Source organism: Pristiophorus japonicus, chromosome 14 (assembly GCF_044704955.1).
Source record: "Pristiophorus japonicus isolate sPriJap1 chromosome 14, sPriJap1.hap1, whole genome shotgun sequence".
Lineage (NCBI taxonomy): Eukaryota > Metazoa > Chordata > Chondrichthyes > Pristiophoridae > Pristiophorus > Pristiophorus japonicus.
Window position 1 is genome coordinate 13,136,384 of NC_091990.1, and position 288,358 is coordinate 13,424,741.

Genomic DNA, 288,358 nt, shown 5'->3' on the forward strand with positions numbered 1-288,358 from the left:
CTGGGATCCCTTGGGACTTCACGGGATGAGCCCCCTGGTGGCAGAACATGGGAGTGCATGCTTTACAGATACACAACAATCCCACTCCCACGCCCATGATGACCATTCAATGGCTGCTGACATCAGTGCCTCCATGAGTGACTGATGTATGCCATGCAGCTGTATGATATGTAATTCTGTCACCAGGTTGCTGAGCTGTCCGCCTCTCTCCCACCTCCAGCTGCTCCAGATAGCTCTAAAGCAGCCTCCTTTGCTATTGTAAGGTTTGCAAATGTTGGAGGGCCACCACCAGTTCTCTCCGGCAATCTCCCACTCCAGGAACTTGAGTACAAAAAATAAATCTAGGCTGACACTCCAGTGCAGTGTTGAGGGAGCACTGCACCATCGGAGGTGCCGTCTTTCAAGTGAGACGTTAAACTGAGGCCCCGTCTGCTCTCTCAAGCGGACGCAAGACATCCCATGACACTATTTTGAAGAAGAACAGGGGAGTTATCCCCGGAGTCCTGGCCAATATTTAGCCCTCAAATCAACGCAACAAAAAAACAGATTATCTGGTCATTATCACATTGCTGTTTGAGGGAGCTTGCTTGTGCGAAAATTGGCTGCCACATTTCCTACATTGCAACAGTGACTACATTACAAAAGTACTTCATTGGTTGTAAAGCGCTTTGATATGTCCGGAGGTCATGAAAGGCGCTATATAAATCCAAGTCTTTCTTTCTCCCTCTTATTTTTAGCGCTTCTTTTCCTGCAAGGAGGGAAAGTACAGAAGGTTGAGCGAGAGTGATGGAATGAGTGTAAGGAATAGATGGATTAGATCTTGAGGGTGACCGATGGAGTGGGTTGCCAAAACCAAGTGGCCTCTTGTGTGTTAGTTAGTATGATTGCAATTGGATGAGGGTGAGTGTGAGGGGTGGCTGGTGAGATGGAGATGTGATAATGTAGATAGAGGGAGAGGGATGGGTGGAAGTGCAAGTGTGAGTAAAGATGTGCAGGGATAGGGTTGGTGAAGGCATAGCGATGGGGATGTGATGAGCAGGATGAAGCTGAGTGTGGCTTTGTACTCGTGTTTCCAGATCTAATTAGATCATTGAAACGTTTGCAGCACTGCACCCAGGTCTTCCTAACCACATCCCTGCTGGTGACCTCCTCTGCAATCCCCAACCAGGCTGTTTTAGAGTCCTGGAGAGGTCTCTTCTGCCCAGTGGAAGGGTAGAAGATCTTCCTACGTGCTCCGATTCCCACCATAAGCATATGAAGTGAGTCATCAGAGAACCTGGGTGCAGCCCTCTGCCGTTGTGCAGTCATTGTCAGTGTTTGCAGCACTCCAATGCTGTACTGCACCGACAGCACTTGTTACATTGACATTCAAATCCAATGTAGCTCTTTTACAGATCCCAACTGAAAATACGTCATCGTTAACGTCCTCAGACATGCACCATTTAATTGGGCTGGTTAACGCGTAGCGCTGGCTTAATAGACCCTATTCAGGGAAAGTCTTTTTCAACAGCGGGATGGACCCAGTAGTAGGGTTGCGACCCACCATGACCACCATCCGCTCCGGATCCGCCCAGGTTTTGGGCCAAAAATCCGCAGGCAAAACTATAATCGAACAGTGGGCTCCCTGGATGACGCAAGAGATGGAGAGTAAGATGAACCAGAAAAAGTGGGTGTGTGATAGATGTCAGGTTGAGATTACAAGTGAGAACCAGGCTGAATATAGAAAGTTCAGTGGGGAAGTGAAAAAGGAAATGAGGGGCAAAGACAGAGTATGAGAATAGATTGTCAGCTGACATCAAAGGGAATCCAAAAGTCTTCTACAGGTATATAAATAATAAACGGGTAGTAAGAGGAATGGTGGTACCGATTAGGGACCTAAAAGGAGACCTATGTGTGGAGGCAGAGGGCATGGCTCAGGTACTAAATGAGTACTTTGCATCTGTCTTTACAAAGAAAGAAGATGCTACCAAAATCATAGTGAAAGAAGAGGTAGGTGAGATACTGGATGGGATAAAAATTGATAAAGAGGAGGTACTAGAAAGGCTGGCTGTACTTAAAATAGGTAAGTCACCAGGACCATGTACAGCAAGTGATCAGGAAGGCCAGTGGTATCTTGGCCTTTATTGCAAAGGGGATGGGGTATAAAAGCAGGGAAGTCTTGCTACAGTTATACAGGGTATTGGTGAGGCCACACCTGGAATACTGCGTGCAGTTTTGGTTTCCATATTTATGAAAGGATATACTTGCTTTGGAGACAGTTCAGAGAAGGTTCACTGGGTTGATTCTGGGGATGAGGGGGTTGACTTATGAGGAAAGGTTGAGTAGGTTGAGCCTCTACTCATTAGAATTCAGAAGAATGAGAGGTGATCTTATCGAAATGTATAAGATTATGAGAGGGCTTGACAAGGTGGATGCGGAGAGGATGTTTCCACTGATGGGGGAAACTAGAACTAGAGGGCATGATCTTAGAATAAGGGGCTGCCCATTTAAAACAGAGATGAGGAGGAATTTCTTCTCTGAGAGAATTTGCTGCCTTAGAGAGCTGTGGAAGCTGGGACATTGAATAAATTTAAGACAGAAATAGACAGTTTCTTGAATGATAAGGGTAAAGATAAGGGGTCATGGGGCGCGGGCGGGGAAGTGGAGTTGAGTCCATGATCAGATCAGCCATGATCTTATTGAATGGTGGAGCAGGCTCGAGGGGCCGTATGGTCTACTCCTGTTCCTATTTCTTATCTTCTTATGTTCTTATAAGTAAAATGTAATTTGTAGCTTTCAGTCTAGTTTCTAGTAGGCAGTGGACCCCCAGTACAAAACTGGCCACAGGTGAGCACGAATGATCTTGCTAGCTTAAGAGTGGCTGACCTGAGAAGTGGAGTAATTTCAAGTTATGCAGTGGGGAGTGCTGTTCCTAAGAGCTGGTCATGGTACATTATCAGGGCAGGAGATGGCTCTATTCTGCATTCAATCTTGTTATACTTGACCTAGGACTGCATGATGTTGACGCTGGTTAGTCAAAGTGAAAAATTGTCCCTTTCCCTAACACAACTTCCTCACCTTAGCATCTGCAGAAAAGATAAAAGGAGGTGGGTGGGGGGCAGAAACAATAGGGTAATGTACGTTCAAAAAAGTAAATAGGCTGGTTCAAGTCTTTTTTTTATTCCAGAAGAAACTGTGTTAATATCCTGGTCACTACAACACAATTAGTTCCAGCTCTGGCTAAAGTGTTGCTATACGGAATAGGTGAAATTTTCCCGATTGAAAACATTTACAGTGCTACAAAAATAGGTAAGGGATTTGGTTTCAATTAAATTTTTCAGTTATTGGGCTCAATTTTCCCCAATTATCTGCGCCATTTTTTTTTGGGCCTGCACCATTTTTTTGGAGTAAATTAAAATCTCCAAAGTTTCTGTGCTAGCATAATTCGCTTGGGTACGATTTTTTTTAGGCTACGATTTTTTTACCTCATTAAGGGCGTAACCTGCCACCCGCGCCAATTCTGGCCATTTAAACAAGTTTGGCCAGCTCCAATTTACTCCAATTTTTCTTAGGACGGCGTATGTGATCACTCTGGAAAAACCTTCTGGTGCAGGTAAGAGAATCAGCGCAGCAGATGCAGTTCCACGGCCCGGACAGCAGCAGCAGAGAGAGGGGGGAGAGGGGAGGGGTGGGGGGGAAGGCCTTTCGGCCAGAGTTAGGAGTGACACCCAGCACCAGGAGGAGGGAGGCCCTTTGGCCAGGGCTAGCAGCGGCAACCGGCATTGGGAGGGGGAGAGGCCCTTTGGCCAGAGTTAGGAGTAGCACCCAACATTGGGAGGGGGGAGGCCCTTCGGCAGGTCTAGCAGTGGCAACCAGCATTGGGAGGAGGGAGGTCCTTCAGCCAGGGTTAGGAGTGGCACCGGGAGAGGGGATAGACTTTTGGCATAAACATTTTAATAATTTAATGCTGGAATGCTGCTGCAATGTGCAAGATGCTTGTGCAGGTTGCTGTGAGCTGGCCAGAATGTGTTGTATATTTCACTTTCCAGCCTCAGCCCGCAGTGTGTCCCTTGTTACCCTGGCAACCCGATATTTTTGGTGCAGATCTTAGGTTCCACCCCCAAAGCTAAAGCACAGGCTACGCAGCACCAAAATGAAAATTCAAACGGGGAAAGTTGGGTCCAAAAAAATCGTGTGTAACTCTTCAAGTACGCCAAAAAACGGCTTAGGGGAAAATTGAGCCCATTGTCTTTGGGTGATTTCGTACTTCATTCATTGGCCCAGAATTTGTGGTCAGTGGTGAAACAAAGGCATTCACTGCTGGCCCCGAAGTAAGCTTCGTACAAAGATCTTGCTATCTCTGTGTCGAAGTTCGGGTTTTCCAACATGTAATTCAAATCAACGGAATATAGTGGGGATTCCCTTGTGCTAGCTGCTGTGACGTCAACAAGCTATCTGAGCAACCAATCAAAATGCAGAATTCTCACAGACAGCAACCAAGGAAGTGGGTAAGCTCTTAAAATTCTAACTTTTAAAAAATGTTAGAAAGCAAAACAAAACTTGGGGCTCTCGCACGGGGAAAAGGCAAACCTGAAATAAAGATGAACAAACTTTAAAAAAAAATGTATAATTTTTTTTTAAGTTTCTTACTAATTTTTAGTTTTATTAAAATGGATAAATTTGACACTGCACAAAATTAAAATTAGCTTTTCAGGTCCATAACCTTTGTGTAGGAGTTAATATGCTGTTAAAATCCCAGTTACATTTAATCCCTTTGGTGTCTAACTTTTAATGGGGAATTTAACAGCGTAATTACTGCAGAAGAGCCGAAGTTTTTGTCAGTTTCCCTGATTTAAGTGATTACACAGATTGCCAGATCTGGGAGGTCGGGGGACACCGTGCTGACTGTGTTGGAACAGTGAAGTAGAGACCGCAACTTAAGGATTTTGCATGTGCCTGCGCCAAATCCCGAAGTTGTGGTCAGTTTCAAATGCCAGTTTGTAAATTCCGGGCCATTATGTTCTAAAATAACAAAGGCAAAATACTGCGGATGCTGGAAATCTGAAATAAAAACAGAAAATGCTGGAAATACTCAGCAGGTCAGGCAGCGCCTGTGGAGAGAGAAACAAAGTTTACATTTTAGGTCGACGACCGTTCGTCAGAACACTTCTAAAATAAGCCTGTTCAATGTAAAGTAGTCTCGTAATATTTTTATTCTGATGGAAATTCAGATAATGCTTCCAATTAGTCTCGATACATAGAACATTTTAAGGGTGTCTCTGCAGTGGAGAGAGTCACACCTGGCTGTCCTCGTGTAAATCCTTGCAGCTGATCATAGCACAACTTGGGAAGAGACCTGGACACCCACCTGTATATCTACTTGGCTGACAATAGTGTAGGGTGGAGAGAAAAAATATCAACAAGGTTTGAGCATCAGCTTGTGTAGGTGCTTTTTGTTCTGTCTTCCTGTAACCTGCTCTACAGTTAGTGACTGCTATATTAGTTTATCATATGACCCTATATTTTCAGCATCTATCATGATTATATAACTGTCTTTTTTTAACATGGTCTAGAATAAGTTGTTTTGTAGCTAACTGACCTGTAAATTCATAATATGATTGGTATTATGTTCATCAGACAATTCTGGTCTTGTAGATGCTGTTAGAATAAGTTTTGATAATTTTGACATTCTCCCTGTTGCTTTTGTCAGTTCCTGTGAGGTGTTTTTTTTCTCTTTTTTTTTCCATTTTGTTAAAATTCATAGTGAATTGGAACAAGTTCATTCAAAAAATATCTAACCGTGCGAAGAGCATTATTTAAATAAGGTACTGCTGGCAATGAAAATGTAGGTTACTTTAGAGAGTATTTTGTTCAGACTTGCATATATTTTTATGTTGAATATTAATATCATAATTCAACAATTGGACTGGATAGCACTCAGTTCATATCTGGGCCATGAGTTGGAATCTAGCCAAACCTCTCAATAGAATGAGTTTGGGCAATCTTAACATGGCCCCTAATGTCTGATATGGAAATGTAATGCTATTGCAGGAGAGTTTCCTATTCTAATGCCTTATACTTGCTGAGCCAGCATGAGTGAGTCAATTATCAATTATGCCACCGTGGCAATCAAGTTCTCATGGACTCACTAGTTGGGTGGGTGACCTTCCATCAAGAGCACAGATACATACATGCCATGTTACTACCTGTACTCAAGTGTCATAGGAAGCCCAAGTGCCCAGTGTGTAGATTCCATGATACTTGGGTAATGCACATTAAATCTACTGATGAACTGACTATTCGCCCTGTGCCACTAGGTATAAGGCATCTCCTATGTGCACAGTCATATTTGGTGCACATTGGATTCTGAAGTGTTGTGATTGGCATAATGTTGCTCCAGCATTGGACCACAACCGTGGGCAGCTTTTGAATCGAAGTGAGGTTTGGTGACATTATAGCAGGAATTTTTCTTACCTTGGCGAGTCCAGTTCAGCCAGTGTCCATTGCAGGTTGCAACGCCGCTGATGGCTGCGTCACACTGTAGAAAATGAACTTGCCTTAATGGAACCTATTAAGCCCATCCAGTGCGTTACCCGGCCCAATGAGATGGAGCGGGTCTCGTGATGTCATTCATATCTCGTTTTAAGCCGGGATCCTTAAAGGGACCCTGGCCACATTAAATGTTAAGTTTAATCTAACATAGTGGGTATTGAATCTGTACTGTACAATAATATAATAAAAGTTATATATGAGTCATAAATAAATATTTAAATATTATAATTAAGTTATATGACCATCAGCAATACGAAGAACATAATGAAAAAAGTACATTAATTGGGAAGTTATTGGTGCTTTAGTCACAAATCTATAGACTTGGTGGCCAAACCTTCTGCTGCCTAGGGCCTAAGCTCTGGAATTCCCTGCCTAAACCTCTCCACCTCACTACCTCTCTTTCCTCCTTCAAGACGCTCCTTAAAACCTACCTCTTTGATCAGGCTTTTGGTCACCTGCCCTAATTTCTTCTTATGTGGATCAGTGTCAATTTTTTTTGTCTCATAATACTCCTGTGAAGCGCCTTGGGACGTTTCACTACGTTAAAGGTGCAATATAAATATAAGTTGTTGTTGACTTTTGTATCAGTAACTGGTACATATAGAAGATGTGTGTGAATAGGTAATACATAAAATTAAACACATTTTAAATGTAATTGTAAAGGGCTGGATTTACAATCTTATGCAAGTTCAGTGGAAGAGCTGCAGAATCCCTGACAAACAGTGTAAGTGGTGCTTACAATGTATTTCTGTGATTTCTGTAGCTCTTCTGTTGAAGTTAACAATGGACAAGTGAGAGAACCTCTGCAGAAATTCACCCTAAAGTCTCAGACTGAAACATAAAATTAATAATATTCAGGGACTGAAAGCAAATTGAACCAGTGGAATGAGTGTTGAGAATGAAATTGTTAGTTGATGATTTGATTTAATGTGTAACTGGACAATCACAGTATACTGTGAGAAAACCCTGATCAGAAATAACACAAACATTTATTTAAATGTTTATGTCATTTTTATAGTGCAAATCAATTCACTGCAATTACTATTCAGTTGGAAGAAAACAGCTGAGAATGGCCAGTGAAAAATGTATTTCCTTCACCATTTACATCCCTTCCAGAATTTCTGAAGTAACATTTACCAGTAGCTTTTCAAGGAGAACAGAGTCTCCATCAGTCCATTAGCTGATGTAATCAACATGTTTTTATTTTGGTTTGTTTTTCATGATGTCAAGTAATCAGCTGGAGTAATGGCCACTGACCTCCTGCCTCAAGTTGATAGACGAGGTTCCCGACCTGTGTGAATCCGTGGCCATGCAGGGAAATTTTAAAAGTACAGGGGAAAAAAGGCTCTCAAGTGCTTGTAATGTACCTCATAATTATCTCAATTGGGTCCCCCGCCATTGCAGGTCGGGTCAGCTTCCCGAACTGCTGTCAAAATGAACAACTTTCCCACCCAACCTGCCACTGATCGCAGCTGCTACCACCACAGAAAATTCAGCACTATTTCTGTGATTTACACACTGAATTACACCACAGCAGGTGAGTATATCCTTTTTATAATATGGCGACCAGAATCATACAAGTGTGACCTAACCATGGTTCGATACAAGTTTAGCATAACTTCTCTACTTTAATTCTATCCCTCTAGAAATAAACCCTAGTGTTTGGTTTGCTTTTTTTAAATGGTTTTATTAACCTTAAGGTTAATGGGGAAAGCAATTTTCAAAAAGAAATACTTCTAGTGTTCTATGTTGTTGAAACATATGACTTTCACAGAATTAATTACATGTGGTGGTTAAACAAGGCAGCCGTTCATTGCCAGCAATGTCCCTCAGACAGCAATAAGATGAAAATCCAGTCCATCTGTTTTTGGTAATGTTACTTGAAAGAGGAATATTGACGAGGACATTGGAAAATTTCCATCTCCTCAACAAGTGATGTCGTCAGGGGTCAGGAGGGTCTTTTTAACCCCCACCTGAATAGGTAGATGGTTTAACATCTCAACCTCCAATATATAAAATATGTTGCCACGCTCCATATTGCTCCAGTAAGTGTTTTTAGCAAGTTTCTCTGATGCAAATTAGTTACTGGAGAGAAAATGTATTGTAAACAGTTGGATTGTAGGGCAGGTCGAAAGAATTCATGAGGTCTGTGTAAGTAAAGTCTCCATCTTTGCTGGGATGTAAAATCACTAAGACTTATTTATTTTTCAGGCAAAGAAAGCTGTTTTAAATGCATTGTGTCCAGATTTGGAAAGACCATTATATATGTAGTCATTGGAGATGGTCTGGATGAAGAGTATGCAGCTAAGCAGGTGAACATGACTTGGAATATTTTGCAGTGAAAGTAAACTGTGCATATTTAGAAAAGGTTTAATACAAAGGTACCAGACATAATTGTAATTAAGCAAATAAGGGATACGTGCCAGAAATTGTAAAAGGATGCAATAGTTGATCAGAGTTAAGTTTAGCAAAATATTGGCTACGCTCACTTGAAAGAGTCATATGCCCCGATATTGACGGCCTTGCTGCCGACTGCTGGTGAGTTTTGACTCCGGTCTCCCCTCTGTGCCAGTTTCCACTTGGGCTGGAGCAGTCGGAAGGGAAGTACCGCCGGGAACCGGCTGCTGACAGCCAAGTAGCATAAGTGACCTCCCGCCCGCCGAGCTGCCAGATTAGTGCGGGCGGGAGTGGGCGCTAGCAGGGGGAAGGACTGCTGCCAGGGACGTCTATAACCCCAACGATAAATACGAAGATCTGCAATAAAAGGTTAGTGAACATTTTTTTTTAATTATTAAAGCAGCTTACCTGGATGGGGATCCTCTGAAGGTGTTTCGGTGTTTTTTTTTTTGTAATGATTTTTATTTTCAGGTCTTCCACCCTCCCTGGGCCCGACTCCATCCTTGGCGGCACTTGGGTGGCAAGAGCCTTTGCCGCCAAGAGTGAGAGCTCCCGCCCACTGTCTCCAAGATTGACAGTGTAAGCCGTTATTTTGCCACCGGGGCCATCAGCGGTCCTTTGGGCAGGACTTGGGTTTCACCAATTTCGGGCCCATAGTTCCTGTGGAGTGGAGGGTAGCCAATGTAACCCCACTTTTTAAAAAAGGAGGGAGAGAGAAAACAGGGAATTATAGACCGGTCAGCCTGACCTCAGTAGTGGGTAAAATGATGGAATCAATTATTAAGGATGTCATAGCAGCGCATTTGGAAAGAGGTGACATGATAGGTCCGAGTCAGCATGGATTTGTGAAAGGGAAATCATGCTTGACAAACCTTCTGGAATTTTCTGAGGATGTTTCCAGTAGAGTGGACAAGGGAGAACCAGTTGATGTGGTGTATTTGGACTTTCAGAAGGCTTTCGACAAGGTTCCACACAAGAGATTAATGTGCAAAGTTAAAGCACATGGGATTGGAGGTAGTGTGCTGACATGGATTGAGAACTGGTTGTCAGACAGGAAGCAAAGAGTAGGAGTAAATGGGTACTTTTCAGAATGGCAGGCAGTGACTAGTGGGGTACCGCAAGGTTCTGTGCTGGGGCCCCAGCTGTTTACACTGTACATTAATTATTTAGACGAGGGGATTAAATGTAGTATCTCCAAATTTGTGGATGACATTAAGTTGGGTGGCAGTGTGAGCTGCGTGGAGGATGCTATGAGGCTGCAGAGTGACTTGGATAGGTTAGGTGAGTGGGCAAATGCATGGCAGATGAAGTATAATGTGGATAAATGTGAGGTTATCCACTTTGGTGGTAAAAACAGAGAGACAGACTATTATCTGAATGGTGACAGATTAGGAAAAGGGGAGGTGCAACGAGACCTGGGTGTCATGGTACATCAGTCATTGAAGGTTGGCATGCAGGTACAGCAGGCGGTTAAGAAAGCAAATGGCATGTTGGCCTTCATAGCGAGGGGATTTGAGTACAGGGGCAGGGAGGTGTTGCTACAGTTGTACAGGGCCTTGGTGAGGCCACACCTGGAGTATTGTATACAGTTCTGGTCTCCTAACTTGAGGAAGGACGTTCTTACTATTGAGGGAGTGCAGCGAAGGTTCACCAGACTGATTCCCGGGATGGCGGGACTGACCTATCAAGAAAGACTGGATCAACTGGGCTTGTATTCACGAGTTCAGACGAATGAGAGGGGACCTCATAGAAACGTTTAAAATTCTGACGGGTTTAGACAGGGTAGATGCAGGAAAAATTTTCCCAATGTTGGGGAAGTCCAGAACCAGGGATCACAGCCGAAGGATAAGGGATAAGCCATTTAGGACCGAGATGAGGAGAAACTTCTTCACCCAGAGAGTGGTGAACCTGTGGAATTCTCCAGCACAGAAAGTTGTTGAGGCCAATTCACTAAATATATTTAAGAAAGAGTTAGATGTAGTCCTTACTACTCGGGGGATCAAGGGGTATGGCGAGAAAGCAGGAATGGGATACTGAAGTTGCATGTTCAGCCATGAACTCATTGAATGGCGGTGCAGGCTCGAAGGGCCGAATGGCCTACTCCTGCACCTATTTTCTATGTTTCTATGTTTCTATAGTGTGGGATTTTTTTGGTGGGGATGGGAAATGGGCGGTATTTGTCTTAAAGTGAGTTTTGGAGGTGGTTGCATACTATTACATTTTTGCATTAGATTGAACCTAATAAATCAAAACAAGGTAAGCTACACTTCCTTTATTTTCTTCAGGACCACTCCAGTTTTTAGTGTCAAATCTACTTGTAGGAAAATGCATTTTAAACATATATTCCTTGAAAGTTCTAATTTAACCTCTGCTCATTTGCTGTATATTAAAGTCTGGCAAAATCTGCTTTATATCTTCTGAGGCGGTCCCTCGAATCGAAGATGATTTGCTTCCATGCCAAAAAGGGATGAGTTTGATGAGTTCACAGGTGTTTCAATGAAGGAGCTGATATTCCAGGTCCCGAACTGCATATTGAAGGGTGGAAGATGCCTGTGCGTGGATTTTTTTAACCTGTGGTGACTGTTGCACACCAGCCACCACACCGGCTTGACAGAGCTAGGTCTTGCTCCAATGGCAAGGATTAACCAAGACGACTGGAGACCAGCGCTGCTGCACAGACCTAGGGCGCACACATATCGCAGTGTGGGCTGGCCCGTGCTGCCCCAGGGCCTACGCCACTTCTGGGCTCCGAACTCACGCCTCTCCTGGGCCCCGATCACATCGCTCTGCAATCTCTCACCGCTCCTTCGCCTGACTTTACCGCTCCTGCTGTACTTGCCCACACTCCAATCAGTAACCTGGACCTTGGTGACATCCAATTCAGTCGCCATCTTCGCTGCCGTCACCCTTCTGCAGCAGCGCGTGCTGCTCTCTGGAAGGGTATGCTCCTTTTAAGGCCCCGATCTGCCGCAGATGTTCCCTCGCAGGTCGGGGCTGCTATGCTTTATATTTAACCTTCCCCTGGCTAACCATGTCGTGACGTCCAATATGTGTGAGCTTAACGGTAACACCTGACTGCAAGTTTCTGACTGGTGCCTGATATGATGCCAGTCATCTTCCTGTATTGGTCTGTGTAAATGAAGTCTGAAATTTGATGTTTAGGCATTTCACCACAGTTTTCTTGCCTTTTGTTCGTTACATTTTTCTGAGTGACATTTTCCTTTATTCAGTTTCTCAATAATTAGTAAAAGAAGAATAGTAAAACTAGTTTTGATTCAGTTTCTCTGGACCTTTTTTCTTGCATTGCATTGTCATTTTTCTTTTTCATTTTCCAATAGTTTTTTCTTCTGATCCATTATGTTCTTTGCCTGCTTTGCTTTTTATTAATTGCCTAATTTCTGTCAGTTTGTATACATGCTAACTAACCGTGCTTCAAACTAAAGTTTAAATAAAAATTCTCTCCCCGAGACACATCGCCAAAGATGCAATCATTTAAAACGTGAGATGGTAGTCTGCTGTGTTTCTTGTATTATTTTTAAATGGGATCAAAAATCGGTTTCTTTTATAGACCAACAATGAATGAAAAAGAAGAAACTTGCATTTATATAGTGTTCTTCATGACCTCTGGATGTCCCATGGCACTTCAAAGTTCATGAGTCAATTTAAAAGTTTTGCAGGCATATGCAGCAACCAATTTGATGCACAGCAAGGTCCCACAAATGACAATGAGAAGAATAGTAAAACAAGTAAGCGTAAAACCATGTTTCCTGGTTCAGAGAAAATCATCAGTCGCAAAGTGCACGTATGAAAGAATAAAACCCTGCCCTGATCTATTCCTCAGGAATCATTGCTTAAATTTCCTGGGGTAGACATTTCCACTTTCAATTGTGTTAAAACGACATCTCTGATCTTAATCCAGATCCGCAGAAGAAACCTCTTGGAATAAAGCTGTTGTCAAGTTAAACGCAGCAGTCCTGCTTTCATGTAACAATGTACTTTTGTGTGTTCATCCCAAGCAGTTAGATGTAAGTTGATTTCACTGAATTTGCAGTGTATACCATACATATTGCGGTGGATATTTTAAAACTGGAAGAGAGCATTGAGTGGATTCCAAAAACATCTTGCCTCTGTGCAGTGTTGAAAACTAACTTGCTGGGGGTTTTCTGTAAAGGTACATTAAAAAAATTATAGGGGTGAAATTGCCCCTTTTTAAAACCCTGTTAGCATCTCCAGGAGGAGATTTTTTGCCCGGGGGAGGGCGCTACCGCCACCCGGGTAATTGCCTGGGAGTTTGTGGAGGTGCTGCCATAGCAGCATCACACCCCGTGCGGTTAGCACCCCAGGCCACCACGCTACCACAACATCGCCGTACGTGGTAATCCCTCACTGCTTGCGCTGAAATTGCACTGTGAGGCTGGTGTGAGCGGATGTCAACACCAACTGCGCAGCTTGCGAAGCTGGCCGACATCCGCTCTCGGGGCGCTCCTTAAAGGGGAGGGCGCCATCGCCCCAGGACGCCATTTTTTTTTTGATTGCCGAATCTCGGGTCAGCTCTACGATCGTGCAGCCCGGCACTCCGTTTTGGGCGCTGGGCTGCAGGCCAGGTCCCACGCTGCCCTGGTGGCCTCGTGGAGGCCCTCGGAGGTCATGCTGAGTGCGCAGCGGCCCTCCCCTTTAAGCGAAGGGGAGGGGCCCGCATAGCGCTTCCCTCAGCACCCCGGTAACTGCCCCCAAAGGAAGTGGAACACGGGACATTGCGCTCCGCTTCTTTGAGGGGCGATAAGCTGAATTCAGCAGCGGGACTTCTGTGCCAGACACAGAAAGTCTTGGCCCCAGATGTGTTACCGCTGCCAATCGGGGTGCAGGGCAATTTCGCCTCCTATATTTCATATAGCATTGATTGCAAACACCTGAAAAACTTCCTTGTTATGTATCGAATATTGTTTTTGGGCATCTAGCACCTTCATTTTCAACAGATAAATTTAAATTTGTTAGCTTTCAATCAACAAGATGTCTGTAATTAAATGGGCCCTTTTATTCTGTATGATTTGTTAAAGAAATCATTATTTCACACAGCTAAAAACGCTGTGCATAGATTTACAAATAAGCATCTATGTGTGCAATATCCCAATGGAAGAAGCCATAGTCTAGCCTAACCATGAACAGTGGACTTTGGTTCTGATTGATTGTACAAGTCTCTCGTTATGCACAATGATCACTACATTTGATTGGAGTACCTGTACCTGTACTTCAATATTGAGGGAGCTGGATCAACATCAGTAGAGATACAGTCAGTGACACAGGGCACTGGGGGAGAGGGGTTACTAAGTGACAGTGTGAGGGAGCTGGATTAACATCAGTAGAGATACAGTCAGTAACACAGGGTGCTGGGGAAGAGGAGAGGCGTAGTCCATAGGTCCCCTAACAGTAGCCACACTATAGGATGGAGTCTAAATCAAGAAATGATAGACCGGTTAGCCTGACATCAGTAGTGGGGAAAATGTTGGAATCAATTATTAAAGATGAAATAGCAGCGCATTTGGAAAGCAATGACAGGATCAGTCCAAGTCAGCATGGATTTATGAAAGGGAAATCATGCTTGACGAATCTTCTGGAATTTTTTGAGGGTAGCAGAGTGGACAAGGGAGAACCAGTGGATGTGGTGTATTTGGATTTTCAAAAGGCTTTTGACAAGGTCCCACACAGATTGGTGTGCAAAATTAAAGCACATGGTATTGGGGGTAATTTACTGACGTGGATAGAGAACTGGTTGGCAGACAGGAAGCAGAGAGTCGGGATAAAAGGGTCCTTTTCAGAATGGCAGGCAGTGACTAGTGGAGTGCCGCAGGGCTCAGTGCTGGGACCCCAGCTATTTACAATATACATTAATGATTTAGATGAAGAAATTGAGTGTAATATCTCTAAGTTTGCAGATGACACTAAGCTGGTTGGCGGTGTGAGCTGTGAGGAGGATGCTAAGAGGCTGCAGGGTGACTTGGACAGGTTAGGTGAGTGGGCAAATGCATGGCAGATGCAGTATAATGTGGATAAATATGACGTTATCCACTTTGGGGGCAAAAACATGAAGGCAGAATATTATCTGAATGGCAGCAGATTAGAAAAAGGGGAAGTGCAACGAGACCTGGGTGTCATGGTACATCAGTCATTGAAAGTTGTCATGCAGGTACAGCAGGCGGTGAAGAAGGCAAATGATATGTTGGCCTTCATAGCTAGGGGACTTGAGTATAAGAGCAGGGAGGTCTTACTGCAGTTGTACAGGGCCTTGGTAAGGCCTCACCTGGAATATTGTGTTCAGTTTTGGTCTCCTAATCTGAGGAAGGACATTCTTGCTATTGAGGGAGTGCAGCGAAGGTTCACCAGACTGATTCCCGGGATGGCAGGACTGACATATGAGGAGAGACTGGATCGACTGGGCCTGTATTCACTGGAGTTTAGAAGGATGAGAGGGGATCTCATAGAAACATATAACATTCTGACGGGACTGGACAGGTTAGATGCAAGAAGAATGTTCCCGATGTTGGGGAAGTCCAGAACCAGAGGACACAGTCTTAAGGATAAGGGGTAAGCTATTTAGGACTGAGATGAGGAGAAACTTCTTCACTCAGAGAGTTGTTAACCTGTGGCATTCCCTACCGCAGAGAGTTGTTGATGCCAGTTCATTGGATATATTCAAGAGGGAGTTAGATATGGCCCTTACGGCTAAAGGGATCAAGGGGTATGGAGAGAAAGCAGGAAAGGGGTACTGAGGTGAATGATCAGCCATGATCTTATTGAATGGTGGTGCAGGCTTGAAGGACCGAATGGCCTACTCCTGCACCTATTTTCTATGTTTCTATGTACTGTCAATTGCCGGTACTCTAAACATTTAGAATTCTCATTTTAGACTTAAAATGCAATGAATAGAATACATATTGTTGGATACACCAAAACGAGCGGTACATTCAACAAGTGCGCTAGTCACAGTGAAGGGTATGGTTATGATGTTTCATAAAGTTGGGGAAATGTTGTTTCATTGAGCGTTATTGAAGTGGTCACCAGACAGCAGAGCCATGTTAGCCTTTCCAGTAGAATTCCTTGAAGAAAAATAAGCGTTTTTCCAGCTTTTCTCATCCACAAGTGGATTATAATTGTAATCGTATTGTTTCAACATGGTCAATAGCCTTCAATTAAAGGTGCAGTTCCATAATTGCATCAACAAAACCAAATTCTGCTGATCATTGTACATAAACACAATCATTCAGACACACAGGGGAGCTGATTTTGGTGGGGCAAAAATATTTTATTACAACCAAATGATGATAACAAGCAGTGATCACTGAAACTAAAATTCACTGTATTCTTTCTTTGAATTTCTCAAAACATGTGTGGTGTATACGTAATTAATATTCATACATTCCTTTAAGGCACAAAAACCCCACAGGAAAAGTTGTCCAACTGTGGCTGACAAAAGAAGTTAAAGATAATATTAGATCAAAGGAAGAAGCTTATGTTGCCAAGAAGAGCAGTAAACCTGAGGACTGGGAGGATTTTAGAATTCAGCAAAGGCGGACCAGGAAATTGATAAAGGAAAAATAGAATTAGAGTAAACTAGTGAGAGTCATAAAAACAGACTGTGAAAGCTTCTATAGGTAGGTAAAAAAGAAAAGATTAGCGAAAGTAAATGTGGATCCTCTTACAGACTGAGACAGGAGAAATTATAATGGGGAATAAGAAAATGGCAGAGAAATTAAACAAATACTTTGTGTCTGTCATCACAGAAGAAGATGCAAAAAATTTTCTGGAAATAGTGCAGAACTAAGGGTTCCAAGAAACTGAAAGAAATTAGTATCGTAAAAAAATAGTACTGGAGAAATTAATGGGACTGAAAGCCGTTCAATCCCCTGGACCTGATGGCCTACATCCTAATGGTTTAAAAGATAACAAAAACAGAAAATGCTGGAAATCTCAGCGGGTCAGGTAGCATCTGTGGAGAGAAACAGAGTTAATGTTTAAGGTCGATGACCCTGCGTATGTTGGGCATTAGTGTCAGCTGTGGCTCAGTGGGTAGCACACTCGCCTCTGAGTTAGAAGGTTGTGGATTCAAGTCCCACTCCAGGGACTTGTGCACATAAACAAAATCTAGGCTGACACTCCAGTGCAGTGCTGAGGGAGTGCTGCGCTGTCGGAGGTGTCGTCTTTCAGATGAGACGTTAAACCGAGGCCCCGTCTGCCCTCTCAGGTGGATGTAAAAGATCCCATGGCACTATTTCGAAGAAGAGCAGGGGAGTTATCTCCGGTGTCCTGGCCAATGACTACACTCCAAATCTTTGGCTCTCAATCAACATAACAGAAACAGGATACCCTATCATTATCACATTGCTGTTTGTGGGAACTTGCTGCACGCAAATGGGATGCCACGTTTCCCACATTGCAACAGTGACTACACTCCAAATCTTTGGTTCTAAAGCACTTTGAGATGTCCAGTGGTTGTGAAAGGCGCTATATAAATGTAAGTTTTTATTTTTTTTATTACAAGAGGGTTTGAGTATAAGAGTTATGACGTCTTACTGCAACTATATAGGGCCCCGGTGAGACCACACTTGGAGTATTGTATACAGTTTTGGTTTCCTTACCTAATGAAGAATATACTTGCCATGGAGGGAGTGCAATGAAGGTTCACCAGACTGATTCCTGGAATGGGGGGATTGTCCTATGAGGAGAGATTGAATAGACTAGGCCAATATTCTCTAGAGTTTAGAAGAATGAGAGGTGATCTCATTGTAACATACAAAATTCTTACAGAGCTTGACAGAGTAACTGCAGGGAGGATGTTTCCCCTGGTTGAGGAGTCTAGAACCAGGGGTCACAGTGTCAGAAGAAGTGGTTGGTCATTTAGGACTGAGATGAGGCAAAATTTCTTCACTCAGAAGTTGTTGAATCTTTGGAATTCTCTAGATTTTTGGATATTAAGGGAATCGAGGGATATGGGGATAGTGCAGGGAAGTGGAGTTGAGGTAGATCAGCCATGATCTCATTGAATGGCGGAGCAGGCATGAATGGTTGAACGGCCTACTGCTGCTCCCGTTTCTTATGTTCTACAACACAAACTAATGCAATCATTGTAATCCAATTCTGGTAGAGTCGTCTTGTTGGTTTAATTATTTTGGACAGCCTATAATGAATGCAACCTCACACTCACTATGTGAAATCTTTGGCCATGACAGAGTTTGTACTGTTGCATCTAATTTATTATGAAATTTGTCTGCAATTAGACCTGTATCTCACTTCTATGGGCTAATCAGTGATTTTAGGGATTAAAATCTAATGGTTCTTCAGTACATGTGTCTGGAAGTTGGTCGCCATCTGCTGGACTTTAGTAAAGGATGCAAAGCACAGAGGTTAAGTTTCTAATTTTGCATTGGCAAAATGCATTATCTCATGAATTAAGGGAGCAAAAAGATAGTAAAAATACATTCACAGAAAATATACCTTTTTCTATTCATAATCTCTGCTCCAATAAAATGTACTATAATTGTCTTGCAAGGTTTAACTCGGTTTCATCTATTACTTATACATGATTATTTTTATACTCTTCAATTCCAGCACAATATGCCATTTTGGAGAATATTAAATCATGGTGATCTGATGTCATTGCATCAAGCTCTGGAATTGGACCACCTGTGAGCAACTGGAAACGAACAAGAAGCTGAACAAGAAGCTCAGCTACTGTAACAGACTTGCACCCTGTTTGAGATGGACCACTAACATTGTTCACAGTGATTTTTGTTTTACCGAGGACAAACCCATTGGGACTGTGGGCAGTCGAACTATGTGAGTGATCTGCTTGTTAATGGCAGGCATTAACTTAAAAAACACACATGCACGTACCTATATTGCAGGAACTCGAGAGGGTTAAATTACCACCTTTTAAAAAAAAATCTATTCACATACATCAAATGTTTGAAATGGATGTTTAAAGGAAGAGAAGATCTTGTGCTGAACTATAGTCTGCTCCATGTTAAATGCACTGAAACCTCTACTGGTATTACTATGGAGACTTTGTGCCAAACATTCTTTGGAAACTTTACTGTTTAGATGTTCCTGAATATCCATAATTCAACATTATCAACAGACCAACCTAGATTCAGCAGGATGTTATACTGGAAAACTCAGGTCAAGAAAGGCATTGGAGATTCATTTGACAAGAAGTAAAAAGGAGCAGTTCTACCTAGTTTTTTAAAAAATGGGCCTTCATTTCAGTTGGGAGGCTCTCCCTCTGTTCCCCAAATATTTAGTTGCCTCTTTCTATTTTTCTTCTGTCAGTGACAGAATCACTATTAGCAATTTTTTCGTCACTAGGATTGTTCATTAGGCATATTTTTACGATATTACAGGTAGACTTTGCTATTATCCTTTTTTTAGTTTAAAAACCCCTAGAAAATATTTGGTTTGAGCAATTTGGATATCTGAGATGCTGGTAATAATATGTATTAGTTCACCTGTGAATGAAGAGACATAGAAAAAATATATTTGGCTGGCCCTACTGCTGTTTATTTCATCTATTTATAAATTATATTTATTCCTAACTAGAATGCAAATGGAGTTTGTTAAAATAATTCCCCATCTGTCCGATCCAATGTGTTTGCTATGCATTTTAGCTTTTTGCATCGATGATCCATCATTTCAAATTAAATGCAGCACAAATTGTGGATAAATCGAGCAGATGTTGAATACTAAAAATATTAAATGAGAAGTTGGACTATAACCCTTTTTCAAAGGCTGCGTTGAATATCTTGGTGTAACACTTGCGATGAATGGTTTGCACTCAGCAGTTTGAGTCTGGGACTAAATTGGAACGGTTGGAGACATCTCCACGTTGTCTCCTCCTGTGATCTTTACAGTAGCTGACCACAAACTATCCCTCGCTTAATTGTGAAGATCATTTTATCACTGATGATAAAATACATTTTTTAATACACATATATAAAAAAACAATTTCTGAATGTGATACAGACACGTATCGTGACATTTTGGTAAATAAACCACTTTAATGGACCTGGCATAATTCACTCCAGTCTAATGAATTAGTATGCCACCATTATGTTTTGTAAACTACCATGTGCTATTATGCATCCTTTCTTTCTACAGTACTTACCTAACATCCATTGTGTTTATACCATGAGTGCTGGCAAATATCAAACACTGTTATTTTTAACAAGAAATGCAATGAGATCATGGCTGATCTGCGACCTAACCACATATAACCACCATTGGCCCATATCCCTCAATACCTTTGGTTAACAAAAAGCTATCAATCTCAGATTTAAAATTAACAATTGTTCTAGCATCAGTTGCTGTTTGAAGAAGAGTTCCAAACTTCTACCACCCTTTGTATGTAGAAGTGTTTCCTAATTTAATTCTTGAAAGGCCTGGCTCTAATTTTTATGCCCCCTCATCCTAGAATCCCCAACCAGTGGAAATAGCTTCTCTCTATCTGCCCTATCTATCCCCTTAATATCCTGAAAACCTCAATCAGATCACCCCTTAACCTTCTAAATTCTAGGGAATACCACCCGAATTTGTGTAATCGCTCCTCGTAACTGAACCCTTGAAGTCCGGGTGTCATTCTGACGAACCTACGCTGCACTCCCTCCAAGGCCAATATATCCTTTCGAAGGTGTGGGGCCCAGAATTGCTCACAATACTCCAGTTGTGGTCTAACCAGGGCTTTGTGCAGCTGCAGCATAACCTCTACCCCCTTGTACTCTAATCCTCTAGATATAAAGGCCAGCATATCATTAGCCTTTTTGATTATTTTCTGTACCTGTTCATGATATTTTAATGATCTATGTACCTGAACCCTCAAGCCTCTTTGGACCTCCACTGTTTTTACCCTTTCACCATTTAGAAAGTACCCTATTCTATCCTTTTTAGGTCCAAAGTAGATGATGTCACATTTGCTTACATTGAATCCATTTCCCACAGTTTTGCCCATTAATATCAATATCCTTTTATAATTTTATGCCTTCATCTACAATACTGCCGATCTTTGTGTCATCAGCAAATTTGGATATATGACTTTCTACGCCATCATCTAAGTCGTTAATAAATATTGTCAATAGTTGAGGACCCTACGGGACACCATTAGTCACATCCTGCCAATTTGAGTACCTACCAATTATCCTTACTCTCTGTCTGCTGGCGCTCAGCCAATTTCCTAACCAGGCCAATAATTTGCTCTCAATTCTACCTCAGATAACAATCTCTTATGTGGGACTTTATCAAATGTCTCCTGGAAGTCCATATAAATAACATCCATAGACATTCCCCTGTCCACTACTTTAGTCACCTCTTCAAAAAATTCAATCAGATTTGTCAGGCATGATCTACCTCTTACAAATCCATGCTAGCTCTCTCTGATTAACTGAAAATTTTTGAAGCTACCCTATCCTTAATTATAGACGCTAGCAATTTTCCGACAACAGATATTAGGCTAACTGATCTATAATTCCCTGTTTTCCCTCTCTCGCCATTCTTAAATAGTGGAGTGACCTGTGCAATTTTCCAATCTAAAGGGACGGTTTCTGAATTGAGAGAATTTTGGAAGATTATAGTTAGGGCATCTGCAATGTGCTTACTTACTTCCTTTAAATCCCTGGGATGGAAACCATCTGGTCCTGGGTATTTATCACTCTTTAATGCCATTATTTTCTTCATTACTGTTAATTTACTGACATTAATTCTATTGAGTCCCTGTCCCTGAACACTGTGCAATCATCAGTGAACAGCCTTATCACCTGCTCCCAAATGCACCTGTCCCCTTAAATGGGATCAACCAGGCTGCAATACCATTGTTCAGTTAAATCACCAAGCTTGAGTGATACAAGAAGGAATTTACCCCCTCCCATCACCAAGGCAAGTTTCCCTTACTCTTCTCCCTGTATGTCAAGTAACAACATCAAAATTGTTCCCAGTTGGAAGTTCTCTCTGTTGAGTTGACTTAATCTGATGGTGACACAGTAGACGTCCCCAAAGAAAATCAATGTTTTGTTTCTTTATAACAAGAATTACAAGGTTGTTTTTAATGTACCACTGGTATGTCTATAGAATAGAAAAACCGATTAGTATGCAGATCTGCAATTAACAGCCTTTGCATACTTTCAAAAAGTTAACTGTAGCTAGGAGCAAGTTTGTGTGTGTTTTTATATATATATATATTTATATTAATTACACAAACTTGTGAGTAATGAATGATTTGCAGTGTGAAAACAACAGCATCCTCTTTAATTTCTACATTGGAAATCATTTATTGTGTGGTTCCATTGCGCAGGCCAAATCAGAAAACTGGGTTTTTAGTGTTTGGGTTAAAAACAACACATAAGAATATGATTTATTTTTTCTATAAGCCCCGACACCTTAGTTCCGTAGTAGTGAGATTAGTCTGTGTTGCTGTGTATGATTGTTCCTTTTCCATTCCACCTCCAGACATTCTCTACCTCATATTTCAGTGATTTCAAATTGAGAAGGTGGTGGCTCGATTCCTTTCTCTTAGAATAACAAACCAGAGAAAAAGAAAAATCTCCAAGGTCCCCAGAGTTAAAAGGACAAGGAAATCTAGACGTAAAAAAGAATTGAAATTATTGCATCTTTTAAATGTACTCACCTGAAACCTTCCCAGTGTGAATTACTGGAAAGGAGTCCCAACTGTAGACACGAAAAAAATATAAATGCATTCCTCTTCTGGCTGCTGGAACACCCGCTGTGTATTTCCATCATTCGGTTTCTCTCGCTCTTTATATTTCCAGCATTGTAAATAATTTGTTGTAAACAGGGTTTATATAACTTTTTTCACCTTGTGTACCCAGTATAGTGCAATACAGTAACTGGCAGCATCCCACCTGAAGGCACTCAGTCCTTTACAATGAATAGTGCTTTTCAGTTTTGCTACTGCAACTTTACCCCATGAATCTGATGCAACCCAACAAAACCTTCAGTCAGTCTTTATACAACTGCAGCTGACCCGGAAGACTCCGTTAACTAGTCTAGTCTAGTCTAGTCGCCAACTGTTGGCAAATACTGAAACAGTAATTAAACATTGAAGTATAATATATTTTTTCCCATATTGGGTTGGCAACTATCAAGTATGCAAGAGTGAATTATTCAGTGAATTATTAGAACTATTTAATTCTGCTGAGGGTATGTTTTTTTAAATTACAATGTGATTTTCTTTGCACCATCTTTGAATTGAAACCTTGGGGCTGGCATTCTTGTGTTCAGTAAAGAGTGAAAATGCAGAGGTGAATAGCGATGAAACATTGGGGAAAAGGGCAATTAATGACACATCTGTGCAGCATTTCTGCAGTTACAGGTGCACTGAAGAGTTCTTTGCTCCAGGTTACACCCAGCTTTATTGAGCTCAACAAAAGTGAAAATGTGAAACCATCACGAGTCCAAGGTAAACAGTGCACAGGACTTTTGAGAGCATTGGTGTAGTGGCCATTGATGGAGACAGGATGGGAGCAGGTATATGACTCACAGCAGGTACTATCCCAGGGAGCAGGCATATTGCACCAGAGTCAACAACCTGGAGTAGTGTGGGTGGAGGCTAATGCACGACATGGAAACCGTGACTCAAGTTTGTATTGAACGCCATCTGCCACCTATGTGCCCATTCTGCTAACTTGTCTATATCTCCCTGCATTCTTAGTTTGCCATAGCCCCTAATTTAGTATCATCAGCAATCCTTGATGTCCTGGCAAACATTTATCCCTCGACCAACATCAGTTAAACAGATTATCTGCTAATTTGTCTCATTTTTGTTTGTGGGACCTTGCTCTCTGAAAATCAGCTGCTGCATTTCCCTCCATTGCAGCGGTGACTAAACTTCAAAAGTATTTAATTGGCTGTGAAGCGCTTTGGGGCATCCTGACATTATGAAAGGTGCTGTATAAATGCAAGTTTACTTGTTAAGTGCACAATGCCATTAAAAAAAAATCTATTGGGATACTAGGTTTTATGGCAAGAGGTATTGTTAAAAGTTGAGATGCAATGGTGAATCTATATAAAACCTTAGTAAGTCCACAGTTGGAGTACTGTGTGCAGTTTTGGGCTCCACGCTATAGAAAGGATGTTGTGGGGACAGTGCAGATTCACAAGGATGCTGCCTGTTATGAGTTAATACAGATATAAAGATGACTTGGAAAAACTGGGGCCATTTTCATTAGAACAGAGGAGATTAAGAGGGATTTAAGAACATAGGGCCCAAGTTTCCACATGATTTGCGCCTGATTTTTAGGAGCAACTGGTGGAGAATGGACTATCTTAGAAATCGCAATTCTCCACATTTTTTTTTCTGCATTTCTAGTCAGGTAGAACAGTTCCACTTTGGAACAGAATTTTTTCTTCAAAAGGGGGCGTGTCTGGCCACTGACGCCTGATTTGAAAGTTTCCACAGTGAAAACGTACTCCAAACTAACTTAGAATGGAGCAAGTGAAGATTTTTGTAGAACTGAAAAAACCTGTTCTACACATTAAAAAATCAGGCGCAGGTTACAAATTAGGCGTCCAGAACGAGGTGGGGGGGGAGGGGGGGAAGGGAAGTCATTAAATTCGACAATAAATCCTTAGTTATACTTATACAAATATTATACAAATAAATCCAACCTGAATAAAAATTTATAAGCAAAGAAAAGATTAAATAAACCATCTTCCTACCTGTGTGAAAGTGCTTCAGCCAGGAAGAATGCTGCAGCAAGCCTCACAAAACGAGGCAGCCGTTCCAGACGGCGGGAGGGAGGGAACCGACCGACCGAACGCAGCCGGGGGGGGTGAGGAAGCCATTCCAGACGGCGGGAGGGAGGGAAGGAGACAGAAGGCTGCAGGAAGCCTCAGAAATTGAGGAGCCATTTCCCGACGGCAAAAGAGGGAGGTCGTCGGGAAACGGCTGCCTCAACTTTCTGAGGCTTCCTGCAGCCTTCTCAGTGCTGATGGCAATGTGCTTTTATTAAAAAATGTTCAAAAACTAAACAGCTACAAAGAACTACAAAAATGGCCGAGTGCCAATGTTTCCTTCACACTGCGCGTGCGCGAACGCTCCAACGCGCACGCGCAGCGTTGCCGGCAGGGAAAAAACTAATTTAAATAGTACCCGCCCCCTCCCACTTACAAAATCGTCGCGAGTGTAGGCTCCGCCCCCCCTGGGCGCCGCGCCAAACAGACAAGGAGCTGCAGGGTGCTCCAGAATCGCGAGTTTTTTTTACGGCGCCGTTTTAGGCGCGAAAAACGGGCGCCCAGCTCGGAGGGGCGCCCGTTTTTTATCGTTTGGAAACTTGGGCCCATAAGAACATAAGAAATAGGAGCAGGAGTAGGCCATACGGCCCCACGAGCCTACTCCGCCATTCAATAAGATCATGGCTGATCTGATCATGGACTCAGCTCCACTTCCCCGCCCGCTCCCCATAACCCCTTATCGTTTAAGAAACTATCTATTTCTGTCTTAAATTTATTCAATGTCCCAGCTTCCACAGTTCTGTGAGGCAGCAAATTCCACAGATTTACAACTCTTCTTTTGAATTCCAATAAGTAGAGGCCTTACCTACTCAACCTTTCCTCATAAGTCAACCCCCTCCTGCATACTATCCTTTTGTGTTTCATGCACAAGTGCCCCCAGGTCCCGCTGTACTGCAGCACTTTGCAATCTTTCTCCATTTAAATAATAACGTGCTCTTTGATTTTTTTCTGCCGAAGTGCATGACCTCACACTTTCCAACATTATACACCTCCTGCCAAATTTTTGCCCACTCACTTAGCTTGTCTATGTCCTTTTGCAGATTTTTTTGTGTCCTCCTCACACATTGCTTTTCCTTCCATCTTTGTATCATCAGCAAACTTGGCTATGTTACACTCAGTCCCTTCTTCCAAGTCGTTGATATAGATTGTAAATAGTTGGGGTCCCAGCACTGATCCCTGCGGCACCCCACTAGTTACTGGTTGCCAATCAGAAAATGAACCATTTATTCCAACTCTCTGTTTTCTGTTAGTTAGCCAATCCTCTATCCATGCTAATATATTACCCCCAACCCCATGAACTTATATCTTGTGCAGTAACCTTTTATGTGGCACCTTGTCAAATGCCTTCTGGAAATCCAAATACACCACATCCACTGGTTCCCCTTTATCCACCCTGTTCGTTACATCCTCAAAGAATTCCAGCAAATTTGTCAAACATGATTTCCCCTTCATAAATCCATGCTGACTCTGCCTGATCGAATTTTGCTTTTCCAAATGTCCTGCTACTGCTTCTTTAATAATGGACTCCAACATTTCCCAACCACAGATGTTAGGTTAACTAATCTATAGTTTCCTGCTTTTTGTCTGTCTCCTTTTTTAAATAGGGGTGTTACATTTGCAGTTTTCCAATCTTCTGGGACCTTCTCAGAATCCAGGGAATTTTGGTAAATTACAACCATTGTATCCAAAATCCCTGCCGCTACTTCTCTTAAGACCCTAGGATGCAAGCCATCAGGTCCAGGGGATTTATCTGCCTTTAGTCCCATTATCTTATTGAGTACCACCTCCTTAGTGATTGTGATTGTGTTAAGTTCCTCCCCCCCCTATCGCCCCTTGATTATCCACTGTTGGGATATTGTTAGTGTCTTCTACCGTAAAGACTGAGAGAAAATATTTGTTCAGAGTTTCTGCCATCTCCAGGTGATGTTTAAGATTATGAAGGGATGGGACAGAGTAGATAGAAACTGATTGTTTCCAGTGGTTGAGGGGGGAGAGGGGGGGGGGGCTCAGACACAGGATTAAATGTAAGAGATTTAGGACAGAGACCAGGAGAAACTTTTTTTTTAATAGAGGGTTGTGATTCTATGGAATGCATCACCGGAGTTAGTGATTGAAGCAGCGATCACGTCAACATTTAAGAATAGGTTAGATAGGTGGTTGAAGGAAAGGATAATAAAGGGATATGGGAATGGGGAAGGCACATGGGTTTAGAATTACTGCTAAATGGCCTCTTTCCATGTTGTAATTTCTGTGTAATTTTTCATGGTCTACTGACAGTACCACACTCGGTAGTCATCAGAGGAACTCCCTTTCATTAAATCAGGGTTGGCATCTTCTTCATCCCTGCATGCTGATTTTAAGCAAATTCACTATTAAATAACTCCACAATAGCCAATTTCAGTGTGTGTTTAGGTTGCTTTCGAGTTATTTAAATGCTACACAGTCTTAATGGATAATGTAGTCTTTAAAATAATTAACAAAGATGAATTATTGCAAGTAAAGAGCTTACTCAATCATAGAGCAGGTAACTTTCGTTTTTGAACATGCAGCCAAGAGTATTCCTTTATCCTTGTAGTGTAGAACACTAATGTTGAGTCTTACAATAGAATAGTTGACCTAAGCTGTGAACCAGCTTTCCACACTGTACTGTCCAGTTTAGGTTGTCCCTCGGGAATGAGTTAGATATTGAATCACAGAAGATCTTCGCTTCAATCCCTGAGCTAACTGGAAGAGCAGTAGGGATGTTACAAATGACCTCTCTGCCCCTGGCTAAGAATGGTCACTATCTGGTTTTTCCTCATGCACGATGGATGAGGATCTACTGTCACGCGCTCTGTGCTTGAATTGTCTGCTCATTGTATCACTTGAGAATGGTCGGAAGAATGGAACAAAAATCATTGAAATACAAGTATCTGCTACTACTGTACACATTCAAACTGAATGTGCCTTCCTGGTGCACTTTGACCTGAAATAAATCCAACATAAAGCTTCATGGCAGAGCAAAAGCTTTTGCGTAAATCGACATTTAACAGAATACTGGATCTTTAGATTTTAGTTTCCTCTATTTCAGTATGGAGTCTGTTTTCCTCAGGTTTAGGAGAGTAAAAACTATTGGAAAGGATTTTCATCCTCTTGTTTATCAAAGGTTTGCTCTCACAAATCGATCGGAATCCATCGTCTTGTAAACTGTCTGTTTCATCAGTTGTTAGCAGGCGCTCTGCTGTGACAGTGGGATGGAGATACTTGTAATAAATGCACTTTACAATCACGCCAACAAGATATGATGATGACATAGCAATAAGGAGTTGTACCATGTATGGGGCTGTTAAATCTGGGTCTCTATAGAGCCACCAAAATCCAACTAAGATCCCGCAATCCACTGTCATGAATGAGTGATAGATAATCTGTCTGATGCACGTTTTTCCCTCAGAAATATTAAGCCAGGTGAAATACAAGATCACTGCCACTGTACCCCTGTAGAAAACTTCTTCAGGAAGGCTGTTCATGAAGGTTGTGCCTTGCTGCCATGCCCAAAAAAACATGGGTAGCCAAATAAGAGCAAAGTGCAAAAGGACATAATATCTGAATATGGTTGCAAACAGGGTGATGCTGACAATCCTGGGACAGATGAGCAGCAGATTAAACAGGAAATAAAGCACCATGGACTTGAATCTAAGATGCATTTTGTCAGAAAGAGATGTGCGCAGGGACTGGTGAAAATCCAGGAGAGCCCAGGCAATTGAGAGGAAAGAGGCCACAATGGAGAAATCTGTGGAAATTGGAACAATAGTGAGCAGAGGAGGCACAGAAAGGTTCATCACAGACTTTGTAGCTTAAACATTTCATTTAATAGCACAGAGGCTAAGATATGTTTTAATACTCTGATTCACGATAACCCCTTTAAAGGGATTTATAGCATTTCAACAGTAAGAATACAGTTTATAGTTGATCAAATATTTGACAATAACTATATGCAGTTTCACTATAAGAAGCCAGCCTCCAAGTACCATTTCATCAGCCCCCTAACCTGCTGTGCATTTACTTAAGTTCCAATGTCACGCAGTTGTATAAAAGAGCCTTCCCCCTACAATCAAGGAAGAACAAAGTTAAGGGCCACTGAAAATATAAATCACTTATCTTCTCCCTTGCTGGTGGAAGCAGGGGACAAATTAGCCTGGGATCATCATCCAGTGACTCTTGTTGGAAAGTGTGTGTGTGTGTGTGTGTGTGTGTGTGTGAGGGAGGATAGGACTGGCTTTGGCTATGATGCCTCATAGTCGAATAACCTGCTGACACATAGTGTTTCTGGATTCCATCTAAAGGACAGTTACTTGAGCGGAGAATTGGGCTCCTTGGAACTAATCCCTAGTGACAGCGTCCTCAGGAAAGGACAGATGATGATTTAGTGAAGGGGTGGGAAGGGGGAAAAGGCAACCTTTTTAAAATAGTTTCAAATTTGTGGGAAAACAGCAGTGGTGCAGTGCTCAAAATTAGTTATGTCTATTATTAAAGAGATAGGTTTGAAAAGTGAAGTAAAGTGCTTTATACATGGAAACAAATCTGTGTTGAGTAACTGCCGTCAAGTGTAAAGTTTTTGATGCAAGAGTCCTGTGCAAGTTTAAATTTGCCACATGCTTTAGGTAGCTGTATTCCTTTAAATGGAATCTCATTCTCTCAGTTGCATCAGTCAATGGCGCCAAGTAAGATCCGTAAAGATTGGGGTTTCTACTTTACCGTGGAATCTTGAAATCCTACCCTCTGTTGTGCTCTGTCATCAGCCAGAGTGAGTGGCTGATTGGGGCGAGTAAGTAGCAGGAGGCCAGTGCACAGCATGGTGTGTCGCCAATGACAGACGGAAGAAAGGGAAGAACTGTTGGCTTTTAAAGCCAATTGTCACAGAAAAATATAACACAATCATCGAAGAGAACAGAATACAAAATTACAACTGAAACATCAAAAGGTAAAATACAATTTAACAGAATTTACAATTAACCAGGGTTTCCTAATGAAAATAAACTTAAAAATGTGAGGGGTCATCAGAAAAAAAACCAAAGCCTGCTAAAGAAAATTAGAATTCCAAAGCGCACTTTGCCAGTTGTGTGCATGCATGAATTCCAATAAATATATTGCTTAACAGCCATCAATGTCAGCAAGTTTCCTCAGTTCCTGGTCTTGCTTGGATCTCCCTTCTTGTGGACAACTTGTGGTCTGAGAGTCTGCATGCCTCAAACAGAATTCTATGACCATCCTCGGAAGGTTAGCTCAAAGGCTCTGGTATGGAGATCCAAGTCCAATGCCGTTCTCCCTCCTGTGCAAAGCAGCTTTTAGGAATTTGGTATGAATACCATTTGCACCTGTCCCCTGCCGTTAGAATGTAGTTACCCCCGTCAAGCGAACTGATTCAGCAAAGCTTTCTACCTGCACAGCTCACACTCTACTGGCTTTTTTGTATATTCATGCAAATGGATAATTACTCTGGCCTGTTGAATCCAACTGGTTTTAAAAGGTGCAATTATATAAAGCTGCTCTTTAGAATCGTTAGAACCTTTTTTTCCTGTAAAACAATATTCACAAAATGCTGTAGACTTGTTCTTTGTGTATTTTACTACTTTACTCTACTCTTCCTACTGATATACAGTCGCCCTCTTAAGGTTTTTGTTTCACAAAAAAGGTGGGTGAGGAGAGTTTAGATCTGCTTACTGCAGTACATAGCACTTACATTGGTGAAGCTCCACCCGGTTCTTCTGCATAATGATGTACAGCATCAGAGTGAGTTGAGGAGTGCTTTCAAAAATGGTCTCGAAGAGTCGTAACATGCTGATATCGCTGACCAGATAAACAGCATACTGCAAGCCTATAGTGTCCTTTTCTTTGTACACTAGGAACCCCAGCTCCAGTGCTGCTATGTACCTGATGGAACAAAATTTAATTCATAAAGTAACCACCTTCTGTTTTGTAGGTCTAAAGTTGGATATGGATGAGGAAGGCCAATCAGCTCCTGATGCATCGATCTCAAAACCCACAGTTCCTTATTGCAGCATAAACTATTTCTTAAATGATTCCTATATATTCACCTGCCCCAGGTGTTGATCATGCACTGTGTGAAGAACTTTGTGACTTCAATCCTAAATGAATGTAGTGCTCTGGAAACATCTTTTCAGCATTGTTAAATATCTTGTAGCCTCCTTTCAAGGCTGAAGAGTCCAAGTTTAGTCAGTAAGTCCTCAATCCTCGATCAGTAGGGATCAGCCTTGTGGCTGTTCTCTATACCACCTCAAGGACTTGAAAGCGTCACCTGTAAAGATTTTTATTAATACTCATAATAAAAATGTAATGTGCTTCTATACAACTGGATGGATGTTTCCTTTATTCTGATAAATTACAACCCATCTTTGGGCTGCCTTGTCTTAAATGAAAGAAATAGCCTCCATTTATATAGCACCTTTCACAACCTCAGGACATCCCAAAGCACTTTACAGCCAATGAAGTACTTTTGACGCTTAGTCACTGTTGTAATGTAGGAAACGCGGCAGCCAATTTGTGCACAGCAAGCTCCCACAAATAGCAATGAGGTCACTGGGAGAACTCCTCTGCTCTTCTTCGAAATAGTGCCATGGAACGTTTTACATCCTGAGAGGCAGACAGAGCCTTGGTTTAACGCCTCATGCAAAAGACACACCTCTGACTTTGCAGCACTCTCTTGGTATTGCACTGGAGCGTGGGCCTAAATTTGTGCTCAAAAGTCCCTGGCACAGGACTTGAACTGACAACCTTCTGATTCCGAGGCAAGAGTGTTAACAGCTGAGCCACGGCTGATACCTCAGTTGGAGGGAGCATGTTCTTGGGGCACTGTCAATACCCTCTATAGCTGACTGCCAAGAACATATGCTCCACCGTGTAGAATGACTGGATACCTTATTAAGGCAAAATATTAAGTGGTACAGTTAAGACAAAAATAGATTACTTTTAAAACATCTTAGGAGCTAGGACCATGGAGCATTAATTTAAACTAGCGAAGTCTAAAAGCAATATTCGGTACACCTTCATTCAAAGGGCAATAAATGTTTGGATACATTACTGCACATTGGTATCAATAAATTGGGTGTGTTCTGTAATTACTTACATTATGAAGCTGATAAGAACTGGCTTATACCTGCTGTAATAGTTCTGTTGGAAGGGAAATAGAGACATACATGGAAAGGGGAAAGAGAGAGAGAGCGAGAGAAAATGAGTGGGGGTGGGGGAGACGTAGCCAGAAAGAAACACAGAATACTGATGGTACAGATGCGACTCCATTTAAATTAATGGAACTGGTGTTACTTGCTTACAGTGTAAAGGCCAATGGTAGCGCCACCATCCCAGCAAACTCCCAGAGACTGTGGATTAAATTTGTGGCCATCAAGTTCTTTTAGCTACCCCTGAGCCATCAGCAGCACTGCTTTTTAAAAATTCATTCCTAGGATGTGGGCGTCGCTGGCAAGGTCAGCATTAATTGCCCTTGAAAAGGTGGTGGTGAGCCACTGCCTTCAATCGCTGCAGTCCGTGTGATGAAGGTGCTCCCACAGCGCTGTTAGGGAGGGAATTCCAGGAATTTCACCCAGCGACGATGAAGGAATGGCGATATATTTCCAAATCAGGATGGTGTGTAGCTTGGAGGTGATGATGCTCCCATGCGCCTGCTGCCATTGTCTTCTAGGCGGTAGAGGTCGCGGGTTTGGGTGGTGCTGTTGAAAAAACCTTGGTGAGTTGCGGCAGTGCAGCCACGGTGCGCCGGTGGTGGAGGGAGTGAATGTTGAAGGTGGTGGATGGGGTGCCGATCAAGTGGGCTACTTTGTCCTGGATGGTGTCGAGCTTCTTGAGTGTTGGAGCTGCACTCATCCAGGCAAGTGGAGAGTGTTCCATCACACTCCTGACTTGTGCCTTGTAGGTGATGGAAAAGCTTTGGGGAGTCAGAAGGTGAGACACTCGCTGCAGAATACCCAGCCTCTGACCTGCTCCTGTAGCCACAGTATTTATTTGGCTGGTCTGGTTAAGTTTCTGGTCAATGTTGACCTCCAAGGATATTGATGGTGGGAGATTCAGTGATGATAATGCCATTGAATATCAAAAGATGGTGGTTAGACTCTCACTTGTTGGAGAAGGTCCTTGTGTGGCACGAATGTTACTTGCCACTTAGCCCAAGCCTGAATGTCGTCCCGGTCTTGCTTCATGTGGGCATGGACTCCTTCATTATCTGAGGAGTTGGGAATGGAATTGAACACCTCAATAATCAGCGAACATCCCCACTTCTGACCCTATGAGGGAAGGTCATTGATGAAGCAGCTGAAGATGGTTGGGCCTAGGATACTGCCCTGAGGAACTCCTGAGGGGCCGAGATGCTTGACCTCCAACAACACAACCATCTTCCTTTGTGACTCCATCCAGTGGAGAGTCTTCCTTCTGATTCCCATTGATTTCAATTTTACTAGGGCTCCTTGATGCCACACTCGGTCAAATGCTCACCTCCCCTCTGGAATTCAGCTCTTTTGTCCACGTTTGGACTAAGGCTGTAATGAGGTCTGGAGCCGAGTGGTCCTGCAGGAATCCAAACTGAGCATCAGTGAGCAGGTTATTGGTGAGTAAGTGCCGCTTGATGGCACCTTCCATCACTTTGCTGATGATTTTGAGTAGACTGTTGGGACAATAATTGGCCGGATTGGATTTGTCATGTATTTAACCATCTTGCAATGACATAGTCATGTAACTGTAACTCATTTACACTGTACCTGTACGCTAGAAATGCACACCCTGACCACAGGAGTGAACTTGCGGGAGACACTCCTCACCTGGGTTTCCAGGTATAAAAGGGGAGGTCCCACCCAGGGTCAATACTCCTTGGTCCTGGCAATAAAGGTGAAGGTCACAGAGTGACCGTGTCTGATATATCCATGTCTCGTGTGAGTTTGTAGTAAGGTGCAGGGACACTACATTTGGCGACGAGAAACGGGAATCACCGAACCACGAGGATGGCCACCGGTGGCACAGAGGAACATTACTGTGTGGGTGAGGACTGGGACAACTTCGCGGAAAGACTCCAGCATGGCTTTGTCACAAAGGACTGGCTGGAAGAGACAGCGGCTGACAAGCGGAGGGAGAATCTACTGACCAGCTGCTGATCACAGACGTATGCGCTGATGAAAGACCTGCTCGCACCCCAAAAGCTGGCGGACAAGTCCTTTGAAGAGCTCAGCTAGCTGATCAGTGAGCATCTCAAGCCGGCGAGTAGCGTACACATGGCCCGGCACCGGTTCTACTCACCGGCGTCGGGAGGGACAAAACGTCTCGGACTTCGTGGCGGAAACTGCAGCGCTTGGCCAGTCTCCAAGTTCTCCGATGCCTGCAGGGGGGAGATGTTAAGGGACTTTTTCATCGAGGGCATTAATCATGCCGGCACTTTCAGGAAGCTCATAAAGACTAAGGACTTGACTTTAGAAGGGACGGCGTTGATAGCTCAGACCTTTATAGCAGGGGAAGAGGAGACCAAGCTAATTTACACGCGCAGCCCTGGTCCAAACATGGCGACGGATCAGGGAGTTAACATGATGAACGCGGCTCGGGACCCCTCAGGCAGGCAAGGACATTTCGAAACCGCCCAGGCAGCAACAGGCTCTAGGGTGGGCCTGCAACAAGGACAATGGATAGGGGATCGGCAATTCACGCCATCTCAAGAAACAATGCGTCCCGCGATGGGATCATTAACACCCACCATCAGAGTGCTTAGAAACAGCCAAATGAGCAATCAGAGAGGAATGCCTGGTAATAGTCCTTTTGTTAACAGCAATCTCAATCTCAGCTCATGCTGGAGGTGCGGGGGTAGACACACACTGTGAAAAGCTGCAGGTTCCAGCAATATACCTGTAGGATTTGTAATATCAGTGGACACTTGGCCAGGATGTGCAAAAAGGCAGTAACGAGGCTAATCTGCGAGACAGAGGAACCAGACGAGAGGTCTGCAATGCAGGATGAGGCCTGGGGTAAAGCCATAAATGCTGAAGTTCAGCGGGTTCATGTGGCTGACGTCCACAGCGCATACACTAAAACGCCACCCATGATGATGAAGGTCTTACTGAATGGCATCCCGGTGCACATGGAGCTGGATACGGGAGCTAGCCAGTCACTCATGAGCCCCAACAATTTGAGAGACTGGCCACACAGAGCTAGCAGGCCCAAACTGGAACGCATTGAGAAGCAGCTACGGACGTACACCAAAGAGATCATCCCAGTGCTGGGCAGTGCAAACTTGGTGGTAACACATAATGGATTATAGAACCGGCTGCCACTCTGGATCATTCCGGGAAATGGCCCCGCACTCTTGGGGAGGAGTTGGCTGAGATGAATTGGAAATGGGGGGATGTGCAAGCCATTTCATCCGTGGAGCGAAGTTCATGCTCACAGGTCCTGCAAAAATTCGGGTCACTGTTTCAACCTGGTGTCGGAACGTTCAAGGGCACTAAAGTAGTGATACGCATCACTCCGGACGCCAGACCAGTGCACCACAAAGCCAGAGCGGTGCCGTATGTGATGTGTGAAAAAATTGAATGTGAACTGGACAGGCTGCTCAGAGGGCATAATTTCGGCCGTTGAATTCAGCGACTGGGCAAGTCCCATCGTTCCCGTCCTCAAAGTAGGTGGCTTGGTTAGGATTTGTGGCGGTTACAAAGCCACCATCAACCGAGTACTGCTGCAAGACCACTACCCGCTTCCGAGAGCGGAGGACCTTTTTGCCACGCTGGCAGGTGGCAAGCTGTTCACGAAGTTGGACCTCACTTCGGCCTACATGACTCAGGAACTGGCTGAAGAATCCAAGCTTCTGACCACCATCACGACGCACAAGGGATTATTTGTCTACAACAGGTGTCCGTTTGGCAATCATTTGGCAGCAGCCATCTTTCAGAGATACATGCAAAGCTTGCTCAAATCCATTGCTGGAACAATTGTATTCCAAGACGACATTCTCATAACGGGTCGAGACACCGAAGAACACCTCCACAACCTGGAGGAGGTGCTACGCCGATTGGATCGGTTAGGCTTGCGGCTGAAAAAGGCTAAGTGTGTGTTTCTGGCCCCAGAGGTCGAGTTTTTGGGCAGGAGGGTTGCCGCAGACGGGATCCGGCCCACTGAATCAAAAACGCAGGCGATCCGCCGGGCACCCAGGCCCGGCAACACGTCGGAGTTGCGATCATTCCTGGGATTTTTGAACTATTTTGGGAACTTTCTGCCGAACTTAAGCACATTGTTGGAGCCGTTACACATGCTCCTGCGTAAAGGTTGTGAATGGTTTTGGGGGGACTGCCAAGAACGGGCTTTCAATAAGGCGAGGAACCTGCTGTGTTCCAACAAACTGTTGACTTTGTATGACCCTTGTAAACAACTGGTCTTAACATGCGATGCGTCATCCTACGGGGTTGGGTGTGTGTTGCAGCAGGGTAACGATGACGGCCGACTCCAACCGGTGACTTACGCCTCCAGGTCGCTCTCCCAGGCAGAGCATGGATACGGCATGGTTGAAAAGGAAGCACTCACTTGTGTTTACGGTGTGAAAAAGATGCACAGTACCTTTTTGGTAGACAGTTCGAGCTAGAGATGGACCACAAGCCGTTAATATCCTTGTTGTCCGACAGCAAGGCTGTCAACGCCAATGCATCAGCTCGCATACAGCACTGGGCCCTCACGCTGGCTGCATATGACTACACCATACGGCACCGGCCAGGCACCGAAAACTGCGCTGACGCGCTCAGCAGGCTCCCACTGGCCACCACCGAGGGGGCATCGGAGCAGAGCGCTGAGATGGTCATGACTGTTGAGGCTTTTGACACTGCGGGCTCCCCCATCACAGCCCGCCAGATCAAACTCTGGACCAACAGGGACCCCCTCCTATCCACGATAAAGAAATGTGTTCTGACTGGGGATTTGGCGCCCGCACACAGGGCGTGCCCCGAGGAAGTCAGACCGTTTCAGAGACGGATGGATGAGCTCTCCATCCAAGCCGACTGCCTGCTATGGGGCAGCCGGGTAGCCATGCCCCAGAAAGGAAGGGAAGCGTTCATCAGGGAACTCCACAGCGAGCATCCTGGCATCGTGTTAATGAAGGCCATTGCCCGGTCACATGTATGGTGGCCGGGGATTGACTCAGACCTGGAACACTGGGTTCGCAGATGCACGATGTGTGCCCAGCTGGGCAATGCCCCCAGGGAGGCCTCACTCAGCCCGTGGCCCTGGCTCACCAGACCATGGTCACATATTCACGTAGACTATGCGGGCCCGTTCATGGGGAAAATGTTCCTGATCGTTGTCGATGCATACGCGGTGGATCGAGTGCATCATATTGAACTTGTGCACGACATCCATCACCGTGGAGAGTATGCGTACGGTTTTCGCGACCCATGGATTGCCGGACATCCTGGTCAGCGACAATGGGCCATGTTTCACCAGCCATGAATTCCAGGAGTTTATGTTGGGCAATGGTATCAAGCACATCTGGACAGCGCCGTTCAAGCCGGCTTCCAATGGCCAGGCGGAATGGGCGGTCCAAGTCGTAAAACAGAGCATGCTACGCATCCAAGGACCCTCCCTTCAGTACCACCTATGGCGCCTCCTGCTGGCCTACAGGTCCTGCCCGCACTCGCTCACGGGAGTCCCGCCAGCGGAACTCCTCATGAAACGCATGCTCAAGACGCGGCTGTCCCTCATTCACCCAGCCCTGGCAGACATTGTTGAGTCCCAGTGCCAGTCCCAAATCGAGCTCCATGACCGAAACTCAAGGGGGAGGTATATAGAGATAGATGACCCGGTATTTGTTCTTAACCATGCTTTGGACCCAAGTGGTTTGAGGGCACCGTAATTGGCAAAGACGGGAATAGAGTATTGGTGGTCCGACTAAACAATGGGCAGATATGCCACAAACACTTGGACCAAGTAAAGAAAAAGTTCAGCGTAGACACGGAGGAACCTGAAGAAGAGCATGAGATGGCACCCACACCACTGCCAGCGGACGAGCAACAAAGACAGCCCTCAGCATGCACAGCCCCTGAGGCCAGGCCGGAATCACCTCAAATGACAGAGACGTGTACCAAGGCTCAGCCACCAGAGCCACAACTGCGGCGCTCCACTAGAGAGCGTCGACCCCACGACAGACTTAACCTCTGAAACAAAAAGACAGGGACACTACAGGATTTGTCCTGTTTTTTGTGGACAAGACATATTTGGGCAGTTTTCGACTTTGTCGGGTAGATGCCAGTGTTGTAGCCGTACTGGAACAGCTTAGTCAGAGGCACGGCTAATTCTGGAGCACAAGTCCTCAGCACGACAGCCGGGATGTTGTTGGGGCCCATAGCTTTTGCTGTATCCAGTGCGCTCAGCCGTTTCTTGATATCACGTGGAGTGAATCGAATTGGCTGAAGGCTGGCTTCTGTAATAATGGACACCTCAGGAGGACGAGATGGATCATCCACTTGGCACGTCTGGCTGAAGATGGGTGCAAACGCTTCAGCTTTGTCTTTTGCACTCGCGTGCTGGGCTCCGTGGATGAGGATATTCATGGAGCCTCCTCTTCCTGTTAGTTGTTTAATTCACGATGTAGCAGGACTGTAGGCTTTCATCTGATCTGTTGGTTGTGAAAATGCTTAGCTCTGTCTTTCGCACACTGCTTTCACTGTTTAATATGCATGTAGTCCTGTGTTGCAGCTTCCCCAGTTTGGCACCTCATTTTTAGGTAGGCCTGGTGCTGCTCCTGGCATACTCTTCTGTATTCCTCATTGAACCAGAGTTGGTCCCGTGGCTTGATGGTAATGGTAGAGTGAGGGATATGCCGGGTCATAAGGTTACAGATTGTGGTGGAATACAATTCTTCAGCTCCTGATGGCCCACAGCGCCTCATGGAGGCCCAATTTTAAGCTGCTAGATCTGTTCTGAATCTGTCCCGTGGTAGTGCCACATACCATGATGGATGCTGTCCTCAGTGTGAATATGGGACTTTGTCTGCACAAGGACTGTGTGGTGGTCATTGCTACCAATGCTGTCATGGACAGATGCTTCTGCGACAGGTACATTGGTGAGGATGAGGTCAAGTAGCTTTTTCCCTCGTGTTGGTTCTCTTGCCATCTGCTGCAGGCCCATTCTGGCAGTTACGTCCTTCAGGACTCGGCCAGCTCGGTCAGTAGTGGTGCTACCGAGCCACTCTTGGTGGACATTGAAGTCCCCCACCCAGAGTACACCCTGTGCCCTTGCTACCCTCAGTGCTTCAAACAAGTGGTGTTCAACATGGAGGAGTGCTGATTCATCAGTTGAGGGAGGGCAGTAGGTTGTAATCAGCGAGAGTTTTCCTTGCCCATTCTTGACCTGAAGCCATGAGACTTCATGCGGTCCAGAGTCAATGTTGAGGACTCCCAGGGCCACTCCCTCCTGACTGTATACCTCTATGCTGCCACCTCTAGTGGGCCTGTCCTGCAGATGGGACAGGACATACCCAGGGATGGTGAAGGAGGAATCTGGGACATTGGCTGAAAGGTATGATTCTGTGAGTGTGACTATGTCAGCTGTTGTTTGACTAGTCTGTGGGATAGCTCTCCCAATTTTGGCACAAGATCTTAGTGAGATGTTGGTGAGTTAGCTGATGTCTCTGACTCTTCCCTCTTCCCCCAACCTAGTATTTCACTATCCCTACTTCCTTGCCCCTTCCCCTTTTTAAATCCCGCTTCCCATACTTTATCCATGTCTCACTCTTTTTCTCTGTTCATTTCTTGTTTCATCAGTCCCTCCCTGCTCTGTTCGCTTGCCCCTTCCTCTATCTCTTGGCTCCTCTCTTTTGCAACAGCCTTTTTTCTCCTTCAGTCTCCAACTCTCTGTCCCCTCCCCAGGTTGGAGTCCTCCTCCCTCCTCCCCGCTCCCCCCCCGGTGTTATGGTGCTGCCCTGATGCCCAAAGTTCCCCTTCTGCCTCTGTCTGTGTTGCGGTACTGACCTGACCAGGAACCCCAGCTGCAGGCAGTGTAAAAGCCTCACGACACGGTCTCCACCCGTGGCCTTCAACTCTGGAAGTCCGGAATTGCAAAGACTCTTCAGCTGTTCCCGATCCCCGACAAACCAGCACCAGCTGAACAACTGAACGACCACGGAGCAAAGAAGCACCAGAAATAACACACTGCCGCCCCAGAAATAGTCTCCTGTCAGGCAGAAAGACACCGCCACCCAGGCATCAGTCCCAAGATCGAGGAGGAAGGTGGCCAGACCGATACAGATGAAGATCAGATCGACCACAGAGAAACGAAGCTCATCGCCCCAAGCCATCTTCGCGATAAAACAGTGGGGGGAAGGGAAAGTTTGCCGCTATTTACTTTGGAACTGATCTCTTAATTAAACTTTGAAACTTTTCGCTCCGCTTTGGGTTGTCGCTGCCGCAAACTCGGCACTCTGCACCCTTCCTCTCCGCTGTCCTTGGATTGCATATTCTTTCATTCTACTTCTAGCTGAGTGTAATTGCTAAACATCAATTTTCTTTCAATTATATGGTAAATATATATATTTAAACATAACTGTAGAGGAAACGAGGCAAGAGTGAACACAGCTTTTATGCGTTCTTCAGTGGCACCCTCTAGTGTCATCTTCCTTACTCCAAGATAAACTCTGCTGCTCAGAGTGGCTCAGCAGCTTTTAATGACCGATGTGTTTAATCCCACTTTGTTTGGTATAAAAATGTTAGCATTCTACTCATTTAAAAAAAAACCCACATAGCTCCAAGAGAGAGGTGGAATTCGATCTATCTCATTTTATCAGAAAAGTTGGCATCAGTAAAAGAGAAAGTTATCCCCAGTATTTATCCCTCAATCAATATCATTAAAAAGCAGATTACCTGGTCATGATCACATTGCTGCCAATCTTTGGCTCCCTTCCCCCCTCCCCCATAGAGCCTGTTTCCTTTTTTCTCCTTGTCTCTAATGGCAGTTGGTCATTCATCATCATCACAGGCAACCTCTTGGAATGGAGTAAGACTTGCTCCCACTCTTAACATAGAAACAAAGAAACATAGAAAATAGGTGCAGGAGCAGGCCATTCGGCTCTTTGAGCCGGCACCACCATTCAATATGATCATGGCTGATCATGCAACTTTAGTACCCCATTCCTGCTTTCTCTCCATACCCCTTGATCCCTTTGGTCCTAAGGGCCACATCTAACTCCCTTTTGAATATATCCAATGAACTGGACTCAACAACTTTCTGTGGTAGAGAATTCCACAGGTTCACAATTCTCTGAGTGAAGAAGTTTCCCCTCATCTCGGTCCTAAATGGCTTACCCCTTACCTTTGACTTTGATCCCTGGTTCTGGACTTCCCCAACATCGGGAACATTCTTCCTGCATCTAACCTGTCCAATCCCGTCAGAATTGCATATGTTTCTATGAGATCCCCTCTCATTCTTCTAAATTCCGTGAATATAAGCCTAGTCGATCCAGTCTTCATATGTCAGTCCTGCCATCCCGGGAATCAGTCTGGTGAGCCTTCGCTGCACTCCCTCAATAGCAAGAATGTCCTTCCTCAGATTAGGAGACTGTACACTGTACACAATATTCAAGGTGTGGCCTCACCAAGGTCCTGTACAACTGCAGTAAGACCTCCCTGTTCAGGTGTGACAGATAGTCATTGAGGGAAGGGGTGGGTGGATGAGACTGGTTTGCCGCACGCTCTTTCCGCTGCCTGCATTTGATTTCTGCATGCTCTCGGCAATGAGACTCGAGGTGCTCAGTGCCCTCCCCGATGCACTTCCTCCACTTAGGGCAGTCTTTGGCCAGGGACTCCCAGGTGTTAGTGGGAATGTTGCACTTTATCAGGGAGGCTTTGAAGGTGTCCTTGTAACGTTTCCCCTGCCCACCTTTGGCTCATTGGCCGTGAAGGAGTTCCGAGTAAAGCGCTTGCTTTGGGAGTCTCGTGTCTCTCATGCGAACAATGTGGCCTGCTCAGAGTTGGTCATTATCCCACCATTCACACCCTATCTTGACTAATATTATTCTAACTCCTGCCATTACCATTTGAATTTGGGCCATTATCCTTTTTGTCTCTAATCTCTCTTTTCTTCCAACCTATCACAGACATTCCCTTTTGTTCTTTCTTCCCCTCCCCCTTTCAGTGCTTGTTAAGAATCTGTTCTTTTCGAACTCTCCAGTTCTGACGAAGGATCATCGACTCGAAACATTAACTCTGCTTCCTCTCCAAAGATGCTGCTTGACCTGCTGAGATTTCCAGCATTTTCTGTTTTTATTGCTATTTGTAGGAGCTTGCTGTGTGCAAATTGGCTGCCCCGTTTCTTACATTACAACAGTGACTACACTCCAAAAGTACTTAATTGACTGTAAAGCACTTTGTGACGTCCCGAGGACGTGCAAGGAACTATATTAATGCCAGTCTTTCTTTACCATTTTGCACTCACATTGATGTTTTCCATCAAAGGTATTGAAAAGAGGAATATCACACCCCCCCCTCTCTCCTGAAGCCTCCTCATGCTGAGTACAGTTCCATTGGTAATGGCAGCCCTCCAGTATTACACCTGAATGGCCGTTTTTCATGTGAGCCAAGGCAGTGAGTCTTCGTAGGCTATTACACTACAAAAAGAATCACTGGCTGACCTCTCCGAACATCTGCACGTGTACTTTTCAGCTGACGTCTTTGAACATAAGAACATAAGAATTAGGAACAGGAGTAGGCCATCTAGCCCCTCGAGCCTGCTCCACCACTCAACAAGATCATGGCTGATCTGGCCATGGACTCAGCTCCACTTACCCGCCTGCTCCCCATAACCCTTAATTCCCTTATTGGTTAAAAATCTATCTATCTATGATTTGAATACATTCAATGAGCTAGCCTCAACTGCTTCCCTGGGCAGAGAATTCCACAGATTCACAACCCTCTGGGAGAAGAAATTCCTTCTCAACTCGGTTTTAAATTGGCTCCCCCGTATTTTGAGGCTGTGCCTCCTAGTTCTAGTCTCCCCGACCAGTGGAAACAACCTCTCTGCCTCTAACTTGTCTATCCCTTTCATTATTTTAAATGTTTCTATAAGATCACCCCTCATCCTTCTGAACTCCAACGAGTAAAGACCCAGTCTACTCAATCTATCATCATAAGGTAACACTCTCATCTCCGGAATCAAAAGCCTCCAAAGCTAGTATATCCTTCCTTAAGTAAGGTGACCAAAACTGCACGCAGTACTCCAGGTGCGGCCTCACCCTGCTTTTGTACTCCATCCCTCTCGCAATGAAGGCCAACATTCCATTCGCCTTCCTGATTACCTGCTGCACCTGCAAACTAACGTTTTGGGATTCATGCACAAGGACCCCCAGGTCCCTCTGCACCGCAGCATGTTGTAATTTCTTCCCATTTAAATAATATTTCCTTTTACTGTTTTTTTTCCCCCCAAGGTGGATGACCTCACATTTTCTGACATTGTATTCCATCTGCCAAACCTTAGCCCATTCGCTTAACCTATCTGAATCTCTTTGCAGCCTCTCTGTGTCCTCTACACAACCCGCTTTCCCACTAATCTTTGTGTCATCTGCAAATTTTGTTTCACTACACTCTGTCCCCTCTTCCAGATCATCTATGTATATTGTAAACAGTTGTGGTCCCAGCACCGATCCCTGTGGCACACCACTAACCACCGATTTCCAACCCGAAAAGGACCCATTTATCCCGACTCTCTGCTTTCTGTTAGCCAGCCAATTCTCGATTCATGCTAATACATTTCCTCTGACTCCGCGTAGTTCTGCAGTAACCTTTTGTGTGGCACCTTATCGAATGCCTTTTGGAAATCTAAATACACCACATCCATCGGTACACCTCTATCTACCATGCTCGTTATATCCTCAAAGAATTCCAGTAAATTAGTTAAACATGATTTCCCCTTCATGAATCCATGTTGCATCTGCTTGATTGCACTATTCCTATCTAGATGTCCCGCTATTTCTTCCTTAATGATAGCTTCAAGCATTTTCCCCACTACAGATGTTAAACTAACTGGCCTATAGTTACCTGCCTTTTGTCTGCTCCTTTTTTAAACAGAGGCGTTACATTAGCTGCTTTCCAATCCGATGGTACCTCCTCAGAGTCCAGAGAATTTTGGTAGATTATAACGAATGCATCTGCTATAACCTCCGCCATCTCTTTTAATACCCTGGGATGCATTTCATCAGGACCAGGGGACTTGTCTACCTTGAGATCCATTAGCCTGTCCAGCACTACCCCCCTTGTGATAGTGATTGTCTCAAGGTCCTCCCTTCCCACATTCCCGTGACCAGCAATTTTTGGCATGGTTTTTGTGTCTGCCACTGTGAAGACCGAAGCAAAATAATTGTTTAAGGTCTGAGCCATTTCCACATTTCCCATTATTAAATCCCCCTTCTCATCTTCTAAGGGACCAACATTTACTTTAGTCACTCTTTTCCGTTTTATATATCGGTAAAAGCTTTTACTATCTGTTTTTATGTTTTGCGCAAGTTTACTTTCGTAATCTATCTTATCTTTCTTTATTGCTTTCTTATTTATTTCATTCTTTGCTGTCGTTTAAAATTTTTCCCAATCTTCTAGTTTCCCACTAACCTTGGCCACCTTATACGCATTTGGATAGCGATTGGGAGCATTAGCTGATGTTTCCCTTCTCAACCCAGGGGTACTAAGGTTAAGTGTAGTGGTCTCTGCCCCTCCTAAACTTGGCTAATTCAGCACAGACAAGGAGCTTCCAGCTCTCTTTAACACTGGTATTTGCTGACTTAGCTTGTCACTGATTCAGCTGACCTAAAATGTAGGTCTTCTCAGGGCTACAGTAAAGGGCCTATTTTTCTTTTGATAAGTGCAATCTATTTTTTTAAAATATAGTTGACACAGATAAAAGGGGGAGTAATTTATTTGTGTGAATGATGCATCTTGTACTGCTGATAAAAATGTTTGCTTAAAGTCGCACATTACCACCTTGAAGCACAAATATATTTAAAGATTTTCAAATATGAAATCGTTGGTAAGATTTAAGTTTTCCATATTTTCTGTGAATTGTATATTGTGATCATTGTATGCAGTGTGTCCATTTTGTTAATAACAACTGTAGTCATTATCGAGGCTTTTCAGATATACTTCATTTTGTACATTTTGTTTTAAAGCTTATCGTCATTTCACAAGGCTTGTAAAGGACATGCTTAGTCAGACAGACCAAGGACAGATCTAGCAGCCCAGATCTAGCCAGCAGAATTGTATACCAGCACAGACTGTCCTTATGGTCTGACACATTCCTCACTGCCCCTCACATAGAGGTTATTGTTCTCCATTGACTTTAGTTTTGTTAAGGCTGCTTGATGTCATACTTAGTTGAAACTGAAAGCTATATTGACAACGAGGATAGCTACTCTCATCTCACCTCAGGCCTTCAGCTCTGGTGTCTATGTCTGTATCAAGACTGTGATGAGGTCTGGAGCAAAGAGGTTCTTAAGGAACCCAACCTGTGAATCGGCAGGTATTAGTGAGTAGGTGTTGCTCGATGGCACTATTGATGACAATTCGATTACATTACTGATGATTGGGAGGAGGCTGATTGGGTAGTAACTGGCCAAGTTAGATTTATTCTGTTATTTCATGAATGGGTCTGTTTGCTGATGATTGCATAGTGTTCAGTTCCGGTCACAACTTCAGCCCATGTCAGCCTTACAGGTTTGAGTTGACAAGCCATGTCAAACTATAAAAAGCCCAGCTATCTACCCCTTAACTTCAACTGCACCATTATCATTGAGTTCCCCCTCATCAATATCTTGGGGGTGATCATTGACCAGAAGCTTAACTGGATACTTTGGCTTCCCATCTGACCCCTTAAAGACCTTACCAGCCACAGTAACATTCAACAACCAAAGACAGCGCAATTAGCTTAATAGTGCCACTGAGCTCAATATCCACTCCGTCCATCACCAGTGCACCCTGGCCGCAGTGTACAATCTAGAAGACACAGCTACTCACTCCCCTGTAGCCTTTATCACTGAGAAGGACAACAGGAGCAATGTCATGAGAACACATTTACCTCCAAGTCATGTACTATCCTGCCATGGATGTTTATTGCCATTCATTCAACATCGCTGGGTTAATATCCTGGAATTACCCATTTAACACCATTGTGGGGGCACCTTCCCCACAAAGACTGCAGCAAATCAAGGAGAAAGTCCATGACAACCTTCTCATGGGAACCAGGGCTGGACAATAAATGCAGCCTTGCTGGAATCATCTGTATCCTGAGAAGAAATGTTAAAAATCTACATTTTGCTGCATACTTGATTTCCTTTCTTGTTCCATCTTCATCATAAATCATAAATGCTCTCACCTTGCTTAATTGAGTATCATGGATATTGATCAGTGGTGTACTTCGGACTAATGCTTGGTTGGCAGTAATCAGGCTGTTGACTATTAACTATGCAAGCCTATAAATGTTTCTCACAGTGCCTCTTTGAATATCACCTTAATTTCCCTTTTACCACCATAGGTCAGTTGTGGTAGATATGAGACAGCAGTTAAAATTTCCTCAAACTCCTCTTAAGTGCTTAAGGAGTTTACCTTAAGCTACCATCCTCGCATAATTTGGCGCTGTAGTTGGTTCCCAGGATGTGTACACATCACGAATGTTGCTTACATGTGTCCTTACACAAGGTGCGTATTACATCATTCATGTAACATTGACACATCTCGGCATTTAGTAAGAATTGCGAGAATTCATCTTTTTGCAAGTCAGAATTGAGTTATAAGATCAGTTTTTAACTGTTTTGCCCTAATGAAAAAAGATCTGAACTTATTGGTGTAAATTAATAAAAATTAATTTAAAGGTCTATATACATTGACCTACCACATTTTCAGTTTAGTCAATATACAGAGAAACTATCAAAATTGACCAATGGCTTTTTAATCAGAAATGCAATATTCATTAAACAGAAGAGTTCACTTTGTTTTCATGTTAACATTCTGCGCATAAAGTTGTAAAAAAATTTAATGGTAAAGGGAATTCCAGGCAGCATCGACTGTAATGTGATTGGTAACTCAGGCACGTGACAATCTCTCCAGAATAATCTGATAGGCTTTAATCAAATGAAAGTCAACCATTCTGCATTCTACTTGTGGCTAGAACACAAGAGCAACATCTGAGAGGCTTATGTTTGAACCTGCTCTCAACTGGCGCTTACACTTAAGCTTTCAGTAAGAGGATAAGTTTGCCACTTTTGACCAGGTCTTCTGGCAACCTCTTTTTCTGAAAACCTTTTAAGGTAATATCCATTTTGCCCTTCTTTGTTTCACTGGTCATACCCTTATTTTACCACAAGCGAGCTTTCCTATAGCCTTGAATAGCCTCTATGTGGTGAATTGGCTACCAATCTTGATAAGATTGCATACACAAGTTGGCAATGTATAACTTTGACAGAAGTGAACAATTCCAAGGCATTGTTTAACAACCATTATTAAGTTCTTCATGTCCAACTAAGCAAAGTCTATTCTGAAACTGGAACCATTATATAGAGGTTTGAAGATTTCAGTCATGCCATGAAGTTGGTTGTCTTCAGATGAGTATCCAGAAGTTAATTTGGATGCGACAGATACTGTTTAGCTGCATTATTTCTTTCTTCTCAATAACCTTTAATTACAGGGTCATACATGAACAAAAGTCAAAGGACTAAATGGATTGTTCTGTTTTAGCTTGATGAGGATCCAAGCTAGAGTAGCCATACTGAATCAAGTCATGTGGTTTTTGAAGTAGAACTATTGTCACTCTCAAATTGTACATTAACAATGCCTATGATCCTCTGGCACATTTATATAGATCTGGTGTATGCTAGAATTGAAGAAACGGAATGGAAAGCAGCAGAGATGAAATGACAGATACATGTGCAGTAAGAGTGGAAGACGAGCTCTCTCTTTGTACACACTCTTCATATTTAACAAAATCAACTTCTTTGATTGCACAAATCTGATTAATTCTGCAGTTACTGTCACATTCAGTTAAATCGTAGTTTACGGAATTATATTTATAATATTTCTGCAGGTAGTAGTTGTCATTGTATAACCTATCCAATGCCATTTGCATAGATCGAGCTGTACCATCTGGAACTTTGAATGCCTCTGTTAAACGGTACTCCATTTGCCACAGTGGAGCCACTGTGTTGGCAGAGCTCAAATTGAAGTAGTATGTCACCATATCCTAAAGTAAAGTCAGAAGTTATTATGGTAGTGGCGAATCTAAGTGTGAATTATTGACGAGTAACGGACCATAAAATCAAAATCAGTGAGTGCTTAAATATGCAAATAAATCATTAAAATTGACTATGTATTTCATGACAATGAGCTCTTCCATTAAAAAAATAAGTACAGTAGTAAAGAGAGACCACTCTATTAGACCTGATGTATCACAACAGGGTTTCAGGAACAAAAGTGTCTTAAAGGATGTCCTTCACCAGATTCTTAAGACTTTGAGATTAAAATGTGCATTTTCCTACATTTAAAGGAATTGGATTTATATAGCGCCTTTCACGACCACCAGACGTCTCAAAAGCACTTTACAGCCAATGAAATACTTTGAGTGTAGTCACTTTCGTGCCCCATTAGCACCCCACGGAGATGCTAACGGGAGGTGCACAACAGGGGAATTTCGGCTCTAAGGAGCCAAATCTGGGATCCGCTGGTCTGAAAGACTTGGGGCTGATGTTCGGTTTGTTGCTGCCTCTGTTTTCGCCCCAGAGGGCCGGTAATGGTGGCAGAAAGCATTTCCGGGTGGCCGGCCAGCTTCCAGCACCCCGCTGGGACATTCGGTGCTCCATACCCGAATGGAGCGGTAAATTTTGAACCAGGAAATGCTTAGCGTCTCCAGCTGCAAAATTCACCAGATGGGCCCTGGGGACTTCTTTTAGGGCGCAAGGCCGGCTGAGCAAATGAAAATCCTGAAGAAAACAGCCGGCCTTGGAGCGCCCTAAGAGAGGCTTCCGTGAAAAAAAGAAAATCTAAAAGAAAAACATAAAAAATATAGTACAGTGCAATGAGACAGGATTAATAAATTATATTGTAGTAAAATATCCTCGAGGAATGAGTGACCATAATATGGTTGAATTTAAAATTCAGTTTAATAAATTTAACAAAGTGTTAGTTGTAGTTCTCCAGCTATATTTTAAACCACTACCTAGCTTAGAGAGAAAAACATTGGCCTAGAAATCCCGGTCGGCTGCTTCCCACGGGTGATTGAGTGGAAAAAGTTTAAAAAGATGCTCACTTACCTGTTCCTGCTGCACACACTAGAGATCTCGGTCCTGAGGCCTCTGCTCTCTGTGCGATTGAGCATGTGCGCATCAGGATGTCTGTAAGCTGAAGCTGGAGTCACATGGCTCTGGGCAGCCAATCTAGGTACAGTATTTTCTCATTCATAATAATGGGAACTCCATAAGTAGGAGTTCCCATTATTATGATTGAGAAACAGCCCCCAAACACCCAAAACACTAATAAAAAAAAATAGAAAAAAATACACCACATACTTAACATTAATTTAAATTAGTAATTTATGTACAAAAAAATATATATATTTTTCTGTTTTTTTTTAAAGTTTTTAAAATTATGGTTTAAAATAAACTTAGTGGGCAGCATTTTTAACAAAGTGTGTTTTTAAAATGTCATTTTATTATGTTTTTGTGTGTTTTAAAACTCTTACGCCTGTAAAAGTAGGCTATGCACCTGCTTTTATCAGGCGTGTCATGTGTTCAACTGTCATTATAATCCATGTATAAACTGACCTGGGATGGCGAGACTGACATATCAAGAAAGACTGGATCAACTGGGCTTGTATTCACTGGAGTTCAGAAGAATAAGAGGGGATCTCATAGAAACGTTTAAAATTCTGATGGGTTTAGACAGGTTAGATGCAGGAAGTATGTTCCCAATGTTGGGGAAGTCCAGAATCAGGGGTCACAGTCTAAGGATAAGGGGTAAGCCATTTAGGACCGAGATGAGGAGAAACTTCTTCACCCAGAGAGTGATGAACCTGTGGAATTCTCTACCACAGAAAGTTGTTGAGGCCAATTCAGTAAATATATTCAAAAAGGAGTTAGATGAAGTCCTTACTACTAGGGGGATCAAGTGGTATGGCAAGAAAGCAGGAATGGGATACTGAAGTTGCATGTTCAGCCATGAACTCATTGAATGGTGGTGCAGGCTAGAAGGGCCGAATGGCCTACTCCTGCACCTATTTTCTATGTTTCTATGTTTCTATGTTAATGCCACAACAGAATTTACACCTCTTGGTATTGAATGTGTGGCAATTTTACCTGATAGGGAATCAGAAGAACACATGAAGGAAGCATCTTAAGAGTATCTACAAAATTCTGAAGTGCTGATATATTTACTGTAGCAAGCGTGGATCTCTCTTACCTGGACTTCCAATGTATTCGTATCATACTCAAATATCCGAATCCCTGGGTTGTTAGCTCCATTCTCCACACCAGGTAGTGTTGTTTTCCATGGAGAAATGCCAGGTGCAATAAACATAACTCCAATGGGAGATCCTGGTAAAAGGTTAAAAGATGTCTCTTACAATATTGCATTTTGTCCACCTGCTGTGAAACTCATGACCCACAGTCGCAAGATTCAATGTCTTTGTTATTCAAAAGTGAAGCTACTCTAATGCTCTTGTATCCTGTTACTCACTTATGTCCTACTCACCCATCACCCATGTCCTTGCTGACCTGCACTGGTTCCCTGTCCACCAATGCATCTAATTCAAAATCCTTGTCCTCATCAAGTCTGTCCACAGCCTCACTCCACTCTGTCTCTGCAACCTCTTCTAAAGCCTTACATTCTCCAAGCAGCCTTTGGTCCTCCAGCTGTGGTCTCCTGTGCAACCCTCCCCTGCTACCCGCACTTTGCTTTCGTCTACCATTGGTGGCAAAGTTTCCAGTCACCTCAGCCCCACTCTCTAGAACTCCCTCCCTAAACCCCTCTACCTTTCTAATTTTATTTCTCTGTCCTCAAAAGCTACCTTTTCGACTTAGTCTTCAGTTATCTGCCTTAGTGTTTGTGCATGGCTTGATGTACATTCTTGTTATTTCCCTGTAAAGGGCCATGGGACATTTGAAAAATTAAAGGTGATATATAAATGCAAGTTGTTCAAGCTGATTCCAACAAACACACACGTAAATATACTTGTGCCTTTCAAAGAAAAACAAGTGCCAAGACTGGCAAAAATGTATCAACCCTTGTCTGGACAAAATCCCTTGAAGCCTGTTAAAAACAAGATTTCAAGAATGGGATAATTAGTGGAGTGAAAAAATGTCATTATGTAACCAGTAATTTAGTGAGAGCACCAAAGCTGCATTTGGAAATCTTATGCAAAGTGAGTTAGACATAAATATACAGTACTGGAGAGTTTTCAATTGCACATTTTGCTTCTGAGGAAGAGTTGGATTTGTCCAGGCAGATGACTTCCAAATTTAGTTATTTTGAGAACTGAAGAAACCAGAATCATCTGTTTTAGATATTTGAAACTCTATGTTCAGACAGTAGTAAATAAAAATAAGCCTGAAAACCAAATCGAGTTTTACTGTGGTGGTGGTAAGGAGAGTGTTATGTATGTAAATATTGTAACTGTGTAAGACTTGCCACTAGAGGGCGCAACTGTTGGAGGCCCAAGGGTCACCTGCACACCTCGTGCAAGGGAGTATAAAAGGTTGTCTCCCAGGCTGCTTAGGTACTCTGGAGTTGTATTAAAGAGACCAAGGTCACATCAGTTTTAGCTCACAGTACTCAGTCTTGTGGAGTTCTTCCATACTTAACAGAGAGAGTGAGGTCAGCATGGACAACCATGTCCAGAGGCCATGCTAGAAGGTCTCTGCAAAAAAAGAATAAAATTGCCTTAACTGATGGTGCTCAAATGGTCTCAGTATTGTTAACGCTCGCTTTGTGATTCGTGGAGCCTAATTCAGATGTTTGTTACAGGCTTGCAATTCACATGGAGTGTTTAAAAATGCATAAGTCTCATGTTTAAATTTCCCATGTAAATTATAAACATTAAAAAAGACTCTAAATTACAGGAGTCAGAATTCGCAGGCCTTACTCTGAACCTCTTAAGTGCAACTACTGGATTACTCAGAAGTGGATCTACAGGGGAGAGTTCAAACTGAGGTTTATCAAGTTTACAGAACATTTAGAACAATTGTGCAAAGTGTTCTCAAGAAGCAATTTTACATCAATTACATTGAGTCTACAGCACAGAAATAGGCCATTCAGCCCACCTGGTCAATGTCGGTGTTTACACTCCACAACATCCTCCTCCCATCCCTCTTCATCTAACCCTAGCAGCATACCCTGCTATTCCTTTCACCCTCATGTTCTTATCTAGTTTCCCCTTAAATGCATCTATGCTATTTGCCTCAACTACTTGTGGCAGCGAGTTCCACATTCTTACCACTCTCTGGGTAAAGAAGTTTCTCCTGAATTCCCGATTGGAAATAAGTACCGACTATCTGTCTTATATTTATGGTCCCCGGTTTTGGTCTCCCCACAAGTGTGAACATTTTCTCCACGTCTACCTTATCAAACCCTTTTATTATCTATCAGATCATCCCTCAGCCTTCGCTTTTCTAGAGAAACAAAACCCTGCCTGCTCAATCTTTCCTATGCACAACCTCATATTTACCTGTATTGAAATTCATTTGCCAATTAAAGCCCATTCTGCAAATTTATTAATGTCTTCTTGTATTTTATCACATGCTTTCTTTGTATTAACGAACCCCCCCCCCATCCTCAATTTGGAGTCATCCGCAAATTTAATAATTCTCAGAGTCCAAATCGTTTATGTAAATTGTGAACAGTGGTCCCACCTTTTGCCAGTCTGAGTAGCTGTCCTTAACCTCTACTCTGTTTTCTGTTTTGTAGCCAGCTTGCTGTCCGTTCTGTTACCTGTCCCCTGACTCCACACGCCCTGACCTTAGTCATGAGTCTACTATGCGGTACTTTATCAAAGGCTTTTTGAAAATCCAAATATATATATATTACATCTACTGCATTACCCTTGTCTACTCTTTCTGTTACTTCTTCAAAGAATTCAATAAGTTTGGTCAAGCATGACCTTCCCTTTTGAAATCTGTGCTGACGATGATATTTTCGGTCTCTAGATGCTTCTCTATTACATCGTTGAGTAACGATTCCATTTTCCTTAGTTCTTGGAAACTTTGTTTGGTGGTTGACAAAAAGTGAAAGGGTCAAGTATGAGGACTGCAGTCACATAATAAAGTATCACAAGAGCTTTTCACTATAATGTTGGGTCACCTCAAGATCAAATTTACTGTGAAGGACACTTGATCTACAACTTGAAAGGTGTATTTGTCCAGAGATTCACCATATGTTAGTCTTTTTAACATGCATATAGGAGTGAAAAAAGATCACTTTGATCATCAAACCTGTCCCATCATCTAGGACTTGTGTTGAATATTTTCATTTTTATCCTGCCCCAAGTCAGTATACTGTTCTCTTTTGAATGCTTCAACTGAGTCTGAGTCAGGATTTGCTTTACTAGTTGGGGATGGACATTTGTCTTTAATTTTATTTGGTCGTTCAGATGGGAATAACTTGAAATATATGCGACTGCCTTCACACACTACATGATTTGTGACACCCCCTCTCTCACCTCAAGTTTTGTATATGAATAAAGAGTCTGACTGGATACTGTGAGCTCAAAGTAAAGTGTGACCTTAGTCTTTTACAGCAGGTCTCCAGAGTGCCTCTCCAGCCTGTGAGGTCTCCTTAAGCACCTGTGCTCCCAAGGGATTGTGGGATCCCTCAAAACTGTCAATTACCTCAAAACTGTGCAACTCATTACTTCTCTCAGTCTTTCATTCTCCTCTAATATTCAGACATTAAAAACTGAAGCTCGGCTTCACCTAATCATTAGTTCCTGAGTTACCTCAACTGCTCTTCCTGTTTTCAACATTGGTGATGTTCTGCTTTTAAAGGTCTTTGACCCTTTACCTTGGTTTCTCAATTTAATACAAAAATCACTAACTGGAAAGCAGTAGTTTTGGTGTGAATGCCTGTTCCAATGCCTTAGTTTTAAATGCTCGAGCTACCTTATCTTCTTCAACAGAGCTCCTGATTCAGGGAGAAGCAGATGTGTTTCACTGATGCCAGGGTGGGTGACCTTTGCAGAAATTGCCTTCCAGCTACTGTTGTTCATCGCACAGTTTCTGAGATACTGATGGAAAATGGGCTCAGTGATTGAAACCTCTGCACACTATATATGGGGGTAATTTTAACAGCTCATTGGGTGGGAAACCCACGGGATTGGGTGGAACACACATTTTACATCCCGCCCAATATTACTCCCCATTGACTTTAATGGAGAGTGAAATTGGGAGGGGTGTAAAACCTGATCCTCTAGGTTTCCTGCCCAACAAGTTAAGTTAAAATTGTCCCATTATGTTGCACAGTGTAGTAGAATGTCAGCTCATGCAGGTAAGCAGAGAAGCCACTGACTGAAGCCTTAGTTTGACTCACAGAGCAGGAGAAAACCAGATGTACTATTCTGAATTTTCCTTGCTCACCCCCTTATAGTGTGTTTATATTGGCGAATGTATGTTAAGTTCGCTAGTGCTCTGAATTTGCTCAGTTTACATAGCTGGGCATCATCTGGGCATCAGCAATGACACTGAAACAATTGGGCACGCTCGAGATTGTTAATACGGAGTTCGCTAAATCCTGCCTAATGACTTTAGGTTCCTGGTTGTGGACCGTCCCTAAATGTGAATATTACGTCAACAGCCCAAGAAGCATTCATCTGTTTTCAATGGCTAATTGATGGACAAGGCTGTGTGTGGCTCAGTGGGCAGCACTCTCACCGCTGAGTCAGAAGGTTGTGGGTTCAAGTTCCACTTCAGAGACTCAAGCACATAATACTAGGCTGACACTCCCAGTGCAGTACTGAGGGAGTGCTGCACTGTTAGAGGTGCTATCTTTAGGATGAGACGTTCAACTAAGACCTTGTCGGCCCCCCTCAGGTGGACAAAAAAGATCCCATGGCACTATTTCGAAGATGAGCAGGGGAATGCTCCTGATATCCTGGGCAATGTTCATCCCTCAAAAAACAGATTATCTGGTCATTATCACATTGCTGTTTGTGGGACCTTTGTGAAATATTTCAGGACTCCCCCTGATGGCCCACTGTGGTACTGAACCAGAGAGCCCAGGAAAGTAAAATGTTCGATCCAACATCTGGAGTTGTGATATTGGTGCTGAAATTGGCCTCAATACCCTCGAGAAAGGAAAGGGAGAAATCAAAAGGAGAGAAAAAAAACCTTACATTTATTGCTGTGCACACTTGGCTTCTGCCTTTCCTACATTACACAGTAACTACATTTCAGAAGTACTTAATTGGCTGTAAAGCGGTTTGGGACATTGTGAAAGGCGCTATATAAATACACATCTTTCTTTTTTAGGTGAAATTCCATCAAACCCAGAGACACAAAATCTGATCACAAATGTTGTTCAGATAAAAACAATTGCCACCAATGCTGTATATATCCAAAAGAGAAAGAGATTAATACACCAGTGAAGGGTTCCACTCAAAATATTCGCTTTTGGTTTTAACTGTTAACTGACAAAAGGAACCATGGTATCTCCTTCTGCCATATTTCTGACTACTGCACAAAGTTCATGCAGGTTAGCCATGCAAAAGATGCGTAAGAACATAAGAATTAGGAGCAGGAGTAGGCCATATGGCCCCTCGAGCCTGCTCTGCCATTTAATACGATCATGGCTGATCCAATCATGGACTCGGGTCCACTTCCCTGCCCGCTCCCCATAATCCCTTAATCCCTTATCGGTTAAGAAACTGTCTATCTCTATCTTAAATTTATTCAATGTCCCAGCTTCCACACCTCTCTGTGGCAGCGAATTCCACAGATTTACAAGCCTCTGAGAGAAGAAATTCCTCCTCATCTCAGTTTTAAATGGGCGGCCCCTTATTCTATTCTTATCTCTTATACTTATCTTAGTTCTAGTCTTTCCGGTCAGTGGAAACATCCTCTCTGCATCCACCTTGTCAAGCCCCCTCATAATCTTATACGTTTCGATAAGATCACCTCTCATTCTTCTGAATTCCAATGAGTAGAGGCCCAACCTCCTCAACTTTTCCTCATAAGTCAACCCCCTCATCTCCAGAATCAACCTAGTGAACCTTCTCTGAACTGCCTCCAAAGCAAGTATATCCTTTCGTCAATATGGAAACCAAAACTGCACGCGGTATTCCAGGTGTGGCCTCACCAATACCCTGTATAACTGTAGCAAGACGTCCCTGCTTTTATACTCCACCTCTTTGCAATAAAGGCCAAGATTCCATTGGCCTTCCGAACCACTTGCTGTACCTGAACACTAACCTTTTCATGCACAAGTACCCCCAGGGCCGCTGTAATGCATTGCTGGGCTGGGCAGGTAGGCTGAGAAGTCAGCCAATCCACAGTGGAGCAAAGTCGTGTAATGTGACACTGGCAGCAAATTTTATGGCTGGTAGTGAAGTTCCAGCAGCAGCAGCAGTGTTGGGCCAGGAAGGAAGATTCATCAGCCAGAGCTCCCGCTCCAGATCACTATTGAGTATCCACCGGAAAATGGGTGTTTGCTGTACTTTTTTTCCAAAGCTTTTTCAAGCCCAAGGTGACCCTCCACTCCCCCTCCCCAGAGTAAAGACACTTTTATCAGGGAGTGATGCCACATGGATCAGACTCAGTTGTTGTGCCCTCCACTCAGTTGAATAGCCCACCAATACCCATGCATTTAGCTCAGAAATGAAAGACTGCCTGTGGACCTACCTACCAGCAGGAGTCAGCATCATCGGGAGAGCAAGGGGGAAAGTTAGAACAAAAAGCACAGGAATAAAAAAAAAAAAATGCATTTCACTACCTGAATGGTCGTAAAACATCCTGAAGCTGTCAGTATGGTGGTGTCCAAAGAACTGACCGGCTATTACACTGTGATACTTTTGTACAATCTCAACATATCTTTTATTGAAATGGTGTTGAAACCAAGATGTCCCTCTCTTCTTTTCAAAAAAGCCTGGTGGCACATGTCCAATAATATAAACCTATGAAGGCAGAGAATATACAGATGATACACAGTTGGCTCATACGCATCTCAATACAATTATTATTTCATATTATATTGCTCAACAAATTAAGTTGGTTCCTGTTGATAGTATTGTTAGATCGTTTCAGCGCTGGCAATGATAGTCAGCCTCTGTATCCCTAGGCTAGAGAAGGGGTAAATGTCAATGTTCCTTCTCCTAATTGCTATCTAGTAACCTGACCCCATGGAAAGAGTGCATGTGTGTGTGTGGAGAGATGCTCCCAGTGTCTAACTTGCTCACATTCATTGTCCAAGATTGAACACAATACAATGACCCTGAACATGTGACCTCTTGACCTGCCATGTTGGTGTATCTGAAAACATTGTTCCAGGTTGACTTTCTCCATCCTATCAACCAGCTAATATTCTCCATTAGGTTCCCTCTCAGACTCCCTGCATGGTGGCAGAATTACTAACAAAAATCTTATAAACAAACTTCTTACCCACTCCTCGTTTTTTTTAATAGGAAAAGAGACCTAAGCATTGACTCTCTCTTTTTTTGATCTGATATTTTGTATATGTATTTGGAGATAAAGCATTAGTTACTACTTACTTTTTCTTTTACTGTCACTGCATTTGAAAGAACCTCTTCAAACCATTTAAGCTGGCCAGCAGGGTCACTAATCCCAACATGAAGCTTATTGCTGATGTAGTAGAGGTTTGTATTTAAAACAATGATACGCTGATCAGTCCGACCCTGCAGCCTCTCAGTGTAGAAAGCTCCTAAAGACAATCACAAGGTCCATTAAGAAGAGCCATTTAAAACGTGGGTATTTCTCCCTCATCAACTTCTTTGCAATTTCAGATTGCTCCTAGTTTACTCCTTTTTCCCAAATGGCCGTATCTCTCCAATGGAAGCCAATACTGTCCAAGCCTGCATCTCTCCATGATCAACGGCAATGCAACCCTGTGACTGCATGTGAAGGACCATGCCTATTGTAGGCCCAGACAGTCAAAGCCATTTACTCCCTCTGCAAGGTGGAATGCACCATTGTTTAAGCCTCTCTGCCAAGCAGCCTACCTGTTGCTGGTGGATTCTAATGGACTAGCACCCCAGAGGCTATCAGCACTGTGAGGCAAATCATTTAATTGCTATGTTTTGGGGGCTTTTTATTCATGAATATTCTTTCACTTTAGGAGAAATCACAGCAAATATACAAAAAAGCAGGCTCACAGTCAAAGCACCATAAAATAGTGATCCCCACTAACTCCAGTGTTATGAAAGCCAACTTGCTCCACATAAACTGGATGAAACTCAGATACATATAAAATTCTGACGGGACTGGACAGGTTAGATGCAGGAAGAATGTTCCCGATGTTGGGGACGTCCAGAACCAGGGGACACAGTCTAAGGATAAGGGGTAAGCCATTTAGGACTGAGATGAGGAGAAACTTCTTCACTCAGAGAGTTGTTAACCTGTGGAATTCCCGACCGCAGTTCGTTGGATATATTCAAGAGGGAGTTAGATATGTTCCTTACGGCTAAAGGGATCGAGGGGTATGGAGAGAAAGCAGGAAAGGGGTACTGAAGGAATGATCAGCCATGATCTTATTGAATGGTGGTGCAGGCTCGAAGAGCTGAATGGCCTACTCCTGCACCTATTTTCTATGTTCCTATGTAAAGCAGGATCTTACAGAAGGGTCATGTAACTAGGATTACTAATTAGGCAAGTATCTGAAGAAATAAATACTGGTGCTTAGCTAGAGAGTTACTACTTACATTCTTGGTGCTTTTACCTCTACTATAGTCATCCTTAACTTTCCCAAAGCCATTACTGCCATAGGAACAGGAGTAGGCCATTCAGCCCTTCAAGTCTGTTCCATCATTCTGTTAGATCACGGCTGATCTGTAACTCAACTCCATTTATTTGCCTTTTATCCATATCCCTTGATACCCTTACCTAACAAAAACCTATTGATCTTAGTCTTGAAAATTTACTGTCTCATACCATCATAACCAGGGTCTAAAATTATCACCACCAACTCTGGAGGAACTACTGTTCCAAATGGCTTCAACTTAAAAACCCATCATGGAATACTATCTAAATTCCATTTTTCCTTGTCTGTGCTAAGATGGTGCTGTGCTACCTCTTGCAAAGTTAGAAGAAAGTGGAAGAAAAGTGTCCCCAAAGATATTCCAGGACTCCCCCTGATGGCCCACTGTGGTACTTTCCAGAGAGCCCAGGAAAGTACAATGTTCGATCCAGCATCTGGAGTCATGATGTTGGTGCTGAAATCGGCCTCAATGCCCTCGAGAAAGGAAAGGGAGAAATCAAAAGGAAAGAAAAAACAATTACATTTATAGAGGTCTTTTACAACCTCAGGATGTCCCAAAGTGCTTCACAGCCAATCACTATTGCTGTTAGTCACTATAGCCGCAGCCAATTTATGCACAGCAAGGTCCCACAAAAAGCAATGAGATAGATGACTCGTTTTAGTTGTGTTGGTTGAGGGATAAATATTGGCCAGGACAATGGGAGAACTGCCCTGCTCTTCTTCAAAATAGTGTCATGGGATCTTTTACATCACTTGAGAGGGCAGACAGATCATCGGTTTAGCATCTCATCCGACTGGCAGGAGTTCCCTTCCACTCCAGTCATTATGATGCCTGCAGGAAAATATGCATTTGTGGATTTCAGTTAGGGACAGGACTGAGCTCAGCTCTGAATGCCATACATGAGGAATGGCCTGCCAAAATACACTGTCTAGACGCACATATGAAGAGTGATCATTTAGACGAGGTACCGTAAGGCTGCCGGAGCAGGTATGAAGAAAACGGGGAGAAAGGACTCAATGGGCTAGAAGAAGACGACCTACAAATTGCATTTGGCCTGTCTATCAGAAAACAGAGGAGTGCTTGTCTTTCTTTTGCCATACCTTTGTTAAACATAGAGATAGATTGATGGTCCATCCAAGGTGTCCATAGTTCCGCAGTTTTGTTGTAAATCCTGTGATAGCCATCAGGAAACTGATTCTTCGGATGAAAGTCATGATTTCCCATCGCTGAGTAAACTTTAATGCCTGTGAAGATATGTTTAGCGTTTAGAGATAAAAAATCTCTATGGATTCAAAATGACAACATACAGGTTATTAGCAGTAATTAACATCTTTGTAAAGCAGATTCATAAAAAAAGTTAATTGTACATTTCAACCAGTTCTGAGCGAAATATGCCCTTTATATTTCCGATATATATATTATACAGTACTGTTTAATTACCTACAAATCAGACAAAGCACTGGTTTCCTAATCACAGACATTATGGCGTCGAAATTCGGTCCCGCCGTTTTTGAGGCATGACGTCGGCTGAGTGCTGATTTTAACGCCAGGCGGTAGGTGCCGCCTCAAACTGCAAAATGCAGCTTTCCCGCCCAAAGATGAGAGAACAGCGCTAAAAGTGGCGTTGCGCACTCATCCTGGGGCGCCAACGGAGCGGCATCTCAGGAGGCCGAACGAATTTCCTGACGGTAGGCTGCCGCCATGCAAGATGAAAAAAAAAGTTTCTGACGATGTCCCTCACCCACACTTCCCCACTGGTCCCATTAATACATAAGTGCTAAAAAAAATAAACATAACCACTTACCTTGATCCCCCGATGTCGTGCCAGCTTTCTCAGGCTGTACGGACGCCTGCCTGTAAGGCCACCGTGCTCACCTAATTTCGCAGCCGCGGCAGCAAGGGGGCACTGCACGCTCGATGACGTCACCACCTGGGTGGCGGCCGAGGGCAGAACGCGCAGTGGTACGTCTTGGCACCGCCCCCACCACCCAACTAAATTTACCGTGAGCCGAGGAACTCGGTCGCCACCAACAGTGAGTACTCAGCCGTCCTTTTGCCACCCCTCTCGGTGGTAACGGGTGGTGTTAGAACGGAATTTCGACCCCTATGAATATTGGATCTGTGTTACCCCCTGTGATAATGTTTATAAGACCACTGGAACAAACTAGAACAATCCAAGCTGCTTTTAATAGCATAGTGCCTTCCTCATGTCACTTTGGACTTGTTAAGATGTGTTCTATTCAGTGACCTTGTAAAAAAAAAAGAGACAATAAAGGGTTTTAACATTGGCAAAAGACCTAGAGGGGAAACGAGGAGAATTTATGTATTTTACATAAAGAGTTGCAATGATCTGGAATGCACTGCCTGAAAGGGTGGTGAAAGCAAAGTCAATAATAAGTTTCAAATGGGAATTAGTTAAATAATTGAAGGGGAATATTTGCAGGGCTATGGGGAAAGAGCAGGGGAGTGGGATGAATTGGATAGCTCATTCAAAGAGTTGGCACAGGCATGATGGGCTGAATGGCCTCCCATGTTGCCTGATTCCATGATCATGTTGATTTTCAGCATTGTTTATTGATTCATATAAACTTTTTGTAGGTACAAGATGGCAACAGTGTTTGGAGAAAGCCTTGAGAAACTTGCTCCATAGGTGACTCAAAATTGAATGGGAAGTGTTGACACAGCAATTTACAATGGTAAATGTTAACCCTAAACCATGACCAAAAACCGAGATAAGAAGTAAAGTCTAGGGATAGGAAGTCCACATTCCAAGCAAGATTTTAAAAATAATTTATCGATGTAATAATTGACTAACTTTGAGTGATTAATTATTAATTCTAAGACTATGCAAACACAGGCAGTTCACATGTTGTAATGTGAATTCCACTTTTTTTTTTGCAGTGGTTGTTTAGCCTGTCGACATAGATTTCACTATGAGTTACTGAGATGGCCTCAATACTGGCTATGGATGCTACCAGTAAGAGTGTCAGCAAGGGAATAACAAGCAAGGCACAAAATCAATCCAAACAGGCACACATTGTTTGTTAACTATTTCATAGGTGCCTGCGACAAACTGGAAAATTGAGTCCAGTGTGATTGGTTTATAGTTCCCTCTCCCTCTGGTAGAAGATCTTTGGGTTATGATCCTGAACGAACTGTTTAAAAAAAACTGCATTAACCCAACTCTATGGTATCCTTAAAAGTCCATCATCTTCATGAAAAAGAAAAACCTCATAAGCTCAAATGAAATAATATAAATTGCATCAGCCTCCTTGTTGTCTGATTTGTGTATGAGATTGCTATTTTCATCATGGCTGTCCCTCACTCATGCAACATTAAAAGCTTTTGTTTCATGACGGCACTACTCCTTTAGAGTGGCATCTTGAAGCAACGTAAAGTTTGTACCAGAGAAATACCTGTTAAAAATCATCACATTATGATGAGGTGAATGAACTGAGTGTCTTTGAACTATTCGAGGTACCAGTTGTTCTGGTTGGTGGTCCGATTCCTTTCAGGCTGGTCATGCACACGAACACACTTAACACTGGATTTTCCAGTCCCTTGAGCTCCGTTTTGTGCCCCTGAGGGGCGGCAATGGCGGCGATGAGGTCTTCTGGGCAGGCAGTCAACCTGCAGCACCCTGCGAAGGTTTTCGGGGACGGTTTTGCATTGGCGCAGAGCAGCACTGCCCGGAAGAGCTGCGCAGGTGTGCAACGCCCCTGGTTGTGACACCAGTGCGCTTTTTGACTCCCGCCAAACCCGCACACCCCGCAGCGCGCCCCGCAGTGACCACCTGGGAAAACGGGTGGTCTAACCTATACCGACTGCAGAGAGGTAAATAATGCCGTCCTAAGGTAAGTGTGATTGATTTTTCTTTTAATTTATTTTGCAATTTATATTGTGGTGGCGTTGGCTATGTATTGGGAATGTTTTTGTGGGGTTTCTCAGGTTTTGTTTTCTCCCCAGGTGTCTCTCGGAGCGCTCCCGGCCCGGCTCTTTAGCTCGGGATTTTCCCACGCTAACGCCCCAAGAGTGGTACAACGCCTCACTTAGCGCTGCGCCCCACACTTAGGGCCCAGCTGCCCAATTTTGATGACTAAGGCGCAAACTGATCCCATGTGCAAACTTTACCGCCCCTTTATCATTAAAGCCAAAAATCCAGCCCTTAATAGTCATTCTTCTGATAAGAGTCACTGTTTATAGTTGCCACGTACCTGGAAACACCTCCTGTATCAGATGGGTTAAATTTCCTATTATCCGCAGCACTGTATCCTCACCAAGCTTTTCATCAGCGACATGAGGCGTGTCGTCACTGAATGTTCAATGAAGAACAAAGGAATTTAATTGCTAGAAACATTACTCCCACATTTCTTTCACTTGTGTATGGGATTGTGACCTCGACTTATCTTGGGACCACGGTGGGCTTAATTTCCCATTGCAAAACACTTTTGCCAGAGCAGACTTTGGTCAGGTTTGTGATGTAAACTAGGTTTGAAAGCAGAATTTACTACAGTAGTCGAACCTCTTTCCAACACTCTAATAAACCACAGGAGCTGACATAAGGCACACATTTGGAATGATCCCTTGTAAAAAAAATAACTCTTGGAGAGAATTGAAAAGCAGGGAAGTCATGTTAAACTTGTATTGAACCTTGGTTAGACCACACCTTAGAGTACTGTGCACAGTTCTGGGGGCTGAAATTTAGACACGCCAGAAATCTGGGGCACCTACGATTTTTTTTACCTGGTTTTACTGCGGGGTGCGATTTTCTCCACTTTGACCTTTATTTCGCGTCGGACCAGAAGTCGGTCATAGTGGGAGCAGAAGTGCGGCGGTCAGTCCTGGTGAGGGGCGGAAGTTGGGACGGGATCAAGTCTCCGCCACTGTCACTCGGTGGCAGAGCCCTTCACTTAAATGGGAGAGCGTTCGGCATTTTGAGGCGTCGGCTCACTGGGCCACCAGGGAGGGTTTTGGCCAGGCCAGTGGCCTGGCACCCAAGAGGGTGTGCCAGGCTGCCTGTTGGCGGCCCAGCTGAACACGGGGCAATAATTGGCTGGCCGATTGGGACGTCGGCTGGCAAAAAAAAATGGCGGCCGCGGCAGTGCGCCCTCTCCTTGAAGTGCTGCCATGCCGCACACACACAGGACAAGGTGTACCGACAGAAACTGCCGTCTGGGGCACTGCGCGGCGACTCGTGGATTTTTTAAGGTAAATTTGGGGCGGATTGCACTGGAGGTGCGGGGGAGCTTTGATGACGTGCTTGTGGTGGTCGGCAGCAGCAGGGAGGATGTGGGGACAGGACAAAAAAATCCCCGAGCTGAATTTGGATCGTGGCGCCAATGGACTGCAACACGGCGGTCAATCGATTCCGCCGTAAAACCGCGGTAATGGGCCTTATCCAGACCATGAATTTCGGCTCCCTGGTCTCCATATTATAAGAAGGATATAAAGGCACTGGAAAAAGTGCAATGAGGATTCACAAGGATATCAGAAAAGGCTGTATAGGCTGGGGTTCTTTTCTCTAGATAAGAGAAGGCTAATAGAGGTATTTAAAATTTTGAAGGGGATTGATAAGGTAGAGGAAAAGTTTTCACTTGTGAGGGAGACCAAAACTAGGGCCATAAATATAAACTAGTCACCAATAAATCCAATAGGCAATTCAGGAGGAACTTCTTTACCCAAAGAGTGGTTAGAATGTGGAACACGCTACCACAAGGAGTAGTTGAGGCAAATAACAGATACATTTAGGGGGAAGCTAGATAAGCACAAGATGAAGAACGGAATAGAAGGATATGTTGATTGGTGTGATGAAGAGCGGTGGCAGAAGGCTTGTGTGGAGAAAAATGTCCATTTTCTGTACTGTAGTCTCTATGCAATTCTCTATATAACCTACACGCCCTTTATACTGCACAGATGATTACTCCGCAAAACAGATCCATAAAAGAAGAAAAGGGTTCTGTTATATATAATTATTTTACTTTCAACTCTTATACTTTGTGCTGTGACAGATTCTAGGAGCCATGTAATCACTGAAACATGAAAAAGTGCAATTTCTTATTAAGCAGAATCACGAGAGTTTACCATGACATTGTATTTGGACCAAATGATGGTGTCGACACTATAAATATGCCGCAAATTCATCTGCATAGTTTCTGTTTGAAATAATTATTTCTGTACACAAGAACTTCTTAACATTAATCGTTAAAAGTCACTTAATCCCTAAAGATGTGTAAAAGTGTAATTGATGCTTGTTGAATGTTCTCGTTGAGATGGAATGGCTTGATTAAATGTGATACTTCTCGCGACTTGTTCAAACACTGAGCAAATTTACTCAAAAAGGCAAGTAAGCTTGAGCAAAATCACAAACAGATTTTCCAGTCATTATTTCATTGCTGTCTGTGGGACTTTGCTGTGCACAAATTGGTTGTCGCGTTTCCTGCATGGGATGAGGGGATTGCCCCATGAGGAGAGATTGAGTAGACAGGGCCCATATTTCTTAGAGTTTAGGAAGTGTGAAGTTATCCACTTTGGTAAGAAAAACAAAAAAGCAAATATTTTTTGAATGGAGAGAGATTGGAAAATGTTTATATTCAGAGGGACCTGGGTGTCCATGTATGTGAATCACCAAAAGTTAACATGTAAGAACAGCAAGCAATTTGGAAAGCAAATGGTATGTTAGCTTTTGTTACAAAGGGATTAGAGTATAAAAATAAAGAAGTCTTACTACAATTATACAGGGCATTGATGAGGCCACACCTGGAGTACTGTGTACAGTTCTAGTCTCCTTACCTAAGGAAAGACATACTTGCCTTGGAGGGAGTGCAATAAAGGTTCACCAGACTGGTTCCTGGGATGAGGGAATTGCCTTATGAGGAGAGATTGAATAGACTACTCCTATATTCCCTAGAGTTTAGAAGAATGAGAGGTGATCTAATTGAAACATAAAATTCTTAAGGGGTTTGACAGGGTTAATGCTGAGAAAATTTCTTCAAAGGGTTGTGAATCTTTGGAATTCTCCTCCCCAGAGAGCTGTGGATGCTCAATCATTGAGTATATTCAAGACAGAGGTCGATAAATGTTTGGGAACGATAGGAATTAACAAATATGGGGATAGTGCAGGAAGGTGGAGTGGAGGTAGAAGATCAGCCATGATCTTGTTGAATGGTGGAGTAGGCTCGAAGGACCAAATGGTCTACTCCAGCACCTATTTTGTAATATATATAGCGCCACCTGTAGACTACTGTGGCACTGCAGCCAGTGCTGTGTACAAATAAAGAGGGAATAGGTCTCCTGACTGGAGTTCCGGAGTGTTCTGCCATCTTAAGGTTGTGTGTGTGTTTGTGAGTTGTACTGAAGATACAACAATGGCGACAAGGATGGGATAATCGGGGGAAAAAAGCTGCAATTTTTGTTGGTGTAGGATTCAGTCAACCGACAGAGATTTTGAGAGCTTCCCTGTTTTGATTAACAGCTACAAATCCAAGGTAAATTACAAGCACACTTGTCTGAACTGCCAGAGTCCAGATGACCGTGCCTATGCCAATAATAGGGCATTTGGGCGAGTTTCAACGCGACCGTGAAAGTTTTGGAGCATATGTGGAGCGGCTAGAAATGTTCTTCACCGCAAATATTATCAAATTCCCCAATGATGAAAACCGTAACCGGGTGGTGTTGGAAAGACAATGGGCGATTTTCTTAACTGGAGCAGGGCCCGAGGTGTACGACACTCTGAAAAATTTGCTTGTGCCTGTCAAGCCAAAGGACACAACTCTTAAGCAGATTCTAACTAAGTTAGAACTACAACTGGTGAAGTGGCACAGGATTCTTGTAAAGCACTTTATCATGAGTGGTGGGGCATGGCTTTTTACGCCCATGTTCTCCATTGGAGTACTGGTTTTCACTTTCTTGTCTGGAGGCCCCCCTGTACAAATTGGCATATCCCCAGGGACCCCATGTAAATACTGATCCACCCCCACTGGAGTTCCCCTGTCCTAATTTCCGTGACACATTGTCCGCTCTAACTTTGCAGAAAACATTTTGGTTACTATATGGCAACAGAAATAATGTGCCATGAAGTCAACTAAAACAGAAAAATACAGAAATCGAATAATAGATGGACAGAAATCTGATCTCTCAGGGTCTCCTGACATCTCCTCACGTACCCTTAGGGTCCAGAGACCAGGGGGATGAAATTAAACTCTGATGGGGGAGCAAACCGCAATACCTCCCGCCCGATTTTCCTCTTGATTCGAAGTCAATGGAAAGGAAAAGGGTTGTGTAGAGTGGCCAATCAGCTTCCGCCTGTTTTGCGCTCTGCCGAAGTTAAATTTCCCCCCTCATTTACATTTCCTTAATCCTTCGAGTCAGTTCCTAATTTCTCTGTACAATCGTGAGGAGACAACAAGTAGATGGTCCTCCAGATAGAGTGCGGAAATGTTCCACCTTTACAACATCGCCTTTGTTCCACTCCGCCATCACCACTACCGAAACCGTGCCTTTATCAAATCAAAGTGCAACTTCTCAAACGCTCTCCTTACTCACCTCCATAAGGCACAGCTTATTCAAGGTACTGCAACCCACTCATCAACCTCCTACAGTCCCACACCTCTGCCTTGCCAATCTCCGGATGCCCCAGCGCTTTAATTTTAAGATCAACTTGTCTTTAGGTTCAAATCCCTCCATGGCCTTGCCCCACCCTACCTGTGTAACTTTTTCCAGCTGGACATGTCTGTTCGCCCTCCACTCTACACCTTGTCTCAGGCTCTCTCTGCTCCAGTCTTGGTAACTGCTCCTTGAGCCCTTGCTCTCTGGAAGTTCCTCCCTAAATCCTTCCTTGCTTTCATAAGCCTCCTGAAACCCCTTCTCTTCAACTCCATCCTGTTTATCTCCTTTCCCCTCCGTTGCTCTGAAAATCTCTGAGAGTGTGGCACGCTACTGAAATATAAATTGTTGTTAATCTCTTTACTTTAAATGGGTTAATGCTTCTTTCAAAAAAACGGTCATATAAATGTCGCACAAATTTATTATGTGCTTGTAGGTTAATATCGTAAAAAGGTCATCAATTTTCAGTGTTGCAATAGCAGAACTGTTTCTGTATTGTTGGCTCTACCATGGTGTGGGAACGCATTATTACCAGAGTGTTTTAACCTTCATCCTGTCATGCAACACGTCACAAGCCACACCATCCTTAGAAGAACATCATGGTAGACAGTTGGAGATCATGGCAGCTTTCACAGTGACAGTGGACTTTATATCAAGGCACTTCCTTGTAGGTGCAGAAAACTTTCTCGTGCCAGGTTATTCCCTTCCTCCTCTCCGTGAGATGCTGGCTCATGCTGTAATACAATTCCGGGGCATGGAGCACCCTTCACTATCTCCCATACATGGACACTTTTCATGGATGTTGACGGTGAGTGTTTTTTTTAAATAATTCAAGCATCAAAGCTAGGCCTCACCCAAAATCTACATATGAGCATTTTCCATCTGGAGTGAGACTGCAGGGTGCAACACAATCTGGGGGGTTCAAGTGACATTCACTCTTTATGAAGAATCTTTTTTTTCTTGTGTTACACAAGAACATAAGAAATAGGAGCAGGAGTAGACCATATGGCCTCTTGAGCCTGCTCTGCCATTTAATACGATCAGAGCTGATCCGATCATGGACTCAGGTCCACTTCCCTGCCTGCTCTCCATAACCCCTTATCCCCTTATCGTTTAAGAAACTGTCTCTTTTTGTCTTAAATTTATTCAATGTCCCAGCTTCCACAGCTCTCTGAGGCAGCAAATTCCACAGATCCACAACCTTCTGAGAGAAGAAATTTCTCCTCATCTCAGTTTTAAATGGGTGGCCCCTTATTCTAAGATCATGCCCTCTAGTTCTAGTCTCCCCCATCAGTGGAAACATCCTCTCTGCATCCACCCCGTCAAGCCGTCTCATAATCTTATATGTTTTGATAAGATCACCTCTCATTCTTCTGAATTCCAATGAGTTGAGGCCCGACCTACTCAACCTTTCCTCATAAGTCAACCCCCTCATCCCCAGAATCAACCTAATGAACCTTCTCTGAACTGCCTCCAAAGCAAGTATATCCTTTCGTAAATATGGAAACCAAAACTGCACACAGTATTCCAGGTGTGGTCTCACCAATGCCCTGTACAACTGTAGAAAGACTTCCCTGCTTCTATACTCCATCCCCTTTGCAATAAAGGCCAAGATTCCATTGGCCTTCCTGATCACTTGCTGTACCTGCATACTATCCTTTTGTGTTTCATGCACAAGTACCCCCAGGTCCTGCTGTACTGGAGCACTTTGCAATCTTTCTCCATTTAAATAATAACTTGCTCTTTGATTTTTTTCTGCCAAAGTGCATGACCTTACACTTTCCAACATTATACTCCATCTGCTAAATTCTTGCCCACTCACTTAGCCTGTCTATGCCCTTTTGCAGATTTTTTGTGTCCTCCTCGCACATTGCTTTTCCTCCCATCTTTGTATCTTTACACTCCAATCTAACTGATACTCTTTATATTGCTGTCAGTTTAATTGAAAGCTTAAATGCATTGGCTTGGACAGGGAAGATTATCAATCTAACAACAAAAATATTGTTAAAAGGGCTCTTCATGGGAAAATGTTTCACAATAAATGTTGTTTACAAAGAAATGCTGTAATAAGATAAACCATGACAACACTGCATTACGTACAAATGACATTATGATTAAAAAAATCATGCATTGCTCTTTTACCTATGCAAAATAAAGTTTGCCACACACTATTTCATAGAGACACTATCCCTTTAATTATAGTAACCTTTGATACCAATCAGGATAATCTTTATTTTTGCAATCTAGCTGTTATCTTTTGATTTCCACTGATAGTTTCAAATACTTACCCAGTCCAAAGAATGAAGTCTGGGTGAGGGTGAAGGTGTCTCATGGTATAAATCGACAGGTTGATGAGGTCCCAGTTGGAGTCACACAGGTAACTGCCCCACTTCCCTGGGTTTGGTACAGGTTTAGAAGATGAGGGGCACACAGCATTTGGGTCATCTGTCACTTTATAATCAGGATCCCAGTGAAGGTCTGTGATGTGCCAAAAGCAACCTAACAAAGGCAAATATTGACACTGGATTAATATACCCCTCTTGCTTTCTCACATCACAACAACAGATCTCAATGCAGGAAATGGCAGCAACTACAAAATACACCAGGTCTGTACATTTAGTGACTATTGCAAATTAAATACCTCCTGAAAAATAACACAGAGGAAGCTTGTGCAATCTGTAGGAAAGGTAGAGAAGCTTTCGCAAATCAATCAGCTATATAACTGATCCAAGCATATCAGAAGGCCCCAGTTCCAATTCCCGGGCAGTGTGGAATTAGTTCGTTTCAGGCAGGGTAGTAGTTTGGCGACATTTGGCTTTGGTACTGAAAGGGGAGCACAAGAAAGACGGAGAAATAAGCTACAAGAAACCATAGGCCTGCTTTAGTTTGGGCTTGTGTGAACAGAATTCAGTAACAGCTTGTGTGGCGAAACAGGGCACAAGGCTACAAATAAAGCAAAAAGTGTTATTGTTATGCTGATCTCAACTGCCAATTTTGTATAATAGCTTAAGGCAACCCATGGAGGGCCAATGGTTAGGACAACTGTGCTAACCACAACTGTCTGAAACGTGACTGATTAACTGCTATCTGATGCTAATCGCAACTGCCTACTGTCTATTATCTTAAATAAGGTGGACACCTGATTGTAGCAGAAATGACAAACAATATCTTAAGACCAAATGGAATGTTCTAGAAGGTGGGAGGAGACATTAAACAACGTGTCATATATGTGTATAAATAACTGTAAACTGTTATACCAATTTGGAGAAGCCTGGCTTTAGACAGAGAACAGGCGGTCTCCCCACGCGTGCGAGTAAAGACTGTTTGAACTCTCGATATCAGACTTGTGTTGAGTATTGTAAAATATTCCACAATAGGTGCCCATGGCTAGGGAGAGGAAAATCAGCCAGGATTGCGCCTATCTACTAACCCTTGTTGGAAAGTGCACTTGGGTGAATATAGAGGGAGGGCAGGTTTGGGCTTCGCGTTGATGCCTTCTGGCAATGTCTAGCCTCAAGTATAAAGGATGGTGATCTTTGGCACTGTGGTACCATCGGTCGGGCTATAAAAGAGCTGGAGCGGCGAACCACTTCAACCTCCAACGCGAACTGCTCCAAGTATGCGCCGATTTTGAGATGGGCAACTGGATGACGTCATCAAAACCCTGGTCGCCGTTTTGGAGCGTGGGCAGGAACATCAGCAGGGCCCAAGTACAGAGGAGTAGGAAGGCCAGGACGGATGAGCGGTGAGTGTTTATGGCGAGATGCGGTAAATGTTTATGGCGGAAGAGCGGTGAGAGATCGTGGCGGAGATGCGACAGATGAGGGTACAGGGCCCACGGGCCCAGCCCACACTGCGATATGTGTGCGCTAGGTCCGTGCAGCAGAGCAGGTCTCCAGTCGTCCTGGTTAATCCTTGCCACTGGACCAAGACCTAGCTCTGTCAAGCCCGTGTGGTGGCTGATGTACAACGGTCACCACACGTTAAAAAAATTCACACACAGGCATCTTCCACCCTTCAATATGTAGTTCAGGACTGGAACATCGGGTCCTTCATCGAAACACCTGTGAACACGTGGAAGCAAGTCATCCTCATTTGAGGACTGCCTGTGATGATGATGACCGTAACCCAATGAAAATCAGTGCCTTCAGGGGAGATGGGGGGGAATATTACAGAGGAGAAAAAAGACAGAGAATTGCTGAGATGATATACACAGAGTTTAGGGGAAAAAGGAGCATGAATTTCAGAGGGTGGCAAATCATCGTAGTAATGCTGAAACAGACAACTTAATAAGTTAACGAGAGCAATTGGAGGTTTCGCCTGTGATTGAATCAAATAACATTAAACTCAGAGATAGCCTTACCTCTCTGGCTGAAAATGATCCCACAGTTAGTAATGAAAAAAAGGTAGCTCAGAAATCCCATTGTTACTGGAGCAGCTTGCACACTATTACCAATCACTCAGTTGAATTAATGACCAAAGTTCCAGAGGTTTAACTTTTATTATGGCTCAAAGAAAGGAAATTTGATACCCAGCCAATATCGTGTCCCGCAAGTCATAAATGTCTTATCGAACTTCAAGATAAAACTGTGTGCATCTCATTTCCCTCTGAGCAGGTCCTTACCCACAGCAGAAATTAATCTAGATTCCCACCCAGGTTATTTTCTACTGATTAACAGTGCATTGACACTTACAACTACAGGCAACTCTCGATTATCCGCACACGGATTCAACGGGAAACCATTGTAACGGGATTTAAAATTTCGGCCCGGGAAGGCATCCGGCCGGTGCGTTCAGAGTCCTTTCGGCCTGGGAAGGCATCGGGTTTTAACTTTACAATGTCAATCGCTCTAACGAAGAAATCATTTACCCAGCAGAGCCCAATCCCCGAGGGACCCAGATAATCGAGAGTTGCCTTTATTTTAAGTTGAATCATTAATACAAGTGCCCCCTTATTAAAAGGGACACTAAAACCGGCACTTTAATCAAATTAAACTTTGGACGCAAAAATAAAATCAAATTAAAATTTGGTTGCCGGGGGTGATGATGCACTCCAGTCCCTCCGGCGCCCACCTCTCGCGGAGGGCCGCGAGTGTATTGGTGGACACCGCGTGCTCCATCTCCAGGGACACCCTGGCTCAGAGCATTGACACTTACAAGTTTAGTGTTGGTGTGCAGCTGTGGCTCAGTGGGTAGCACTTTTGCTTCCGTGTCAGAAGGTTGTGTGTTCAAGTCCCACTCCAGAGACTTGAGCACAAAATCTAGGCTGACACCCCCAGTGCAGTACTGATGGAGTGTTGCATTGTTGGAGGTACTGTCTTTCGAATGAGATGTAAAAGACATGACACTATTTTGAAGAATAGCAGAGGAGTTATCCATGCTATCCTGACCAATAATTATCCCTCAACCAACATCACTAAAACAGATTATTTGGTCATTATCACATTGATGATAATGGGACCAAATTGGCTACTGTGCTTCCTACATTGTGATTACACATCAAAGGCACTGTAAAGCACTGTGGAATGTCCTGACGTTGAGAAAGGGGATGTATAAATACACATCTTTTTTTCTTTTCATTGACAGAAGTTTAATGTTGGTGTGCAGTAGGTTTGACTTTGCGCCAATGTTGACATTGTGGAGTGTCAGTCAGAGGTCTGTGGTCTCCCTGCAGGGAGCACATCCCTGAAATTGTGGGTGTACAGCCCGTGATTCTCCATTCACTGCTTTTAATGAGTGGATTATCGCGGGCTGCGGGTTATTTTTCTACATTAAAGGCTCAAGGCTGCAAGTTGTTGTTGTTCTGGGGTAAAACCAGTAAGAAGGAAAAGTCCAACAAGCCCAATTGTAATTTGGAAGGAGTGAAGAAATGACGGAACACAGATCTGTTTGTTTGGCAACAGAAGTAGAAAAGGCTGAAGAGAGGCAACTTTGGTGAGGAAAAATAAGATTGATTTTATTTTTATTAAAAATATGTAATTGTTTTTCAAACTTCATATTTTAGAATGACATAAAATCACACCCATGTGGTAAAAATAAAATATATCTTATTTTTCCTTAATATGAAAAATAAAAGTTGCCCCCTTTCATTGCTTTCCACAGCAAAAACTTTGTTAAACAACAAATTGAGCTAAGTGTTTTTTTCTTCTCATTTTGACATTAGCCATGTTAGATAAGGGTATTAAGGATTACATAACTAAGTAGATGGAGGTAAGATACAAATCGGCCATGATCTATTTCAATGCTGGAACTAGCTCAAGGGTCTGAATGGCCTCCTCTTGTTCCTTTGTTCCAATGTTTCCATGACATAGAAATATAGTGTTGTGTATCTGTAAAGCATGCACTTCCATGTTCCGCCACCAGGGAGCGCATCCCCTGAACTCCCAAGGGATCCCAGCATCCCTTGGGAGCACTGTCTATAAGCCGGCCCCTAAGGCCTGTTCCTCACTCTGGAATGTCTTATTAAAGACTGAGGTCACTGTTACTTTAACTTCCCTGTGTGCAGTCTCATCTGTGTTAGGAACACAATAACTGGCGATGACTTTACGAATCCAACGCAAAGGTGCAGCAAACTGTGGGCATCCTGGAGAAGTTCTCCGAGGGTGAGGACTGGGAAGCCGATGCCAAACGGCTAGACCAGTATTTTGTAGCCAACGAGCTGGACGGAGAAGGAAGCGCTGCAAAAAGGAGAGCGGTCCTCCTCACATTCTGCGGGGCACCGACCTACAGCCTCATGAAGAATCTTCTGGCTCTGGTGAAACCCACAGATAAGTCGTATGAGGGGCTGTGTACACTGGTTCGGGAGCATCTTAATCCGAGGGAGAGTGTGCTGATGGCGAGATATCGGTTCTACACATGCCAGCGATCTGAAGGTCAGGAAGTGGCGAGTTATGTCGCTGAGCTAAGGCGACTTGCAGGACAATGTGAGTTTGATGGCTACCTGGAGCAGTTTCTCAGAGACTTTTTTGTACTGGGCATTGGCCACGAGACCATCCTACGAAAACTTTTGACTGTAGAGGCACCGACCCTCAGTAAGGCCATTGCGATAGCACAGACGTTTATGTCCACCAGTGATAACACCAAACAAATCTCTCAGCACACAAGTGCTAGCAATATTCATAAATTAACTGGAACTGTGTTTGCGAGCAGAAATGTACAGGGCAGAACCCACGAGCCTGCAACTGCCAGCAGGCCTCAGATGACCCAGATGACTCGGAGTCCGCAACAAAGGATGAATGCAAGGCAATTCACACTTTGTTGGCGTTGTAGAGGCTTCCATTCAGCCTATTCATGCAGCTTCAAAGAGTATGTTTGCAAGAGCTTTGGAACAATAGGGCACCTCCAACGAGCTTGCAGACGAGCTGCAAGCTCTGCAAAACCTGCTAATCGCCATGTGGCAGAGGAAGATCTGTCCATGGTGGATCAAAGCAATTTCGAGCCTCAGAGAGAGGAGGCAGATGCTGAAGAACACGGGGTGCACACATTTTCAACGAAATGTCCAACCTATAATGCTAAATGTAAAATTGAATGGCTTACCCGTAGCCATGGAACTGGACACTGGCACTAGCCAATCCATCATGAATAAAAAGATGTTTGAGAGACTGTGGTGCAACAATAAACTCAGACCAGCCCTGAGCCCCATCCACACAAAACTGAGATCGAACACCAAAGAGCTCATCACTGTCCTAGGCAGCACCATGGTCAAGGTGACCTATGAGGGCACGGTGCACGAACTGCCACTCTGGATTGTCCCGGGCGATGGCCCACAATGCTTGGAAGGAGCTGGCTAGGCAAAATCCGCTGGAACTGGGATGACATCTGAGCGCTATCACATGTCAATGAGGCCTCATGTACCCAGGTTCTTAATAAATTTCCTTCCCTTTTTGAGCCAGGCATTGGAAACTTTTCCGGGGCGAAGGTGTGGATCCACTTGGTCCCAGAGGCATGACCCATTCACCACAAGGCGCGAGCGGTACCACACAACATGAGGGAGAGAATGGAAATCGAGCTGGACAGGCTGCAACGTGAGGGCATCATCTCCCCAGTGGAATTCAGCGAGTGGGCCAGCCCGATTGTTCCAGTACTCAAAAGTGATGGTACGGTCGGGATTTGCGGCGATTATAAAGTAACTATTAATTGTTTCTCGCTACAGGACCAATGCCCACTGCCCAAGGCAGACGACCTATTTGCGACACTGGCAGGAGGCAAGACGTTCACCAAGCTCGACCTGACTTCGGCCTACATGACGCAGGAGCTGGAGGAGTCTTCGAAGGGCCTCACCTGCATCAACACGCACAAGGGACTGTTCATCTACAGCAGATGCCGTTTGGAATTCGGTCGGCTGCAGCGATCTTCCAGAGAAACATGGAGAGCCTACTCAAGTTGGTACCATGCATGGTGGTTTTTCAGGACGACATATTGGTCACGGGTCGGGACACCGTCGAGCACCTACAAAACCTGGAGGAGGTCCTCCAGCGATTCGATCGCGTAGGGCTGCGGCTGAATAGGTCGAAATGCGTCTTCATGGCAACAGAAGTGGAGTTTTTGGGGAGAAAGATCGCGGCATTCGGCCCACAGCCTCTGTCTTGGCGTCTATCAGGAACACGCCCAGGCCACAGAATGTCACGGAGCTGCAGTCGTTCCTGGGACTCCTCAACTATTTTGGTAACTTCCTACTGGGGTTAAGCACCCTCTTAGAGCCCCTACATGTGTTATTGCATAAAGGTGAGAACTGGGTATGGGGAAAAAAACCAAGTAATTGCTTTTGAGAAAACCAGAAACATTTTATGCTCCAACAAGCTGCTTGTATTGTATAACCCGTGTAAAAGACTTGTGCTAGCATGTGATGCGTCGTCGTACGGAGTCGGGTGTGTATTACAACAAGCTAACGTTGCGGGGAAGTTGAAACCTGTCGCCTATGCCTCCAGGAGCTTGTCTAAGGCCGAGAGGGCCTACAGCATGATTGAGAAAGAGGCATTAGCGTGTGTGTTCGGGGTAAAGAAAATGCATCAGTACCTGTTTGGCCTCAAATTTGAGCTGGAAACCGATCACAAGCCCCTCATTTCCCTGTTCGCTGAAAACAAGGGGATAAATACTAATGCCTCAGCCCGCATACAAAGGTGAGCACTCACGCTATCAGCGTATAACTATACCATCCGCCACAGGCCAGGCACTGAGAACTGTGCGGATGCTCTCAGTCGGCTACCATTGCCCACCACGGGGGTGGAAATGCCGCAGCCTGCAAACTTGTTGATGGTGGCACAGCCCGCAGATGTGTTGATGGTCATGGAAGCGTTTGAAAATGATAAATCACCTGTCACGGCCCGCCAGATTAGGACTTGGACCAGCCAAGATCCTCTGTTGTCCCAAGTAAAAAACTGTGTACTGAATGGGAGCTGGGCCAGCATCCCCGTTGAAATGCAAGAGCTAATCAAGCTGTTCCAGCGGCGAAAGGACGAGCTGTCCATTCAGGCAAACTGTCTGTTGTGGGGTAACCACGTAGTGCTACCCAAAAAGGGCAGGGAGACGTTCATCTCAGATCTCCACAACACACACCCGGGTATAGTAATGATGAAAGCGATAGCCAGATCCCATGTGTGGTGGCCCGGTACCAACTCGGATTTAGAGGCCTGTGTACAGCAATGCAGCGTATGTGCTCAGTTCAGCAATGCGCCCAGAGAGGCACCACTAAGTTTGTGGTCTTGGCCCTCCAGACCATGGTCGAGGATCCATGTCGACTATGCGGGCCCGTTTCTCAGTAAAATGTTCCTGGTGGTGGTGGATACTTTTCCAAAATGGATTGAATGTGAAATAATGTCGGGAAGCACCGCCACCGCCACCACTGAAAGCCTGAGGGCCATGTTTGCCACCCTCGGCCTGCCTGACAGACTGGTCAGTGACAACGGGTCATGTTTCACCAGTGCCGAATTTAAAGAATTCATGACCCGCAATGGGATCAAACATGTCACCTCGGCCCCGTTTAAACCAGCCTCCAATGGGCAGGCAGAGCGGGCAGAACAAACCATCAAACAGAGCCTTAAACGAGTCACAGAAGGCTCACTCCAAACCCGCCTGTCCCGAGTACTGCTCAGCTACCGCACGAGACCCCACTCGCTCACAGGGGTGCCCCCGGCTGAGCTACTCATGAAAAGGACACTTAAAACCAGACTCTCGCTGGTTCACCCCAACCTGCATGATCAGGTAGAGAGCAGGCGGCAGCAACAAAATGTAAACGATGGCCGCGACACTATGTCACGGGAAATTGATCTGAATGACCCTGTGTATGTGCTAAACTATGGACATGGTCCCAAGTGGATCGCGGGCACGGTGATAGCGAAAAAAAAAAAGAAGGGAGTAGGGTGTTTGTAGTCAAACTAGACAATGGACAAATTTGCAGAAAGCACCTGGACCAAACGAGGCTGCGGTTCACAGACTGCCCTGAACAACCCACAGCAGACACCACCTTTTTCGAGCCGACAACACACACCCAAAGGATCAAAGACACTATCCCGGACCGGGAAATTGAACCCAACAGCCCAGCAAGGCCAGGCTCACCCAGCAGCCCTGCAGGGCCAACAACACGCCAGCCCAGCGAGGGCACAGCCAACACACCAGAACAGACATTTGTACCGAGGCGGTCCACCACGGAAAGAAAGACTCCCGACCGCCTCACCTTGTAAATAGTTTTCACTTTGACTTTGTGGGGGGGGGGGGGGGTGATGTTGTGCATCTGTAAAGCATGCACTCCCATGTTCCGCCACCAGGGAGCGCATCACCTGAACTCCCAAGGAATCCCAGCATACCTTGGGAGCACTGTAGATAAGCCGGCCCTTAAGGCCTGTTCCTCACTCTGGAGTGTCTGAATAAAAATTGAGGTCACTGTTACTTTAACCTCCCTGTGTGCAGTCTCATCGTTGTTAGGAACACAATACATAGAAACATAGAAAGTAGGTGCAGGAGTAGGCCATTCGGCCCTTCGAGCCTGCACCACCATTCAATATCATGGCTGATCATTCCCTCAGTACCCCTTTCCTGATTTCTCTCCATACCCCTTGATCCCCTTAGCCGTAAGGGCCATATCTAACTCCCTCTTGAATATATCCAATGAACTGGCATCAACAACTCTCAGCAGCAGGGAATTCCACAGGTTAACAACTCTCTGAGTGAAGAAGTTTCTCCTCATCTCAGTCCTAAATGGCCTACCCCTTATCCTAAGACTGTGTCCCCTGGTTCTGGACTTCCCCAACATCGGGAACAATCTACCCGCATCTAACCTGTCCAGTCCCGTCAGAATCTTGTATGTTTCTATGAAATCCCCTCTCATCCTTCTAAACTCCAGTGTAAAAAGGCCCAGTTGATCCAGTCTCTCGTCATATGTCAGTCCAGCCATCCCGGGAATCAGTCTGGTGAACCTTCGCTGCACTCCCTCAATAGCAAGAACGTCCTTACTCACATTAAGAGACCAAAACTGAACACAATATCCAGGTAAGGCCTCACCAAGGCCCTGTACAACTGCAGTAAAACCTCCCTGCTCCTATATTCAAATCACCTAATTATGAAGGCCGACATACATTTGCCTTCTTTACCGCCTGCTGTACCTGCATGCCAACTTTCAGTGACTGATGAACCATGACATCCAGGTCGCGTTGCACCTCCCCTTTTCCTAATCTGCCACCATTCAGATAATATTCTGTCTTCGCGTTTTTGCCCCCAAAGTGGATAACCAAACATTTATCCACATTATACTGCATCTGCCATTCATTTGCCCACTCACCTAACCTGTCCAAGTCACCCTGCTGCCTCTTAGCGTCCCCATCACAGCTCATACCGCCACCCAGTTTAGTGTCATCTGCAAACTTGAAGATATTACACTCAATTCCTTCATCCAAATCATGATGTAAATTGTGAAGAGCTGGGGTCCCAGCACTGAGCCCTGCGGCACTCCGCTAGTCACTGCCTGCCATTCTGAAAAGGATCCGTTTATCCCGACTCTCTTCTTTCTGTCTGCCAACCAGTTCTCTATCTACGTCAGTATATTACCCCCAAAACCATGTGCTTTGATTTTGCACACCAATCTCTTGTGTGGGACTTTGTCAAAAGCCTTTTGAAAGTCCAAATAGACCACATCCACTGGTTCTCCCTTGTCCATGCTACTAGTTACATCCTCAAAAAATTCCAGAAGATTTGTCAAGCATGATTTCCCTTTCATAAATCCATGCTGACTTGGACCAATCCTGTCACTGCTTTCCAAATGCGCTGCTATTTCATCTTTAATAATTGATTCCAACATTTTCCCCACTACTGATGTCAGGCTAACCGGTATATAATCACCCGTTTTCTCTCCCTCCTTTTTTAAAAAGTGGGGTTACATTAGCTACCCTCCAGTCCATAGGAACTGATCCAGAGTCGATAGACTGTTGGAAAATGATCACCAATGCATCCATTATTTCTAGGGCCACTTCCTTAAGTACTCTGGGATGCAGACTATCAGGCCCCAGGGATTTATCGGCCTTCAATCTCATCAATTTCCCTAACACAATTTCCCGCCTAATAAGGATATCCTTCAGTTCCTCCTTCTCACTAGACCCTCGATCCCCTTGTACTTCCGGAAGGTTATTTGTGTCTTCCTTCGTGAAGACAGAACCAAAGTATTTGTTCAATTAGTCTGTCATTTCTTTGTTCCCCATTATAAATTCACCTGAATCCGATTGCAAGGGACCTACATTTGTCTTCACTAATTTTTTCTCTTCACATATCTATAGAAGCTTTTGCAGTCAGTTTTTATGTTCCCAGCAAGCTTCTTCTTGTACTCTATTTCCCCCCTCTTAATTAAACCCTTTGTCCTCCTCTGCTGAATTCTAAATTTCTCCCAGTCCTCAGGTTTGCTGCTTTTTCTGGCCAATTTATATGACTCTACCTTGGATTTAACACTATCCTTAATTTCCCTTGTTAGCCACGGTTGAGCCACCTTCCCCGTTTTATTTTTACTTCAGACAGAGATGTACAATTGCTGAAGTTCATCCATGTGATCTTTAAATATTTGCCATTGCCTATCCACTGTAAACCCTTTAAGTAACATTTGCCAGTCAATTCTAGCCAATTCACGCCTCAAACCATCAAAATTACCTTCGCTTAAGTTCAGGACCCTAGTTTCTGAATTAACTGTGTCACTCTCCATCCTAATAAAGAATTCTACCATGTTATGGTCACTCTTCCCCAAGGGGTCTCGCACAACAAGATTGCTAATTAGTCCTTTCTCATTACACATCACCCAGCTCCCTGGTTGGTTCCTCGACATATTGGTCTAGAAAACCATCCCAAATACACTCCAGGAAATCCTCCTCCACCGCATTGCTACCAGTTTGGTTAGCCCAATCAATATGTAGATTAAAGTCAGCCATGATAACTGCTGTACCTTTATTGCATGCATCCCTAATTTTGTGTTTGATGCTGTCCCCAGCCTTTCTACTACTGTTTGGTGGTCTGTACACAACTCCCACTAGCGTTTTTTGCCCCTAGGTATTCTACAGCTCCACCCATACTGATTCCACATCATCCAAGCTAATATCCTTTCTTACTATTGCATTAATTTCCTCTTTAACCAGCAACGCCACCCCACCCCCTTTTCCTTTCTGTCTATCCTTCCTAAATGCTGAATACTCTTGGATGTTGAGTTCCCAGCCTTGGTCACTCTGGAGCCATGTCTCCGTGATGCCAATTACATCATATCCGTTAACTGCTATCTGCGCAGTTAATTCATCCACCTTATTCCGAATACGCCTCACATTGAGTCACAGAGCTTTCAGGCTTGTCTTTCTAACACACTTTGACCCTTTAGAATTTTGCTGTAATGTGGCCCTTTTTGCTTTTTGCCTTTTGCCTTAGGTTTCTCTGCCCTCCACTTTTACTTTTCTTCTTTCTATCTTTTGCTTCTGCCCCCATTCTACTTCCCTCTGTCTCCCTGCATAGGTTCCCATCCCCCTGCCATATTAGTTTAACTCCTCCCTAACAGCACTAGCAAACACTCCCCCTCGGACAATGGTTCCGGTCCTGCCCAGGTGCAGACCGTCCGGTTTGTATTGGTCCCACCTCCCCCAGAACTGGTTCCAATGTCCCAGGAATTTGAATCCTTCCCTATTGCACCAGTCCTCAAGCCACGTATTCATCTGAGCTATCTTGCGATTCCTATTCTGACTGGTTGCACATGGCACTGGTAGCAATCCTGAGATTACTACTTTTGAGGTCCTACTTTTTAATTTAACTCCTTGCTCCCTAAATTCATCTTGTAGGACCTCATCCCGTTTTTTACCTATATCGTTGGTACCTATATGCACCACGACAACTGGCTGTTCACCCTCCCTTTTCAGAATGCCCTGCACCCCCTCCGAGACATCCTTGACCCTTGCACCAGGGAGGCAACATAACATCCTGGAGTCTCGGTTGCGGCCGCAGAAACGTCTATCTATTCCCCTTACAATTGAATCCCCTATCACTATAGCTCTCCCACTCTTTTTCCTGCCACGGTGCCATGAACTTGGCTGCTGCTGTCCTCCCCTGGTGAGTCATCCCCCCCAACAATATCCAAAGTGGTGTATCTGTTTTGCAGGGGGATCACCGCAGGGGAGCCCTGCACTACCTTCCTTGCACTGCTCTTCCTGTTGGTCACCCATTCCCTATCTGGCTGTGTAACCTTTACCTGCGGTAATACCAACTCACTAAACTTGCTATTCACGTCATTCTCAGCATCGTGCATGTAACCAAAATATGTTGATACATCACAAACTCAAGAGAAAATAAATAATTCTTATATGAGTGCTTCAGTCTTGGGCTCAATAATCTCCTACATTAAAAGGGATGACCAGAACACTGCTTAATAACATTATTATATTTTCCTAATGTGTTCATGCATCTTATAGTCACATGGATAAGTAGAAAAATAAAGCCATACCTACTCAACTCAGCAAAGATAAATAAAAGTATTTGATAAATCTGGATTGCCGTAAAAATTTCTTCTAGTGAAGGGACAAGCAAGAAAATTATGGCGCTGACTGCATCAGGTGGCATGTCAGCTGATTCAAGAAACTCAGAAGTCACTTAGCTCAATATGTAAATTTATTAGTTCCAAAGTCCACTCTAGCCTAACTAAGCATTACATTCATGGATAAATCTTAATTCTATGCTACCTATTCGATTAGAAATTGAGCTTTTCTAATCATTGCATGCTCACAACTCGGGGGCACCTTGATAGCTCAATGAATTGCTGCTTCATTTTGCAACTGTGCAGTTCAGCAGTAGCGAAAATACCGTATCGCTTGCCCTAATCTTCAGCTGATAAACTGTCATGATTCAAGCCATGATCCCACACCTGGTGCCTCTTATCCTGTCCGGATTTTGCTTCGACAGCAGGTGACGACCCTAGATAAGACAGCTGTCAGTCACTCACAAATTCTTAATAAAGAAGGCTTACTGAGAATGAGAGCATAAGAATCCTAATCCATATAAAGCAAATTCAGGGGTCTGGCAAATTGTGTTGAGGAGCAGTGTGTAGATAGCAGGAGGGGGAAATAAGTGGGATATGCAGCAACACCAACAACTTGCATTTATGACACCTTTAATGTAAAGCAATATCTCAAGGCGCTTCAGAGATAGATGTAAAACAATGGACACTGAACAAGGAAAGGAAAGATCAGGAAGAGTCACTGATGGCTTGGTGGAAGAAATTATTTTAAAGATTTTTAAAAAAAAATGAAGAAGTGGAGGCGGTTAGGGAAAGCATTTCAGAGAGTAGGGCCATGGTGGCTGAAGGCTGTGCCACAAGCAGTCAGGACACGGAAGAAGGGGATGAACACATGGTTGGATCAGAACTTTTGGAAGTTGATGTAGGACTGAAGAAAACTGGCGAGATCGGGAGGGTTGACTTTATAGAGGGATAGTTCAGTGAGGACGAGAGTTTTAAAATGCACATGTTGTGGGATTGGAGGTCAGTGTATAACAGCGAGAAGGTGGGTGACAGGTTAACGGGACCCATGATACTATTTTGAAGAAGAGCAGGGGACTTCCCCCTGGAGTCCAGGCCAATATTTATCCCTCAACCAGCGCCACTAAAAACAGATCATCAAGTACTAGGCCCCAAAATTTGTCAACCGACGCTCCCGCCCATTTCTCGGAGTTACCCGGGCAGTCCTTGCTTTTTTACTGCCCTCTACCTCTGGGGACGATTGGGCGGGCTGCGGGAGATTCATCCTGGTTTTCTCGGCGGGAGTGGGCGGTAGCGGTAGCTGCAGGCCTCTCGACTCGGGAAAGATTGGAGGCTGTGTACTGCGCATGCGCAAGATTTTTTTTTAAGGAATCAGCCTCCACCACCTTTTTGGGCAGTGCGTTCCAGATCCCGATAACTCTCAGATTGATTTTCACCCCTCATCTGCCCTCTAGATCTTTTTATAATGATTTTCAAACCATGAATCTGGTTTCTAGTATGTGAGTGTGCAGCCAATTTGCACACTACCACGTCCAAAGTCCTCCTCCAAATCATCATCGCTGGGTCATCATTCGTCCTACAAGACGAATTTAGGGAGCTAGGAGTGAAATTAAAAAGTAGGACCTCAAAAATAGTAATCTCAGGATTGATCCTGGTGCCACATGCTAGTCAGAGTAGGAATCGCAGGATAGCTCAGATGAATATGTGGCTTGAGGAGTGGTGCAGTAGGGAGGGATTCAAATTACTGGGACATTGGAACCGGTTCTGGGGGAGGTGGGACCAGTACAAACCAGATGGTCTGCACCTCGGCAGGACCAGAACCAATGTCCTAGGGGGAGTGTTTGCTAGTGCTGTTGGGGAGGAGTTAAACTAATATGGCAGGGGGATGGGAACCTATGCAGGAAGACAGAGGGAAGTAGAATGGGGGCAGAAGCAAAAGATAGAAAAAAGAAAAGTAAAAGTGGAGGGCAGAGAAACGTGAGGCAAAAAGCAAAATAAGGGCCACATTACAGTAACATTCTAAAGGGGCAAAGTGTGTTAGAAAGACAAGCCTGAAGGCTCTGTGCCTCAATGCGAGGAGTATTTGGAATAAGGTGGAAGAATTAACTGCGCAGATAGCAGTTAATGGGTATGATGTAATTGGCATCACGGAGACATGGCTCCAGGGTGACCAGGGCTGGGAACTCAACATCCAGAGGTATTCAGCATTTAGGAAGGATAGACAGAAAGGAAAAGGAGGTGGGGTGGCATTGCGGGTTAAAGAGGAAATTAATGCAATCGTAAGAAAGGACATTAGCCTGGATGATGTGGAATCAGTATGGGTGGAGCTATGGAATACCAAGGGGCAGAAAATGCTAGTGGGAATTGTGTACAGACCACCAAACAGTAGTAGTAATGTTGGGGACAGCATCAAACACAAAGTTAGGGATGCATGCAATAAAGGTGCAGCAGTTACCATGGGTGACTTTAATCTCCATATTGATTGGGCTAACCAAACTGGTAGCTATGCGGTGGAGGAGGATTTCCTGGAGTGTATTTGGGATGGTTTTCTAGCCCAATATGTCGAAGAACTAACTAGAGAGCTGGCCATCCTAGACTGGGTGATGTGTAATGAGAAAGGACTAATTAGCAATCTTGTTGTGCAAGGCCCCCTGGGGAAGAGTGATCATAACATGGTAGAATTCTATATTACTATGGAGAGTGACACAGTTAATTCAAAAACTAGGGTCCTGAACTTAAGGAAAGGTAACTTTGATGGTATGAGGCGTGAATTAGCTAGAATAGACTGGCAAATGTTACTTAAAGGGTTGACGGTGGATAGGCAATGGCAAACATTTAAAGATCACATGGATGAACTTCAGCAATTGTACATCCTTGTCTGGAATAAAAATAAAATAGGAGCTGGGTGGGGTGGATTGACCCATCCACCTCCACGGAGGTGTGTGGGGGGCCTGACCCATCCACCTCCATGGCACGAACCTGGTATTGCAGTACTTCCAGGAACGGTGCAGTGGCTCTAGGCCTTTTGGCTAAGAGCATTGGCGCAGAGTGATCCTTGATGTGTGCAAGGTGACCTCTGGCGTTTGTGATTTGACAAAGAATTGGAAAGATTGGCAACGAATTAAAAAATAAATAAATAAATAAATAAAACGGGGAAGGTGGCTCAACCGTGGCTAACAAGGGAAATTAAGCATAGTGTTAAATCCAAGGTAGAGGCATATAAATTGTCCAGAAAAAGCAACAAACCTGAGGACTGGGAGAAATTTAGAATTGGCAGAGGAGGACAAAGGGTTTAATTAAGAGGGGGAAAATAGAGTACGAGAAAAAGCTTGCCAGGAACATAAAAACTGACTGCAAAAGCTTCTATAGATATGTGAAGAGAAAAAGATTAGTGAAGACAAACGTAGGTCCCTTGCAGTCAGATTCAGGTGAATTTATAATGGGGAACAAAGAAATGGCAGACCAACTGAACAAATACTTTGGTTCTGTCTTCACGAAGGAAGACACAAATAACCTTCTGGAAGTACTCGGGGCCGAGGGTCTAGTGAGAAGGAGGAACTGAAGGATATCCTTATTAGGCGGGAAATTGTGTTAGGGAAATTGATGAGATTGAAGGCCGATAAATCCCCGGGGCCTGATAGTCCGCATCCCAGAGTACTTAAGGAGGCGGCCCTAGAAATAGTGGATGCATTGGTGATGATTTTCCAACAATCTATCGACTCTGGATCAGTTCCTATGGACTAGAGGGTAGCTAATGTAACACCATTTTTTAAAAAGGGTGGGAGGGAGAAACCGGGAAATTATAGACCGGTTAGCCTGACATCAGTAATGGGGAAAATGTTGGAATCAATTATTAAAGATGAAATAGCAGCGCATTTGGAAAGCAGTGACAGGATCGGTCCAAGTCAGCATGGATTTATGAAGGGGAAATCATGCTTGACAAATCTTCTGGAATTTTTTGAGTATGTAGCTAGTAGAGTGGACAAGGGAGAACCATTGGATGTGGTGTATTTGGACTTTCAAAAGGCTTTTGACAAGGTCCCACACAAGAAATTGTTGTGCAAAATCAAAGCACATTGGGGGTAATATACTGACGTGGATAGGGAATTGGTTGGCAGACAGGAAGCAGAGAGTCGGGATAAACGGGTCCTTTTCAGGATGGCAGGCAGTGACGAGTGGAGTGCCGCAGGGCTCAGTGCTGGGACCCCAGCTCTTTACCATATACATCAATGATTCGGATGAAGAAATTGAGTGTAATATCTCCAAGTTTGCAGATGACACTAAACTGGGTGGCGGTGTGAGCTGTGAGGGGGATGCTAGGAGGCTGCAGGGTGACTTGGACAGGTTAGCTGAGTGGGCAAATGCATGGCAGATGCAGTATAATGTGGATAAATGTGAGGTTATCCACTTTGGGGGCAAAAACGTTAAGACAGAATATTATCTGAATGGCGGCAGATTAGGAAAAGGGGAGGGGAGACCTGGGTGTCATGGTTTATCAGTCAATGAAAGTTGACATACAGGTACAGTAGACGGTGAAGAAGGCAAATGGTATGTTGGCCTTCATAGCTAGGGGATTTGAATATAGGAGCAGGGAGGTCTTACTGCAGTTGTACAGGGCCTTGGTGAGGCCTCACCTGGAATATTGTGTTCAGTTTTGGTCTCCTAATCTGAGGAAGGACATTCTTGCTATTGAGGGAGTGGAGCGACGGTTCACCAGACTGATTCCCGGGATGGCAGGACTGACACATGAGGAGAGACTGGATCAACTGGACCTTTATACATTGGAGTTTAGAAGGATGAGAGGGGATCTCAAAGAAACATATAAGATTCTGACGGGACGGAACAGGTTAGATGCGGGTAGAATGTTCCCGATGATGGGGAAGTCCAGAACCAGGGGACACAGTCTTAGGATAAGGGGTAGGCCATTTAGGACTGAGATGAGGAGAAACTTCTTCACTCAGAGAGTCGTTAACCTGTGGAATTCCCTGCCGCAGAGAGTTGTTGATGCCAGTTCATTGAATATATTCAAGAGGGAGTTAGATATGGCCCTTACGGCTAAAGGGATCAAGGGGTATGGAGAGAAAGCAGGAAAGGGGTACTGAGGGAATGATCAGCCATGATCTTATTGTATGATGGTGCAGGCTCGAAGGGCCGAATGGCCTATTCCTACACCTATTTTCTATGTTTCTATGTAAAATCCTGGAACTCCCTCTCTAACAGCACTGTGGGAGTACCTTCACCACACAGACTGCAGCAGTTCAAGGAAGTGGCTCACCACCACCTTCACAAGGGCAATTAGGGATGGGCAATAAATGCTGGGTTTGCCAGTAACACCCACATCCTGTGAATCAATAAAAAAATATTTGACTGTAAAGCGCTTTGGGATATCCTGAGTTAGTTATAGTTGCTATATAAATGACAATCTTTCTTCCTAAGTTTATATATAATAGTTTCATAAATTGCAAATGTACACTCTTTGCAACTCACTAAAAAAGTCAGAAAAGCAACTGGGGGGGAGCAACTGCACTGCCAGTACTAAAAATGGCAGCTGCCAATCTAGCTTCATGATGACAAATATTTACTTCCGGAGAGTAGAAACAATCCTGGACAACCCCCTTAAAATCTCTGTCAGCGATTGGCTGAGGGCGGAGGGGATTTTGAGTATGGAGGCCAGTGAGTGGTCGCCTGCTGCACGAGGCCTGTTTGGCGCGCTTTGCCTGCGGGAGGCGGCGAGCGCGCGGCTTTTCGTCTGTTTAACGGCCGCTGAGAGGAAGGATGTGGAACAGCGCGGGTGAGCGGCGGCGGCGGCGGGGCACCGTGTCAGGGAGGGGCTGCAGCGCGTTGTTGAGCTGCTGGAAGCGCCGGCCTCACGTCACCGGGATGGGATTGAGTTAGTGCCGGCGGTCGCGGGCTGTCAGTCGCGGAGATTAGCCGGCCTCCCGCCTCTCTCACCAAGGCCCGAGTGTCAGGAGCCGGAGCTGTCAGGCCGAGCACAGGCCGTTCCAGGAGCCGCCGGCCAGAAGCTGTATTTGCGTTTTAATTCTGGCCGCAGCTGGTGGCTTTATTGCAGCGAAAGGGCCCGAAGGGGAGAGGGGGAAATAAATACTTGCATTTATATAGCGCCTTTCACGGACGTCCCAAAACGCTTTACAGCCAATGAAGTATTTTGAGCGTAGTCACTTTTGTAATGTGGGCATTTTCGGGCGTATTGGGGCTTGGGTCTTGGCTATTTACAATCTATACTAATAACTTGGATGAAGGGACTGAGTGTAATGTATCCAAGTTTGCTGACGATACAAAGCTAGGTGGGAGAGTAGGTTGCAAAGAATCTGTAAAGGGATATGGACAGGTTAAGGCAGCGGGCCATAAGACGGCAGGTGGAGTATACTGTGGGGAAATGTGAGGTTATTCACTTTGGTAGGAGGAATAGAAAAGTGGTGAGGAACTAGTAAATCAGTTGTAGGTGACCTCGTACAGGAAACACAAAGCTAGCATTCAGGTATGGCAAATGGTATGTTGGCCATTATTGCAGGGGGTTGAAGTACAAGGGTAAGGAAGTCTTCCTACAATTGTACAGGGTCTTGGTGAGACCACACCTGGTGTACTGTGTGCAGTTTTGGTCTTATCCAAAGAAGGAGATACAGGTTGAACCTGTCATCTGGGTCTCCCTTATCCGGCACCATCCCTCATCAGGGACCATTCCTGGGAGGCGCAGAACGCGAATGTCAAAATCCTGCTCACCAATATAATCTTTCTCCTCAATCGGCGGCCTCCTCCTCCTCCTCGTTGCCCTGCTGGAACTCCTGCAGCCACAGTCCTCGAGCCGGCCACTCCTCCCCCACAGCGCTCCCTCCGGGGAGTCGGGCTGTTGCTTCTGGGCTTGCCGGCTCTTTGGGCCCCCCTGCACGCTGATTGGCTGGACCGACTGTCAGTCAGCCAATCAGTGTGCACAGATACTTGCCCCAGCAACAGCACTGAAAAGACGCAGTGCACCCAAATATGTGACCACCCCATATCCAGCAAAATCCCTCGTTCGGGACAGGCCAGGTCCCGAGGGTGCCGGATAAAGGGAGGTTCAACCTGTACTTGCATTAGAGGCGGTGCAATGAAGGTTCACTAGATTGATTCCTGGGATAGAGGGTTGTCCTATGAGGAGAGATTGAGTAGATTGGGCCTATATTCTCTGGCGTTTAGAAGAATGAGAGATGATCTAATTGAAACATAAGATTCTGAGGGGATTGACAGGATAGATACTGAGAGATTGTTTCCTCTGGCTGGGGTGTCTAGAACTCGGAGGCATCGTCTCAGGATAAGGGGTCGGCCATTTAAGACTAAGATAAGGAGGAATTTCTTCACTTGGAGGGTTGTGAATCTTTGGAATTCTCGCTGAGTATATTCAAGACTGAGAGATACATTTTTGGACTCTAGGGGAATCAAGAGATAGGAGAATTGGGCGGGAAAGTGAAGTTGAGGTCCAAGTTCCGCCATGATATTGAATGGCGGAGCAGGCTTGAGGGACCATATGACCAACTCCTGCTCCTAATTCTTATGTTCTAGCTACTAAAACTACATTAACTTCCCCTCTTCTTTGAAATCAGTTGCAGTCCTTTTCTCTTGGATAAATAAATAAAAGGTGAACCTCTACCCTTTCCACTTGCCTTGACAACATTGCTCTCCAGTGAATATGTCCTGTACCACGATGAACTAATTGTGGATTAACCTGTTGATATTCTCGCCCTTACTTGGCTTAGCTCCTGGATGCCAGTTCTTGTTCCACTCATTGAGATATTTCCTCCTCCTGCCCTTTATCATCCCACCATGTTCCTCACACATAGTGCTGTGCTAGTGGAATGGCTATTGTTCTCGATCACATTTTGGTGTCTTTCACTCTCAATCTGAATGGTTCAGCAGAGTATATGTTAATTGCAGATTGTAGCAGACCATTCTACATATCTGAAGTCCAAAGATGGAAGAAATTATTTTCTCAACTCTTATTTGCCTCGTGATTTAAATCAAAATTTTATCTCTGGGTTTCTCAAAACACTTGCCAACATCTATGCCATCCCTTCTCTCTGGATTTTGAAATCTTATTACGTCATTAGGAAATTACGGAATGTTTTGGACCAAACCTTTACAAAACAATAGGGAAATACATTATTCTGTTTAAATTTGGGGTGTATATTGTGTTTAAGGAAGATAATTATTATTTGGGTGATCCATGCAGGGTGGGAAAATCCCATTTGGAAAGAAAAGAAAACTGGATAGTTAGCTCGTGCTGACTGGTCCGGTACGGAGCTGCATTATGTTTTGGTTCTGTGGTTGACCTCTAACCCCATTCACTAGGTTCTTTTGATGGCGGCTATGGAGGTGTTGGAGATAGTAGTGCAGGAGGTGGAGGCTACATGCAGTCACCTGGAGGATTTGGCTCACCAGCTGGGGGCAGCCAGAGTGACAGAAAAACTGTAAGTACAAAGTCAAAATATTCATCAATACACTTCTGCTCACATGATGTATAAAATTGGGTGGCAATAATGCACATAACCTTTTCCCCAAAATGTAGAAATTCCTGATGGACTTGTTCAAATATGAATGGCAACCCTGTGCGATGTACTTATTTCTGCTTACGCTATTTTAAAACTCTATTCTGTAATTTATTTATCTTCCCTTTTTCGGTGTCTCATATTTTACCTGATCAAAAAAACATGCAACAATTTTGTTCTGAAGCCTCTGCTACTTTTCAATTATCATTTTTCCTTGATTTTGACAATTTGGGCAAGGAACGCAGGAGCTGCCTTGTGATGCATGCAAAAATTGCAGCAGGCTTTGGGAACATTTGCACTATTACATTTTGAAAATAAAAGTTGATCTTGGAAAAAGTGTGACAAATTGTTAACTGATCAGTAGCAATACTATCACAGTATTTAGAAACAAAATTTTTTATCTAATTGGCTCATGCAAACCTATTTGTTAAAAATGTTTTCAATTTTGTTTTACACCATTTGATTACTTGGTGGTCTGTTGTAACATCAAAATGTTATGATATTCTTGAACTGCATAATTTTATATTGTAACCCTGCAGTTATTCTCCTAACTAGCCATGAGTGAGGAAGCAGATAAATGCATCTTAAGCCAGGGCATAGTCACGTTCCTACTGTTTTCAGTTAGAAAAACCATTTATGGCAAAGCCCTGTAATGACTTAATTAAAAGCATATTATCTTCTCCCAATTATTATCTTCTACAAAAACAGAGTTATTCCTCATTACGAGGATGGATTAAAGTCATTGATGAAAATGTAACTTTACTGCTTAAGATACATCGGGGTAATTACCTTGTGCTTAGACAAACAATATGTAAATAATCATATCCTGTTACCTGATTACACTAACTGCTTTTTTTGCTTCTGTAAACATATAATAAGGGATCTGCTGAGACATAGTCTTGCAGGGTTAACTTTTATTTTTCTTCCATCAGCGATCACGGGCCCAGCAAATAGTTCCTTGTACAGTGTCACAGCTAATGTCTGCTACTCAAACGGAGGAAGTTTTCAGAATTGGAGAGGTGGAGTTGTCTCAGGTGAGTGAGAAATTTAACACTATTAAATATTCCCAGATTCAGTAGCTGTAGTGTGATTTTTAAAAGATTTCCAATTTATCAATGAACACAGCAGTTATTTTTATGTTCTACCTGAAAATATATCTCTATTTTAGATGAGATTTTGTGGGTGCCTAAGTCCGTTTGATGTGCAAGACACTTTTTGTGGCTTGTTGAGAATCTCTTTCCTAACCTCTCAAGTGGGGGAAGATAAACAACTGTCAGCTGAATGACATGCGGTACTATTTTGGTTCAGATGAGGGTGTAACATTTAATCGGAGATAAGCCCTATCCAAATGTGAAAAGACTTCTATGTGCTCATTTTTAAAAGACAATTGGATATTTTTGAGGCATTTCTTAAGGTTTCATGCAATAAATAATTTTAAAAGTGCTTTCAAAATATTCATTTTACAGTTCCACTTAAAATTGTGACCACCTCTATGGCTTTGTTTTTCACTGTCAATTTTAATTTTTTTCCCTTGTATGTTGCTTAATCTTATGGTGGGATGTACAGGTTGTAATGAGAGTCTTTGCTTTTCTTAGGTAACTGTGGTTGGTATGATCAAAGATGCAGAGAAAGCCCCAACAAATATTCTGTACAAGTTGGATGATATGACAGCACCCCCAATGGATGTAAGACAGTGGGTGGATACTGATGTAAGTAAATGAGCGTCTACAAAATGACAATGTATATTAGAGTTCCCTTTTCAGTGTGTTGTTTGCTTTTAGTCCTTTAAATATAGCCACTGCAGTGAACTCGGTGCACACTGCTGCTTTTCAGATCACTGTAGAATTATCTAATTCTGGGAATGTTTACACTATTGAAGGAATGTGTGTGTTGAAATCTGCTAGTAAATTCATTTGAATGGTACAAGCTCAAAGTTGGAACGAACTTCTGTTCATTCATGGGAATAACTTGGTTCAGCGATATCAAGAAACGGTTGAGCGTACTGGATACAGCAAAGGGTATGGCCCCAACAACATCACGGCTGTCGTGCTGAAGAGATCTGCTGCAGAACTGGCCGTGGCTGTAGCCAAGCGGTTCAAGTACAGCTACAATGCTAGCATCTTCCTGACAATGTGAAAACTACCCAGGTATGTTCTGTCCACAAAAAGCAGGGCAAATTCAATCCATCAGTCCACTCAATCATCAGCAAAGTGATGGAAGGTGTCGTCGATAGTGCTATCAAATGCACTTACCAATAACCTGCTCACTGAGCTCAATTTGGGTTCTGCCAGGACCACTTGGCTCCAGACCTCATTACAGCCTTGGACCAAACATGGACAAAAGAGCTGAATTTCAGGAGGGGAGGGGAGAGTGACTGCCGTTGACATCGAGGCAGCATTTGACCGAGTGTGGCATCAAGGAGCCCGAGTAAAATTGAAGTCAATGGGAATCGGGATAACTCTCCACTGTCTGGAATCATACCTAGCACAAAGGAAAGATGGTTGTGGGTGTTGGAGTTGAATCATCCCAGCCCCAAGTCATTGCAGCAGGAGTTCCTCAGGGTAGTGTCCTAGGCTCAACCATCTTCAGCTGCTTCATCAATGACCTGTCCCACCATCATAAGGTTAGAAGTGGGGATTTTTGCTAATTGCACAGTGTTCAGTTCCATTCGCAACTCCTCAGATAATGAAGCAGTCCATGTCTGCATGCAGCAAGACCTGGACTTCATTCAGGTTTGGGCTGATAAGTGGCAAGTAACATTTGCATCACACAAGTGCTGGCAGTAACTTATCTTCAACAAACGAGAGTCTAACCACTGCCCTTTGATATTCAAAGGCATTACCAACGCCGAATCCCCGACCATCAACATCCTGGGGTTCACCATTGACCAAAAACTTAACTGGACCAGCCACATATATACTATGGCAACAAGAGTAGGTTAGAGGCTGGGTATTCTGACTCCCCAAAGTCTTTCCACCATCTACAAGGCACAAATCAGGAGTGTGATGGATACTCTCCACTTGCCTGTATGAATGCAATTCCACATCATTCAAGAAGCTGGACACCATCCAGGACAAAGCAGTCTGCTTGATTGGCACCCCATCCACCACCTTAAACACTCACTCCCTCTACCACTGGCGCATCGTGGCTGCAATGTGTACCATCTCCAAGATGCACTGCAGCAATTTGCCAAGGCTTCTTCGGCAGCACCTCCCAAGTACGCAAACTCTGCCACCTAGAAGGACATGGACAGCAAGCGCATGGGAACACCATCACCTGCAAGTTCCCCTCCAAGTTACACACCATCCTGACTTGGAAATATATTGCCATTCCTTCATCGTTGCTGGTTCAAAATCCTGGAAGTACCTTCACCACACGGACTGCAGCAGTTGAAGGGGCGGCTCACCACCACCTCCTCAAGGGGAATTAGAGATGCAATAAATGCTGACTGCCAGTGACGCCCAATTCCATGAATACATTTAAAAATAAACTTGGCTCAGTGCCACCAAGGTAATCAAATCCCCTATTTGCATCAATCGCCTGTCATTAAACTCCCGGTTGAATAATACTACCTCGTAGCCCTTGGACTGTCCTGGTGGGGGATGGCGGTGTAGAGGGATTGGCTGTCAATGGTGAAAAGGATGCGGTTAGGATGTGGGCACTGTTAAAGTAACGGAGAGCGTCGGAAGAGTCCTAGGTAGGTAGGCAGGAACTGGACTGGGGGAAGAAAGAATAGTCCAAATAGAAAAAAATTAGTTCTGTGGGTCAAGAACAGGCTGAAACAATGAGTCTACCACGGCAGTCCAGTTGGGGACTGAGGTCAGAGGCCGAGGAGGGAAGATTTCCAGAGGAGCAGAGGTCAGTGACAATCTTGGAAACGGTGGCTTGATGTTTGGTGGTGGAGTCATGGTCCCGGTTTGGGAGAGTTTAATCTAACTTGGCAGGGTGGTGGGCACCAGGATATAACACTAGAATGGAGAAACAAGGTGCACAAAGGATTGGGAGAGACAGATAGCACCAGAGTAAGAAATGGTACGACATTAGGTGGGGTCAGACTAAGAGAATACAAGAAGGTCTCAGATAGATCTATGATAGATTTACAGTGCATGTGTGTGAATGTACATAGTGTGGTAAATAAGGTTGGTGAACTGCAGGCAAAAATAGACACATGGGAATATGATGTGCCGGTAATGGAGACCTGGCTCAAAAAAGGGCAGGATCGGGTACTAAATATTCCTGGATATAAAGTGTTCAGGGAAGGAAAGAAAGGAGGTGGGGTAGCAGTATTGTCTAAGGAGAATATTAGTGCTGGAGAGAGAGGATGTCCTGGAGGGGTCAAGGACAGATCTATTTGGTTAGGGTTGTGAAACAAATAGAGGTGCCATTATACTAGCTGTATTCTATAGGCTGCCAACTAGTGGGAAGCATATAGAGGAGCAAATTGGCAGGGAAATTACAGGCTTGAGGGACTTCTGTGGATAGACTGGAGAAGCTGGGGTTGTTCTCCTGAGAGCAAAGAAGGTTAAGAGGAGATGTTCAAAATCCTGAGGTGTCTAGACAGAGCAGATAGAGAGAGATTGTTCCCATTGCCGGAAGGGTCGAGAACCAGAGGACACAGATTTAAGGTGATTGGCAGAAGAACCAAAAGCGCCACGAGAAAAAACCTTTTTATGCAGTGAGTGAGTGGAATGCACTGCCTGAAAGGGTGGTGGAGGCAGATACAATCGTGGATTTCAAAATAGAATTGGATAAGTACTTGAAGGAAAAACATGTGCAGGGCTACGGGGAAAGGGCAGTGGAGTGGGACTAGCTGAAGTGCTCGTGCAGAGAGCCTGGACAGGCTTGATGGGCCGAATGGTCTCCCTCTGTTATGAACCATTCTATGATTCTATGCATATAATATAAGAGTAGTGAGGTTATGTTAGAACCGTTTTATTTTTAAAACACTAATTAGGTCACTGCTAGAGTACTGTATACAGGTCTGGTGGTCACATTACAGGAAGGATGTGATACAGGGTACACAGGAGATGTATGAGGATGTTGCTAAGACTGGTGAATTTTAGCTATGAGGAAAGATTGGATAGGCTGGGGTTTTCTTTGAGCAGAGGAGGCTGAGGGGAGATTTAATTGAGATGTATAAAATTATGAGGGGCCTAGATAGAGTGGATAGGAACTTTCGTTAGCAGAGAGGCCAATACCAGGGGGCATAGATTTAAGGATTAGAGGGGAGTAGAGGAAAATTCTTTTCACCCAGTGGGGATCTGGAACTCACTGCCTGAAAGGGTGGTAGAGGCAGAAACCCTCATCGCTTTTGAAATGTACGTGGATATGCACTTGAAATTGGCAAAAACATGAAGGCAGAATAGGAAACGGGGAGGTGCAATGAGACCTGGGTGTTATGGTACATCAGTCATTGAAAGTTGGCATGCAGGTACAGCAGGCGGTGAAGAAGGCAAATGGTATGTTGGCCTTCATAGCTAGGGGATTTGAGTATAGGAGCATGGAGGTCTTAATGCAGTTGTACAGGGCCTTAGTGAGGCCTCACTTGGAATATTATGTTCAGTTTTGGTCTTCTAATCTGAGGAAAGACGTTCTTGCTATTGAGGGAGTGCAGCGAAGGTTCACCAGACTGATTCCCGGGATGGCAGGACTGACATATGAGGAGAGACTGGATCGACTGGGCCTGTATTCACTGGAGCTTAGAAGGATGAGAGGGGATCTCATAGATACATATAAAATTCTGATGGGACTGGACAGGTTAGATGCAGGAAGAATGTTCCCGATGTTGGGGAAGTCCAGAACCAGGGAACACAGTCTAAGGACAAGGGGTAAGCCATTTAGGTCTGAGATGAGGAGAAACTTCTTCACTGAGTTGTTAACCTGTGGAATTCCCTACCGCAGAGAGTTGTTGATGCCAGTTCATTGGATATATTCAGGAGGGAGTTAGATATGGCCCTTACGGCTAAAGGGATCAAGGGATATGGAGAGAAAGCAGGAAAGGGTGAATGATCAGCCATGATATTGAATGGTGGTGCAGGCTCGAAGGGCTGAATGGCCCACTCTTGCACCTATTTTCTATGTTTCTATGAAATGCCGTAATCTGCAAGGCAATGGACCAAGCTCTGGAAAGTGGGATTAGGCTGGATAGATCTTTTTCGGCCGGCACATACACAATGGACCGAATGGCCTACTCCTAAGCCGTAAATTTGTATGATTCTATGAACTCAAATTAAGGCTGCCATTGCTGCGATATGACATCACATTCTCCCTTCCTAAACAGAAATATTTGACAGTGAAGACAGTGCCATTTTAATTTCACATACTGCTTTTTGATTGTTGCCTTTCAGGTTCACATTGACTATATTTGAAGTCACTGTTTTTAATTGTTTTTCTACTGAATGTTGACTTTTGTTTGTTTAATGTAGGAAGCTGGAAGTGAGAATATCGTGGTTCCTCCAGGCAGCTATGTAAAAGTAGCTGGTCATCTCCGATCATTCCAGGTAATGCAGACTTTTCCAAATTTTTGGTAACATTCATTTTTGATGTGGTGTAAAGTATTTATATAGTACATTGATACTTTGGAGATCTTTGTTTCTTGTCCAGTTGACATTTGCTTTTTGCACTTGGCCAATTTAATATCTTGGGATATGTGGATTTTAGGAATAATGCATATTGTTCCATAATTGTTTTTCATTAGACAGAATTGGAAGGAATGGTATTCTGTTTAAATATGAAACTTGTACATATAATTTAGGAAAAATAAATGCTGTTTGAGGTATTGTAACTTCATAATTTTAATTAGCATTTTCGTACATTTTTATAGTTAAAAACAGTAATGGTACTGAATCGTTTGGTAAAGGTGCGTGCTTTATCCCCCCATGACAAACTGTAACATTTCAATTCTAGAATTATGGTTAAATGAATTCCTGCTTTTCCTCTTTCTGAATATATAAAACATTTTTGCTGGAGCACAGAACAGATTGGCTGAATTACAGACTTCAGAGAGGGACAGAATTAACACAGCAATTCCAAAAAATTTGTGATCACTGAAGCACTCTTGAGATATTCACTGATTAATGTCTGTTCCTGTTCCTTGATGTTTAGACTAAGCAAATCCTGTCAATCTACCATCTGTATTAAACAAAATCAAAGTTCTTTGTAAATCTTCAGTTTTTACAATATGGTACTTTTTGGATACTGAACTCACTTGAAAAATATGAGATCCAATATAAATGTTAATGCAACACCTTTCTGATCTTGAGGCATTTAGGTGATTCAACTATTCCTTTTAACTTGGTAGAACAAGAAGAGCTTGGTAGCTTTCAAGATCATGGCTTTGGAAGACATGAATCAGTTGACATCACACATGTTGGAAGTGGTGCAGGCTCACTTGCTGCTGAATAAACCACAGGCAAGTGTTTGAGAAAAAATTCTGATTGGGCCTATCTGTCATGATAGTCAGCTAATCATTAGCTATGTTACAAAGTGCAAAATTGTGCTGAATTGTATAATAGAACATTAGTCAACTAGATAATTGTGGTTGGTCCTAGGGTTGCTTTTGCTGAAATTTGCATCGATTGGATAATTATTTTCAGTTCATGCAGAATGTGTTTCACCTGGGAAAGGGAGGGTGAGAAGAAATTGATGATCCCATTTGTTCCTGTTAAAATGACTTGCCTAAACTAACCTCGATGTAAACAAACCTTTTATAATTTGTGAATTGGCAACCCTCAATAGAGTGACTGTTGAGCTGCTGAATGTGCAAGGATGCAAAGTTGTTGCTGGGCTAAGGGGTTCCACTCCTAATCACATGTAGATGAAACCAGGATCAGGCTTGACTGTGATGTGTCCCAAAGTTTATGTTAACCAAAAATATTAAGGGATATGGACCATGGGTGAGTATATGGAGTTGCATCGCAGATCAGCCATGGACTCATTGAATGGCGGAACAGGCTCGAGGGGCTAAATGGCCTCCTCTTGTTCCTATGTTCCTAAAGTTGATTAGCTTGTCATTGTTCGCAGCTTGGCAACAGCAGAGGGCTGCTGGTATATGTGGAACATATCTTCGCATGGTTAAGCACCTTCAGGTGAAGAGTGGCAATATTGGAAGGGATAGGGGGAGTTACTTGCCTTGGACTTTAGATGTGAAAGTCATTCAACAGTACTATTGAAATTCATTGAATTTGAGGCTCAACCAAAATTCAGACTTTTATACATGTTTGCTCAGGGTAAACTATTAATCCAATGAAGCATTGCTCTGAGGTTTCAGTGTTATAATTTCTTTCTCACAGTCTGCACATGGAGGATCTGCTCTAGCTTTGCATACCCCAATGCGAAATGAAGGGGGTTCAGTGGGAATATATGCCAGTGCTAATGATACACTGATGAATGGACTAACAAGTCAACAAAGTCAGGTAAAACAAACTGGGGAAGAATAGTATGTAATAGTCTAGACTGAACTTTATTAGCAATGGAGTTAAATGAGAAAAGCAATACACTTTACCACCCTCTATACGCAATGTTAAAGAGAAATGAAATGTTTTAGTAAAAACAGATTGATGGAAATGCATAACTGGTGAGTCGACATGAGAAAAGATAGGTTAATGTGAGTGGCTGTTCCCAAAACATTGACTTGTCTGAAATTCCTTTGTGGATGCTCTGCCCATTTGTTTTTCAGATTTCTAACATTGGAAATCTTTTTAAAATTTTTACTATAAAATGCATTACGGTTTTTATTTTAAATGTACAAATAGAACCTGACCAAATAACTTGCAAATGGATTATAATCCACTGATTCTAATTTTATTTGCATTCTGTAAGTTTTTTTAAGCCACTGTCACAAATTAGAATTGAGGCAAATTTCCACTATATTTGGTCTAGATTTGCACATAACACTTGTTTGCAGTATTATAACGGACAATAATTGACTAAAAGGAATTGATTTGCTGGGATTGATAACTTGAGTGAATGGCGCCAAAGGGTTTATCAGACCAGTGTTTGTTATAGTAATGTGGTATCTAAACCATATTAAATATAAATTTATGGATTTTTAAAATTTGAGTTGTGATGTAGCTACATGTCATTAATGTTGTAATGCTGTTAGGAGGATCTTGAAGGAACTAACCAATGCTCAACACAGTGAAATCCCTTAAGTATTGATACTGAACAAATGCATTTGAAATATCTTTGTTTCAAATGTGCTTATTTTGGATCAATGCTAATAAACACTTTCATTCTGATAAAATCTCTCAAAAGAAAGCCTGGCGTGTTATAACCGTTGTTGTGTACATCAGGGGTATCCAACCTATGGCCCTCAAAACCCAGGCAACTCTGACCTATTTGTACTTGTTGGTTTGTTCTGCTTGAATTTTGTAAGTCAGGCATTTTAGCATCATTTGTCTATTACCATTAGCAATTGAAATGTACACATTATTGAGAATTTGGATTACAATTTTAATATGTGGGTCCCCAAGGCTTCATGGGGAACATGTGCAGTCAATGGCGACAAAGTTTGAACATGACACCCCTGCTATAGACCATTACTTTGTTACTTAGTGAGGTACAATTCAGTTTTTTGACATTTTAGTTTTAGAAAATTTCTAGTTAAAATCTATTGGTTTGTGATAGTAATGTATTTTAAGAGGACTGGTGGTGCTGTGGGTTGGAACACGATACTTCTATCTCTGTAACCTGCATTTGAATTAAGTGCAAACTGATGAAATTAATGCTTTCTGTTGTAAGGATCCTAATGACTGGATCGTGTCAGCTCAGTTCACAGTGGGTACAAATTCACTTGACAGAACTGACACTAATAGAGAAGCTCACTACCACAAGAGTGGCTGGTGTGGGAAATCAAAATCGGAACAGTGGTTAGTTATAGTGATGACGGTCATAGTAGAAGGTACTTTACTTCCTCCTTCAATCTTGATCCTGCATTCTGGAACTTGCTGTCTTCAAAAACCTCCTCAAATTGTTTGGCCATGTCTTTGGTCACCTTTCCTAACTTTACTATTAATGCTCAGTGTTTTAAGCCCCTACGTGCCACAATTGAAGGTTCAATATAAATGCTGCTTGTTCTGCATCCAACCTATGTTGTATCTGAGTGTGTTTGGTGATATTGTGGAAACAATTTATTTTCTTGTACTGTTATCCCATGCCTTTTGAGAGTTAAATTATCTAAAATGTAGAAGCAAACTTATTTTTAAAGTTGAAAACTCAACTGGATGTTTTTATTTACAGTAGCTAAAATACTTTTCCTTCAGGTACTGAATTTGATTCGAAATTGTCGAGAACAGGAAGGCATGAGCATTGACTATATGAGGAGAACGCTGAAGAATATGACCATCGTTGCTATCAAGTTAGTGTTATTTTGTGCTAGAATACTTGAATGTTAAATGTTAAACAAACTAGTGGTTACAATTTTTACAATTTTATTTCTATTATAGGCAAGCTGTGGAATTTCTGAGCAATGAAGGACACATATATTCTACAGTGGATGAGGATCATTTCAGGTCAACAGATGCTGAATAAGTGTGGAATAAGGCTGCTTTTGCTATGAAGCTAAAATACTGAACTGTTCTAAAACCTGCAGAGTCCATCTCGTGGATAACAAGAGAATAGTGCCATTCTGCAGTAAAATGTAAATAAAATAAAATTTGAAAGGGGAAAAGTGATATGGCTATGCATTCTGCATTGCAAACAACTGTTTTCTGTTTTCTGATTCTGCACTTTTTATATCACTGCAGAAATTAAACTATTTTTGACCTTAATCATAGTCCACTTCTATAATATTGCAGCGTGGAATTTGGTTCATTGTACCTCTAAGACTCTTAAGAGGGAAGAACTGTGCTGCTAATGTTTGGGTAAACTCGAAGGACCATTGTTACCACAGAATAAAAATAGCATTTGTAAATTGTTTTAATGCCAAGTGTAGCAAGCTTATTTTTTTGTCAGATTTAATTGAAACTATATAAAATTAATCAAAGTCAACACACAAAGCAGTGTGCTGATTTAAGAGGTCACTTTCCAGGGTAGCTGTCATGTGATACATTACTATGCTTTGTAAATATCCCTTTTTTTATTACAAATCCTGAACATCTACTAAAATGACCAGAGTTTTGAGTCTGTGTGTTTCTCTTACTCTTACCCATCCTAGCTTGGATCAGACTGTGATGTGTGAAATATTGGTACTGCAACTGATTTATAGTGTATATGCTGACCACAGAAAGCTGGAGAAATGCAAGTTTCAGGTTTCACACATCTAAATGCAAGATCCGAACTAGTAAATGACCCTGAATAGGGCCCCAGATTATATTAAGTTTGCCTTGGGAACACAACATAAACTTGGGAATCTAGTAGTGGTATCTTGTGATTGAAATATAGCTGTGTTTTTTGTTTAGCCTTTGCTTCTCTGGAATCTTCCACAATTTGTCCTTTTTAGCTATGTAAGGTTGTTTAGCACTGTAGAATAAGGATAGAAAAAATTATACTGTTATCAGTGTAAATGATTGATTTATACTTTGTACATTAGAGTACTAGTGATAAAGCAATAAACCATTGCATATTACATAGCAGTATTGCTGGATTTCCCATTATTGAATTGCATATAATACCTCTGGTATTTTTATTAGGTTTGTATATAATTTTAGTAAATTATAAATAGTTAACAAAAGCTTCATTTATATAGTGCCTTTAATGTAGGAAAACGCCCCAAGCCACTTTGCAAGAGCATAAGACAAAAATTGACACCAAGCCAAAGAAGGAGATACTGGGGCACGTGGTCAGAGGTAGGTTTTAAGGAGCAGAGAGAAGCAGAGCGGTTTAGGTAGGGAATTCCAGTGCTTAGGACCTAGACAGCTGAAGGCACACCTGCCAATGATGGAACGAACAAAATGGGGTTTGTCAAGAGGCTAAAATTGGAGGAATGCAGAGTTCTCTGGCTGGAAGAGCATTGGAATAGTTGAATCTGGAAGGTAAAGTGCATGGATGAGGGCTTCAGTGGCAGATGGGCTGAGGCAGGGGTGGAGACGGGTGATATTACGCAGGGAGAAGTTGGCGGCTTTTGTGGTGGAGAGAGTATGGGGTTGGAAACTCAACTTGGGGTCAAATTAGATGCTGATGTTGCAAACAGTCTGTCGCAGTGGACAGTCCAGCCAAATCTGCCGATGAATGGCTAAACAAGTTGTGTGCCACATACGTTCAAACTTGCATAGCTTGAACTTAATGGAGTGAAAATTGGACCGGGACAGAGGAATGTCCAGGGAGGGAGTAAGAACATTGCTGGGGACAAGGGCATCAAAAAGTGGAGGTGAGGATATGATTTGAGCAGATCGATAGCTGCAAATATATCTTAGTGAACAGAGGGCCAAAGGTGGGACGGTTGGGATTTTGAAAGTGCCGTTGTAAACAATATGTTCTCATTTATTTTGGGTGCGCGGCCCATTCAAGGTTCAACGCAAGCGCAGTTTCTTCCATTATAAAGTGGACGAGTGGACTGCGCGGAACATCCAGACTACCGCGCAGCTTAACAGAAACATTGGTTGTAAGTGACTTGGCGTTTTTTTCCCCCCCGAAGTAGATATAGAAGGAAGTGGGGTCGGAAGGGGGAAGAGTGGTGTGAATGGTACAAAGAAATGAACAATGATTACCATGATTAATGAGCAATTGGTACATCATTTTAACTCAGTTGTTAAGGAAAGTTTCCTGATTCTGTGTTTATAGAAGACATGAGTCAATTTGCCATGATGTACCTTTTGCTATGTCTGCACTTTTTATCGTGACGGGGTCATTATTACCATATCGTATAATGTATTTTATAATGAGGGCTGTTCTTAATTGACTTTTCTGAATAAGCCTAAAGGGACTGCTTTGAGGAAACTGCTTTTAAATGGAGCTTTGTTTAATGTAGCCTATTCCTTTAAGGCCATAAAGTTGAATTGGACCAAAGTAGAAATATGATTTAGCGCTCAACCACTTGAGAAGACGTGCTGTAAATGGGGACATCATGAGATCGATTAAAGATTAATTACAAATACTTGGGGAAGTGTCGTATTTGAGCTTCTGACCACAAATCAGCTTCATTACCAAAACCTACTTCCACATCTAACTTCGCTTGCCTTTGGTCACCTGTCCTAATATCTCATGTGGCTTGGTGTCAAATTTTGTTTGATAATGCACCTGTGAAGCGTCTTGGGGCATTTTACTATGTTAAAGGTGCTATATAAATGCAAGTTGTTTAATTTTTTTTGAATGTTTCTGTTAGAGTCCTAACTAGTGTGTGGAACTTGATTTTTTTTTTTGCTTTGAAATATTTCCCTATCATGTGTCAAGTTCTACTTACTCATTGTTGCTCTCCTTGCTGACCTACTTTGGCTCTTGGTCTATAGTAATCCTTGTATTTAAATCACTTACTTTGTAACCACCTCCAGGCTTCCTCCCCCAGCCCAACTCCAATTTTCTGACTTTGGCCTCTTTGTACCTCTATTGGTGGCCATGCCTTCAGCCACCTCGGCCTCACACTCTGGAATATCCTCTCTAAACCCCTCTGCCCTGATGCCTGCCTTTCTTCCTTTAAAACCTGCCTTTTTGACTACAGTTAGGTCACCCTCCAAATATATTTTTATGGTTGTGTCTTTTTTTCTTGTACGTCTCCATGCTCTTGAGTAATAAATGTGAGACTGGCCATGAACTGAGTTCCTTGGATGGGTAATGCCATAAAGATTAGAAGATTCTGAATTTATTTCTGGGTCTGTGCAGGAATTAGCTGATTTCAGTTGGGTTCTCCATTTGTATTTAGCACCCTGGCTTAATATATGGAAGAGTAAAGTTGACAACTTGCTCCTGACAATTATCCAATGAGTCCTGCTGGAATAGAGTGCATATTTAGATGTCGGGACAGGATTGGGTTTGGCTGTGATGCTGTCAGTGGGTAAATAACATGCTGCCACTTGCTGCCTATATTTGCTTGCACGTGAAGAATGCCCACTTGTTTGAGATATTGGAGAGCTGCTGCTGCCAGTGGCATCATATCCCAGCCAGAGGGTCTTCAGGTGAGACGACTGGCCAAAATAAAACGGCACACAAATACAAACTGAGGTTGAAAAGTGCCACTGGAATTGGAACCAGAGTTTTGCTAATGTAGCTAGTTAACTTGTATTACTGTTAGAATGTTTCTATTTTATTTCATTGTAATTTTTTTGTAGGCTAAAGAAAAGTGCTTGCCTTGGTGAAACATTGTCCAAGTGCATGAATCTCAAGTAGTTACGTCAATAAAACCAATTTTCAAGCACCTCCTGCGACATTGCTCGTGGGGTTGTATGACCACGAGTGCTGTGTTAAATTGGGTGCATTTGCAGGGACCTGAGAGGTTGGCTCAAGAGTTGAGTGAAAAGGCTTAAGTTGTTAAAATAAAACATCTGAATCTTTCCTCTTGGACTAAGCCTTGGTGTGGTCAAATCAAAACATTTTTGTTTGCTACAATATGACTGTACAGAATTCTTTTGGGAGAAAGGTTGATGCAATATGATTGTTTAGTCATTATTTTCTACTTTTACTGTTCATTGAAGAGAAAAGAAATTGAAGTTCCATGCAACCACAAAACCTTTTCTTGCATATATTTCCTTTCATAATATTTGTAACAAATGGAGCATAGAATCGGGGAAATTTACAGCACAGAAGGAGGCCATTCAGCCCATTGTATCTGCTGGCTGAAAGCAGTCCAGCCTAATCTCGTTTTCCACCCTTGAATACTGAACTTAGAATAAAGTAACTGTGCGCTAAACCTTTGAGTCCTCCACAAGTTTGATTGATGTATGTAAAATTTAAGAATCCTATTCAAAGTTCAAAGAATGTGGTACTCCATTAGCTTGAGGTTTGCAAAGTTGAAGAAAGACAAACAGTACATTATTTACAACCCACTTTAATTCAGATGCAAATGTATCAAGACCAGAAATGATTGAAAGGTGGAACTAAGATCCTTTGGAAGATTGGTTAAAAAATGAAAGCTGTATTCTTGTAGACTGTATTTGTTAAACATTATCTGAACCAATGCATAACGATTCTACAACTACTGTTTGGCAGACATTGAAAAGTTTCGGGGAAAAAAATCAGACACTGCTGGATCATCATTCAGTCCAAGATGGCTGATGACATTTCAGCAGAATTACCCCAATGTACATGTATGTCAGTCTTTTTTGCACTTAAAAACCAATTTTTAGTATTTAAAAAAACTACCATAAAATTTGGCTCTGACTATAATTTGCAGTCATGTACATTAAATGTCTATAAATGTAGAAGTAGAGCTTTGAGGTATTTATGAAGCGAGTAATATAAAAGTAAATTATGCATGAGTTACATTTACAATACGTCACACTTTAGTGAAATGATTGCAAGTATTTAGCTGCTGCGAGTGCTCTTCACTAACAGCAAGCTTTCTAGGCAAATGCCTTGTTTTAAAGAGTTAGGTTAAAATGCTATTTTTCAATCTACTTGTCATTTAAAAAGATTTACATTCAGAAATATTAGACTGTTTAGTTTTCTTTATACTGACCACTAGTTTTCATAAATGTCTGGTCTGCATTACAAAGTAATTGCATCATATGTTTACAATGATAATGGAAGAGCAGCACAGAATATATATCCTGAATAACATCCAATATTGTAGTTAAAAAGAATGCTCATGTTGCATTTCTATCAAATTTAAATTTGATTGGTGGAGATTATTAATATTTGTTGACATATGTTAAATAGCTGCTGTCAGTGCGACTGTTATGTTTGATTTAATGTGTCATAGGAAAAAGTTTCAGAATTCTGTCTTGCGAGTTGTACCCCTGCTCATTCACTTCATCCAAGTTACATAAACTGGCAAATCATGCAATCTGTAGAAAGAATAGCCTTGCCCTGTTTATTTTTGTTGTATAAGCTCTATTTACAGCTTCTTGTACATAAACCACTGAGCTACAGGATAAATTACAAAATGTGGAATTGAGTGAAACATAGTTTAGTCCTCTTCCCTTTAGTTAATTTTGCTGTCTTTTATATCTGCCCCTTGTATCTCAACTATTTCCGCTCCCCCATTCCAATGTTAGCAGGTCATCTGTTGAAAATTTAAATTGAGAAATCCATGTAGATATAGATGGTTCTAGTTTTGGCCTTTAGTTTTCTCTCCTGCAGTTGAGTCATGTTGAAATATGCATCTGCAGGTGCTAACCGTCCTCCATGTCTCCCAAGTGACCATTCTTTACGTGGATGTCCAGACAGTAATCTGAGCCTAATCCTACCCTTGCCCACCTTTCCCCACAATCAATCCAAGAGGTTATTGGATGTAATCAGGAGTGGGAAAACTGACTCTGTTTTCCTTCTCCAGCCTAGGGATGTTGGGGCCAATTGCGCATCTATTGTTGTCCTAGCTGGGTTTAGCTAACTGATTGCAGACCAAGATTGGCCAGTAAGGTTCAATACTATGCTAGGTGTTGCATTTACTCACTAGGGAGGAATGCACTAAGTTTGTTTTAAGTCTGCGGATGTACAGTGTGATATGCATCAGTAATGTTTCAAAATACTGCATCACAAAGTGATGGAACATGTATCAGATTCCGGAATGAAATCAGAGCTCACCAATCATGTTGCCAAGTAGAGACCAGGTATTTACCAAACAAAGAGAATTTAAAAAAAACTATAGGACCAATAGCCCTTAGTAACTGAGCTCTTTCATTTGCTATAGGGATGCTGGGTTGGTCCTGCCTCTGAATAGTCTTCTGTTGCCCATCTTACTGAAAAGCAAGAATAAAAGTGCAGGAACAGCACCATCTCACAGACCTTGAATGAAGCTCTAAAGTCACATGGAACTGCAAATCAACTAGTGGCCTCTGGTCCTCCTGTATAAAGAAGAGTGCTTTCTCTGCAGCTTCCTGATTAAACAATTTATTCACAACCAGCACAGGTGCAGAATTCCCAACATAGTGCATATACTGAAAAAATATAGTCTGCTCTTAATTCAACTAATAACAAAAGTTGAATTATCACAAAATTCCCAAGTTAATTCAAGTGATTGATTGATTGGATAATTAAAATGTTAGTACAAAATGACTGAATTATCATAAGCTAACTTATATGAACATTCTGGCTGACTAGATTCATTACAAAGACCAGCTACAACAGACAGCTATCACTTTGGAATCAAAACAAACATTGCTGGTATCTCAATATCCCTTTCTAATGAATTTATATTACAATGTAATTCCTATCATCCATATGCATACAACAGGTTGTAAACGTGTTTTCAGCTTGGTGAAAGAATCATTACTTTGATTTTGACGATTGGTCTGCCATCATTTGGCTATTGACATTTTCAAATTCTGGAGGCGAGCGTTGACTTTTTCTTTACCCCATCTTGAAAAGATGGCTTATTTATTTCCAAAGCAGCATTTCTTTTGTAATACCTTGGATTGGATGTTTTCTTACATTAACGAAGCAAAGCTTGTAAGTCAGCTGGAAGCAGTTTCCTGAACAAGGTAGTCACCCTTGATTCCTAAGGAACAAAAATAATAATTAAAAAATTTACAAGTGGGACTAATTAAATATTAATCACTGGGACTCGGCCAAATATAGACTATGGTCTCGGTCCAGATTGTAAAATGCAGTCTATCACAAGAGTACCAAGAGCGGGAGAGTTCAGGAGTCCGAGGAGCAGGAGGGCCGGAGGTCGGCAAGGAGTTCACTTCTGACTCTGATCTCATAGCCCTCGTACGGGCAGGTAAGTGGCTGTTTGATTGGTAAGTATCTTTCTTTTTAAACAGATAAGTCTAATTAGAGGAATGGCAGCGGAGCTCAGTCCTGTGGCGTGCATGTCCTGCGGCATGTAGGAAGTCCTGGGCGCTTTTCACGGCCTAGACAACCATGTGTGCAAGAGGTGTGTGCAAGAGGTGTCTCCAGATCAACTAATCGAGCTCTGCGTTTCAGAGCTTGAGCGGTGACTGGAGTCAATATGGTGCATGCGTAAGGCTGAGAGCTACGTGGATAGCACGTTTCAAAAGGTGCTCACCCCGCAGCTTAAAAACATGCAGGTAGAGGGGAAGTGGGTGACCACCAGACGGATGAAAAACACTAGGCAGGTAGTGCAGGAGTGGCTCCCCACCGCCGCTGCTCTCCAACTGATACTCTCTTTTGAGTACTGGTGAAGGCGATGGTGCTTCTGGGGAGTGCAGCCAGAGCCAAGTCCAAGGCATCACGGTGGCTCAGCTGCAGAAGGAGGGAGGGACAAAGAATAAAAGCTATATTCAATAGGGGATTCAATGGTTAAGGGAACAGAGAGGCGTTTCTGCAGCCGTGACTCCAGGATGGTATGGTGCCTCCCCGGTGCCAGGGTCAAGGATGTCAGCAGAAGTAGGGTATTCTGGCGGGAGGGGGTAAACAGCTAGAGGTCGTCTTTTCAAGGAGGACATAAGTAGAAAGAGAAATGAGGTCTTGTGGGCAGAATTTAGGGAGCTAGGAGGAAAATTAAAGGGTAGGACCTCAAAGGTAGTAATCTCCGGGTTACTACCGGTGCCACGTGCTAATGAGTACAAGGATAGAGAGGATGAATGTGTGGCTGGAGAGTTGGTGTAGGAGGGAGGGCTTTAAATTCCTGAGGCATTGGGACCTGTACAAACCGGACGGGTTGCACCTGAACAGCGCCGGGACCAATATCCTCGCGGGTAGTTTTGCTAGTGCATGTTGAGAGTTTGAACTAGCTTGGTAGGGGGATGGGAATCTGAAAACCAATTCAATAGGGAAGGAAGAAAAGCTGAAATTGGATAGCAAGAATGTAGAAAGTGAATCTGTAAGACAGGAAACAAGGGTTAGAGTAAGTAGTAATCAAGGAGGTCTTCCTGTGCTAAATGGTACATACTTTAATGCAAGGAGTATAGCGAATAAGGCGGATGAGCTAAGAGCACAGGTAGACACTTGGGAGTATGACATTCTAGCCATTACAGAGACATGGCTGAAAGAGGGGCAGGTTTGGCAGCTCATTATTCCTGGTTACCGGATTTTTAGTCAAGACAGAGAGGGGTTAAAAGGTGGGGGTTGTCGCAGTATTGATTAAACTATTACCGTTATGAGGAGGGATGATATGTTAAAGGGATCATCAAATGAGGCCATATGGGTCGAATTGAAAAATAAAAAAGGGGCGATCCACACTGCTGGGCGTGTATTATAGACCCCCAAGTGGGAAGGAGATAGAAGAGCAAATATGTAGGCAAAACCATAGGGCAGTAATAGTAATGGATTTTAACCTAATATTGATTGGGAGAAATATAGCGTGAAGGGTATAGAGGTGCGGAATTCTTAAAATGCATTCAAGAGAGCTTTTTTAGTCAATATGTAACAAGCCCAACACGAGGGAATGAAGCTGGGGTATTAGTGGGAGAGCACTTGGGTACCAGTGACCATAATCCAGACAGATTCAAGGATAGACCAGGAATAAAGTCCCAAATTGGGGAAAAGCTAATATTGCTAAGTTGAGAAGTGATTTGGCCACAGTGGACTGGAAACAGCTACTTGTAGGTAAATCAGTGTCGGAACAGTGGGAGGCATTGAAGGAGGAGATCCGGAGGGCTCAGGCCAAACATGTGTCCTTAAAGAAAAGGGGTGGGAATAACAATTCTAGAACCCCTCCCGGATGTCTAGAGACTTACAGGGTAGGGTAAAGAAAAAAAGGGAAGCTTATGCCATATACCGACTGTTAAATACTATAGAATCTTTGGAGGAATATAGAAAATTCAGAGTTAAATTAAGAATATTAGGAATGCTAAGAGAGAGCATGAAAAATTATTGGCAAGTAAAATGAAGGAAAACCCAAAGATGTTCTACAAATATATTAAGAGCAAGAGGATAACTAAAGAAAGGCCTATTAGAGACTATGAGGGTAATGTATGTGTGGTAAGGTTCTTAATGAATACTTCGTGTTTGTTTTCACAAAGGAAAGGAGCAATGCAGATACTGCTATAGAGTGAAATTCTGGATGAAATAAACACAGAGAGGAGGTATTAAGGGGTTTAACAGCTTTCAAAGTAGCTAAGTACTTAAGCCCTGATGAAATGCATCCCAGGCTGTTGAGCAAAGTAAAAGAGGAAATAGCAGAGGCCTTGTCCATCATTTTCCAGTCCTCTTTAGATTTGGGCATGGTGCCAGAGGACTGGAGGACTGCTAATGTGAAACCGTTGTTTAAGACGGGAGAAAGGTAGGCCGAGTAATTACAGACCTGTCAGCCTAATCTCAGTGGTGGGAAAATTATTGGAAAAAATTCTGAAAGGCAAGGATTAATTAGGGATAGTCAGCATAGATTTGTTAAGGGAAGATTTTGTTTGACTAATCTGATTGAATTTTTCGAGGAGGTAATCAGGAGGGTTGATGAGGATAGTGCGTACAATGTAGTGTATGTTGACTTAGCAAAGCTTTTGATAAGGTCCCACATGGTAAACTGGTCACGAAGGTTCTAACCCATGGGATCCAGGGCAGTAGGAAGCAAAGGGTGATGGTTGATGGATGTTTGTGCGACGGGAAGGATGTTTCATGGGAGGGGTGTAGTAGTGAGGATGAGGATGAGGAGGAGGACAGAGAGAGAGGGTGTGGGGGGAGGGGTGGAAGCGGGTGTGGGGGGTTGTCGAGGGGGTTTGTGGTGGGGGCTGGGTGGGGGGTGGGGAAGAGAGAGGGGAGACTGGATGGGGGCACACCTGCTCTCCTCCGGCCCTTCGATCAGAGTGCCCCCCCAACCCACGCTCCTCCATTCCACGCTCGTCCATCCCTTGCCACGCTCCAGGACGACCAGAGAATTCCTCGGTAGGATTCCGGCGCGCTTTTTATCCTAGGCAGGTCACATAAATCTCGGAGGTGCGCCGTTTTCTCCAGCATCGGAAACTTGGGCCCAATTAGATTGGTGAAGGGCTGGTAGGGGTGTACTCCAGACGTCATAAGATGTTGCGATAGAGGATTGTAGTTTTCTTTGAGAGAATAAGCTGGAAGGGGCAACTGCTTTCCCTCTTCTGTACTTGTCTCTTGTGAAATGTTGCAATAGTGAACAGGTAACATGGAAACTCACCAGCCAAGAAAATAACTTGTATGCGTTTCACCATTAAGAGTCTGTTAAATTGTTGATACAATTAAAGTCCAACACCAGAGCAAGAGGAGGAGGAGGATTTGGGGATTAGAGTTGGGTGAGTTAGAGATTACCTCAGTTGAGCGAAGTTCAGACTCTGGTATTGGTTTGGCTTGGCTCCAAAACCAAAAACAGCTGAATCAATAAAGTAAATCAATAGCATCGTAAAACCCTAATACATGCTTAGCTTTTCATTAATCAGTACCTGACTCGCCTTTCTTATTTTATATCATAAAATAACAATCACAGAAGCATTTGTTAATTATTTGTTCAGTAATTTTGTAAAGATTTTCAGCCTTGTTTATGCTGCATTGAAGTTAAGTGGTTTTAATCAGTTTCATGGCAGTATTGGAAGTTCTGTGGATTTACACTGTTGGTTTCATACCAGTGTTGCTTTAGTTGCTGTTTCATACTTACATCACATAGCCAGTGTAAATGGGGTAATTGTGTGGGCTAGGAACTGTGTGAAAAAGCTCTCATTCTGGTTATTCAGGAAAGAATTCTAGCTAAAACCTAGCTGACTGTGTCTCTCCGGTTAGTTTATACTTATTCAACTGAAACATAGATGAACACATCATTGAGGAAAGCAACCTTCTGTTCTGCTTTTAGACAAACGACAAGTGTCAATTCATAGTGATGCGAGTTGGAATGATGATGCCGAGCAGTCAGTTCCTGCTTTCCAACACATTATGAAAAGTTAAAATTTCTCAAATAAATGTTTACTATTCCAGACTCTCAATGAGTGAGGCTTCCTCTCGATCTTTTTAAAAAAAACATGTAATTGTGACAAACTTCCAGTTAGTTTGTCTTCATTTTCTATATTTAATGATTGAAAACAGATCTATAGAAAGTATCTCTTGCTCATTAAAAAAATTGGGAATAATGTAAACATTTTATTTTTTTTTAAATAGAGAAATTGATGGATAATAATTTGTTAGATTTGTGAGTATAATAAACATGGAATTTTGAAATAGATTTAACATTTTCTGCAACTACAAAGAATATGTCTTTGATACAGTTCAAACTAATATTTTACAAAAAAACTCATTTATGATGCAGTACTGGTATTATTAAGTTACTAGTTTTATCTGTTAACAAGACTCTAATTTAACTAAGTTTGATCTTTTGTCCTTAATCAATATTTCTCCATGCTAATTTATATGGCAGTATTAACTTGAGTTATATAGCACCTAGCAGAGCAAATGAGATACATGCTAAACTCTTAATTTCTTGAACAATAGATTTTATTTGAGTCTCTTATTATGTGCTTGGTTTAATCAGATAGAAATGCAATTGACATTCTTTTTAAATGTTCTACAGTTGATAGGTTTTTATCTGATCTTACCCTTTTGGTGATTAACAGGGTTTTTGTGTGTGTGAAAGTAAGGATTTTCTTCCTCCATGTTCCCCACCCTTTCTTTCCTCTTTTGAAAGTAGTCACTCACTCATGTATATTCCACAGGTACTGACCTCACCCCAAGTACCAGTCGTCACAGGTGAGTCTATACCATAAATACTAGGCAGGTATATTAATTGAGAATTAAGAGTTCTCAGTGGGATTGCCCTTTGTACAAGGAGCTCACCCGATAGGGGGTGCAAAATTGTGCATGCCAGCCTGCCCCTTAAAGGGGCTTTACCGAATACAGTTAGTGAGCTATGCTGAGGCTGCAAAGGGATAGGTGTTGACAAAAATAAAGTAAATGCAAACCTAATGTTAAGGAAGAAGCTGAGTCTGTGATCGGAAGTGTCAGAAAAACAACAACTTGCAATTATATAGCGCTTTTAGTGTAGTAAAACATCCCAAGATGCTTCACAGGAGCATTATCAAAAATTTGGTGCCGAGCCACATAAGATATTAGGGCAGGTGTATAAAAAGCTTGGTCAAAAAGGTGGATTTTAACGAGCATCTCAAAGGACGAGAGAGGCAGAGAGGTTTAGGGAGGGAATTCCAGGGTAAAAATAAGCAGAGTGGATTAGGAAGGGAGAGAGAGAGTAACAAAGGTAATAAGGCATCAGTGACTAAGGTGACATCATAGGAAAATAGAATAAGTCAAAGCTACGGCACTATATCTGAATACGCAAAGCTTTTGCAACAAAATAAATTAGTAGCGCAGATAGAAATTAATAGGTGTGATCTAATAGCCATTACGGAGACGTGGCTGCAAAGTGGCCAAGATTGGGAACTAAATATTCCAGGATACTTAACTTTTAGAAGAAATAGGCAAAATGGAAAAAGGAGGAGGACGGGTAGCCCTGATAATAAAGGATGAGATTAAGACAGTAGAGAGAAAAGATTTTAACTCTGAAAATAAAGCAGTAGAATCGGTTTGGATGGAGCTAAGAAACAGCAAGGGGCAGAAAACATTGGTGGGAGTTGTTTATAGGCCCCCAAACAGTAGTTGTAATGTAGGGCAGAGTATAAATCAGGAAATTAGAGTCGCATGTAACAAGGGTAACATCATGGGTGTCTTTAATCATCATATAGACTGGGCAACCCAAATTTGCAGTAATAATGTGGAGGAAGAATTAATGGAATGTATACAAGACAGTTTTCCAGATCAGTATGTTGAGGAACCAACTAGGGAACATGCTATTTTAGATCTAGTATTGTGCAATGAGAAAGGGTTAATTAATAACCTTGTAGTAAAGGGGTCTTTAGGGAAGATTGCCATAATATGATTAAATTTTATATTGAAAGTGAAAGTGATTTAATTAAATCCAAAACTAGGGTCTTAAAATCTAATTAAAGCAAACTACGTTGGTCCAACCGTGGCTAACAAGAGAAGTTAAAGATAATATTAGATCGAAGGAAGAGGCTTATAAAAGAATAGTAAGCCTGAGGATTGGGAGGACTTCAGAATTCCGTAAAAGAGGACCAAGAAAGGGAAAATAGAATGAGAGTAAACTAGCGAGAGACATAAAAACAGACTGTAAAAGCTTCTATAGGTATGTAAAAAGAAGATTAGCGAAAGTAAATGTGGGCCCCTTACAGGCTGAGACAAGAGAAATTATAATAGGGATTAAGGAAATGGCAGAGAAATTAAACATGGAAGAAGATGCAAAAAAACTTGCCAGGCATAGTAGAGAACCAAGAGTTTAGCAAGAATGAGACTGAAAGAATTTAGTATGAATTTTTAAAAAATAGTACTCGAGAAATTAATGGGACTGAAAGCTAATAAATCCCCTGGACCTGATGGCCTACCTCCTAAGGTTTTGAAAGAAGTGGCTATAGAGATAGTGGATGCATTGGTTGTCATCTTTCAAAATTCCGTAGATTCTAGAATGGTTCCCGCGGATTGGAAGGTAGCAAATTTAACCCCACTATTTAAGATGGGAGAGAGAAAACGGAATTATAGACCAGTTAGCCTGACATCAGTAATAGGGAAAATGCTAGAATCTATTATTAAGGATGTAGTAACAGGTCACTTAGAAAATAATAATAGGATTGGGAAGAGTCAACACGGATTTATGAAAGGGAAATCATGTTTGAAAAATCAATTGTTTTTTGAGGTTGCAACCAGAAGAATAGATAAGGGGGGGAACCAGTGGATGTGGTATATTTGGATTTTCAGAAGGCATTCAATAAGGTGCTACACAAGAGGTTATTAAACATAATTAGGGCTCATGGAATTGGGGGTAATATACTTGCATGGATTGAGGTTTGGTTAATGGACAGAAAACAGAGAGTAGGAATAAACGTGTCATTTTCAGGTTGGCAGGCTGTAACTAGTGGGGTGCTGCAAGGATCAGTGCTTGGGCCTCAGCTATTCACAATATATATCAATGATTTGGATGAGGGGACCAAATGTAATATATCCAAGTTTGCTGATGACACAAAGCTAGGTGGGAATGTAAGTTGTGAGAAAGATGCAAAGAGGCTTCAAGAGGATATAGACAGGCTAAGTGAGTGGGCAAGAACATGGCAAATAGAATATAATGTGGAGAAATGTGAAGTTATCTACTTTGGTAGGAAAAATAGAAAAGTTGCGTATTTTTTTAAATGGAGAGGGGCTGGAATATGTAAATCTACTCACCCACCAGGTTGCTCAGTTTATTTTCCGAATACTATAGTGTCCATTTTTTCATTTTGTGCAAAGCCTTCAGGGCAAATCCTTCCTCTATCTGTTCATAGTCATGATCACTGTCGTCATCTGGCTCTTCTGTTATTTCAATAGAGGGAAGTGAATAAGAAAATATTAAAGTTTAGAACCATCAGACCCATCATGGATGATCTGAACAAAAAGCATCCTGAAGGACATAAATTTTGTGCACAATTGTCAGTGTTAAATGACTTTGCCTATGCTAGCATACCCAGAAGACCAAACTATGTGTTGACCACTCTCTGCGTGAAGAACTTCCTGACATCAGTTCTAAATTTGGCTTTCACCTTTTTGAACCTGCCCTACTACCATAGTTTTGTTTGAAAAGTGTTCCACATCTATATTTTTATACTATTTGCTACCATATACAGTTCTGTAAAGTCAGCTATCATTCACCTCCTTTCAAGACTAAAAAGCTCAAATTTCTCCAGCCTTTTTTCGTAACTGGCTGCAGAAATCAGTCTTGTGGCTGGACTGCATCCAGTGCTCGGATGTCTCCATGAGCAGAATTGGACATAATACTCAAGATATAGTTTGACCAGAACACCGAGAATGATTTCCTCTGACTTCTACTCTGCTGTTTATAACTATATAATGCAGCGGTTGGTTGTGATGGGTCTACTGAAACTTCTAGATTTCTTAACTTCATCCTTAGGTATTTCAGCACTGCCCACGGAGTATGTTTTTTCACCCATCTTTTTCTTCCCATGCGCTTACTTGGCTTAACTGAATTTAATCTACTATATTTTGTCGTTCTTGAGCTGCCTCCTCTGCCCTTTCTACTTTAGTGCTTGATTTCTGATGTGGGTGATTGAATTGCATTTCCAACGGTTAAATATCTTCAAATAAATAATGGAAAGTATTTACTGATTCCTGGACCAGTTTAGCAGATTTAGAAGAAAAATCATCCGGTTGCACCGATGGATGTTGTTCCTACCCATAAAGGCTCTGGTAGTGTAGTGGTTATGGTGCTGGACTGGTAGCCCTAAAAGACACGAGTTCACATCTCACCATGGCAAGTTATGAAATCCAATTCAACAAATCTGGTTTAAAAATAACCATGCTAGATTTCTGTAACGACCCAATTGGTTCACTAATGTACTTCAGTGAAGGAAACCTACCACTCCCTACTCTGTCCAGCCTGTCCTATCAAGCCACTTGGTTATAAAAAAATTGCTAAGGTGGTCCAACACCACTGTGTAGGAGAAATGCCGAAGGATTGCCTTGAATCTGTCCTCAAAATACAATCAGTAGTCAGGCTGAATGCCGGGAAAGGAAAGGGTTAATGCTATGAAAACTTATAACTGTACAAACAATGCATTCCTTATCAGGGCTAGAAGAAAAACCATCAAGACCATAGGCCAGGAGAAGGCTCATTAAGGAGAAATATAAAGATGTCTTGCCTTATCTGGACCGGTGTGAAATCCTTTGTGAAAAAGAGCTGAGTCGCTAGCAAGAGAAGAAAATACTTTTTCAAATTTGTTCCTGGGATGTGGGTGTTGCTGGCGAGGCCGGTATTTATTGCCCATCCCTAATTACCCTCGAGAAGGAGGTGGTGAGTCACCTTCTTGAACCGCTGCAGTCCATATCCAGTGCTGTTGGAGAGTTCCAGGATTTTGACTTAGGAACGACGATATATTTCCAAGTCAGGATGGTGTGCGACTTGGAGGGGAACTTGATGTTCCCATGCACCTGCTGCCTCCTGTTAGGTGGTAGAGGTCATGGGTTTGGGAGGTGCTGCTGTATCTTGTAGATGGTACACACTGCAGCCATACAGCACCGGTGGTGGAGGGAGTGAATGTTTAAGGTGGTGGATGGGGTGCTAATCAAGCGGGCTGCTTTGTCCTGGATGGTGTCAAGCTTCTCAAGTGTTGTTGGAGCTGCACTCATCCAGGCAGTGGAGAGTATTCCATCACACTCCTAACTTGTGCGTTGTAGATGGTGGAAAGATTTTGGGGAGTTGGAAGGTGAGACACTCGCCCCAGAATACTCAGCCTCTGACCTGCTCTTCTTACCATGGTATTTATGTACTGGACTAGCAACCCAGAAATCGTGAATTCATAATCACACCATGAAAAATTGTGAAATAACATTTTTAAAAAAGCAATTTATGGGCTGGCACCAAAACAGAAAAATGATCATAATCCACATTCCAGGAACAAATAAAAAGTCTGTCTTTTTCTTGCTTGCATTTACATGGATTCTTTAATGACCTCAGGAAACCATAAAGCACTTTACAACCAATTAAGTACTTTTGAAGTGTAGTCGCTGTTGCATGTAGGAAGCATGGCAGCTAAGTTGCAAACAGCAATGTCCCACAAACAAACAGCAATTTAATAAATTAGCAGATAATCTGTTTTAGGTATTGGTTAAGGGATAAATATTGGCCAGGACACTGGGCGAATTCCCCTGCTCTTTTTCAAATAATGCCGTTGGGCTCTTTTATTTCCACCCGAGTGCAAATGGGACCTTGGTTTAACGTCTCATCTGAAAGAGCACCATTACGAGTGCCAGCCTAGATTCTGTGTTCAAATCTCTTGAATGGGACATGAACTCACAACGTTTTGATCCAGAGGCGAGAGTGCTACTACTGCGCCAAGGCTGATACCATGGTCATAAGTAAATAAAAAAAATAGGGGGCTGAAATTACCCCCCGGCCCGAAACAAGGTGCACGCGTCCTGTTTTAATGGCTTTTACCACTGCTGTGGTTGAGGTCGCCTCGAGTGAAATTCTGCTTTTTATTGTTTTTTTAAAAATTCGGTCCGGAAGTCGCTCTTAGGATGACTACACAAGAGGGGCGGATACGCGGCGGTGGCAACACTTGAGGGGCGGAAGTTGGAGGAGGTGCAGAGTGACTGCTGCGATGACGTTGCATCACCATGGCTCTCCCCTTCACTTAAAAGGGAGAGCCTTCACGATTTTAAAACTTCGGCCCACTGGAGAGTGTTTCGGCCAGGCCAGCGGCCTGTTGGGGGCCCGGCTGAACCCAGGGGCATAATTGTCGGGCCAACATGGACAGTCAGCCGACAAAAAGAACATGGTGGCAGCACATCCTCCCCTTTACAGGAAGTCGCAGTGCCGTTGCAGAAGGCCACAGCCTCATTGGACCACTGGGAAAAAGACGATTTTGGCACCATCGGGCGGGCCAAAGATTTTCCAGAAAGGAGTGACGCCGTTGGCGGTGTAGAAACATAGAAACATAGAAAATAGGTGCAGGAGTAGGCCATTCGGCCCTTCTAGCCTGCACCACCATTCAATGAGTTCATGGCTGAACATTCAACTTCAGTACCCCATTCCTGCTTTCTCGCCATACCCCTTGATCCCCCTAGCAGTAAGGACCTCATCTAACTCCTTTTTGAATATATTTAGTGAATTGGCCTCAACAACTTTCTGTGGTAGAGAATTCCACAGGTTCACCACTCTCTGGGTGAAGAAGTTCCTCCGCATCTCGGTCCTAAATGGCTTACCCCTTATCCTTAGACTGTGACCCCTGGTTCTGGACTTCCCCAACATTGGGAACATTCTTCCTGCATCTAACCTGTCTAACCCCGTCAGAATTTTATATGTTTCTATGAGGTCCCCTCTCATTCTTCTGAACTCCAGTGAATACAAGCCCAGTTGATCCAGTCTTTCTTGATAGGTCAGTCCCGCCATCCCGGCACAGTGATGATGCACTTAACACGGATCGGCAGCGGTGGGGGGGGGGTAATCGGGACACTGCCGGGAAACCTCGGAAGGGCAATTGGGCTATCAGTGGCCATTCCACGAAAAGTCGACGTCCACTCCACTCTGCAACATGGCTGCCGATTTGCAGTGATAATAGGCCTTAAGGAGAGGGGCAATTTCGGCCCCTAGATGTCAGTACTGCACTGACTTGGACATCATGAGGGGTACCAATATAGCTATGTGATGTGATTGACAGCAAAATGGCCGAACTCTTTGAACACACATCACTCAGATTGGTCAATCGAATTAAGGATGATCCTTTGGAAATTAATGATACACAAGATAGATAGTCTTTTTGACACTAAAGTCAACCTTAGTTTAGTTCTAGTCTTTCTTGTAGTCCTTGCAGTAGAGGTGTGAAACGTGTATTTGTCTAGTATATGTAGAATAATTAAAAAGGCTAATAGAACTTAGGCATACTATCTCAAGATAGCTGGAATCTAAAAGAGTAGAAGTTATATTACAGCTGTACAGAGCTCTGGTTAGACCCCATCTGGAGTACTGCATTCAGCTCTGACCACTGTACCTCATGTATTGGCCTTGGAGGGCGTGCAGCACAGATTTACCAGAATGGTACTGAGGCTAAAAGGGTGAAATTATGACGACAGACTGGTGTTCCCTTGAATATGGAAGATTAAGGGGTGATCAAATTGAGATGTTTATGATGATTACAGAGAAACTATTTCCTCTGGTGGCAGAGTCCAGAACAAGAGACATAATTTTAAAATTGGAGCTAGGCTGTTCAGGGGTGATGTTCGAAAGTACTTCTTCACACAAAGGGTAGTGAAAATCTGTAACTCTCCCGCCTAAAAGCTGTTGAGGCTAGGTCAATTATAAATTTCGAAACGGAGATCGATAGATTTTTGTTAGGCAAGGGTGTTAAGGGTTATGGAATTAAGGTGGATAGATGGTAAGCTACAGATCAGCATTGATCTAACTAAACGGCAGAACAGGCTCGAAGGAACAAATAGCCTACCCCAGTTCCGATCGCTGTAAAATTGGAAAGTGCATCTCAGAAAGTGGGCTGGTAAGGGCACATTTATTGCCCATCTCAAGTTCCCGTGACAACTGAGGCAGTGTAAACTCAAGGCATGAGTGGACTGGAGTTACGTAGATGATCTCAGATAGAAGTGTGCACCTTCCCTGAAAGGATTTAGTGAACAAATTAGGTTTTTACAACAATCTGGCAAATTTGTGATTTTTCTTTTTTGGCGCCAGCCCATAAATTGCTTTTTTTTTAAAAAATACTAATTTCACAAATTTTCATGCTGGGTTCTGGGTTGCCAGTCCAGTACTGTAACCCTTTGGTCTACAAGACCATTTCCTGTTACTGCCCTACTGGCTTTGCTTTCCCTGCAAATAAATAACACAACTCAAATGTGAAACCAGTGAGAGTTTACACTGCTGACAGAATCGCACCAATATCCGAACCATGCAGTATTTTAATTATATCCAGTAGGTTAATTGTAAGGTTTATCCATACTGGGTTCAGTGAAAACCCGTAGTGTATAAAGAATGGCAGGCAACTCTAAACCTGCCTCTGCCATTGATGGAGAGTGGTGCTCTCTAGAAAGGTTGGCATAATATTTAAAGTGGGCATTTTGGAATTTTTGGAGTAGCCTCGGAGTTTCAATGCCTCCAATTTGTGGTGCAGTTTACACAATAAAAGAGAATAGATTTTGCAATGTTACAAAATGGGTTCCAAGAAACTTTTGCACAGCAAACCTATCCTTCTAATTTAGACTTGATTAATCAACTGTTGAATCAATGTTGTACATGAAAAACCTCCTTCCGTGGACCACTAACCATAATTGATCGACAACAATTGGAGCATATTTAATAAACAAGATACTTCATGGAGTGTTTATTATCTATGTCATATGTGCCACAATAAATGTGTAAGTTTTCCATATAATTGGTAATGTTGCCTCTTTAATTCATACTAAATCAATTTAATAAATACAATAAGACAATTTATCTAACATTTCAATAGTTAATATTTTGTGCTGTTATCTGTTGGCAATTCTCAAAATGTTGAGTCTAGAATTACTCAACGAGTATTGTACAGCGGAAGCAGAAGCTCTGATGAGCAATGGCAGCCACAGACAACAACCGATCAATTTGTGTCACTACAAGCTAACACAACAATCCATTTTTGTTGACATTTTTCAATGGCTAATTTATCAACTAGAGTTCGGACTTTGTCAACAAACGCCTTCATGCAGCCAGCACATGACAGCTTTGTGTATGAATCAGGTTGACGCTAATTTGTTTTGCACAGCTGGCAAAATAGAGATCTCTTCCTATAAGCATCTGAAAAGAACATTTAGAGCTCATTAAAAAATCTTTTTTTATTCTCTCAACTTACCTTCAGGAATTTTTGGAGCGTCCTTTATTTTCCCCTTCTGCGTTTTTGCGCATTCACTAGGAGTAACTTGTAGAGGCTGCGTGGAAAAGGGTTTCTTCAAGCTTGCTGGCAATGCTGCATTGTCAGTGATAGGTTTTGGGCACACAGGAACTCCCTTAGTAAAATAATGAAGAAGTAGGTTGGTTTACAGAGCCATTTTCATGTATTTTACTTATATTTTTTTTAAACACACATTGTCTCCCCATTTCACCTACTCACCTGAAATCACTGATTCTTGCTGGGGTATAGTTCCACAAGCACCTTTAGCTCTCCAGTAGCTCGCCCAAGCAGCTATTTACTTAAGGGCACAGGCAATAAGTATCAATTTACCCGTGGATCATGACCAAGTCTACCTCCGTACACATGTGTTTCCAGCAGGGGTCACTAGAGAGTGGCCTGGTGCATTTTCACCTTTCCAACCCAGGTGCACCTGGGCTAATTATGAGGCCCTGATTGCTGCCCCAGCTCAGATCCGCTCCCACAGCAGAGTCTGGGATCACAATTGGGACTGTCCACTCTGTACACAAAGAAGCAAATCTTGCACTGAGATAGCACCTTTCACGACCTCAGGATGTCTCAAAGAGCTTTACAGCGAAGGAAGTACTTTTGAAGTTAGTCATTGTTGTATTGTAGGAAATGCAGCAGCCAATTTGTGCACAGCAAGTTCCCACCAACAATAACATACACCATTGTATCGCTAAAATATGATGTCATCATGCTCATAGATAAGAGTTTTAAATTAGAATTATTACTCTAAAAATCACAATTTTCTGCCTGTAAACATGCAGATTCACATCAAGGCTTTTCAGAGCCACCACCTGTTAGGATTAAGGGGTGAGCAACCACATTTTATTAAAAATATTGTGTATTAGCCTACTTCCTGTACAACGTTCTGTTGCCTCAATTTTTGTTCACACTTTTATGTCAATAGTTAACATTGAAGCTGCCTATGCGAACATATAGAACACAAATCCCATATGCAAACAATTGCCTGTAATATTGTAGTTGCAGGCTTTAGCTAGTAGGTGGGGTGGAAGTTTCTGTAAACTCTGCCAACACAGTCACCATATCCTATGTGAAAATAACATTAGCCTGGATTTTGCGATAGGAATAACGGTGAGGCTATCAATATTCACTATTATTAAGGAGTAAATCGGACAGCAACTTCCAGCAACCGCATATGTGCAGTTAAACGCGGATATCCGTAAGTTACTGTCCGATTTGCCCAGCTCCTCCACACGCTTTGCTACACCGGTACCTTGCCGAGAGATTCGGCATTAAAACACATGAAAGGCGTGAAGTTGTGGTACTTACCCACTAGTTACCCAATAAACCCATCAGAAAATGTTGGTGCGTTCTTTTTCTTTTTAAGTGAATTTTTAATGGCGTGATAATTCTTAGTTACAGCCAAACACCTTTCTGACCCTGAATATTTACTGTTACAAGTGTGAAGTCTCATTCCTTCAGAATTTAATTATTGTTGGAGCTGTTAGTAAAACATTTTAATTAAAACAATTTAAAAACTTTTTTTGTCTCCTATCTCTCTCTCTCTCTTACTCCCATCTTTTTCCCCCCTTTATTTCACTTTCTGTAAATGATTTGACATTGAATTAAATATTAAAATTTATACTTCCTAGTTTAGACTCTGGGTGGGGGAACTCGAAACATTAAAAAATGGGTGGGTTGAGGGCATGTGGGTCGTTAAATGTGAACGTGCCTCCAACCCGCCCACTTCCAATTTTAACAGAGGCGGGGCGGTGGCAGGCATCCAATCCGCTGCCAGGTGGGTGGTCTATTTAAATATTATAAGGCTTGAAGCCTCTGCATTAACCTTCATTTTGTATTTAACTTTAGCTGGTCGGTTTTTCACGCCTCGTGAAACCTGCCAACTAAAGCAAGGCAAGGACTGTTGGATCCAGGTGGCAAGTGCCTTTACACTTACCTTCTGAATCCAAGGTGCCGACCTAATCCAACTCCTGCAATCGGAGACCTCCCTCCCTCATCCGGGCTTCCAATCAACTCCCCCCCCCCCCCCCCAACCCCAGGCCCTCGATCACTCCCCAGGCCACCAATCACCACACCCCTCCCCAGGCCTCCAATCACACCCCTAGGCATCTAATTCCCCGCCCCCACACAAGGCCTCTGACCACATCCCCCCCTAACTCCAATGAATGCTACTTCAGTCTGTGATCGATATTCAGACTCCCCTCCCACCCCTTCAGGCCCCCCAATCTTTTTGCTTTCCCTCACCCTTCGCGGCCTTTGGATCCTTGTGAGATTTTACCCCCACCCTGGCTCCTCCAGGCCATTTTACCCATTAAAATTCAGCCCTGCATGTCTTGGTAAGGATTCTTCAATCTGATTGGTTGGAGATCAGCTGTTGCTTTGCCTACTCACACATGCCACAGATCCCCTGTAGAGGGCGTTGCGCTGTAAAGGATCACTAGTAACTGTAAGTTGTCGCTCAAAAGCCCACAGAATGTCTGTGGGCAGCTGGAAACATAATCAACGGCAAGTGCCGTTCCTTCGCCGCTGAGTGCAAAATCCGGCCTGTTGTATTCATCAACTAACGGTAGGCACTGCCACTGGTGATTTGTTGGTATTTCAATATATATGGAGACAGAGCAGTAACTATCTGTACATTGCATAGGACAACTAAATCTTACATCCCCAACCTCAATATGTGTATCATGTTGTTCTTGGCCCTGAAATATACTAACGAATCATTAGTGTACAAATACTTTTCGTCTGTGTATGAGCCTCCTTTGTCTGCTATTTTAACCAAGAAATTAATTTTACACAAATAAGTTAAGCATTTGTGCAGTGTAATTTCAAGGCCTTTGCCACCATCATTCCTTTTGGTGGATTCAAACAAGTATTGATGGGAGTGTTCTGATTGGTGATGGAATTAACATATCAATAGATTATATCATTCAGAGTTGAAATTCTTTCATCTGACAAATGCTTCAAAACCACTCAGTAATATTCTCAGTAAAGTAGCTGCACAATTAGTTTGTTGTGAAAGCTGGTATCCACTTAGTGCTTGACTCTGACATTATGTAGCCACATGACTGACTTACATTATGTAGCCATACGACTGACTTACATGAAAGTCTACTTAAGTGAAAGTCGAAGGATTCAGACAGTATGCACTTCATAAGCATTCCAACTGAAGTCTATGCTGTATCAAAATGAAATCATATTTGTTTTGAATGACATCTGAAGGTGAAACACAGTCCTTGTAACATCAAGTGAATCTGATAGCACCTTCCAAGGATTCTGATTTTATCTTGCTTTATTGGTGGGACCTTTTCAGATTCTGACTAATTTAATTGTTATCTTCCACAATAATTATCTTAATGGGTTATAATTGACATGTTCTGTTGCTTTCTAATGGCTCAAAGGATAAGGACACCATGTGACATTATATTGATTCATACAGACCAGGAAGATATGCAGGAGGAAAGCCTGCTGCGTAAACTTCTTGTACAAGACACTAGCTATTTCTTTGCCCATTGGGTTCATCTGTGCAGATGTATGTAGATCTTGTGTTTGATTCAGCCTTTGTTCTGCAGATAGTATCTGGGGTTATGCTCAGCATACAAGGCAATTGTTGGCAGCCAAATCATCAATAAAATCAAAGGACTGACCAATGTCATTTATGATTGATGGGCTGATAGGGTTCACTTTGTATGAAGTGCTCTCCATACAAATTACAGATGCCTTTCAGATAGTCATTTAGAGTCAGGGGTCAGATCTTAGCCACGAAGGCGGTGGCAGCACTACAGTTAGCCTGGGAGAGGGGAAGGAATATTGGGCCACGGTCCTTACTCCTGATAGTTATCCAGCTAGTAAATGTGTATGTGCAGAGATCAGGCTTGACCAGGGATCCTCCGGTGGGAGAATAATCAACTGTCACTCTCTCTCCAGGCTCATCCATGAAGAATACCACTTGGGTACCACAGGACTTCCAACAATTGTGGAACTGTGCCCCACCTTCAAGGGGGAAGGAGAAAAAAATGCAGGGGGAAATTATTTAAAAAAACAAACAGATTTATTGATTTGACTGCATGAAAGGATAGAAACATAGAAACATAGAAAATAGGTGCAGGAGTAGGCCATTTGGCCCTTCGAGCCTGCACCGCCATTCAATAAGATCATGGCTGATCATTCCCTCAGTACCCCTTTCCTGCTTTCTCTCCATACCCCTTGATCCCCTTAGCCGTAAGGGCCATATCTAACTCCCTCTTGAATATATTCAATGAACTGGCATCAACAACTCTCTGCGGCAGGGAATTCCACAGGTTAACAACTCAGTGAAGAGGTTTCTCCTCATCTCAGTCCTAAATGGCTTACCCCTTCTCCTTAGACTGTGTCCCCTGGTTCTGGACTTCCCCAACATTGGGAATATTCTTCCTGCATCTAACCTGTCCAGTCCCATCACAATTTTATATGTTTTTATGAGATCCCCTCCAATGAATACAGGCTCAGTCGATCCAGTCAAGCATGATTTCCCTTTCATAAATCCATGCTGACTTGGACCAATCCTGTCACTGCTTTCCAAATGCGCTGCTATTTCATCCTTAATATATTCCAACATTTTCCCCACTACTGATGTCAGGCTAACCGGTCTATAATTACCCATTTTCTCTCTCCCTCCTTTTTAAAAAAGTGGTGTTACATTAGCTACCCTCCAGTCCATAAGAACTGATCCGAGTCGATAGACTGTTGGAAAATGATCACCAATGCATCAACTATTTCTAGGGTCACTTCCTTAAGTACTCTGGGATGCAGTAGTAACTTTCAAAAGGTGATTGGATTTATACTCGAGAAGGAAAATCATTGCAGGGCTATGGAGAAAGTGCATAGCAATGGGACTGATTGGATTGTTCTTTCAAAGAGCCGGCAAAACACAATGGGCCAAATGGCCTCCTTCTGTGCTGTATGATTCTACGAGTAATTATTCAGAAAGATTACAACGGATTCTAACTATTGTCATGCTGAATACTCTTAATTTGGCACAAGGAGTCTGCACCAGCTTCAGTCCATTATTGCAGCCCGACATTTGCATTTATAGAGCGCCTTTAACATAGTAAAACATCCTCAGACACTTCACAGGAGTGTTAATCATACAAAATTTGACAGATGACCAAAAGCTTGGTCAAAGAGGTAGGTTTTAAGGAGCATCTTAAAGGAGAAGAGGTTGAGAGGCGGAGAGGTTTAGGGAGTGAAACCCAGAGTTTAGGGCCTAAGCTGCTGAAACTTTAAGAGTTAACAGTTCAAACCATTATACTCTCCAGTACACAGGTCTTGCCCACGTTTATGAAAAACACTTTCACCGTATAACTTCCAGGGAGACCCCAAAATAGTCCACCAGATAAGGTTTATAACTGAAGAAGAAACATGAATTTCACAGTGCAGGACACGTGAAAGATTGAAAAGAGTAGAAGAGAAGAAAAGGTAAATGAGGAATTACAGGTTAAGTGATGCCTAGCCTATAAATTGCAGGAGAAAGTTAAAACTGAGGGAGGTAAGGAGTTTCAGAGTTTTGAGATACTGGGAAAGAAAGGATTAGAGTGGGAGGTGCGGTATGGAACCTATTTTCAGAGATTCTTTGTCAAGAAGGAATTAATGGGGGAAATGATGAGACTTCTAACAGGTACTGCTGCCAACAGATTAATAATATGTAAAGTGTTAACAAGTTGTTGCTAATTATTTTGTTCATTTGCGCCTCAATAATTACATTGAAAGTATGAGAAGAATAGTGATTTGTAAAATGGAACCTTGAGCGCCTCGAGACATTTTATTACGTTAAAGGCGCTATATAAACGCAAATTGTGATTGTTGTCACTGAGAATACCGTGGATTAAAATTAAAGCAAAAAAAGTGGAAAATGTAGTGATTCAAAAGGCATCAATTAAAACATTTAAATTGCCTAGTATGATGTCAGTAACAAATATATTAATAGATGTGAAGTCCTTTATGTTTTAAACCTGCAGGTTGTTGTTGCTATTCCAGTTCTGACGAACGGTCATCAACCTGAAACGTTAAAGGCTGGTTTTTCGGCTCATTTACGCATCGGTTAGCGATTTAAATGCTGTTTTTGGGTGTTATGCGTTCAGGCTTTAGCGCCCCACCGAAAGATTCGGCTATTGGTTTGCGCCGGCGGAAAAACTTACCGCCCTGCCCTCCGTTTTTAGTGATGATGATGACGTCAATCGTTGTGCATCGCTGCGCTAGCGCCCGAGATGGAACTTTCAACCTTAACGCCTCATTTCACGGCCGCCCCAGGAAATGCCTGAAAAAACCAGGTGGTCCCTGGGTGCGACAGGCGGTATTGGCAGCGTTTTTAAATGGAGAGATGAGGTCATATTGACTGAATGGTTGCGCACATCACGCTGCATGAAGCTTGACTTGCAAACTTCACTTTCATCTGCCATTACAGTACCCGTACAATGTCAGTGAGAAAATTTAATGGGGGCATTACTAGTTCGCCAGTGTATCATGCTCCATGCTATTGCCCAGGCGGTGTCAGGTTAGAGGAAGGGCTCTTGGCCATGTTGGCCCAAGGACGAGGAGAGGCCAAAAGCATCTGGGGAAGAGGGATTACAGGCACTAACGCTCAGACCTCCAGCTCTCTGAGGAGCAGTGTGTGAGAAGGCTGCGCTGTCCTGCTGACAGAGACATACCATTTCCTACAGGTAGACCTAAGCCTACACCGCTCTGGAGGCAGCCTTCAATACTCCCCTAAACAGGTATCTGAATTCATTGTGGTGCGCTGCATGTTGCACAGCTCGGACATCAATGAGGGGCCAGTGGGGATTGCAGGCCCACCTCAGGAGGAGGAGGAGGAGGATGACAAGGCTCCCATTTGATAGCCACCCCATCCACGGGAGAGGCAGCTTGGAGATACTGTCGGACCAAGAGTCGCACATCGCCAGCTCATAATCGACCGGCTCTCCTAAATGGAGGAACCTGAGGGATGGAGCTAATACTGGACACACTATATGCCCCCATAAAGGCACATCTCTGGTGAATGTTGGAATGATGCACAAGACACCAATGGCAAATGATGAATCATAAACTTTATTGCAACAAAGTCACAAAAACTGCCCCCACCAAAATAAAATCATACAATATACAACGTTATGTTGCAGGGCAGTAAACAACAATGAAACTTCTTTACCACCGCAAGTTTCGGCTCGGACGCACAAAATCTGCTGTGTAACGCCTGACTTAATGCCAACGCTCCTCCAACTTACATTTACGCCGGAACTTGCAGTCGAAAGCACAAACTATTTTCAGGCGCTTACTTTAATGCCCCGCTGCGATTAACTCCCCAAAATCGCAAAACCCAAAAATCAGCCCAAACTGTTTCTTTTTCCACAGATGCTGCCTGACCTGCTGAGTATTTCCAGCATTTTCTGTTTTTATTTCAGATTTTAAGCATCTGCAGTATTTTGCTTTTAAAAATATATTAATGTGATCGTTTGAAATTACTCTGTTCCCAATTTTACAATAAATGGGTTAATTCCTTCACTGCAGTAGTGGACAAAGGATGGATTTGTTTAGTTCAGTTCCAACAGCTTTCTGAATGCAGCTGTTCTCCACACTTAGGGCCCAAATTTCCCCAAGAGTTGCCCCGTTTTTTTTTTGGAGTAAGTAGCTTTTTTTGGAGTAACTTAAAAATCGCAAATTTCCCCATTTAACTTGCTCCAATGTAAGTCAGTTAGTTAGGTTTTTTTCTAGTTTAGTTTGTTCTCTCCAAAAGGGGGCGTGACAAGCCACTTACGCCTCTTCTGGCCAAGAAGCAAATTTGGCCAGCTGAAAGTTACTCCAAACTAACTTAGGCCAGTGTATGTGGCCACTTTTGTGGGCACAGAAAAACCTTACCTGCATTTAAGAAATCAGCGCAGGCAGCCAGAGATGGGCGGTGGGGGGTGAGAAGGTGAGTTAGAGGATTCTAAAGCACTAAAGACCTTCACAACATCAGCACGATGTTACATCTTCAGCACAACAGCTGCACAACATCATAAATGAATAATAAATCAGCTACTGAAAATAGAGCAGTCCTACCTTGCCGACTGCAGAATGCACCAGCTAGCCCTCCCGCCAGGACTTGGGGCAGCAGGCACGTATGACTGTAGGGGTGAGGGATTTTTACTTTTTACAGTTGGCCCTAAATGTTGCGTGGTCCTAATGGAACATGATTCAGTTTTGATGCAAAATATCTTTTATTGGAAATGTTACAGTGCACTTCAGCGACAACAACAGCAAAGAAAGGCTGCACTCATCCCTCACCCACATCTCGGGGAAAGTGCACTTCCTCATAGGGTCGGTGATGGTGGTGGGCGGGAGGGGGGCAGGGGTGTTGGAGGCCCGGCTTGGGTCTGACCAGTGGCTGGTGCTTGGATTGAAGTGGGAGTGGCATTTGAGTATCCGGCCTCTGTGCCCTAATTGCAGAAGCTAACTCCCTCGTGGCATCTGCCATCGTCTGCACGCCCTCAAATGCCTGCCCTCACTTCCTGTCTTAGTGCAGAGATTTCACCCAACACTGTCGCGACCTCATCACGCACCTCGCTGACAGCCGCCACGAGTGATCTTGTGAGGGCATTGGTCTCCTCGCCCAATAAAACAGCCTGAACTGGTCGGCTTCTCCTTCCCCTCGCCGTGGGTCTGCCTAGTGGCACCCCTCCAGTGCGAGGCGCAGGCTGGGACCGTAAGGGACTAGGTGTCCCCAAGATGCATTTCCCGACCGCCACGACCTCGGAAGGTGTGAACCCATGGAATGTTGCCGAGGAGCTCATGGAGGGTTCTGGCAGTGTGATGCCCTGTGCTATGTCCTGATCCATATCACGGTCAGCATTCTCCTGTGCACACATTTCCATGGACCCCTTCTCCCCCCGCCCACCATGGTCTGGAGCGCACACATCTGGATCCTCTGGTGGATCTTCAGGATCTTGAGGAGTGTCTTCTTCTTCTACAAAATCCAACAGAACAGTCAAATGGTTAGCAGCACAAGAGGGGGCAGGATGGGTGGCATGAGTAGTCTCACGTGTAGCAGGCCAGTTAGCAGGTTGATTTGAAGGGTGACTATGCATTTTAATGACTCACCCTCACCCTCGCGTGTGGGTCCAGCTTGTGCAGAGCTAATACTTTTTCTGCCGGTGCGACTCAACAAAGCAGCAACCCTCTGTTCTAGGGGTGTCAGTTGGTGCAGATTTGGTGGCCCTCCTCCTGTTCTAGTTCGCTCCCTTTTGTTGTGGGCCAATTTCTTCTGCAAAGATGAAAATATTAATTTTCAGACATGGTGCACTTCTGATGGGTGGGACACATACAGATGCTCACATTTTCCATCGCAATTCAATTTAAAGATGAAGATAATACTTACACTCACTGCTTGACCAACGTCCTGCCATTTCTTCTTGCACTGGCTTCCAGATCTTGCGGTGTTGATCCCAGCTGAGTATTCTTCTGCAACGAGGTTCCATCTTTTTCTCATTTCCTTGGGTGAAACTTTTGATTGACCACTGTTGCTGATATCCAGCTCCAGCCATTTCTCCTCAATTACAGTCACTAATTTCTCCACTTCCTCATGAAGCAAATTCTTGGTTCGTCTTGCCATTCGTCTATTGGACTCACGCAGGTAATGTTCCAAAATCACACTTCACACCTTTCTTCCGCTTATCCAGCACTGCTTTCCACTCCCTCAGCCACACAAAAATCAATATTCAAACCTCATCTTTATATACGCTCCATTACCAATGATTCTAAGGACGCTCTCCCTTTAATTGGTCGATTGCCAAGCTTCCTGTTGCACTGCACATGTGCGCAAGCTGAACCGCCAATTGCGCACGCTCAAACGGTCATGTGGCCCCCCTGCCGGAACTCCACAAAATGCTGGGCCCAAGCCCCACCCCCCCGCCGCCGGCCACGCTGAGCAAGCACGGCCCAAACTCCGCTCCGCGCTCCTCACCCCCCCCCCCCCCCCAGGCTCTGCAGCGCCACGCCGATGGATCCGGATGACGAGGGAGCGGCCAAATTGAAAAGGTAAATTTTTGACGATTTCTTCCCCCCACGAAGTTGGCGCACCACATCTAACTTCGCCACTCTAAGCGACTGGGGAAATTTGGGGCCTTTGTGCTGGGTGTCAAGTCCCAAAAGTTCTGAGTATTCATTCAATGTTCTACATCTGAGTCTTTGGCTATTCTATGTGGAATTAAAGATCATCTTTTTGACCAGACTATTGGTCCCTCTCCTAATCTCTCCTGCTTTGGCTCAGTATCCATTTCCCTGCCTATTTCCATTGGTGAAGTCTTTTGTGTTATAAATTCAATGTACAGGTTCGAAATGCGGCCGTTCCGGATATTTCCGGATTTTGGAACGTCTTTGCCTGGGCCGAGGTAGGTGGAGTCTGGCAGCCGAGGTGCTGGGGGGGAGCTGGGGGGGGGGGAGCCGGGGCCAGGGCCAGGGTGAAGTCGGGCCGGAGGGCAGGCCGCCGAGGGCTGGAGTGAGGTCGGGCCGGGCTGCCGAGGCGAGGTCGGGCCGCTGAAGTCGGCCACCGAGGCGGAGGGAGTCCGGATTTCGGAACATTTTCCAGATGTCCGGAACATTCCGAATTTTGGAACTCCGGATTTCAGACGCTCAACCTGTACCTGCAAGTTGTTTGTTGGTGATTTTTAATTGCTTCATCACATTGCTTAGATATTGAAAACAAATATTATAAACTCCCAGCTCCCTTTCTACATCTCCCTGTGCTAATTTTATTCTATTCTTTACATACTATTCTGAAGTGTGTGCAGCACTTTATATTTATCAGTATTAAACTTTATTTGCAATTTGCTTGCCTAATTGCATAACTGAAATACATTATCGCTGTAGTTAAATTAAGATTAAACAACTGAGAAAACAGCTGGAGAAAAATGCAGTAAACTGAATTTAAAAGCTACATATATATATATATCCTATATATCATCTTTCCCACGTTTTAAATCTATAAAAGTAAACCTGTAAAAATACAACACAGTAAAAAAACAAAAAATTAAAACTATGTTCTTTGATATGCAGCAGATGATCACAAGGTAGTTATTCAAGAAAACATTCGGCTCATAAGAAACACAAAAATTGACGGGCAGGAAAAGACCATCAAGCCTGCCCCACACGCATGATGACTGAACACTACTTCCCATCCCGAGCACATCTGTGTAATCTCCTGGGAGAGGCAAAAAAAGAGAAAAACTCAGGATCAATGGATCAAAACCAGTCAAGGACATCACATGGACCATGTGTTATCTGTAAAGTCACTTACCTTCTAAACTATATGATCTCTGCAATATACCTCCAAGTTGTTATTTGTTGCTGCTAACCAGTCAAGAACCGATCCAGCTCTCCTCTTGAAGGGGTAGAGAGTCAGCACCCACCATAGCTCATCCACTTAGAACAAGCTCACAATATTTCCGTCACAACATTAAACAGTCCTAGATTATTCCAGGGTTTACGTCTTCAGTATCCTGCCAAGAATTCCATTCCAAGTGTTGCTTACTCTCTACACAATTAACTTGCTGCCAATGGTCCTAAATGTGCTTGTGCCTGTCCCTGTGTGATCTCATATCCTGCAGTCCATAGGATAAGTTGAAATTAAGCAGATTCATGGGGACCCAGCCTTCGCTCACTCTAGGTTCCCTGTGAGGGTATAACTAATCATAACTCTTTAACCTATCTAATTCAAATAGTCTTTCCACATGGACACAATCTGGTTCCTTCATTAGTTTAAAGATCTCAATCAAATCTCCCTAAAGACTGCATTTTTCTAGAGTCCAAAAGAGACCCAAAACTAAGCCTATCATGGTAACTGAGGATCTTTTAGCTTGGTATCAATCTAGTGACCCTCCTCTGAAGATTTCCCAGGACCTTTATATCACCCACAAATAGCGGGAACCAAATGTGGACACAATATTCTAGGGGGTGGAATTCGCAATGGCTTACCGCCCGGTTTCTGGGCGGTATTGGCCATTGTGGGCGGTAATCAGGTAAGCGAGAAATTGCTTACCTGAGTTACGCCGGCGGTTTTGAGGTACCGCTGGGGAGCGGACTGCCGGCATGCACTGTCCCGAGATCGCCCTGGTGTGATATTTAGGTCAGCGGTGACCCATAGCCGAGTTTTTTTTTTAAAACGCCCACGAGGATCAGCGGAGCTGGGCGGAAGGAGAGTAACACTCCAAGAAAAAGGTTAGTGATTGTTTTTTTTACTAATTATTTTAAAAATCTGGTGTGGTTATTTAGTTTAAAGTGTCTTTGTGAATATTTTTTTGATTTTTTTTTTTAAGGTGATGTTCTTTGAAAAATTATTATTGTTTTTCTGCTGTTAGACCCAACCCGCAGCCTCGGGGTAAGTTTTTATTGATCTAAAAAAAATTTATTGCCCATTTTGCCCAATCGACCCTAAATTGCACTTTTTTGCCCAGAATTGGGGTGCAAGGCCCATGTTTTTCACTCGGCAGATTTGTTTTATTATTTTGGGGGAAGTGTGCGCCAGCGATAATTTTCCCAGTCTTAGCGGTTTTTTGCGCGGCAATCGGGCGCTGGTGGGCTGATAGGAAATTCTAGCCCTTGGTCTTTTAAAAGAACAGTATATTTTTTATTTTGTGTTGAATCGTTCTAGCATTCGAATACTCTATTTGCTTTTGCTTTAGTCTCGCAGCATTGATTATGAACCCTTACAGATTCATGTCCTATAGGACCTGGGTCTTCTTCCCCACTCAATAATCTTTAGTTCAGAACCTTGCATAAAAGGGGCCAAGAAGTCGGGAGAAGCAGCGGAGGTTGGGGCGGAGCAGGTCGGGAGCAGCGAGGCTCATAAAAGGGGCCCAGCAGTCGGAAGAAGCTAGCTGGTGCAGGGTCAAAAAGCAAAACGCAAAATAGAAGTAAAAATAAATCGAAGTGTGATGTCACAGCCTAGTGGGTAAGTGATTGGTAAGTACTTTTTCTTTTTCTTTTCTTATCAGTAGGAAACCTTTGGCATTGTTGCCAAATTAAGTTAATCTAAGGGTTAAGTCATGGCAGGAGAGCCCAGAGCCATATCATGCTCCTCCTGTGCTATGTGTGAAGTCAGGGACACTTCCAGGATCCCTGGCTGCTATGTGTGCAGGAAATGTGTCCAGCTGCAGCTCCTGTCAGACTGGATTGTGGCACTGGAGCTGGTCACACCGCAGGTAAAGGTTACACAGGCAGATAGGGAATGGGTGACCATCAGGAACAGCAGGGAAAGGAAGATAGTGCACAGGTCCCCTGCGGTCACCTCCCTCCAAAACAGAAATACCATTTTGGATACTGTTGAGGGAGGTGGCTCATCAGGGGAAGGCAGCAGCAGCCAAGTTCATGGCACCAGGGGTGACTCTGCTGCACAGGAGGGCAGGAAAAAGAGTGGGAGAGCTATAGCGATAGGGGATTTTATTGCAAGGGGAATAGGTCGGCGTTTCTGCAGCCGCAAACGAGATTCCAGGATGGTATGTTGTCTCCCTGGTGCAAGGATCAAGGATGTCTCAGAGTGGCTGCAGGACATTCTGGAGGGGGGGCGGGGGTGAACAGCCAGCCGTCGTGGTGCATATAGGTGCCAACGATAAGGGTAAAAAACGGGATGAGGTCCTACAAGCTGAATTTAGGGAGCTAGGAGTTAAATTTAAAAAGTAGGACCTCAAAAGGTAGTAATCTTAGGATTGCTACCAGTGCCACGTGCTAGTCAGAGTAGGAATAGCAGGATAGCTCAGATGAATACGTGGCTTGCGGAGTGGTGCAATAGGGGAGGATTCAAATTCCTGGGAAATTGGAACCTGTTCTGGGGGAGGTGGGACCAGTACAAACTGGACGGTCTGCACCTGGGCAGGACTGGAACTGGTGTCCTAGGTGGAGTGTTTGCTACAGCTGTTGGGGAGGGTTTAAATTAATATGGCAGGGGAATGGGAATCTATGCAAGGAGGCAGAGGGAAGTAAAAAGGGGGCAAAAGGAAAAGGTAGGAAGGAGAAAAGTAAGAGTGGAGGGCAGAGAAATCAAGGACAAAAATCAAAAAGGGCCACATTACAACATAATTCTAAAAGGACAAAGAGTGTTAAAAAAACAAGCCGGAAGGCTCTGAGTCTCATTGCGAGGAGCATTCGTAATAAGGTGGATGAATTAACTGTGCAGATAGCGGTTAACGGATATGATGTAATTGGGATTACGGAGACATGGCTCCAGGGTAACCAAAGCTGGGAACGCAACATCCAGAGTTATTCAATATTCAGGAAGGATAGACAGAAAGGAAAAGGAGGTGGGGTAACGTTACTGGTTGACTAGGAGATTAACGCAATAGTAAGGAAGGACATTAGCTTGGATGATGTGGAATCTATATGGGTGGAGCTGCGAAACAGCAAAGGGCAGAAAACATTAGTGGGAGTTGTGTACAGACCACCAAACAATACTAGTGAGGTTGGGGATGGCATTAAACAGGAAATTAGGGATGCGTGCAATAAAGGTACAGCAGTTATCATGGGTGACTTTAATCTACATAGATTCGACATCAAACTGGTAGCAATACTGTGGAGGAGGATGGAGGATTTCCTGGAGTGTGTAAGGGATGGTTTTCTAGACCAATATGTTGAGGAACCAACTAGAGAACAGGCCATCCTAGACTGGGTCTTGTGTAATGAGAGAGGATTAATTAGCAATCTTGTCATGCGAGGCCCCTTAGGGAAGAGTGACCATAATATGGTAGAATTTTTCATTAAGCTGGAGAGTGACACAATTAATTCAGATACTAGGGTGCTGCACTTAAAGAAAGATAACTTCGACGGTATGAGACGTGAATTGGCTAGGATAGACTGGCGAATGATACTTAAAGGGTTGACGGTAGATAGGCAATGGCAGACATTTAAAGATCACATGGATGAACTACAATTGTACATTCCTGTCTGGAGTAAAAATAAAACGGGGAAGGTGGCTCAACCGTGGCCAACAAGGGAAATTAGGGAGTGTGTTAAATCCAAGGAACAGGCATATAAATTGGCCAGTAAAAGTAGCAAACCTGAAGACTGGGAGAAATTTTGAATTCAGCAGAGGAGGACTAAGAGTTTAATTAGGAGGGGGAAAATAGGGTATGAGAGTAAGCTTGCAGGGAACATAAAAATTGACTGCAAAAGCTTCTATAGATATATGAAGAGAAAAAGATTAGTGAAGACTAATGTAGGTCCCTTGCAGTCAGAATCATGTGAATTCATAATGGAGAACAAGGAAATGGCAGACCAATTGAAAAAATACTTTGGTTCTGTCTTCACCAAGGCACGAATAACCTCCCGAAAATACTAGGGGACCGAGGATCTAGTAAGAAGGAGAAACTGAGGGAACTGAGGGAAATCCTTATTAGTCAGGAAATGGTGTTAGGGAAATTGATGGGATTGAAGGCCAATAAATCCCCAGAGCCTGATGGTCTGCATCCTAGAGTACTTAAGGAAATGGCCCTAGAAATAGTAGATGCATTGGTGGTCATTTTCCAACATTCCATGGTATCTGGATCAGTTCCTATGGCTAATGTAACCCCACTTTTTTAAAAAAGGAGGGATAGAGAAAACAGGGAATTATAGACCGGTTAGCCTGACATCGGTAGCGGGGAAAATGCTGGAATCAATTATTAAGGATGAAATAGCAGCGCATTTGGAAAACAGTGACAGGATCGGTCCAAGTTAGCATGGATTTATGAAAAGGAAATCATGCTTGACAAATCTTTGAGAATTTTTTGAGGATATAACTAGTAGAGTCGGTAAGGAAGAACCAGTGGATGTGGTGTATTTGGACTTTCAAAACGCTTTTGACAAGGTCCCACACATGAGATTAGTGTGCAAAATTAAGGCACACTATTGGGGATAATGCATTGATTTGGATAGAGAACTGGTTTGCAGACAGAAAGCAAAGAGTGGGAATAAACGGGTCCTTTTCAGAATGGCAGGCAGTGACTAGTAGGGTACCGCAAGGTTCAATATATATTAATGATTTAAATGAAGGAATTTAATGTAATATCTCCAAGTTTGCAGATGACACTAAGCTGGGTGGCAGTGAGAGTTGTGAGGAGGATGCCAAGAGGCTGCAGAGTGATGTGGACAGGTTAGGTGAGTGGGCTAACGCATGGCAGATGCAGTATATTGTGGATAAATGTGAGGTTATCCACTTTGGTGGCAAAAACAGGAAGACAGATTATTATCTGAATGTTGACAGATTAGTAAAAGGGGAATGCAATGAGACCTGGGTGTCATGGTACATCAGTCATTGAAAGTAGGCATGCAGGTACAGCAGGCAGTAAAGAAAGCAAATGGCATGTTGGCCTTCATAGCGAGAGGATTTGAGCATAGGAGCAGGGAGGTCTTACTACAGTTGTACAGGGCCTTGGTGAGACCACATCTTGAGTATTGTGTGCAGTTTTGGTCTCCTAATCTGAGGAAGGACATTCTTGCTATTGAGGGAGTGCAGCGAAGGTTTACCAGACTGATTCCCAGGATGACAGGACTGACATATGAAGAAAGACTGGATCGACTAGGCTTATATTCACTGGAATTTAGAAGAATGAGAGGGGATCTCATAGAAACATATAAAATTCTGACGGGATTGAACAGGTTAGATGCAGGAAGTATGTTCCCGTGTTGGGGAAGTCCAGAACCAGGGGTCACAGTCTAAGGATAAGGGGTAAACCATTTAGGACCGAGATGAGGAGAAACCTTTTCACCCAGAGAGTGGTGAACCTGTGGAATTCTCTACCACAGAAAGTTGTCGAGTCCAGTTCGTTTAATATATTCAAAAGGGAGTTAGATATGGCCCTTACGGCTAAAGGGATCAGGGGGTATGGAGAGAAGGCAGGAATGGGATACTGAAGTTGCATGACCAGCCATGATCATATTGAATGGTGGTGTAGGCTCGAAGGGCCAAATGGCCTGCTCCTGCACCTATTTTCTATGTTTCTATATGCTCAGTGGTAGCCCTGCTATGCGCATAACACAACATTTATCTTTATTAAATGACATTGACCAGATGAAAGCCCATTTCCCCACTGATTGTATCTGATTGTAGTTTCTGCAACAGTTTCCAGAACACCTTCATTGAGATCATTAATAAAGACTGTGAAGAGCAATGGTCCTGCGGGGCTCCATTAGTAACCGGTTTCCACGAAGAATCACTGCCATTCATAGCAATCTCTGCCTGTGACAATGCAACCAATTCCTTAACCAACCCAAGGTCTGTCCGTCAACACCACAGGACTCTATCTTATATGGGACCCCATTGTGAGGCATCTTGTCAAATATTTTTTGATAATCCAAACATACAATAGCAATCCACCAACCTAGTAACTACCGTAAAAAATTCAATCAGGTCGGTAAGACATGTCCTTATTTTTCAAGAAGCCACGATATGGAACACTTGCCTTTAGTAGTCGAGGCATGGAATACAAGAGCAGGGAGGTTATGCTCCCACTGACACCCGTGAGTCCCTGGCCAAAGACCGCCCTAAGTGGAATAAGTACATCCGGGAGGGCACTGAGCACCTCGAGTCTCATCGCCAAGAGCATGCAGAAATCAAGCGCAGGCAGCGGAAAGATTGTGCAGCAAACCAGTCCCAACCATCCTTTCCTTTAACGACTGTCTGTCTGTCCCACCTGTGACAGAGACTGTGTTTCTTGTATTGGACTGTTCAGTTACCTAAGAACTCATTTTTAGAGTGGAAGCAAGTCTTCCTCGATTCCGAGGGACTGCCTATGATGATGATGGTATGCTTGAACTGTATAGAAGACTGGTTAGGCCGCAGCTGGAGTACTGCATGCAGTTCTGGCCACCACATGGCAGGAAAGATGTGATTGCACTGGATAAGGTGCAGGAGGAGATTTACAAGAATGCTGCCTGGGCTGGAGAATTTTGGCTATGAGGAAAGATTGGAGATGCTGGGTCTGTTTAACTTGGAACAGAGGAGGCTGAGGGGAGACCTGATTAAGGTGTATAAAATTATGAGCGGCCGGGATAGAGTGGATAGGAAGGACCTGTTTCCCTTGGCAGAGGGGTCAACAACCAACGGGCATAGATTTAAAGTAATTGGGGGGCGGGGTAGGGGAGGTTTAAAGGAGATATGAGGGGAAATTTCTTTACCCAGAGGGTGGTGGGGGTCTGGAACTCACTGCCTGAAAGGGTGGTAAAGGCAGAAATTCTCACCACATTTAAAAAATACTTGGATGTGTACTTAAAGTGCCGTAACCTACAGGGCTACGGCCAAGAGATAGAAAGTGGGATTAGACTGGATAGCTCTTGATCAGCTGGTGCGGACACAATGGGCCGAAATGCCCTCCTTCTGTGATGTAAATTTCTATGATTCTATGAGAGTTTCTAATTACACTGAAATGACCCACGAAATAAGCCATTCGGCTCAGTCAGTCGATGCTGGTGTTTCTCCTCCATGTCACAGTAGCGCGAATCCCATGTACCCACTCTGTCCTCATATCTCCCTTTCCTTCAACCACCTATCTAACCTATTCATAAAAGCTGACATAGCGGTTGATTTTAACCCCCTCTCGCCCAGCGAGAATGGTGCAGGGGAGGGGGTTAAGATCAGGCCAAGGCCACTTACCGGTCTAAGGCCATATCGATTCCGCCCAAAGATTCTTATCTTCACTGACTTTGATGTCGGCCAAGACTCCCACTGCAGGCAATCGAGGAGCAACATTTAAAATTTGATAGTCGCGGCCTGATGACATCATCGGTGCCGCAATGTTTTTCAGACGACTCCGAACAAGGCCCATGTGGTGCCAATCCCGCCCAGTGTCACACTTGGACGTTGCCACACCACCAGGTTTATCTCTAAAGACCTCCACGTGTATTGACTTCTTTTAGATTCTCTGCCAATTCTCTGATACAAATCAGATGTTGTTAACAAGTTCAGAGCTGGCAAGTTATGTGGAAGAACTAACTTCTTGGACCAATAAATCAAACTGACTGCCTTGAACACCATCAAACCTGCTGTAGGCTAGATTGATAGATCTCGTCATCCTGTAAACTCAAGTGACATTTCCCTGCTGTCGACATTTAGGTGGATCAGGTCAAAGCGTTAGTAAATGATCTGACCTCTGCCGCAGATGATTAGACCGTGATATTTGGCCAATGCAGTCTGCAAAAACTTTGAGATAGATTACACAGAGGAGATAATGATGCTTTGTAAATATCATGAATGCAATAAGCTTGTGATTTTTAAGTTAGTGGTTAATAACGCTTTGAATTATGATTTATGACTTTGATTTTGTCATGGTTATCTATTCAGCGACAGTTGTTATGGTAACCTTTGCTCAGAGCAGTTCCTCCCACACAGGAAGTAGGAGTTCTTTTGACATTCTATCCCTCAAAATGATAATACAGATTTAACCGGAAATTGTGCTGGTATCTCAAACATTGCTGCGTTGCACAGGTATATTATGCACTAATGTCATTGTCTCGCTGACACGGATAGTCATGTGTTAGATAAAGAAATATAAATAACGGCATCTTCTACTGTGACATGAGGATTGACTTTGCTAAATCGGTTGAGGTATGAGGGTGGAGCGAGTTCAAAGGGCTAGGGGGGGGAGAAAATTGCTGATTTAATAAAAAGAAAATTGCTGATTTAATAAAAATATATCAACTGGCGAAGGCGATCAGGATTGCCAGCCCGAATCAGCTCTAAATTAATGTTTACATTATACACTACGTAATATAGCTACAATCATTTACTTCTGAATAATTTGTAAACGCCTTACGTTTGTATTATGCTATCTCATAAAAGAGGTCTCAGATCACCTGAGCACACTTTTGTTGTATCTCATAACTCAGACAACCTTGAATTTCAAATGTCAATAATTCCTGGCGGTGACACACGAGAGCTAGGGAACGTGACCGTCATTATATTATCACAGAAATTACTGACTCATGCCTAAGCCAATACGGTTTCACCGAAATGAAAGTCCTTTTAAATAACTGGTTCAAAGTATGTTCTTTCAAAAAATTGCTTTGGATTTGTCATGAGATACTGTGAAGCATAAGGTTTGTTCTAGGTCAGCAAAGTATGAAGATTAAACAACATTTGTAAAATATTTGTGACAATTTGTACATTATGTATCTTTCTTTTAAATTCTGTTTTCTTCTTCCTCCCTTGAAGAATCAGGTTCTCCACATAAAAAAAAGACCTTGCATTTTTATAGAACCTTTCACAACCTCAGGATCCCAATGCGCTTTACAGCCAATGAAGTATTTTTGAAGTATAGTCATTAATGTAATGTAGAAAACATGATGGCCAATTTGAACATAGCAATGTCCCACAAACAGCAATGTGATAATGACCAGATAATCTGTTTTTGTGATGTTGGTTGAGGGATGGATATTGGCCGAGAATATAAGCTAATCTACTGGGAAAATTAAAAAAACATTTTCTCCCCCCGCCCCACCCCCTCCACATTTAGTTTTAGTGAATCAAGCTGGGCAGGTGCAAGGGCCATCAGTGGGAGAGCATTTTGGTGCTAGTGATCATAATTCAGTTAGATTTAGGGTAGTTATGGAAAAGGACGAAGATAGACCAGGAATAAAAGTTAAAAATTGGGGAAAAGCCAATTTTGCTAAGCTGAGGTGGGATTTAGCCATAGTGGACTGGAAACAGCTACTTGAAGGTAAATCAGTATCAGAGCAGTGGGAGGCATTCAATGGATACTGAGGGTTCAGAGCAAGTATGTTCCCTTAAAAAAAAGGGTGGGATTATCAAATCTAGAGCTACCTGGATGTCAAGGGACATACAGGGTAGGTTAAAGAAAAAAAGGGAGGCTTATGACAGATACCGAGGGCTCAATACTGCAGAAACTCTAGAGGAGCATAGAAAGTCCAGGGGTACAATTAAAAAGGAAATTAGGAAAGCAAAGAGAGGGCATGAAAAAATGTTGGCAAGTAAAATCAAGGAAAACCCAAAGATGTTTTACAAATACATTAAGAGCAAGAGGATAACTAAAGAAAGAGTAGGACCTATCAGAGACAATAAAGGTAATGTGTGTGTGGAGGCGGAAGACATGGGTATGGTTCTGAATGAATACTTTGTGTCTGTTTTCACAAAAGAGAGAAGCGATGCAGACATTGCAATCAGGGAGGAGGAGTGCAAAATATTAGATGAAATAAACATAGTGAGAGAGGAAATAAGGAGTTTAGCAGCTTTGAAAGTGGATAAATCCCCAAGCCCAGATGAAATGTATCCCAGACTGTTAAGAGAACAAAAGAGGAAATAGCAGAGGCTTTGACCAACATTTTCCAATCCTCTCTGGCTACAGGTATGATGCCAGAGGAGTGGGGGACTGCTTATGTGGTGCTTTTGTTGAAAAAGGGATAAACCGAGTAATTACAGGCCAGTAAGTCTAACCTCGGTGGTGGGAAAAATATTGGAAAAAATTCTGAGGGAAAAACCCGGATTAATCAAGGACAGTCAGCATAGATTTGTTGAGGGAAGGTCGTGTCTGACTAACTTGATTGAATTTTTTGAGGTAGTAACAAGGAGGGTCGATGAGGGTAGTGCGTTTGATGTAGTGTATATGGATTTTAGCAAGGCTTTTGATAAGGTCCCACATGGCAGACTGGTCATGAAAGTAAACGCCCATGGGATCCAGGGCAAAGTGTCAAATTGGATCTAAAATTGGCTCAGAGGCAGGAAGCAAAGGGTAATGGTCAATGAGTATTTTTGTGACTGGAAGGCTATTTCCAGTGGGGTTCCGCAGGGCTCAGTACTAGGTCCCTTGCTTTTTGTGGTATATATCAATGATTTAGACTTGAATGTAGCGGATATGATTAAGAAGTTTGCAGATGATACTAAAATCAGCTATGCCGTTGATAATGAAGATGAAACCTGTAGACTGCAGGAAGATATCAATGAACAGTGGCAAATGGAATTCAATCCAGAGAAGTGTGAGGTAATGCATTTGGGGAGGGCTAAAAAGGAAGGGAATACACATTAAATGGTAGGTCACTGAGAAGTATAGAGGAATAAAGGGAACTTAGAGTGCATGTCCACAGATCCCTGAAGGACGCAGGCCAGGTGGATAAGGTGGTGAGGAAGGCATATGGAACACTTGTCTTTATTAGCCAACGCATAGAATACTAGAGCAGAGAGGTTATGCTTGAACTGTATAATACAGTAGTTAGGCCACAGCTAGAGTACTGCATGCAGTTCTGGTCACCACATTATAGGAAATATGTGATTGCACTAGAGAGGGTACAGAGGAGATTTATGAGGATGTTGTCTGGACTGGAGAATTTTAGCTATGAGAAAAGATTGGATAGGTTGGGTTTGTTTTGTTTGGAACAGAGGAGGCTGAGGGCAGACCTTATTGAGGTGTATAAAATTACAAGGGGCCTAGATAGAGTGGGTAGAAAGGACCTATTCCCCTGGCAGAGGGGTCAACAACCAGGAAGCATTGATTTAAAGTAATTGAGAGGAGGTTCAGAGGGGAAATTTCTTCACCCAGAGGGTGGTGGGAATCTGGAACTCACTGCCTCAAAAGGGTGGTAGAGGCAGAAACCCTCACCACATTTAAAAAGTGCTTGGATGTGCACTTGAAGTGCCGTAACCTACAGGGCTACGGATCAAGAGCTGGAAAGTGAGATTAGGCTGGATAGCTCTTTGTCAGCTGGCGCAGACACGGTGAGCTGAAATGGTCTCCTTCCGTGCTGTAAATTTCTATGATTCTATGATTCCCCTAATCTGTTGGGCAGGGCTATGTGCCCATCTTTAAAACCCAGAATTACCACTGGTGCTCTTGCTGAATTTGTTATACATGGTTGCGCCTCTGGCCATCTGGCACATTGCCTAATTAGTTATTTTTCATGTACAAGACTAGACGGTGAGAATCATTGAGCTATTGAACTGTGACGGCATCCTGTCAACAATTAGATACATTCCAGCAGCAGTCACGGTAGCTGTGGTGGGGGACTGCAGCTGTGTGTTAAACTCACAGTGTAGCATTCAGTAGCTAAGACTCCAGCAGATTTCTTAACGTATGGATAGCTTTCCTATTTTAAAACCATTGCATTTCATAAATTATATAGATAACTTATCATTCCAATAAAGGAACTCGAGAAACTTCTTTACCCAGAGTGTAACAAGAATGTGGAACTCGCTACCACATGCAGTAGTTGAAGCGAATAGCATAGATGCCTTTAAGGGAAAGCTGGATAAGTACATAAGAACATTAGAAATAGGAGCAGGAGTAGGCCATACGGCCCCTCGAGCATGGCCGATCTGATCATGGACTCAGGTCCACTTCCCTGCCCACTCTCCATAACCCCTTATTCCCTTATTATTTAAGAAACTGTCTATTTCTGTCTAAAATTTATTCAACATCCCAGCTTCCACAGCCCTCTGACGTAGCAAAAGTACGAGGGGGAAAGGAATAGAAGGATAAGAACATAAGAAATAGGAGCAGGAGTAGGCCATAAGGCCCCTCGAGCCTGCTCCGCCATTCAATAAGATCACAGCTGATCTGATCACGGACTCAGTTCCACTTCCCTGCCCGCTCCCCATAACCCCTTAACCCTTATTGTTTAAGAAACTGTCTATTTCTGTCTTAAAGTTATTCAATGTCCCAGCTTCCACAGCTCTCTGAGGCAGCGAATTCCAGATTCACAACCCTCAGAGAAGAAATTTCTCCTCATCTCAGTTCTAAATCCTTATCCCAAGATCATGCTCTCTAGTTCTATCTCCCCCACCAGTGGAAACTCCTCTCTGCATCCACCTTGTCCAGCCTCCTCATAATCTTACATGTTTCGATAAGATCACCTCTCATTCTTCTGAATTCCAATGAGTAGAGGCCCAACCTACTCAACCTTTCCTCATAGTCAACCCACTCATTCCCAGGATCGACCTAGTGAACCTTCTCTGAACTGCCTCCACAGCAAGTATATCCTTTCGTAAATATGGAAACCAAAACTGCACGCAGTATTCCACGTGTGGCCTCACCAATACCCTGTACAGCTGTAACAAGACTTCCCTGTTTTTATACTCCATCCCCTTTGCAATAAAGGCCAAGATTTCATTGGCCTTCCTGATCACTTGCTGTACCTGCATACTAACCTTTTGTGTTTCATGCACAAGTACCCCCAGGGCCCGCTGTACTGCAGTACTTTGCAATCTTTCTCCATTTAAATAATAACTTGCTCTTTGATTTTTTTGTGCCAAAGTGCATGACCTCACATTTTCCAACATTATACTCCATCTGCCAAATTCTTGCCCACTCACTTAGCCTGTCTATGTCCTCCTGCAACCCCTTTATGTCCTCCTCACACATTACCCTTCCTCCCATCTTTGTATCATCAGCAAACTTGGCTACGTTACACTCAGTCCTCTCTTCCAAGTCGTTAATATAGATTGTAAATAGTTGGGGTCCCAGCACTAATCCCTGTGGCATCCCGCTCGTTACTGATTGCCAACCAGAGAATGAACCATTTATCCCGACTCTCTGTTTTCTGTTTGTCAGCCAATCTTCTATCCATGCTAATATATTACCCCCAACTCCATGAATTTTTATCTTGTGCAGTAACCTTTTGTGCTGATAGGGCGAAATGAAGTAAGGAGGGAGGAGGTTCATATGGAGCATAAACACCGACATGGACCAGGCCGAACGGTCTGTTTTGTAAATTCTGTGTAATTCTAGGAGTTTAACACAGTGGCAGTTCCAACATATAACTGCTGGGGGAGCTGCTGTGCTTTACAAACAACTGTCCTTGGCAACAATACCAGCAGGTGGTACTGCAGGCCAGTGATGCAGAGAAATGGTTGTATGTGTGCATTTGTTTATTCGGGGAGGGGGGCCTTCTGTAAATATTAAACACACTCCTGTGGGCCCCCATCCTAAATACAGAAATCCGGTGACAGGTAGATGAATTCAGGGTCATCTTGCAATTTCCCAAGGGTCCAGGGATGCCAGTTTGAAAGCCTACGGTGAACAGTTATGCAGAGATATTGGTAGTAAATCCATGATTCAAAGATCTAGGTCACAGGTAAATTGGGATATAAACTTTCAGATAAGATATTTACGGATTCTGTGATGATTGGTTCAGCCTCAGGCGTTGATCAAGCTCCTCTCTGAAGCATGTGCAACTTTACATTTCTTTTTCTGTCTCTGGGAGTTTTTTGCTGTATGAATGATGACCTCTTCAAGTTAAAGATAGTTGGGGCTGGAGAATGAAATGCTTTCCATTTCAGGCATCTAGTATCAAGGGATCTTTACTCTCCTTCCAACCACCACAGTGGATCTGACCTGGGAGTGCTTGATAACAACATTGGGTTCTCAAAATGGGTCGGCTGGATGCAGAGTAAATTTGCTGCTATTCTGCTCCAACCTCGTAAGAACACATCCCACTGCTACCAGGGTTTGTGTTTTTTTTAAATATTTCTCACAACTTTAGATTTTATTCAGACTCAACAGTTGGAAATGGTGCTCTCCACTCTCTCTCTCCTGCGACAGTTAGAACTGGTGCTCTCCACTCTCCCGTCCTTGTATATATCAGTAATTAACTTTTAGCATTGTTGTTGCCAATTTAAGTGTATCGAAGGGTTAAGTCATGGCAGGAGAGCTCGGACACGTGTTATGCTCCTCCTGTACTATGTGGGAAGTCAGGAACACTTCCAATGTCCCTGACGAAGTGTGTCCGCCTCCAGCTCCTGACGGACCGCGTTGCGGAGCTGGAACTGCGGGTGGATTCACTCTGGAGCATGCACGATGCTGATAATGACGTGAATAACATGTTTAGTGAGTTGGTCTTACCACAGGTAAAGGGTCCACAGCCAGATTGGGAATGGAAAACCAACAGGAAGAGCTGTGCAGGGAAGGTAATACAGGGGTCCCCAGCGTTCATCCCCCTGAAAAACAGATATACCGCTTTGGGTACTGTTGAGGGGGATGACTCATCAGGGGAGAGCAGCAGCAGCCAAGTTCATGGCACCGTGGGTGGCTCTGCTGCACAGGAGGGTAGAAAAAAGAGTGGGAGTGCGATAGTGATAGGGGATTCAATTGTAAGGGGAATAGATAGGCGTTTCTGCGGCTGCAACCGAGACTCCAGGATGGTATGTTGCCTCCCTGGTTCAAGGGTCAAGGATGTCTTGGAGCGGGTGCAGGACATTCTGAAAAGGGAGGGTGAACAGCCAGTTGTTGTGATGCATATAGGTACCAACGATATGGTTAAAAACGGGATGAGGTCTTACGAGACGAATTTAGGGAGCTAGGAGTTAAATTAAAAAGTAGGACCTCAAAAGTAGTAATCTCAGGATTGCTACCAGTGCCACGTGCTAGTCAGAGTAGGAATCGCAGGACAGCTCAGATAAATACGTGGCTTGAGAAATGGTGCAGAAGGGAGGGATTCAAATTCCTGGGACACTAGAACTGGTTCTGGGGGAGGTGGGACCAGTACAAACCGGGTGGTCTGCACCTGGGCAGGATCGGAATCAATGTCCTGGGGGGAGTGTTTGCTAGTGCTGTTGGAGAGGAGTTAAAGTAATATGGTAGGGGGATGGGAACCTATGCAGAGAGACAGAGGGAAATAGAAGGGGGGCAGAAGCAAAAGATAGAAAGGAGAATAGTAAAAGTGGAGGGCAGAGAAACCCAAGGCAAAAAGCAAAAAGGGCCACATTACAGCAAGATTCAAAAGGGGCAAAGTGTGTTTAAAAAGACAAGCCTGAAGGCTCTGTGCCTCAATACGCGAAGTATTCGGAATAAGATGGATGAATTAACTGCGCAGATAGCAGTTAACGGATGCGATGTGATTGGCATCACGTAGACATGGCTCCAGGGTGACCAAGGCTGGGAACTCAACATCCAAGGGTTTTCAGCATTTAGGAAGGATAGACAGAAAGGAAAAGGAGGCGGGGTGGCATTGCTGGTTAAAGAGGAAATCAATGCAATTGTAAGGAAGGACATTAGACTGGATGATGTGGAATCGGTACGGGTGGAGCTGCGGAATTCCAAGGGGCAGAAAATGCTAGTGGGAGTTGTGTATAGACCACCAAATAGTAGTAGTGAGGTTGGTGACAGCATCAAACAATAAATAAGGGATGCGTGCAATAAAGGTACAGCAGTAATCATGGGCGACTTTAATCTACATATAGATTGGGCTAACCTAACTGATAGCAATGCGGTGGAGAAGGATTTCCTAAAGTGTATTAGGGATGGTTTTCTAGACCAATATGTCGAGGAACCAACCAGGGAGCTGGCCATCCACGACTGGGTGATGTGTAATGAGAAGGGACTAATTAGCAATCTTGTTGTGCGAGGCCCTTTGGGGAAAAGTGACCATAATATGGTAGAATTCCTTATTAAGATGGAGAGTGACAAAGTTAATTCGGAAACTAGGGTCCTGAACTTAAGGAAAGGTAACTTCGACGGTATGAGGTGAGAATTGGCTAGAATAGACTGGCAAAGGATACTTAAAGGGTTGACGGTGGATAAGCAATGGCAAACATTTAAAGATCACATGGATGAACTTCAGCAATTGTATATCCCTGTCTGGATTAAAAATAAAACGGGGAAGGTGGCTCAACCATGGTTAACAAGGGAAATTAAGGATAGTGTTAAAACCAAGGAAGAGGCATATAAATTGGCTAGAAAAAGCAACAAACCTGAGGACTGGGAGAAATTTAGAATTCAACAGAGGAGGATAATAAAAGCTTTTACCGATATATAAAACGAAAAGAGTGACTGAAGTAAATGTTGGTCCCTTAGAAGATGAGAAGGGGGATTTAATAATGGGAAATGTGGAAATGGCTGAGACCTTAAACAATTATTTTGCTTCGGTCTTCACAGTGGAAGACACAAAAACCATGCCAAAAATTGCTGGTCACGGGAATGTGGGAACGGAGGACCTGGAGATAATCACTATCACCAGTAGGGTAGTGCTGGACAGGCTAATGGGACTCAAGGTAGACAAGTCCCCTGGTCCTGATGAAATGCATCCCAGGGTATTAAAAGAGATGGCGGAAGTTATAGCAGATGCATTCGTTATAATCTACCAAAATTCTCTGGACTCTGGAGAGGTACCAGCGGATTGGAAAGCAACTAATGTAACGCCTCTGTTTAAAAAAGGGGCAGACAAAAGGCAGGTAACTATAGGCCGGTTAGTTTAACATCTGTAGTGGGGAAAATGCTTGAAACTATCATTAAGGAAGAAATAGCGGGACATCTAGATAGGAATGGTGCAATCAAGCAGACGCAACATGGATTAAATCATGTTTAACTAATTTACTGGAATTCTTTGAGGATATAATGAACATGGTGGATAGAGGTGTACCGATGGATGTGGTGTATTTAGATTTCCAAAAGGCATTCGATAAGGTGCCACACAAAAGGTTACTGCAGAAGATAAAGGTACGCAGAGTCAGAGGAAATGTATTAGCATGGATAGAGAATTGGCTAGCTAACAGAAAGCAGAGAGTCGGGATAAATGGGTCCTTTTCGGGTTGGAAATCGGTGGTTAGTGGTGTGCCACAGGGATCGGTGCTGGGATCACAACTGTTTACAATATACATAGATGACCTGGAAGAGAGGACAGAGTGTAGTGCAACAAAATTTGCAGATGACACAAAGATTAGTGGGAAAGCGGGTTGTGTAGAGGACACACAGAGGCTGCAAAGAGATTTAGATAGGTTAAGCGAAGGGGCTAAGGTTTGGCAGATGGAATACAATGTTGGAAAATGTGAGGTCATCCACCTTGGAAAAAAAAACAGTAAAAGGGAATATTATTTGAATGGGGAGAAATTGCAACATGCTGCAGTGCAGAGGGACCTGGGGGTCCTTGTGCATGAATCCCAAAAAGTTCGTTTGCAGGTGCAGCAGGTAATCAGGAAGGCGAATGGAATGTTGGCCTTCATTGCAAGAGGGATGGAGTACAAAAGCAGGGAGGTCCTGCTGCAACTTAAAAGGTATTGGTGAGGCCGCACCTGGAGTACTGCGTGCAGTTTTGGTCACCTTTCTTAAGGAAGGATATACTAACTTTGGAGGGGGTACAGAGACGATTTACTAGGCTGATTCCGGAGATGAGGGGGTTACCTTATGATGATAGATTGAGTAGACTGGGTCTTTACTCGTTGAAGTTCAGAAGGATGAGGGGTGATCTTATAGAAACATTTAAAATAATGAAAGGGATAGACAAGATAGAGGCAGAGAGGTTGTTTCCACTGGTCGGGGAGACTAGAACTAGGGGGCATAGCCTCAAAATACTGGGGAGCCAATTTAAAACCAAGTTGAGAAGGAATTTCTTCTCCCAGAGGGTTGTGAATCTGTGGAATTCTCTGCCCAAGGAAGCAGTTGAGGCTAGCTCATTGAATGTATTCAAATCACAGATAGATAGATTTTTACCAATAAGGGAATTAATGGTTACGGGGAGCGGGCGGGTAAGTGGAACTGAGTCCACGGCCAGATCAGCCATGATCTCGTTGAATGGCGGAGCAGGCTCGAGGGGCTAGATGGCCTACTCCTGTTCCTAATTCTTATGTTCTTATGTTCTTATGACTAAGGGTTTAATTAAGAAGGGGAAAATAGAGTACGAGAGGAAGCTTGCAGGGAACATAAAAACTGACTGCAAAAGCTTCTATAAATATGTGGAGAGAAAAAGATTAGTAAAGACAAACGTAGATCCCTTGCAGTCGGATTCAGGTGAATTTATCATGGGGAACAAAGAAATGGCAGACCAATTAAACCAATACTTCCGTTCTGTCTTCACAAAGGAAAATACAAATAACCTTCCGAATGTACTAGGGGACAGTGGGTCTAGTGAGAATGAGGAACTGAAAGATATCCTTATTAGGCGGGATATTGTGTCAGGGAAATTGATGGGATTAAAGGCCGATAAATCCCCGGGTCCTAATAGTCTGCATCCCAGAGTACTTAAGGAAGTGGCCCTAGAAATAGTGGATGCATTGGTGATCATTTTCCAACAATCTATCGACTCTGGATCAGTTCCTATGAACTGGAGGGTAGCTAATGTAACGCCACTTTTTAAAAAAGGAGGGAGAGAGAAAGCGGGTAATTATAGACCGGTTAGCCTGACATCAGTAGTGGGGAAAATGTTGGAATCAATCATTAAGGATGAAATACGAGCCCATTTGGAAAGCAGTAACAGGATCGGACCGAGTCACCATGGATTTATGAAGGGGAAATCATGCTTGACGAATCTGCTGGAATTTTTTGAGGATGTAACTAGTAGAGTGGACAAGGGAGAACCAGTGGATGTGGTGTATTTGGACTTTCAAAAGGCTTTTGACAAGGTCCCACACAAGAGATTGGTGTACATAATCAAAGCACATGGTATTGGGGTAATGTACTGATGTGGATAGAGAACTAGTTGGCAGACAGGAAGCAGAGAGTCAGGATAAACGGGTCCTTTTCAGAATGGCAGGCAGTTCCTAGTGGGGTGCTGCAGGGCTCAGTGCTGGGACCCCAGCTCTTTACAATATACATTAACGATTTGGATGAAGGAATAGAGTGTAATATCTCCAAGTTTGCGGATGACACTAAATTGGGTGGCGGTGTGAGCTGTGAGGAGGACGCTAAGAGGCTGCAGGGTGACTTGGACAGATTAGGTGAGTGGGCAAATACATGGCAGATGCAGTATAATGTGAATAAATGTGAGGTTATCCATTTTGGGGGAAAAAACACAAAGGCAGAATATTATCTGAATGGCGGCAGACTAGAAAAAGGGGAGGTGCAACGAGACCTGGGTGTCATGGTTTATCAGTCACTGAAATTGGGCACGCAGGTACAGCAGGCGGTAAAGGCGGCAAATGGCATGTTGGCCTCCATAGCTAAGGGATTTGAATATAGGAGCAGGGAGGTCTTACTGCAGTTGTACAAGGCCTTAGTGAGGCCTCACCTGGAATATTGTGTTCAGTTTTTGTCTCCTAGTTCTTGCTATTGAGGGAGTGCAGCGAAGGTTCACCAGACTGATTCCAGGGATGGCTGGGCTGTCATATGAGGAGAGACTGGATCAACTGGGCCTTTATTCACTGGTGTTTAGAAGGATGAGAGGGGATCTCATAGAAACATATAAGATTCTGACGGGACTGGACAGGTTAGATGCGGGAAGAATGTTCTCGATGTTGTGGAAATCCAGAACCAGGGGACATAGTCTTAGGATAAGGGGTAGGCCATTTAGGACTGAGGTGAGGAGAAACTTCTTCACTCAGAGAGTTGTTGACCTGTGGAATTCCCTGCTGCAGAGAGTTGTTGATGCCAGTTCATTGGATATATTCAAGAGGGAGTTAGATATGGCCCTTACGGTTAAGGGGATCAAGGGGTATGGAGAGAAAGCAGGAAAGGGGTACTAAAGGAATGATCAGCCATGATCTTATTGAATGGCGGTGCAGGCTCGAAGGGCCGAATGGCCTACTCCTGCACCTATTTTCTATGTTTCTATGTTTCAAGGCTAAACTGACCAGTCTGGCAGGTCTGTGTACATGGCACGAGTCTTAAGGGGTGACAACCTTAATATGCGATTGAATCAAAATCATCCCATTAAAATAATAATGTTCTCATTAAAACCTCTACAACATAATGAACACAACATTTTTAGTAATCAAAAATAAATGGAGAAAGTGGTTAATGGCAATGAATCCTATTACTGTTATTGAATCTACAAGCCCTGTGTTCTGATTATCCACAACTGCTGTTCTAAAAATAATATTTAACAGTAATGAGGCAGCCCCCTCAGGTTCAAAGGTTAAATAGCCATATGATTTTTGTTTAACTAGATCAAGTAAATCAGATCCTACAGCCTTCACCTGCGAGAAGGGCGAATCAGTGCAGTACTGGATTGCAGGCCTCAATCTGCTAACCCAGGCTGTGAGATTATAGTGACCACCATCTGAGATTGCAGGTGACCTAAATAAAATGCCTGAATTATTTCCAAATCGCCTCAGTAACAGAAAGATTTGGTTACGCACTATAACCCGAAAAGTGGTACTATGTAATATTAATAAATTGTCATCGCTCCCGGATCATGACCAGGTGGAGCAGATTGCCTGCCCATTATGGAATGTGCCTAATTTTCATTCCATTGATTTCAATAGTGGATGAGTCGGGCAGGCACTTTAATAGCTGATTACCGTCCAAGCAGTGAAGACGGAAATTTATCCCCAAGTGTATTAAATCCTTTTGAGACTATTTAAATGGAGGAGCTAATCCATTTAAAAGAAACAGATCAATGCCTTCGTTGAAGTAGCAGAGCGAGGAAGTCATTGGAAGTCGATAGTTTTCAATTAATAACACAAAGGCCCCAAGTTGCCACATGATTTGCTCCTGATTTTTAGGAGCAACTAGTGTAGAACGGAGTATCTTAGAAATCGGAATTCTCATCATTTAGTTTGCTCCAGTTCTAGTCAGTTAGAACAGTTTCACTTTGGAACAGAATTTTTTTTTCAAAAGGGGGCGTGTCCGGCCACTTACGCCTGATTTCAAAGTTTCGTGAGTGAAAACTTACTCCAAACTAACTTAGAATGGAGTAAGTGAAGATTTTTGTACACTCGAAAAAACCTTGTCTACACTTTAGAAAATCAGGCGCAGGTTACAAATTAGGCGTAGGGAACGAGGTGGGGGGGGAGGGGGGGGAAGGGAAGTCATTAAATTCTACAATCAATCCTTAGTTATACTTCTACAAATATTATACAAATAAATCCAACCTGAATAAAAATTTATAAGCAAAGAAAAGATTAAATAAACCATGTTCCTACCTGTGTGAAAGTGCTTCAGGCAGGCCTTTCATGTTGGAGACAGGCAGCGGTGTGGCGTCAGTGTCTCGACGGCAGCGGCAGCAAGCTTCGAGCTGAGCTGCAGTGCTTGAGGCAGGCTTTCATTCTCTTCGTGGCTGGCCGCGAAGAAGCAGCACCGGACGGACCCGAGGCCATTCGGCCATGAGATATCAGCGGCCTCAGTGGCTGGCCGGCAGCCGAAGAATCAACGCAGGACACACGCAGCTCATTAAGGTTCTTGAGGCCATTCGGCCACGCTTTAGGGGCGGCGTCAGTGGCTGGCCGGCAGCCAAAGAATCAGCAGCGGACGGACGCGAGGCCATTCGGCCATAGGATATCAGCGGCGTCAGTGGCTCAACAGCAGCCGAAGATACAGCAGCAGCCTTCGAGCTGTGAGGAGGACTGAGGCCATTTGGACAGGGAGAGACAGCCACATCGACAGTTTTATATTTAAATTTGCAGAATGGGTGCTGCATTGTCAACACCACGTATTATTGCAAAGTTGAATTGGCACTCTTATTTCTCCAAACACACAGTCCTTACTTTGCATGCACCAATGCAGCACCGGTTCTGCAAGTTTAGCAGTGAAAAGCTGAACTCACTGATTTCAGCAGGTGATTTATTCAGCAGTGCTGCTAAAAGCACTCCCTCACACAAAGAAATATCAAAAAAAATTTAATTACAAGCCTTTGCAGGGGTCCAAGAAACAATTCTTCACTTTTTCTGCAGTATTTTTAAAAATGGCCGAGTGCCAATGTTTGTGTGAGACTGCGCGTGTGCGCACGCTCCAACGCGCACGCGCAGGGTTGCCGGCACCACGAAGGCTAATTTAAATTGTACCCGCCCCCTGCTACTTAGAAAATCGGCGCGAGTGTTAGGCTCCACCCCCTGCTGCGCTGAGCGCGCCACGCCAAGCAGACATCGAGCTCCAAGGAGCTCGAGAATATCGGACTTTTTTTTAGGCGCAGTTTTCGGCGCGAAAAACAGGCGCCCAGCTCGGAGATGCGCCGTTTTCACCGTGGCACGAAACTTGGGGCCATCATGTCTGTAGAATTTATAATCATTTTTCAGAATCAATACTTTCCTTTGTAATTTCTGTTATGTTGTAGACTGTCATTGGAATTAACCTATGCTCTGCAGAATGGCAACTGATGTGTCCAAGTTATATTAAATTAGCAATTACACTCAGACTGGCCGTAGGAGGTAGGGAGAGAAAGGTGCAAAAGGCAGCTCTTCTGAGAATGAAGATCGGGCACATTGTTGGGGTAGAGGGAACTTTACTCTGAATCTTATTGAGATTCAAATTGTGGGCCACACCCGGCGAATGGAAGTCAAGACCTGTTCAGTGAGAGCTATGAAGTCCAGAATTGGCTCTCAATTTATATGAAAGGTGCCACACAAATCGCAGGGATTCCTGTCAGTCAAGCCAAACTCCTCCTCTCAGCAGTACCACAAGCACTCCCCCTCCCACATTTGTTTTGACTTCAGCACGAATTTCCATATTTTGAAACTTTGATGGTTCCACCTCTGTGCTCCTTGTCTAACAGGTTGCTCCCATACCCCACAGCATCCCCTCTCAGCTGTATCTGTGGTCCACTCTGCCTATCTCCACAATATTCCCACGTGGCAATGCAAATGCTGCAGGAAATAGGGTAAAGCATGTTGCAGAGACAAAGAGAGGTCGAAACAGAGGACTGCGAAAAGGAGTGTGCAAAGGGTTAAGAAAAAGTAGGGAGACAGGAAAGAAGTGAAGGAGGAAAGAGAGAAACAGAAGTGAAGGAACAGAAAGAGAGAGAGAGAGAAGCAAAGGAATAAATTGAGAATTATGGCAATTTAAGCGCAGCAGACACTATTTTGCAAACTTACCATTACCAGTATCCATAACCAGTGCAGCAATGAGGTGTTTATAAGAAATGTTTTTGTTGAGGGCTCGCCCATATAAGTTTGTGATGGTGGGGCCCAGCTGGAAAGGTTGAGAACCACTGATCCAATTCATGCTTCACCCGACATGGGAATAGTTAATGCTGCCATAGGGTGCAGAAATGGGAGACTATTTCATTTCCCAGCACAAACATCTCACATCTTCATAAGCGCAAACATTCACCATAAAAGCCTCATTCTCAAATGGCCTTTGAACAGTAAAGCACATAACATGGAAACAAGGAACGACTGCAAAACATCAGCACATGTACAGATATTGATTTTATGGCAAGTCAGATGAACACAGCTCCTATTTGATTTCTGATTCACCCCACTTCTCCAGTGTAAATAGGATTAACCAATACAACTGGAACACACAGATACAATTCGCTACTTTGAGGAACATAGGAACACAAGGAACAGGAGTAAGCCATTCAGCCCCTTGAGCCTGTTCCAGCATTCAATTAGATCATGGCTGATCAGTATCTTAACTCCAATCATCCACTTTGGTTCCATATCCCTCGATACCCTTACTAACAAAAGTCTATCCATCTCGATTTTTAATTGTTCAATTTACCTAGCTTTTCGGGGGGTGGGGGGGGTGGGAGAAGAGAATTCCTGATTTCTATTACCCTTTGTGTGAAGAAGTGCTTCCTGATTTCACCCCTGAGCAGCCGAGCTCCAATTTTAAGGTGATACCCCCTTGTTATGGACTCCCCCACCAGAGGAATAATTTCTCTCTTATCGACCGTATCAAATCATTTAATCATCTTAAACACCTCAAGTACATCACCCCTTAAATTTTGTGTACTCAAGGGAATGCAAGCCAAATCTGTGCAATCTTTCCTCATAATTTAACCCTTTTAACCCTGGTATCATTCTGTTCAATCTGTGCTGCACCCTGTCCAAGGCCACTATAACTTCCTGAGATGCGGTGCCCAGAACTCAATGGAGTACTTCTCAAGACATCAGAAAATTCTTACCTTAGGGGGTAAAGGTGGGTGGTGCGACTTAGAGTCTGCAACAGGAGAGCGACAAGGGGGTTGAACTGGGACAGGATCTGATGAGGGAGTTCTTTTGCTTTGTCTTTTGGGTGGTCGAGGTGGCAGAAACGGAGATGAAGTAGAACATGTCCGCAGATTATAGTACATGAAATCAGTCAGCTCTTCTAGTGAGGCTGCATTTCTGAGGCCACAATCCTCCACAGGACAGCCTTCCAGGAGGTGGACAGTCATGGTCATCCACTCTACTGGGATTGAGAAGCACTCGCAAGGGCCCTCTAGAAAACCGACAACCAAAATAGGCACCTCGAGTATCTCCTCGAGTTTGATTGCTGGGAAGGACATTAAGGCATCAGCCGGTAAAGAAGGATCTTTTGATGTGACTTTCACTTGAAAAGGGAGTTTGAATTTGTCACATATTTCCAAGATTTTGTATCTCTTGGTGTCATGGAATTCTTCGACAAATCGGCCCTCCAGGTACAAAGGAAGCATCATAGGCTCAGCGTCATCCTCATCCTCGTCTTCTGGGATCTTGTTGCAAATAAGCACGTCAATATTCTGAAGTACACCGTCAAAGACCACATGCTTAGTAGTCGTAAACGTGGTGACCAAGCGATCCCCAACACATAGAGAAGACAATCCACCTTCATTCCACATGCAGTCTTTTGTAACCACAACATTCAAAGGGTTTTCTTGGTTGATGGCGTTGCAGAGATCGAACACAGTCACAAACTCCCTTGGCCGCCTTCTGAAAGCTCCCTTATAGTCTAAGGAGATTAAGAAATGCCGGCTGACCTTGTTACTCATGGATGTTGCGAGGACCACCTTCAACAACTGCTTCTTGTAAATTTTTATAACTTTCCCCTTCCTCAGTGAGTGAAACCATTCGCCCTTGAAGAGGGGCTGTTGCTCTGGGGCATCCAGGATTTTGACCATTATTGGAAATTTCTCATGCGGTTGGTTTAGAATATCAGTCAGTGACATTGGTTTGATGAACGGGACATCTTTCTGCTTCTCCGTTACATCTCTCACATCGACCTCCAGAGTCGAGGGTATTTTCACAACATCATTTCTGACTGCAGGAAGATGTGATAATCCAGTTTAATAAACATGCTCTTGGATGTTATGCATAAAACCTCAAATGTCTTTGGCATTAACATTTTCTAACAAATAACTTCGAAAAAAATTACCCTCTGTACAGTTATAATAAACATTTTTGTTGGGCAAGAGTATTAGAATCATAGAATGATACAGCACAGGAGGCGGCCATTTGGCCCATTGTGCCTGTGCCGACTCTTTGAAAGAGCTATCCAATTAGTCCCACTCCCCTGCTCTTTCCCCATAGTCCTGTAGATTTTTTCCTTCAAGTATTTATCAAATTCTCTTTCAAATGTTACTACAGGATATTAAATCTGCTTCCACCAGCCTTTCATGCAGTGTATTCCAGATCACTACAACTCGCTGTGTAAAACAATGTTTCCTTATATCACCTCTGGTTCTCGTTACGGAAGGGTTACGGAACCAAGGCGAAGTGACAAATCAGCAAGCTCATGTGGTGATGTGGAGATCCCTTCCAATCCACCTGATAGATGCCACCCTGAAAGGTTGGGAAGATGCCATTGCACTCAGTGGATCCAAGAGCAAAATGAAACTTCAAGCTCTCCTGATACATCTTGAACAATGGGACTAATTGGATAGCTCTTTCAAAGAGCCAGAACAGGCACAATGGGCCAAATGGCCTCCTTCTGTTGAAAGTGAAACAAATTACATTTAAATCCAGCTTAAAATAATCAAATGATAACCTGTACTTTCCCATAACATTTATCTAGCACCTTTCACAACCTCAGGATAAGCTTTACAGCCAATGAATTACTTTTGAAGTGTAGTCACTGTTGTAATATAGGGTAACACAGCAACCCTTTTGCACACAGCAGGGTTCCACAAACAGCAATGAGATAAATGGCCAATTAATCTGATTTTTAGTGATGTTGGTTAGTGGATAAACGTTGGCCATTGGCAGACTGGGCAAACTCCCCTGCTTTTCAAATTGTTCGCATCTGAAAGACAGCACCTCCAATAGTTCAACAATCCATCAATAGCGTACTGAAGTGGACAAGATTATGTGCTGAAGCATCTAGAGTGGGATTTAAACCCACAAGCTTCGGACTCAGAGGCAAGAGTGCTACCACTGAACCAACGTTGATATACAAGAACACAAGAAATAGGAACAAGAGTGGGCTATACGACCCCTCGAGCCTGCGCTGCCATTCAATATCATGTTGGAGGTCAATCATCCCAGCCCCTGCTGCAGGAGTTCCTCAGGGCAGTGTCTTAGGCTCAACCATCTTCTTCAATGACCTTCCATCCATCATAAGGTCAGAAGTTCGCTGATGACTGCAGTGTTCAGTTTCATTCGCATCTCCTCAGAAAATGAAGTAGTCCATGCCCGCATGCAGCAAGACCTGGGGCACATTCAGGCTTGGGCTGATAAGTGGCAAGTAACATTTGCGCCACACAAGTGCCAGGCAATGACCATCTCCAACAAGCAAGGGTCTGTTTAACCACTTCCCCTTGATATTCAACGGCATTACCATAGCCGAATCCGCCACCATCAACATCCTGGGGATCGTATAGCCCACTCCTGCTCCTATTTCTTGTGTTCTTGTGTATCAATGTTGGTTCAGTGGTAGCACTCATGCCTTGGAGTCCGAAGCTTGTGGGTTTAAATCCCCCATAGATGCTTCATAATTGACCAGAAACTTAACTGGACCAGCCACATAAATACTGTGGCAACAAGAGTGGGTCAGAGGCTGGGAATCATGTGGCGAATGTCTCACCTCCTGACTCTTCAAAGCCTTGCCACCATCTACAAGTCACAAGTCAGGAGTGTGATGGAATACTCTCCAATGCCTGGATGAATGCAGCTCCAACACTCAAAAGCTTGTCATCATCCAGGACAAAGCAGTCTGCTTATTGGCACCCCATCCACCGCCATCAACATTCACTCCCTCCATCACTGGCGCACCGTGCCTGCAATGTGTACCATCTATAAGATGCAATGCAGCAACCTGCGACCTCTACCACCTAGAAGGATAAGGGCAGCAGGTGCATGGGAGCACCATCACCTCCAAGTTCCCCTCCAAGTTACACACCATCCTGACTTGGAAATATATCGCCGTTCCTTCATCATCGGTGGGTCAAAATCCTGGAACTCCCTCCCTAACAACACTGTGGGAATACCTTCACCACAAGGACTGCAGCGGTTGAAGAAGGCAGCTCACCATCACCTTCTCAAGGGAAATTAGGGATCGGCAATAAATGCTGGTCCCGTCAATGACGCCACATCCCGGAACAAATTTTAAAAAAAAACTTCCCTATATCCTGCAGGTGAAACAAAGAAGGCATAGCTGGTGGTTGCCCATGAGGTCAGCAGCAAGAGCATGGTGCCACGCTCGTAGATTCAATGCCAAAAGCGGTTAAATGACCTAAGCTGGGAAGGAAAGGTGAGTACAGAGCCACATTCACCTACATCCTGATGTGTGTATCACCCCAACCACCTCACTGTGCCTTCTCAAGCCTATTCCAGCACATCACTCATCACACTAACTTACCTTACAGGTACAACCATCTCTCTCTGTTTATGCACATCCTCCCATCCCCATCTATCCAGCCACCAGTGACACTCTCCCTTAAACTTATGCAATGTCATGCCTTTCCCTCAGTTACCCTCAACAAATGCAATCCATCCATTTGTTCAACACATGCCATTACTCTCACTCATTACATAGGATTACGTAAGATATACAGCACAGAAACAGGCCATTCGGCCCAACCAGTCCCTGTCGCTGTTTATGCTCCACTCGAACCTCCCTCCTGTCTTTCCTCATCTAACTATCAGCATAAATCTCTAATCCCTTCTCCAAGTGTGGTCTAACCAAGGTTTGATACAAGTTCCGCATAATTTCTTTACTTTTCAATTCTATCCCTGTAGAAATAAACCCTAGTGCTTTTTTAATGCCCTTTTTTAATGGCCTTATTTACCTGCATCGTTACTTTTAATGATTTGCGTATCCTTTTGCTCTTCTACCCCATTTAGATTCTTATTTTACAAGTAATATGTGACCTCCTTAATTTTCTTACTAAAAGTTCTCTTTCCCTCCTTGCAGAAGAGAGCACAGAACATGAGGGAGAGGCAGAGAACCGGAGGGAGCCCGCCAACCATCTCCCAACTGACAGCTGCAGAGGAGGTGGTGCTGCACATTGATGGAGTCTCAGCGTACCTGGCCATCGGAGATGCGGACCTCCCAGCTACCTGATGACAGAATTAAATATCAGATAGCCACACGGCATACAAAACTCACTCATGTTGACTTGATGTCAGCAGCGAATTAAATATGATCATGGCCAAAATGATCACTTAAAACATTGTTACCTTGACAGTTCTAATTCATGAATTTAATCTCCCACAGGGCCTTCAAGCATCCCATAGGTGGTTCAGGAGGACGACTCCTCCTCAGAGGAGGTCACTCCCGCTGAGGGTGCACCGTCACATAACTCATGCAGACCATGTACCAGCTCAGATACTCGCACTTCGGTGGGACCGGTAAGACAGATCGTTGGGTTTTCACCTGGTGACTCACACATCACATCTAAGCAAGAGCAGATAGTGGAGACAGAGACAGCAGTGGAGAGTCCACAAAGGAAAGAAAGACTTGGATTTATATAGCGCCTTTCACGACCATCAGATGTCTCAAAGCGCTTTACAGCCAATGAAGTACTTTTGGAGTGTGGTCACTGTTGTAATGTAGGAAAATGGAGCTGGCTCTTACACATTTCTGAGGATGTGAGAGGATCAAATATGGGAAATGCGGCAGAAAATTCGCACAGAAAGCTCCCACAAACAGCAATGTGATAATGACCAGATACTCTGTTATGTTGATTGAGGGATAAATATTGGCCAAGACACCAGGGATTACTCCCCTGCTCTTCTTCGAAATGGGATCCTTTACGTCTACCCGAGAGGGCAGATGGGGCCTCGGTTTAACATCTCATCCGAAAGACGGGACCTCCCACAGTGCAGCACTCCCTCAGCACTGCACTGGGAGTGTCAGCCTAGATTTATGTGCTCAAGTCCCTGAAGTGAGACTTGAACCCACAACCTTCTGACTCAAGAGGCGAGTGTGCTACCCACTGAGCCACAGCTGACACTGGCTTTTAATGATTTTTACTTTGTCTGCAGGATGTTCCAAGCTCTGCTCAGCTGGACGTAGATGCTGTACCTCGCGGTGGGGGGGGGGGTCCGTCGATGAATAGGATACTTCTGGAGCAGCCAGCAAAGAATGTGCAATGTATTGGCAGGCGCTCCAGCCACACATTTGCGGAGAGATTGGAGGAGTCCAACTCAAGCAAGGTGATACAGGTCTTTGTGATGATATCTTCGTCCATGAAAAGAGTGGCCACCTACATGGAGCATCAAACGCGGCAATCAAGTGAGTGCATGCAGGCCTTCACCATTCATGGCACACTATGAATGCCACCTTAAGTAGGATGAATGATACTCTAGCCATGGCCATTCATTGTCCCCCTTATCTGCAGCAAAGTGTCCTCCAGCTCATTGTTACCAAGGAAGTGCGGGTGGGCCACGAGAGTGATGATGACGAAAGGGGACATGGAAGAGGAGACTCGCCCCCGCCCTCAGCCACATGCTGCCTTGTGTCCCGATGGCCGAGTCTGCCGCTGCACAGGTGCAGGTGGGACAGTCTTTGTTGGGTCCCTCACGAGCTCCAAAATCCAGAGGACGTCGGCCAAGAACATCTCAGCAGTCAGAGTAGGACAGCCTGCCTCGACCTCTGCTAAAGCCACTGGGGTTGCACCTCGCAGAAGTGCTGGGAAGAGGAAGTGTAAAGATTTGTAGTTGCACAACGGTATGCACATGGGTGCGTTACACAATGTTAGATTGGTAAGTTTCTGCTTTATTTCTGAGCAATATAAATATGATTTCTTTCCACCAATTTCACATCTTGTCCATTTTTGGTTGCTGACTGGCAAGTGGCCTTTTCACTTGTGAGGAACAGCAAGACGAATTGATGCTGAGCAATGAGAGCTGTAAAAGGGATGCTTGGTTGTTTGAGTTTGTAACATAGGGCTCAAAATTGGCCAGGAGTTGCTCCGTTTTTTTTGGAGCAACTTGATTTTTCTGGAGTATCCACATTTTGCATATTCAATTTGCGCCAGTGTAAGTGAGTTAGTTAGGATTTTTTTTTAGTTTAGTTTTATTTTTTTCAAAAGGGGGCATTAACATAGAAACATAGAAAATAGGTGCAGGAGTAGGCCATTCGGCCCTTGAAGCCTACACCACCATTCAATATCATGGCTGATCATTCCCTCAGTACTCCTTTCCTGCTTTCTCTCCATACCACTTGATCCCTTTAGCCGTAAGGGCCATATCTAACTCCCTCTTGAATATATCCAATGAACTGGCATCAACAACTCTCTGCGGCAGGGAATGCCACAGGTTAACGATTCTCTGAGTGAAGAAGTTTCTCCTCATCTCAATCCTAAATGGCCTACCCCTTATCCTAAGACTGTGTCCCCTGGTTCTGGACTTTCCCAACATAGGGAACATTCTTCTTGCATCTAACCTGTCCAGTCCTGTCAGAATCTTATTTGTTTCTATGAGATCCCCTCTCATCCTTCTCAACTCCAGTGTATAAAGGCCCAGTTGATCCAGTCTCTCCTCATATGTCAGTCCAGCCATCCCTGGAATCAGTCTGGTGAACCTTCGCTGCACTCCCTCAATAGCAAGAACATCCTTCTTCAGATTGGGAGACCAGAACTGAACACACTATTCCAGGTGAGATCTCACCAAGGCCCTGTACAATTGCAGTAAGACCTCCCTGCTCCTATACTCAAATCCCCTAGCTATGAAGGCCAACATACCATTTGCCTTCTTCATCGCCTGCTGTACCTGCATGCCAACCTTCAATGACTGATGAACCATGACACCCAGGTCTCATTGCACCTCCCCTTTTCTTAATCTGCCGCCATTCAGATAATATTCTGCCTTCCTGTTTTTGCCACCAAAGTGGATAACCTCACATTTATCCACATTATGCTGCATCTGCCATGCATTTGCCCACTCACCTAACTTGTCCAAGTCGCCCTGCGGCCTCTTAGCGTCCTCCTCACAGCTCACACCACCACCCAGTTTAGTGTCATCTGCAAACTTGGAGATATTACACTCAATTCCGTCATCTAAATCATTAAAGATATAGTAATGAGCTGGGGTCCCAGCACTGAGCCCTGCGGCACTACACTAGTCACTGTCTGTATTTCTGAAAAGGACCCGTTTATCCCGACTCACTGCTTCCTGTCTGCCAACCAGTTCTCTATCTACATCAGTACGTTACCCCCAATACCATGTGCTTTGATTTTGCACACCAATCTCTTGTGTGGGACCTTGTCAAAAGCTTTTTGAAAGTCCAAATACACTACATCCACTGGTTCTCCCTTGTCCACTGCTAGTTACATCCTCAAAAAATTCCAGAAGATTCGTCAAGCATGATTTCCCTTTCATAAATCCGTGCTGACTTGGACTGATCCTGTCACTGCTTTCCAAATGCGCTGCTATTTCATCCTTAATGATTGATTCCAACATTTTCCCCACCACTGATGTCAGGCTAACCAGTCTGTAATTACCCGCTTTCTCTCTCCCTCCTTTCTTAAAAAGTGGCATTACATTAGCTACCCTCCAGTCCATGGGAACTGATCCAGAGTCGATAGACTGTTGGAAAATGATCACCAATGCATCCACTATTTCTAGGGCCACATCCTTAAGTACTCTGGGATGCAGACTATCAGGCCCCGGGGATTTATCGGCCTTCAATCCCATCAATTTCCCGTCTTAAGGATATCCTTCAGTTCCTCCTTCTCACTAGACCCTCGGTCCCCTAGTACATCCAGAAGGTTATTTGTGTCTTCCTTCGTGAAGACAGAACAAAAGTATTTGGTCAATTGGTCCGCCATTTCTTTGTTAACAGCCACCTACGCCCATTTGGCCAGTTAGGCCACTTTAGCCAGCTAATAGTTACTCCAAACTAACTTAGGCCAGCGTATGTGGCTACTTGTGGCCGCTTGTGAAAACCCTTGCGGAGAGTTAAGAAATCAGCGCAGGTAGGTACATCGGAGGCCAACAGAACTTAATGACTTAACTAAAGAATGTGAATAGGATCAAACAACTATACAGAACATATGGCAACCTTCGCAAAGTTAATTTACTATACAACAGAAGCATTCATGGAAGCTTAAACTACAAAAATAAAAGAAGTAAAAGATAGTTAAATTAAATTGTCCTAATCTCACAACTAATTTAAACAACTATTTGTTTGCAATGATTATACTGGGTCAAAATTGAGCCCTATTATCTAAATAAAATCTACTTCAATAAATAAGATATTCTCTCAGTGTTCCTCCGTCACTTATGTTCTTACCTCCCGATCGGCAGGAGAGCGTGAGGGAGGGGGTGGGGGTGGAGAGGTTACAACTGAGGCCATTGATACTGTACTACACTGACTTTAAACACTGTACTGCAACAATGATCAAAGTGTCCAGGTAACTCTCCCCCTCCCTGATGCCTCGCAATGTCTGCACCTCAGACTCCAGCTTGACAACTCAAGAGCTGAAGTTCCTCAAGATTCAGGCACTTACTGCAAACGTAGTTGTCCGGGATCACAATGCTCTCCACAAACTATCAAATGCTGCAGTTGTGGCACACCACCTGCACTGCCACCCTATATGACCTTGTTCTATTTAATGAAATGTAATTCAATTTGGATTTAAGTAACTTAAGTTTACAGTTTAATCTCTGGACGACTTACTTGATCTAGATTAAGTTATGGGTAAAGAAATGTGTAACACAAAGCACTGCAAGTAGTGTAGGCAAAACACAGCAACTTCTTCCCCGAATTCCCAAATAAAATACTCTATTTAAGTGTCCTCTGTTTAATCCCACTCTGTGCTTCTGCAGAACTGTTTACTTTTATACTCTAGGAGCCTCACCCAACTTACAAGTGTTGACTCAGCTCCCATAAAATTGCAGAGGTCTAGTTAATATTGCTGTAATTGAGCGATTAACATATTGAAATTGACAACCTGCCTCTCCCGAGGGGATTGCACGCACGCTCGTAATGTGCTGGAGTTAAATGCGAAAGTTGGTGAGTTGGAGCCAGCTTCCCAACCCACTCGCATTTTCCCACCTGCACCCAAACCCACATGCTTACCCACGTTAAAATTCCCCCCAAAGATTCACAACCCTGTGAGTGAAGACATTCCTCCTCATCTCAGTGGCCGACCCTTTATCCTGAGACAATGGACTCAATTTTCCCCAAAGCTTTTTTTGGCGTACTTGAAGAGTTATGCCAGTTTTTTGGGGGCCCAAGTACTCCAAAAAAAAATGTACTAATTTTCCCTGTTGGATTTCTTCATTTATTTTTTTAGTTTTGGGGGTGGAGCCTTGAGCTGCGCCAAAAAGATCGGGTTGCCACGGTAACCAGGGACACAATGCGAGCTGAGGGTGGAAAGTGAAACATGCAGCAAGCTCCCAACACATTAAAACACATTGCATCAATTTAAAAACGCATTAAAATATATTGCAGCAACTTACCTCCAATTATTAAAGCTGATCTCACTCCCCGCCCCTAGCCCTGGCCGAAAGGCTTGCCGGTGAGCTCTCCTGCCCCTAGCCCAGGCCGAAGGGCTTGCTCAGTGCGCTCTCTTGTCCCTAGCCCAGGCCGAAGGGCTTGCCACTGCGCTCTCCCGCCCCTAGCCCTGGCAGAGTGGTCTCCCGGTCTGCTCCCCACCCCTAACCCAGACCGACTGGCCTCCCAGTCAGGTTTGGTCCCCCCTCCCCTAGCCCAGGCCGAATGGCCTCCTCCCTCCATGTCCCTGCACCAAACTACACCCAAAAAGGCTTCCCTCCACCCCCTCTCTCTCCCCCACCACCACCTCTCTCTTCCCCACCATCTCTCTCTTTCTCCCCCCCCCCAGCCCCTCTCCACCTCTCCCCCTCCCTCTTACCTCTCCTGCTGCTGCTGTCCCGGCATCTGCTGCACTTACCTGCGCCAATTTCCTTACTGCGCTGATTTCTTTAACTCTCCAAAAGGTTTTTCTGCAGAGGTCACATACGCTGGCCTAAGCAGAACTGGAGTAACTCTCAGCTGGCCAAACTTGCCTAAATGGCCAGAATTGACGCGGGTGGTAGGTTACGCCCCCTTTGGCTGAAAAAAAACCTTACCTAAAAAAATCATGACTGAGTTACGCTGGTGCAAATTGATTGGGGAAACGGTGGTTTTTTTAAACTTAGGCCAAAAAAACCCAGCCTGCTCCAAAAAAACAGCGCAAATCACTGGGGAAAATTGAGCCCATATGACCCCTAGTTCTAGACTCTCCAGCCAGTGGAAATGGCCTCTCAGCATCTACCCCGTCAAACCCTCTAAAATGTTTATACGTTTTAATGAGATCGCCTCTCACTCTTCTAAACTCCAGAGAATATCGGCTCATTTTTAAGTAAATAAAAAAATTATTCCCATCTCTTGCTGCCTTAGTAATGGGCCTTCTCCTGGAATCACGCCAGTCCTTGTGCTTATACAATGTGCTTGTTGGAAAGAGTCTTAGTTTGAATGCGTGTCTTCAGAGGGGAAATGGGAAGCCCTACAATTATTGTAACAGAAACAAATGATCTTGATGTATATTCAGAATGTGTGAGAAAAAAGTGCTCTTTCAGCACTCGGGAAGTTAATAGGAAGTAGTGAGTATAGAAAGTACACAAGGAGCTAGTCATCAACATTTCAATACAGCAGAACTTTTTATATTAAGATGCGTTCACTTAACTTCCTGCAATGCTACAGCATCAAGAACTGCTGACAGTATAAAAAGGTTTTGCAGCAGAGACTTGCAATGCCAAAATGTATGGCAAGATAGTGCCCAAAACCAAAACAGAAGCATAGCATGGAGTGCGAGAGAGCTATCCTTCTACAAATCATCTACAATCATTTTACCATTGACTCAACTCAACCCTTTTCAATTCTTAAGGAAAAGTTCTACGAATTGTTTTCTTGACCCATAAAAATTCATTAAACAGATTCCAGGATACCCATGTAACATTATTTCTCTGTATTATGACATTTCCACCAACTCAATATGTTCCATAGAATATTCAACCAGGTTCTTACTGAATGGACGAACTGCGAGGTGCCTCAATGGCTTGCCTTATCTAAATCTATCTTGTGTTCTCTATCTGTACTTATCACATGATAGACTTGGATGAAGAAAGGCCTTCAAAACATATGATCTCATCCTTCCACAACACCAATGCTACCAGTTTCCCATTACAACATGTTGCTGTTTCTTTAAATAATCAACAACTCTTTTTGGAAATCCACTACAGCTGTTGATTACTCCATACTCTATCTGCCGATACTCATTGGCTAACCTCACACATGAAGAGAAGTCACTTGGATGAGGTTTTAGGACTGTCAGTATCTGTTGTCAGCATCTTAGAGAAAAGGATGATGAAGGAAAAAATTTTGAAAAGCAAAAAAGCTTTACTTTTTTTTCTGGATTTAAGAAGTTCCATGGTCTATAGTTCATTGAATCACATTAACTTACAGCACAGGAGGAGGCCATTCAGCCCATCATGCCTGTATTGACTCTTTGAAACAGCAGTCATGCTTAGTCCCACCTCTCTGCTTTTTATCCATAACCCTGTAAGTTGTTTTAATCTTTCTCACGCAGGGTAACTTTAGTTTCTGTTCTCATTTTTTTGCAGCTAACTTTAGCAACTTCTAACTATAAATGCAAGTAAAGATTTTTTTTGTCCTTTTCTGATTATTTCCAAAATCTACCACAGTCACGAAGTTTATGGTGACTGCATAAGTCAAATTCATGGAGGTTTTTACCTTTACAATTCCATGCAGTTTTCCAGGAAATCTGTGAATTAGTGACCTCGCCTATTATATCTTTATGCTGTTTTCACGTACTAGAGTTGTTCTAACACCATTAGCGGGATGTTCCCAGTCCATTCAACAACACTTTGGACTGGCAGCGAACAGAGCTCTGCGCATATATACTCAAACAGATGCACAGAGAATATGGCTTTCAACTCCTGCGAGATCTTTAATAGAATCATGAATTTTTTTTCTGGAGATTCAGCCCATCAGGCCATTGCCAGCTCTCTGAATCAACTATCCATTTAGTGCTGAACCCCTGCCCTTTGCTCATACTCTTAAATGCTACTTTTTCAAATATTTATCCACATCCCTTTCAAAAGCTGTTACGAATTCTACTTTCAACATTGTTTCTGGTCGGGCATTTTATCAGAGTGAAAAAATTGTCTCAAAACCTCTTCCTTTGCCCTTGTGGTGAGTGACGATCTTAAATTTATGTCCTAATTACCAATATAAGCAGCTTTTCCTGATTTACTTTATCAAAACCTCTCATAATTTTGAACACTTTTAAAGCTGAATCTGAAATAAAGTCCCAGTTTCTCTAGTCTCTCCTCCTCAACTAAAGCCCCTTATTAATGGTATCATCTTAGTGAATCTCTTCTGCGTCATCTCAATGACCTTGGCATCCTAATATCAGATGGCCAAAACAGGACACAATAGGGCTCATTTTGACTTTGGGTGATAGTGTAGAACAGATTATATTTATTCAGCCGCCCGCTATATATATATATATATATATATATCTTACAATTTTCGATTGAAGTCAATGCAAATAAAAATGAGATGTATAAACGAGCGACTGAATCAATTATCACCTGTTTTATACCATCACTCAAAGTCAAAATTACCCCAATATTCCAACTGCAGCCTGACCAATGATTTGTATGTTTTATGTCTTTCGGATGAGAAGTTAAACCGAGGCTCCGTCTGCTCTCTCAGGTGGACATAAAAGGTCCCATGGCACTATTTCGAAGAAGAGCAGGGGAGTTATCCCCGGTATCCTGGCCAATATTTATCCCTCAATCAACATAACAAAAACAGATTATCTGGTCATTATCATATTGCTGTTTATGGGAGCTTGCTGAGCGCAAACTGGCTGCCGCGTTTCCTACATTACAATAGTGACACTTCAAAAAGTACTTCATTGGTTGTAAAGTGCTTTGGAACGTGAAAGACGCTATATAAATGCAAGTCCTTCTTTCCTTTCTTTTTACTTCTGAAAAGAGCTGATGAGGTAAGCTTTAGAGAAATATAGGTGAGCTTCGTACTGACATTTGTAATTGGAACCCCTCTTGAATGCTGTCTCGCTAATACCAATACCAGTCCGCACTAACTACTTTGTAGTGTATTTTGGACAAAGGGTTCCTAAACAGTTTAAATAGAATATTTAATGGAAACTGTGACTATTTTTGTCTCACTTGCTTACATAATACACAAGTTACCTGGTTTTCCCACACTTAGGATATAAATGAAATTCTACACTTGCATCACACAACACAGTTTGAGTTAGAAAGTGAGAAATGTTGCACAAATGTTTACTTACAGTGCATTATTGCTTGAATTTCGTATACAGGTGATAGTATCAGTGCCCCATTAAAATGCTTAGGGATGCAGATGCCCTGTGTTTCAGCCAGCCTTACTCTCCTCGTTGTCAGGGTTTTTGACTCAACGATTTCATTAACTGTATATAGTTTGTCGTCTTCACATCCATAAAACTCCCCTTTCAACAAAAATGGAAGCACAACCTGGAACTGCTCAAAATTTCCATCGACAATGCAATCTGCATACATGTGTCCTTCACGGAACTCAGTTGACATGACTGTTATGGGCTCTTCCTTTCGAATGACAACACCGTTTACGACAATATCTGTGAGGGTCTGAAAGGTGATTAATTCCGAGTTCTGTTTTTCAGTTTCCACTGATCTAATGATTTCCTCAACTGACGTGTAAGGGAATCCATCAGGAATAAGCTTGAAGTTCCCTGCAGCGAAACAAAGAAATAATAATATTTCAGGATTTAATTGTTTTCCATTACATTACATGCTTTCCTATTGTCTACATGACAAGAGTTCCATGTCACCCCACCCTTATCTTCTTGACTCAAACCACCAGCCACTATCTCTTGTAGAGACCTCATCCATTTGATGCAAACAGATAAACTGACCAGGAAATTGAACAATCCTGACACAATACAAGACAGATGATAGCCCATTACCTCATTCTCATGGAGTAATGGCCGACTGGCCAACTGATAACCCTGACAAAAGGAAATATTTGTAAACCATGTCAGGACCAGGATATAGTAATTAACTCTTTATCTGTATTCACTGACTGTGAGACAGAGCAATACACAGGGAGAGGCCAGAACTTGGGTTTTACTGTATAAATATCTTGTGAAGCTGTACCATTTCGGAGGTGTTCACTTAGCCCTTGACTGAGTGTGACCTACCCCTTGCTAGCAAGCGAATTAAAGAAACTTCTGCCGGAGCTGTAAGTGTCGGAGTCATTCTTTTCGGAGGTCGAGATTTCGACAAGGTCACTTTATTGTTAAGCCGAGTTTGGAAAGGAGAACAAGAGTAAAATTGAAACTTTGAAGGTAATTTTAAGGAAAGCAAAAATGTATTGCTTTGAAAAATAAATAACCTGGAGGTGGCTAGACTTTCATCTCAATGACTAAATAAAGAGGTAAAAACCGAGCTGAGGGCCAAATAGAAATACTTGTTATAAGGGGCTCAAGTTTCGGCCTTCTCTTAGAACGGCGCACCTCCGAGAGGCATGCCTATTTAATCGAACAAAAAGTGCGCCTAATGCCTACCTCCGTATTCTGTGATGCTTTTCGGGCCCGTTCCAGGTCGGCGCAGCGCAGTAGCAGCTGCGGGGTTGGGGCCAAGGCGTGGCGCTGAAGAACTGCCGGCAGGGGGGCAGGGCCAGCTTGCAGCCGTACATTTAGTGCCGGCAGCCCTGCGCATGAGCGCTGGAGCATGTGCACATGCACAGTGGGACACAAACATTGACACTCGGCCATTTTTAAAGGTGGATGAAAAACAGTGCTGTTTGCTTTTGTGGATCTGTGGAAAGGCTTGTGAGTGATTTTTGGTGATTTTTTTTGTGCCTGAAGAAGTGCTTTTAGCAGCACTGTTGAAGAAATCACCTGCTGAAATCAGTGAGTGCTGTTTGTTGCTGCTAATCTTCCAGAACAAGTGCTGCACAGGTGCATGCAAAATAAGGACTGTGTTTTTTGAAAAATCAGAGTGTCAATTCAATACAGCAATGGAACAACGTCCACCAAGAACAAAGAATGTCTTGCATGAGGAAGTGGAGACATTAGTTAACATCATTGAGCAGAGATGGCAGGAGCTGGATACCAGCAACATAGGTCGCATAAAAGTACCACCTAAAGAAATGAAGAAACGCTGGAACTAAGTTGCAGAAGATGACTGTGCAGTGGTGCATACCAGGAGATCTGGAAGCCAGTGTAAAAAGAAATGGCACGACCTTGGTCAGGTAGTTAGTGTAAGTAATATTTTCATTTTTCAATAAAATATTAATTGTAAATGTGACCATCTGTATATGTCCCACCCTGCAGAAAGACGCTCTCTGTAAAAAGTTATATTTTAATCTTTGCAGAAGAAATTGGCCCACAACAAAACTTGAACAGGAGGCGTCGTGCCAAATCTGCATCCACTGACACCATTGGAACAGAGGGTAGCTGCTATGATGAATCGTACATGGAGAAAAGCAATCAGTACAGCACAAGCTGGGCCCACATGTGAGGGAGAAGGTAAGTCCTGAAAATGCATCGTGGCCTTCAAATCAAACTGCTGCCTGGTCTGCTATGTGTGAGAGTACTCATGCCACCCATCCTGCCCCCTCCTGTGCTGCTAAACATTTGACTGTTCTGATATATTTTGCAGAAGATGATGCTAATCCTGAAGATCCAGAAGAAAAACCAGATGCAGACGATCCAGACCAAGGGTGGCTGCAGGCGTGGACTAAAATGTCTTCAGGGGAGACCTTAGAACTTAATATTTATGAGCCCACATCAACGGACATCAGTGTTTCAAACCCTTGCAGAGGTTCTGGTTCCATATTCTATGGTTTCACAGATTCTAACGTTGCGGGTCCCAATGGTGCTGCTGGAGTAATGCAGCAGTTTACACCCACTGCCCCACCATCCCAGCCTGCGCCTCCCACTGGAGTGGTGCCGGCTGCAAGACCCAGGACCCCAACATTCCAGCCCATGGCTCCCACTGGAGTGGTGCCGCTTGGAACACCCAGGGTCCCACCGTCCCAGCCCGCAGCTCCCACTGGAGTGGTGCCGCGAGGCAGACCCAGGCAGAGGAGAAGGAGATTGGAGACACGCTCTCCTGAGATGCACCGTGCAACAGATGTGGCTCAGGTTGTAGCATTAGGTGTGGAGAACAATGACCTTACCCGATCACTCGTGGGCAGCATCAGTGCAGTGGGTGAAGAGGTAACGGTACTGACGGGAGAAATAGCAGTAGTGACATGGGAAATGAGGGAGGGAATGTCCGAGGGAATGCAAGTGACGGCACAGGCCGTCAGGGAGGGGATGCAAGTGACAGCACAGGCCCTCATGGAGGTAGCTGCTGCAATAAGGGCACACAGCCCGGCCAATCAAATGACACCTCCATGAAGAAGTGAACATTCACCGAGATGTGGATGAGAGATGGTTGCAGCCTTTTTTTGCTGCTTTTGTTCTTGTTCTTGATGTAACTGTAGTAACTTTTTTCAAATTGAAATTGTTTTGTAACTTGTGTAACTTTACAAGTTTATAAGTGATCTTAGGGTTTTTAAGTGATCTTATAGTATAAATATTCTCACATTTTGTAACTTATTTAATTTTGCACCTAAAAAGTGATCTTAAGAGTGTAAGATTTTTCACATTGAAATTGTTATAAACTTGTAAAGTTACAAAAGTTACAAAATAATTTCAATGTGAAAAATCTTACATTCTTAAGATCACAAACTTCAAGATCGTACCAGCGGCGTAAAGACGAAATGTCTATACAGGCAAACTGCCTTCTGTGGGGTAATCGGGTAGTGGTCCCCAAGAAGGGCAAGGACATTTTCATCAGTGATCTCCACAGTGCTCACCCAGGCATTGTAATGATGAAAGTGATAGCCAGATTCCACATGTGGTGGCTCGGTATCGATGCAGACTTAGAGACCTGCGTACACAAATGTAACACATGCTTGCAGTTAAGCAAGCACCCAGGGAGGCGCCACTAAGTTTATGGTCTTGGCCCTCCAAACCGTGGTCCAGGGTCCAGGTCGACTACGCAGGCCGGTTTTTGGGTAAAATATTCCTAATGGTTGTAGATGCGTACTCCAAATGGATTGTGTTGTGTATGGAGAAAGAGTCAGACTGAATACTATGAGCTCAAAGTAAAGTGTGACCGTAGTCTTTTATTGCAGGTCACCAGAGTGCCTCTCAAACCTGTGAAGCCTCCTTAAATACCTGTGCTCCCAAGGGATTATGGGATCCCTTGGGACTCCCGGGGATGAGCCCTCTGGTGGCTGTACAGAGTAAATACAAGTCCACATATGTAACAGATTGAATATGAGATAATGTCGGCAAGCACGTCCGCTGCCACACTGAAAGCTTGTGCACCATTCCATCATAGGAGACCTTTACAATAGCACTGCTGATTACGGGAATCAGTTCCTTTGTGTAAGTTCTCAGTTTAGTGCGAATGGGGGTCAGGACTGGCCATGAGGTCTTGCTGCACCACAATTTATCGAAAGTCTTTTTGCTCATAATGGACTGGCTCGCGCCTGTGTCCAGCTCCATTGACACCGGGAGTCCATTTAATTCAACCTTCAGCAATATCGGGGGACACTTTGTGGTAAATGTGTGCACCCCATATACCTCTGCCTCCTTGGTCTGAGGCTCTGGTTCGTCGTGATCCGCCGTGGATCTGTCCTCCTCTGCAACATGGTGGTTTGCAGGATTAGCAGGGTTTGCAGCTCGCCTGCACATATGTTGGAGGTGTCCCATTGTTCCACAGCCCTTGCAAACGTACCCTTTGAAGCGGCATGAATGGAAACGATGATCACCCCCGCAGCACCAACAAGGCATTAATGGCCTTGCATTCATCACCCTTGATGGTGAACTCAGACATCTGTGGACGTGCAGCTGCAGGCACGTGGGGCCTGCCCTGTACATTGCGATTTGAAAACATCACTTTGTTCACAGTACTTGTAGCAGCACTCGTGTGCTGAGAGATTTGCTTAGTATTGTCACTGGTGTCAATGAACGCCTGGGCTATCGCTATGGCTTTACTCAAGGTTAGGGTCTCTACAGTCAAAAGTTTGCGAAGTATCACTTCATGGCCAATGCTGAGTACGAAGAAGTCCCTGAGCATGTGCTCCAAATAGCCTTCAAATTCGCAATGTCTTGCAAGGCGTCTCAGTTTGGCGACATAGCTTGCCACTTCCTGGCCTTCAGACCTTTTGTAGGTGTAGAACCAGTACCTCGCCATCAGAACGCTTTCCTTCGAGTTCAGATGCTGCCGGACCAGTGCGCACAAATCATCTTACGATTTCTCTGTGGGTTTCGCTGGATCAAGCAGAGTTTTCATGAGGCCATATGTTGGTGCCCCGCAGACAGTGAGGAGAATCGCCCTTCATTTGGCAGCGTTCGCTTCTCCTTCCAGCTCGAGTCACTCCACAAAGGTTTCCCAATCACCTCCCTCCGAAAATTTCTCCAGGATGCCCACTGTTCTCTGCATCGTTGGGTTCGTCATCTGTATCTTGTCACCAGTTGTTATGTATGAATAAAGAGTCTGACCAGATACTGTGAGCTCAAAGTAAAGTGTGACCGTAGTCTTTTATTGCAGGTCTCCAGAGTGCCTCTCCAGCCTGTGAGGCCTCCTTAAGTACCTGTGCTCCCAAGGGATTGTGGGATCCCTTGGGACTCCAGGGAGTGAGCCCTCTGGTGGCTATACAAGGTATTTACAGGTTTACATATATAACATTTATATATTCCATAAACACAGGTGTTAAGAACATAAAAAATAGGAGCAGGAGTAGGCCATTTGGCCCTTCAAGACTGCTCCATCATTTAATATCACTGCTGATCTTCTACCTCTACTCCAACTTTCTGCACTATCCCCATATTCCTTCATTCCCTTAATACAAAAATCTATCAATCTCTCTCTTGAATATACTCAACGACTGAGCATCCACAAGCCTCTTGGGTAGAGAATTAAAAAGACGCATAACCCTTTGATTCAATCCTAAATGGCGTTTCTATTTTTCCTACCAAAGTGGATAACTTCCACATTTCTCCACATTATATTCCATCTGCGATGTTCTTGCCCACTCACATAACCTGTCCATATCCCTTTGCAGCTTCTTTGCATCCTCATCACAACTTACTTTCCCACATAGCTTTGTATCGTCAGCAAACATGGATACATTATACTCCCTCATCGAAGTCACTGTAAACAGCTGAGGCCCAAGCACTGATCCTTGCGGTACCCCACTAGTTAAGGTCTACCAACCTGAAAAGGGCCCATTTATTCCTACTCTATGTTTTTTGTCCGTTAACCAATCCTCAATCCATGCTAATATATTACCCCCAATCCCACTAGCGCTAAATGTGTGTAATAACCTCTTGTGGTAACTTATCGAATGCTTTCTAAAAATCCAAATACATTATATCTGCTGGTTCACCCTTATCTACCCTGCTAGTTACAACCTCAAAAAACTCTATTCAATTTGTCAAACACAATTTCCTTTTCAGAAATCCGTGTTGACTCTGCCCAATCATATTATGATTTTCCAAGTGCCCTGTAACTACGTCCGTAATAATAGATTCTAGCATTTTCCCTACTAATGATGTCAGGCGAACTGGTCCATAGTTCCCCATTTTTCTCTCGCCCTCCTTTCTTAAATAGTGGGGTTACATTTGCTACTTTCTAATCCGCGGGGACTGATCTAGAATCTAGGAGATTCTGGAAGATCAAAACCAATGCACCCACGATCTCTGTAGCCACCTCTTTTAAAATCTTTGGATGTAGGCCATCAGGTTCAGGGGATTTGTACTGTTGTACTGAGGACCGCAGGCTAAATCATTTCAAAAAAGGGGTAACCAAAGAACTGAAAATTACTCATCCCTTAGCCTTGCATCCAGAGCAAGGGAACTGCTCGAGGACTTTAGCTTTCTTATAGACATTCTCCTAATGTGAAGTCAGGTAAGTCTTGCTGGGATGCTGATCTTTAGGATCACAAGACAGTTGGAAAAGTATGAAACAAGGAAAGACCATTTGGCTCAGCAGGCCCATTCGTCCCAACAGACCATGTAGACTTCATACCATCACGGGCTCTTGAAAACAAAAAAGCAAAATTTCTCTCCAACTTAAAAAAAAATCTGAATTTTTGAGCAGTGGAGTGAGCCTCTGGTTTAGTGGTAGCATTCCCATCTGAGTCAGGGGTTCAGTATTTGAACCCTGCTCCAGTTCTGGAGAGTGGAGCGCTGGCTCTGAATCTTGGGCTTACATCCAGCGGGATACTCTCATCCGGTGGGTGTGGGTGGCCCCTTCTCATCGTATGGGTGGTGGGCGCCCATAAAACCCTCCTGTCCTATAGGAGTAACCACCCTATGGAGTGGTATAAAAATGGTTACGGTCATAGAAGGCACATTTATGTGGCAGGCTGTCAGACTGCAAATCCTTCCACTACTTCACACTATTCTCCAAAGGAAGAGTGTGACGATATGAAAACATCCGCAACAGAAACTCACCACATTGAGTCACCATGCTTTTAGACTCTGAGCTCACCGACAGTGAACAGGCCAGCTCCAATACTACAATGGCGGCTGTGACTTGACCAGCCCAGGAATGAGCTGGAGCTATGTGACCCCTAGATTACACACTACAGCTGGGTACACTATATACTTGGCATTGCTGCAAAGATGTATTTCCTGTATTTTCCTTTCCCCCTTCAAGGATCATAAATGTAATTGAGATTGTGTTTGAATCTAGTTCCTAATGGGAGCAACACCTTTCATTATTTGCATTAACTGTAAGTAACTAATCATCTGCAATTGGAGGCCAAAGGATAGCTGATGTGGAAAATGTTATGCTGGTGAATGAAAGATTACAGCACAGAATGTGGCCATTGAGTTTGAGCTGAAGTCCTTTTCCCTGTAATCTTTAATCTTTAGATTATCTTCTATAATGTTCTTTTTCAAATATTGATCCAATTTTCTTTTAAACAATGTTAGAGTGTCTGCCTCATTATCCACTGTTGGCAAAGCATTCTATGTTCCAATAATCTGCTGTGTGAAAAAAGTATCTTCTAAGTGTTGGGGTTGTTCGGTTGATGGTTCAATACTGGGGCAGTGTGATATTCAGAACGTTTCAATCTAATCTAGGTAATTCTGTAAAGACAACACAGAAGGGATTCATTGTTCACAAAATTTGAAAAACTCAAACCTAAAGCATTCCAGTTTGAAAAAATATAAAACACAACTGTTGAAAATTCATAAGTATTAATCACAAAGATTGAACAGCGAGAGTGACAAAAGAATGAAATGGAACAGTAATCTTGTCCATTCAAAAAGGATAAAGTACCTGAATAGTTTAGTGGGAGGTCAAATTTGCATTCATTGTCCATATTTTCACAGACAACTTTCTGGAGCTCGATGTGTATTATTTTAATGAGCTCTCCAGTTGACAAGCAGCATTCATTTCCCGATATTTCATAGACTGATCCTGTGGGAAATAAAAAGCACAAAGAAAAATCAGCGATGCTTAAGTATGTAAGTTAGAAACATTTCAGTACGTGGGGCTTGGCAATGGAGATTTGCCCCAAACAGTAGGTTGCTGTTTTTGTGTTAGCAAAGCACAAAGTGAAAACTAGACTCAAATTGCAGTCTAAGGCAAGGATTCTCAACCAGAGTCCACGGCCCCCGAAGATTTCTGTGAGAAGATTTCAAGGAGGCCACCGCCTGCTGAGCGGCAGTTAGCGCCATTCCATCATGTGACCCGACCCGGCAATTAATTTACAAAGTTCAACATTAAAACTAAACTGCTGACAATATTGATACCTTTTCACTGTTTAGATCCAATAATAAAATGTTATTTTATGACAGCGTGATGTTCGATTTATCACCGTTCACCACCTACAGCCCCGCCCGCCTCGTACCTTTGGATGGCGTGAGCCGACCGTTTGTGTTTGAATTATTGGCGCGTGCGGGGATAGAAATTTCCAGAGCGAGGGAGAGGGAGAAGGCTCAGTGTACTGGGGACCAAGGGAGGGCACTGGGTATTGGGGAGAGGGATATACCAAGAGAGGACTCTGGGTAATGGGGACACAGATAGGGCTCCGGCTATTGGGGGAAGAGAGAGGGCTCCGGCTATTGCGGACAGAGAGAGAGAGAGGGCTCTGTGTATTGGGGACAGAGAGAGAGAGAGGACTCTGGGTATTGGGGACAGAGAGAGAGAGAGGGTTCTGGGTATTGGGGACAGAGAGAGAGAGGGTTCTGGGTATTGGGGACAGAGAGCGAGAGAGGGCTCTGGGTATTGGGGACAGAGAGAGAGAGGGCTCTGGGTATTGGGGACAGAGAGAGAGAGAGAGAGGGTTCTGGGTATTGGGGACAGAGAGAGAGAGAGAGGGCTCTGGGTATTGGGGACTGAGAGAGAGAGAGGGTTCTGGGTATTGGGGACAGAGAGAGAGAGAGGGCTCTGGGTATTGGGGACAGAGAGAGAGAGAGGGCTCTGGGTATTGGGGACAGAGAGAGAGAGAGGGCTCTGGATATTGGGGACAGAGAGAGAGAGAGGGCTCCGGGTATTAGGGACAGAGAGAGCAAGGGCTCTGTGTATTAGGGACAGAGAGAGAGAGAGGGCTCCGGGTATTAGGGACAGAGAGAGCAAGGGCTCTGTGTATTGGGGACAGAGAGAGAGAGAGGGCTCCGGGTATTGGGGACAGACAGACAGAGAGAGAGAGAGAGAGAGGGCTCCGATTATTGGGGACAGAGAGAGAGAGAGAGCTCCGGGTATTGGGGACAGAGAGAGAGGGCTCCGGTTATTGAGGACAGGGAGAGAGAGAGTGGGCTCCGGTTATTGGGGAGAGAGAGAGAGAGAGAGAGAGCGAGCTCAGGGTATTAGGGACAGACAGACAGAGAGAGAGAGCGAGAGAGAGGGCTCCGGTTATTGGGGACAGAGAGAGGGTTCTGAGTATTGGAGAGAGGGCTCAGGTGGAAATTGTAGTAAAAATAGTTATTCAAAAACAAACGAAAGGGAATAGGCACTACATGTAGATGGAAAACTAAAGGATGTTTAAGTAATTAAACCAGGCAAGAGAACTAAGAAACGAGTGAAAAAAACATTAGAGCCAAAGGACAGGCTAGGGTGTGTGGTTCAAATAAGCGTTCTTTATACAAACGGAGTATAAGGAATAAATTGAATTAAATGCAGGCACGAATTCAAATTGGAGGTTATGACATGGTAGCCATTACTGAGACATAGCTACAAGACGGTCAGGACTAGGAACGAAATATACCAGGTTATAAGGTCTACAGGAAAGATAGGGAAACTGGCAGAGGGGAAGAAGTAGCCTTAGTGATTAAGAATGAAAGCACTTCAATGATAAGAGAGGAATTAAAGAGAGGTAAGCAGGCAGTGGAGACTTTATAGTTTGAATTAAGAAATAGGAAAGGTTTAAGACTGTAGTGGGAGGTGTGTATAGGCCCCCTGGTAGCAGCTGTGAAGTGCTGGATTGTATAACTGCAGGGATTAGTAAAGGCAGAATGGTTGGTTTTAATGGATGATTTTAACTTTCATATAGATTGGGAAAAGCAGACTAGCACCTGAATTTTTTGAGTCCGGGATAGTTTTCTACAACAAGGGGGCATGCCATCTTAGATTTAGTAATGAGTAATGAGCCAGATTTAGTGAACAGTCCAACTGCGTGAACATTTATCCAACAGCGATCATAACATGGTCGAGTTCAACATAGCGTTTGAAAGGGAAAAATGCTAAACATCTACTAAGATTTTAGATTTGGGTAAGGCTAACTTCAACGGAATGAGACAGACTGTCTACAGTAAACTGGGCAAATCTGTTAATGAGTAAAATGACAGTGGGAGATGTTTAAAAAATAATTTAAGATGATACAGAACAAGTTTATACCCTTGAAGGGCAAAGACTAAGGCATACAAAAATGGAAAATATAGCCCAGATCCTGGTGAATGGGAAAGATACAAAGAACAGCAAAAGGTCACAAAACAGATAGTAAAAGCTACAGAAAAGGGAATATGAAAATAAATTTGCAAGGGATATCAAGATCAACACAAAAAGTTGCTACAATTATATTAGGAAAAAGAGGGTAGGAAGGAGCAGTGTTGACCCGTTAGAAACTGAAAGCGATAATATTATCAATGGCAGACATGTTGAATAATTATTTCGCGTTAGTATTTACAGTGGAGGAAGAGGAAAGCATGCCAGAAAACCCAAAGAAACTAATATTGAATCAGGGACAGGGACTCAATAAAATGAATGTAAGCAAAATAGCAGTAACGAAGAAAATAATGGCTCTAAAGAGTGACAAACCCCCAGGACCAGATGGTTTCCATCAAAGGAAGTAGGTGAGCACATTGCAGATGCCCTAACTATAATCTTCCAAAGTTCTCTCAGTTCAGGTACTGTTCCTTTAGATTGGAAAGTTTCAGTTGATCAGAGAGCCAGCATGGATTTGTGAAGGGTAGGTCATGCCTGACAAATCTGATTGAATGTTTTGAGGCGGTGACTAAAATAGTGGACAGGGGAATGTCTATGGATGTGATATGGACATCCAGATGGCATTTAATAAAGTCCCACATAAGAGACTGTTAACTAAGGTAGAAGCCCACGAAATTTAGGGGAAATTATTGACCCGGATAGTAAATTGGCTGAGCAGCAGGAGACAGGGATAATGGGTAGGTACTCAAATTGGCAGGAGGTGATTAGTGGTGTCCCGCAGGGATCTGTGTTGGGCCTCAACTAGTCACAATATTTATAAACGACCTAGATGATGGCATAGAAAGTGATATATCCAAATTTGCCGATGGCACAAAAATAGGTGGCATTGCAGGCAGTGTAGGTGGAAGCATTAAATTACAAAGGGATATCGACAGATTAAGTGAATGGGCAAAACTATGGCAAATGGATACCATTGTAGGCAAATGTGAGGTCATTCGCTTTGGACCTAAAAAGGATAGAACAGGGTACTTTCTACATGGTGAAAGGGTAAAAACAGTGGAGGTCCAAAGAGACTTGGCGGTCCAGGTACATAGATCATTAAAATGTCCTGAACAGGTACGGAGAATAATCGTAAAGGCTAATGGAATGTTGGCTTTTATATGTAGAGGACTAGAAGGGGGTAGAAGTTATGCTGCAGCTATACAAAACCCTGGTTAGACCACACCTGGAGTACTGTGAGCAATTCTGAGCACCACACCTTCAGAAGGATATATTGGCCTTGGTAGGTTTACCAGGATAATACCTGGACTTAAGGGGTTAAGTTACGAGGAGTGATTACACAAATTAGGGTTGTATTCCCTAGAATTTAGACGGTTAAGGGATGATCTGATCAAAGTTTTCAAGATATTAAGGGGATAAATAAATAGCTAGGGAGAAACTATTTCCATTGGTCAGGGATTCTAGGACTCGGAGGGATAGTCTAAAAATTAGAGCCAGATCTCTCAGGCGTGAAATTAGGAAACACTTCTACACACAAAAGGTGGTAGAAGTTTGGAACTCTCTTCCGCAAACGGAAATTGATGCTAGATCAATTGTTAATTTTAAATCAGAGATTGATAACTTTCTGTTAACCAAAGGTATTAAGGGACATGGGCCAAAGACGACTATATGCAGTTAGATTGCAGATCAGCCATGATCTCATTGAATAGTGGAACAGGCTTGAGGGAATGAATGGCCTAGGCACTCCTGTTCCTATGCCCCTACAGAAAGAGATGGTTCTGGATGTTGGGGACACACGGAGAAGGGGTTTTGCATTTCGGGGCCGGTCAGTGGGCTCCGGGTGTCAGGGACGGTGAGTGGGCTCCGGGTGTTGGGCATCAGCGAGGGGTCCGGGTGTCAGGAACAGCGAGGGCTCCAGGTATTGAGGACAGCACAAAACAAAATACCAAGCCGGGATGAACATTGACCATGACATGCGTGTATGCTTGTTGAAGATTCCCACACGTCTCGATAGAATTATTACTCAGCACCTGCAACAGGTTTCACATTAAGTAAGTAAACCAAAAATAATAATAAATATAAATTACAAACAGAAAATGCTGGAAATACTCAGCATGTTCGGCAGCATCTGTGGAAAGAGAAACTGGCATTTCCAGCATTTTCTACTTTCATTTCTGATTTCCAGCATTTGTAGTGTTTTGCTTTTGGAATAATAAATATATATGTTTAATTGTATAGCTAATTTTTATACAGAAAAAATACTTGTGTTGTGTTAGAGATCCATGGAATTTTTGTAACACAGTGGGGGGGCCTCAGAAGCAAAATGGTTGAGAACCCCTGCTCTAAGGGGTTCATTTAGACTTTGGGTGATATTGGATCCGCCGCCCCTTGTACATCACTTCTGATTTTCATTTCCATTGACGTCAATCGAAATCACCCAAAGTTAAAACTACTTCCTAAGATTCTAAACTAGAAGCTTTCCTGTATCTGTGCATTTGTGACCTTTTTAATCATCTTGAAGGTTTCTTTATTGAAGGGCCTTTTACCGAAACTGTTTCTCAAAATCTCTTCCAAATTTGTCAAATATGCAATGAAATATTTGACATCAAGTGATCAGGATAGTCACAGTTCTCCATTCTCACTGAATACATCTGCTGGGTGAGTCAAAGGACATCAATCGGTAGGAGAGTTTAAATTCTGCAAAATACATAAGAACATAAGAATTAGGAGCAGGAGTAGGCCATTCGGCCCCTGGAGCCTGCTCCACCATTCAATGAGATCATGGCTGATCTTCTAACACAACTCCTGCACCATCCCCATATCCCTTGATTCCTTTCATATCCAAAAATCTATCAATCTCTGTCTTGAATATACTCAAAGACTGAGCCTCCTCAGCCCTCTGGGGTAGAGAATTCCAAAGAGAATTCCAAAGATTCACTACCCTCTGAGTGAAAAAGATTCTCCTCATCTCAATCCTAAATGGCCGACCCCTTATTCTGAGACTGTGACCCCTTGGTTCTAGACTCCTTAGCCAGAGGAAACATCCTCCCTGCATCTACCCTGCTAAGCCCTGTAAGAATTTTATATGTTTCAATGAGATCATCTCTCATTCAACAAGAACAACAACTTTTATTTATATAGCGCCTTTAACATAATAAATTGTCCCAAGGCGCTTCACAGCAGAGTTACATGACAAAATAGATAAATTTGACACTGAGTCCCATAAGAAGAAATTACGGCAGATGACCAAAAGCGAGGTTAAAGAGGTAGGTTATAAGGAGCCTCTTAGATTGGAAAACTGCAAATGTAATGCCCCTATTTAAAAAAGGAGGAAGACAAAAAGCAGGACACTATAGACCAGTTAGCCTAACATCTGTGGTTGGGAAAATGTTGGCGTCAATTATTAAAGAAGCAGTAGCAGGACATTTGGAAAAGCATAATTTGGTCAGGCAGAGTCAGCATGGATTTATGGGCCCCAAGTTTCATCCGAGCTGGGCGCCTGTTTTTCGCGCCGAAAACTGCGCCTAAAAAAAAGTCCGATATTCTCGAGCTCCTTGGAGCGCAATGTCTGCTTGGCGCGGCGCGCTCTTCACAACAGGGGGCGGAGCCTAACACTCGCGCCAATTTTCTAAGTAGCAGGAGGCGGGTACAATTTAAATTAGCCTTCGTGGTGCCGGCAACCCTGCGCGTGCGCGTTGGAGCGTGCGCGCACGCGCAGTCTCACACAAACATTGGCACTCGGCCATTTTTTTAAATACTGCAGAAAAAATGAAGATTTGTTTCTTGGACCCCTACAAAGGCTTGTAATTTAATTTTTTTAAATATTTCTTTGTGTGAGGGAGTGCTTTTAGCAGCACTGCTGAATAAATCACCTGCTGAAATCAGTGAGTTCAGCTTTTCACTGCTAAACTTGCAGAACCGGTGCTGCATTGGTGCATGCAAATTAAGGACTGTGTGTTTGGAGAAATAAGAGTGCCAATTCAACTTTGCAATAATACGTGGTGTTGACAATGCAGCACCCATTCTGCAAATTTAAATATAAAACTGTCGATGTGGCTGTCTCTCCCTGTCCAAATGGCCTCAGTCCCCCTCACAGCTCGAAGGCTGCTGCTGTATCTTCGGCTGCCGTTGAGCCACTGACGCCGCCCCTAAAGCATGGCCGAATGGCCTCAAGCACCATAAAGAGCTGCGTGTGTCAGGTGTTGATTCTTCGGCTGCCGGCCAGCCACTGACGCCGCTGATATCCTATGGCCGAATGGCCTCACGTCCATCCGCTGCTGATTCTTTGGCTGCCGGCCAGCCACTGACGCCGCCCCTAAAGCGTGGCCGAATGGCCTCAAGAACCTTAATGAGTTGCGTGTGTCCTGCGTTGATTCTTCGACTGCCGGCCAGCCACTGAGGCCGCTGATATCTCATGGCCGAATGGCCTCGGGTCCGTCCGGTGCTGCTTCTTCACGGCCAGCCACGAAGAGAATGAAAGCCTGCCTCAAGCACTGCAGCTCAGCTCGAAGCTTGCTGCCGCTGCCGTCGAGACACTGACGCCACACCCCTGCCTGTCTCCAACATGAAAGGCCTGCCTGAAGCACAGCAGCTCGAAGGCTGATGCTATTTCACACAGGTAGGAACATGGTTTATTTAATCTTTTCTTTGCTTATAAGTTTTTATTCAGGTTGGATTTATTTGTACAATATTTGTATAAGTGTAACTAAGGATTGATTGTAGAATTTAATGACTTCCCTTCCCCCCCTCCTCCCCCCACCTCGTTCCCTACGCCTAATTTGTAACCTGCGCCTGATTTTCTAAAGTGTAGACAAGGTTTTTTCGAGCATACAAAAATCTTCACTTACTCCATTCTAAGTTAGTTTGGAGTAAGTTTTCACTCACGAAACTTTGAAATCAGGCGTAAGTGGCCGGACACGCCCCCTTTTGAAAAAAAAATTCTGTTCCAAAGTGAAACTGTTCTAACTGACTAGAACTGGAGCAAACTAAATGATGAGAATTCCGATTTCTAAGATATTCCGTTCTACACCAGTTGCTCCTAAAAATCAGGAGCAAATCATGTGGAAGCTTGGGGCCATGAAGGGGAAGTCATGTTTGACAAATTTGCTGGAATTCTTTGAGGATGTAATGAACAGTGTGGATAAAGGGGAACCAGTGGATCTAGTATATTTGGACTTCCAGAAGACATTTGACAGGGTGCCACAAAAGGTTACTGCACAAAATAAAAGTTCATGGGGTTAGGGGTAATATATTAGCATGGATAGAGGATTGGCTAACTAACAGAAAACAGAGAGTCGGGATAAATGGTTCATTCTCGGATTGGCAATCAGTAACTAGTGGTGTGCTATAGGGATTAGTACTGGGACCCCAACTATTTACAATCTATATTAATGACTTGGAAGAAGTGTAACGTAGCCAAGTTTGCTGGTGATACAAAGATGGGAGGAAAAGCAATGTGTGAGGAGGACTCACAAAATCTGCAAAAGGACATAGGCTAAGTGAGTGGGCAAAAATTTGGCAGATGGAGTATAATGTTGGAAAGTGTGAGGTTATGCACTTTGGCAGAAAAAAACAAAGAGCAAGTTATTATTTAAATGGAGAAAAATTGCAAAGTGCTGCAGTACAGCGGAACCTGGGGTACTTGTGAATGAAACAAAAAAGGTTAGTATGCAGGTGCATCATCATCATCATAGGCAGTCCCTCGGAATCGAGGAAGACTTGATTCCACTCTTAAAATGAGTCCTTAGGTGGCTGAACAGTCCAATATGAGAGTTACAGTCCCTGTCACAGGTGGGACAGATAGTCGTTGAGGGTAATGGAGGGTGGGACAGATTTGCCGCACGCTCTTTCCGCTGCCTGCACTTGATTTCTGCATGCTCTCAGCGATGAGACTCGAGGTGCTCAGCGCCCTCCTGGATGCACTTCCTTGACTTAGGGCGGTCTTTGGCCAGGGACTCCGATGTGTTGGTGGGGATGATGCACTTCATCAGGGAAGCTTTGAGGATGTCCTTGTACCGTTTCCTCTGCCCACCTTTGGTTCGTTTGCCGTGAAGGAGTTCCGAGTAGAGCACTTGCTTTGGGAGTCTCGTGCCTGGCATGTGGATGTTGATAAATTTATTCAATTTATCATCAACATCCCCAGCATTGAAGCACTGACCACACTTGATCAGCTCCGCTGGGCAGACCACTTGCAGGTACAGCAAGTGAGCAGGAAGGCCAATGGAATCTTGGCCTTTATTGCAAACGGGATGGAGTATAAAAGTAGGGAAGTTTTGCTACAGTTATACAGGGTATTGGTGAGGCCACACCTGGAGTACTGCGTACAGTTTTGGTTTCCATATTTACGAAAGGATATACTTGCTTTGGAGGCAGTTCAGAGAAGGTTCACTAGGTTGATTCCGAAGATGAGGGGGTTGACTTGTGAGGAAAGGTTGAGGAGGTTGGGCCTCTACTCATTGGAATTCAGAAGAATGAGAGGTGATCTTATCGAAATGTATAAGATTATGAGGGGGCTTGACAAGGTGAATTCAGAAAGGATGTTTCCACTGATAGGGGAGACTAGAACTAGAGAGCATAATCTTAGAATAAGGGGCCGCCCATTTAAAACTGAGATGAGGAGGAATTTCTTCTCTCAGAGGGTTGTGAATCTGTGGAATTTGCTGCCTCAGAGTTATGGAAGCTGGGACATTGAATAAATTTAAGACAGAGATAAACAGTTTCTTAACCGATAAGGGAATAAGGGGTTATGGGGAGCGGGCAGGGAAGTGGACCTGAGTCTATGATCGGATCAGCCATGATCGCATTAAATGGCAGAGCAGGCTCGAAGGGCCGTATGGCCTACTCCTGCTCCTATTTCTTATGTTCTTATTAAAGGAAGAAAGATAGGTAGAGAAGCGGAGAGGTTTAGGGAGGAAGTTCCAGAGTTTAGGGCCCAAACAGCTGAAGGCATGGCCACCAATGGTTGAGCAGTTATAATGAGGGATGCTCAAGGGGGCAACATTTGAGGAGCGCAGACATCTTTTGGGGCTGTGAGGCTGAAAAAGATTATAGAGATAGGGAGGGGCAAGGCCATGGAGAGATTTGTAAACCAGGATGAGAATTTGAAATCGAGGCATTGCTTAACCGGGAGCCAATGTAGGTCAGAAAGCACAGGGGTGATGTGTGATTGTGACTTGTTTCGAGTTAGGACATGTGCTGCCGAGTTTTGGATGACCTCAAGTTTACGTAATGTAGAATGTGGGAGGCCAGCCAGGAATGAGTTGGAGTGGTCAAGTCTAGAGGTAACAAAGGGATAGATGAGGGTTTCAGCAATAGAATTCCTGAGGCAGGGTCGGAGGCGGGCAATGTTACGGAGGTGGAAAAATGCGGTTTTGATTATGTCGCGGATTTGTGGCCGGAAACTCAATTCAGTGTCAAATATAACGCCTAGGTTGCGAACATTCTGGTTCAGCCTTAGACAGATGCTAGGGAGAGGGATGGAGTCAGTGGTTAGGGAACGCAGTTTGTGGCGGGGACGAAAGACAATGGCTTCGGTCTTCCCAGTATTTAATTGGAGAAAATTTCTGCTCATCCAGTACTGGATGTCGGATAAGCAGTCTGACAATTTAGAGACCATTTAGGAGGGGTCGAGAGCAGTGGTGGAGAGGTAGAGCTGGGTGTCGTCAGCGGACATGTGGAAACTGACTTCTAAACTCTAGCGAATATAGGCCTAGTCTACTCAATCTCTCCTCATAGGACATTTCCCCCATCCCAGGAATCAGTCTGGTGAACCTTCGTTGCACTCCCTCATTGGCAAGTATATCCTTCCTCGGGTAAGGAACCCAAAACTGTACACAACACTGCAGGTGCGGTCTCACCAGGGCCCTATATAATTGCAGTAAGACATCTTTACTCTTATACTCAAATCCTCTTGTAATAAAGGCCAACAGACCATTCGCTTTCTTAATTGCTTTGCTGCACCTGCATGTTAACTTTCAGTGATTCGTGTACAAGGACACCCAGGTCCTCTGCACACCAACATTTCCCAATCTCTCATCATTTAAAAAATACTCTGCTTTTCTATTTTTCCTACCAAAATGAATAACTTCATATTTCTCCACATTATATTCCACTTGCCATGTTCTTTCCCGTTCACTTAGCCTATCTATATCCTCTTGAAGTCTCTTTGCATCCTCCTCACAACTTACATTCCCACCTAGCTTTGTATCATCAGCAAACTTGGATATATTACATTTGGTTCCCTCATCCAAATCATTGATATAGATTGTGAATAGCTGAGGCCCAAGCACTGATCCTTGCGGCACCCACTAGTTACAGCCTGCCAACCCGAAAATGCCCCGTTTATTCCTACTCTCTGTTTTCTGTCTGTTAACCAATCCTCAATCCATGCAAGTATATTACCCCCAACCCCATGAGCCCTAATTTTGTTCAATAATCTCTTGTGTGGCATTTTATCGAATGCCTTCTGAAAATCCAAATACACCACATCCACAAGTTCCCCCTTATCTATTCTGCTAGTTACAACCTCAAAAAACTCTGATTTGTCAAACACGATTCCCCTTTCATAAATCCATGTTGACTCTGCCCAATCCTGTTATTATTTTCTAAGTGTCCTGTTACCACATCCATAATAATAGATTATAGCATTTTCCCTACTACTGATGTCAGACTAACTGGCCTGTAGTGTTCCCTGTGTTCTCTCTCCTTTCTTAAATAGCAGGGTTACATTTGTTACCTTCCAATCTGCTGGAACCATTCTAGAATCTATGGAATTTTGGAAGATGACAACCAATGCATCCGCTATTTCTATAGCCACGTCTTTCTAAACCCTAGGATGTAGGCCATCAGGTCCAGGGGATTTATTGGCTTCATTGGGTTTAACCTTTGTTTAACTGTGGAGCAGTTTCATCTATCTGGGCAGGCTCTTCGTGCATGGGTTGCTAACACGTACATTTGGTTTGTTGGCAGCCCTTCCTATTTCGACAGGTTTTTGCACACTAAATATATATTTTTTTGAAATTGGCCCAACTCCAAAAATGGACAGTGGATGCCAGAAGGAAGAAGAACTAATCTAAATAAAGAGTTCAACATTCTAATTTGTAAAATAAATATATACGGTTAGATTAGGTAGGGCCTTTATACATTCGAGTTTAGAAGAATGAGAGGAGATCTCATAGAAACATACAAGATTCTGACGGGACTGGACAGGTTGGATGCGGATAGATTCTTCCCGATCTTGGGGAAGTCCAGAACCAGGGGACACAGTCTTAAGATAAGGGGGTAGGCCATTTAGGACTGAGATGAGGAGAAACTTCTTCACTCAGAGAGTTGTTAACCTATGGAATTCCCTACCGCAGAGAATTGTTGATGCCAGTTCATTGGATATATTCAAGAGAGAGTTAGATGTGGCCCTTACCGCTAAGGGGATCGAGGGGTATGGAGAGAAAGCAGGAAAGGCGTACTGAGGGAATGATCAACCATGATCTAATTGAATGGTGATGCAGGCTCGAAGGGCCGAATGGCCTACACCTGCACCTATTTTCTATGTTTCTATGTTTCTAAAACACAAAATTTAAGTTCAAAAACAGGACAGAGGAAAGAATGGTTGAGAAAAGGACAGCAGGCAAGCAAAATAAAATGTTTATGATTTTAATTAGTGATTTTAAGCTTTAACCTTTGTGGTTTAGGGCTGATGTGGCATAGTAAAGCTCATGCTGCCATTTAACTAGCTGAAAATTTTGAAAGCTGACCAGCCCAATGAAACACCCAATTCCAATGATCAATTTCTGGATGGGTTAGTAATGAATTAAATAGTAATCAGTTTCACATAAATCAAAGAGTTGCTGTCTCATTCCACTCCACAGAAAAAGGAACTTGTGGGTGATTTTCCTAGTTCCCTAGCACCACGTCCAAATGTGAGTTGGCTGTGATCATCTGACTCAGCGCAGGACAGGGGTCAAACCTGGGAACATATCGATAACATATTGCATTAGGATACTTGCAACAATGTTGGGGGGGTAATATGGTTAGAAGGGGCAAAGGTTCAGATTGAGCCCTTACTCATAGTATCAACTCCCATCCTGAATCAAGTAGCTTAATAGCTCGGGGGTTTATCCAGAAAGCTCCTGGTTCAATCCCTGATCTGTGCTGAGCTAGCTGATTCAGCCAGGGCAACAGTAGTGACTCTTCAAGGGGAAAATCACCCAGAGCTCATGCTCCTGGTTGCTATCTGCCAGCTGCTACTTGAAGTGTGAACAGTATTAAAGGCTCAATTTTCTCCAGTTATCTGCGCCATTTCTTTGGTGTGTGCCGCTTTTTATGGCCTAAATTTAAATAAGTAAGTTTCCCCAAAGATTGTGCGCCAGCGTAACTCAGTTAGTAATGCTCTTTTTAGTTCTTTTTTGTGAGATAGGGGGCGTAACCTGATGTCCATGCCAGTTTTTCACATTTATGCAAGTTTGGCCAACTTACATTTTTCCTAGGATGGTGTATGTGACCAATCCCAAAAAACCTTCCGGGCACTTAAGAAAAACCAGCGCACATTAAAAAATCGGCGCAGAAAGACACCATTGTTTTTAGGCGAAGCTTTGGAGGGAGTCAAGAACACATTAAATATGCATCATGAAGCTTCATTTTTTCAAACTTAAAACGCAGAAAATGGAAGTCTAATGCAATTCTTTAATTTTAGATTTTTTTCCAAAGTGCCACGCCACCACTGAACATCTCCAAACTGGGCTCGAGGGTCGGAGCGTCGGCCGGCAGAATTGGACCCTCGCCGGACACAGGGGCTCGGGCTTGGCATCCAAAGGAGGCCCGGTGGGGGGGCGGGTGGTGGGTGTGGAAGCTGAACTGAAGGGATGAGAACCCTTACACACTATCAGAAGCGGCAAAAAAAGCCCATGGGGGGGGGGGGGGTTGTTTGCTGAGCTCCTGTGTCTGGGCGGGGGAGTGATTCTGCCGGCCGACCCTCGAGCCCGGTGAGGAGACGTTCGGTCGGTGATGGGGTGGTACTTTGAAAAAAATCTGAAATTAAAGAATTGCATTGGGCTTTGTTGCCCCAAATATCCTCATTTGAATGCCTAGCTTCCCATTCTAAGCATGCCTATTGTGCATGCGCAGACTTGGGTGTGGTCCATACTAGGGTGTCGACCTTGGAGAGAGAGAACAAAGAAGCTTGCCCTGCTGTTTTGAGCTTCTTGCAAAGGTACAATTTAATCACGGGGGCAATACTGACAATGCCATACCTCATGCAAGCCTTCTGCTTGATGGTGCTGCGGAAGAGACGATTGATTCGACGTCATCGCATGAGGAACCTCAGAGCACATAGGATGATGGGCAGGGGGCTATATCGAGACAGGCGTTCATACCTGCACCTGAGTGATGCAGACTGTGTTAGAAGGCTGCGTTTCCGCAAAGAAGTTGTAACTGAGATCTGTGAGTTAGTAAAAGCAAGCCTGCAACCTAGAAGCGTCAGGAGGACTGCTTTGTCAGTTGAAGTGAAGGTTACAGCTGCACTTCCATTCTATGCATTTGGATCATTCCAGGACACAACTGGGGATGTGTGCACCATTTCTCAACATACAACACATATCTGCATTCGGCAGGTGACTGCTGCACTATATGTCCGGAGGTATGATTACATAAAGTTCCCCATGACCGCCCAGGTAATGCGTGAAAGGGCTGTGGGCTTCTCCAGGATTGCTGGCTTCTCAAAGGTACAGGGCTGCATTGATTGTACCCACATCGCCTTGCGAGCATCTTTGGCGGATTCCGAGATGTACAGGAACAGAAAAGGCTTCCACTCCATTAATGTGCAGCGTGTGTGACGACATGCATCGCATCATGTCAGTTGATGCAAGATACCCTGGGAGTACCCACGATGCGTTCATCCTACACAAGAGTGCTATATCTACCATATTTCAGCAGCAGCCAGAAGGGCAGAGTTGGCTGCTGGGAGACAAAAGGTACAGTCTCGCCACCTGGCTCATGACGCCCCTACGTGTAACCTGGACAGAAGCTGACTGGGAATACAACATATGTCGCACATTGCGACGCGCAGCATAATAGAGAGGACCATTGGCATCTTAAAACAGTGTTTTCGATGCCTGGACCATTCCGGAGGCTACTTGCAATACTCCCCTAAGACTGTCGGTCAGTTCACTGTTGTGTGCTGCATGCTGCATAACTTAGCCATCATGAGGCAGCAGCAGCTAGTGGTAGAGGTGAGAGTGGCTGATGATGATGAGGAAGATGCAGATGACGAGTAGGAGGAGGACGAGGAAGCCATGCAAGTACCTGAACCCGGAGCACAATGGCAGAGGAGGGCAGGCCATCATGCTCCTTTAACGATTGCTCGAGCCTTGCGCCAGCAGCTCATCCATGAACGCTTTGCTGCCTGAAGGCTCAGCGGCACTATTCCAAATGGACTAAGTTTACTGTTTGGACCTGTTCCGTAATGTTGTGTTGTGTTAATGGAACAAATAATGGAAATGATTCTTTTTTACTTCAAAAAGTTGTGTTAATAATGGAACAAATAATGGAACAAATAATGGAAGTGATTGTTATAATTTAAAATATATTTTATTCAAAAGTTTAATACAAACGTGTTGTACTTAACTTTAAAGTTTGATACAATATTTTTATTAAAGTTTTCAGTTAAGATCACTTACAAACTCTAAGATCATTTAAAAACTTTTAAACTTGTAAATTTACATAACTTACACACAACTTTTAATTTGAGAACAGTAACAACAATAATAATAATAACAATAATAATAATAACAACAACAGCAGCAGCAAAGAAAGGCTGCACCCATCTCTGCTCCACCTTATTCTAAGACCGCCCGCTGCGCTTGGTCTTGTTGCCTCCACCCTTGCCCGCAGGCGGTGGCGCAGCATTTCTTGGGTTGGTACCAAGCTTATTCTTTCGAACATCTCGGGTAATGCGCACTTCTTGATGGGGGTTGGGGGGGGGGGGGGCGGGGGCAGGCGGCAATGTGGAAGTCCCGGCTTGGGCCTTTTCAGAGGCTGGTCTGGGGATTGGAGTGGGAGTGGCAGTTGATTCTGTCAATGGGCGCGGGGTCTGGGCGTGTTCCCTTACTGCAGCAGCTAACTTCGACATCCCCTCCCTCATTTCCTTTGGTGAAACTTTTATGTACCTCTGCAGGTGTCCAGCTCGTGCCATCTGGTCTCAATTACAGTAACCAGTGCCTCCACTTCATCCTGCAAGAAATTCTTGGTCCTTGAGCCGCGTTGCATATTGATGTGCAGCTCCGATTTTTCCAATGAGAATTAAAGTTCTCTCACAGAACTGGCTCTTTAAAAAATGGCCGAATGCAGACCGGGAGCTGTACTGGGCAAGCGTGTCGCGTCAAAAACGTCCTTTTTTTCCCACGCATGAGCAGAAGTGGGGGGGGGCCTCCTTTTTTTCAGCACAGACATTAGGCTCCATCCCCCGAAACTAAAGGACAGGCTGCGCAGCGCCAATTTCAAAAAATTGAACGGGGAAACTTGCTAGTTATTTTTTGGGGAGTAGTCGGGGCCAGAAAACCGGGCCTAACTCTTGCAATACTCAAAAAAAGGGCATTGGGGAAAATTGAGCCCTAGATGTGGCTGTGGTCATGAGCAGAAGGGAAAATGATTAGCCAACTAAGATGTACATTGCTCAGCAAAATATGACTACCGTCCTTTGCGTAAAAGTATAATCTGAGGTCAAATTACTTTTGTGGAAAACCTGACCATTAGTACTGAGAAATCAGCTGCTTGGTTTTAACCTGAGCAAATCTGGGATACGTAAAGTTGTTTTGGCAAAAACTGAAATGCAATCACAAAGTATGTACAGCACAGAAACAGGCCATTCGGCCCAACAGATCCATGCCTGTGTTTATGTTTCACACGAGCAACAGCCCAGCTTCATTCCCAATCTCTAGGAATTTAATAAGGTCTGTGTTATAACTGGCAGCCCTCAGAAAAAAAATCAATACAGCTAACAGTCATGTTTCTACTAAATGCTCTGTTGTAGCTAAGATCATAATCAAATATTAAAGGGTAATTTAATGGAGAGAGGAAGAGAGGGGCTATTATTTCCCAAATCACTATTTATTTAAAGAGTCTGACCTCCAGAATAGTATGCCGAAGAATATGCACATTTTCATGACTTCTCAAAATGCCTTCCAGCCAATGAATTCTTTTTGAATTGTAGTCACTTGTTATGTAGACAAATGCAGCAGGAAATTTGCACACAGTAAGATTCCAAAACAGCAGTGAGGTGAGTGACCAGTTACATCGTTTTTTTTTAATGTTGATTGGTGGGTAGGAGGTGGGCAGGACCCTAGTTGAACATCCCTGCTCTTCAAATAGTGCCTTGGGATCCTTTACGTTCACCTGAAGAGGTGCTCAGTTTAACATTCCATCTGAAAGACAGCACCTCCGACAATGCCATATTACCCCAGTACTATCCTGAAGAGCCAGCCTGGACTACAAATGGTCAAGTCTTATGGAGAACTTGAACCTATAACTTTCTGACTCAGATAGCTGACTATCATTAAACTACAAACAAAAATCATTCTAACAAAGCAACACTTAAATAAAGCTAGGGATGTAGAATTGCTGTATAAAATACCTCAGAATTAATAAGATTTATACACTCTAACACCTCTCCACATCATATGGACTTGCGTTTCTGTGCTGACTGAATCACTACACACAACTATGGTATTCCTCTATGAAATTGGGCAAATCCTTGCGTAGATCCACCATTCACTTCAATTTTCTTTCAGTATAATATCGATTATGTTGTGCATCTGTAAAGCATGCCCTCCCATGTTCTGCCACTAGGGAGCGCATCCCCTGACATCCCAAGGGATCCCAGCATCCCTTGGGAGCACTGTATATAAGCCGGCTCCTAAGGCCTGTTACTCACTCTGGAGTGGCTTATTAAAGACAGAGGTCACTGTTACTTTAACCTCCCTGTGTGCAGTCTCATCTGTGTTAGGAACACAACAACTGGCGACGAGTACACGAATCCAACGCAAAGATGCAGCAAACTGTGGGCATCCTGGAGAAGTTCTCGGAGGTTGAGGATGGAATCCTATGTCGAACAGTTAGACCAGTAATTTGTAGCAAACGAGTTGAACGGAGAAGGAAGCGCTGCAAAAAGGAGAGCGGTCCTCCTCACGGTCTGCGGGGCACCGACCTACAGCCTCATGAAGAATCTTCTGGCTCCGGTGAAACCCACAGATAAGTCTTATGAGGAGCTGTGTACACTGGTTCGGGGGCATCTTAACCTGAGGGAGAGTGTGCTGATGGCGAGATATCGGTTCTATACGTACCAGAGATCTGAAGGTCAAGAAGTGATGAGATACGTCGCCGAGCTAAGGCGACTTCCAGAACAATGTCTGGAGCAGATGCTCAGAGACTTTTTTGTACCGGGCATTGGCCACGAGACCATCCTACGAAAACCTTTGACTATAGAGACACTGACCCTCAGTAAGGCCATTGCGATAGCACAGGCGTTTATGTCCACCAGTGATAACACCAAATAAATCTCTCAGCACACAAGTGCTAGCAATGTTCATAAATTAACTGGAACTGTGTTTGCAAGCAGAAATGTACAGGGCAGAACCCATGAGTCTGCAACTGCCAGCAGGCCTCAGGTGACCCAGATGACTGAGTCCCCAACAAAGGATGAATGCAAGGCAATTCACACCTTGTTGGCGTTGTGGAGCTTCCATTTAGCCTATTCATGCTGCTTCAAAGGGAATGTTTGCAAGAGCTGTGGAACAATGGGGCACTTCCAACGAGCTTGCAAACATTCTTCCTCTGCAAAACCTGCTAACCACCACAGGGCAGAGGAAGATCGGTCCATGGTGGACCAAAGCAATTTCGAGCCTCAAAGAGAGGAGGCAGATGCTGAAGTACATGGGGTGCACACATTTTCGATGAAATGTCCATCTATAATGCTAAACGTAAAATTGAATGGCTTACCCGTAGCCATGGAACTGGACACTGGCGCTAGCCAATCCATCATGAGTAAAAAGATGTTTGCGAGACTGTGGTGCAACAAGGTACTCAGACCAGCCCTGAGCCCCATTCACACGAAACTGAGAACATACACCAAAGAGCTTATCACTGTCCTGGGCAGCGCCATGGTCAAGGTCACCTACGAGGGTACAGTGCATGAACTGCCACTCTGGATTGTCCCGGGCGATGGCCCCACACTGCTTGGAAGGAGCTGGCTGGGCAAAATCCGCTGGAACTGGGATGACATGTCAATGAGGCCTCATGTACCCAGGTTCTTAACAAATTTCCTTCCCTTTTTGAGCCAGGCATTGGAAACTTTTCCAGGGCGAAGGTGCGGATCCACTTGGTCCCATTCTGGGGAGAAAGATCGCGGCGGATGGCATTCGGCCCACAGCCTCTATCTTGGCGTCTATCAGGAACGCGCCCAGGCCACACAACGTCACGGAGCTGCAGTCGTTCCTGGGACTCCTCAACTATTTTGGTAACTTCCTACCAGGGTTAAGCACCCTATTAGAGCCCCTACATGTGTTATTGCGCAAAGGTGAGAACTGGGTATGGGAAAAAAAACAAGTAATTGCTTTTGAGAAAACCAGAAACATTTTATGCTCCAACAAGCTGCTTGCATTGTATAACCCGTGTAAAAGACTCGTGCTAGCATGTGATGCATCGTCGTATGGAGTCGGGTGTGCATCACAACAGGTTAACGTTGCGGGAAGTTGCAACCTGTCGCCTATGCGTCCAGGAGCTTGTCTAAGGCTGAGAGGGCCTACATCATGATTGAGAAAGAGGCATTATTAGCGTGTGTGTTCGGGGTAAAGAAAATGCATCAGTACCCGTTTGGCCTCAAATTTGAGCTGGAAACCGATCATAAGCCCCTCATTTTGAGATTGGTACCATTTTATTAATGTCGGGCGAAGGGAGTCAAAATCAATCCTATAGATTTCTAAAACTTAGGCTCAGAAATTCCCACTGAACTAGACAAACTGAATTCATATATCCCCCTCTGCCAGCTGGCTACTTATCAGTACATCAGTGGACATTGGACTCATACAACCCACTCTTCCAAGGCTGTCTAGAACTTTGAATGGAGACGTACTAATCAAAGCTACAAGAGTCCAAAATAGAACCTGCATGAAACCTTGGGCCTGCTCAATCGTCAAGTATACAGTAAAACAAAATGAAACATAACAACACTCCAATCATAGTCATCAGTGCCCTGATAAAGAGGAAGCATTCAGCAGGGCGGTAACTATACAAACAGAGCATGTTATGGCAGAAAACTTGGGAGGATCTAGAAATGGCATTGCAGACGGCAAGTTAAATAACAGGCCACTGTAAGATCCAAACCTGTATTTGTACAAAATGGCCAACAAAATTCAGGTTTCTCTCAATCGTCAAATCTGGGCCCATTTTGGATTCACCCTTTTTAGGATCACTGTTTAACCCTGTAATGCTGTACTTCCACAAATTAACAGATTTCAGATATTTTTAGTCTTTAGAAATTTGCTTGAATTTCAGAAATTTCAACCTGGAATTTTTTGAAAGCATGAAAAGATGTTTCTTCTATAACCTTAAACAACATCCCACAAAATTACTGCAATATGCAAACTGTTTAGCAGATACTCAGTGACAGTTAACTGTTTAGGTTTTCAGGTGAGTCAACTGTTTAGCAAATAATTCCCTATTTTGTTGATGTGAAGTGTTGCTAAGATATGTTCTTGTTTGTCACCGATGTAATTATCTGTTGCTATGATAACCAAAGAGGTGCTATTATAATCAGCAACTTGTTGCAGTCATGGTAACCAGCTGATGATGCAAAGCATTGGGTAATCTTAATATTTAGCATTCCAATCATATAAAATGATTAACCATATGTTGATCCTGTAATTGTTCATGTTCTGAGAAGGGGGATTTTTCACATTACATATTGGAGTTGATTTTGCTCTCTCTAGTGCCCCATGTGTTGCAATTCTCAGGACATTAGGGAGAGGAAAAAGGGGATCTCCACTACAGTGCTATAGTTCAGCAGAAAATTTCTCTGCCTAGTGGTGTGGTAATTCACAGCTGGGGAAATAAATATGGAGCAGCAGATAATGGTCCTGTAGACGGCTGTCACTCTGGGCTCACACATGAAGGAGGACTTATCGAGCCAAAGCTCCTGCATCCACCAGCATAAATCACTGCCTTCAGGAGAAGAGATATTTTGGAAGTCAGTGAGACTGTCACTTCTGTGCCCCTGCCACAGATTGGTCTGACTGATCTCAAGTTAATCAACTTTACATTATCACGGGATTTCAGGCTTTTGACTAAGACTTTATGCGTCTATTTTGGATATGGATTTATACAGAGATTCACCATCCTCCGTACAATACAAAAAAGGATTTATTAGATTACAGTCTACACCCATGCACATTGCTTTTATCTCACTGCGTGCAAAGACTCCTGTAAATAAAATGCGTTTGCCTGGGAATCTCAGGAGTTATTCCTTTGAGCTGTTCTCATTCCGCCGCCATAACTTTGCTGGAAGTTCGGTGGGAAATCCATTTATGTGCGTAAATGTAGTTTCCGCTGTACTTCTGGCAAAGCTATGGTGGTGGAGCAGGAGCAACTCCGAGGAAATTCATGGCCATTATATTTGCCTCTCGAACAACAGTCACTGCACTCCAGAAAGTCATTCATTGTGTGTAGGGGCTTCAATAAACAGCTGTACTAATGCAAAGTCTTCTTAATTTGTTCTCAAGATGTGTGCATCATTGGCAAGGCCGCCTTTTTAACTGCCCATCCCTAGTTAGCCGAGAAGGTGGTGATGGGCCTTCACCTTGAAGTGCTGCAGTCCTTGGTGCTCCCAAAATGTTTTAAGGTAGGGAATTCTAGTATTTTGACCCAGCAGCAGTAATAGAATAGCAAAATATGTCAAGTCAGGATGGTGTGGTGGTGATGGTGTCCCAATGATAATGTTGCTGCTGTTCTCCTCGGTGGTAGAGGTTGTGAGGATGGGAGGGGCTGCTGAATTAAACTTGGTGAGTCGCTGCATTCTATAGCTAGTATACACTGCAGCCACAATGTACCTGTGGTGTGGATGGGATGTGTTGTGTATGAATAAAGTGTCTGATTAGATACTGTGAGCTCAAAGTAAAGTGTGACCGTAATCTTTTATTACAGGTTTCCAGACTGCCTCTCCAGCCTGTGATGCCTCCTTAAGTACAGGTGCTCCCAAGGGATTGTGGGATCCATTGGGACTCCAGGAGATGAGCCCTCTTGTGGATAAACAAGGTATTTACAGGTTTCCATACATATAACACTCCCCTCCCCCCACCCCCCAAAGTCAATAGTGTAACTATTTACAAGGCGAGTCGATCTGGGGCCTTTCTTTCCCTGGTTGATTGTCTCGGTGCAAATACTGGTTTTGGTGAGTCGTTTGTTGGGTCGCTGGGCTGCTGTGCAGCTGGCCTTGCTGTGCTGCTTGGCGTGGTGAGTCCTGCTGGGCTACTGCGGGTGATAGGTTCTGCTTCATGGTCAACCGCTGTGTCGGTTGCCACTGGTGTGTGTGTGTTGGGGGGGTCAAAAAATGTAGGGTCTAATGTGGGTTGCTCTGGATAGTCCATGAATCTGAGTTTGGTTTGGTCCAAGTGTTTCCTGTAGATGAGTCCATTTGAAAGTTTGACCCGAAACAGCCTACTCCTTTGGCCACGACAGTGCCGGGAAGCCACTTGGGCCCTTGTCCATAGTTCAACACAAATACAGGATCATTAATCTCAATTTTGCGTGACACATTTGTGCGATGATGATATGTACTTTGTTGAAGCTGCCTGCTCTCTACCTGTTCGTGTAGATCAGGGTGGACTAACAAGAGCCTTGTCTTAAGTGCCCTTTTCATAAGCAGTTCTGCGGTGGAATCCCAGTGAGCAAGTGGGGTCTCGTGCGGTAACTAAGCTAGGTGAGTCTGCAGTGAGCCTTCAGTTACCCGCTTCAAGCTCTGCTTGATTGTTTGCACTGCTCTCTCTGCCTGACCATTGGATGCTGGTTTGAATGGGGCAGATGTAACATGTTTGATCCCATTGCGGGTCATGAACTCTTTGAACTCGGCACTGGTGAAACACAGCCCGTTGTCGCTCACAAGGACATCAGGCAGGCCGTGCGTGGCAAACAAGGCCCCATAGGTTTTCAGTGGTGGCAGCGGACGTGCTTGCCGACATTATCTCACATTCAATCCATTTGAAGTATGCTTCTACAACCACTAGGAACATTTTACCCAAGAACGGGCCTGCATAGTCGACATGGACCCTAGACCATGGTTTGGAGGGCCAAGACCATAAACTTAGTGGCCTCCCTGGGTACATTGTTTAACTGTGAACATGTGTCACATTTGTGCATGCAGGACTCTAAGTCCGCATCTATACCGGGCCACCACACGTGGGATCTGACTATCACTTTAATCGTTACAATGCCTGGCTGGGTACTGTGGAGATCACTAATGAAAGTGTCCCTGCTCTTTTTTGGTACCCCTACCCGGTTATCCCACAGAAGGCAGTCTGCCTGTATAGACATTTCATCTTTGCGCCGCTGGTACGGCTTTATTTCTTCCTGCATTTCTAATGGGACACTGGACCAGCTCCCGTGAAGCACACAGTTTTTTTACTAAGGACGGTAAGTGGTCCTGGCTCGTCCAGGTTCTAATCTGTCGGGCGGTAACGGGTGATTGCTCACTCTCGAATGCTTCCATTACCATGACTAAATCTGTGGGCTGTGCCATTTCCACCCCCGTGGTGGGCAGTGGCAGCCTACTGAGAGCATCAGCACAGTTTTCTGTGCCTGGCCTGTGGCGGATGGCGTAGTTGTATGCGGACAACGTGAGCGCCCATCTCTGGATGCGGGCCGATGCATTCGTATTTATCCCCTTACTTTCAGAAAAAAGGGATTATCAGTGGCGTATGGAGGACCGCTGGGAACCGTCTGCTGACGGCTACTAACGCGCAAGGCACGTAAGTGACCTCCCACCCGGTGAGCTGCCATTTTGGTCCGGGCGGCAGCAGGGGAAAGGACTGCTTTTTTTTTCAGCGATTTATGTGGATGGAGTCCCCTGAAGGTGCTCCAGTGGGTCTTTTTGTGTGTAAATTTTTATTTTTAGCTGTTTCCCTCCCCCCAACCCCACACCCCCGGGCCCGACTCAATCCTTGGCAGCACTTTGGTAAGGATCGCATTTGCCGCCGGGCGGTACTGGCATATTTTTTCGAGGAATCTTCCTGGCAAAGTGCCGCCAGGTCTCTCGGTGGTCCTTTGGGCAGCACTTAGGCGGGCCTTAGTTTTCACCAAGTTCGGGCCCCATATAAATAATTTATGAAATCTGTGTAGCGCAGCCTTTCAGAGTGTAAACCAAGGCCAAATAAATAATATTGACATGAATGTTTGATGGTTTATCATTCCCATTACATTTGAGGCAAGATTAATGATCACCAACAATTTCACTGTTCCTAGCCTCTTATCTGGCAGCATTGACATCTCGTTATGTCTGCTTCATCTTGAATACACCAGAATGTTTTTTTGTCTTCAGGCAAATCCGTTCTTGTAAATTAATGATGTTCCAAAGCATCATTTGAAAAAAAAATGAAAGGGGGAACTAAACATTTCTTTATTTATTGAAGAAATAAACAATTTGAAAGTTTATTTCCTGGGTAAAAACTTCTAAATTGTAAAGAGACATATCTGAAAGCTTTACAGGGCGGTGAATAAAGTCTAGATATATGTTTGTGGGGGGGAAGGGGGGCGGGTGGAAAAAAAAATTGCATAGCAAAAGCACAATGGAAAATAAAGGTCTTAGGGAGGTAATAAGATGCTGGGGGAGTAAGTTCCCATGGGCTATTGGCTGATGGAACAACCACTGATGTTGGAGTCAGGAATGAGAAGTAGGCTGGATTTAGAGGAGCAGAAGGTGCACCCAGGGACATATAGCTGGAGGAGATCACGCTGAAGAAAGTCATTGGGTCCATCTTACTTCATCCATCCAGAAAGATCCTAAAGTATCCCTGTTGCTACACATTATTTCTTAAAAGATTCCAAGGTGTTTGCCTCCACTAGTCTTACCTGACATCGATTCCATCGGTTGACCACTCTCTGTGTAAAGAATTTCCTGACATAATTTCTACATTTACTCTTTAATCGCTTGAGCCTGCGTCCCCTTTTCTTACACTCTCTTAAAATCATATTCCAAATATACTTTCTCCATCCCATTAACCATCTGGTATACCTCGATAGGACCACCTCCTATCCAGGTGGATAAGCCCAAGTTTCTCCAGTCTTTAACAACAATAACTTACATTTATATAGCGTCTTTAACAACAAAAACTTGTATTTATATAGTGCCTTTAACGTAGTGAAACATAGTTATCTTCACAGTAGCATTATAAAACAAATATTATAGGTTTGAAGGAGCATTTTAAAGGAGAAAAGCGAGGTAGAGAGGATTAGGGAGGTAATTCCAGAGCTTAGGGCCTTTAAAAAAAAAATTTGTTCATGGGATGTGGGCGTTGCTGGCAAGGCCAACTTTTATGCCCATCCCTAATTGCCCTTGAGAAGATGGTGGTGAACCACCTTCATGAACCACTGCAGTCCGTGTGGTGATGGTTCTCCCACAGTGCTGTTCGGGAGGGAGTTCCAGGATTTTGACCGAGTGACAATGAAGGAATGCCGATATGCTTCCATATCAGGATGGTGTGTGACTTGGAGGAGAACGTGGAGGTGGTGCTGGTCCCATGTGCTTGCTGCCCTTATCCATCTAGGTGGTACAGGTTGCGGGTTTGGGAGGTGCTGCCAAAGAAGCCTTGGCGAGTTGCTGCAGTGCAGCATGTAGATGATACACACTGCAGCCACAGTCATCATCATAGGCGGTCTCTTGAACGAGGATGACTTGCTTCCATACCAAAAGGAATGAGTTCACTGATGTTTCAATGGAGGACGCGATATTCCAGTCCTGAACTTCAGGGGTGGAAGATGCCTGTGCAGGGATTTTTTTAACGTGTGGTGACCGTTGCACATCAGCCACCACACGGGCTTGTCAAAGCTAGGCCTTTATCCAGTGGCAAGGGTAAACCAGGACGACTGGTGACCTGCTCTGCTGCACGGACCCAGTGCGCACACATATCGCAGTGTGGGCTGGGCCCGTGCTGCCCCTGGGCCCTCGGCTCTTCTGGGCCCTGCACCCTCATTCACCACACCTCCACCACGATCTCTCGCTGCTGATCTCTCACCACTCCTCCACCATGATCTCGCGCCGCTCCTCTGCCACAAGCATTCGCCGCAGCCACGGTACACCGGTGGTGGAGGGAGTGGATGTTTAAGGTGATGGATGGAGTGTCAATCAAGCGGGCTGCTTTGTCCTGGAGCTGAAGGAACGGCCACCAATGGTAACATAGTAAAACATCCCAAGGCGCTTCACGGGAGCTTTATCAGGCAACATTTGACACTTGACTACATTCACACTATCAGGGTTAAGTTTCAAAGCTTGAGGTTATATTGATCTGGGTAGGGTACGGTAGTGCACTGGCTATTTTACTATCTAGTAATCCAGAGGCCTGGACTAATAATGCAGAAAGAAACAAGCGGCAAGACAAAATTAAAGAAGAATTTAAAATTGTGTTCTGGTTAATGTGCTACATATTCTGTCAAGAAAAAGTCGATGTTTAGTAAGAGCATGCTGAAACCTCTCGGGAATTAACTTCATTTCAGCTTGTTATAACTAATATACAGTGTAGAAATACATAGAAACACGTAAAATAAATCGCTACACTAGTGTTTTTGCCGTGGAGTTTTTGTTGCTTGTACTTTATGCATTAGGCCCATTGACTGTTGAAATGTCACATTACTTTGTGACCCAGATCATAGCCTCCACTTAACTTCAGTGCACAGTGGCTTTTTAACAGTCAGTTCATTTTCTAAAAAGGGAAATTGGGTCCTGAGAGTATGGGGGACTCATCCTCAGTGCCAGAATATTATCCCCTCTATTTCTTTCATATAGTGACTGGATTTTCAGTTTCTTTTTAGCTCTGATTACAAAATTGGGATTGGAAGCCTGTTTCTGCATCAATAGTCACACGGTCTTTGTGTATTACCCCAATGCAGAGCAGACTTAGTGTAAGCCTGATGGGAGTAATTCTTGCATCAAAACAAAGTTTAACTCTTTAGCTCATTGAATGAAAACTTGAAATTAAACATTTATTTTTTTAATAATGGAGTGGTTTCTGATTTGAGTAATTTTTATAAAAGATTACTTGAAAAGGATAAATCTGCAGAGCTGTGGGGAAAGAGTTCAGGAGTGGGACTACTTGGATAACTCTTTCAAAGAGCTGGCACAGGCATGATGGGCTGAATGGTCTCCTTCAGTGCTGTATGATTCTGTGATTAGCCTTGTACTGTCATCACTTCTCAACATCCTAAACTGGGGGGGGGGGGTGGTTGATTATCAACACAACAACAATAATTATTGTATTTATATAGCACCTTTAACGTAGTGAAACATCCCAAGGTGTTTCACAGGAGTATTACGAGGCAAAAAAGATTTTGACAGCGAGCCACATGAGAAAAAAGCGCGAAGCTATCTTTCCTCTTTCCCTGACCCGCACCCTGACCCTGCTACATATTTCCAGCAGTTTCTGCTTTTTATTTGGAAATGTGCAGCTTTTCTTTCCACCTTTTTTAATGAATATTGATCCAAATCCTTTTTTATATTAAACCGAGCAGTACGTTGTCCTTAAGGACTTTACATCTGAGGAAAGTAACATATAGAAGAGAACAGAATGTAGCAAGGGCTAATAATAAGTGAGCTCTAATAGGCAGAAGGAAATACACAAGTAGGACCGATCTTAAAAGTTGTAAGTAGGAGGAAGCTCCTGGGCTGACGTACCTTGGAAATAAACTCCGGAATGGATCTCCAGAATTCTGGGAAGAGTGGAAAGATCCAATGAACAAGTGTAGTCTTGTAATGAGGTGATTTCCGAATCTGAATGGTAAAAGTCTGCCATTGTACCCACCCTAGTTGTTTGAACTACTTGCTTCCCGCAAACAAAACCATGTACCTCAGGCTTCAGTGAGACGATGTACTAGGAACTCCGTTGCTGCAACTATAGTTTCAGAGAAAGAGAAAAAAAATACTTCTGACCATAAACCACTGAAATGACAATGAATCTGGCAGGGTGCCAATAACCAAAAGGGAACTAACATTCAGCTTGTTTCAACTTACTAAAATTACTTGCAAAATGATAGCACAGAGAACTTTGTAAGTATTATAATTGGAAGTGACAGGTCCCCACTCCCCAAGTATTTTTCCTTTCCTCTTTTGAAGGCTGGGGTATAGAAGCACAGATGTAGATGTCCCCAAGACGCCCAATCCCAACCCCGATAATTCGCCTATATGGTTCTTCGACATGTGTGACCCGACACTGTGAGTGTCAGCTCACTATTAGTACTGGGGAATCACGTTGAAGTCGAATCCTACCCTCACCCAACTATCACAAATGAAGGCAAAATACTGCAGATGCTGGAAATCTGAAATATAGACATAGAAACATAGAAAATAGGTGCAGGAGTAGGCCATTCGGCCCTTCAAGCCTGCACCACCATTCAATAAGATCATGGCTGATCATTCCCTCAATACCCCTTTCCTGCTTTCTCTCCATACCCCTTGATCCCTTTAGTCATAAGGGCCATATCTAACTCCCCCTTCAATATATCCAATGAACTGGCATCAACAACTCTCTGAGTGAAGAAGTTTCTCCTCATCTCAGTCCTAAATGGCTTACCCCTTATCCTTAGACTATGTCCCCTGGTTCTGGACTTCACCAACATCAGGAACATTCTTCCTGCATCTAACCTGTCTTGTCCCGTCAGAAATTTATATGTTTCTATGAGATCCCCTCTCATCCTTCTAAACTCCAGTGAATACAGGCCCAGTCAATCCAGTCTCTCCTCATATGTCAGTCCTGCCATCCTGGGAATCAGTCTGGTGAACCTTTGCTGCACTCCCTCAATAGCAAGAATGTCCTTCCTCAGATTAGGAGACCAAAATGGAACACAATATTCTAGGTGAGGCCTCACTAAGGCCCTGTACAACTGCAGTAAGACCTCCCTGCTCCTATACTCAAATCCCCTAGCTATGAAGGCCAACATACCATTTGCCTTCTTCACTGCCTGCTGTACCTGCATGCCAACTTTCAATGACTGATGTACCATGACACCCAGGTCTCATTGCACCTCCCCTTTTCCTAATCTGCCGCCATTCAGATAATATTCTGCCTTCGTGTTTTTGCCACCAAAATGGTTAACCTCACATTTATCCACATTATACTGCATCTGCCACGTGTTTGCCCACTCACCTAACCTGTCCAAGTCACCGTGCAGCCTTTTAGCGTCCTCCTCACAGCTCACACCGCCACCCAGCTTAGTGTCATCTGCAAACTTGGAGATATTACACTCAATTCCCTCATCTGAATCATTTAATGTACATTGTAAATAGCTGGGGTCCCAGCACTGAGCCCTGCGGCACCCCACTAGTCACTGCCTGCCATTCTGAAAAGGATCCGTTTATCCCGACTCTCTGCTTCCTGTCTGTCAACCAGTTCTCTATCCACGTCAGAAATTACCCACAATACCATGTGCTTTAATTTTGCACACCAATCTCTTGTGTGGGACCTTGTCAAAAGCCTTTTGAAAGTCCAAATACACCACATCCACTGGTTCTCCCTTGTCCACTCTACCAGTTACATCCTCAAAAAATTCTAGAAGATTTGTCAAGCAGGATTTCCCTTTCATAAATCCATGCTGACTTGGACCGATCCCGTCACTGCTTTCCAAATGTACTACAATTTCATCTTTAATAATTGATTGCAACATTTTCCTCACTACTGATGTCAGGCTAACCGGTCTATAATTACCCACTTTCTCTCTACCTTCTTTCTTAAAAAGTGGTGTTACATTAGCTACCCTCCAGTCCATAGGAACCAATCCAGAGTCAATAGACTGTTGGAAAATGATCACCAATGCATCCACTATTTCTAGGGCTACTTCCTTAAGTATTCTGGGATGCAGACTATCAGGCCCCGGGGAATTATCGGCCTTCAATTCCATCAATTTCCCTAACACAATTTCCCAGCTAATAAGAATTTCCTTCAGTTCCTCCTTCCCATTAGACCCTCGGTCCCCTAGTATTTCCGGAAGGTTATTCGTGTCTTCCTTCGTGAAGACAGAACCAAAGTATTTGTTTAACTGGTCTGCCATTTCTTTGCTCCTCATTATAAATTCACCTGAATATGACTGCAAGGGACCTACGTTTGTTTTCACTAATCTTTTTCTCTTCACATATCTATAGAAGCTTTTGCAGTCAGTTTTTATGTTGCCAGCAAGCTTCCTCTCATACTCCATTTTCCCCCTCCTAATTAAACCCTTTGTCCTCCTCTGCTGTATTACAAAATTCTCCCAGTCCTTAGGTTTGCTGCTTTTTCTGGCCAATTTATATGCCTCTTCCTTGGCTTTAACACTATCCTTAATTTCCCTTGTTAGCCACGGTTGAGCCACCTTCCCCGTTTTATTTTTACTCCAGACAGGGATGTACAATTGTTGAAGTTCATCCATATAATCTTTAAATGTTTGCCATGTGATCTTTAAATATAAACAGAAAATGCACCCCTGCTATCTCCCTGATCTTGGGCACTGACGCCAACTGCAGCACCCTCCTTGTCAGCCTAGCTGTGACCAGCAATCGCGGCTTTGAACAAGGACTATCTGTGATCTGTTTGGTGCAATGGAACTGCAAGTGGTGCCATTACTCTCTGAGCTATCGGCAGAGCTCCAGGAAGTATATTAGACAGTGTATCACATTATTTGGGGTGGCGGGGAGTTGAATGACTGATGTGCATTTATGAAGCTAGAGTTTCCCATACTGGTGTTAACACAGTGATCCCTCACGGCATGAACATAAAGTGGGAACAGATGGTCCAGTTGGGTCCCCTGGCCTTCCTCTGGTATGAAAGCTTAGACCCCAGCCCAAATTGGATCTGAGGCTGGGAACTCACCTCGGTGGCTGTGAGAGGGAAATGAGAATCTGGCTTGTCATCAGCCTCTTAAAGGGTTGCAGGCCAAACTTAAAGGTATACAGCCATTTCAAGGTAAGTGGTCACATCTGCTGGTTTATAAAAAATAGAATTGCAGTCTTGCCAGAAACTTGAGCACATAATCCAAGCTGATATTCCCAGTGCCAGTACTGAGGGAGTGCTGCACTATTGGATGTGCTGCTTTTCGGATGTGCTGCTTTTCAGATGAGATGTTTAACTGAGGCCCCATCTGCCCTCTTAGGTGGACATAAAAGATCCCATGACATATTTCGAAGAAGAGCAGAGAGTTCTCCCCAGTGTCCTGGCCAATACTTTTACATTAACAAACATCAGTAAAAAATAAAATATCTGGTCATTATCACATTGCTGTTTGTGGGATTTTGTGTGCAAATTGGTTGCCACATTTTCCACATTACAAGTGACTACACTTCAAAAGTACTTCATTGGATGTAAAGCGCTTTGGGATGGCCTGAGTTCCCGAAAACACAATGCCAGGTTCCACCTGTACACTGACAACACCCAACTCTGCCTCATCCACTTTCTCTCAATTACCAGATGGCTTATCTGACATTCAGTACTGGATGAGCAGAAATTTCCTCCAATTAGATACTGGGAAGGCTAAAGCCTTTGTCTTCGGTCCCCACCACAAACTCCGTTCCCTAGCCACCGACTCCATCCCTCTCCCTGGCAATTGTCTGAGGTAGCTGAGCAGTACTGGGTTCAGGCGGGTTTGGAGTGAGCCTTCTGTGACTCGTTTGAGGCTCTGTTTGATTGTTTGTACTGCCCGCTCTGCCTGCCCATTGGAGGCTGGTTTAAACGGGGCCGAGGTGACATGTTTGATCCCATTGCGGGTCATGAATTCTTTAAATTTGGCACTGGTGAAACATGGCCCGTTGTCACTGACCAGTATGTCAGGCAGGCCGTGGATGGCAAACATGGCCCTCAGGCTTTCAATGGTGGCGGTGGCGGTGCTTCCCGACATTATTTCACATTCAAGCCATTTTGAAAAAGAATCCACCACCACCAGGAACATTTTACCGAAAAACGGGCCCGCATAGTCAACATGGATCCTCGACCATGGTCTGGAGGGCCAGGACCACAAACTTAGTGGTGCCTCTCTCGGCGCATTGCTCAACTGAGCACACACGCTGCATTGCCGTACACAGGACTCTAAGTCAGAGTCGATACCGGGCCACCACACGTGGGATCTGGCTATCGCTTTCATCATCACTATACCCGGGTGTGTGCTGTCGAGTTCCGAGATGAACGTCTCCTGCCCATTTTTGGTAGCACTACGCAGTTACCCCACAACATGCAGTCTGCCTGAATGGACAGCTCGTCCTTTTGCCGCTGGAACGGCTTGATTAGCTCTTGTATTTCAACGGGGATGCTGGCTCAGCTCCCAGGCAGTACACAGTTTTTTACTCGGGACAGCAGAGGATCTTGGCTGGTCCAAGTCCTAATCTGGCGGGCCGTGACAGGTGATTTATCATTTTCAAAAGCTTCCATGACCATCAACAAGTCTGCAGGCTGCGCCACCATCAACAAGTTTGCAGGCTGCGTCATTTCCACCCCCGTGGTGGGCAATGGTAGCCGACTGAGAGCATCCGCACAGTTCTCGGTGCCTGGCCTGTGGCGCATGGTATAGTTATATGCTGATAGCGCGAGTGCCCACCTTTGTATGCGGGCTGAGGCATTAGTATTTATCACCTTGTTTTCAGCAAACAGGGATGTGAGGGGCTTGTGATCGGTTTCCAGCTCAAATTTGAGGCCAAACAGGTACTGATGCATTTTTTTAACCCCGAATACACACGCTAATGCCTCTTTCTTAATCATGCTGTAGGCCCTCTCGGCCTTAGACAAGCTCCTGGAAGCATAGGCGACAGGTTGCAACTTCTCCGCAACGTTAGCTTGTTGTAATACACACCCGACTCCATATGTGGATGCATCACATGCTAGCACAAGTCTTTTACATGGGTTATACAATACAAGCAGCTTGTTGGTGCATAAAATGTTTCTGGCTTTCTCAAAAGCAATTACTTGGTTTTTTCCCCGTACCCAGTTCTCACCTTTGCGCAATAACACATGTAGGGGCTCTAAAAGGGTGCTTAACCCCGGTAGGAAGTTACCAAACTCATTGGAGTTCAGAAGGATGAGGGGTGATCTTATAGAAACATTTAAAATAATGAAAGGGATAGACAAGATAGAGGCAGAGAGGTTGTTTCCACTGGTCGGGGAGACTAGAACTAGGGGGCACAGCCTCAAAATACGGGGGAGCCAATTTAAAACCAAGTTGAGAAGGAATTTCTTCTCCCAGAGGGTTGTGAATCTGTGGAATTCTCTGCCCAAGGAAGCAGTTGAGGCTAGCTCATTGAATGTATTCAAATCACAGATAGATAGATTTTTAACCAATAAGGGAATTAAGGGTTACGGGGAGCGGGCGGGTAAGTGGAGCTGAGTCCACGGCTAGATTAGCCATGATCTTGTTGAATGGTGGAGCAGGCTCGAGGGGCTAGATGGCCTACTCCTGTTCCTAATTCTTATGTTCTTATATTCTTATGCTGAGGAGTCCCAGGAACGACCGCAGCTCCATGACGTTCTGTGGCCTGGGCGCGTTCCTGATAGCCTCTGTCTTGGCGTCTGTGGGCCGAATGCCGTCCGCCGTGATCTTTCTCCCCAAAAACTCCACTTCTGTTGCCATGAAGACGCATTTCAAACAATTCAGCCGCAGCCCTACGCGATGCAGTCGCTGGAGAACCTCCTCCAGATTTTGTAGGTGCTTGGCGGTGTCCCGACCCATGACCGATATGTCGTCCTGAAAGACCACCGTGTGTGGTACCGACTTGAGTAGGTTCTCCATGTTTCTCTGGAAGATCGCTGCAGCCGACCGAATTCAAAACGGGCATCTGTTGTAGATGAACAGTCCCTTGTGCGTGCTGATGCAGGTGAGGCCCTTCGAAGACTCCTCCAGCTCCTGCGTCATGTAGGCCGAAGTCAGGTCGAGCTTGGTGAACGTCTTGCCTCCTGCCAGCGTCGCAAATAGATCGTCTGCCTTAGGTAGCGGGTATTGGTCCTGCAGTGAGAAATGATTAATAGTTACTTTATAATCGCCGCAAATCCTGACCGTGCCATCACTTTTGAGTATTGGAACAATCGGGCTGGCCCACTCGTTGAATTCCACTGGGGAGATGATGCCCTCGCATTGCAGCCTGTCCAGCTCAATTTCCACTCTCTCCCTCATCATGTGAGGTACCGCTCACGCCTTGTGGTGAATGGGTCGTGCCTCTGGGACCAAGTGGATCCGCACCTTCGCCCCGGAAAAGTTTCCAATGACTGGCGCAAAAAGGGAAGGAAATTTGTTAAGAACCTGGGTACCTGAGGCCTCATCGACATGTGATAGCGCTTGGATGTCATCCCAGTTCCAGCAGATTTTGCTCAGCTAGCTCCTTCCAAGCAGTGTTGGGCCATCGCCCGGGACAATCCAGAGTGGCAGTTCGTGCACCATACCCTCGTAGGTAACCTTGACCATGGTACTGCCCAGGACAGTGATAAGCTCTTTGGTGTATGTTCTCAGTTTCGTGTGGATGGGGCTCAGGGCTGGTCTGAGTGCCTTGTTGCACCACAGTCTCTCAAACATCTTTTTACTCATGATGGATTGGCTAGCGCCAGTGTCCAGTTTCATGGCTATGGGTAAGCCATTCAATTTTACGTTTAGACGATCAAAAATGTGTGCACCCAGTGTACTTCAGCATCTGCCTCCTCTCTCTGAGGCTCAAAATTGCTTTGATCCACCATGGACCGATCTTCCTCTGCCACGTGGTGGTTAGCAGGTTTTTCAGAGCTTGCAGTTCGTTTGCAAGCTCGTTGGAGGTGCCCTATTGTTCCACAGCTCTTGCAAACATATCCTTTGAAGCGGCATGAATAGGCTGAATGGAAGCCTCCACAACGCCAACAAGGTGTGAATTGCCTTGCATTCATCCTTTGTTGGGGACTCTGAGTCATCTGGGTCACCTGAGGCCTGCTGGCAGTTGCAGACTCGTGGGTTCTGCCCTGTACATTTCTGCTCGCAAACACAATTCCAGTTAATTTATGAACATTGCTAGCACTTGTGTGCTGAGAGATTTGTTTGGTATTATCACTGGTGGACATAAACGCCTGTGCTATCGCAATGGCCTTACTGAGGGTCGGTGTGTCCAGTCAAAAGTTTTCGTAGGATGGTCTCGTGGCCGATGCCCAGCACAAAAAAGTCTCTGAGCATTTGCTCCAGGTAGCCATCAAACTCACATTGTCCTGTCGCCGTAGCTCGGTGAGGTAGCTCGCCACTTCCTGACCTTCAGATCGCTGGCACGTGTAGAACCGATACCTCGCCATCAGCATGCTCTCCCTCGGGTTAAGATGCTCCTGAACCATTGTACACAGCTCCTCTTACGACTTATCTGTGGGTTTCACCAGAGCCAGAAGATTCTTGATGAGGCTGTAGGTCGGTGCCCCGCAGATTGTGAGGAGGACCACTGTGGAAGAAAACGATCTATGTCCTATGGTAAAGGAAAGGGTTGAATTCATGTTTTGCTGATTTTGTAGAATTAATGGGGCTAGAAAAACACCCAAACTTCTCAGCCTTGAAACAAAGGATGTGGTAATGAGATGACCATCTGGTGTTTGTATAAGTTTCAAGATACCCTGCTTATCAGGATAACCTTTGTATTCACAGATTGAATGATTAATGTTCATGCGTGGTATGTTTAAGAAAAATTCCTGTTTTGACTGTATAAATATTGAGCGGGTTTGCTTGTAAAACTCAGAGTTTTTGCCTTGGTGCGGACTGAGCAAGCTCTCCGAGATATCTCGCTTGTAAAATAAAATTATCTCGAAGCACTGAAAACCTCCGCCTGAGTTAATTTAAGCTAAAATTTCCTCGACAACCGCTCTCCTTTTTGCAGCGCTTCCTTCTCCGTCCAGCTCGTTGGCTACAAAGTACTGGTCTAGCCGTTCGATATAGGCTTCCCAGTCCTCACCCTCAGAGAACTTCTCCAGGATGCCCACAGTTTGCTGCATCTTTGGATTCGTATTCTCGTCGCCAGTTATTGTGTTCCTAACACAGATGAGGCTGCACACAGGGAGGTTAAAGTAACAGTGACCTCAGTCTTTAATAAGACACTCCAGAGTGAGGAACAGTCCTTAGGGGCCGGCTTATATACAGTGCTCCCAAGGGATGCTGGGATCCTTTAGGACTTCAGGGGATGAGCTCCTGGTGGCGGAACATGGGAGTGCATGCGTTACAGATACACAACAGTAAGTACCTGGTAAAATTATTTTAAAAATACCGTTAAACTTTCAAGGCGGGGGGTTCAGAGCTGCATTTGGCTATTTTGACAGCAGGCCTGTCTCTAAACCTGCACTCGCAGGGCTGGTAAGATTCCAGCCTCAGTGTGATTAGTAGACTAGTGCTTTATCTGTTTGGCAGTAAGGTTTGTCACAGACCACTTGCCTTTTGAAGTGACTATTTTGCTAGGACAGTTATAATATTTCATATTTGTCCGCACCTCCTCACCCATTCATCTCGTCAACGTCCCTTTCAGAGTAAACTCTCCTTCACTCTGCCTACCCATCTCATGCCAATTTCATCAATCTGTTCGATTCATTGTGTAGGATTTCTGAATCTCTCTGAGCTGACATTTGACAGTGAGATGATTCTTTCAGGACAATTGGCACAGTTTATTAAAAACACACATGCATTTAATAGCAGTCGTCAAATATCCTATAGATCTACCTTAGTTACAACAGAGATACAATGAGGTTATAATAAAAAGCAAAATACGTTACGCCTCTTTTGCTGGCTGGTTTGAACACGCGGCATGCTGATTTGGCTGGTTTCAACAGGAAACATAGAATCATAGAAAATAGGTGCAGGAGTAGGCCATTCGGCCCTTCGAGCCTGCACCGCCATTCAATGAGTTCATGGCTGAACATGCAACTTCAGTACCCCATTCCTGCTTTCTTGCCATACCCCTTGATCCCGCTAGTAGTAAGGACTACATTTAACTCCTTTTTGAATATATTTAGTGAATTGGCCTCAACAACTTTCTGTGGTAGAGAATTCCACAGGTTCACCACTCTCTGGGTGAAGAAGTTTCTCCTCATCTCAGTCCTAAATGGCTTACCCCTTATCCTTAGACTGTGATCCCTGGTTCTGGACTTCCCCAACATTGGGAACATTCTTCCTGCATCTAACCTGTCTAAACCCGTCAGAATTTTAAACGTTTCTATGAGATCCCCTCTCATTCTTCTGAACTCCAGTGAATACAAGCCCAGTTGATCCAATCTTTCTTGATATGTCAGTCCCGCCATCCCGGGAATCAGTCTGGTGAACCTTCGCTGCACTCCCTCAATAGCAAGAATGTCCTTCCTCAAGTTAGGAGACCAAAACTGTACACAATACTCAAGGTGTGGCCTCACCAAGGCCCTGTACAACTGTAGCAACACCTCCCTGCCCCTGTACTCAAATCCCTTCGCTATGAAGGCCAACATGCCATTTGCTTTCTTAACCGCCTGCTGTACCTGCATGCCAACCTTCAATGACTGATGTACCATGACACCCAGGTCTCGTTGCAACTCCCCTTTTCCTAATCTGTCACCATTCAGATAATAGTCTGTCTCCCTGTTTTTACCACCAAAGTGGATAACCTCACATTTATCCACATTATACTTCATCTGCCATGCATTTGCCCACTCACCTAACCTATCCAAGTCACTCTGCAGCCTCATAGCATCCTCCTCGCAGCTCACACTGCCACCCAACTTAGTGTCATCCGCAAATTTGGAGATACTACATTTAATCCCCTCGTCTAAATCATTAATGTACAATGTAAACAGCTGGGGCCCCAGCACAGAACCTTGCGGTACCCCACTAGTTACTGCCTGCCATTCTGAAAAGTCCCCATTTACTCCTACTCTTTGCTTCCTGTCTGCCAACCAGTTCTCAATCCACGTCAGCACACTACCACCAATCCCATGTGCTTTAACTTTGCACATTAATCTCTTGTGTGGGACCTTGTCGAAAGCCTTCTGAAAGTCCAAATACACCACATCAACTGGTTCTCCCTTGTCCACTCTACTGGAAACATCCTCAAAAAATGCCAGAAGATTTGTCAAGCATGATTTCCCTTTCACAATTCCATGCTGACTTGGACCTATCATGTCACCGCTTTCCAAATGCGCTGCTATGACATCCTTAATAATTGATTCCATCATTTTACCCACTACCGATGTCAGGCTGACCGATCTATGATTCCCTGTTTTCTCTCTCCCTCCTTTTTTAAAAAATGGGGTTACATTGGCTACCCTCCATTCCATAGGAACTGATCCAGAGTCTATGGAATGTTGGAAAATGACTGTCAATGCATCCGCTATTTCCAAGGCCACCTCCTTAAGTACTCTGGGATGCAGTGCATCAGGCCCTGGGGATTTATCGGCCTTCAATCCCATCAATTTCCCCAACACAATTTCCCGACTAATAAAGATTTCCCTCAGTTCCTCCTCCTTACTAGACCCTCTGACCCCTTTTATATCCGGAAGGTTGTTTGTGTCCTCCTTAGTGAATACTGAACCAAAGTACTTGTTCAATTGGTCTGCCATTTCTTTGTTCCCCGTTATGACTTTCCTTGATTCTGACTGCAGGGGACCTACGTTTGTCTTTACTAACCTTTTTCTCTTTACATATCTATAGAAACTTTTGCAGTCCGTCTTAATGTTCCCTGCAAGCTTCTTCTCGTACTCCATTTTCCCTGCCCTAATCAAACCCTTTGTCCTCCTCTGCTGAGTTCTAAATTTCTCCCAGTCCCCGGGTGCTATTTCTGGCCAATTTGTATGCCACTTCCTTGGCTTTAATACTATCCCTGATTTCCCTTGATAGCCACGGTTGAGCCACCTTCCTTTTTTTATTTTTATGCCAGACAGGGATGTACAATTGTTGTAGTTCATTCATGCGGTCTCTAAATGTCTGCCATTGTCAATCCCTTAAGTATCATTCGCCAATCTATCCTAGCCAATGCACGCCTCAGACCTTCAAAGTTATCCTTCTTTAAGTTCTGGACCATGGTCTCTGAATTAACTGTTTCATTCTCCATCCTAATGCAGAATTCCACCATATTATGGTCACTCTTCCCCAAGGGGCCTCACACAACGAAATTGCTAATTAATCCTCTCTCATTACACAACACCCAGTCTAAGATGGCCTACCCCCTGGTTGGTTCCTCGACATATTGGTTTAGAAAACCAACCCTTATGCACTCCAGGAAATCCTCCTCCACCGTATTGCTTCCAGTTTGGTTAGCCCAATCTATATGCATATTAAAGTCACCCATGATAACTGCTGCACCTTTATTGCATGCACCCCTAATTTTCTGTTTGATGCCCTCCCCAACATCACTACTACTGTTTGGAGGTCTGTGCACAACTCCCACTAACGTTTTTTGCCCTTTGGTGTTCTGCAGCTCTACCCATATAGATTTCACATCATCCAAGCTAATGTCCTTCCTAACTATTGCATTAATCTCCTCTTCAACCAGCAATGCTACCCCACCTCCTTTTCCTTTTATTCTATCCTTCCTGAAGGTTGAATACCCTTGGATGTTGAGTTCCCAGCCCTGATCATCCTGGAGCCACGTCTCTGTAATCCCAATCACATGCAGGGAGCATTAAGACGGATTGCAAAAGTTTCTATAGATATGTAAAGAGAAAAAGGTTAGTAAAGACAAACGTAGGTCCCCTGCAGTCAGAATCAGGGGAAGTCATAACGGGGAACAAAGAAATGGCGGACCAATTGAACAAGTACTTTGGTTCGGTATTCACGAAGGAAGACACGAACAACCTTCCGGTTATGAAAGGGGTCGGGGGGTCTAGTAAGGAGGAGGAACTGAGGGAAATCCTTATTAGCCGGGAAATTGTGTTGGGGAAATTGATGGGATTGAAGGCCGATAAATCCCCAGGGCCTGATGGACTGCATCCCAGAGTACTTAAGGAGGTGGCCTTGGAAATAGTGTATGTATTGACAGTCATTTTCCAACATTCCATTGACTCTGGATCAGTTCCTATGGAGTGGAGGGTAGCCAATGTAACCCCACTTTTTAAAAAAGGAGGGAGAGAGAAAACAGGGAATTATAGACCGGTCAGCCTGACATCGGTAGTGGGTAAAATGATGGAATCAATTATTAAGGATGTCATAGCAGTGCATTTGGAAAGAGGTAATATGATAGGTCCAAGTCAGCATGGATTTGTGAAAGGGAAATCATGCTTGACAAATCTTCTGGAATTTTTTGTGGATGTTTCCAGTAGAGTGGACAAGGGAGAACCAGCTGATGTGGTATATTTGGACTTTCAGAAGGCTTTCGACAAGGTCCCACACAAGAGATTAATGTGCAAAGTTAAAGCACATGGGATTGGGGGTAGTGTGCTGACATGGATTGAGAACTGGTTGTCAGACAGGAAGCAAAGAGTAGGAGTAAACAGGGACTTTTCAGAATGGCAGGCAGTGACTAGTGGGGTACCGCAAGGTTCTGTGCTGGGGCCCCAGCTGTTTACACTGTACATTAATGATTTAGACGAGGGGATTAAATGTAGTATCTCCAAATTTGCGGATGACACTAAGTTGGGTGGCAGTGTGAGCTGCGAGGAGGATGCTATGAGGCTGCAGAGCGACTTGGATAGGTTAGGTGAGTGGGCAAATGCATGGCAGATGAAGTATAATGTGGATAAATGTGAGGTTATCCACTTTGGTGGTAAAAACAGAGAGACAGACTATTATCTAAACGTTGACAGATTAGGAAAAGGGGAGGTGCAAAGAGACCTGGGTGTCATGGTACATCAGTCATTGAAGGTTGGCATGCAGGTACAGCAGGCGGTTAAGAAAGCAAATGGCATGTTGGCCTTCATAGCGAGGGGATTTGAGTTACAGGGACAGGGAGGTGTTGCTACAATTGTACAGGGCCTTGGTGAGGCCACACCTGGAGTATTGTGTACAGTTTTGGTCTCCTAACCTGAGGAAGGACATTCTTGCTATTGAGGGAGTGCAGCGAAGGTTCACCAGACTGATTCCCGAGATGGCGGGACTGACCTATCAAGAAAGACTGGATCAACTGGGCTTGTATTCACTGGAGTTCAGAAGAATGAGAGGGGACCTCGTCAAAACGTTTAAAATTCTGGCGGGGTTAGACAGGTTAGATGCAGGAAGAATGTTCCCAATGTTGGGGAAGTCCAGAACCAGGGGACACAGTCTAAGGATAAGGGGGAAGCCATTTAGGACCGAGATGAGGAGGAATTTCTTTACCCAGAGAGTGGTGAACCTGTGGAATTCTCTACCACAGAAAGTTGTTGAGGCCAATTCACTAAATATATTCAAAAAGGAGTTAGATGAAGTCCTTACTACTAGGGGAATCAAGGGGTATGGTGAGAAAGCAGGAATGGGGTACTGAAGTTGCATGTTCAGCCATGAACTCATTGAATGGCAGTGCAGGCTAGAAGGGCTGAATGGCCTACTCCTGCACCTATTTTCTATGTTTCTATATCTGTTAACATCTATTTGCACAGTTAATTCATCCACCTTATTACGGATACTCCTTGCATTAAGACACAAAGCCTTTGTCCTTTTAGAATTATGATGTAGTGTGGCCCTTTTTGTTTCTTGCCTTTGTTTACTCGGCCTTCCACTGTTGCTTTTTACCTTTCTTCCATCTGATTCTGACTCCATGTTACTTCGCCCTATCTTGCTGCATAGGTTCCCATCCCTAGGAGGTCTTTTGCCGTGTGTCCAGCAGGGAGAGAAGAGAGAGAAAAGTTCCTGGATTGCGTTTTTTATATTCCTCAAGGTCATTGTCCTCAGAAAAGCCTCACGATTGGACCCTCGCTCTAGGGCAGTTCTCCATTGGCTCTCATCACACATGTGGCTGCCTGGCCTGGTTCAGCCATCTGTTGATTCGATTTCCAATACACAAAACCCATGTGGCAACCAGTGGTGGCTTTCATTTTGTTTCTTACAAAACTTATCCCATGCTGGCAATCTGTGGGCTTCCATTTTATCTCAACACAAACAGACCTTTCCGTTAATCTACACTTTTTATATTTATACATACACATAATCAATTAACACTTTTATTCTTACAAACTCTCCACCTTGAGGGGGAAATATCCTTATTGACCCCTCTTATTGAGAGGGAGAGAAAGAAAAGTGAGTGGCCTGACTTGGTCCCCACCTCATAAGGTGTAGGCGATTTAATAACAGTCCGATAACATCTCCAGCGGAGACTCTCCCCTTCCCGTATCTTCAGTGCACCGTCGCTTCTCAAAGCATATTGAGGATTGATGATGTTCGTGAGTCATACTGCAGCGCCCACTTGTCCATCTTCCCTCAGCTTCGGTCTTGGCCAGTGTCGTCCTGACAATCATGAAGATCCGTAACATGGTCTGTAGGAAACAAGATCAGTGCAATATTTACTCTTTGGCAGTTTTTAACTGATTAATGTGAAACCACTTCTTGTACTTAACACCCTTTTCCCCCGGTAACCGAATCAAATAAACCGCGGGGTTCAATCGGTCGAAAATCGCATGCGGTCCCCACCACCTGGTCTCAGAGGCAGCTGCTTTTTCCCATAATTTGGAATCATTACTGAATCTCCTACTTCGTATTCAAAGGGACGTACTTTCTTGTCAAAGTACTTTTTAATTTGTCTTTTTGACTTTCCCAATTTGGTGGCCACAAATCGATTGATCTGATCGGTGTGATCTATCACTTGTTCCAGCCACTTGGAACTACATGTTTTCATTGTCAGGGGACTCATCCCTGTTAGTGTTAGCTGGCCTGGTGTTCTCATGAGCCTCCCCGTCATGGCCTGATATGGGGAGACCCCTGTTGTTCTATGAGGTGTGGACTTCATTGCCATTAAGCACATTGGCAGCATGTTAGCCCATTGAGTGGGGTGGTCCATGCACAATTTTTTTTAACATTAACTTGAGGGTCCTGTTCCCCCTTTCGACCCCTCCGGATGACTGCGGGTGGTGAGCAATATGTAATTTGTGTTTTATCCCCAACATTTCCTGCAAGTGGGTAAAAATGTTACCGGTAAAGTGTGAACCTTGATCGCTGTCCACTTGTACTGGTGCTCCCCACCTACAAAACACATGATTCAATATTGTTTTGGCTGCTGTAATTGGGGTGTTGGAGCGGCAGGGGAATGCTTCGATCCATTTAGTGAATTGATCCACCACCACTAGGGCATGCTGAAAATTGCCTTGCGCCTGTGGAAGTGGCCCAATAAAGTCTATCTGGAGGTGAGTCCATGGCCCTTGAGGTGGGGGTGCGATTTGAAGCAAGGTTCGGTTAGTGCATGTGGGAGGATTGTGTTGCAGGCTCGGTAGGCATCGTGCCATGTATTGGTCGCTTGTTTCCCTCATAGAAGGCCACCAAGTTGTGAATGCTACCTTGTAGAAGATTACCAAGACCGAATAGTGACCTGCTGTGGGGTGGGAGTGAAGGAGATAAAGCAGTTCCTGACCCACCTCTGGTGGAACACACACCACTGGGCAGGTGTTTGGCTTTCTTTTGAACATCAGCAATTGCTCATCTGAGTCAGGGGCAGTGGCTAGTATGGTATTGGGAGCCCAGGCTGTTGGTTGAGGAAGGGGTCTGCCTTCCTCGTGCCAGGCGCTTACAACAGCATATGACCAGTATTGCTGCAGCATGGATTTTAAAACTAGGTGATCTGTTGGAGAGGCCTTGCTAACAGCATTGCAGGGCTCAACAACTATATCCTCTATCTCCCCATCAATCGCAGCATCCTTGGCTGCTCTGTCTGCTCTGGAATTTCCCTCACTATGTGGACCCCCTTTTCTATGGGCTGCTACCTTTCCTATGAAGCAGGGCTGGGATCGCTGTTTAAGGTATGACCAGAGCAGGTGTAACCAGGGCCCACGGACCAGGGCTTTACCGTCTCTCGTACAATAGTCATTTTTGTGGTTTAAGGGCAAGGAGAGCATGGTGTTTATAGCATAGGCACTATCAGACCAAATATTCACGGGTCTGTCTGAGGTTTCCTTTACAGCAGTTAGAAGTGCAGCGATTTCTGCATATTGTGAAGACTGTGTCTGTTGCATCTTTGCTGGATGGTTCTTTCTGGCAATACCACAACATACCCGGTGTGAGGGGATCCTTCAATGTGATATGAGGACCCATCGATGTAGACATCTGGGCACCCTGTAAGGGCTCTTTCTGCACACGATGGGTCTCAAAGTTAATCAGGGGTAACGGACATTCATGCGGGTCCTCCTCATAGATCAGAAATTGTGGCAGCAAGGTGGTGGGTTTGGAAATGGTATCAATGTCTCTTTCCATAAATTCCAATGTCCATTTGCTGAGGCGCTGCGAGGAAACTAGCGAATCTCCAGGTTTCATCAGTAGTTTCAGAGGTGTGTGTCCGCTGTGCAGGATTGTTGCCTGTAACCCAGTAATAAAGGTAAAGTGATGCACTGACCAGAAGACGGCCAATAGGTGGCGCTCGCATGCGGTATACGTCTTCTGCCCCCTACAGGATTCGAGATGCATAAGCAATGGGCTGTAGTCGATCAGCTCGCATTTGGCACAGAACTGCAGTGAGGCTTTGCTCTGTGGCCCCGACCTCCAAATGGAAGGGCTGCATGGGGTCAGGAGGGATCACTACAGTTTTTAATTTAGCCACAGACTGGGTGTGGGTATCAGTCCATGCCAGGCGTATGTCATCACCCTGCAGTTTTATTAAATCATACAGGGGCTTTGCACACTCTGCAAAGCCGAGGATAAAGTTCCTTTGGTACCTCACCAAACCCAAGAATGATCGTAGGGCTGTTTTCGAAGTGGGTAATGGCAGTCGCTGTATTATCTCCACCTTGTGAGAGTCGAGGGACGATCCCTCTGGAGAAATGGACACTCCTAGAACGTTGACCCGTTCGTTTACTAATTGAGCCTTACCGGGATTCACCTTTAATCCCGCCTGAGCCAACAATGTCAAAAGTTCGTGCAAAAGGGACAGATACTCCTCCATGCTGTCGGTTGCCAGCAGTAGGTCTTCTACGTACTGCAGCAAGCAGGTAGGGCGGAAAAGTCTTTTAAAATTGTAACCATTCTTTTGTGGAATATCATGGAGACATTGTGGAACCCCTGAGGCAAACATGTCCAGGAGTAGCTCTGGTCCTCAAATGTGAATGCAAATTTGTACTGATCTTCCCCTTTAACAGGGATACTCCAGAATCCATTTGCGACGCCGAGGGTTGAGAAGTACTTGGAACTAGCAGGAATTTGAGATAATATGGTAGGAGTTTCTCTTACTACCGGTGAGCAGGCTGGCATTACAGAATTTAACTTTCTGTAATCAATAGTCAGTCGCCAGCTGCTATCAGGCTTTTTAACCGGCCATGCGGGTGAATTGGTCATGAAAGTGCCTGTCCTAAGAACACCCTGCTCGACTAGGGATTTTATGGCGTCTCGGATGTAAGGGTGACTCTCCCTTGGGATGGGGTACTGTTTAGTGAATGAGTGGGGGGTGCGTCCCTCAATAGATTCCTCGCTTGCCATTTTTCCAGTCATGCTTGCATGTGGCAAACACTGCTCGGTGTTCCTGAATTAGTTTTGCCACAGCTTCATTTTCGCTCCCCGGAGGGTCATACTCAGATGGCTTTTTAATAGCAAAAACCGAGTGAGCGTCTGAAATTTCTATCACTCCTGCCTTATCTCTCAATCCCATCTAAACACAGTACCGATTATAATCGATCACCGCGCCATACTGATCCAACACATCAGTCCCTAAAATTCCTCTTCCGTCGGGAGTGGTCATCAGCATAAGTGCTGGGACCTTACAGGTGAAGCCTCCCAACTGAAGTTCAGTGGTATTCCCTGTATACGCGGTGGTGGTATCAACGTTAAACCCTTTAAGGGTCATATAACCCTTGCCCACTACTGCATGGCATTCAGGGTATGGGGTGTGGATGATGGTAACGGCTGAGCCAGTATCGATAAGCATAATCTGCTGTCTGCCCCCTTTTAAGACAATACAGACTCCCGCTACTATCACGTCGGAACCCCACTTCCGACCAATCTTTGAGGGCCGAACCCTGTCATACGGTCGATCCTGGAATGGGTCTCTATAATGAGTGTGCATTGTTGATTACGTGCACCGGTAAATAATTTTGCATCCTTCCCATGGTAATTTGGGTTTGTATAAGGGTTATCAATTTATCCAATCTTTGATCTGTCCCAGAGGGCTTGGATTCATCCCTCGGGAGGTATCTATGCGTTGCATCATGGTTCGGTGCTGGTCTGGGTCTGCTGCAGTCTTTTGCTAGGTGGCCTACCTTCTTACAATTAAAGCACTGTCCCTTAAAGGGGTACTTTCGAGATCCCTCCACCATTGACACTTGTTTATTTGCAGTGGGTGGTGACTTCCCCTTTAACTAGTCTTTTACCACCTCCCAGGCTATTTGAGCATTGGTCTCTCTATCTGTCCACTGATTAGTGGGCCTCATAGCTATTCCCAGGGTGGTTTTAACTAAAGGGTGGAGTTGGGTCAGGAACATCGATTTAAATTGTTCCTGATTATTTCCTACTTTAGCATTTGCAGGTGCCTGGTTCTGCGTACATTGATAGATAACGTACAGGCGATTACTGAAGGCTCTAGGGGTTTCTTCTGGGCGCTGCTTGGTCTGATTAAGCAGAGTCACTAAGTTCAAGTTTCGGATCCCTAAATGGTTTAGGACCTCGGTCACAAGTACATCGGCCGCAGCGGCAGGCTGGAGGACTACTTTTGTCCGATTATCTTTTAGGGAAGTGGAACAGGTCAAGAAGAGGACTCGTGTTAAGTCTCTCTCTTCCAACTCGGGGTGACCCCTCCTGAAATTTGCCCACTTCCTATTAACTTCCAGTGGGTCGTCCCCATCATTAATGGGCCCCAGCTCGTGGCTACATGCCATGGCGTTAGCACCAGATATGGGCCATGAGTCGGTATGGTTACTGGTGATGTTGTCGTGCGCCTTACGTCGTGAAGAAGTGGTTACTACGGCTACGATTGGCTCTTGTGTCTCCAAGGTATCCCATTCTACACCACTCTCCTGGGGATTATATTGACTTCCTTCCTCTTCCCAATCTCTTTCCCCCTTTTCCTGTCTCTGTTATGGCTCCCCGTGTTACTGCAGATACCAGGACCTGTTGCTCCCCTAACTTACTTTTTAGCCTCGCTATTTCTAGTTGGCACTGGGAGTGATCTGCTTCCTATGTGGCTTCTTAATGATTTCTCTTAATGCAGCTCTAGCATCTTCTATCTCTTGCTGGAGCCTCAAGTTTTCCAATTTATATTTTTTTAACTCTACTTTGTTTTCATTTGCTTCAACAATGGCTGCGGTGGCATTTAAGTTTGAAAGGCTGTGCTGCTGTAGCAGTGAAGCTGCCTGTTTGGCCCCTCTTTCTAATTGCTTAATACTGTGGTTTAAGTGGCCAATTTCTTGTCTTAACTGCTTCACAAATTGGAGGCCTTCTTCCTTTTGCTGTTTCATAACTTCAATCTCTCTTTCTTTTAACTGAATCTCTTTTACTTGCAATTCTTTCAAATCTTGTATCACTTTGGCGTCTTGCCTCATTAATTCCTCATCTCTCCTGGCACAATAAAAAGCTCTAAATGCCACAAGACTGTTTGCCCATTTTGATCTCAGCTCTACCCTATCTACCCTCTCCTGTATAATTCTCACCATCTCTCCAAATGAGGCAGGTCTACCCTCGTGCTGTGCCTGTGCCCTTAATTCTTCTGCGTCTTGTATCAGGAGCTTTTTGGACAACCTCTCCTGATAAACTAGCTCAACATTATTTTTTAATGTTGACTTTCTGTCCATGACCGATCCCTTCATCCTGTGTCTTTTGAATATAACTACTGGTGGGTCCCCACTTAAACAGTTCCAATCCACCCTACTTAAACAGTTACAACTATTGAGACGACTGCTCCCCTAAGACGCAACTCCCGATCCGTTGAATTGTTTCAATTATAATTGCAATACAGGTTAGAATCGCAACTCCCGAGATTTCTAATTGTTCAAAATAATCATCAAAAAGCTGTCTCGCCAGTTGCCCGCATTCTCCACAAATTTTGTAGGATTTCTGAATCTCTCTAGGCTTACATTTGACAGTGAGACAATTCTTTCAGAACAATTGGCACAGTTTATTAAAAACATACACATGCATTTAACAGCAGTCGTCAAATATCCTATAGATCTACCTTAGTTACAACAGAGATACAATGAGATTATAATAAAAAGCGATATACATTACGCCCCTTTTGCTAGCTGGTTTGAACACACGGCATGCTGATTTGGCTGGTCTTCAACAGGAGATCTTTTGCCGTGTGTCCAGCAGGGAGAGAAGAGAGAGAAAAGTTCCTGGCTTGCGTTTTTTATATTCCTCAAGGCCATTGTCCACAGAAAAGCCCCACAATTGGACCCTGGCTCTAGGGCAGTTCCCCATTGGCTCTCCTCACACATGTGGCTGTCTGGTCTGGTTCAGCCATCTCTTGATTAGATTAAATGCCTTTCCAATACACAAAACCCATGCGGCAACCTGTGGGGGCTTTCATTTTGTTTCTTACAAAACTTATCCCATGCTGGCAATCCGTGGGCTTCCATTTTATCTCAACACAAACAGGCCTTTCCGTTAACCTACACTTTTAACATTTATACATACACATAATCAATTAATAAACACTTTTATTCTTACAATTGGCACTAAGGATGCTTGCATAGTCTTGACCCGACAATGCTTGAGAAAGGCACTACAGTCCTGGCGTGGTCAATAGTGCCAAACACCAAGGCTTGAAAGCAGCAGGATAGACGATGAGGCCAATCAAGAAGTGGTGATCGGGCCTGGGTTTAAAAGCCTGCGTTTTTTTCTTTTCTTATTTCACAGTGAATATTGACACCACTGTGTTACGCAATAAGTTGGAGGTGGGGTGGAGCAAAGTGTCCGAACTCACGACCAAAAATACAGCAGTCTCCTGAGAACAGCAGAATTATTTCTCCCGCAAAATGCAATGAGTGGAGGATAGTTACATCAGACAAATTATGTGTAAAATCAATACCAGTTACTTACAGCAGTGCAGTCTCCAAGGTTTCTTATTTGTCACCTGTTCTCAATTATTTTAAGATCTTCGATTATTAAAAGGCGAAAGTTAGCGACAGAGGAGGCTCCACTGACCTCGTACTGATACCTCTGTCACTAATTGCAAATATGAGACAGTTTTAAATGTGAAAAAGAAAAAACAAAACTGTATTTGCTGCATTTCGTCACATAGGTGTACTCAGCAGTAAACAATAGTGAATTTTGAAAGAGTGATAAGAGTTTGGTGATTGTCTATCAACCTTCTCACTTCACTTTGTTCCTTTTTGTTTTCCCATCATATCACAGATTTTCAAATTGCGGTCTTAGTGTTCAGACCTTCGGACATGCATGAGGAAGGGAGTCCACATGTGATTTCCGTCTGGCATACGACTTAGTGTCTCAAAGATTCTGTGTTCCAACTTTTTACTTTATTTTTTGGCATGTGTCAATTCACTAGCAGATTGTTTCTGCAATGAATCTTCCTGTTTGGATAGTTGAAACTATGTGGGGCGGGTAACTTTAACCTAACCTGCCTGGCGGGGAATCGATGAAATGGGATCGGCTGCCTATTTTACACCCCACCCAATTTTGCTTTCCAATGAAGAAACTGAGAAGTAAAATTGAGTGGATGTAAAGTGGGCCGCCAATCTGATCGAATTGGGTAGGTTAGTTTAAAATGACCCCCTATCTTTTAGAAGTTGGTATGGCGGGGGGGGCTATTGGAGATGGTCAGGTTGTCTGCAAGTGTGTCAATATTTGCAAGGAGTCCTTATACAGGGATACACTAACAGTTGCTGTATGCTCCAGTTTTCACTCTCTTTTTATAATTCTCGCCCCAACTTAGCTATGGTTCCCTTTAATGCGTCCTCTTTTCAACCTTGATTTTCATGGAAGAAATACTTTCTTCTTTCAAAATTTCCCACTGCACTCTCTGTGCAACTCTTCCATGCTGTTTCATCTTTTAGAATATTTTACATAATTCTTTGATCTTATCCAGTCTCATATTCCCTCTTGGATTCTTTTATGTAGTCACTTCATGCTAGTCCTCTTTTTCTAATGTCAGTGTTCAGAAGAGCTAATGTCAGATGTGAGCATTGCTGTCTATTTTCTTGCTCCTTCCACTGCTCTAGAGATATTGACCATCTATCTTTCCTGGCAAATTAACTTTTTCAAGGGATATCTTCTACTTATTTATTCGTCTACAGTTAGCACATTTCTGGCCTCATGGGTTCCTTCCTCAAAGCCTTCTTTGGATCCAGAGTTGTTCAAACCTTAGAAGTCTCACTCACTGCCTCCAGCTAACATTATTTTCATTGGTGGCTTTTGGGAGGGCATGGGCCTATCTAAGAAATTCTGCTGACCACCTCCCTAATTCATTGTTTCAACTGACAGTCCTAGCTAGAATCAAATCGGAGACATGCACCTTGCTGAGGCATGTATAGCCACTTTCTGGTCTTGGAAATAATTCCCATGTGCTTCCTGTACTACTGTTCAAGCCCAAAGTTTAAGGGTTCAAGTGGCAACCAGCATACTGGAGGATCTAGAATTGCTTTACATTACATTGCTATTCAATAATTAAACAAGTTTATTTCAAAAATCACAATCAAAGAATACTTAAGGACATTTTACTTTATATTATTGCCAGCTTGTCCAACCATTCCTGGAAGGATTAGAAGAAATATGTTTTGAAATTGAATTAAAAGCATTATGGATTAGGAATGTGAGCTGCTGAGAAAAATAATGTGATGTGACCATTCAAAAGTAAAATGGCTGGGGAAGAAGAATCCTCCAACTTTTAGAAAGATTGGGTTTGTTTTACATTTCTTAGCCCTACTAAAGGCTGTATGGGGGAGGAGAGCGACAAAAACAATGGTGGGACCTCCTGCTTCTACCTTATGCACCACACCTCAGTCTTTATTAAAGATTAAATCCAGATTAGCCATTGACTATGCTGGCTGCTTGACAAAGGGAGTAAAAAGCAATCCGGCACCACTATTAGAGACATTTACACCACAACGTTTTCCTCTATTTAGCTTGAGAAATTCAATCCTCCACGATTAACTCTCTGGCCTTTATACAGGCCTTCTCAACCTTCTAAAGCACTTCCTTACCCACCATCGCTTCCAATCCAGATGATCTATAACAGCAAAAAAATCACCTTCTTTCCTTTAATATCCTTGATTTCAGGTTACTCTCTGTTGAATCAGACAAAGCACTTGCATTAATTCTCTTAATTGATGCATCCTCTTACTCATTTTACCACTCATCCATCTGTTTGTTGTGCCCATTACTTTTCTAGGTTCTAAGCTCTGGTATTTTACTGTCCCAATCAATGTTCTGGTTCAACCAGGTCTCTGTTATTCCTATCACACCACATTTTGCTTTCAGCACATATATTTTAAATTCTAACACTGCTCCTTACAGTAATATAAAAATGTATAACTTCACTTTCTATTTTATTATACATTATCTTTTCCTTTTTAGTTTAATTTTTTTCCCTGCAACATTTACTTGTAAGCATTTTCCCTTGTGGCCTGGACATTTCTGTTAATGTTACTGATGGTGTGTGACTTGGAGGCAAAACCTGGAGGATGCCGTTCCCACAACATTGCTGCTCGTGTCCTTCTTGGTGATAGAGGCTACAGGGGAGGGAGGTGCCTTTCAGGCAATGTTGGTGAGTTGCTTATATAAAGAAGAGGCGATTCATAGATAGAATATTAACAGGAAAGGCAGAGAAACAGTTCTTTGTGGCATAAAATTAACTTGCACGAGATTTTAAATAATGAAGTGACATTATCTTATTACATTTTTAAAGTCATAAATTTGAATTTTCAACTTTTGTTTTAGAATTTGGTCACTGATGGTCAGACTCATTGGGAAATATCTCTAGTCAGTGGTTGGTGTTGGAAAAGTGGGCAAGGAAAGAAAGAAAAACCCCAAATGGCAATGCATTAGAGTGATCAACATTCATATGCCATGATCTTATTGAATAGCTTGAGAGGCCTTGTGGCCTATTCTTGCTCCTATTTCTTACGTTCTTACATTGTTCCATTAGTCATATTTCCACCTGATACATTAAAATAATGGATCTAGTTACTGTATAAATCAGATATTTCTGCAATGTTCATACCAAACTTTGAATTGCTATATATGGGATGAGTCTTATTAAATTGTAAGGAAAATGAGATTTATTTTCATCAATACATTTTATTTACTCCTGAATTGATTTTTATTTTAGCAAGAGCTCCTTGTTGAATCTGTGGATCAAAAACTAAAATCCATTAATATTTTCACCAATTATTTTCTCTTACCACCACCATCTAAGGCAATGAAATCGAAATGGTGGAGGAGAAAAAAATATTAATTGCTACATGGATGAACTCACAAGGAATGAAATAACCACCTTTTGAGCTTAATACTACTGTTAATTGAGCAGTGACCCTCAATGGGAATGGGACAGATTTGCTATTTGACAGATGAAAATATAAATAGTATAGCTTCTGTTTTTAAATAAAACTGATAATGGTGTTTATAGGGTTAGTGCCCTCCAATTTCTCCCGAAGCATGAAGAGGAAGGATAACTTCTTCGTGGGCATTTGTTGATGTGAGGAAGTGAATGACGTTGTTACTTGTTCATCCACCCTCTGATTTTCCATTTTTCATCTGCAATATGCACCTCCTCACTGAAATTGGGAATGCCAATGAGGAGTGCCATTCGTTTATCGCATGGTTTAAATTGCTTGTGCTGGTTTTTGGAGTGATGCGTGTAGAGTTACTCGCAACAACAACTTGCATTTATATAGCACATAGTAAATGTCTCAAGGTGCTTCACAGAGGAGAAATGGATGCAAAGCAGTAATGGAAGAGTTAGGATAATTAACCAAAAGCATGGGATGAAGTACAAAGTTGAGGATGTTGATCTGGCGAAGGAACAAGTATAGCCAGGCAACAGGAAAATAGGAAGCACGATCCTTCCAACTTGGACTTGGGACTGACGTTTACTGGATCCAATGAAAATCTGAAGTTCTTGCTCAGGATAGCAGGAAACGAAGCAAACTAAAACACTACTTGGAGACCAAACATTTTGATTTCAAAGGTAAAACACAACATTTTATTTCAACAAAAGCTCTTTCAACCGAAAGGACAGAGGAACGTAATCGAAGAATGCAATGCTACCTCTGCCAAAGCACTTGAAGTATCCTATGCTATCTCATACGATTGGTGGAAATTTTATACTGCCACCGGTGATTGTAATGGCATCGATAGTATGGGGAAAGAAATTTGCTGAACAGCTAAATCTCATCCCACTATCTGACAACATGGTCAGCTGCAGAATTGATATTGTAAGAGCAGGTGATGAGCAGCTAGACGGAAGTAGAAGGGTTAGACGAGGCTAAAAGGGTTAAATTATGATGGCAGGTTGCATAGACAAGGCTTGTATCCCTTTAGTGTAGAAGATTAAGGAGTGACCGAGTTGAGGTGTTTAAAATGTTAAAGGATTTGATAGGGTAGATATAGAGAAACGAATTCCTCTGGTGGGACAGTCCAGAACAAGCGGGGCATAACCTTAAAATTAGAGTTAGGGGTGATATCAGGAAGCACTTCTTCACACAAAGAGTAGTGGAAATCTGGTACTCTCTTCCTCCAAAAAGCTGCTGAGGAAGGGGAGCTCCAATCAAAAATGTCAAAATTGAGATTTATAGATTAAGGGATGTGGGTAGCAAAGGCACAGAATGTACTTTGGGTGGGAGACTTCAATGTTCACCACTACTGACTGAGCTAGCTGAGTCATGAAGGACATAGCTGCCAGACTAGGCCTGCAGCAGGTGGTGAGAGAACCAACACGAGGGAAAAACCTACTTGACCTCGTCCTCACCATCTACCTGTCGCAGATGCATCTGTCCGTGACAGCATTGGTAGCACCACATAGTCATTGTGGAGACAAAGTCCCATCTTTACACTAAAGATACCCTCCATCGTGTTGCGTGGCACTACTTAAAACTTAAAACTCGGCATCCATGAGGCACTGTGGGCCATCAACAGTAGCAGAATTGAATTCCACCATAATCTGCAACTTCATGGCCCGGCATATCCCTCATCAAGCCAGAGGACCAATCCTGGTTCAATGAGGGGTGCAGAAGAGTATGCCAGGAGCAGTGCCAGGTAACCTACAAATGAGGTACCAACCTGGGGAAGCTGCAACACAGGACTACATGCATGCTAAGCAGCGGAAGCAGCATGCTATAAACAGTGCTAAGCGATCCCACAATCAATGGATCAGATCAAAGCTCTGCAGTCCTGCCACATCCAGTCGTGAATGGTGGTGGACAATTAAACAACTAACTGGAGGAGAAGGCCCCATGAATATCCCCATCCTCAATGATGGCGGAGCCCAGCACCCAAGTGCAAAAGACAAGGCTGAAGCATTTGCAACCATCTCAGCCAGAAGTGCTGAGTGTATGGTCCATATCGGCCTCATCCTGAGGTCCCCACCATCACAGAAGCCAGCCTTGAGCCAATTCGATTTACTCCACATGATATCAAGAAGCGGCTGAGCGTACTGGATACAGCAAAGGCTTTGGGCCCCGATTGTCATGCTGAAAACTTGTGCTCCAGAATTAACCGCGCCTCTAGCCAAGCTGTTCCAGTACAGCTACAACACTAGCATCTACCCGGCAATGTGGAAAACTGCCCAAGTATGTCCTGTCCACACAAAGCAGGACAAATTCAATCCGGCTAATTGCCACTCCATCAGTCTACTCTCAATCATTAGCAAAGTGATGGAAGGTGTCATCGATAGAGCTATCAAATGGCAGCAACTCACCAATAACCTGCTCACTGATGCTCAGTTTGGGTTCCGCCAGGACCACTCGGATCCAAACCTCTTGGTCCAAAATGAACAAAAAAGCTGAGTTCCAGAGGTGAGGTGAGAGTGACTGCCCTCGATATCAAGGCAGCATTTGACAGAGTGTGGCATCAAGGAGCCCTAGTAAAATTGAAGTCAATGGGAATCAAGGGAAAACTCTCCACCTAGCACAAAGGAAGATGGTTGTGTCTCAGCCCCAGGACATCGCTGCAGGAGATCCTCATGGCAGTGTCCTAGGCCCAACCATTTTCATCAAGGACCTTCCCTCCACCATAAGATCAGAAGTGGGGATGTTCGCTGATGATTGCACAGTGTTCAGTTCTATTCGCAACGCATCAGAAAATGAAGCAGTCCATGCCTGCATGCAGCAAGACGTGGACGACATTCAGGCTTGGGCTGATAAGTAGCAAGTAACATTCACGCCACACAAGTGCTGGGCAATGACCATCTTCAACAGGCGAGAGTCTAACCAACCCTCCCCCCTCGCCCCGCTACTGCCCCAGGTCGGTGATTGGAGTGTGGACAGGTACAGCAGGAGCGACAAGGTCGGGGTGAAGGAGCGGCGAGAGATTGCAGAGCAACTTGATTGGGGCCCAGGAGAGGTGTGAGTTTGGAGCCCAGAAGAGGCGAGGGCCCTGGGGCAGCACGAGCCAGCCCACACCTCACTATGTGTGCACACTAGGTCCATGCAGCAGAGCTGGTCTCCAGTCACCTTGGTTAACCCTTGCCACTGGACCAAGACCAAGCTCTGTAAATCCCATGTGGTGGCTGGTGCGCAATGGCCACCACACGTTAAAAAAATCCATGCACAGGCATCTTCCGTCCTTCAACATGCAGTTCGGGACCTGGATTATTCGGTCCTTCATTGAAACACCTGTGAACTCATTAAACTCATCCCTTTTTGGCGTGGAAGCAAGTCATCCTCAATTCGAGGGACCGCCTAAGAAGAAGAACCACCTCCCCTTGATATTCAATGGCATTACCATCGCCAAATCCCTCACCATCAACATCCTGGGAGGTCAACATTGACCAGAAACTTAACTGGACCAGCCACATAAATACTGTGGCCACAAGAGCAGGTCAGAGGCTGGGTATTCTGTGGCGAGTGTCTCACTTCCTGACTCTACAAAGCCTTGCTACCATCTAAAAGGCACAACTCAGAAGTGTGATGGAATACTCTCCACTAACCTGGATGAGTGCAGCTCCAACAACACTCAAGAATGTAAGAACATAAGAAATAGGGACAGGAGTAGGCCATATGGCTCCTCAAGCCTGCTCCGCCATTCAATAAGATCATGGCTGATCTGATCATGGACTCAGCTCCACTTCCCCGCCCACTCCCCATAACCCCTTATCGTTTAAGAAACTGTCTATTTCTGTCTTAAATTTATTCAGTGTCCCAGCTTCCACAGATCTCAGACAGTAAATTCCAGAGATTTACAACCCTCAGAGAAGAAATTTCTCCTCATCTCTGTTTTAAATGGGCAGCCCCTTAATCTAAGATCATGCTCTCTAGTTCTAGTCTCCCCCATCAATGGAAACATCCTCTCTGCATCCACCTTGTCAAGCCCCCTCTCAATCTTATATGTTTCGATAAGATCACTTCTCATTCTTCTGAATTCCAATGAGTAGAGGCCCAACCTACTCAACCTTTCCTCATAAGTCAACTTCCTCATTCCTAGTGAACCTTCTCTGAACTGCCTCCAAAGTAAGTATATCCTTTCGTAAATATGGAAACCAAAACTGCACGCAGTATTCCAGGTGTGGCCTCACCAATACTCTGTATAGCTGTAGCAAGACTTCCCTGCTTTTAGACTTCATCCCCTTTGCAATAAAGACCAAGATACCATTGGCCTTCCTGATCACTTGCTGTACCTGCATACTATCCTTTTTGTTTACTTCATGCACAAGTATCCCCAGGTCCCGCTGTACTGCAGCACTTTGCAATCTTTCTCCATTTAAATAATAACTTGCACTTTGGCAGAAATAAATCAAAGAGCATGACCTCACACTTTCAAACATTATACTCCAGCTGCCAAATTTTTGCCCACTCACTTAACCTGTCTATGTCCTTTTGCAGATTTTTTGTGTCCTCCTCACACATTGCTTTTCCTCCCATCTTTGTATCATCAGCAAACATGGCTGCGTTACACTCAGTCCCTTTTTCCAAGTCGTTAATATAGATTGTAAATAGTTGGGGTCCCAGCACTGATCCCTGTGGCACCCCACTAGTTACTGGTTGCCAACCAGAGAATGAACCATTTATCCCGACTCTCTGTTCTCTATTAGTTAGCCAATCCTCTATCCATGCTAATATATTATCCCCAACCCCATGAACTTTTATCATGCTCGACACAAGAAGCTCGACACCATCCAGGATAAAGCAGCCCGCTTGATTGACACCCCATCCACCACCTTCAACATTCACTCCCTCCACCACCGGCGCACCGTGGCTGCAGTGTGTATCATCTATAAGATACACTGCAGCCACGGTGTACTTTAGAGTTCATCAATGGTCAGGGACAGGAGGGTGTGACTGCGAGTGCGGCAGGTATGGGGACCCAGGATGTAGTGATGGAGGAGCCTCAGCCCTTGAACTTGTCCAACAGGCATGAAGTACTTGCTGCCTGTATGGATGAGGAAAAGGACTGCAGGGAGGATGTGAAAACTGACCACGGCAGCATGGTACAGGAAGCCATTCAAATGGGGGGAATAAAAAGGAATGTGGTCGTGGTAGGTGACCATATAATCTGGGGGATAGATTCTGTTCTCTGCAGTTGTGACAAGGAGTCCCGGAAATTGTTGTTGCCCACCTGGTGCCAGAGTTAAGGATATCTCCTCACGGCTGGAGAAGAACTTGGAATGGGAGAGGGAGGATTCAGTTGTCATGGTCCACGTGGGAACCAATGACATAGGTAGAACCAGGAATGAGGTTCTGCTGAGAGAGTTTGAGGAGCTAGGATCAAAATTAAAAAGCAGAACTTTAAAGGTAATAATCTCTGGTAATTGACAGTTACCAAATGCCATGGGACATACAGATTAGAGGTTTAAATGCGTGGCTCAAAGAGTGGTGTGAGAAAAAGGGGTTTCTGTTCTTGGGGCACTGGCACCAGTACTAGGGAAAGAGGGAGCTGTTCCTTTGAGACGGGCTCCACTTAAACCGGGCTGGGACCAGTGTCCTGGTTGTAGCGTATGTAGGCACCTTTAGTAATGACTCCACGAGGCAGGGTATGGTACTTAAACTGTGCAGACCTGCAGTCCTTTATTAGCAGCTCCTGAGTGCTGACAACAAGCTGTGTGTTCCATTTTATACTGGGTTACCTGCCGTGTGCAGGCAACCCCTGAGTCTTTAGCAACAGCACCCTCTAAGTGTACCGGTAAGTTGTGTACAGTACAAGGGTAATTCAATGTTGCATGACAGTGTTACAGACATCACACAGTGAACAGGCATGCCTACACTGGTGAACTGAATAACTAGGGCAGTAGACAGGGCTTTAAACTAATGAAGTGGGGTGGGAGAATTCAGGAAAGAGTAAATATAAAAGCAGCACGAGAAATGTCAAGGCTCTGGAGCAGAGTAGAGTTTTGGGTCAGGAAGACACAGAGAAAGTAACAAAGATAATAAGGCATCAGTGACTATGGTTACGTCAGGGAAGAATAGAAATAAGTCAAAGCTAAAGGCTTTGCATCAAAATAGATGAATTAATAGATAGAAATTAATAGGTTTGATCTAATAGCCATTACGGAGATGTGGTCACAAAGTGGCCAAGGTTGAAAACTAAATATTCCAAGATACTTAACTTATAGAAGAGATAGGCAAAATGGAAAAGAAGGACGGGTAGCCCTGATAATAAAGGATGGGAAAAAGTAGAGAGTAAGGTTCTTAGCTCTGAAAATCAAGAAGTAGGAATCGGTATGGGTGGAGCTAAGAAACAGCAAGGGGCCGAAAACATTGGTGGGGGTTTTTTATAGGCCCCCCAAACAATAGTTGTAATGTAGGGCAGAGTATACATCAGGAAATTAGAAATGCATGTAATAAGGGTAATACAGTAATCATGGGGGAATTTATTCTACATATAGACTGGGCAAACCAAATTTGCAGTAATAGTGTAGAGGATGAATTCATGGAATGTATACAAGATTGTTTTCTAGATCAGTATGTTGAGGAACCAACTAGGGAACAGGCTATTTTAGATCTAGTATTGTGCAATGAGAAAATATTAATTAATGCCCTTCTAGTAAAGGGGCCTTTAAGGAAGAGTGACCATAATATGATAGAATTTTACATTGAGTTTGAAAGTGATTTAGTTAAATCCAAAACTAGGGTCTTAAATCTAAACAAAGCAAACTTCGTAGGTATGAGGTGCGAGTTGGCTAAGGTAGATTGGGAAACAACATTAAAAGATATGATGTAAACAAGCAATGGATAGCATTTAAAGAATTAATACATAATTTACAATAAATATACAGTTAAGGCATAAAAACCCCACAGGAAAAGTGGTCCGATCATGGCTAACAAGAGAAGTTAAAGATAGTATTAGATCAAAGGAAATGGCTTATAATATTGCCAAAAACAGTAGTAAGCCGGAGGACGGAGAGGATTTTAGAATTCAGCAAAGGAGGACCAAGAAATTGAAAAGTATAGGGAAAATAGAATATGAGAATAAATTAGCGAGAGATATAAAAACAGACTGTAAAAGTTCTACGTGGGTCCCTCATAAGCTGAGTCAGGAGAAATTTTAATGGGGAATAAAGAAATGGCAGAGAAATTAAACAAATAGCAAATAGTTTTGGAGGCGGGGGTGGGGGTGGGGGTGGGGGGGGGGGAGAGGGGTGGAAATTGCCTTTCGCCTCCTTTCGGGCAGATCATTCGAATTATTAATCGGCTGGCAACAGTTGGAGGGGTCAGAAAATTCGGCTCTTTAACTCTGACACCGCGGTGTAGAAGCAGGTTCGGGTCGGGCAGAAGTGACCACGTCCGCGTGACAGTGATTATATCATACCACGTCGCACTGACACGTAGCAATGTCCCTCCCCTTCAGTTAAAAGGGAGTGACACTGCGAGGCCTAATGAGGCCTCCATGGCGCCCACTGGGGCACCAGGGAAGGGTTCGGCTTGGCCAGCGGCCACCATTATTGGCTGACTGCAGAGTCGGCCGATAATTAAAAGAAAATTGTGGCCGCGGTGGTGCGCCCTCTCCTTTAAGGGAGGCTGCACTGCCCGGCCACTGACTGCTTCTAGCCTCGCGAAGCTGTCAGTGGCACCGACCAGCGGCGGCCATGCTCCTATGGGGCAATTTCCCTCATAGGCCGGAAAAAATGTCGGGCAGTAAGGAGTTGACAAGGGGGTGGAAAGTCAGGGCGTAAAAAAAGGGCCAATTTTGGCCCCTTTGTGTCTGCATTCACGGAAGAAGATGCAAAAAAAATGCCGTAAATAGTGGAGTACCAAGGGTCTAGCGAGAATGAGGGACTGAAAGAATTTAGTATTAGTTAAAAAAAATGGTACTGGAGATAATAATGGGACTGAAAGCTGATAAATCCCCTGGACCTGGTGGCCTACATCCTAGGGTTTAGAAAGAGGTGGCTATAGAAATAGTGGATACATTGGTTGTCATTTTCTAAAGCTCCATAGATTCTGGAATGGTTCCCGTGGATTGGAAGGTAGCAAATGTAACCCCACTATTTAAGAAAGGAGGGAGAGAGAAAACGGGCTACAGACCAGTTAGCCTGACATCAATAATAGGGGAAAATGCTAGAAACTATTATTAAGGATGTGTTAACAGAGCACTTAGAAAATAAGAAGAAGTTTGGGCAGAGTCAACATGGATTTATGAAAGGGAAATCATGTTTGACAAATCCGTTAGAATTTTTTGAGGTTGTAACTAGCAGAATAGATAAGGGGGAGCTTGTGGGTGTGATGTATTTGGATTTTCAGAAAGCATTTGATAATGTGCCACACAAGAGGTTATTAAACAAAATTAGGGCTCATGGAATTGAGGATAATATTCTAGCATGGATTAAGGATTGGTTAATGGACAGAAAACAGTGTAGGAATAAACAGGTCATTTTCGGGTTGGCAGACTGTAACTAGTGGGGTGCCGCAAGGATCGGTGCTTGGGCCTCAGCTATTCACAATCTATATCAATGATTTGGATGAGGGAATCAAATGTAATACATCCAAGTTTGTTGATGATACAAAGCTAGGTGGGAGTGTAAGTAGTGAGGAGGATGCAAAGAGGCTTCAAGGGGATATAGACAGGCTAAGTGAGTGGGCAAGAATGTGGCAAATGGAATATAGGGGCCAAGTTTTGGCCTGAGTTGCTCCTGTTTTTTTGGAGCAACTGGTTTCGAATGGAGTATCTTAGAAATTTGAATTCTCGGCATTTAGTTTGCTCCAGTTCTAGTCAGTTAGAACAGTTTCACTTTGGAACAGAATTTTAGGCAGTGAAAACTTACTCCAAACTAACTGAGAATGGAGTAAGTGAAGATTTTTGTACGTTCGAAAAAAACCTTGTCAACACTAGAAAATCAGGCGTAGGTTACAAATTAGGCGTAGGGAATGGGGGGGGGGGGGTGGAGTGGGGGTAGAGGGGGGTGGGGTGGGGGAAGAGGAGGGGAGGAGGAGAGGTTGGGGGGGAGGAGGAGGGGTTGGGGGGGAGGAGGAGAGCAGGGGTGAGGAGAAGGGGAGGGGGGGAAGGAGGGAAGGAGAGGAGGGAGGGAAGGAGAGAGGAGGGAGGGAGGGAAGGAGAGAGGAGGGAGAGAGAGGGAAGGAGAGGGGGAGAGAGGGAAGAGAGGGGGGGGAAGGGAGAGAAGGAGGCTGAACGGCCGGGCCCAAGACCTCGGGCTGGATTTACAGGTAGGTGGTGTCGGGTCTCGGGGGGGGGGGGGGGGAGTCGCGGAGGTCTGGGGGGGAGGGGGTGGAGAATCCCGGAGGTCTGGGGGTGGAAGGGGGGGGGGGGGGGAGAGTCGCGGAGGTCTGGGGGGGGGTGAAGGGGGAGGGGGGGGGAGAGTCGCGGAGGTCTGGGGGGGGGGGGGGGAAGAGTCGCGGAGGTCCGGGGGGGGGGGGGAGAGAGTCGTGGAGGTCCGGGGGGAGAGAATCGCGGAGGTCTGGGGGGGGGAAGAGTCGCGGAGGTCCGGGGGGGGGGGGGGGGGGGGAGCGGGTCGGGTCAGGTGGGAGAAGCCTTATTCACGCAGCCCCATTGAGGCCATTCGGCCAGGGCTAGGGGCTGTGTGCTTCGGGCCCCTCCCACAGTTTTGGGCGCCTGGAGCTACTGCACATGTGAGCCCACTGTAGCGCGCATGTGCAGACGTCCCGGCACTGTTTTCTGCGTAGGGACCTGGCTCCGCCCCCCACAGCTTGTGCTGTGCCGCACCCAGCTCCAGAAGACCTGCAGGGAGCCGGAGAATAGGTAAGTTTTTTTTTAGGTGCACTTTCTGGCGCGAAAAACGGGCGTCCAGGTCCGGGCTGCGCCGTTTTAGGCGCGGCCCAGAACTTGGGCCCATAATGTGGAGAAATGTGAAGTTATCTAGTTTGGCAGGAAAAATAGAAAAGCAGAGTATTTTTTAAATGGTGAGAGATTGGAAAATGTTCGTGTTCAGAGAGACCTGGGTGTCCTTGTAGAGGAATCACTGAAAGTTAACATGCCGCTACAGCATGCAATTAAGAAAGCAAATGGTATGCTGGCCTTTATAACAAGATGATTTGAGTATGAGTAAAGACGGTTTACTGCAATTATATAGAGCCCTGGTGAGACCACACCTGGAGTATACTTGCCATAGAGGGAGGTTCACCAGACTGATTCCTGGGATTGGGGGATTGTCCTATGAGGAGAGATGGAGTAGACTAGGCCTATATTCTCTGGAGTTCAGAAGAATGAGAGGTGATCGCATTGAAAAATACAAAACTCTAACAGGACTTGACGACAGGGTAGATGCAGGGAGGATGTTTCCCTTGGCTGGGGAGTCTAGAACCAGGGGTCAGAGTCTCAGAATATGGTCGGCCATTTAGGAGTGAGAGGAGGAGAAATTTCTTCTCTCAGAGGGTTGTGAATCTTTGGAATTCTCTTCCCCAGAGGGCTATGACAGCTCAGTCGTTGAGCATATTCAAGACAGAGATCGATAGATTTTTGGATATTAAGGGAATCAAGGATATGGGGATAGTACAGGCAAGTGGTGTTGAGGTAGAAGATCAGCCATGATCTCATTGAATGTCGGAGCAGGCTCGAGGGTCAAATGGCCTACTCCTATTTCTTAGGTTCTTATGTTCACTGCAGCAACTCGCCATGGCTTCGGCAGCACCTCTCAAACCCTTAGCCTCTATACCTAGAAAGACAAGGGCAGCGCAGGCGCATGGGAGCACCATCACCTGCAGATTCCCATCCAAGTTCGACATCATCCTGACTTGGAAATATATCATCGTTCCTTCATCGTCATTGGGTCAAAGTCCTGGAACTACTTCCCTAACAGCACTGTGGGAGCACCTTCACTACAAGGACTGCAGCGGTTGAAGAAGGTGGCTCACCACTATCTTCTGAATTAGGGATGGGCAATAAATGCTGGACTTGCCAGCGATGCCTATATCCCGGAATGAATAAAAAAAACAAGGCGGGTAGGTGGAGTTAAGATACAGATCAGCCATGATGTAATTGAATGACGGAAAATGCTCGAAGGACTGAATGGCCTAATCCTGTTCCTACGTCCCCAGAAAGGCAAAGCTCTTTTCTCACACTACAATTGACGGGGGTATTGACTGTGCCAATGCAGCACCAACGATGATTCTCATCTGATACATCAGATCACCTGAGGTCAAAGAGGACTTTTTATTTTGCTGTGCTGCCACGAGAACTTCTGCTGGGAAATTGTTCAGAATTTTAGATAGCTTTGTACAAAATTCAGGGAATATTTTCCTGAAAGAGAGGCAAATATTGCAGGATTTTGCCTGGGTTCAAAATCCCTTTTCAGAGGACTTTTTAGCAAAGACCCAGACTGATGTGAGTCTAAAAGATAATTTGATTGATGTTGCTGATGACTCTGTTTCGAGATCATTTTAAAGTCATGCTTCTCGATCTGCTCTGGCTCTCAATTCATCAGTTGTCCCAAAGAGCCGTTGAAATACTTGTTCACTTTGTCTCAACGTATCTGTGTGAAGTGGGACATTCTCCACTTAGAAATATCGAAGGCGCTTGAACGTAGTTGTCCTATTCACTGAGGTAAGGGCAAGTCATCAAGTGTTCTTTACTGTTCAGGTTTATTCAGTTGTATAATAATGATACTGTGCTATCTATGTATGTGGCTTTCTGTCTTAAGCAATATGTTATATTCGCAAAAAAAATAACATTCTCTTGTTCTACCCATAAATACTGGGGGTGAAATCAGACTACAGCAGTAGCGGAAAACGTGGTCAATGCCTTGATGCTGGGGATGTTGGTGTGAGAGAGAACGCTGACGTTGGTGCGCTATCCTGCCATTGATTTTGCGGAGGCAGCGTTGATGGTACTTCTCCAGTGCTTTGAGATGCCTACTGTACATAGTCCATGTCTTTGAAGCATATAGGAGGGTGGATATCACGACTGCTTTGTAGACCATGAGCTTGGTGCCAGGTTTGAGATCCTGGTCTTCGAACACTCTCTTCTTCAGGGACCGAAGGCTGCACTGGCACACTGAAGATGGTGTTGGACTTAGTCATCGATGTCTTTCCATGCTGCTAGAAGGCTCCCAAGGTATGGGAAACGGTCCACATTGTACAAGGTCTCATCATTGATCTTGATAATCGGGGAGCAGTGCTGTGTGGTGGGGGCAGGTTGTTGGAGAAACACCAGAAGGCTATTGGTGTCTGTAGAATTATATTCCCAAAAGAGATAGCATTTTCAGAAGGTATAAGATTGAAGGAAAAAACAGATACCACTTTCTCAACTCAAATAAGAGATTAGAATATAAATATTTGAGCTTTATGAATAGAGGCATAGAGTATTAAAAGCAAGGAAGTAATACTAAACTGTAAAAAAATTACTGGTTAGGCCTCAGCTGGAGTCTTTTATCTAATTGTTGGCAACACAATTTAGGAAGGATATCAAGGCCTTGGAATGGATGCAGAGATGATTTACTAGAATGATACCAGGGATGAGGATCTTCATTTATTTATTTTAATTCATTCACAGGATGTGGGCTCATTGGCAAGGCTGGCCAGCATTTATTGGTGGTGAGCCGTCTTCTTGAACCGCTGCAGTTCGTGAGGTGAAGGTACTCCTACAGTGCCAGGATTTTGACCCTGCGACAATGAAGGAATTATTTCCAGCGGTGATATTCCCATGCACCTGCTGCCCTTATCCTTCTAGGTAGTACAGGTCGCGGGTTTGGGAGGTGCTGTTGAAGAAGCTTTAGCAAGTTGCTGCAGTGCATCTTGCAGATGGTACACACTGCCGCGACGGGGCATCAGTGGTGGAGGGAGTAAATGTTTAAGGTGGTGGATGAGGTGTAAATCAAGGGGGCTGCTTTATCCTGGATGGTGTTGAACTTCTTGAGTGTTGTTGGAGCTGCACTCATCCAGACAAGTGGAGAGTATTCCATCTCGCTCCTGACTTATGCCTTGTAAATGGTGGAAAGGCTTTGGGGAGTCAGGAGGTGAGTCACCCACTGCAGATTACCCAGCCTCTGACCTGCTCTTGTTGCTATAGTATTTATATGGCTGGCCCAGTTAAATTTCTGGTCAATGGTAACCCCCAGGATGTTGATGGTAATCCCGTTGAAAGTCATGGGGAGGTGGCTAGACTTTCCCTTGTTGGAGATGCTCATTGCCCAGCACTTGTTTGGCGCGAATGTTAATTGCCACTTATGAGCTGAAGCTTGAATGTTGTCCAGTTCTTGCTGCATGCGGACATGAACTGTTTCATTGTGAGGAGTTGCGAATGGAACTGAACACGGTGCAATCATCAGCAAACATCCCCATTTCTGACCCTATGATGGAAGGAAAATCATTTCTGAAGCAGTTGAAGATGGTTGGGCCAAGACACTGCCCTACGGAACTCCTGCAGCGATGTCCTAGACTGAGATGATTGACCTCCGATAACCACAACCATCTTCCTTTTTGCTAGGCATGACCCCTGATTCTCATTGACTTCAATTGTCGGGGTCGAAATTGCTCCTTTCTTTGATAGTCGTGACCATCTCAAAGAGGTGGCCACGGGCCGGTAAGGTACCGACATTTGTGAAATTGCCCTATCTGGTTTTCCCTGCGGTGATCGTCACTGCGCCGACCAGTGGTGGGCCCCTTTCCGACTCGTGAGGGAAATTACCCAGTGGGCAGAGTTCACAACGTCCCTCCCCTTTAACTGAAGGGGAGGGACGTTGTGGCGGGTTAGCGCAATACGGCACATCGGCGTCCCGCTGACGACAGCTCCCGACGTCCACCCTGCTGCAACACCACTTCCGCTCAACACTGCCCAGAAGGACAAAAAAAAATAAAGTGCTGAAAATACACACTATTCTCCATCCCATGGATTGGGGCGGAGAAACAACTTCAAAAATGGTAGGTGCGGCTACTTTTAGTCGGGGGGCAATTTCGGCCATCTCTAGAATTCAGCTCTTTTGTTCATGTTTGGACCAAGATTGTAATGAGGTCTGGAGCCGAGTGGTCCTGGCGGAACCCAAACTAAGCATTGGTGCACTGGTTATTGGTGAGTAAGTGCCGCTTGATAGTACTGTCAACGACACCTTCCAGCACTTTACTGCTGATGGAGAGTTGGCTGATGGGGCGGTAATTGGCCAGATTGGATTTGTCCAGCTTTTTGTGGACAGGAAATATCTGGGTAATTTTCCACTTTATCGGGTAGATTCCAGTATGGTAGCTTTACTGGATAAGATTGGCTAAAAGAAAAGAAAGACTTGTATTTATATAGCGCCTTTCATAACCACCTGATGTCATAGAATCAAAGAATCATAGAAATTGCACAGAAGGAGGACATTTCAGCCCATCGTGTCCGCGTCGGCCGACCAAGAGCTATCCAGCCTAATCCCACCTTCCAGCTCTTGGTCCGTAGCCCTGTAGTTTACGGCACTTCAAGTGCACATCCAAGTATTTTTTACTTTTTTTACTGAGGCTTTCTGCCTCTACCACCCTTTCAGGCAGTGAGTTCCAGACACCCACCACCCTCTGAGTGAAGAAATTTCCCCTCATAGCTCCTCTAAACCTCCCCCCAATTACTTTAAATCTATGCCTCTGCCAAGGGAAACAGGTCCTTCCTATCCACTCTATCTAGGCCCCTCATAATTTTAACATCTCAATCAGGGCTCCCCTCAGTCTCCTCTGTTCCAAAGAAAACAAACCCAACATCTCCAATCTTTCCTCATAGCCAAAATTCTCCAGTCCAGGCAACATTCTTGTAAATATCCTCTGCAGCCTTTCCAGTGCAATCACATCTTTCCTGTAATGTGGTGACCAGAAGTGCACATAGTAGTCCAGCTGCGGCCTAATCAGTGTTTTATACAGTTCAAGCATAACGTCCTTGCTCTTGTATTCAGGGATCTGTACTCCAAGGTCCCTTTGTTCCTCCACATTTTTCAGTATCGTACCATTTAATGTGTATTCCCTTATCTTGTTAGACCTCCCGAAATGCATTACCTCACACGTATCCGAATTGAATTTAATTTGCCACTGTTCTGCCCACCTGACCAGTACATTGATATCTTCCTGTGGTCCACAGCCTTCTTCTTCATTATCAACCACACAGACTATTTTAGTGTCATCTGCAAACTTCTTAATCATACCCCCAACATTCAAGTCCAAGTCATTGATATATACCACAAAAAGCAAGGGACCCAGCACTGAGCCCTGAGAAACCCCACTGGATACAACCTTCCCGTTGCAAAAATCCCTATCGACCATTACCCTTTGCTTCCTGCCTCTGAGCCAATTTTGGATCCAACTTGCCACTTTGCCCTGGATCCCATGGTCTTTTACTTTCGTGACCAGTTTGCCATGTGGAACCTTATCAAAAGCTTTGTTAAAATCCATATACACTACATCATATGAACTGCCCTCATCGACCTTCCTGGTTACCTCTTTGAAAAATTCAATTAAGTTAGTCAGACATGACCTTCCCGTAACAATGTTCGAAAGCATTTACAGCCAATTAAGTATTTTTTGAAGTGTAGTCATTGTTGGAATGTAGGCTAGAGGTGTTGCTAGTTCTGGAGCACAAGTCTTCAGCACTGCAGCCAGAATGTTGTCAGGGTCCATAGCCTTTGCTGTATCTAGTGTGCTCAGCCCTTCCTTGATATCACGTAGAGTGAATCGAATTGGCTGAATATTGGCTTCTGTGATGGTAGGAACCTCAGGAGGAGGCCAAGATGGATTATCCATTTGGCACTTCTGGCTGAAGATGGTTACAAACGCTTCAGACTTGTCAAGTGGTGTGCTTGTGATTTGGATCACAGGTCACATACAGATTACCCTAAAGGTCTTAGGAGACTTAGGCCATTACCCAAAAGGGTCTTAGGATTCATAAGGTGTTTTATTAAGGAGCGGTAGTTCAAATGAACACAACACAAAATTGGGATAGACATAGTAGACATATGACTGTGACAAGTAGCTGGTATTGGTCCCGATCAGACAGACGGCTGGTGGTGCGAGCAGCTCTTCTCTGCACCATCTGCGCTAAAAAGCTCTTTAGATATCTCTCTCTCATTCTCTTTTTAGGGCTAGGCCTGGAGTAAAATAATGGACAGGACCATTTAACCTATAAGGGCTCTTCCCAAACTCGAGTGCCCAATGTCAAGTTCTTTGTCACAACTCTCAGATGATGAAGATGGTTGCAAACGCTTCAGCCTTGTCTTTTGCACTTGCGTGCTGCACTCGACCATCATTGAGGATGGGAATATTCATGGAGCCTCCTCCTCCCGTTAGATGTTTAATTGTCCACCACCATTCACAACTGGATGCGGCAGGACTGCAGAGCTTTGATCTGATCCTTGGATTGTGAAATCGCTTAGCTCTGTTTATAGCCATTTGGCACTTCTGGCTGAAGATGGTTGCAAACGCTTTTCCGCCGTGTCTTTTGCAATGACGTGCTGGGCTCATTGACGATGGGGATTTTCATGGAGTCTCCTCCTCCTGTTAGTTGTTTAATTGTCCACCACCATTCATGACTGGATGTGGCAGGACTGCAGAACTTTGATCTGATCCATTGGTTGTGGGATCACTTAATTCTGTCTATAGCATGCTGCTTCCACTGTTTAGCTGCATGTAGTCCTGTGTTGCAACTTCCCCAGGAGGTTGGCACCTTATTTTTAGGTACGTCTGGCACTGCTCCTGGCATGCTCTTCTGCACTCCTCATTGAACCAGGGTTGGTCCTCTGGCTTGATGGTAATGGTAGAGTGGGGATATGCTGAACCATAAGGTTACAGATTGCGGTAGTATATAATTCTGCTGATGGCCCAAAGCATCTCATGGATGCCCAGGTTGTGAGCTGCTAGATCTGTTCTGAATCTATCCAATTTAGCACAGTGGTAGTGCCACACAACACGATGGAGGGTGTCCTCAGTGTGAAGACGGAACTTTGCCTCCACAAGGACTGTGAGGTGGTCACTCCTACTAATACTGTCATCGTCAGATACATCTGTGATCGGTAGATTGGTGAGCACGAGGTCAAGTAGGTATTTCCCTCGTGTCGGTTCTCTCACCATCTATCACAGGCCCAGTCTGGCAGCTGTGTCCTTCAGGCCTCGGCCAGCTCGGAATAGTGGTTCTTACTGAGGCATTTTTAGTGCTGGACAATGAAGCCCCCCACCCAGAGTACATTCTGTGCCCTTTTTACCCTCAGTGCTTCTTCATGTCTTTTTCAACATGGAGGACATGGAAGCAGCACTGATTCATCAGTTGAGGGAGGACAGTTAGTGGTAATCAGCAGGTGGTTTCCTTGCCGATGTTTGATCTGATGCCATAAGACTCCGTTGGGTCCGAAATCAATGTTGAGGTCTCCCAGGGCCACTCGTTCCCAACTGTATAGCACTGTGCAGTGACCTCTGGTAGGTTTGTCCCGCTGGTGGGGCAAGACAGGACATACTCAGAGATAGTAATGGAGATGTCATGTATGCAACCTTCATACAACTGTAACCTTCATGCAAACGCACTGTACACTGTGTATATGTCCTGAAAATGCACACCTTGACCATGGGGTGAACTTGTGGGAGACACTCCTCACCTGGGCACTCAGGTATATAAAGGGAGGTCCCGCGCAGGGTCATCTCTTCTTGGTCCCGGGAATAAAGCAAGGTCACGCAGTGACCGTGTCTGCAGTACATGCCTCGTGTGATTCAATAGCAAGGTGCAGGGACACCACATTTAGCGACGAGAAACAGGAATCACCGAACCGCGAGGATGGCCACCGGTAGCACAGAGGAACGTTACTGTGTGGGTGAGGACTGGGACGACTTTGTTGAGAGACTCCAGCAGAGTTTCGTCATGAAAGACTGGCTGGGAGCGGCAGCGGCTGACAAGCGGAGGGCGCATCTACTGACCAGCTGCGGACCAAAGACGTATGCGCTGATGAAAGAGCTGCTCGCACCCAAGAAGCCGGCGGATAAGTCCTTCGAAGAGCTCAGCCAGCTGATCAGTGAGCATCTCAAACCGGCGAGTAGCGTACACATAGCCTGGCACCGGTTCTACACACACCGGCGTCAGGAGGGACAAAACATCTCGGACTTCGTTGCGGACCTGCGGCCTTGGCCAGTCTCCCTAAGTTCACAGATGCCTGCAGAGGGGAGATGTTAAGGGATTTCTTCATTGAGAGCGTTAGTCATGCTGAGATTTTCAGGAAGCTCATAGAGACCAAGGACTTGACTTTAGAAAGGGCGGCATTGATAGCTCAGACCTTCATGGCAGGGGAAGAGGAGACCAGGCTAATTTACGCGCGCAGCTCTGGTTCCAACGTGGCGATGGACCAGGGAGTTAACATTGTGAACGCGGCTCAGGGCCCCGCAGGCAGGCAAGGGCATTTTGAAACCGGCCAGGCAGCAATAGACGCCAGGGTTGGCCCGCAACAGGGACAATGGAAAGGGGATCGGCAATTCACGCCATCTCGAGGAACAACGCGTCCCGTGATGGGACCATTGACACCCACCATCAGAGCGCTTAGAAACAACCAAAGGGACAGAGAGGAATGCCTGGTAACAGTCCTTTTGTTCGCAACAACCTCAGCTCATGCTGGAGGTGTGGGGGTAGACATACTCGAAAAGCTGCAGGTTCCAGCAATTTATCTGTAGGAATTGCAACATCAGTGGACACTTGGCCAGAATGTGCAGGAAGGCTGTAGCGAGGCTAATCTATGAGACAGAGGAACCAGACGAGGGGTCTGCAATGCAGGATGATGCTTGGGGCAAAGCCATGGATGCTGAAGTTCAGCAGGTTCATGTGGCTGACGTCCACAGCTCATATACCAAAACGCCACCTATGATGATGAAAGTTTTATTGAATGGCATCCCGGTGCGTATGATGCTGGACACAGGAGCCAGCCAGTCCCTTATGATTGCCCAACAATTTGAGAGACTATGGCCACACAGAGCTAGCAGGCCAAAACTGGAACGCATTGACACACAGCTACGGACATACACCAAAGAGATCATTCCCAGTGCTAGGCAGTGCAAACTTGGTGGTAACACATAATAGGTCAGAGAACCGGCTGCCACTCTGGATTGTCCCGGGAAATGCCCCTGCACTTTTGGGGAAGAGCTGGCTAGATGAGATGAACTGGAAATGGGGGGATGTGCACGCCATTTCATCTGTGGAGCGAAGCTCATGCTTACAGGTCCTGCAGAAATTCGGGGCACTGTTTCAACCTGGTGTCGAGACTTTCAAGGGCACCAAAGTAGTGATACGCATCACCCCGGACGCCAGACCAGTGCACCACAAAGCCAGAGCGGTGCCGTATTTGATGCGTGAGAAAATTGAAAGTAAATTGGACAGGCTGCTCAGAGAGGGCATAATCTCTGCAGTTGAATTCAGTGACAGGGCAAGCCCCATCGTTCCTGTTCTCAAAGCGGATGGCTCGGTCAGGATTTGTGGCGACTACAAGGCCACCATCAACCGAGTGACACTGCAGGACCAATACCCGCTTCCGAGAGTGGAGGACCTTTTTGCCATGCTGGCAGGTTGCAAGCTGTTCACCAAGTTGGACCTCACTTCGGCCTACATGACTCAGGAACTGGCTGAAGAATCCAAGCTTCTGACCACCATCACGACGCACAAGGGGCTATTTATCTACAACAGGTGTTCGTTTGGCATTCGTTCAGCGGCCGCTATCTTTCAGAGGAACGTGGAAAGCTTGCTTAAATCCATTCCTGGAACGATTGTATTCGAAGACGACATCCTAATAACGGGTCGAGACACCGAGGAACACCTCCAAAACCTGGGGGAGGTGCTACGCCAACTGGACCAGGTAGGCTTGCGGTTGAAAAAGCCCAAGTGTGTGTTTTTGGCCCAAGAGGTCGAGTTTTTGGGCAGGAGCGTTGCCGCAGACGGGATCCGGCTCACCGAAGCTAAAACGGAGGCGATCCGCCGGGTGCCCAGGCCCGGCAACACATCGGAGTTACGATCATTCCTGGGACTTTTGAACTATTTCGGGAACTTTCTGCCGAACTTAAGCGCTTTGTTGGAGCCGTTACACGTGCTCTTGCGTGAAGGTTGTGAATGGTTTTGGGGGGACGGTCAAGAACGGGCTTTCAATAGAGCGTAGAACCTCCTTTGTTCTAACAAGCTGTTGACCTTGTATGACGCCTGTAAAAAAAAAAAAAACTGGTTTTAACGTGTGATGCATCATCCTATGGGGTTGGGTGTGTGTTGCAGCAGAGTAATGATGATGGCCGACTCCAACCGGTGGCTTATGCCTCCAGGTCGCTTTCCCAGGCAGAGCGTGGAGACGGCATGGTCGAAAAGGAAGCACTCGCTTGTGTTTACGGTGTGAGAAAGATGCACCAGTACCTTTTCGGTAGGCGATTCGAGCTAGTAATGGACCAAAGCCGTTAACATTCCTGTTGTCCGACAGCAAGGCTGTCAATGCCAATGTGTCAGCTCGCATACAGCGATAGGCTCTTATGCTGGCTGCATATGACTATACAATATGGCACCGGCCAGACACCGAGAATTGCGTTGATGCGCTCAGCAGGCTCCCACTGGCCACCACCAAGGGAGCAGCGGAGCAAAGAGCTGAGGTGGTCATGGCCGTTTAGGCTTTTGACACCGCAGGCTCCCCTATCACAGCCTGCCTGATCAAAATCTGGACCAACAGAGACCCCCTCCTGTCCATGATAAAGAAATGTGTTCTGACTGGGGATTGGGTGCCTGCACATGGGGCGTGCCCCGAGGAGGTCAGACCGTTTCATAATCGGGTGGATGAGCTCTCCATCCAAGCTATGGGGCAGCCGGGTAGTCATCGCCCAGAGAGGAAGGGAAGCGTTCATCAGGGAACTCCACAGCGAGCACCATGGCATCGTGCTAATGAAGACCATTGCCCGGTCACATGTATGGTGGCCGGGAATTGACTCAGACCTGGAATACTGGGTTCGCAGGTGCACAACGTGTGCCCAGCTGGCAATGCCCCCAGGGAGGTCCCCCTCAGTCCGTGGCCCTGGCCCACCAGGCCATGGTCACGCGTTCACATGGACTACACGGGCCTGTTCATGGGAAAAATGTTCCTGATCGTTGTCGATGCATACTCGAAATGGATTGAGTGCATCATATTGAATTCGTGCACGACATCCATCACAGTGGAGAGTCTGCGCACGGTTTTCGCTACCCACGGCTTGCCGGACATCCTGGTCAGCAACAATGGCCCGTGCTTCACCAGCCATGAATTCCAGAAGTTTATATCAGGTAATGGCATCAAACACATCCGGACAGCGCCGTTCAAGCCGGCTTCCAATGGCCAGGCGGAATGTGCAGTCCAAGTCATAAAACAGGGCATGTTCCGTATCCAAGGACCCTCCCTTCAGCACTGCCTATCGCGCCTCCTGCTGGCCTACAGGTCCCGCCCGCATTCGCTCACAGGAGTCCCGCCAGCGGAACTACTCATGAAACGCACGCTTAAAACGCGGCTGTGCCTCATTCATCCAGTCTGAGCAGACATTGTTGAGAGCAAGTGCCAGTCCCAAACCGAGTGCCATGATTGAAACGCAAGAGGGAGGCGTATAGCAATTGATGATCCGGTATTTGTTCTTAACCATGCTTTGGGACCCAAATGGCTTGAGGGCACCATAATTGGCAAAGAGGGGAATAGGGTCATAGCGGTCAGACTCAACAATGGGCAGATATGCCGCAAACACTTGGACCAAGTAAAGAAAAGGTTCAGCATAGACACTGAGGAACCTGAGGAAGAGCATGAGATGTCACCCACACCACTGCCAGTGAACGAGCATTAAGGACATTCACCAACATGCACAGTCCCTGCGGCCAGCTCGGACAGGCCGGAATCACCTCAGGTGACAGAGACGCATGCCAAGGCTCAGTCACCAGAGCCCCAACTGCGGCGCTCCACGAGAGAGCGTCGACCACCTGAAAGACTTAACCTTTGACACAAAAAGACTTGAGGGGGGAGGTGATGTCATGTATGCAACCTTCATACAACTGTAAACTTCATGTAACTGTAACCTTCATGCAACCACACTGTATATATGTCCTGGAAATGCACACCTTGACCACAGGGGGTGAACCTGTGGGAGACATTCCTCACCTGGGCACTCAGTATATAAAGGGAGGTCCCACGCAGGGTCATCTATTCTTGGTCCTGGGAATAAAGCAAGGTCACGCAGTGACCGTGTCTGCAGTACATGCCTCGTGTGATTCAATAGCAAGGTGCAGGGACACCACAGGAGGACTCTGGGACATTGGCTGAAAGGTAAGATTCTGTGAGTATGACTACGGCAGGTAATTGCTTGATCAGCTCTCCCAATTTAGGCACAATGCTCAGATGTTAATGATGTGGACTTTTCAGTGTTGACTGGACTGGTCAGTCCGGCTATATTATTGTTTTTCCTTGCAGTTTGATAGAAATAAGTGGCGTGCTAGGCCATTTCAGAGGGCAGTTAAGAGTCAACTACATTGCTGTGGGTCTGGTGTCACATAAAGGTCAGACCAGGGTAAGGGTGCAGATTTCCTTCCCTAAAGGACATTAGTGAGCCAGATAGGTTTTTATGTCAATCCGGTAGTTTTCTGGTCACCATTACCACTACTAGCTGTTTATTCCAGATTTAGCTCATTTAAATTCCACAGCTGCCGTGGTGGGATTTGAACTCTCTGGATCATTAGTCCATCATTATGTGGAAAGACAACAGAAGCTGGGATTGTTCTCCTTAGAGCAGCGGTGTCAAACAAACGGCCCGTGTGCCAGACCCAACCCCCCAAGCCCCTTTCTCCGGCCTGCCATGCAAGAGAGCGAGTCTGGACCTAGCGAGGGAGAGAGTCGGGGCCTAACGAGGGAGAGAGTCGGGGCCTAACGAGAGAGAGAGTCGGGGCCTAACGAGAGCGCGAGTCGACGAGGGAGCAAGTCAGGGCCTAGCGAGGGTGGGGGGGATGGGGGGAGGGCGCGGAGGGACCGAGTCGGAGTCGGCGAGTCGGGGGAAGGGAGGGAGGTAGTTGGGGCCCTGCGAGTCCTGGAGGGAGGGGGGCGTGGAGGGGGAGCGAGTTGGTGCCCTGCGAGTCCTGGGGAGGGGGGCAAACGGAGCGAGTCGGGGCCCTGCGAGTCCTTGAAGGAGGGGAGTGGGGGGGGGGAAACGAGTTCTGGAAGGGGCGGGGGGGTGAGCGAGTCGACACCCTGCGAGTCCTGGGGGAGGGGGAAGAGAGGGAAGTGAGTTGGCGAGTTCCTGGAGCGAATTGGCGAGTCCTGGGCCCAACTATGTGGCCCACGGGAGGTGCATTTGAATCCAACCCGGCCCGCTATCTGATTGAGTTTGACACCCCTGCCTTAGAGCAAAGAATGTTAAGGTGAGATGTAATAGAGATGTTAAAAATGAAGTGTTTTGATAAAGAGTAAATAGGAAGAAACTGTTTCCACTGGCAGGAGGGTCGGTAACCAGAGGACACAGAGTTAAAATAATTGACAAGAGAACCAAGAGGGAAGATGAGGATAATTTTTTTTTTAACGAAGCGAGTTATTATGACCGAGAATGCACTGCCTGAAAGGGTGGTGGAAGTAGATTCAGTAGTAACTTTCAAAAGGAAATTGGACATATACTTTAAAAGAAAAACATTTGCAATGCTTATGGGGAAAGATCAGGAGCATAGGACTAATTGGAGAGCTCTTTGAAAGAGCTGGCACAGGCATGATGGGCCAAACAGCCTCCTGTGATATATCTTGTTTCAAGTGTTAAAACAAAAAGAGGTCTAAAAATTTAAAATAAAACTGAGTGGGTTCTCAAAAACCACACAGAAACATCACAATGTCATGTGATATATATGGTTTCTTCTTCCTCCCCACTAGATTACTAAGAATGTAAAGTCCTGTCCCCTCAGTACAGATTCACACGAGGCATGTAGTGAAGTCAAGGTCACTCTCGACCTCCAACTTTATTTCACAGCTCTGGAATGCTGCACTTGCCTGAGACCTGTGCTTATATACCTGTCTCTTGCAAGTGCACCCCCGGTGATAAGGTATGCTGGTGGTTACAGGTCATATCTTATTACAGTCATGTATAGCATGTTGGGATACAGTTATATATAATAATGTAAGATACATGACATCACCCTCCCCCAAGGTCTTATTGTCTTTATAAGTTCAGTCTCTCAGGTGGTCTACGCTCTCGCGTGGAGCGTTTGAGTTGTGGTTCAGTTGTTTGCCTTGGTGTCTGTTTTTCTTTGGGTGTGGTTGCTGGTATCTCGCCTGGGCTGTCTGTTTCGATTGGTGTGATTGTTGTTGACTCGCCTGGGCTATCTGTTGGGATTGCCCTTTCCTCAGGTTGTTCCCTCTGTCTGTCCACCAGGTGTGGTGCGAGTTCCACATTGTAGTCTGCCTCTGGTTCTGCAGTGCTGTTGGTAAATCTGCTCTTGACTTGGTCTACATGCCTCCAGCAGGTTTTGCCATTGTCCATTTGTAATACCAGTAGCCTGTTTCCTTCCTTGCCCGTTACTGTCCCTGCAAGCCATTTGGGACCCCTGCCATAGTTTAGTACAAACACTTTGTCCCCTATCTCATTCCATCTCCCCCTCGAATTTCTGTCATGGTACTCAGTCAGCTTACGGTGCTTTGCCTCAACGATTTCGTGCATGTCTGGGAGGATTAATGAGAGCCTTGTTTTTAAAGTCTTTTTCATCAACAGTTGCGCGGGGGGGATCCCAGTCAGTGAGTGTGGACGAGATCTGTATGCCAACAGCAGTCGCAACAGGCGACCCTGCAGCGTGGGACCTTGGATTTTAAGCATGCCTTGTTTAATGATTTGCACTGCTCTCTCTGCCTGGCCATTGGAGGCCGGCTTGAACGGTGCCGTCTTGACGTGATTTATGCCGTGGTCAATTATAAAGTCTTGGAATTCTGCGCTGGTGAAGCACGGACCATTGTCACTGACCAATATGTCAGGGATTCCGTGCGTTGCAAACATGGTTGCGAAGCTCTCCACAGTGGTGGAGGTTGTGCTCGAGTTTAAAATGGTGCATTCGATCCACTTTGAAAATGCATCTACAACTACGAGGAACATTTTACCCATGAATGGGCCCGCATAGTCTACGTGCACCCGCGACCATGGTTTGGTAGGCCAGGGCCAGGGGCTCAGTGGAGCCTCCCTGGGGGCATTGCTGAGTTGGGCACAAATGGTGCACCTTCGGACGCAGAGCTCCAAGTCCGCGTCAATACCAGGCCACCAGACGTGGGATCTGGCTATGGCCTTCATGAGAACAATCCCCGGGTGCTCGCGGTGGAGCTCCCGGACAAATGCCTCTCTGCCTCGCAGAGGCATGACTACTCGGCTGCCCCACATCAGGCAGTCTGCTTGTAGTGATAGCTCATGCATGCGCCTGTGAAAGGGTTTTAATTCCTCGGGGCAGGCATCGCGAGCCTCTGCCCAGTCACCGGTTAGGACACATCTTTTTACTAAGGATAACGTGGGGTCACTGGCTGTCCAGGCTCTGATTTGGCGAGCCGTCATGGGCGAACCTGTGGACTCAAAGGCATTGATTGCCATGACTATCTCACAGTCCTGTTCGTCAGACCCTTCTGTGGTCGCGAGGGGTAGCCTGCTGAGCGCGTCGGCACAGATTTCTGTGCCTTATGATATAATCGTAGGACGCCAGCATGAGTGCCCACCGTTGAATTTGCGCCGAGGCGTTGGCGTTTATTGCCTTGCTCTCGGATAGGAGGGACGTGAGGGGCTTGTGGTCGGTTTCTAACGCGAACTTGGCCCCGAAAAGGTATTGGTGCATCTTTTTGACACCATACACGCACGCGAGCGCCTCCTTCTCTACCATTCCATACCCGCGCGCTGCCCGCGAAAGTGACCTGGAGGCATAAGCTATGGGTTGTAATTTGCCCGCACTATTGACATGTTGCAAAACGCACCCGACCCCATACGCTGATGCATCGCATGTGAGAATTAGCTTTTTACCTGGGTCAAAGAAAGTCAAAACACTGTTGGAACACAGAAGGTTGCATGCCTTATTGAAGGCGTGTTCCTGGGCGTCCCCCCAAAACCAATCGCACCCCTTCCTGAGTAGCACATGGAGAGGATCCAGCAGCGTGCTGAAGTTCTGCATAAAGTTCCCAAAGTAATTGAGTAGCCCGGGAAAGTCGCGCAGTCCTGAGACATTCCGGGGCCTGGGTGCCAGACGAATTGCTTCTGTTTTTGGACTCTGTTGGGCGGATTCCATCAGCGGCAATCCTTCTGCCCAAAAAGTCAACCTAGGGTGCGAGAAACAGGCACTTGGATTTCTTGACTCGTAGGCCTACCCGATCCAACCGCTTTCGTACTTCCTCCAAATTACGGAGATGGGAGTCGGTGTCCCTGCCCGTGATAAGTATGTCGTCTTGAAATACAACCGTCCCCGGGATGGACTTGAGCAGACTCTCCATGTTGCGCTGGAATATGGCAGCTGCTGACCTGATGCCGAATGGGCATCGATTGTACATGAAAAGACCTCGATGTGTGTTGATGGTGGTGAGTAGCTTGGATTCCTCGGTCAATTCTTGCGTCATATACGCAGATGTGAGGTCTAATTTTGAGAAAAGTTTACCTCCAGCTAATGTGGCAAATAAGTCCTCCGCTCTGGGCAGCAGGTACTGGTCCTGTAGGGAGACTCTGTTTATGGTAGATTTGTAGTCCCCACAGATTCGTACGGATCCATCAGGCTTCATGACTGGGACGATGGGACTTGCCCAGTCGCTAAATTCCACAGGTGATATAATGCCTTCCCGCAGAAGCCTGTCCAGTTCGTGTTCAATCTTTTCCCTCATCACATAGGGTACAGCTCTGGCCTTGTGATGGATCGGTCTAGCATCCTGTGTGATGTAGATTTTGACTTTGGCCCCTTTGAAAGTGCCCACACCTGGCTGAAAGAGATGTTCAAATCGCTTTATAACTGTTGAGCAGGAGGTCCGTTCCTCTAATGACATGGCATGGACATCATCCCATTTCCAGTTTAGTTTTGCCAGCCAGCTTCTCCCCAGCAGTGCTGGGGGGTCTCTGGGGACAATCCACAGGTCGGTTCACTGTCCCTTTGTGTGTGACAGAGAGCATGGCGCTGCCGAGGACTGGTACGATTTCTTTGGTATAGGTCCTTAATTTGGTGTCGACCCTTGTGAGTTTTGGTCTGTCTCTTTTATGCGGCCACAGTTGTTCAAATTGTTGAGCGCCCATGAGAGATTGACTCGCTCCTGTATCCAGCTCCATGTAGACAGATATCCCGTTGAGTAGGACCCTCATCATTATAGGAGGCGTCCTGTCGTAGGAGCAGCGGCCATTGATCGTGTTGACCCGCTATACATCGGTGTCCCGGGTACTGTCCCCACCATCTTCTGGTCCGCTTTCCGACCCATCCAATTCGTATACCAGCCGAGCTGCCGTTCTTTTGCACATGCGGGCCAAATGCCCTGTATATTCACAGTTCCTGCAAACAGCCTGCTGAAATCGACATTCTCTTGACCAGAGAATGCCCACCCCCACACCTCCAGCACAGACTGCTTGCAAAGAATGAGCTGCGTCTGGCTGATCACTCTTGAGCTTCTCTCAGTTTGTAGTTGATTGCTCGCATTGTGGGTTGATGAGGTGTGAACGGCCATTGCTGTGGCCCTTGATGGCTTCTGTTGCCATTGCTTGCTGTCGAAAGCCTGTTCTGCCGGTTTTGTCTGTGTGTGGGGGTAGCAGCTTGTCTAATGCTGTGAACTCCTTGTTCCATTATTTCGTTAGTTGTCGTACCTGCATTGTAAATCAACCTCGTTTCTTCTTCCCCGACCAAGAATGTCTGTGCAACCAGTGCTGCTGCCTCTAAGGTCAGGTTCTTGGTCTCTATGAGCTTTCAGAATATGCCTGCGTGGCCTATTCCTTCAATGAAAAAGTCTCTCAGCATTTCTCTCCTCAGTTCATCGAAGAACTCACATAAACTAGCCAACCTCCGAAGTTCCGCTATGAAGTCGGGTATGCTCTTGCCCACACAGCGTCTGTAGTTGTAGAACCTGTGTCTGGCCATGTGTAGGCTGCTCACTGGCTTCAGGTGGTCTCTTACCAGTGTGCTCAATTCTTCAAACGACTTGCTTGCTGGTTTCTCAGGTGCCAACAGATCCTTCATTAAAGCGTATGTTTTCGAGCCACAGCTGGTCAAGAGATGGGCTTTTCTCTTGTCTGCGTTATCGTCGCCTAACCAGTCTTTGGTTACAAAGCTTTGCTGGAGCCTTTCTATAAAGTCCTCCCAATTGTCACCCGCATTGTACTTTTCATCTGATCCGTTGTTCGCCATTCTGTGGATTCTGTAATCCCGTAACCCGTCGCCACTGTAAAGTCCTGTCCCCTCAGTACAGATTCACACGAGGCATGTAGTGAAGTCAAGGTCACTCTGGACCTGCACCTTTATTTCACAGCTCTGGAATGCTGCACTTGCCTAAGACCTGTGCTTATGTACCTGTCTCTTGCAAGTGCACCCCCGGTGGTAAGGTATGCTGGTGGTTACAGGTCATATCTTATTACAGTCATGAATCGCATGTTGAGATACAGTTATATATAATAATTTAAGATACATGACAAAGAACAAGAATATTTTCTGATCAGCACATGCTCCCTGTATCTGCAATCTTAGTTGCAGTTTCAATTAAAAAAAGACACCTTCTTTTCTTGCTTGCCTATCGTAACGACTTACAAAACGACCGACACACATTTAATTCTGGTCACTGAGGTATAGGGGAAACATCTAGGGTTGAATTTTAATCAGCAGGAACGCAGGGGTTTGGGAACAGGTGGGGGGGGGGGCGGTTAAAACTGGTGAAATTGAGCACGTGTCAGTAAATAAACCGGCTCCAACCGCATACACAAAACAACCAACACACATTTAGTTGTGTCACTGAGGTACAGGGGAAACATCTAGGGCTGAATTTTAATCTGCAGAAGCAGGTGGGGTGGCGTGTGGAGGAGATAAAACTGGCTAAATTGAGTGCATCAGGAAGCTGGCTCTAACCCACCAACTTCCACATTTCACTGCAGCACATTAGTTGTCAATTGAGATATTAATCGCTCAATTAGAGCAATATTGACTTTAACTTTCTACTTTAACTTTGGGTCCAAGGGTTTCCCTGGCTTCCTGGAATTTGCCAGTGGAAGCAAGGCAAGAACACAATGGCAATTGAGAGGGCTGAAGCCATGCCAGGGAAATATGCCAATAAGTACTCAGTATTCAAAACCAATATTCCCTTTAATTTTTTTCCCCCATTCCTAATTAAAAGCCGGTGAACCGGCTGCACAGGAGCTGCAGAGTACTGCGCGGCAGTGCAGTTTAAGGGGAACATTGCTTACAGCTGTTTATCTACTTGTGGGAATGGGTTTGTTCACAGCACTTGTGCTGAGGGGTTACTCGACACACTTTGGAAGCGTCATCTACACACTTTGGAGGTTTGGACATCTGATCTGCACTTTGGAGCTCTGATGTCAGATCAGCATATTGAACCTCATGAAGATGAATGTAACCAGCAGCCGGCTGCTGCTTTTACAGACCTGCATCGCCACAGGATGGGAGCAGCAGAGGTGCAGCTCACAGGAGGCCATAACCAGTCCACAGATTCTACAGGCAGAGAGGAGAAGCTTATTCAAGATATCGGAACGCCAGTGTCTCAAGAAGTGTAGGGTGTCACATCAGTTGGTGAGACATTTGCAGGCTGCTGGAACAAGACTTGCTGCCAACTGGACACTTTACCACTGGCTGTCAAAGTCATCACCACGCTCAACATTTTTGCCTCTGGATCCTTCCAGGGCTCTGCCGGAGACATTTGCAGGATGACACAGTCGGCGGCCCACAATTGCTTAAGACAGGTGACTGATGGCTTGTTTGCCAGGGCTGCCAATTATGTCTGCGACGACCTCAGTCAGAGTGAGCAGGCGCTTGGGTTTGCAGCTCTGGCTAGCATGCCACAGGTTCAGGGCGTTATCGACTGACTGCCCTTCAGTACGCACCAGCCAGGGTCTCCAGAATGGTTGTGCTGTGATGCACTCTGCACAAAATTGTGCAGTAGTAAGATTTGGACCTGCAGAAAGAACGAGACGCAGACGACAATTCCGAAGAGGAACCCGAGAAGGATGATTTCAAGGAGGATTCCGGAAAGGAGTAGGAGGATGAGGATTCCGAGGAGGAAGATGACAAAGAGGAGAATTCTGAGGATGACGATTCTGAGGAGAAGGATTCTGAGGAGGAGGAGGATGAGGTGGGAAAGCAGGGACCTATTTGAAAGGTGGCAATGCAGCACTATCAGAATTGTACCAGCCTGGATTACGTGCTCAATCCTGGAGTGGGGCTTGAGCCAACATCCTTCTGATTCAGAGGCAAAAGTAGAATCACTGAGCCAAACTGGCACCCAGTCAATGGACATTACATTGCAACAGTGGCTACACTTCAAAAGTATTGACTATAAAGGGCTTTGGGATGTCCTGAGGTGGTGATTGGCGCTATTATACAAGTGCAATTTCTTTCTCAATTTCTTCCTTAATTTATTTATTTATTAGTGGGTACCTTTGCAGAATCACACAATGTAGTTGGCCGACAATGTGGTCAACAGGAACAACCAATGCAACTTTATGGTTGGAGAATACAATTTAAAACTAGCTCATGATCCATCTTCAGCACTTAACCCAAATGCAGAAAGCTACATCAAAAGCAAAATGCTGCAGATTCTGGAAATCTGAAACAGAGTAAGCATTTCAGGTTGATTACCTTTCATCTGAAGCGTTAATTCTGTTTCTCTCTCCACAGATGCTGCCTGACCTGCTGAGTATTTTCAACATTTTCTGTTTTTATTGCAGAAAGTTATATGCGCATTCTAATACCAGTATTTAAACATTCAGAGTTGATTGTGGAATATTCTGCAGAAAATTGAAGCTCTTAAATAAAACAAAAAATGTTGGGAATGCGTAATGAGGTCGATCATCATCTGAAACAGAAAGATAGGTTAAGGTTTTGAGTTAAACCTTTCATCAATACTGTAGCTCTTCATTTCTCATTTCAGTGAAGGCCCTGTAGTCAGACACACCAGCTGTACATTAAACATTAAAATACTGTTAGTAAACACGTGAATGAGCAGGAAATAATGTGGTAACATTTGCATATTTTATTAGCTGTCACAAATCTAGTCCATACATCTTGAAAAGAGACATCTAAGAGGAGACATTGTACACATATATGGGTGGTACCAGGTGCAGCGTCGCAAATCCAGAATGCTCGAGACTGAGGCCGTTCTGGTTTCCGGGTTTTTCCGAACTTTTGATCGTCTTTTCTGACGTCATGAATCCGGAAACACCCGTGCCCAGGTTTGGAAATTTCGGAACATCAGAAAGCGCAGAGGGGGGGGGGGGGGGGGAGGCGCCGAGGAGCTATTCAGGTCGGTGGCCCCATCAATGAGGTTGTCGGGCAAGCCCCGCTGCGGAGGAGCTGTTTCAGCGGGCCCCGCCAAGGAGGAGCTGTTCGGGCAGGGCCCGCCGAGGAGGAGCTGTTTCAGCGGGCTCCGCCGAGGAGGAGCTGTTTCAGCGGGCTCCGCCGAGGAGGAGCTGTTCGGGCAAGCCCCGCCGAGGAGGAGCTGTTTCAGCGGGCCCTGTCAAAGAGGAGCTGTTCGGGCGGGCCCTGCCGAGGAGGAGCTGTTCGGGTGGGACCCCGCCGAGGAGGAGCTGTTCGGGCGGGCCCTGCCGAGGAGGAGCTGTTCGGGTGGGGCCCCGCCGAGGAGGAGCTGTTCGGGCGGGACCCCGCCGAGGAGGAACTGTTTCGGCGGGCCCTGTCGAAGAGGAGCTGTTCGGGCGGGGCCCCGCCGAGGAGGAGCTGTTCGGGCGGGGCCCCGCCGAGGAGGAGTTGTTCGGGCGGGGCCCTGCCGAGGAGAAGGTTTTCGGGCTGGGCCCCGCCGCGGAGAAGGTTTTCGGGCAGGCCCCGTCGCAGAGGAAGTGTTTGGGCGGGCCGGCGAGGAGGCCCCAAGGTAAGGGCAGTGGCGGCGAGGCGAGGCCCGAGATCGGGCAGCGGCGGGGCCCCGAGGTCGGCGGGTCCGGATTCTGGAACATTTTATGTATTCCAGACGACCCTGCCACCAATCGGTCCAGATTCTGGAACTCCGGATTTTCGATGCTGCACCTATACTCAATGGGACAGAGAGGAAATCTGAAACAATACTTCTAAATTTGGAAAATAGGACACTGGGTGAGATTTTGCCAGGATGGGATTAAATAGGCCGAAAGGCCTTCTTGATCCTGATCGGCATTTTGCTAACTAGGATTTGTGGAACTGTTGCTGAAGGTGCTTTCCACCCTATGCTCAGCTGCTACTGTGAACATTTAATGTGACTGTGGACAATGTTCCCTTTAATTTTTTTTGTACTGAGCAGGCATAAACTCCTTTGGAGCACGATCATTTGGTCAGTAAGAAAAATTTACAACAACAACTACTGTTACAACAATAACTTTTACAAGAACAACTTTTAAGCATATGTGCAGTAATGCCATACTGCCACCCCACCGTCTCAAATCTTGAGAGAATCAGACAAGGTTCTGTACAAGTTTAACATTACTTCTCTGCTTTTGAAATGAACAGTGCTTTATTTGCATTTTTATGGCTTTTTAAACCTGCATTACTATTTTTAATGATTTGTGACTCTACTCTTATTTTCTAAGGATTAAGTAGCTTCCTTCTTCCTCTTACCAAAATGCACCACCTCACACTTAATTATTATTGAAATTAATTTGTCATTTACATGCCCATTCTGCAAGTTTGTTTATGGTAGAATTAATTAAAAGCTTTTAGCTCATCATCTACAAACTCTATTTAAAAAAAATACTTATTATAAATGACTGGGATATAAGGGAACTGCATAATAATACATTACCACTTGAGAAAGATCACTCAGTTACAAGGTTATGTATCGAAAAATAATCCAAAAGCCCAAGGCTCGAGGGACCGTATGGCCGACACCTGTTGCTGTTTTTTATGGTCTTATGAGACTGGAGCAGAGAGAGATGGAGAGAGAGAAACAGAGGGAGAGAGGGGCAGAGAGAGAGAGATAACATTTTAAAGTTTGCATTGTATTAGTCCATCCCTCATGTCACTATAAAGGCTGCACAAGCTGCAGGAGCAGCAGTTTTATTATAACACTGACATGCTGTACGTCGACATAAGTAATTAGAATATTAATCACAATACAGTATTAAAAAGAATTGAACAAAACAGGTATCTGTATTTTCAACTTCAATCACTGCCATTAATAAACGTGGTCTTCTTGAACCAGCACACCCCCTATGTACCATGCCAGAAATGCAGCACTTATTCACAAGTACAGAAAAACACTCAAAAATTTGCAAAGGGCGGCCACTGTTCAGTCCCCAGGAACAGACTACACGTGCCTGGAGTGGACCCTCACCCATCTCTCTATTTCTCTCTCTCTCTCTGTCCCTCTCTCCCTCTGTTTCTCTCTCTCCATCTCTCTCTGCTCCAGTCTCATAAGACCATAAGAAACAGGAGCAGGGGTAGGCCATACGGCTCCTCGAGCCTGCTCCGCCATTCAATAAGATCATGGCTGATCACCGACCTCAACTCCACTTTCACGCCCGATCACCATATCTCTTGATACCCCGCTAGAATCCAAAACTCTACCTATCTCAGCCGTGAATATATTCAGAGACTCAGCATCCACAGCCCTGTGGGATAGAGAATTCCAAAGATTGACAACCCCTCAGTGAAAAGATTCCTCCTTATCTCGGTCTTAAATACCTATCCCATATCCTGAGACTATGCCCCCTACCTAGTTCATGACATTCCAGCCAGGAGAAATAACCTCTCAGCATGTACCCTGTCAATCCTCTTCAGAATCTCATATGTTTCAAAGAGATCATCTCTCTCATTCTTCTAAACTCTAAAGCGTACAGGCCCATTCTATACAATCTCTCATAGAAACATAGAAAATAGGTGCAGGAGTAGGCCATTCGGCCCTTCGAGCCTGCACCGCCATTCAATGAGTTCATGGCTGAACATGCAACTTCAGTACCCCATTCCTGCTTTCTCGCCATACCCCTTGATCCCCCTAGTAGTAAGGACTACATCTAACTCCTTTTTGAATATATTTAGTGAATTGGCCTCAACAACTTTCTGTGGTAGAGAATTCCACAGGTTCACCACTCTCTAAGTGACGAAGTTTCTCCTCATCTCGGTCCTAAATGGTTTACCCCTTATCCTTAGACTGTGACCCCTGGTTCTGGACTTCCCCAACATTGGGAACATTCTTCCTGCATCTAACCTATCTAAACCCGTCAGAATTTTAAACGTTTCTATGAGGTCCCCTCTCATTCTTCTGAACTCCAGTGAATACAAGCCCAGTTGATCCAGTCTTTCTTGATATGTCAGTCCCGCCATCCCGGGAATCAGTCTGGTGAACCTTCGCTGCAATCCCTCAATAGCAAGAATGTCCTTCCTCAAGTTAGGAGACCAAAACTGTACACAATACTCCAGGTGTGGCCTCACCAAGGCCCTGTACAACTGTAGCAACACCTCCCTGCCCCTGTACTCAAATCCCCTCGCTATGAAGGCCAACATGCCATTTGCTTTCTTAACCGCCTGCTGTACCTGCATGCCAACCTTCAATGACTGATGTACCATGACACCCAGGTCTCGTTGCACTTCCCCTTTTCCTAATCTGTCACCATTCAGATAATAGTCTGTCTCTCTGTTTTTACCACCAAAGTGGATAACCTCACATTTATCCACATTATACTTCATCTGCCATGCATTTGCCCACTCACCTAACCTATTCAAGTCACTCTGCAGCCTCATAGCATCCTCCTCGCAGCTCACTCTGCCACCCAACTTAGTGTCATCCGCAAATTTGGAGATACTACATTTAATCCCCTCAACTAAATCATTAATGTACAATGTAAACAGCTGGGGCCCCTGCACAGAACTTTGGCGGTACCCCACTAGTCACTGCCTGCCATTCTGAAAAGTACCCATTTACTCCTACTCTTTGCTTCCTGTCTGCCAACCAGTTCTCAATCCACGTCAGCACACTACCCCCAATCCCATGTGCTTTAACTTTGCACATTAATCTCTTGTGTGGGACCTTATCGAAAGCCTTCTGAAAGTCCAAATACACCACATCAACTGGTTCTCCCTTGTCCACTCTACTGGAAACATCCTCAAAAAATTCCAGAAGATTTGTCAAGCATGATTTCCCTTTCACAAATCCATGCTGACTTGGACCTATCATGTCACCTCTTTCCAAATGCACTGCTATGACATCCTTAATAATTGATTCCATCATTTTACCCAGGCTGACACGATGTCAGACCTGGGTATAATTCCCTGTTTTCTCTCTCCCTCCTTTTTTAAAAAGTGGGGTTACATTGGCTACCCTCCATTCCATAGGAACTGATCCAGAGTCTATGGAATGTTGGAAAATGACCGTCAATGCATCCGCTATTTCCAAGGCCACCTCCTTAAGTACTCTGGGATGCAGTCCATCAGGCCCTGGGGATTTATCGGCCTTCAATCCCATCAATTTCCCGAGTAATAAGGATTTCCCTCAGTTCCTCCTTCTTACTAGACCTTCTGAACCCTTTTATATCCGGAAGGTTGTTTGTGTCCTCCTGAGTGAATACCGAACCAAAGTACTTGTTCAATTGGTCTGCCATTTCTTTGTTCCCTGTTATGACTTCCCGATTCTGACTGCAGGAACCCTACGTTTGTCTTTAGTAACCTTTTTCTATTTACATATCTATAGACGCTTTTGCAGTCCGTCTTAATGTTCCCTGCAAGCTTCTTCTCGTACTCCATTTTCCCTGCCCTAATCAAACCCTTTGCCTTCCTCTGCTGAGTTCTAAATTTCTCCCAGTCCCCGGGTTCGCTGCTATTTCTGGCCAATTTGTATGCCACTTCCTTGGCTTTAATACTATCCCTGATTTCCCTTGATAGCCACAGTTCAGCCACCTTACCTTTTTTATTTTTACGCCAGACAGGGATGTACAATTGTTATAGTTCATCCATGCGGTCTCTAAATGTCTGCCATTGCCCATCCACTGTCAACCCCTTAAGTATCATTCGCCAATCTATCCTAGCCAAGTCACACCTCATACCTTCAAAGTTACCCTTCTTTAAGTTCTGAACCATGGTCTCTGAATTAACTGTTTCATTCTCCATCCTAATGTAGAATTCCTCCATATTATGGCCACTCTTCCCCAAAGGGCCTCGCACAACGAGATTGCTAATTAATCCTCTCTCATTACACAACACCCAGTCTAAGATGGCCTACCCCCTGGTTGGTTCCTCGACATATTGGTCTAGAAAACCATCCCTTATGCACTCCAGGAAATCCTCCTCCACCGTATTTGCTTCCAGTTTGGTTAGCCCAATCTATATGCATATTAAAATCACCCATGATAACTGCTGCACCTTTATTGCATACACTCCTAATTTCCTGTTTGATGCCCTCCCCAACATCACTACTACTGTTTGGAGGTCTGTACACAACTCCCACTAACGTCTTTTGCCCTTTGATGTTCTGCAGCTCGACCCATATAGATTCCACATCATCCTTCATCAATGTCCACATCAATGTCCTTCCTAACTATTGCATTAATCTCCTCTTTAACCAGCAATGCTACCCCACCTCCTTTTCCTTTTATTCTATCCTTCCTGAATGTTGAATACCCTTGGATGTTGAGTTCCCAGCCCTGATCATCCTGGAGCCATGTCTCTGTAATCCCAATCACATCATATCTGTTAACATCTATTCGTACAATTAATTCATCCACCTTATTACGGATACTCCTTGCATTAAGACACAGAGCCTTCAGGCTTGTCTTTTTAACACACCTTGATCCTTTAGAATTTTGCTGTAATGTGGCCCTTTTTTGTCTTGGGATTCTCTGCCTTTCACTTTTACTATTCTCCTTTCTATCTTTTGCTTCTGACTCCATTTTATTTCCTTCTGTCTCCCTGCATAGGTTCCTATCCCCTTGCCATATTAGTTTAACTCCTCCCCAACAGCACTAGCGAACAGTCCCCCTAGGACATTGGTTCCGGTCCTGCCCAGGTGCAGACCGTCCGGTTTGTACTGCTCCCACCTCCCCCAGAACCGGTTCCAATGTCCCAGGAATTTGAATCGTTCCCTTCTGCACCGCTCCTGAAGCCACGTATTCATCTGAGCTATCCTGCGATTCCTACTCTGACTAGCACGTGGCACTGGTAGCAATCCTGAGATTACTACTTTTGAATTTAGCTCCTAGCTCCCTAAATTCGTCTCGTAGGACCCCATCCTGTTTTTTACCTATATCGTTGGTACCTATGTGTACAACGACAACTGGATGTTCACCCCTCCATTTTCAGAATGTCCTGCACCCGCTCCGAGACATCCTTGACCCTTGCACCAGGGAGGCAACATACCATCCTGGAGTCTCGGTTGCGGCCGCAGAAACGCCTATCTATTCCCCTTACAATTGAATCCCCTATCACTATAGCTCTCCCACTCTTTTTCCTGCCCTCCTGTGCAGCAGAGCCCCCCACGGTGCCATGAACTTGGCTGCTGCTGCCCTCCCGATGAGTCATCCCCCTCAACAGTACCCAGAGCGGTGTATCTGTTTTGCAGGGGGATGACCGCAGGGGACCTCTGCACTACCTTCCTTACACTGCTGTTCTAGCTGGTCACCCATTTACTATCTGGCTGAGTACCCTTTACCTGCGGTGTGACCAACTCGCTAAACGTGCTATTCACGTCATTCTCAGCATTGTGGATGCTCCAGAGTGAATCCACCCGCAGCTCCAGTGTCGCAATGTGGTCCGTCAGCAGCTGCAAGCGGATGCACTTCCCGCATATGTAGTCGTCAGGGACACCGGAAATGTCCCTGACTTCCCTCATCATAGGGCAGCCCTGTCATCCCAGGAATCATTCTAGTGAACCTTTGTTGCACCGCCTCCAAGGCAAGTATATCCTTCCTTAGATAAGGAGACCAAAACTGTGCACAGTACTCCAGGTGTGGTCTCACCAATTGTAGCAAGACTTCCTTACTCTTATACTTCAACCCCCTTGCAATCAAGGCCCAAATACTATTTGCCTTCCTTATTGCTTGCTGTACCTGCTAGCTTTCTGTGTTTCTTGCACGGGGACATCTAAATCTCTCTGAACACCAACATTTAAAAGTTTCTCACCATTTAAATAATATTCTGTTTTTCCATTCTTCCAATCAAAGTGAATATCACATTTCCCTACATTATACTTCCTCTGCCACCTTACTGCCCACTCACTCAGTCTATCTATATCCCTTTGCATTTTCCTCACAGCTTACTGTCCCACCCAGCTTTGTATTGTCAGCAAACTCATTACACTTGGTCCCTTCATCTAGAACTGTCTCAGTACCTCTCTCCCTCTGTCCTATTCCAGTCTGTCTCTCTCCCTCTATCCCAGCCTCCAGATCACTCTCTCCCAGACTCTCTCTCTCTCTCTCTCCCCCCTCTGTCCCAGTCTCTCTCTCTCGCCCTGTCCCAGTCTCTCTGTCCCAGTCTCTCTCTCCCCATGTCCCAGTTTCTCTCTCTCTCTCTGGATCCTCGCTCTTCTCCCTACCACCCAATGAGCCCAACATTGACCATGACTTGCATCAATTTTTTTTGGAGTAAGTTGTTTTTTCTGGCATAAGTTAGAAAATGCCATTTTCCCCAAAAATTTTCTCCAGAGTAAGTCAGTTAGGTACGATTTTTTTTAGGTCATTTTTTTTTTCAAAAGGGGGCATTCCCAGACTCACGACAGTTTTGGCCATTTATGCCACATTGGCCAGAAAAACACACTCCAAATCCACTTAGGTAGTATGTGGCCAGCTCTGAAAAACCTTGTGGGCAGTTAAGAAAAAGCAGCGCACATTCAGCAGACATTCGAGCAGGGATAGGGGAGGGAAGGGAACTGGAGAGGACCTCAACAACCAAGCAGCTAACATAAAGGAAAAGCTCAAACCAATAAAATACAATAAAAAACAAAGTAAATCCTACCTTATCTTTAAAGTCTGCCCGGGAAAGGCAGCGGACCGGTCTGTGCGTGAGGCCATTCGGCCTGGGATGAAGGAGGAAAACGCACCGGAGAAGTTGCAGCTGCTGGATCTGCGCTTTTCATCGGGGGTGAGGGGGGCGCTATAGAGAGAGAGATGCTGGCCTCTATACAACGGGGAGGCGGGAGGCTGGGGGTGGGGAGAGGAGGGTTTATTTTTTGGAGCTGTTCCTTTGTTGTATTAATTGAACATGATTCATTATGAATGTAAACTATATTTTATTGAAAACTTTGCAATGTACTTAACTTTATTGTAATAAAAATATTCTTGTCTCAAAATTTACTCTTTAAGGTCACTTAAACGTTAAGATCACTTATAAACTTGTACCGTTACATAAATTACAAAAAACATGAAGACATGGACCACCTCCAATGTGAGAACAGTTACACTCTAAGATCACTTAAACTTTAAGTTCACTTATAAATGTCTAAAGTTACATAACTTACAAAAGACATCCAATGTGAGAACAGTTAGAACAGTGAGTGAAGTGACATAAACAACAAAAACAAAAACAAAAACAACAGCAGCAAAGAAAGGCTGCACCCATCTCTCATCCCCCTTGGTCTAAGGCCGCCCGCTGCACTTGGTCTTGGGATCTCCATGACCCCTGCCCGCAGGCGGTGGCGCAGTCTTTCTGGGGTGCACACCAAGATTCTGCTTTCTAACATCTCGGCCACTGGGCACCTCTTGAGGGTGGGGGGTGTCAATGTCACGTGGCAAGCTGGAGAGCGCGGCCTCGGCCTGTTCAGAGCTTGGTGCGGGGATTGGAGTGGGTGTGGCAGTTGATTCTGTCAATGGGTGCGGGATCTGGGCGTGTTCCCTTATTGCAGCAGCTAACTCAGACATTCCCTCCCTCGTGGCCTTGGTCATTGCAACTGTCGTCCTTTCCACTACCTCTGACATTCCATCCCTTATGGCCACCATTCCCTCACTGATGTTAGCGGACATTGTTCCTATTTCCCATGCCATTATTGTTACTTCTCCCGATAGTCCCGCTACCTCCTCACTCACCCCAGTTATGGTGTCCAGGAGTGATCAGGTAAGCTCAACGCTCTCCCCACCCAATGCCATCATCTGAACCACATCTGTTGCATGCTGCATCTCAGGAGAGCGTGGTCCATGTCTCGTTCCCCTCCCCCTGGATCTGGGTCGCGGCATCCCACTGGAGGCGCACACTGGGACCTTGGGTGTTCCTTGCTGATTTGCACCAGCACCGCCACCACCACCACCACTGCTGGGACCTGTAACCTAGGAAGGTGGGGGCACAGGTGCGCAATGCTGTGGCACAGCACCACCACCACCGGGATCTGCAACCTCGGACGGTGGGGCCACGGGTCTGCGATGCTGTGGCAAAGCTTCACCACTGGGACTTGCAACCTTGGACGGTGCGAAACCATAGAATGTCGAACCACTAATGACGGAAGAGCCTGGCAACTGGGATATGTTGATCTCCTCAAGATTCAGTAGAACATTCCTGTCATCGAACCCCTCCCATATCCACTCAAAGTGCCCCTCACGCCCATGTTGTTCTGGAGGGTTGCTCTCCTCTTCCGGCTCGTCCACATCTGAATCTTGATTTGGATCATCAGGAGGATTGTCCTCAAGTTCTGCAACATATAACTTAACAATGAAATGGCTAGCATGAGTAGGCTCACACATAGCAGGCCAGGCAGCAGGTTGATTTGAAGGGCCACGATGACTTTTCATGACTTACCCACTCCCTCACGTGCGGGCCCAGCTTGTGCAGTACTGATGGTTCTTCTCCAGGCAGGACCCATCAAAGCAGCGACCCTCTCTTCCAGGGGTGTCAGTGGGTGCAGATTTGGCGGTCCTCCTCCTGTTCTAGTTCTTTCCCTTCTGTTGTGGAACAGTTTCTTCTGCAAAGATTAAAATGTAACTTTTTAGAGAGGGTGTCTTTCTGCTGGGTGGGATATATACAGCTGGTCACATTTACAATTGAAATACATTGAATAAATGGAAATATTACTTACACTAACTACTTGACCAAGGTCCTGCCACTTCTTTTTACACTGTCTTCCAGATCTCTTGATCACCAATTCGCAGAATTCTTCTGTAACTTGGTTCCAGCATTTCTTCATCACTTTGGGTGGCACTTTTGTGTGACCTCTGCTGGTATCCAGGTGCTACCGTCTGTTCTCAATGACAGTAACTAGTGCCTTGATTTCGTCATGCAAGAAATTCTTTGTTCTTGGTGGATGTTGCTGCATTATTGCTGCAACTGCTCTGAGACACTAACAGGACTTTTGCAATGCTCTAACACACTTTTCCACTGCACTTAGTGAAAGTGTGATTTTTCAAAACACACAGTCCTCTGAGACACTTAGCAGCACTTTTGCAATGATCCCTAAGACTTCTCCAGGTATGCAACAGTTAATTTCAGGCAGGATAGTGCAGCTTTCATTCAGCACACCTGCTATTTAGATTCAGAGCTCTCCTGGCAGGCAAACAATTGCAGCTGCGATGCTCTTTAAAAATGGCAGAGTGCCAAGTTTTCTCTCGAGTGCACATGCGCGTACGTCGGGGCCGGCACCACAGCGCATGCGCGCAGGCGCCGGCACTGTTTTCGGCACGGGCGTTTGGCTCCGCCCCCCCCCACTTCACCATCGACACCACGCCAGGACTCCGGAGACTGTACACAGCAGCCAGAATGGGGCGAGTTTTTCCCGGTGCCGTTTCCAGCGTGCAAAGTCAGTGTGCTTGAGGTCAGTGCGCCGACAAAACGGCTTGGGCAATGTTGGGCCCTAACAGAGGATTAATGCGCAGGCGGGCAACCTTAGAGGGAACAGTGACTGTGGATACATCCCGCTATTATAAAACTAGCACAACCAACAGACTCGCTCCTGTTAAGGATTTACTTTGAGCTCCTCTACTGACTAGAAAGAGGCTTCATCTGGGGTTGAGGAGTAATATACATTATTGGAAGTTCTGCTGAATTAACTGTGCCATAAACAAGTAGAGTCAGGGAGAGGGGGAAAGGGAAAGAAAAAACTCCAACTGAATCAGTAACATTCCCTAAGTATCGCTGACAATTTAACTGCAAAAACCATAAAACTCCAGCATTTTAAGAAGTTTTATTTTTTTTCTTAAATGAGCAATATCCATTGTGAAACAGGTTTGAGATTATTCCAAATCATTTAACTTACTTTACTTCACATGTACAACAATGACATTGGCAAAAATCCAGTACTGATATAGTCACTCTTAGGAAAATATGACTGATACCATTGTTGAATGAAAAGTATCAGGCCCCATTTAGATAGCACAATTTTTAAATTTTGCTGAATCAAAAATAAAGCCACAAAAACATTAAGAAAAACATGAATACTTTGTTGTAAATGTTTACACTTCGAATGAAACAGATCACCAGATGATGGTGAGATCAATTTTTACCTCAGTGTGAGAAACTACAATATAATTCACCCGTGATGTAAAAATCAAGAAAAGTTTTTCCAAAAAAATCCCTATTTTCCCACCATCATTGTATGTATAAGTAATGCACAAGATTAAGAACTCAATGATTGAAAAAGACGACCTGTACAAGACATCGATGGGCATGTTGCGTAACATCTAACTGCCAAGCCATTAATGGAACTCATCAAAAATATAGTGTTCGAAAACCCCTTTCAAGTGTAGGTAAGGCGCCGGCAGACCTGATTTGCAGCCATTTGCAGAATCCATCCATTCTCTATCATATGGCATCCATCTTAAATGCTGGCTAAGTTTCAGAGGTCCAGGGCATATGCAGACTGACATCTTCAGACGTAGTTAAAAGGCTGTCTGGGATGTATCTGCTCAATCCCACCAAGTATTCTTGATAGTTTTAGTCCAAAAAAAGTACAAAAAGGCGCTTTTGGGCTCACGGAATACATACTTGTTTTTTTTGGCTTGCCCAAACACAAAGGGTTAAACAGACTATTTGTTTGAATCCATCCATTTTCCATTAGCTGTCATATTACCAGAGCTTGAGCTTATAGACCAGCGCATTCAGTGTACAGGATGGGCTCGTGCAGCTGTCCAATGCTGGACTCCAAGTGGCCCATCCCATGCTATTTGGTTTCCAGGGACTCCAAGTATTCAAGTGCTATGTCATAGCAGAAGCGGTATTGTTCCTGAATAACAGAAAATATAGCAAGGATACAAATTTAGCAAGGCTTGCAAATCTAGTTTTACACTCAAACACTTTTTCCCCCTCCTTTTTTTGTAAATTCCTCAATTCTCCTTCTGTCTACTAAAGACCTTATTTTTTTCCTGCTGTACAGTTCCAGGAATGCCAGTCACTCTCTAACACCTTGCCTAACGGGCCATTTTTCACATGTGAGCCTAAAGAGTGAAGGTGGCCGGCTACTTCCCATGGTGGGGTGGGACACCACAAGTGACCCCAATTTCATCCTCACCTGATGCCCACAGATATGGACATTTGGCAAAGATCTCTAGATAGTGTCAGCAGTGGGAACCTTGTGTTTCTTTTGCATTCCCAACCCAAGAGGTGCTACTAATTGTAGTGCTCCCAACAGATGCCTGATCAGTGAATTCAGCGCAGAGTTGTTACGATCTGAAATGCACTGCCTGAAAGGGTGGTGGAAGCAGATCCAGTAGTAACTTTCAAAAGATAATTACAGATATGCCTGAAAAGGAGAAATTTGCAGGGCTATGGGCAAAGTGGATAGTTCTTTCAAAGAGCCGGCACAGACACAATGGGGCAAATAGCGTCCTTCTGTGCTGTATGATTCAATGGAATCTTAATTTGAAAATTGGAATGTTCTTGATCTTGTACGTCTAAATTACTCACTGGATAAACAACCTTTGAGTCAACATGTTACCTTCTTATTTTAACTAAATGAGATTGCCATCTCTACAGACAAGTACAATTACTGATAGGTGACCCCATGTCCTGTGCCTTAGGCTGGGTGAAAGAATGGGCAGTGGTGCTCTGCAGTTTGCATTCTTCAACTATCCCTTCTTTCTTTAGGGAAGCACCTGGCCTTTACCCACCATGATGGCAGAGGTGCTCAACATGTGGGCTAATGACAAGAACCTCTTGTTTGGTTCATTCTTCAATTAATTTTGGCACTTAGGTGAGCCTGGGAATAGACAATAATTATTTGTTGCCAGAAAAGTGAACTCTTCAGAAACCTCCAAATTGCTCCCTCCTCCTACTAAAAGTGGTGACTGGGGTACAGTTCCACAAGGGCAGCAAGTACCTCGCCCATGGGCACTTTCTTCATGTGCCAGTGCAGGACAGAGGGAGCGCTGCATCCGTTTTACGTAAAATGGAATGTAAAAGTACCCATCCCATGGCTACTTCAAAGAACCAATGGGAGTTTTACCGATATCCAGGACAACATTCCTCAACCAACAGGACCAATGACATATTGTAGGACTTTAATATGTGCATTTTACTGCTGCTGAGTTTGCTTACATAATGACAGTGACTGTACTTCAACAGAAATCCATCGCTTGAAAAGTGCTTTGGGATGCCCAGAAGATGTGGTAAGGTGCTAAACAACTGGAAGTTTTTTCTTTCTATGTATTTGTGAAACCATGCAATGGGTATTTGCAGGATATTGTAGGGGGTTGGAAGAATGTGATCTGTCTTTCCTGAGTTTCCTCTCTCCCCTCCGATCCCTCCACCACCGCCCCCACCCCCCCCCCCCCCCCACATATCTCTGCCTCTCTCGCTCTCCAACCAGGCTCTCTGTCTCTGTCCCCAGCCAGTCGCTCTCTCTCTCCCCCCCACCCCCCAAACAGGCTCTCTCTCTCCCCCCCCTCAAACAGGCCCTCTCTCTCCCCCGCAACCAGTCTCTCTCTCTCCTTCCAACCAGGCACAGGCAGGGAGCTCAAGGCTTGGCGCAGCGTGGGGCTCGGGGCCCAGCGGGGAACTCCAGAAATAGGGGAATTATCTTCAGGCTCAGGGCTGCTCGGTTGGGGGACCAGCGGGGAACCTCAGGTCCTGTTTCTGGCACCACATGGATGGAATGATTCGTCCGAGAGAAATGATTTGGCCGGGAGGGGGCATGGCTTTAAAAAGTGCAGGGGGGCGGGGCTGGACAGACGTCTGTCTGTCAAAAAAAGTGCAGTACAAATAGTCCCCACAAAAATACCCATCGACCATTACCCTTTTGCTTCCTGCTTCTGAGCCAATTTGCCACTGTGCCTTGGATCCCATTGGCTTTTACTTACGTGACCAGTCTGCCATGTGGGACCTTATCAAAAGTCTTGCTAAAATTCATCTCCACCATGTCAAATGCACTACCCTCATCGACCTTCTTTGTTACCTCCCCAAAAAATTCAATCAAATTAGTCAGACACGACTTTCCCGCAAAATCCATGCTGACTATTGTTGATTAATCTGTGTCCTTCTAAATGAAGATTTATCCTTTCACTCAGAATTTTTTCCAATTATTTTCCCACCACTGAGGTTAGGCTGGCTGGCCTGTAATACTTGGTCTATCCCTTTCTCCCTTTTTAAACAATGGTACAATGTTAGCAGTCCTCTGGCACCAGATCTGCAGCCAGTGAGAATTGGAAAATGATGATCAGAGCATCTGCTATTTCCTCTCTTGTTTCTCTTAACAGCCTGGGATACATTTCATCTGGGCCTGGGGATTTATCCACTTTCAAAGCTTTCATCCCCTTAATATTTCCTCTCTCACTATGTTTATTTCATCTAAAATTTCACACACCTTCTCCCTGATTGCAATGTCTGCATCGTCCCTCTCTTTTATGAAAACAGACGCAAAGTATTCATTAATAACCATACCCACGTCTTCCGTCTCCAAACACAGGTTACATTTATTGTCTCTAATAGGCCCTACTCTTTCTTTAGTTATCCTCTTGCTCTTAATGTATTTATAAAACATCTTTTGAGGTTTCCTTAATTTTACTTGCCAATATTTTTTCATGCTCTCTCTTTGCTTTCCTAATTTCCTTTTTAATTTCACTGCTGCCCTTTCTATACTCCTCTAGGGTTTCTGCAGTATTGAACCCTCGGTATCTGTCATAAGCTTACCTTTTTTTCTACATCCTACTCTGTATGCCCCTTGATATCCAGGGGGCTCTAGATTTGTTAATCCCACTCTTTTTCTTTAAGGGAACATAGTTGCTCTAAGCCCTCACTATCTCCTTCCTTGAATGCTGCTCTGACACTGCTTTACCTTCAAGTAGCCACTTTGGCTAAATCATATCCCAGCTTAGTAAAATTGGCTTTCCCCAATTGAGAACTTTTATTCCAGGTGTCCTTTTCCATAACAACCCTAAATCTAACTGAATTATGATCACTACCATCAAAATGCTCTCCCACTGATACCCCAGCCACCTGCCCAGCTTCATTCCTTAAAACTAAGTTCAGAACAGTGCCCTCTCTTGTTGGGCTTGCTGCAGGCTAAAAAGATTTTCTTGAATGCATTTTAAGAATTCTGCTCCCTCTATACCTTTCACACTAATTCTATCCCAGTTATATTAGGCTAGTTGAATTCCCTACTATTACTGCCCTATTATCTTTGGACCTCAGAAATGTGCCTACATATTTGCTCTTCTATCTCTCCCTGACTGTTTAGGGGTCTAAAGTACATTCCCAGCAGTGCGATTGCCCCTTTTACGTTCTTCAGTTCAGCCCATATGCCCTAATTTGATGATTCCTCTAAAATATCATCCCTCCTCACAGCTGTAATTGTTTCTTTAATCAATGCTGTGACTCCCCCCCCCACACCCCCTTCTTTTTTATCCCACTCTATATCTCGTCTGAAAACCAGGTAACCAAGAATATTGACTTGCCATTGTTGCCCTTCTTTCAGCCATGTCTCAGTAATAGCTATAATGTCATACTCGTAGGTGTCTATCTGTGCTCTCAGCTCAACTGCCTTATTCCGTAGACTCCTTACATTGAAGTATATACCATTTAGCACTGCTAAACTATCTTATTGTCTATTTTCTAGCTTTTGTTTCCTCTGCCTTCCAAACTCGCTTACTAATTTTCTGCCTTCCATTTCCAGCTTTGCTTCTCTCCCTTCTGAATCTATTTTCAGTTTCCCATTCTCCGACCAAGCTAGTTTAAACCCTCCCTAATAGTACAATTAAACCCCCTCTCGAGGATATTGGTCCCAGCCCCGTTGAGATGCAACCGGTCCGGCTTGTACAGGTCCCACCTCCCCCAGAAATGGTCCCAATGCTTCAGGAATCTAAAGCCCTCCCTCCTGCACCATCTCTCCAGCCACACATTCATCTGCTCTATTCTCCTATTTCTGTACTCACTAGCACGTGGCATCGGGTGTTATCTGGAGATTACTACCTTTGAGGTACTGCTTTTTAATCTCTTTCCTAACTCCCTAAAATCTGCCTGCAGGACCTCATCCCTCTTTCTACCATGACCTCTGGTTGTTCACCCTCCCCTCTTCACAATGTCCTGCAGCTGTTCAGTGACATCCTTGACACTAGTACCCTCATCTCCGTGACCACTCAAAATCATCCATTGCCACTCTGGCATAAGAGCATAATTGACATTTTGAGTGGGGAATGTGTTAAAGTGAAACTTTATTGGAGGCTTAAAAAAACCCTTAGGAAATAATATTTCAGTAAAGGCTGTGGAATACTAAACGCTTTAAATGTCATTGGTGAAAATTACAGAGCTTTTTGTGCATTGTAGGGTGCGACACTGATGGATTAAATGAATACTTCCACATGATTCATTATAAACTAAATTGGTATTCAAATGTCAATGAGCAGCTGTGAGAGGTCATTAAGTCTGGACCATGTGAAGCCTTTGCAAATTGTATATAACTGTAAGCTGGTGAAGCACTTTTTTTGGTCAAAAAGTGCATTTAAGGCCAGAATTTTGCTCACTTCGGCAGGTCTGGTGCAAGCGATGTTGGCGGCTCACGGCCCCACTCCTGGTTCCATTCTGCTGCCTAAAATGAATTTACATTGATAGGGCGTCTAAAGCCCGCCCAAAGCGTTTCCTGGGCCAATTAGAGGAAGCGGGTATGGTGATGTCATTCATGACGTGTCATCAGCCAGTTTCCTAAAGGGACCACCATTGTCACCTTACTTTTAACGTCTGTGCTGTCAGTGTTCTACACTGACAATCACTGCAGAGAGTAGGTGTGCAGGGCTGTACCCAGGTTCTCCCATGACTCCCTCCATATGCTTATGGAGGAAGTCACTGCATGTAAGGAGGTCCTCTTCCCTACCCATGGGCAGAAGAGACCTCCCTGATTTCACATTGCAAGGATGTCGTCAGGAGGACCTGGGTGGAGTGCTGCAAACCTTTCAATGATCTCATTAGATGACAAAATATTAGTATAAAGCCATACTCACCTTTATCCAACTGTGCCTCTCATTACATCTCCATCACTCTGCCTTCCTTACCCTACTCCTGCACATCCTTACTCACACCAACTTACCTTGCACCTCCACCCATCCCTCTCTATCTACATCATCACATCCCATCTCACTAGCCACCCGTCACACTCACCCTCATCCGAGTGCAATGATACCAACTAACAACAAACCGGAGTAGCCAGTTGGGCATTTTATCCAATGTTCATATAAAGTTTCTGGTAATGTGCTGTCAAACATTGAAATCTTTATTTTCAACACTTTGCATTCTTGTCAGATTTGGCAGTGGCTTAGTGAGTTGCAGTGGGATATAACGGTATCCCCGCAATGGTGGTGAGTGTGAAAGGAACGGCTTGAACATTGTACGGTTGTTTTATAGTGTTGTTGTGGGGTGGTGCTAACCTGGCGCATCATGTGGCAGTCAGGGTGTATAGTGCCAAGTGAAGTAAATCTGACCATGGTGAGGCCATCCCTGGCCTCCCGGGCAGCAGTGTGGTCAGGTGCTGATGCCCTCTGTCCTGTGCAGCATCAGATGATTGTGCAGAAGGTTGGTGGTGTTGTTGTTGGTGCTGCTGATGTGCCTGGTGCTGATTGTGGTTGGATTCTGAGGACAAGGTGAGATAGTATAAAGGGCACCCATGGTGATGGAATAGATGACAGGTGAAGTAGAGATGACAGAAGCATTCTGCCAATGGTCAGAGAGTTCTTCCACTGAGGAGAGAGTGGATGGAGAGTGGAAAGCCTGCAGATTCTGTACTGGAAATGGACTGAGAAACAGCTTGTGGCCGAGGAAAGTGATGATCTGTCCGGTGGGAGCGTTTACTGTACATTGGAAGCTGTCAAGCAATCAGCTGGAACAATGGCCACTGAACTCTCGCCTCAGGTTGGCAGATGTGGTTCCCATGGCCATGAAGTTAAAGTTAAAAAAGCCTATTAAGTGTCTGTTACGTACATAATTAGTTTAATTGGGTTCCTGACTTAATGTAAAAAAAAAACACTTTCCCACCCGATCCCCCACCGACACTCTGGAAAATTCTGGTCCAAATGTCTGAAGGAGAGCTTCAAAGTTAGGTGGTCATTACATTCTCGCACGAATGCATAGGTCTCAATTTTGAAATTTTCTATTAACCTAGCCTTAATAGCTTTTTAGTGGAGATAGTTGCAGACTTCTCCGACCCTCTGTGTGAAGAAATGTTTCCTGTCATCACCTCTGAATGGCCTATTTATACACACACTTTATTTCTCGCATTTATCAGAAAAAAAACCCAATGCACTTCACATACAAAAATTGCAATCCAACTACAGATACTTCAACTTGTAATTGTGTAAATCCACGTGCAAGATTGGTTAATGGATCTTAAGAAGCATTTCTGGTTTGATCGACACAGCCACCACTCACCAGGGATTCAACCATATTTGGTTTGTTGTTGCGTAATGTCTTCATCGCATGGAAAACATCCACCATCTTTTGGTATTTGATCATCTCCTGGATGATGATAGAGGCACAAAGTGTTCCACTGCGTCCTCCTCCATTCCTAAAAGAAGATAGTCAAAGATTATCCAGATCATTTATCTTTTTTCCCTGTTAAAATTCCTACCCACAACTATCATTTTTCCTTCATCTGGGCAGTTGGACAAACATATGGCCACCATGAATGCAGCTCTGTGACGTATTGACAGAAGATCAGCTTCTATTCTATGGGACTGGTATCGCTAGATTTCTCCTCTCTCTTTCAAAATGGAACTCTGAACTCCTTCGCTGGTGCCCAGCCGGACAGCTGACAAAAATCACCAAATGGAGGAATAGCCAACTTGAAATAACAAGTTAAGACTGAATTTTCAACTTGGACTCTCTGAATGGGAGTTTAGTGCGAACACAATAATTGACGGATCATACAGACCAGTGCCAGTACTTGCTGAGCTTAAACAAAGTCCAGCAACAAAGAACAAATTTATAAAACGAAAAACAGACTTTAGGGCCGGAATTTTCTGTACCTGGGTGGGTTGCGTGCAGGTGTGGTGGGTTGCGACCCTGTTGTTGCTTCCATCCCACTGCAGAAATCGCCTATTGGGGCCCATGAAGCCCGCCCTGCGCATTACCCAGCCCCATTAACTGGTGCGGGTCTGATGACGTCATCCATGACATGTTTTCAGCTGGGATATTTAAAGGAGCCATGGTCACATAAGAACTTACTAAGTAGGAGCAGGAGTAGGCCATACACCCCCTCGAGCATGCTCTGCCATTTAATATGATAGAAACATAGAAACATAGAAACATAGAAAGTAGGTGCAGGAGTAGGCCATTCGGCCCTTCTAGCCTGCACCGCCATTCAATGAGTTCATGGCTGAACATTCAACTTCAGTACCCCATTCCTGCTTTCTCGCCATAACCCTTGATCCCCCTAGTAGTAAGGACCTCATCTAACTCCTTTTTGAATATATTTAGTGAATTGGCCTCAACAACTTTCTGTGGTGGAGAATTCCACAGGTTCACCACTCTCTGGGTGAAGAAGTTCCTCCGCATCTCGGTCCTAAATGGCTTACCCCTTATCCTTAGACTGTGACCTCTGGTTCTGGACTTCCCCAACATTGGGAACATTCTTCCTGCATCTAACCTGTCTAACCCCGTCAGAATTTTAAATGTTTCTATGAGGTCCCCTCTCATTCTTCTGAACTCCAGTGAATACAAGCCCAGTTGATCCAGTCTTGCTTGATAGGTCAGTCCCGCCATCCCGCGAATCAGTCTGGTGAACCTTCGCTGCACTCCCTCAATAGCAAGAATGTCCTTCCTCAGGTTAGGAGACCAAAACTGTACACAATACTCCAGGTGTGGCCTCACCAATGCCCTGTATAACTGTAGCAACACCTCCCTGCCCCTGTACTCAAATCCCCTTGCTATGAAGGCCAACATGCCATTTGCTTTCTTCAATGCCAACCTTCAATGACTGATGTACCATGACACCCAGGTCTCTTTGCACCTCCCCTTTTCCTAATCTGTCACCATTCAGATAATAGTCTGTCTCTCTGTTTTTACCACCAAAGTGGATAACCTCACATTTATCCACATTATACTTCATCTGCCATGCATTTGCCCACTCACCTAACCTATCCAAGTCGCTCTGCAGCCTCACAGCATCCTCCTTGCAGCTCACACTGCCACCCAACTTAGTGTCATCCGCAAATTTGGAGATACTACATTTAATCCCCTCATCTAAATCATTAATGTACAGTGTAAACAGCTGGGGCCCCAGCACAGAACCTTGCGGTACCCCACTAGTCACTGCCTGCCATTCTGAAAAGTACCCATTTACTCCTACTCTTTGCTTCCTGTCTGACAACCAGTTCTCAATCCATGTCAGTACACTAACCCCAATCCCATGTGCTCTAACTTTGCACATCAATCTCTTGTGTGGGACCTTGTCGAACGCCTTCTGAAAGTCCAAATATACCACATCAACTGGTTCTCCCTTGTCCACTCTACTGGAAACATCCTCAAAAAATTCCAGAAGATTTGTCAAGCATGATTTCCCTTTCACAAATCCATGCTGACTTGGACCTATCATGTCACCTCTTTCCAAATGCACTGCTATGACATCCTTAATAATTGATTCCATCATTTTACCCACTACCGATGTCAGGCTGACCGGTCTATAATTCCCTGTTTTCTCTCTCCCTCCTTTTTTAAAAAGTGGGGTTACATTGGCTACCCTCCACTCTATAGGAACTGATCCAGAGTCAATGGAATGTTGGAAAATGACTGTCAACGCATCCACTATTTCCAAGGCCACCTCCTTAAGTACTCTGGGATGCAGTCCATCAGGCCCTGGGGATTTATCGGCCTTCAATCCCATCAATTTCCCCAACACAATTTCCCGGCTAATAAGGATTTCCCTCAGTTCCTCCTCCTTACTAGACCCCCCGACCCCTTTCATAACCGGAAGGTTGTTCGTGTCCTCCTTCGTGAATACCGAACCAAAGTACTTGTTCAATTGGTCCGCCATTTCTTTGTTCCCCGTTATGACTTCCCCTGATTCTGACTGCAGCGGACCTACGTTTGTCTTTACTAACCTTTTTCTCTTTACATATCTATAGAAACTTTTGCAATCCGTCTTAATGTTCCCTGCAAGCTTCTTCTCATACTCCATTTTCCCTGCCCTAATCAAACCCTTTGTCCTCCTCTGCTGAGTTCTAAATTTCTCCCAGTCCCCAGGTTCGCTGCTATTTCTGGCCAATTTGTATGCCACTTCCTTGGCTTTAATACTATCCCTGATTTCCCTTGATAGCCACGGTTGAGCCACCTTCCCTTTTTTATTTTTATGCCAGACAGGAATGTACAATTGTTGTAGCTCATCCATGCGGTCTCTAAATGTCTGCCATTGCCCATCCACAGTCAACCCCTTAAGTATCATTCGCCAATCCATCCCAGCCAATTCACGCCTCATACCTTCAAAGTTAGCCTTCTTTAAGTTCTGGACCATGGTCTCTGAATTAACTGTTTCATTCTCCATCCCAATGCAGAATTCCACCATATTATGGTCACTCTTCCCCAAGGGGCCTCGCACAACGAGATTGATAATTAATCCTCTCTCATTACATAACACCCAGTCTAAGATGGCCTCCCCCCTAGTTGGTTCCTCGACATATTGGTCTAAAAAACCATCCCTTATCCTCCTCCACCGTATTGCTTCCAGTTTGGTTAGCCCAATCTATGTGCATATTAAAGTCACCCATTATAACTGCTGCACCTTTATTGCACGCACCCCTAATTTCATGTTTGATGCCCTCCCCGACATCACTACTACTGTTTGGAGGTCTGTACACAACTCTCACTAACGTTTTTTGCCCTTTGGTGTTCTGCAGCTCTACCCATATAGATTCCACATCATCCAAGCTAATGTCCTTCCTAACTATTGCCTTAATCTCCTCCTTAACCAGCAATGCTACCCCACCTTCTTATCCTTTTATTCTATCCTTCCTGAATGTTGAATACCCTTGGATGTTGAGTTCCCAGCCCTGATCATCCTGGAGCCACGTCTCCGTAATCCCAATCACATCATATTTGTTAACATCTATTTGCACAGTTAATTCATCCACCTTATTGCGGATACTCCTTGCATTAAGACACAAAGCCTTTAGGCTTGTTTTTTTAACACCCTCTGTCCTTTTAGAATTTTGCTGTACAATGGCCCTTTTTGTTCTTTGCCTTGGGTTTCTCTGCCCTCCACTTTTCCTCATCTCCTTTCTGTCTTTTGCTTTTGCCTCCTTTTTGTTTCCCTCTATCTCCCTGCATTGGTTCCCACCGCCCTGCCATATTAGTTTAACTCCTCCCCAACAGCACTAGCAAACACTCCCCCCGAGGACATTGGTTCCGATTCTGCCCAGGTGCAGACCGTCCGGATTGTACTGGTCCCACCTCCCCCAGAACCGGTTCCAATGCCCCAGGAATTTGAATCCCTCCCTGCTGCACCATTGCTCAAGCCACGTATTCATCTGAGCTATCCTGCGATTCCTACTCTGACTAGCACGTGGCACTGGTAGCAATCCTGAGATTACTACTTTTGAGGTCCTACTTTTTAAATTTAGCTCCTAGCTCCTTAAATTAATTTCGTAGGACCTCATCCCTTTTTTTACCTATGTCGTTGGTACCAACGTGCACTACGACAACTGGCTGTTCTCCCTCCCTTTTTAGAATGTCCTGCACCCGTTCCGAGACATCCTTGACCCTTGCACCAGGGAGGCAACATACCATCCTGGAGTCTCGGTTGCGGCCGCAGAAACGCCTATCTATTCCCCTTACAATTGAATCCCCTATCACTATCGCTCGCCCACTCTTTTTCCTGCCCTCCTGTGCAACAGAGCCAGCCACGGTGCCATGAACTTGGCTGCTGCTGCCCTCTCCTGATGAGTCATCCCCCTCAACAGCACTCATGGCTGTTCCGATCATGGACTCAGATCCATTTCCATGCCCGCTCTCCATAACCCCTTATTCCCTTATCATTTAAGAAACTGTCGATTTCTGTCTTAAGTTTATTCAATGTCCCAGCTTCCACAGCTCTCTGAGACAGCGAATTCCACAGATTTACAACCCTCAGAGAAGAAATTTCTCCTCATTTCAGTTTTAAATGGGCGGCCCCTTATTCTAAGATTATGCCCTCTAGTTCTAGTCTTCCCTGTCAGTGGAAACATCCTCTCTGCAAGCCCCCTCATAATCTTATACGTTTCGATAAGATGACCTTTCATTCTTATGAATTCCAATGAGTAGAGGCCCAACCTACTCAACCTTTCCTCAAAAGTCAACCCCCTCATCTCCGGAATCAACCTAGTGAACCTTCTCTAAATTGCCTCCAAAGCAAGTATATCCTTTCGTAAATATGGAAATCAAAACTGCACGCAGTATTCCAGGTGTGGCCTCACCAATCCCCTGGATAACTGTAGCAAGACTTCCCTGCTTTTATATTCCATCGCCTTTGCAATAAAGGCCAAGATTCCATTGGCCTTCCTGAACACTTGCTGTACCTGCATACTAACATTTTGTGTTTAATGCACAAGTACCCCCAGGTCCCGCTGTACTGCAGCACTTTGCAATCTTTCTCCATTTAAATAATAACTTGCTCTTTGATTTTTTTCTGCCAAAGTTTCCAACATTATACTCCATCTGCCAAATTTTTACCCACTCACTTAGCTTTTCTATGTCCTTTTGCAGATTTTTTGTGTCCTCTTCGTACATTGTTTTTCCTCCCATCTTTGTATCGTCAGCAAACTTGGCTACGTTACACTCGGTCCCTTCTTCCAAGTCGTTAATGTAGATTGTAAATAGTTGGAGTCCCAGCACTGATCCCTGAGGCACCCCACTAGTTACAGATTGCCAACCCGAGAATGAACCATTTATCCCGACTCTCTGTTTTCTGTTAGTTAGCCAATCCTCTATCCATGCTAATATATTACCCCCAAGCCCGTGATTTTTTTATCTTGTGCAATACACTTTTATGTGGCATCTTGTCAAATGCCTTCTGGAAGTCCAAATACACCACATCCACTGGTTCCCCTTTATCCACCCTGTTCAGTACATCCTCAAAGAATATCAGCAAATTTGTCAAACATGACTTCCCCATAAATCCATGCTGATTCTGCCTGACCGAATTTTGCTTTTCCAAATGTCCTGCTACTGCTTCTTTCATAATGGACTCCAACATTTTCCCAACCACAGATGTTAGGCTAACTGGTCTATAGTTTCCTGCACTTTGTCTGCCTCCTTTTTTAAATAGGGGCATTACATTTGCAGCTTTCCAATCTGCTGGGACCTACCCAGAATCCAGGGAATTTTGGTAAATTACAACCACATTGCATTTAAAGGTTCATCTAGGAATGTGCAGGCAACACACTGGAGGTTTTAATTGCTCCAAATAGTTGGAGGGATGGATGCACAGAGGCAGAGGGCTGCACTCAGGTTCTCCGATGACTCCCTTGCATATGCTTGTGGAGAGAGTCACAGCACGCAGGGATGTCCTCTTCCCTTCCAATGAGCAGAGGAGACCTCCCCAGGAGACAAAAAGAGCCTAGCTCCAAATTGCAGAGGAGGTCAACAGCAGGAATGTGTTCAGGAGAACCTGGGCCCAGTGCCGCAAAAGTTTCAATGATCTCATTAGATCTGGAAAGGTTAGTGCAAAATCACACTCAACTTCATCCTCTTGTTGTCTCTCATCACATCTTGATCACTCTGCCTTCCCAAACCTACACCTGCACATCCTTACTCACACCAACATACCTTGCACGTCCACCCATCCCTCTCTCTCTATTTACATTATCACATCCCCATCTTACTCGCCACCCCTCACCCTCATCATACCAACTAACAACACACCAGAGGCCACTTGGCATTGCCATCCCAATCCATCATAGTCTCCCTCTAAAGATGTAACCCATCCATTTCTTACACTCATTCCATCGTTCATAGAATCATAGAATGGTTACAGCTCAGAAGGCGGCCATTCGGCATGTTGAGCCTGTGCCGACTCTCAGCTAGAACCATTTCTTTGTCCTTTCCCCGTAGCCCTCCAAATGTTTTT

General features: G+C 44.4%; 5 protein-coding genes across 18 annotated transcripts in view; 1 reads left to right on the forward strand and 4 right to left on the reverse strand.

Moving 5' to 3' along the window:
- Positions 1-27,060: 27,060 nt before the first annotated feature.
- LOC139279734 (XK-related protein 8-like) lies at positions 27,061-40,226 on the reverse strand. The gene is made up of 3 exons (XM_070898905.1): positions 39,714-40,226; positions 30,437-30,627; positions 27,061-28,486 (listed from the first exon to the last, which is right to left on the reverse strand). Exons 1-3 carry the CDS (start codon positions 40,037-40,039, stop codon positions 27,762-27,764), a joined length of 1,242 nt encoding a protein of 413 aa, XP_070755006.1. The 5' UTR covers positions 40,040-40,226; the 3' UTR covers positions 27,061-27,761.
- A 7,147-nt stretch (positions 40,227-47,373) lies between these two features.
- Positions 47,374-89,139, reverse strand: smpdl3b (sphingomyelin phosphodiesterase acid like 3B). The gene is made up of 8 exons (XM_070898907.1): positions 88,997-89,139; positions 69,567-69,777; positions 62,892-62,989; positions 59,778-59,921; positions 57,454-57,623; positions 56,679-56,859; positions 50,163-50,296; positions 47,374-47,952 (listed from the first exon to the last, which is right to left on the reverse strand). Exons 2-8 carry the CDS (start codon positions 69,608-69,610, stop codon positions 47,587-47,589), a joined length of 1,137 nt encoding a protein of 378 aa, XP_070755008.1. The 5' UTR covers positions 69,611-69,777; positions 88,997-89,139; the 3' UTR covers positions 47,374-47,586.
- Positions 87,927-102,371, forward strand: rpa2 (replication protein A2). Its single transcript, XM_070898906.1, has 9 exons — positions 87,927-88,046; positions 90,599-90,717; positions 91,728-91,829; positions 92,391-92,504; positions 97,221-97,295; positions 98,096-98,206; positions 99,087-99,209; positions 101,058-101,152; positions 101,241-102,371. The coding sequence occupies exons 1-9, from the start codon at positions 88,031-88,033 to the stop codon at positions 101,323-101,325; spliced, it is 840 nt and encodes a 279-aa protein (XP_070755007.1). The 5' UTR covers positions 87,927-88,030; the 3' UTR covers positions 101,326-102,371.
- Positions 102,372-108,075: 5,704 nt separating this feature from the next.
- On the reverse strand, positions 108,076-214,574 carry themis2 (thymocyte selection associated family member 2). Its single transcript, XM_070899974.1, has 8 exons — positions 214,488-214,574; positions 207,002-207,149; positions 179,479-179,619; positions 171,420-171,857; positions 157,857-158,950; positions 122,125-122,277; positions 115,963-116,098; positions 108,076-108,322 (listed from the first exon to the last, which is right to left on the reverse strand). Exons 1-7 carry the CDS (start codon positions 214,572-214,574, stop codon positions 115,994-115,996), a joined length of 2,166 nt encoding a protein of 721 aa, XP_070756075.1. The 3' UTR covers positions 108,076-108,322; positions 115,963-115,993.
- A 59,445-nt stretch (positions 214,575-274,019) lies between these two features.
- ptprub (protein tyrosine phosphatase receptor type Ub) overlaps positions 274,020-288,358 on the reverse strand; it is a 1,307,170-nt gene continuing 1,292,831 nt past the window's right edge. For all 14 annotated transcript variants that reach the window (XM_070898914.1, XM_070898921.1, XM_070898913.1 and 11 more), the window contains 2 exons: positions 281,692-281,827; positions 274,020-275,068 (listed from right to left, as the gene is read on the reverse strand). In XM_070898914.1, coding sequence (XP_070755015.1) covers positions 275,006-275,068; positions 281,692-281,827 — 199 coding nt within the window. In that variant the 3' untranslated portion in view covers positions 274,020-275,005. The remainder of the gene's footprint in view (positions 275,069-281,691; positions 281,828-288,358) is intronic.

Coding starts and splice junctions, on each gene's coding strand:
- rpa2 (XM_070898906.1), top strand. Junction 92,505..97,220: donor GACAGTGGGTGGATACTGAT/GTAAGTAAATGA, acceptor TGTTTAATGTAG/GAAGCTGGAAGTGAGAATAT. Junction 97,296..98,095: donor GTCATCTCCGATCATTCCAG/GTAATGCAGACT, acceptor TTAACTTGGTAG/AACAAGAAGAGCTTGGTAGC.
- LOC139279734 (XM_070898905.1), bottom strand. CDS start 40,039: ATGGCTTGGGGCGATGAGCTTCGTTTCTCTGTGGTCGATCTGATCTTC. Junction 30,628..39,713: donor CAGCTGGGGTTCCTGGTCAG/GTCAGTACCGCA, acceptor TTGTTCCATCAG/GTACATAGCAGCACTGGAGC. Junction 28,487..30,436: donor CCGGGTGGAGCTTCACCAAT/GTAAGTGCTATG, acceptor CAATTTCCACAG/ATTTCTCCATTGTGGCCTCT.
- themis2 (XM_070899974.1), bottom strand. CDS start 214,574: ATGGCGAGGTATCGGTTCTACACGTGCCAGCGATCTGAAGGTCAGGAA. Junction 179,620..207,001: donor TTCCGGAGTTTATTTCCAAG/GTACGTCAGCCC, acceptor TATTTCCCACAG/GATCAGTCTATGAAATATCG. Junction 116,099..122,124: donor ACGCTCCAAAAATTCCTGAA/GGTAAGTTGAGA, acceptor CTTCCCTCTATT/GAAATAACAGAAGAGCCAGA.
- smpdl3b (XM_070898907.1), bottom strand. CDS start 69,610: ATGAGACACCTTCACCCTCACCCAGACTTCATTCTTTGGACTGG. Junction 59,922..62,891: donor GATACAGGAGGTGTTTCCAG/GTACGTGGCAAC, acceptor ATATCTTCACAG/GCATTAAAGTTTACTCAGCG. Junction 57,624..59,777: donor TATCTCTATGTTTAACAAAG/GTATGGCAAAAG, acceptor GATTGTCTTTAG/GAGCTTTCTACACTGAGAGG.